This window comes from Apodemus sylvaticus, chromosome 5 (genome assembly GCF_947179515.1).
Source record: "Apodemus sylvaticus chromosome 5, mApoSyl1.1, whole genome shotgun sequence".
NCBI lineage: Eukaryota > Metazoa > Chordata > Mammalia > Rodentia > Muridae > Apodemus > Apodemus sylvaticus.
The window spans coordinates 135,053,137-135,341,494 of NC_067476.1; the positions used below are offsets into that span (position 1 = coordinate 135,053,137).

The following is a 288,358-nucleotide window of genomic DNA, read 5'->3' on the forward strand; positions in this document are numbered from 1 at the left end:
CAGCATCCAAGAGTGCTGGTGTAGGACCTCCTTTCGAGGAGACCCCCCCACTCCATTCTCGGGATAGCGTTCACCCAAGGAAACAGGAGAGATCAACTTGATGCAAACACATGAGGCAGTTTATTATCAGAGCTCCGGCCCAACATGTATCTCACACAGGAGACAGAGGAGTCAACCCTGAGGCTCAAAAGTTAGGGGTTTATATAGGAAAAGTCAGGGGGATTGTCAGGGGGGTTTGGCGCGGTCAAACATGATTTGCTGATTCAAACATTGGCAGGGGATTCTGGCGCGCAGGGTAGGCTTTTTGGCATACGTGCAGATCAGGCTGTCAGCAATGTAGGAGGGCAGTTTATTTTTGTTAGCAGGAAGGTCACTTTGACATTAGTAAACGGCATCCAAAGGATAGGAGACAGGAGACTCTAGTCCACATAGTGTATGACCCAAAGGAGTTTTCCCAGGCATGCCCCTTATCTTTTATGGCCGGTGTGTTTGTGGAATGACTCAACCACAACCTTGCTTCAAGCTTGTCCGGCGTGCCCGGGTTCTAAGTCTGCTGCTGCCTCAACTATGGATTCTGAAATGTCCCAACTCCTTTCACTGGGATTACAGGCGTGCTCCACCACTGCCCAGCGGTCCTGAGAAAAATCTTAATCTGGATCTCTTCAGGTGAAAAGATTCACCTTTGATCCAGGACACAGCTTCTGATGGTAGTCTACCTATATAAAGGAGATTGAAGATGGCAAATCTTTCACTTTTTCTGCTTGCCCTACCTCTAGATAGCAAGTTCATATAATTTTTTTTTCCACTGCATTAGAGCCTATCTCTTTGAAATTCAGGTATATAATGATTCCAGGCCAGGAAGGGTAAGTGCCTGCTGAGTGCTGTGACTGGAGCTCAGGTGAGGTCCAAATTAGCAAAGAGCTCAGCACTGGATCTCTGCCCACAATGGGGAGAAGCAGGCAGCTGGAGAGCTGAGACCTGGAGTTGTGGTTCCTTCTAGGGGCACACAGGTAGAGTATTGAAGGAAAGGCACTAGTACTACTGAAATGCAAATCTGCAGATCTGCCAGGCGGTGGTGGCTCATGCCTTTAAAACCCCAGCACTTGGGAGGCAGAGGCAGGCAGATTTCTGAGTTCAAGGCATGCCTGCTCAACAGAGTGAGTTCCAGGACAGGCAGGACTACACAGAGAAACTCTGTCTCAAAAAACAAAACAAAACAAAACGGGAAAAATCTGCTGGTCTGGAAAAGGATTGGTCCCAGGTTGACGAATTGATTAGTTCCTCTTTAATTCACTCTAGCCCTAAGGGTGGTGCTCATGTCACTCAAGACTCCCTAGCCAATCAGAAACTCCACACGGACCTGCCAGTAAGAAGTGGAGGAAGCCCTTCCGGTTACCAAGACTAAAAGTTCCTCACTGTAACAGAGCAGACAGACGTTCTGAATGTGTCTTCTGGGTGCTGTGAGGGAGCTCAGGCAAACTCAAAACATCAGACATGCTAAGTGCAGGGTCATCTCTCATAAAGGGGAGGAACAAGAAGCTCAAAACTGCAGACATGGTAAGTGCAGGGTCATCTCTCATAAAGGGGAGGAACAAGCAGCTTAGCAAAGGGTGCAGGTGTGGTGGGTCTTCCCAGCAGCTGGATTGTAAGCAGCACCCAGACAGCTATGGCTGCCTGTGAGGTCCTGTGTGGTTCTAGTCTCTCCTTTAATCCATAGATGGTGTTTTAATAACATTATTATGGAGTCTGCATCTGCCTCCGTAATAAACTTTTGGAGCAGGCGCTTGGTTTTTTGTTTGTTTTTGTTTGGTTTTGGTTTTTGGTTTTTCAAGACAGTGTTTCTCTGTGTAGCCCTGGCTGTCCTGGCACTCACTTTGTAGACCAGGCTGGCCTGGAACTCAGACATGTACCTACCTCTGCCTCCCAAGTGCTGGGATTAAAGGCGTGCCACCACTGCCTGGCGGGGCAGGGGCTTGTGTGTAGAAAAATTCTTTGCAAAATGCCAAATCAGAGAGAGCCTTCATTTCTTTATTGCTTTCTATAAGTTCTGCCCTTAGCATTTAATATGCAGGTGTAAGATCTCTTTGTAGTGCTTAATAGCTGAGTGTTTTTGTTTGTTTGGTTTTTTTGTTTGTTTGGTTTTGTTTTTTAAGACAGGGTATTTCTGTGTAGTCCTGGCTGTCCTGGAACTCACTCTGTAGACCAGGCTGGCCTCGAACTCAGAAATCCGCCTGCCTCTGCCTCCCAACTGCTGGGATTAAAGGCGTGCCCCACTCCCACCTGGCTTTTTTGGTTTTTTGCCACAGGGTTTCTTTGTATGGCCTTGGCTTTCCTGGTACTCACTCTAGACCAGGCTGGCCTCAAACTCAGAAATCTGCCTGCCTCTGCCTCCCAAGTGGTGGGATTAAAGGCATGCACCACCACTGCCTAGCAAGTGTATCTAGTTTTATATTGCGGTCCTTGATCCACTTGGACTTGAGCTGTGTGCAAGGGGACAAATATTCTGTTTTTTTGCATTTCCAGATGAATTTGAGAATTGCCCTTTTCATGTCTTTGTAGAATTGTGTTGGGATTTTAATGGGAATTACGTTGAATCTATAGATTGCCTTTGGTACCATGGCCATTTTTACTATGTTAATTCCGCCAGTCAGTAAGCACAGCAGATCTCTCCATTTTCTGAGGTCTTCAATTCCTTTCTTGAGAGACTTGAAGATACTGTGTACAGGCCTTTCACTTGTTTGTTTAGAGTTTCCCCAAGATATTTTATATTATTTTTGTCTATTGGGAAGGGAATTGTTTCCCTAATTTCTTTCACAGTCTTTATCATTTGTAGTATGCTAATGAGGCTTGTTAGAGATTAGGATGGTTGGTCATATAGGTATTTTTTTTTTACCAGGATTGTCCAGACATTTGTCTCCAAAACATAATGAACAAGACAACTCTGGTTTACAATTAACTACTAGACCCATAGTGACGGCAGAGAATAGGACCACAACGAGCTGCTCAAGGTGGCATTATAGGTTACATTAAGGAATGGTGTATATTGGATTGTGTTTGGTCCATGAGAAGTAAAACAAGCCAGTGAGTGAGTGTCCTGGCTGGGTTTGGGTGCTGGTGCTGGTGGCTTTCTGCTTTGACAGTAGTTGGGAATATCACTGAGTAGTCAGGTAGTCTATTTTAGACAATCAGCAAAACGCCAAACTGATCTATTGGGGGTATGTGTGTGTCCCAGATCAGGGCAGTCAGGAATCTGAATGAGGAACTGCAGTTATTTCTAGAAACCAAATATCTGAATTTATACCAGTACAAGCAATACAACGTCTAAATGAACTGGTGTTGTGTGCCTAACAAGAATGCTATTTTATCTGTTCGAAAATACAGAATGTGAGAGTAAAGATGTATCGTAACACTTGGTGTGTTCTAGTGCATCCCTTTAGTCCACGAAGACTATTGGGCCATAAAGTGTGTTTCAACTTTTAAAATAAATTTTGAGAGTATAATTCAACCATTTCATTTTCTTTCTCCCTATCAAGTCTTAACTCTTGGGACAAATAGTGAGTGGTCTATTTAACAAATCCCAGCAAACCTGGCAGTCAGGTTCTCTCAGCAGACCTCAGTCCTTACCTGATACATGGTATGGCTGGCACACCTCACCCTCTAGCCTAGGGGCAGGTGCCCTTCTCCCAAGTGCCATTCCTCATGCCATCCAACCATTTTGGTTCCCCGGTCTTTTTGTCTGTCACGAATCATCTTGATCTCCTTGGCTCTTGCTTCTGCCCTCCTTCCTGTCTGCACATGGCCCAGGGTCCTGTTCACTTTCTACTTTCCCGGATTCTGCTTCTCTTCTCTTTCATGTATAATAAACTTTGTACTCCACCACACCTAGGAGCAGCCATGTCCTTTCCTTTTTGTTTTCTTTTCTTTTTTCATTCACCTTCCAGTAACAGTTCCTCGCTTTAAAATTCATCTCCAGTTTTCAAACATAACATTATTGTTAGTGTTTGAATTTGTCTGCAGTTTAGCTGCAGAACTTCTCAATAATGAAGGAGAAATGGCTGTACTGGACATTGTATGTATAACAGAATATGTGAACAAAGGACCCTGTGTCCCGAAAAATGGAAAATGAGTGCTTGGGGAGACCAGAACATTCTTTTAAATACAAATTCCCCAGACTAGGACTCTGTCTGCACCTAGGGTGGAAGGGTACATCTAGAAAGGGTTCAGCTGTCTGTGGCATTTGCTCTCTGATCCCCCAGTAGAGGAGCTATTGTCTAGAGGCCCAGCTGAGGTTTCCAAGCTAATGAGGGACTCTGGGAAGGCCTAAGAATCAGGATCACCAGTGGAAGGTATTTTGCAGATTCTTTCCAGGATTCTCCTCAGATGCTTCTGTAGCAGTCTGTGAGGAAGACCTCAAGCCATGCCATGGTGAATGTGGGGTTAGCATCACCAGGCCAGGAGGACATGTCTGTTGGACTATCTGAGTCATATCTGCTGGGACTGAGATGGACTGTGGCTCAGACTGTACAAAGATATTTCACTGATATATTTTCTTTTGTTTTATTGTTTTTGTTTTTGAATTTGAAGACTTAAGTACCTCTTTGGGGACCTGGCTGTCCAGAAAGTAGATTTGCAGACCAGGCAGCACTTGAATTTAGTGATCACTATGCCTCTCTCTCTCCAGATTGCTGAGATTATACATGGGCGGAAATGCCTAACTTATTTTGTTTTTGTTGGTTTTTTTTCTTTTTTTTTTAATTAGATATTTGTTTTATTTACATTTCAAATGGTATTCCCTATCCCTCTTACCCCTCTGAAAATCCCCTGTCCCATCTCTCCTCCCCCTGGTCACACCTCCCCCTTCCATCCCCCCAACCCCCTGACTCCCCACTTTCCTGACTTGGCATTCCCTTATTCTAGAGAATTAAGCTTGCACAGAACCCATGGTCTCTCCTCTCATTAATGTCTGTAATGGTCATCTTCTGCTTCATATGTAGCTAGAGCTATGTGTACTCTTTGTTTGGTGGTTTAGCCCCTGGGCGCTCTGGGGGTATTGGTTCAAACATTATTGTTCCTCCTGCAGGTTTATAAACCTCTCCAGCTCCTTGGGTCCTCTCTCTAGCTGCTCCATTGTGGAGCCTATGTTCATTCTGTTGGTTGGATGTGAGCCATGGGTATTTTGATCTACTTTGCAATGAGAATCAAAGTATTCAAATTTTGGTTTTCTTCTTGAGCTTCATGTGGTCTGTGAGTTGTATCTTTGGTATTCCGAGCTTTGGGGCTAATATCCACTTATCAGTGAGTGCATACCATGTGTGTTCTTTTGTGATTGGGTTACCTCTCTCAGGATGATATTTTCTAGCTCAATCCATTTGCCTAAGTATTTCATGGATTCATTGTTTTTAATAGCTGAGTAGTACTCCATTGTGTGAATGTACCACATTTCCTGTATCCATTCTGCTGTTGAGGGACATCTGGATTCTTTCCAGCTTTTGGCTTTTATAAATAATGCTGCTGTGAACATAGTGTAGCATGTGTCTTTATTACATGTTGGAACATCTGGGTATATGCCTGGGAGTGGTATATGTGAGTCCTCAGGTAGTGCTATGTCCAGTTTTCTGAGGAACTGCCAAACTGATTTTTCAGAGTGGTTTTACCAGCTTGCAATCTCACCAACAATGGAGGAGTGTTCCTCTTTCTCTACATCCTTCCAGCATTTCCTGTCCCCTGAGTTTTTGATCCTGGTTATACTGAGTGGTGTGAGGTACAATCTCAGGGTTGTTTTGATTTGCATTTCCCTGATGATTAAAGATGTTGAACATTTCTTTAGGTGTTTCTCAGCCATTTGCTATTCCTCAGTTGAGAATTCTTTGTTTAGCTCTGCACACCATGTTTAAATAGGGTTATTGGGTTCTCTGGAGTTAACTTCTTGAATTCTTGTATATATTGAATATTAGCCCTCTATTGGATGTAGGATTGGTAAAGATCTTTTCCCAATCTGTAGTTTGCTTTTTTGTCCTATTGACAGTGTTCTTTGCCTTACAGAAGCTTTGCAATTTTATGAGGTCCCATTTGTCAATTCTTGATCTTACAGCATACTCTATTGATGTTCTATTCAGGAAATTTTCCTCAGTGCCCATGCGCTCCAAGTTCTTCCCTACTTTCTCTTCTATTAGATTCAGCATAACTGGTTTTATGTGGAGTTCCTTTATCCACTTGAACTTGAGCTTTCTACAGGAAAATAAGAGTCAATTTGCATCCTATATCTTGACTGCCAGTTCATCCAACACCATTTGTTGAAAATGCTGTCTTTTTTCCGTTGGATGGTTTTAGCTCTTTTGTCACAGATCAAGTGACCATAGGTGTATGCATTCATTTCTGGGTCTTCAATAAACTTGAAGCAATCCCACTGAAATCAGGGACTAGACAAGGCTGTCTACTCTTTCCCTACCTGTTCAATATAGTACTTGAAGTACTAGCCAGAACAATTACCCAACAAAAGGAAGTCAAAGGGATTCAGCCTCTTTATTTATTACATTGATCATTCTTCCTGTCTCTGTACCAATACAATACAGTTTTTTATCACTATTGCTGTGTAGAAGAGCTTGAGGTCATCGATGGTTATTCTGCCAGAAGCACCTATATTGTTGAGAATAGTTTTCGCTATCCTGGGTTTTTGGTTATTCCAGATACATTTGGAAATTGCTCTTTCTAACTCTATGAAGAATTGAGGTGAAATTCTGATGAGGATTGCATCTCATCAAGCCTTGAATCTGTAGACTGCTTTAGGCAAGATGGCCATTTTTACTATATTAACCCTGCCAATCCATGAGCATGGGAGATCCTTCCACCTTCTGAGATCTTCATCAATTTCCTTCTTGAGAGACTTGAAGTTCTTGTCATTCACTTGCTTGGTTAGAGTCACACCAAGGTATTTTATATTATTTGTGACTATTGTGAAGGTTGTCATTTCCCTAATTTCTTTCTCAGCCTCTTTATCCTTTGAGCAGAAAGGCTACTGATTTGTTTGAGTTAATTTTATATCCAGCCACTTTACTGAAGTTGATTACTAGGTTTAGTAGTTCTCTTGTGGAATTTGTGGGGTCACTTAAGTATACTATCATATCATCTGCAAATAGTGATACTTTGACTTCTTCCTTTCTAATTTGAATCCCTTTGACTTCCTTCTGTTGGGTAATTGCTCTGGCTAGTACTTAGAGCACTATATTGAACAGGTAGGGAAAGAGTAGACAGCCTTGTCTAGTCCCTGATTTCAGTGGGATTGCTTCAAGTTTCTCTCCGTTCACTTTTAGGTTGGCTACTTGTTTGCTGTATATTGCTTTTACTATGTTTAGTTATGGGCCTTGAATTCCTGATCTTTCCATGACTATTATCATGAAGAGGTGTTAGATTTTGTCAAAAGCTTTTTCAGCATCTAATGAAATGATCATGTGGGTTTTCTTTCTTTGAGTTTGTTTATATAGAGGATTACAGTGATGGATTTCCATGTATTAAACCATCCCTGCATCCCTGGAATGAAGCCTACTTGATCATGGTGGATGATTGTTTTGTTGTGTTTTTGGATTCAGTTGGCAGGAATTTTATTGAGTATTTTTGCATCGATATTCATAAGGGAAATTGGTGTAAAGTTCTCTTTCTTTGTTGGGTCTTTGAGTCGTTTAGTTATCAGAGTAATTGTGGCTTCATAAAACGAATTGGGTAGTGTTCCTTATGTTTCTATTTTGTGGAGTAGCTTGAAGAGTATTGGTGTTAAGTCTTTGAAGGTCTGGTAGAACTCTGCATTGAACCCATCTGGTCCTGGGGTTTTTTTTGGTTGGGAGACTATTAATGACTGCTTCTATTTCTTTATGGGTTATAGAATTGTTTAGATCACTTGTATGATCCTGATTTAATTTTAGTACCTGCTATCTGTCTAGAAAATTGTCCATTTCATATAGATTTTCCATTTTTTGTTCAGTTTGCTTTAATTGTGTCACATAAGTTTGGGTATGGTGTGCCTTTTCATGAAATTCTATAAAGTCTTTAATTTCTTTCTTTTTTTTCTTCCTTGACCAAGTTATCTTTGAGTAGAGTATTTTTCAGTTTCCATGTGTATGTGGGCTTTCCGATGTTTTTGTTGTTAATGAAGACCAGCCTTATTCTGTGGTGATCTGATAGGGTGCATGGAATTATTTCAATCTTCTTATATCTGCTGAGGTCTGTTTTATGACCAAGTATATGGTCAATTTTGGAAAAGGTACCATGAGGTGCTGAAAAGAAGGTATATTCTTTTGTTTTAGGATAAACTGTGTTAAAAATATCTGGTAAATCCATTTGGTTCATAACTTCTGTTAGTTTCACTGTTTTTATGTTTAGTGTGTGTTTCCCTGATCTGCCCATCTATGAGAGTGGGGTGTTGAAGTCTCCCACTCATTATTTGTGTGTGTGGCACAATGTGAGCTTTGAGCTTTATTAAAGTTTCTCTTATGAATGTGGGTGCCCTTTTGTACGGAGAATATATGTTCAGAATTGCGAGTTCATCTTGGTAGATTTTTCCTGTGATGAGTATGAAGTCATTATCTTTTTTGATTACTTCAGTTTGGAAGTTGATTTTATTTGATATTAGGATGACTACACTGCCATGGACCATCTCAGCTGGGAACTAAATCTGAGGGGGGGATTCTGGATATCAGGATAGAAAACAGGTCCAGCGGGTGACAGATGCAACCACACACAGAAGCAACTTGAATCTTAATGTATTTTCCTAGTCCAGTCAAGTTAACATCTCAAATTAAGCATCACATTCCACTGCTAAAGCTTCAGTTTTCTCAGGCAGTACAGGGTGTTTACCCATAGTCCAGTTGGCCAATTGGCGCATGTGGTTAAACTGCTTCTGTGGCTCTGTTGTCCTGCTAGCTATGGAAGGGCGGTTCCTGTGCCTAGCTTCCCAGCAATGATGGCAGCATTGCAGACTTTGGGAAGCTGCATGGCCTGCTCTGTCCTCCAAGAGCACTTCTACCTAGTCCAAGCCATTACATTCTTCTCTGTGCCATGCCTGGGACTGCCGTAGGCCCCCGGAGATCAGCTCCTGTAGCAGCCCCTAGCTCTCCCCCCTGCCCCTGCTTTTTGTTTCTTGGGACCAGTTGCTTGGAAAATTATTTTCCAGCCTTTTACTCAGAGGCAGTGTCTGTCTTTGTGCCTGAGGTGGGTTTCCTATATGCAACAAAATGTTTAGTCCTGATTATGTATCCGGTCCGTTAGTCTATGTCTTTTTATTGGAGAATTGAGTCCATTGATATTAAGAGATAGTAAGGAGCACTGATTGTTGCTTCCTAATATTTTCCTTATTAGAGGTGGAGTTATGTGTGGCTCTCTTCTTTTTGGTTTGTTAAAATTAATTTCTTGCTTTTTCTAATGTGTAGTTTCTATTCTTTTATTAGTGTTTTCCATTCATTATACTTCGAAGGACTGGATTTGTGGAAAAATATTGTGTAAATTTGTTTTTGTCATGGAATACCTTGTTTTATCTACAGTAATTGAGACATTGATTGGCTATAGTAACCTGGGTTTGCATTTGTGCTACCTTAGGGTCTGTATGACACCTGCCCTGGTTCTTCTGGCTTTCATAATCTCTGGTGAGATGTCTGGTGTAATTCTGATAGGTCTGCCTTTATTTGACATTTTCCCTTTACTGCTTTAATATTCTTTGTTTAGTGCATTTGGTGTTTTAATTATTATGTGATGGGAAAAATTTCTTTTCTGGTCAAATCTATTTAGAGTTCTGTATGCTTCTTCTATGCTCATGGGCATCTCTTTATATTAGGGAGGTTTTCTTCTATAATTTTGTTGAAGACATTTACTGGCCCTTTAAATTGGAAATCTTTACTCTCTTCTATACCTATGATCCTTAGATTTTGTCTTCTCACTTTTTCCTGGAATTCCTGGATCTTTTGGGTCAGGAGCTTTTTGCATTTTGCATTTTCACTGACTTTTGTGTCAATGCTTTCCATGGTATCTTCTGCATCTGAGATTCTCTCTTCTCTCTCTTTTATTCTGTTGTTGATGCTTGCATCCATAACTCCTGACTTATTTTCTAGGTTTTCTATGTCTAGAGTTGTTTCCCTTTGTGATTTATTTATTATTTCTACTTTTGGTTTAGACCCTAGATGGTTTTGTTCAATTCATTCATCTGTTTGGTTGTGCTTTCTGGTAATTCTTTAAGGGCTTTATTCTGTTTACCTGTGTATTTCTTTAAGGGAGTTAATTAAGTCCTTCTTGAAACCCTCTATCAGCATCATGAGCTGTGTTTTTAAATCCAAATCTTGCATTTCCGGTATGTCAGGGTATCCAGGACTTGCTGTGGTGGGAGAACTGGGTTCGGATGTTGCAGAGTTGTTTGGTTTCTGTTCGTAGGGTTCTTGCACTTGCCTTTCGCCACCTGGTTATCTCTGGTGTTAATGGGTTCTGCTGACCTCTGGCTGGTGCTTGTCCCTCCTGTGGGCCTGCAAGCCTGTCTCAGCACCCCTTGGTGACTGGCTTTCCCCTGGCACAGAGTGTTGTGGCACTGCTCAGCTTTTTCCTGCAGATGGGGCCCTGGCAGACCCTGTTCCAGCTGTTCTGCCACTCTGGTGTTCCCTGCACTCCTTTCTGTATCTGCCAGCTCAATCGTAGGAGAGAAGATCTGTTTTGTTTTGAAATTATTAGTGGATGAACTTAGAATGTAGGTTTTGGCAAAATGGCCATTTTAACTATATTGATTCTACCGATCCATGAGCATGGGAGGTTCAGATTCAATGCAATACCCATCAAAATCCCAACTCAATTCTTCACAGAGTTAGAAAGAGCAATTATCAAATTCATCTGGAACAACAAAAAACCCAGGATAGCTAAAAACTATTCTCAGCAACAAAAGAAAATCTGGGGGAATCAGTATCCCTGACCTCAAGCAATACTACAGAGCAATAGTGTTAAAAATTGCATGGTATTGGTACAGTGACAGGCAGGAGGATCAATGGAACATGATTGAAGATCCAGAAATGAACCCACACACCTATGACCACTTGATCCTTGACAAAGAGGCTGAAAACATCCAATGGAAAAAAGATAGCCTTTTCAACAAATGGTGCTGGTTCAACTGGAGGTCAGCATGCAGAAGAATGCGAATTGATCCATCCTTGTCTCCTTGTACTAAGCTCAAATCCAAATGGATCAAGGACCTCCACATAAAGCCAGACACTCTGAAGCTAATAGAAAAGAAATTGGGGAAGACCCTTGAGGACATCGGTACAGGGAGAAAGTTTCTGAACAGAACACCAATAGTGTATGCTCTAAGAGCAAGAATTGACAAATGGGACCTCATAAGGTTACAGAGTTTCTGTAAGGCAAAGGACATCATGAAGAGGACAGATCGGCAACCAACAAATTGGGAAAAGATCTTCACCAATCCTACATCAGATAGAGGGCTAATATCCAATATATATAAAGAACTCAAGAAGTTAGACTCCAGAAAACCGAACAACCCTATTAAAAAATGGGGTACAGAGTTAAACAAAGAATTCTCACCTGAAGAACTTCGGATGGCGGAGAAGCATCTTAAAAAATGCTCAACTTCATTAGTCATTAGGGAAATGCAAATCAAAACAACCCTAAGATTTCATCTTTCACCAGTCAGAATGGCTAAGATTAAAAAATCAGGAGACAGCAGGTATTGGAGAGTGTGTGGAGAAAGAGGAACACTCCTCCACTGCTGGTGGGGTTGCAAATTGGTACAACCACTCTGGAAAGCAGTCTGGCGGTTCCTCAGAAAACGGGGCACCTCACTTCCAGAAGATCCTGCTATACCACCCCTGGGCATATACCCAGAGGATTCCCCACCATGTAATAAGGATACATGCTCTACTATGTTCACAGCAGCCCTATTTATAATTGCCAGATGCTGGAAAGAACCCAGGTATCCCTCAACAGAAGAGTGGATGCAAAAAATGTGGTATATCTACACAATGGAGTACTATTCAGGCATTAGAAACAATGAATTCATGAAATTCTTAGGCAAATGGATGGAGCTAGAGAACATCATACTAAGTGAGGTAACCCAGACTCGAAAGGTGAATCATGGTATGCACTCACTAATAAGAGGTTATTGACCTAGAAAACTGGAATACCCAAAACATAATCCACACATCAAATGAGGTACAAGAAGAAAGGAGGAGTGGCCCCTGGTTCTGGAAAGACTCAGTGAAACTGTATTTGGCAAAACCAGAACGGGGAAGTGGGAAGGGGTGGGTGGGAGGACAGGGGAAGAGAAGGGGGCTTACGGGACTTTCGGGGAGTGGGGGTGCTAGAAAAGGGGAAATCATTTGAAATGTAAATAAATCATATCAAATAAAAAAAATTAAAAAAAAAAGAATGTAGGTTTTGTACAGACAAGTATATCCTGGTGTATGAACTTCACTGAATTTTGAAACATGGTAGAGAGTATATTATGTTTCTCGAGATGTCATGTGTTGGTATCATTACCTGTATGCTCCATTGGATTGCAGATGTGTGGCATGATTACCTCCTGTGGGGCTTATTTTGAAATTTTTTAATGACTATGAATATTTTCTCTGTATGCATGAATATGTTTAATTTTGTGTGCCGGATGCTCACAGTATGCAGAAGATGGCAAAAGACAAACAGCCTGACCTTCAGAGAGAATCTAAAGTATACGTCAGTACACTTGTGTCTCATCTAGAGCTCAGGGTACAGTCAGCAGCAATAGTTCCAGACAGACCAGACCACTTCCCGTGACTAATGCCCCCACCTTGACCCTGCTCAGGCTTGAGAAAGCCATGTCTGACTCCAGTGCTCTCCTACAATAAAAGGCAGGAGTGAATACACCCAGAGTGCTCATCAGTCTTTTTTTTTTTTGGTTAATATTTATTCATACACTTTATCTGATGTGTGCTCAGCACTGTTGAACTGTTTGCTTGTGTGTTGAAGTCTTCATCCTACTCAAGGGGCACAGAAATAACAGAGAGGAAGCTCATTCATTATTCAACTTTCCTCTAAAGTGCCTTGATTACATTAGAGTATTTGTGTCAGGGATCAAGTAGAGGAAATACCAGAATTATATGACTATACTCTCAATGAAGTATACATTTACAATGTTCTCAGCAATATATTTTCTTATACACACATATATGGAATATTTTAGGGTATAGTCACCTATGAAGATGTGCACGTGAACTTCACTCAGGAAGAGTGGGCTTTGCTTGATCCTTCTCAGAAGAGTCTCTACAAAGATGTGATGCTAGAGACCTATAGGAATCTTACTGCTATAGGTAAGGCAGTGAATTTCCTTTCCCTTTTTAAAATGTGGGACAACTCTTCTTTTGTTATTGTTATTTCTTTCTGTAATTTCAGTTGAAAATGATGAAGAATGAGGGCAATAATCAATCATGGTTCTAAAGTTCACTGAAGTTAGTAACTTAAATTTTTTTGTAACTTCCAGTAATATAACATACACTCTCTGGTACTATATTTTAGGCTATGTTTGGGAAGACCATAATATTGAAGAACACATTCAAAGTTCTAAAAGATATGAAAGGTAACATTCATGTGCAATCTGATAAGAATGTTTTGTAAGATTTTTTTTTAAAGATTTATTTATTTATTATATGCGAGTACACTGTAGCTGTCTTCAGACACTCCAGAAGAGTGTGTCAGATCTCATTATGGATGGTTATGAGCCACCATGTGGTTGCTGGGATTTGAACTCAGGACGTTGGGAAGAACAGTCAGTGTTCTTAAGCACTGAGCCATCTCTCCAGCCCAAGAAATTTTACTACATCCTCAAAGTTTTATGTTTTTAAAAAAGATTTGTTTGTTTAACATTTATTTGTTTATTTATTTATTTATTTGTAAGTATACTGTAGCTGTCTTGAGATGCACCAGAAGAGGGCATCAGATCTCATTACAGATGGTTGTGAGCCACCATGTGGTTGCTGAGATTTAAACTCCGGACCTTTGGAAAAGCTGTCAGTGCTCTTAACAACTGAGCCGTCTCTCCAGCCCCATCCTCAAAGTTTTGAAGAAAAGCAACATGGTCAAGTAAAAAATAAAATAAAGGACATCAAGTTATGCATCATTATTAACACAAAATCATGTACAACAATATCAGGTATCTAATTTATGTTTGCAAGACATTCCTCTAAGTAGAAAGACAAGGAAATAATGCTTAAACGCATCTCACCATTTGAATCACAGTCCAAACCATTTGAATCACAGTCCAATAGAGTTATGCTGTACAACTACCAGTATATTTAATCTCTTACCACTTAGTTATTGCAAAAGATACATCAAACAGGTTGTAAGTGTATGTCCAAAAATTTCTAATAAATACATATTTGGTATTATAACTGGTGACAATCATCTACTTGTAATAATATTGCCATATTTTGTGAGATGGACAGTTTATGAGAGTCAAGAAAGCTGTTGTGGAGAAACCTTAATCCCTATACTTATTCTTTTTTTTAATAGGAATGTCATTAGTTGCAATGGATATAAGCCAAGTGAACATAGGAATATTTATTGAAAGAAGCAACAACCTCTCCCTCTTACAGCACTATTAGAAGATATGTAGTACACTTTGAGTAGATTTCTAAATGTGCTAGAAGTTTACAAATATTTATTGTTCAAACTTTATTGGGTGTATTTACAATTGTCACACTGATGATAATCAATATGAGTACTAGAAATGCAAATCCTTGTGTTTATCTTGGTTCACTTTGCAAATGTAGTATTACTCACACAATAGCAAAGTATATGAATGAAGTGAGTGTAGTAAAGCTCTGAGTTCTTCCTGTTCTCTTCAGATATGTGAATAAACTCCTATAGGAAAAGGTGCTATAAATGTGAGCCATGTCATCAATGTCCTTCCCATCCCATGTGTCTTCAAAGATGCAAAAGAACCCACAATGAAGGGGAACTCCATGGATGTAAACAAAGTGGTAATACATTAAGATCAGGTTGCTCTTGACAACTAGTCCAAATTGTAAACCTTATTCACACAAATCAAAAGATTCATGTGTGTTTTGAATGTGAGAAAGCTTTCACATGTGCCAATTGTCTTTGCAGGCATGAAAGAAGTCATACTGAAGAGCAGCCCTCTGAGGTTTTTCATTGTGGGCAAGCCTTTGCATTTCAGAGTCATGACCTAAGACAAGAAAGAATTCATACTGGAGAGAAACTCTATGAAGATATCCGATATTTTGAAGCCTTTGAATATCACAGTAGTCTCCAAATACATAAAACAACACTTGCTGGAGAGAAAACCTATGAGAGTAACCAATGTGGTAAAGACTTTGTATCTCACAGTTCTCTTCAAAACCTTCAAAGTGTTTATACTGGAGAGAAACTTTCTGAATGTAACCAGCGTAGTAAAACCTTTACACAGAACAGTCATCTCCAAAGACAGAAAAGCACACATACTGGAAAGAAGCTTTATGAATGTAGCCAATGTGGTAAACACTTTACATGTCAATATGGTTTATTATATCACAAAAATTTACATACAGGAGAGAAACCCTATGAGTGTCATCAGTGTGGTAAAGGCTTCATAGTTAAAAGTCATCTTCAAATTCATACAGTAGTACATACTGGAGAGAAACCTTTTGAATGTAACCAATGTGGTAAAGCCTTTACACAAAGTAGTAATCTTCTAAGACATAAAAGAATACATACTAGAGAGAAACCTTTTGAATGTAATCAATGTGGTAAAGCCTTTGCTCGAAACAGTCATCTCCTAACACATAAAAGAATACACACTGGAGAGAAACCTTTCAAATGTAACCAATGTGGTAAAGCCTTTGCACAAAATAGTACTCTTCTAACACATAAAAGAATACATAGTGGAGAGAAACCTTTTGAATGTAAGCAATGTGGTAAAGCCTTTACACAAATTGGTAATCTTCTATCACATAAAAGAGTACATACTGGAGAGAAACCTTTTGAATGTAACCAATGTGGTAAAGCCTTTAAACAAAGAAGTAATCTTCTCAGACATAAAAGAATACATACTGGAGAGAAACCTTTTGAATGTAATCAATGTGGTAAAGCCTTTACACAAATTGGTAATCTTCTATCACATAAAAGAGTACATACTGGAGAGAAACCTTTTGAATGTAACCAATGTGGTAAAGCCTTTGCACAAAATAGTAGTCTCGTAACACATAAAAGAGTACATACTGGAGAGAAACCTTTTGAATGTAACCAGTGTGGTAAAGTGTTTGCATATAACCTTGAGCTCCAAATACATAAAAGAAAACATACTGGAGAGAAACCCTATGAATGTCATCAATGTGGCAAAACTTTTTCAACTCCATCTGGATTCAAATATCATAAAAGAACACATAACTCATACAGGAGGGAAACCCCATGAATGCAATCAATGTTGTTAAGCCTTTTTGTCCTTGTTTTTAATGACTGCATTATTTTCCATTGTATAAATGAAATATTTTCTTTACTCATTTGTCTGCTGAGCAACATCTGGATGGTTTTCATTTCTGGTATTACAAATAAAGCTCCTTTGATCATAATGGAGTAGGTGTCCTGTGGTATGGTAGAACATAGGTTGGGTATATGTCCAGGAGTTGTATGGTTGTGTCCTGAGTAGAATTATTCCCAGTTTACTACAAAACTGGCAAATTTATTTTCAGAGAGGTTCTACAAATTCTCACTCCCACCAGCAATGGAGAAGTGTTCCCCTTGATCCACATCCTTGCTAGCATGTGCTGTTCCTTGACTTTTTTATCTTAGCTGTTCTGATGGGTGTAAGGTGGAATATCAGCATCCTTTTTATTTGCATTTCTCTGATGACTAAGGATCCACAGAATGAATGACACACAAGCAATAGTCCATTTTTAACTTGTCATTTTGCTCAGTGCCTGGTCACAGCGAAGACTCCCGTGGCTAGCATTTCCTTTTCTCTGGTACTCCTGACAGAACACCTCTAAATCTGTCTTCAGCTTAGTTGCCTGTTCATTTTCTATGAAGCCAATTGTTCTTGCTACCCAAGATGCTGTTGGAATGCCCCTCAATGTTCCACTTTTACTTTCCATCTACATGTTGGATGATCCCTGCAGAATTCTAAGTCTGCCCATCTCTATCCTCCTGGGTCATGGCAAATCTCTCTGTCCTAAGATACAACTCTAAATGTCCAACCCCATGCTCAGTCATTGGCTGTTGGCATATTTATTGATGGGTCAAAAATCAAATGGTGATAAAGACCAATAGCATGTGGACACAGATTCCTAATTAAATCAAAGCATTAGACCCAACCCCCTTTATACACCAGATATTTTTCTTCATTTATTCACTATACGTTCTACTCACTGCACACCCTTCCTGGTCATCACCCCCCATAATCCTTACCCCATCCCCACTGAGTGTTTGTTGGCTCCTATGGGTATCCCCCACGCTCACACTTCAAGTCTCTGTAAGACTAGACAAGGCAGCTCAGCTACAAGACCATATTCTACAAACGTGATAGCTTTGGGATTACCCCTGCCACAGTTGTTTGAGACCAACATGAAGGCCAAGCAGCACACTTCCTACATATGTTCATGGAGGCCTAGGTCCAGCCTGTGTATGCTCTTGTGTTGATGGTTCAATCTGGAAGATCCCCAATTGTCCAGGTGAATTGATACAGCTCATCTTCCTGTAGACTTCTATCTCCTTTCAGGTCCACAATCCTTTCCTCATCTCTTCCATAGGAGTCTCCAAGTTCCCTCCACTGTTTGGCTGTGGGTGTCTGGATCCTTCTGAGTCAGTTACTGGGTAGAGACTCTCGGCAGACATGCTAGACTGTACACCCTAACACTATCATTAATAGTGTCAGGGATTTGTCCTTGCAGGTGTGATGGAAATCAAATTGGGCTAATTATTGACTGACCTTTACTTCGGTTTCTGCTCCAACCCCTCCCTGCATTTTCTATGATTAACTGCAAAGAAGATGTTTGTTTTATACTTGGGATCACCGAAACACTTTAAAAGTTTTGTATTATCACTGGCTTTAAAATATGTCTTCTTTTCCTAAGGTCTGTTTAAGCTACCAGAGACTAATTTAAAAATATATGTCCAGGATGACCTCAAACTTATGATCTTTGCTTTTGTTTTCTTTAGCAAATCCTACCTGCATTCACCAAGCATCTGCTGTAAACACATACATAGAGACATAGTAAAATGCTAGACAGAGCTGGGGTGTCTTGTGGGAACTTGGAGGAAAGATTAAAGAGCCAGAATGGTCACGATCACCAGAAGATGACCTAAGAGTCAACTATCCTGTGTGTCTTAGTCAGGTTTCTATTTCTGCACAAACATCATGACCAAGAAGAAAGTTGGGGAGGAAAGGGTTTATTCAGCTTACACTTCTGCATTGCTGTTCATCACAAAAGGAATTCAGGTTAGGAAGCAGCAGCTGGTGCAGAGGCCATGGAGGAATGTTCCTTACGGGCTTGCTTCCCTGGCTTGCTCAGCCTGCTCTCTTGTAGAACCCAAGAATACCAGCCCAGGGATGGTACCACCTACAAGGGACCCTCCCCATTGATCACTAATTGAGAAAATGCCTCACAGTTGGATCTCATGGAGGCACATGCCCAACTGAAACTCCTTTCAATGTGATAAATCCAGCCTGTGTCAAGCAGACTCACAAAACCAGCCAGTACCTTTGGAAGGTGACAGAGAATAAACCACCATGGCCATAGAGGGTTTGTACCTATGGGCAGGGGGCACATCAGAGTGGAAAGTGGAAAGTGGGAAGGAGTTAGAAGAGGTACTGGAAGGAGAAAGTGGGGTTGTGATCAGGATGTAAGGTGGATAAACAAACAAACAAATACACCATTTAAGTTCAACATCAAAAAAATTGTTCATTAGAATCAATTCTTAAAGTCTGTGCACTAATAGATAGATAGATAGATAGATAGATAGATAGATAGATAGATAGATAGATAGATGAATGAAATATATATATCTAACCATGCTTTTATAATCATTGTAATGCTTTAGTTGATTTTGGCAAACTGAGTCATAGAAGAAAACTGTTATGTTCTATAATGAAATGCCATATAATATTTTAAAATGTACCCAATCTCTATATTTTGCAAGTCTTATTTTGATATTGGACAAGATTAAATTGGCATGTGGCCATTATTTTGACCACATATGGATGGATAATATGTTAGGTACACTGAGGAATAAATGAGGTAGATAATAGCTAGATCACAGACTGAAGTTTAAGGCATTCTGCTTTCTTGGTCATCATTATAAAGAAGGATACAGTTGGGATACAGTAGAAATTTAATAATTTCTAAGCTTGTATTAAGTTATGACGTAAACGAAGGCATAAAAGATAGGAAGATTTATAACTTAGCAAGTTTCATGTGACCCAAACTACATGGAATTTCCTATTAGGGAACTCTGCTATGTGTGCAACTATGGTTGACCCTAATATGTCAGCTCAGTGGTGTGAAATAGGAGATTTACTGATTGCTGCAGCTTGTAATTACAGATCTCAGCAGCTAACCTTGTATATAGGGGCAAAGTCACTCAGTATCTTATTAATGGTTTTCCCTCGGCTATGTAAAGTCCTACTCTTTCAAAGCCTATATAGCTAAGAATTTTTCTAAGCTGAGCCTTGACTGAGAGAGAAAGAAATGAGAAGTACAAGAGTCCAGTGAATGAGAGTCCTTCAACCTATCTGAAATTTATTGTGGAATTAAAACTGAAGAGGAGTGCTGGGCGGTGGTGGCGCAAGCCTGTAATCCCAGCACACTGGGAGGTAGAGGCAGGCAGATTTCTGAGTTCAAGACCAACCTGGTCTACAAAGTGAGTTCCAGGACACCCAGAGCTACTCAGAAAAACCCTGTTTGAACAAACCAACCCCCCTCCTCAAAAAAAAAAAAAAAAAAAAAAACTGAAGAGGAGCACATGCAGAAATCGAGATAACTGACCAACATTGAAGCAAATGTATTCCAGCACAGAAAGGGAGCTCAGGAAGAAGGTTGAAAGCTTTCATACACTGACAGCAGTTTGGATTACTCAGGTGAGCAAATAGAGCTGATAGATCAATGTTCTTATGGCTGTTTCCTAGGGTTCTCAGAATGGAGTAATCAGGACTCAAAATAAAGAATGGAACTAATTGAGAAATTAAATTTCTGTAGTTCAAGCAAAACAGAGTTGGTAGGCAAACTAATGTGTCCATGTTGAACAGAATTGTTCTTTTTCCTTGCTAAAAATGTGCAGCCTGAGAGTAAAAGTGTGAGTAAACCTTGGTGTGCTCTAATACACGCCTCACATCACTGGAGCCCATGGGGTCATAAAGCCTGTTTCAATGTTTAAATATTTTTTGAGATTATCATTATATCATTATCATCTCCTCCTACCTCTCTCGAATAGACCCCTTGTTGTTTTCAAATTCATGGAGTCTTTTTGCTTTAATTGTTGTAACTGTTTGAATTTTATCAAATTTTGCCTACTGGACTTCCCAGCTATAAGACAATGGAGGGTTTCTTTGGATATGAGTTGGAAATAAAATATGACACTAAAGACCCTACCCCTGGGAAGAGGAACAGCATGTGTTCTGGGAAACTAAGAGTATTTGTACTTCCAGTGGTTTGAATAGATTTGGGCTCCATATAGTCAAGTGTTTGAATGCTAGACTCCACAGAGAGTATTTGGAGTTGTCTCCTTGTTGAAAGAGGTGTTGCCTTTTTGGAGGATGTGTGTCACTGTGAGGTGGTCTTTAAGGTTCTATGTTCAAACTCCACTCACTGCAGAAGGGGCACTCTTCCTGGCTTCCTGCAGAAGAGGAGACACTTTCTGGTTACCCTTTGATCCACATGAATAATTCACTTCCTTTTCAAGCAACATACCTGCCTAGACACTAAACTGCTTCCTGCTTTGATGATAATGAACTGAACCTCTGAAACTGTAAGCCCACCCCAATTAAATGTTTTCTTTATAACCATTTGCTCAGTCTCAGGAAAAAAATTTAAAAAACCAAACAAACAAACAAAAAAAGAATTTCCTTGTCCAGGCTGGAGAGATGGGTCAATGGTTAAGAGCACTGAATGGGGATTTAAGATCTCTGGGGGCGCAAACTGCCAGGGTTCTGCCTCCGACCAGGATGTGGGCAGATAGGTGGTTGTCTGTGTGCCAGCCTGTCATGGGGCCTGTACCCTAACGTGGAGATCAAAACAGGGAGTGACTCCCTGCCACTATCTTCGCTGCCTGAGGGATCAGAAAGGCAGCATCAGATACCGAGGTATCCCAAGTATGAGATCTCTGGGGGCACAAACGGCCATGGGTCTGCCTGTACCCAGGACCTGGGCAGGTAGGTGGTTCATCTGTGTGCCAGTCTGTCATGGGACCTGTGCCCTATGTAGGGATCAGCACAGGGAGTGACTCCCTGCTGCCTTCTTCACTGCCTGAGCAGACAGGGAGAACCAGGTTCACTGAGATAACCCAAGTATAACATTGCTTGGGGCAAGACACAGCAGGGCTCCAATGGCACACAAGAGGAGGGCAGAAATCTGTGCCAGGGGAAACCCAGCCATCCAGTGTTGTGGAAATAGCCTTACAGGCTCACAGGAGGTTGAAGAACCAGCCGGTAACAACACCACCAACTAACACCAGTGAGAAGTATATGACAAAAGGTAAACGTAGGAACATAACTAACAGAAATCAAGGCAATATGGCAGCATCTGAACCCAATTCTCCAACAACAGCAAGTCCTGGATACCCCAACACAGCAGAAAAACAAGATTTGGATTTAAAAACACTGGTCAGGATGCTGTTAGAGGAACACATGATGGACATAAATGAATCTCTTATAGAAATTCAGGAGAAAATGGATCAAAAGTTAGAAGCACTTACAAGGGAAACACAAAAATCATTAAAAGAAATTCAGGAGAATATTGGTAAAAAGATAGAAGCCAATAAGGAGGAAATGCAAAAACCACCGAAAGAAATACAGGAGAACTTTGGTCAACAGGCAGAAATCGTGAAAGAGAAAACACAAAAATCTCTTAAAGAATTACAGGAAAACACAAACAAGCAAGTGAAGGAGCTGAGCAAAACCATCCAGGATCTAAAAACAGAAGTAGAAACAATGAAGGAATCGCAAAGGGAGACAACTTTGGAAACAGAAAACCTTGGGAAGAAATCAGGGGCCATAGATGCAAATATCAACAACAGAATACAAGATATAGAAGAAAGAATCTCAGATGCCAAAGATACCATAGAAACCATGGACTCAACAGCCAAAGAAGATGCAAAATGCAAAAAGCTTGTAACCCAAAACACCCAGGAAATCCAGGACACAATAAGAAGGCCAAACATAAGGATTATAGGAATAGATGAGAGTGAAGATTTACAACTTAAAGTGCCAGCAAATATCTTCAACAAAATGATGGAAGAAAACTTACCTAACCTAAAGAGAGATGCCCATGAACATACAAGAAGCCTACAGAACTCCAAACAGACTAGACAAGAACAGAATTACCTCCCATCATATAATAATCAAAACCCCAAATGTACACACACACACACACACACACACACACACACAAAAAAAAAAAAAAAAAAAGAAAGAAAGAAAGACTACTTAGGGCAGTAAGAGAAAAAGGGTAACATATAAAGGAAGACCTATCAGAATTACACCAAACTTCTCACCAGAGACCAAGAAAGCTAGAAGATCCTGGGCAGATCTCATGCAGACTCTAAGAGAACACAAATGCCAGCCAAGACTTCTATACCCAGCAAAACTCTCAATCACTATAGATGGAGAAACCAAGATATTCCATGACAAAACCAAATTTACACAATATCTTTCCACAAACCAAGCCCTACAAAGGATAATAGGGTGAAACCACCGATACAAGGAGGGAGACTATACCCTGGAAAAAGCAAGATAGTAACCTTCTTTCATCAAACTCAAAGGAAGATAACCACTCAAATATAAAATTAACATTAAAAATGACAGGAAGTAATAATCACTATTCCTTAATATCTCTTCGCATCAATGGACTCAATTCCCCAATAAAAAGAAATAGACTAACAGACTGGATACCTAAACAGGACCCTACATTTTGCTGCATACAGGAAACACACCTCAGTGTCAAAGAAAAACTACCTTTGAGTAAAAGACTAGAAGACAATTCTACAAGTAAATGCTCTTAGGAAACAAGCCGGAATAGCCATTCTAATATCACATAAAATTGACTTTCAAGCTAAAGTCATCAAAAGAGACACTGAGGGACACTTCTTGCTGGTCAAGGGAAAAATCCACCAAGAAGAACTCTCAATTCTGAACACCTATGCTCCAAATGCAAGGGCACCCTCATTCATAAAAGAAACTTTACTAAAGCTCAAAGCACACATTGCACCTAACACAATAATTGTGGGTGACTTCAACACCCCACTCTCCTCAATGGACCAATCAGGAAAACAGAAACTAAACAGGAACACAGTGAAACTAGTTGAAGTTTGGACCAATTGCATTTTAACAGATATATATAGAGAGAACAAGTCATCCCAAAGCAAAAGAATATACCTTTTTCTCAGCACTTCATGGTACCTTCTCCTAAATCAATCATATAATTGGTCACAAGACAGACCTCAACAAATGTAAGAAGATCGAACTAATCCCATGCCTCCTATCAGATCACTATGAAGTAAAAGTGGTCTTCAATAGCAATAAAAACAACAGAAAGCCCACATATACATGGAAACTGAACAATACTCTACTCAATGATACTTGGTCAAGGAAGAAAAAAATGAATCAAAGACGTTTTAGAATTTAATGAAAATGAAGGCACAACATACCCGAATCTATGGGACACAATGAAAGCAGTGCTAAGAGGAAAACTCAAAGCCCTGAGTGCCTCCAAAAAGAAAATGGAGAGAGCATACATTAGAAGCTTAACAGCACAACTGAAAGCCCTGGAACAAAAAGAAGCCAATTCACCCAGGAGGAGAAGAAGACAGAAAATCATCAACCTCAGGGCTGAAATCAATCAAGTAGAAACTAAGAGAACCATGCAAAGAATCAACAAAACCAGGAGCTGGTTCTTTGAAAAAAACAAGATAGATAAACCCTTAGCCAGACAACCCAAAGGACACAGAAACGGTATCCAAATTAACAAAATTAGAAATGAAAAGGAATTGTTTGTTTGTTTTTTTGTTTTTTTGTTTGTTTTTTCGAGACAGGGTTTCTCTGTATAGCCCTGGCTGTCCTGGAGGGACAGAGGAAAAAGGAGGGAGGTGATTGGAGAAGGGATGGAGAGAAGACGGTTTATGGGACATATGGGGAGGGGTGATCCGGGAAAGGGGAAATCATTTGGAATGTAAACAAAGAATATAGAAAATAAAAATATTAAAAAAAAGAAATGAAAAGGGAGATATAACAACAGAAACTGAGGAAATTCAAAAAATCATCAGATCCTACTACAAAACCCTATATTCAACACAACTGGAGAATCTGGAAGAAATGGAAAATTTCCTAGACAGATACCAAATACCAAAATTAAATCAGGACCAAATAGATCATCTAAACAGTCCCATAACCCTTAAGAAATAGAAGCGGTCATAGACAGCCTTCCAACCAAAAAAAGCACAGGACCAGATGGCTTCAGTGCAGAATTCTATCAGACCTTCAAAGAAGACCTAACACCAATACTATTCAAACTATTCCACAAAATAGAAACAGAGGGAACACTACCCAATTCCTTCTATGAAGCCACAATTAGCAGATACCAAAACCACACAAAGATCCAACAAAGAAAGAGAACTTCAGACCAATTTTCCTTATGAACATCGATGCAAAAATACTCAATGAAATTCTTGCCAACTGAATCCAAGAACACATAAAAATGATCATCCACCATGATCAAGTAGGCTTTATTCCAGGGATGCAGGGTGGGTTCAATATATGGAAATCCATCAATGCAATCCACTATATAAAAAACTCAAAGAAAAAAACCACATGGTCATTTCATTGGACGCTGAAAAAGCATTTGAAAAAAATCAGCATCTTTTCATGCTTAAAGTTTTGGAAAGAACAGGAATTCAAGTCCCATACCTAAACATAGTAAAAGCAATATACAGCAAACTGGTAGCCAGCATCAAACTAAATGGAAATAAACTTGAAGCAATCCCACTAAAATCAGGTACTAGACACGGCTGCCCCCCTTCTCCTTATCTTTTCAATATTGTACTTGAGGTACTAGCTTGGGCAATTCGACAGCATAAGGAGGTCAAAGGGATACAAATTGGAAAGGAAGAAGTCAAACTATCATTATTTGCAGATGACATGATAGTCTACCTAAGTGACCCAAAAAACTCCACTAGAGAACTCCTACAGCTGATAAACAACTTCAGCAAAGTGGCAGGTTATAAAATCAACTCAAGCAAATCAGTAGCCTTCCTATACTCAAAGGATAAGCAGGCTGAGAAAGAAATTAGGGAAATGACACCCTTCACAATAGCCACAAATAGTATAAAGTACCTTGGGGTGACTCTTACCAAACATGTGAAAAATCTGTATGACAAGAACTTCAAGACTCTGAAGAAGGAAATAGAAGACCTCAAAAAATGTAAAAACCTCCCATGCTCATGGATCGGCAGGATTAATATAGTTAAAATGGCCATTTTGCCAAAAGCAATATACAGATTTGTGCAATACCTATCAAAATCCTAACTCAATTCTTCATAGAGTTAGAAAGAGCAGTTCTCAAATTCATCTGGAATAACAAAAAAACCCAGGATAGCTAAAACTATTCTCAACAACAAAAGAAATTCTGGGGGAATCAGTATCCCTGACCTCATTCAATACTACCAAGCAATAGTGTTAAAAAGTGCATGGTATTGGTACAGTGACAGGCAGGCAGATCAATGGAACAGGATTGACGATCCAGAAATGAACCCACACACCTATGGCCACTTGATCCTCGACAAAGGGGCTGAAAACATCCAATGGAAAAAAGATAGCCTTTTCAACAAATGGTCCTGGTTCAGCTGGAGGTCAGCATGCAGAAGAATGCGAATTGATCAATCCTTGTCTCCTTGTACTAAGCTCAACTCCAAATGGATCAAGGACCTCCACATAAAGCCAGACACTCTGAAGCTAATAGAAAAGAAACTGGGGAAGACCCTTGAGGACATCGGTACAGGGGGAAAGTTCCTGGACAGAACACCAATAGCGTATGCTCTAAGATCAAGAATTGACAAATGGGACCTCATAAAATTACAAAGTTTCTGTAAAGCAAAGGACACCATCAAAAGGACAAATCGGCAACCAACAAACTTGGAAAAGATCTTCACCAACCCTACATCAGATAGAGGGCTAATATCCAATATATACAAAGAACTCAAGAAGTTAGACCCCAGAAAATGAAATAACCCTATTAAAAATGGAGTACAGAGTTAAACAAAGAATTATTACCTGAAGAACTTCGGATGGTGGAGAAACATCTTTAAAAATGCTCAACTTCATTAGTCATCAAGGAAATGCAAATCAGAACAACCCTGAGATTTCACCTTACACCAGTCAGAATGGCTAAGATTAAAAACTCAGGAGAGAGCAGGTGTTGTCGAGGATGTGGAGAAAGAGGAACATTCCTCCACTGCTGGGGGTGTTGCACATTGGTACAACCACTCTGGAAATCAGACTGGCAGTTCCTCAGAAAACTGGGCACCTCACTTCCAGAAGATCCTGCTATACCACTCCTGGGCATATACCCAGAGGATTCCACAGCATGTACTAAGGATATATGTTCCACTATGTTCATAGCAGCCCTATTTATAATAGCCAGAAGCTGGAAAGAACCAAAGCATTCCTCAACAGAAGAATGGATGCAAAAATGTGGTATATATACACAATGGAGTACTATTCAGCCATTAGAAACAATGATTCATGAAATTCTTAGGCAAATGGATGGAGCTGGAAAACGTCATGCTAAGTGAGGTAACCAGGTCTCAAAAGATCAATCATGGTATGTACTCACTAATAAGTGGATATTAGCCTGGAAAACTGGAATACCCAAAACATAATCCACACATCAAATGAGGTAAAAGAAGAACGGAGGAGTGGCCCCTTGTTCTGGAAAGACTCAGTGTAGCAGTATAGGGCAAAACTAGAACAGGGAGTGGGAAGGGTTTGGTGGGAGAACAGGGGGAAGGAAGGGTACTTATATGACTTTTGGGGAGTGGGGTGGCCAGAAAAGGGGAAATCATTTGAAATGTAAATAAAAGTATATCGAATAAAAAACAATAAAAAAAACAAAACAAACAAACAAAAATCCAAAAAAAACCCACAGCTAAGATAGATAAATGAGTGAATAAATAAAATATATATCTAACCTTCTTTTTGGAATCATTGAAAAGCTTTCCGTGTTTGGCAAACTGAGTCATAGAAGAAGACTGTCATATTCTGTAATCAAACACCACATAATATTTAAAAATGTATGCAATCTCTATATTTACAAGTCTTATTTTGATATTGGGCAAGCTGAAATTCGCAAATTATCATTTTTTTTTGTCCTGAGCCATCTAGAAAGTCTAAAGACAACATCACTTCCTGAGATCCATTCACCATGACAGTAAAGCAGGATGGATGACCCCTTGCATCCTGCAAGGCCAAAGAGATGACATTTTCAAGATTTGGTTCTTGCTACTGATATGATTTTTCATCATAATTAAATTAAATAATAATTCCTGGGCATTGGTATATCCTATTGGGCAGATATTTCAGAGATCAATGTAGCTATAATAACTTGTAGTGATACTAAGTAGGCAAACAAATGATTTCTTAATAACTAATGATGATTCTATAATGATTCCTAAAATTATATTAGTGACTACTAAGTCCTTTATGAAAGGAGTGCTATTAAATTTTTAATGTAAATCGCAGTTACAACTCTGACAGGCTTCACCATGTCATGAGTTAATTCTTTATGAGATCAAACGCAGAATTTCCAACTTAAATACATTCCATAGTGCTGGAAAATCATTACCCAAAGGTCAGAAGAAGTGAATAATTTATTGTAGATGCAAGGACAGAAGAAAATAATAATTCCTGGGTTTATCAATATCAGACTCCATTGTTAACTTAGACACTAGAGTTATGGGCTTTTGTTTTTTTTTTAAACAAAGGTTTATTTGTTATTATATGTAAGTACACTGTAACTGTCTTCAGACACAGCAGAAACGGGCATCAGATCTCATTATGGATGGTTGTTAGCCACCATGTGGTTGCTGGGAATTGAACTCAGGACCTTCAGAAGAGCAGTCAGCACTATTAACCTGTGAGCCATCTCACCAGCCCATTTTTTTTTGTTTGTTTGTTTGTTTGTGTTTTGCGTGCTTGTTTGTTTTAACAATTATGGCTTTTAACTTTGAAGGAACCTGTGGAGCTAGTGACAGAAAATGTATAGTTAGGTAAGTAGTCTTAATGGAAACACATGAGAACATTGCTGTTGTAAACTCTTATTCAGGTTATGATTTGAATTTACGTCTGAACTTTTAGTGAACTTTTGTCAAAATAAAAAAATAGGGTGCTTGGAAAAATCATGTGATCCATCTCCTAATAACAAGTACACAAAACAGTAGGAATGAAGACATTAGAAAGGGAAAAGGGAAATAGGAAAACAGAATGCTCAGAGAATTAGAAACTAAGGCATAACAAAATACAATAGAACACAACGAGAGGAAAAGAGACAAAGTAGAACCTTCAGAGACAGCAGAAAGAGCAGTAAGGCTTCTCATTAGCATGAAGCAAAACAGATTTTTTTCTTAAAACAAGGCAAGTTTAATTTTATTAAAGTGGACAAAATTGTTTGCTGGTGGACTTAGGTTTAATTCCTTTAGAATAAGAGAGTGCAAGTGTTTCTTTAATCAAGCAATAAAGGCTGAAGCTTATTTTCCATCCAGAATGAATGAGTTCTTCCTGCACGGGTTCTTGGGCTTTCACTCCATATGCATATGTATGTAAGTTTAGGGGCGGCTGTGTAGGTATGTAAGTTTATTAGACAGATTGTTAAGCTCAGTGAATAAGTATGTGATGAGTGTGTATGTATGAATACATGTGTGTTTATGCACATTTGCTTTTGTAAAAGTTTTTTCTTTCTGTGAGCATGACTCTCCTGGTTCTATAACAGTTTGTTGTTCTAGACCTCCTCCCACCTGGCAAGTGAGAGGCAAGGCTTCTGTGCAAGAGAGAACGGAGCCCTGGCGATCCATCCATTACCTGATCCCTCACTGTTAAGGGACAGATGTTCATTCCCAAGCAGTGAGTGTTAGTCTCAGAATAAGGAACAAAGTTCTTAGTATTAATTAGAGGCCAGCAGCTTCAGCATAGTTACATATATAAAGACCACCTATGCTGAATTTATTCTTGAAACATATATTTATATTCATGTATTCTTATTCAACTGGTGTGTATGTTCATGACTTTTCACAAAAATCTGGAGTTTTGCTGGGTAATCAAGACTCAAATCTACTCTTGTTGTTTTGCAGAGTGTGTTGTTACCTTTTCTTTTTTTTTCTTTTTTTTTGTTTAAAATTTTTTTATTCGATATATTTTTTATTTACATTTCAAATGATTTCCCCTTTTCTAGCCCCCCCACTCCCCAAAAGTCCCGTAAGCCCCTTTCTCTCCCCCTGTCCTCCCACCCACCCCTTCCCACTTCCCCGTTCTGGTTTTGCTGAATACTGCTTCACTGAGTCTTTCCAGAACAAGGGGCCACTCTTCCTTTCTTCTTGTACCTCATTTGATGTGTAGATTATGTTTTGGGTATTCCAGTTTTCTAGGTTAATATCCACTTATTAGTGAGTGCATACCATGATTCACCTTTTGAGTCTGGGTTACCTCACTTAGTATGATGTTCTCTAGCTCCATCCATTTGCCTAAGAATTTTATGAATTCATTGTTTCTAATGGCTGAATAGTACTCCATTGTGTAGATATACCACATTTTTTGCATCCACTCTTCTGTTGAGGGATACCTGGGTTCTTTCCAACTTCTGGCAATTATAAATAGGGTTGCTATGCACATAGTAGAGCATGTATCCTTATTACATGGTGGGGAATCCTCTGGGTATATGCCCAGGAGTAGTATAGCAGGATCTTCTGGAAGTGAGGTGCCCAGTTTTCGGAGGAACCGCCAGACTGATTTCCAGAGTGGTTGTACCAATTTGCAACCCCACCAGCATGGATTCCAATACAACGGTATTGCTAATATATCTATTTTTAGAAACTAAAAATTCGTGTTAAATTCATGGCATCAAATAAGTTGTACAACTTGGATTTGCCTGTTGCTGCTGAAATGGAATCCAGATAAGTTTAACCCAAGTTTTTGCACCTGGCTATTCCTGAAAATTTCAGATTTTCCCCATATACCAAAATTGTGGTGAGTGGGGTGACCTTAGTCCTAGTTTGTTGCTCTACAAGGTAATGTCCTTGTTGTCCTTCTGACTAAAATGGAAAAGTTCTAAAATTAAAGGGCCGTACCACCACAGTATGAAATGACTTCTTTAAGTCACATAGTGGATTTTCTATTGCAATAACAAGAAAAGATTTGCATGTATATCATGGCTTCTGATTTCAGACCACAAATGGATAGATAGTTGATTTTGTACACTGATGAATAAATGAGGTAGATAATAGATCACAGACTGAAGTTTAAGGCAGTCTTCTTTCTGGGTCATCATTATAGAGAAGGATATAGTGCGGGCACAGTGAGGGATTTAATATCTTCTAAGCTTGTATTTAAATCATGACATAAATGAAGGCATACGAGACTGGACGATGTATAATGTAACGAGCTTTATGTGACCCAAAGTATATTGAATTTCCTATTAGGGAACTCTCCTATGCAGATATGTACAATACTGGCTGACCCTAATATGTTAGCTCAGAGCTGTTAGACAGGACATTTACTGACGGGAGCAGCTTGTTATCAGCTACATCTCTCAGCAACTAGCCTTGCGCACAGGGGCAAAGTCACTCAGTATCTTATGAACGGTTTTCCATCTGCCAGATGAAGATCTACTGATTTTCGAAGCCTATGTAGCTATGTGTTTTTCTAAGCTGAGTCATGACTGAGAAGGAAATGAGAAGGAAAAGACCCCAGTGAATGAGAGTTCTCCAGCCTGTCTCAAATTTATTGTGGGATTAAAACTGAAGAACATACGCAAAAATTGAGATAACTGACCAACATTGAAGCAAATGGAGTCCAGCACAGAAAGGCAGCTCAGGGAGAAGGTTGAAAGCTTTCATTCCTTGACAGCAGTTTGGATTACTCAGGTGACCAAATAGAGCTGTTAGATCAATGTCTTTAAAGTCATTTCCTAGGGTTCTCAGCCTGGAGCAATCAGGAATCAGAATAAAGAATTGAATTTATTGTGAAATGAAATTTCTACAGTTTAAGCAAAACAGAGTTTGTAGACAAACTAATGTGTCCATGTTCAACAGGACTGTTACTTTTCCTGTCTGAAAATGTGCAGCCTGAGGGAAAAAAAAGTGAGAGTAAACCGCGTGTGCTCTAATACAGGAGGAGGGAAAGGACTAGTATGTAAATAAATGCAAAAATTTTTTTTTAAAAATGCATTAACAGCAGGACATTATGAACCATTTTTCTTTTGCAACATATTAGGAGAGGTCCCTTAACCTCAATAAGTTATTTTTTATTCCTTAATAAACACAAAACCTGAATGTATTCTTCCACAGGAAACGCACTGTGTCTAGGAAACCTCCCATGTAGAAATACTCTTTCTGGAAGTTTTCCTGGTGATTTTTTCCAAATGTTTGTGTATTTGACAAAAGGAAAAGAAATGAAAAAAAGAAATAGAAGAAAAAAAACAATCTGATGTGCTCTTCTCTCTCTGCTGGTACCAGGCATGCATGTGGCACCCAAACATACATGCAGGCGAAACACACATACTCATGAAAATAGATAATGTTTTAAAGGTTTGAAAAATAACATGTGCATGGAGGTAATCCATTTTAAAATAGGGAATGAAAAATATGTGTTTATTTTTTAAAAGTATTTGTTTCATCTGCATATATATGTGTTCACCACACTGTGTGCACCTGTTCTCAGGTATTTTGATGCTGTCAACAAGCAGTAACTAAAACTGCATGCTAGGGACCGTAGAGGACAACATTTACTATATATAAAAGGAGAGCATAGCCAGAACCAGGAACTTCTGGGAGAGTCCAGAGGGAACAATGTGGAGAGAAGATGAGGGAAGAAGCAAGAGCCAGACCAAGAGATCAGGATGATCTGGTGATGTAACAGAGAAGGTAACCAACATGAGGAATGGCAGCTGGGGGAAGGGCAGGCCTACCCCAGGCTAGAGGGCAAATGATTCCCTGTATAAGTTGGGGGCTGAGCTCTGCTGATTAAACCTGACAGGCAGGTTTGCTTTGATTTTTTCCAAGGCAGGGTTTCTCTGTGTAGCCCTGGCTGTCCTGGAACTCACTCTGTACACCAGACTGGCCTCAAACTCAGAAATCTGCCTGCCTCTGCCTCCCAAGTGCTGGGATTAAAGGTGTGTGCCACCACTGCCCAGCCACACATCTGAACCTAAGTGGAAATAACCTGAAAGATATCAGTACCTTGGAGCCCTTGAAAAGGTTGGATTGCCTGAAAAGCCTGGATCTGTTCGGCTGTGAGGTCACTAACCAGGGTGATCACTGAGAAACTATCTTCTTTCTCCTGCCCCAGCTGGCCTATCTGGATGTTTATGACTAAGAGGACCAGGGTCTGTGTCTGACTAGTTACCTGGCTTTGGATCCCTTTCCCTTATCTGGGTTACCTGCTCTGGCCTCAGTGGGAGAAGACACCTTATGAATATTGAAGCAAAAAGACTCAATAAAATTCTTCCCAACTCAATCCAAGAACATATCAAAACGATCATCCACAGGATCAGGTAGGCTTCATCCGAGGGATGCAGGGATTGTTCAATATATGGAAAACCATGAATGTAATCCACTATATAAATGAACTCAAAGAAAAAAAATCACATGGCCATTTCATTAGATGCTAGAAAGCATTTGACAAAATCCAATGTCTTCATGATAAAAGTCATGGAAAGATCAGGAATTCAAGGCCCTCTCCCATGCTCATGGATTGGCAGGATTAATGTAGTAAAAATGGCCATCTTGCCAAAAGAAATCTACAGATTCAATGAAATTCCCATCAAAGTTCCAACTCAATTCTTCATAGAGTTAGAAAAAAACAATTTTCAAATTCATCTGGAATAACAAAAAAACCCAGGATAGCTAACACTATCCTCAACAATAAAAGAACTTCTAGAGGAATCAGTATCCTGGACCAAAAATAGTACTACAGGGAAATAGTGATAAAAACTGAATGGTATTGGTATAGTGACAGGCAGGTAGATCAATGCAATAGAATTGAAGACCCAGAAATTAACCAACACACCTATAGAAATGACCATGTGATTTTAAATCTATATATCATGACTGACAGAAAAAGTCTCATTTATGAAACCATCCAAGTCACTTCTGGATACCAGCTTATACCCAACTATTTTGATTTATGATTCTTATGTAAGTATAGTTACAGTCCATGTTGAGTGCTAGGAAGCAACCTGGGTGTATTTGCAGACTTTAAAAATCCTGGAAAGAACCTGCAAGCTACCTTCCATTGGTGATCCTGATTGCTAGGCCTGCCCAGTGGCATTTCAGGACAGTAGCAGCTCCTCTACTGAGGGATCAGAGAGCAAATGACTCAGACAGGTGCAGCCTTCCTAGCTCTGCCCTTCTGCACTAGGTGAATTCAGAGCCCTAGTCTGGGAAGACTATTTTTTTGTGGTTTTTTTAAATTTGGTTTTTTTGAGGCAGGATTTCTCTGTATAGCCCTGGCTGTTCTGGAACTTACTCTGTAGACCAGGCTTGCCTCCCAAGTGCTGGGATTCAAGGTATGCACCACCACTGCCTGGCCATTGTCTTGTTTGTTTGTTTGTTTGTTGTTGTTTGTTTTTTATTTTTTGAAGACCCAGAAATAAACCAACACACCTGTGGAAAATTGATCCTTGACAATGGAGCTAAAATCATCCAGTGGGAAAAAGATAGCCTTTTCAACAAATTGTGCTGTTTCAACAGGTGGTTAGCATGCAGAAGAATAGAAATCGATCCACTCTTATATGCTTGTACAAAGCTCAAGTCCAAGTGGATCAAGGACCTCCACATAAAACCAGACACACTAAAACTGATAGAAAAGAAACTGGGGGATAGTCTTGAGTGCTTGGGCACAGGGGAAAATTTCCTGAATGGAACACCAATAGCTTATGCTCTAAGATCAAGAATAGACAAATGGGTCATCATAAAATTACCAAGTTCTGTAAAGCAAAGGACAATGTCAATAGGATAAAAAACAGCAACCAACAAATTGGGAAAAGATGTTTACCAACTCTACATCTGACACAGGGCTAATATCCAATATATCCAAAGAACTCAAGATGACAGACTCAAGAGAATCAAATAACCCTATTAAAAAACCCTATTTACAGAACTAAATAATGAATTCTCAACTTAGGAATACCGAATAGCAGAGAAGCATCTAAAGAAATGTTCAGCATCCTTAATCATCAAAGAAATGCAAATCAAAACAACCCTGAGATTCCATCTCACACCAGTCAGAATATCTAGGATCAAAAACTCAGGAGACAGCAGGTGCTGGCAAGGATGTGGAGAAAGAAGAACACTTCCCCAATGCTGCTGAGATTGCAAGCTGGTGCAACCCATCTGGAAATCAATTTGGTGGTTCCTCAGAAAACTGGCCATAGTACTACTGAGGACCCAGCTATACCACACCTGGGCATATATCCAAAAGATTCTCTTACATGTAATAAGGACACATGCTCCACTATGCTCATAGCAGCCTTATTTATAATAGCCAGAAGCTGGGAAGAACCCAGATTTCCCTCGACAGAAGAATGGATATGTTGGGAATCAGAGAGCTTGGCTCAACACCCCCAGCTGAGCTTTTTGCACAGGTTTCTTGAGAGCAAAAGATCCTGTGGCTTAGCTTGATTCCTGCCTTCCCGCCTGGTGTGGTACAGACTTCCCAGGTGCCTCACCTATGACTATAATTGTTTTTTCCTGTTCCCTTCCCTGGCCTCTAGTATATATATTGCTAGTCTCTCAGTAAATCTTTGGCATTCTCCTTGCAGAATGACCCGTGTCTGTGTTTTTTGTCAATCCCCCAGGCCTACGCCCGATACTCAGTACCGTGGCAGCACGGGCACTGTCATGGATACAGAAATTGTGGTACATTTACACAATGGAATACTACTCAGCTATTAAAAACAGTGAATTCGTGAAATTCTTAGATAAATGGATGGACCTAGAAAGTAACATATTGTGTGAGGTAATCCAATCACAAAAGAACATTCATGGTATGCACTCACTGATAAGTGGATGTTACCCAGAAGCTTGGAATACCCAAGATACAGTTCAAAGACCACATGAAACTCAAAAAGAAGGAAGACCAAACTGTTGATACTTTGGTCCTTCTTAGAAGGGGGATTAAAACAGCTATGGGGGGGGATACATAGACAAAGTATGGAGCAGCAACTGGAGGAAAGGCCAGCTAGAGACTAGCCCACCTGGGGATCCACCCCACATACTGTCCCAAACACAGTCACTATTGTGAATGCCAACAAGCGCTTGCTGACAGGAATCTGATATTGCTATCTCCTCAGACGCTCTGCCACGTACCCAACAAATACAAAGGTGGTTGCTCCCAGCCAACCATTGGACTGAGCACAAGGTCCCCAATGAAACCTTGAGAAAGGACCCACAGAGCTGAATGCACTGTCAACCCCATAGTCCCTAGTTAGTCCCAGGGACTAAACGTCCAACCAAAGAGTACACATGAAGGGAACCATGGCTCCAATTGCATATGTAGCAAAAGATGGCCTTGTTGTACATCAAAGTGAGGAGAGGCCCTAGGCCATGAGAATTTTAGATGCCCAGGTATAGGTGATACAAGTACAGGGAAGCAGGAGCAAATGGGTTGGTGAACAGGAGGAAGATGGGATGGGGTGTTTTCAGAGGGGAAATCAGAAAGGGGATTACATTTGAAATTTCAATAAAATAATCTAATAAAATATAAGAAAGAAATCTTTAATAAAAATAAAAGAAAACCTCGGAAAGAGATCAGGAGACATAGATGCAAGTATCAGCCACACAATACAAGAGGTAGAAGAGAGAATCTCAGGTGCAGATGATACCATCGAACACATTGACACAACAGTCAACAAAAATGAAAAATGCAAAAAGCTCCTCACCCAAAATATCCAGGAAATCCAGCACACAATGAGAAGACCAAACCTGTGGATAATATGTATAGAAAGAGAGTGAAGATCTCCAACTTAAAGGACCAGTAAATATCTTCAACAAAATTATAGAAGAAAATTTCCCTAACCTAAAGAACATACAAGAAGCCTATAGAATTCCAAACAGATTGGGCCAGATCAGAAATTCCTTCTGACACATAATAGTCAAAACACCAAATGAACTAAACAAGAATATTAAAAGCAGAAAGGAAAAAAAGGTCAAGTAACATTTAAAGGCAGACCTATCAGAATTATACCAGACTTCTCCCTAGAAACAAGCAAAGTCAGAAGATCTGAGCAGATCTCATAAAGACACTAATAGAACATTTTTGCCAAGAATTTTCACCTGAGGTATATTGAGTGGCTGACAACCACCTAAAGAAATGTTCAATATCCCAGATCATCAGGAAAATGCAAATCAAAACAATCCTGAGATTTCACCTCACAGCAGTCAGAATGGCTAAGATAAAGAACTCAGGAGACAGCAGGTGCTGGAGAGGCTGTGGAAAAAGAGCAACACTCTTCCACTGCTGGTGGTATTGCAAGCTGGTGCAACCCATCTGGAAATCAGTTTGGTGGATCCTCAGAAAACAGGGCATAATACTACCTGAGGACCCTGCTGTACCACTCCTGGGCATATACCCACAGGATTCTCCTGCATGTAGTAAGGATCCATGTTCCACTATGCTTATAGCAGCCCTATTTATAATTGCCAGAAGCTGGAAAGAACCTACATGCCCCTCAATGGAGAAATGGACACAGAATATGTGGTATATATACACAATGGAGTACTATTCAGCCATTAAAAACAATGAATTCATGAAATTCTTAGACAAATGGATGGAACTGGAGAATATCATCCTGAGTGAGGTAACCCAGTCACAAATGAACACTCATGGTATGCACTCACTGATAAGTTGATAGTAACCTAGAAGCTTGGAATACCCAAGACACAATTCACATATCAAATGATGCCCAAGAAGGAGGAAGAACAAAGTATGGATACTCTAGTCCTTCTTAGAAGGAGAAACAAAATACCTAGAGAAGGAGATAAAGAGACAAAGTGTGGAGCAGAGTCTGAAGGAAAGAACATCCAGATACTACCCAACCTAGGAATCCATCCAATATACAGTTACAAAACCCAGACAATATTGTGGATGCCCACAAGGGCTTGCTAACAGGAGCCAGATATAGCTGTCACTTTGGAGGTTCTGCTAGTGCATGGCAAATACAGAGGGGTAAACTCTCAGCTAGCCATTGAACTGAGCACAGGGTCCCCAAAGGTTATAGGTTGAGATGGGAGCTCAACCTATACGGTAAATGCAATGAAAAGTGTGTCATTTTACACAGTGAAGGAGAATATCCTCACATTAAGAATGGCCTTCCACGGGCTTTGGAATGCTCGTGGAGTGTCAGCAGAAGCACCAGTCATTGCACTAGCCTGCAATGGAGATTTAGTGAAACAGCACAGCAGAAGCAGCAGAGGAAGCAAAGACATTCATGCCAGACGCCAGCTTTGTGGTATAACTAAGTGATCAATATACACCAAATAATTTATTTGCACTAGGAAGTAGTGTCAGTAGCTTTAGGATCCCAATTCTTTTTTAACCACACATGAGGGTCCCTAGATCTTTCTACTTGGAGGGAATGTGGCAAGTCACCATAGGCCACCCAGAGAAAAGGCCACACTTTCAGAGCAGGGGATCTCCATCTGTTTTCTCATCAACATTTCCCTGCCCACTGCAATACTTGTTACCACCACCTTCTCTGGACTTAAGTGGCAAGCACTTCAGTCCTCACCTTGGATCTTGTCAAAAAGCCAGACATTGCACATGGCTGGATGTCCTGGGCCAAAGTGAGAAACAAGGCCCGTGCTGGGTTCCCAGGTCTTCTCTAAACTAGTTGTACAGCGTGGCTAATGCTTTAGATAGGGTTGGATAGGGTTAGGGACAAGATACAACTGATTTGGAGGGATTTTAAAACTGATTTAAGGGGAACTAATTAATTTAGCAAAGCCATCTACAGAGGCAAACATGGTACCAAATTCTTTCTGGATCAAATTGAACGAATTATGACCTTTTCCCACAGGAGAACTCACTGTGTGGTACCCTGACAAGTGCTTTGCCAGGAAATAAGGCTAAGGGAATGAATGGCAAAAGATTAAAAGTCGGCCGGGCAGTGATGACGCACTCCTTTAATCCCAGCACTTGGGAGGCAGAGGCAGGTGGATTTCTGAGTTCAAAGCCAGCCTGGTCTACAGAGTGAGTTCCAGGACAGCCAGGGCTACACAGAGAAACCCTGTCTCAAAATCCTAAAAAAAAGGAACAAAGAAAAAAGAAAAACAAAAGAAAGGAAAGAAAGGAAGAGAGAGAGAGAGAGAGAGAGAGAGAGAGAGAGAGAGAGAGAGAGAGAGAGAGAGAGAGAGAGAGAGAGAGAAAGGAAGGAAGGAAGGAAGGAAGAAAGAAAGAAAGAAAGAAAGAAAGAAAGAAAGAAAGAAAGAAAGAAAGAAAGAAAGAAAGAAAGAAAGAAAGTAAGTCCTGGATGAAGAGCAAGCACAGGTGATGCCTGCAGTATTATTTATTACAGAGAAATGCTTAGTGGGCTTCTAAAGTGCCTTAGTCAGGGTTTCTATTCCTACACAAACATCATGATCAAGAAGCAAATTGGGGAGGAAAGGGTTATTCAGCTCACACTTCCCAAATAGCTGTTCATCACCAAAGCAAGTCAGGACATGAACTCAAGCAGGTCAGGAATCATGAGCTGATGCAGAGACCATGGAGGGATGTTACTTACTGGCTTGCTTCCCCTGGCTTGCTCAGCTTGCTTTCTTATAGAACCCAAGACTATCAACCCAAGGGTGGCACCACCCACAAGGAGCCCTCCCTTCTTGATCACTAATTGAAAAAAGGTCCCACAGCTGGATCTCATGGAGGCACTTCCCCAACTGAAGCTCCTTTCTCTGTGATAACTCCAGCCTATGTCAGGTTGACACACAAAACCAGCCAGTACAGAAGGCAAGGAGATATGAGCCCAATGGGACTTCTCTTGCAGAGTCACACGGGATATATTGAATTTCTCTGGAAATGCATGGTCACAAACATGTGAAATGTTTGCCTGGGAAACATACAGAGAGTAACTTGACAAGTTTTACTCCTCGTTTGTTACATGAGTGTCCTCTACTTATATACTTCAAATTCCCAGTCTCCTAGAGATATAGGTGTTCAGCATAAATAACGTGAATTTTGTACCTTTTAGATATTTTATACTAACAGTCTTTTTTAAAAAATTATTTAATTGGGCTGGAGAGATGGCTCAGCAGTTAAGAGCACTGACTGCTTTTCCAAAGCTACTGAGTTCAAATCCCATAAACCACATGTTGACTCACATCCATCTGTAATAAGATCTGAAACCCTCTTCTGGAGTGTCTAAAGATAGCTACAGTGTACTTACATATAATACATAAATCTTTAAAAAAAAGGAAAAAACATGTATTTAATACTTATTTTTATACTCCAGATTTTATCCCCCCTCCCAGTCTACACTGACTATTCCACATTCCATACCTGCCCCTTCATCTCCCGAGGATGTCCACAACCCTGCACCCTACCTCACCCCACCAGATCTCCCCAATCTCTGGGGCCTTCAGTCTCTTGAGGATTGGGCACATCTTCTTTTTTTTTTAATATTTAAAAATATTCATTTCCCAAACTGAGGACACATGTTCAACAGTGAAAACTTGAGAGAAACTGCTCTTAGTGCTTCAAGCATCTATGGACAGAAAAGATAAGAGTCCCAGAACATGTCTCCATTGCAATGTAAGGCATTCAAGAACTACTGTCCATGATGTCTTCCTTGTGGTCTTTGTGATGGTCAAAGTATGGAAGTTAGTGTTTATGAATAGAAGCCAGTCTGACTTGTAAAATGTCATGGCAAAAAATAGTTTTACTTTTAGAGATTATGTTGAGGGCTGGAGAGATGGCCCAGCTGTTAAGAGCACTGACTGACCTTTCAGAGGTCCTGAGTTCAATTCCCAGCAACCACATGGTAGATCACAGCCACCAATAATGGAATCTGGTGCGCTCTTCTAGTGTGTCTGAAGACAGTGACAATGCCCTCATATAAATAACATCAATCTTTAAAAAAATTACAGAGACTATGTTAAATATAATTATTTCATCTATTTAATTTTTGGTGAGACTAATGAGTTTACTGGGCTTGTTTATAGAACATAGATGAGATTTACTCATAAAAGCATAGGTATTCCCCAAAGAGTAGAATTACTGCAAATCCACACCTGTCATGAATGGTAACCTCTTGAAAGCTATATCTTCAAGTCTCTTTTACATTACCAGTCTACTTTTTATATAGTATATCATCTCCCCAGATTACTCTCAGCTATGTGAGGGAGAATTATGTAGAGTTCCAAGTGAGACACTATTAACCCTCCTTAGGGAATATCAATAGTTCATTGCAAATGACCTAGCTACCACTGTTTTGTTCTACTCTAGCTGTCATGATTGCAGGGATAAAGTCCAGGATGGCTTCTATTTTTCCTGGAAGAAAAAGCATGGCATCATGACTGTTTGGGGCTCTAAGTATTTCTGTGATGGCTAAACTTGGTTGTCAATGTCAGTACATCTCAAATTGACTAAAACCCAAGTCATTGGGCACATCCATGGGAGATTTTTAGTTTATTTGATTGCTTGAGGTCAGAAAACCCTCCCTAAATTTGAGCCAACTTTTCTTATGGTATCCTAACGAAAGATCATGGAAGAAAGAAGCTTTGGCCCTTTGCCTGCTTGCCCCCACTCGCACTTCATGGGTGTTGGAACCTACTGCTTCAGGATTCAGCTATACATTTAAATGTATTGCCTTGTGGACTGAACACCTACTGGATTCTTGAAGCTTCTGTTCAGAGAGAGCCATTATTAGACTAGCTGGATCACAAACTATAAGCCAATTTGAAATTCCCCTTTATTTGTATTCCCTTGGTATTATACATAATTCGCTGTTGCATTTACAGAGTGGAGCCTGGCATAACTGTTTCCTAAGATGCTACACCCAGCAGCCAATGGAAAAAGATGTGGTGACCGACAGGCAAACATTAGCTGGAACTTAGGGAGTCTTATTGAAGTGCTGGGGGAAGGACTGAAGGACCAGAATGGTACAGGGATTCCACATGAAGACCAAGAAAGACAAGATACCTGAAACCATGGTGGATTTAGGTCCCTGCACACATGTAGCAGATGTACAACTTGGGTTTTTTTTTAATTATTTATTTTATGTACGTGATACACTGTAGCTGTCTTCAGACACTCCAGAAGAGGGTGTCAGATCTCATTACAGATGATTGTGAGCCACCATGTGGTTGCTGGGATTTGAACTCAGGACCTCTGGAAGAGAAGTCAGTGCTCTTAACCTCTAAATCTTCTCGCTAGCCCCAACAACTTGGTTTTTATGTGGGTATCCAAACAACTGAAGTGGAAGCCGACCACGAATCGGTTTCATTCCTGTCTATAGATACAATTTCCCTATGTAGTCCACATCATCTGGCCTTAGCGGGATTGGATGTATCTAATCTTTCAGTAACTTCATGGGTCAAAGTGTGTGTGTGTGTTGGGGGGTGTGTGGTGCGGTGGCTGGGGTGTGTGTGGTACAGTGGCTGGGGAGATGATACCCAGTGGGTGACACTCCCTTCTTAGAGGAGAAAGAGAGGGAATAATGGGTGGAAAATTTGTATGAAGTGGTACTGGGAGGAGAGGGTGTGCTTATACTGTGATGTTAGTTGAATAAAAAATTCAAAATTATTTTAAGCTAGGGACATTTTATTTTCTTTGTACTTTTATATAGAATATTTCTTCTACTAAAAAAAGAGAAGCCGGGCAGTGGTGGCACATGCCTTTAATCCCAGTACTTGGGAGGCAAGGCAGCGAGATTTCTAAGTTTGAGGCCAGCCTGGTCCTCAGAGTGAGTTCCAGGACAGCCAGGGCTATACAGAGAAACCCTGTCTCAGAAAACAAACAAACAAACAAAAAAAGCAAAAGCAAAAACAAACAAACAAGAACAACTGTGAACAGAGCTGTAGAAATAGAGAAACATCAGTATTACCCTGGAATGCTGGAATGGAAAGGCTTACATCTTTCGGTCAGTATATATAACAGGGATGTAAGGAAATTAAACTGAAAAGCGGTATGCTAAGCCCAGGAGTCCATGAATGAGTTGGAAGAATGAATTTCCAGCCATGAATACCATTGTCTTAAGAACCACAGATGTAGCATACTGGTTGTTAATCCCTATCAGAATTACTGTCTTAAAATCTACTTAAGGTATTTCTGCAATCTTCTGTCTACTTTAATAAGAATCAATTCCATACAATTATGACTTTATTATTCCTTTATGCATATAGGGTTACTGAACATCCATTGTCTTATCATCATCCTTCCAATACCTGCCATACATCCAATTCTTCTCAATGAGTAGCCTTCCTGATTTAGGTCTTTGTTTTATGTGCTTGATGAACTGGGTTTAAATAGGGTTGCTTATGTGAGTGCTGATGGAGTTTATTTGTAAGAATATGAAAACATCACTCCAGCAGAACATGGCATTCTTCTCTGGACAATCACTGAATGTTCAGGAATGTTTGATATAGAGTTGTTAAGTGACACCTTATCCCCCTAATCATAGGTGCAATTGTAATAGCCATATCATATCAAGTAATTAGTGTGTCACAGCATTTCATCCCATCACCTGGCTCTTGGACACTTTCCAACCCTCTTCCATGGTGTTGTCCTAGCATTGCGGGGATGATATCCACGTTCTGCTTAGGGCTGGGCACTCATGGTTGCTTACTCCCAGCACTTTGATCAGGCATGAGACTGCGCATAGGTTTACTGCTGGTCACCTATTTCCTTTCCCTGAAATACAACAACAACCCATGTGAAGGGGAAAGGGATGGTATAATAAATCATTCTACCCATCTCCAGAGTTCTCCTCAGAGACATTTCAGAAGCCTTTTGGCACTGGTGACCACACATAAACCTGTTAACAGATTCCTCCCAAGTGACCCAGCATGAGCTACCGGAGGATCCCCAGCAACCCTCTAAAGGGGACTCCATTCTGATTTTAGCTCTTGGTTGATTTAGAACCCTCACATTGAGTGTTGGGTTATACTTATTCACACATCTCCACTCTGCTTCACAGTGACTGGGTGATGGTATTATTTCCTGTGAATCTAATTAGAGAACTCTGGGGGTGGGGATGGGTCCAGTCCTTTTGCCTCTTAAATACATTCTTGCCAAAATGAACCTATGTCTTTTGTCAGTCTGAAAGCTACCAGTCCCTTGGCTGATTCCTAAGCCTTACCAGGTTCCTTTTCACTCCTGAAGTCATTGTCCTAGCATGCTGGTAGGAAAGTCCCCTGTAGAATAACAGGTCTTCTGGCAACATGTGAAGCTAGCACATGTTACTTTATTGCTGGTGGGAATGCAAGTTTGTACAATCACTGTGGAAATTAATTTGGTTTGCCATTTTCTCAGAAAACTGGGAATAATTCTGTTCATGACCCAGCCATAAAACTCCTAGGTGTATATAACTAACACATGTTCTACCATATCATAGGATACTTGCTACATTCTGTTCATAGCTGCTTTATTTGTAATAGCCAGAAACTGGAAACAATTCAGATGTCCCTTAACAGAATGGGTAAAGAAAATGTGGTTTATTAATACACGGGAAGACTACTCAGTTACTGAAACAAGGATAACAAATGAATGAAACTATAAATTATCATCCTAAGTAAGGTAATCCAGACTCAAAAGAACATGCATATTTGAACTCACTTATAAGTAGATTTTAGCCAGGAAGTACAGGATAGCCATGGTACAATTCACAGATCCACAGAAGCTAAATTACAAGGAGGGCACAAAGAATGCTTGAATCCCACTCAGAAGGGGAAATAACAGTCTTCAGAGGTGGATGGATGGGGGGAACTGTGTGGGAGAGAGGAAAGTGAGGGGGAGTGTTGGGAGATCATATGTGGGAAAAGAGGGTGCAGAGGGTGAACGGGAATCAACAGCAGGCTGAGGGAGTCTCCGGGGCATCTATGAGGGTGTCTGTAGTTGGAATTCACTCCTGGCAGTGGTGATATGGAGCCTGAAGTGACCACCTCCTGTAACAAGGCAGGATTCACAGTCAAGAAATGACACTAACTCACTTACAAAACCTTCTTGCCTACAGGTAGCGCAGAAACAACGAATGGAGACTGAGGGAATTGCCAGCAATGGCTGGTCCAACTTCAGACCCATCCCATAGACAAGAACCAATCTCTGACACCGTTAATGATTCTCCTCATGCTTACAGACTGGAGATTAGCATAACTGTCCTCTTAGAGGCTCTAGACTGCAGCTGTCCAAAATGGAAGCTGAGTCTGATCCCCAAACATTGGAGGGAGCTCCAAGAGTCTTATGCAGGATTTGCAGGAGGGACTGGGGGTAAGAACTTCACAGGTAGACCAAGAGTCAACTGATCTGGACCTTTGGGGGTTCTGAGAGACTGAACCACCAACCAAAGGGCATTCATGAGCTGGCACTGTACACCCATACCCCATAAATGTGTACCATATGTGCAGCTTGGAATACAGACAAGTTCCCAACAAATGTACTAGCGAGAGTCCCTGACTCTGTTGCCTGCCTGTGATGCTGCTCCCCAAAATGTGCTTTTTTCTTTCCTTCTTTTTCTTTTTTATTTAATCTTTTTTTACAGTCCAGAATTTATCTCCTCCCCAGTCCATCTTCTGACTATTCCACATCCCATACCTCCTCTTTCATCTCCATGAGGATGTCCCCACTCTCTAACTCACCTGACCTCTAAACTCCCTGGGGCCTCCAGTCTCTTGAGGTTAGGTGCATCTTCTCTGGGTCCAGAACTGGCATTCCTCTGCTTTATATGTGTTGGGGGGGGGGAGGCTCATATCATCTGGTATGTGCTGCCTGGATGGTGGCCCAGTGTCTGAGAGATTTCAGGGATCCAGGTAAGTTTAGACTGCTAGGCCTCCTACAGAGTGGCCCTCCTCCTCTGCCTCTTCCAGTGGTTCCCTACTTCAACCACATGGGCCAGCAGCTTCTGTCCATTGATTGGGTATAAATATCTGCATCTCTTTCAGCTGCTTGTTGGATCTGAGGGCTGTCATAATAGCCCCTTTTTGTGAGCACATCTTAGCCTCAGTGATAGTATCAGGCCTTGGGGCCTCCCTTTGAGCTAGATCCCACTCAGGGCTTGTCGCTGGACCTCCTTTTCCTTGGGCTTTTCTCCATTTTTGTTTCTGTAGTTCCTTCAGACAGAAGCGATTATTGGTTAGAGTTTTGGGCTGTGGGATGGCAAACCCGGCCATCACTTGATACCCTGTCTTTCTGCTGGTGGTGGGCTCTATAAGTTCCCCATCCCCACTGTAGGGCATTTCATCTAAGGTCCCTCCCTTTGGGTCCTGAGAGTCTCCCACCTCCCAGGTCTCTGGTACATTCTGGAGGGCCCCCACCTCCTACCTCCCAAGTTGGCCTGTTTCCATTCTTTCTGCTGGCCCTCAGGGCTTCAGTCCTTTTCTCCCACCCAATACTTTGATCATATTCCCCTCTTCCCCTTCCTGTCCCTTTCCTACACAGGTCCCTCCCTTCCTCCCCCTGCTGTGATTGTTTTCTTCTCTCTCCCAAGTGTGATTGAGGCATCCTTACTGGGCCCCTTCTGCCTGTTAACCTTTTTGAGTTCTGTAGATTTTTGGATATTCTGTACATTGTAGTGTGTGTGTGTGTGTGTGTGTGTGTGTGTGTGTGTGTGTGTGTGTAATATTCACTTATTAGGGACTACATGCCATGCATGCCCTTTGAGTATGAGTTACCTTACTCAGGATGGTATTTTCTACCTGAGAGTACATCTGAGAGTACTTTCTACCTGCAAAACTCAGGAACTCCTCATTCTTAATAGCTGAGTAGTATTTCACTGTATAAATGATCCACATTTTCTGTATCCATTCTACTGTTGTCAAACATCTGAGTTGTTTCCAGCTTCTGGCTGTCACAAAGCCACTACTAACAAAGTGGAACACATGTCCCTCTGGCCTGGTAGAGCATCTTTTGGGTATATTCCCAAGTGTGGTATTGCTGGGTCTTCAGGTAGATCTATTTGCAATTTTCTGAGGAACCTCCAGATTGAGTTCCAGAGAGGTTGTACCAGTTTGCATTCCCACCTCTTTCTCCACATCCTCACCAGCCTGTGCTTTCACTTGAGTTTTTCATCTTGGCCATTGTGATTGGTAATCTCAGAGTCATTTTGATTTGCATTTCCCTGATCACTAAGAACTTTTAACATTTCTTTGGCTGCTTCTCAGCCATTGGAGATTCCTCTGTTTTGAATTCTGTTTACTTTATACCTCATATTTTGAATAGGTTGTTTGGTCAATTCTTATGGAAATGACACCAGTAAAAAATGACTTGCTGTTTACAATATGAAAAGACAATATTTTATTAATATAATGTTTCAGCTAATTTTATTTGCACATCAGAGAGATGGCTCAGGAAAAATTTATTGTAGACAAACTTGACCTTGATCATTTTATACACATGGCTAAAGTAGATGGTACGATGCTGTTAACCTCCACATAACTGTCATGGCTTAAAAACCCATATTCACATCACACACACACACACACACACACACACACACACACACAAATAGAAATGCTTTAGTAAAAATAAATCTCACTGGTGGTACATTATCTAACATCTCTAGATAATCCCCTTTGATGGCATACTTCAAGATGAAGTGCCAAATGGTAACTAATGGGACCATGAAGAAGCATGGGACATCAAATGTATATATGTACATATCCATAGCAATCAAGTTATCTTGTGATATACTATTGATTGCTGAATATCCTATCTCATTACCTCTCTACCAGATACATGACAATGCTGTTTTGGATACATATGAAGTATATAATGTTTGTTATATTCTATTAAGCATTTTAACATTAGCATTATTAAAGTCTGTTGACAAAAATAGGACACACTGGGGTACATATCTATACTAATTTGTATTCAGGAGCCTGACACATGAGAATCAATGGTTAAAAATGTAGCTCTGACTATTAAGTGACATCCAATCCAGGCCAGATAACATACCACAACATTTGGAGGGAATTTGTGACACTTGTGCTGCCACTTTCATGGTTATCCAAAACACTCTGAAATCTTAAGCCAAATTAAAATCTTTTAGAAGTTCCCTTATACACTGGGTTTTATCACAGCGACAGAAAAGGCACTAATACACACTCATAAAGCTTTATATCTAGAAGAGTAATTTCATGTAATTGAAGACAACTGGAATTTTGAGTCAAAACAGAATAAATAGGGATTACTGTGTTTGCAAGTGCAAACACAATGAAGTCGGACATCACATCACAATGCTTGAGTAGACTGTTGAGTAGACATGTTTTTTCCTCCAGAAAAATAATCTTGTACAACTGAATGTGTGTCAGCTATAGATATTACCAAATTCTTCAGAGTAACAGATTCACTTCAGTATGAATTTGTTAGGTCCTCAAAGACTACTGTGATATGCAAAGTCTTTAAAGATGTATTATACATAAAATGTTTCACTCTTGTCTGAAGATACCATGAAGTACAAAATGTTATCACACTGTGATTTTTTTGCAGTATCACTTTTTCTCATGATTTTTCATACTGCTACATGCGAATGATTCACTAACTGCATATTCCTAAGACTCCTATCCACTATGTGTTCCTTTTAGTAACTGCATATAACTTGGTTGATATTTGTAAGGTTTCTTCTCCAGTGTGATTTTTTTTCTTAAGTATTCAAAAATGACTGTGATATGCAAATGTTGGGAACAAACAAAAGAAACATGTTCTAAGAATTGCGTTTTTGTTATTAGCTTGTTTTTAACCATGAGGTAAAATTGAGTTCAAATTCCCTAGGCCCTGGGATAGGACTTCCCAATAGTAGACCAGCTTCTATTATGTACCTTTTGTTCCTGAAAGCATAATGACTGTCCCAGACAATGTCTTCTGCTATTTATCTTTTGTTCCACAAAATATAATAGCTGTTCCTAACTATAAAAAAAAAAATGGATGTGACTGTTTAGACTGTAACATGCCCATTCTGTATCAGCTGATGTAGAAAATTACATTAGGAAAGCACCTACTCCTAAATACGGATTGGTCAGAAAATGTAACTGTATCTTGGAGCAGTTCTTTCAAACTTAAAAGCTCTATGTCATCCTGGCTCAGTGTGGGGAGGTTGGTGCAGGGAATGTCACAGTTCAGCTTCCAAGTATGTTCTCTGTCCCCGATCCATAAGCAGCAGCTTTATTACTATAAATTCTAGTCACTTGCATTACATACATTTGAGTTGTGTTGGATCTCAGAGGAGCCCATAACACAAAGGTATTACCACACTGCTTATACTCATAGACTACAGTATGAATACTTTCATGATGATGACAACTTGTGAGATTTGAAAAGGCTTCACCATGGGAAGTATGTTTAAAGTTTCACTCCAGTATGCATTCCTTTCATGATGATGAAGACTATAGAAATGTGCAAAGGTGCGGGGCAGTGGTGGTAATCTCAGCACTTGGGAGGCAGAGTAAGGAGGATTTCTGAGTTTGAGGCTAGCCTGGTCTACAGAGTGAGTTCCAGGATAGCCAGGGCTATACAGAAAAACCCTATCTCGGGGGGGGGGGGGGAAGAAGAAGTATGCAGAGGCTTCACTGTCTTAGGTTCATAGTATACTCATAGGGTTTCTTTACAGTATGGTTTCTTTCATGCCATTGAATACATCTGATATGCTTTTCCACATGTCTTACATTCATAGTTTCTCACCAGTTTGTCTTCTTTCATGTCTTAGGAGATAACTATTTCATACAAAGGTTTTAACCACATTGGTTACATTCAAAGGGTCTCTCTCCAGTATGTGTTCTTTAATGTATTTGGAGACTATGATGATTTGTAAAAGCTTTACCTCACTGATTACATTCATAGAGCTTATCTCCTGTATGTGTCCTTTTATGATACAAGAGACCAGTTTGACATGAAAAGGTTTTCCCATGTTATTGATAATATTAATAGATTTCTCTCTAGTAAGTGTTCTTTTATGCACTTGGAGACTACTGTGACTTGCAAAGAGCTTAACATATTGCTTTCATTCATAGGGTTTCTTTCCAGCGTGTATTCTTTTATGTGTTAAGAGATGACTGTTTCTTGCAAAGGCTTTACCACATTGGTCACATTCAAAAGGTTTCTCTCCAGTATGTGTTCTTTTATGTAATTGAAAATGACTATGATGTATGAAGGCTTTACCACATTCATTGCATTCATATGGTCTCTCTCCAGTATGTGTTCTTTTATGATACAGTAGACCACTCTGACATGCAAAGGCTTTATCACACTGATTGCATTCATAGGGTTTCTCTCCTGTATGTGTTCTTTTATGTATTCGGAGACCACTTTGACATGCAAAGCCTTTACCACATTGGTTACATTCATAAGGTTTCTCTCCTGTATGAATTCTTTTATGCCTTTGAAGAGAATTGTGACGTGCAAAGTCTTTACCACATTGGTTACATTCATAGGGTTTCTCACCAGTATGTATCATTTTATGTCTCAGGAGATGACTATTTCCTGCAAATGCTTTACCACATTGGTCACATTCAAAGGGTTTCTCTCCAGTATGTGTTCTTCGATGTTTTCTAAGAGAGCTGTGATATACAAAGGTTTTACCACATTGATTGCATTCATAAGGTTTTTCTCCTGTATGTGTTCTTTTATGATATTGCAGTCCACTTTGACATCCAAGGACTTTAACACTTTGATTATACTCATGAGTTTTCTCTCCTGTATGTATTCCTTTATGTATTTGGAGACCACCTTGACATGCAAAAGCTTTACCACATTGGTTACATTTGTAACGTTTCTCTCCTTTATGCCTTTGAAGATATCTGTGAGATACAAAGTCTTTACCACATTGGTTATACTCATAGGTTTTCTCTCCAGCAAGTGTTGTTTTATGTATTTGGAGACTACTGTGATATGCAAAGTCTTCACAATGTTGGCCACCTTCACAGGGTTTCTCTCTAGCACATATTCTTTCTTTTCTTTGGTTATGACTCTGAAATGCAAAGGCTTTATCACATTGAATAAACTCAGAGGGTTGCTCTTCAGTATGACTTCTTTCATGCCTGCAAAGACAGTTGGCACATGTGAAAGCTTTCCAATATTCAAAACACAGATGAATCTTTTCATCTGTGAGAATAAGTTTTACAATTTGGACTAATTGTCAAGAACAACCTGATCTTAATGTATTATCTCTTTGTTTACAATCAAGAAGTTCCCCTTCATTGTGGGTTCTTTTGCATTTTTGAAGATACATGGGATGGGAAGGACCCTGATGGAATGGTTCACATTTATAGCACTTTTTGCTATGAGTTTGTTCACATATTTGAAGAGAACAGAAGAATTCAGAGCTTTTCTACACTGATTGCAGTCATAAACATGACTATTGTGTTAGTAATACCACATTTGCAAAGTGAACTAAGGCAAACAGAAAAATTTCAACAATTATCTCAACAAGTATTCATAGCTATTTTCTACAGTGTGATTTTGTAGATACCCCAATAAAGTTGGAAAACTATTTATAAACTTGTAGCACATTTAGAAAGTCTATTCAAACTGGAAAGTACTACATATCTTCAAATTGTGCTGGAATACAAGAGGTTTGTTGTTTCTTTCAATATTTCAATGTTCACATGGCTTATACCTATTGTAACATATGACATCCCTATTAAAAGGAGAATAACAAGTAAAAGGATTCCACTTTGCATTCACAGTTTGATCTTTTTTTCTTCATACAGATGTGGTATAGGGATTAAGGTTTCCTCACATCAACTTTCTTGATTATCTAAACTACTAATCTCATTAAAGTTGGCAATGATTAGCACCAGCTTTAGTATAGACTATTTCCTCTTTTTTTGTTTTGTTTTTTGTTTGTTTGGTTGGTTTTTGTATTTGGTTTTTTTGATACAGGGTTTCTCTATATAGCCCTGGCTGTCCTGGAGCTCACTCTGTAGACTAGGCTGGCCTCGAACTCAGAAATCTGCCTGCCTCTGCCTCCCAGAGTGCTGGGATTACAGGCGTGCGCCACCACACCTCCCAGCAGACTATTTCCTTATTAGAAGGTTTTGGAAATATACCTACTCAATGTGTATACCTTGCAATGTCTAAATGATAGTAGATTGAATAGTTCTATAGCATAATTCTATTGGGCTATGATTCAAATGGTAAGGTCTGTTAAAGCATTGTTTCCTTGTCTTTGTACTTAAGAGGAATGCCTGGCAAACAAAGATAAGATACCTGACACTGACATACAAGGTTCTGTGATAATTTAGTAAACACCCATAACAGTAAACAGTGCTTTTTTTTTTTTTTTTTTTTTTTTACCCCATTGCCTTTTTGAAAACCTGCAGGACATATTAAAATTCTTCCAAGGCATATTTTTATCAGTTTGCACATGAAAATTACCTTCCACGTCTTCTAGTACTTTGAAAATGTTCTTCAATATTATGGTCTTCCCAAATGTTGCCTAAAATACAGTACCAGAGATTGTATGTTATACTATTGGAAATTAGGCAAAATTTAAGTTACTATCTTCGGTGAACTTTGCAACCATGCCTGATTCATTCACCTCATTTTTCCTCATTCTCAACTGAAATTACAAGACCAAGTAACAAGAAGAAAGACATGGTTGTACTGACATTTTAAAAAGTGAAAGGAAATTCACTGCCTTACCTATAGCAGCAAGATTCCCATAGGTCTCCAGCATCACATCTTTGTAGAGACTCTTCTGAGAAGGATACAGCAAAGCCCACTCTTCTTGAGTGAAGTTCACATGCACATCTTCATAGGTGACTATACCCTAAAATACCCGTACATGTGTACATAAGAAAACATATTACTGAGAACACTGTAAGTGTATACTTTATTGACAATATAATCATGTAATTCTGGTAATTCTTACACTTATTTCCTGACACTAATGCTCTAATGTATTTTAGAAGGCATTTTAGAAGGAAACTGAATAATGAATAAGCTTGACCTCTGTCATTTCTTACACCCCTTGAATAGGATAAAGTCTTCCAAGAAAAATGGCAATTAAGAGACAGAAAGACACAGAAGCAAACAGGTCAACCGTACTGAGCACTTATCATATGAATTATATGAATAACTACTAACTGAAAAATGATGAGCATCCTGGCTATAGTCACTCATATCTTTAACCCACTAGTGAGGAGGCAAAGCCAGGTGTATGTCACTGAACTGGATGGCAGCCTGGTCTATGCCTTGAGGTGCAGGAGATAAACAGGTACATATTAAGATGCTAACTCCTCAAAATTCAAAGGTCTTCACTGAAATTCCTACAAGAAGAATTACATATTCACTCCAGGTCTGTATTCATCTTTCAAACACCTCAAATGACCCAGTTTCAGTAGTAAAATTAATAAGATCATAATAAAAGGGAATGCCTATTTAAACATTTATACATGGACAGATGAAAACACTAGCAATTAGCAATATAAATATTGATCATGAATTAGAAACATAGGGCAGGAGAGGAGGCTCACCAGAGGTATTGCCTGCATTGGAGTGAATTGGCAATATTTACTTGGAGGATCACAACTATCTCTTATGCCAAGTTCAGAAATTCTTAGGCGATCTTCTGCCTACAGCGAGCATCAGGCACTCATGATGTACATATTTGTACATACAGGGAAAATATTCTTAGGCATTCAAAAAATTTATAACACACCCACAGATAGTAATAATGCCACATACCTGCAAACCAATGGAACATCCATGTAGTTTTAATGACATGAATACATGACATCATGAGAAATATATCCTCTGTCAAGTTTCAAAATTCAAGTGTGGATAAAGTTCACATACCAACATATGATTGCATGTACATAACCCACATTCCAAGCCCATCAGCTAACAATATAAAAACAAAACAAGCCAAGAATTTTGCTCCAGGTTAAATCACAGCACTGGAGAGACTCACTAAATTCAAGTGCTGCCTGGTCTGCAAACCTACTTTCAGGACAGCCAGAGCCACAAAGGAATACTTGGTCTTCAAAATCAAAAACATAAACAAAACTAAAAATATAAAAATGTCAGGCTAGCAAAATACCTTAGCACTGAATAACAACAGCTTCTACTGTACCTTATGGGAATTATGGATAGAGTCTGTAATGGTAAGGATATGACAGCAGAAGAAAGAAGCTGACTGCTGAGTTTGAACCACAACACAGTAGTCATAAAGAACAGGAAACAGGTTGAGTGTAATGAGTACATTGTGGTCACTATAAGTTCATGGTCACACTCTCATAAAAACATATTTAATCTAAATTCAATAATCCTTTGTGTCTATAACAGCCCCTACAGTGTTCAAATGTCCAAAGACTCCTTTAACACTCAAAGCAACCTCGTGACTGCCGCATCTTATAAAATCAGAAAACAAATAATATCTTTCAAAAATACAATGGCACAAACAACCCTTTCCATTCCAATATGGAGGAATGTGTACATTGGACCAAGGTAAGGAACCCAACAGAGCGAACAGTAAATCCTGTAACTGGGTCTCAGACACTTGGGATTTCAGTTTCAAAGTGCTTACATGGCTCTATCCCTGCAACTTCTCCTACATCTCTCAGTTTCTCTTTATGCATCTCTCCATGGCAGATTCTCATACTATAGGTATCTCAACATATTGTGGTCTCAAAAATGGAACTAGGTATCATCCATAGACCTTCATGCAACGAACTCTCACTGTATCCTTACTAGGGTCCTGACTCTGCCAAACAGAGAAGGCTGGAATAGTGCTGAACTGAAAATAGAAAGGAAGAATCCATGAGGGAAGATCCATGTATCTTCCTAGTTTCCAGAACCAGCACAATATGGGTGAGCCTGTGAAGTTTGGCTTCTAAAATGGGGTGGACACTGCCACACATGGACTATAGTTGTAGCAGGTTTTACATGAAGTTCCTACCTGGGACTAGGAATCACATTGCCCACTTCTTCCAATAATTGAAGGCTGAGCAGAAGGGACTGTTACACTAATGGCACCTTCTTATGCTTCCAATCTAATGCAATGGGCTTCCCTTTAATGGTGATAATGTCCTTGAAAATTCCTGCCCTTTTCAGTACTGACTGCTGCCATCTGAAACTACCTAGTGTGTGTTTCTCTATAAACCACAGACTTTGCATTTCCTTCTATACCACTTGTTGCTCTTTTTTTCCACCATCATCCTGAATAAAGGAAGGAAATAAACATCCCCTTCATCTGGGAAAATAGTCCCAGATTCAATATTACAACGAAGAAATCAGACAAATATCCTCCAGTTTTGCCTTACTCGGTTCCTCAGGGCATGGGCAGAGTAAGAAACATTTGTGGCCAAAATACAACCTGTGATTTCTAGCTAAAATTTTCATAGGATCTATTTCCCACTGAATTTCTATGACATCAATTTCCTCTGTCTGCATTAGTCTTAATTAGTCTAATCTTCCTAAGTCCTACAGAACAGCAGATGAAGGCACATGTTCAGATTTCTATGCCTTTGGCCATCTCAAATCTCGTCATTTCCATATAATGCTAAAAGAAAATAGTCCCAGGTTTTGTCAGGCATCACAATCCCTTTGCATGTACTACTTTTCATTCTAACTTGCTATTCAGGTAATGAACAATTTCTCTGGATGCTTCTATCAGATCTCAGTCCATCATTTTGAGGGCTTAAGACAGAAACTGAAGCTGGAAAATAAAGGCAAAAACCATGGACCAGCGCTGTTTCTTCACTCGCTCTCCGGCTTGGTCACTGTCCCAGGTTCAGCTCTCCCAGCCAGCCCAGGGCCCTTGCTTAGGGACATTGCCACCTTCAGTGGAAGTGCCTTCCCATATCAATCATCAATCAACACAATTTCTCAAAGATGCAGCAATCAGCCATTATGATGGGGGCAGACAATCAATTGAGCCTCCCTCAGATCTATATGTTCTAAAATGTTGTGAACTGAAGCTAATTAGAACAGAGTTAAAAATAATATATGACACTGTTTTAATAACTCCAAACCAATGTGTTAACCACACCAATCATTTAAGAAATAAAAACACAGCCAGGCAGTGGTGGCGCATGCCTTTAATCTCAGCACTTAGGAGGCAGAGGCAGGCAGATTTCTGAGTTCCAGGCCAACCTGGTCTACAGAGTGAGTTCCAGGACAGCCAGGGCTACACAGAGAAACCCTATCTCAAAAAAAACAAAAAACAAAAACAAAAACAAAAAAAAAACAAAAAAAAAAAACAAAAAAAACAAAAAAAAACAAATAACAAAAATAAAAACAAAAAGAAATAAAACCACAAACATCTATGACTACAAAAACAGGAAAGCACAGATTTGGTAATAAATGAGGAGAGGCATGTCATTAGGATCAACAAGAGAAAACTAAAACTGTTTTTCTACAGAAAGTCTCCAAAAAACAAAAACTTAAGGAACTCATAATATAATAAATTTTCAAATGACAAAAGTTGATGAATATCAGTTATTATTAGATTATACTTAAAATCATATAGCATACAAGGCACCACTGATTAAATTAGACACAAAGACAGACCTATAAATACAACCCAGCCCTTTAAACAAGAACTACGGTACCATAGTCACAATCAAATTCAAAGAAATCACTGGCCATTACTAACCCTGTAGCACTCTCCTTTGCTAATAATAGAATATGGACTGGGGAAAAAGTGGGGGCACTCTTCCCACTGGAAAGATTTGCTTAAAGCGTACAAATATTTCAATATAGGAGAAAATAATATTGGCTATATAAATTGACCTATAATATAATCACAACAAACCTAGATGCCTAGACACTAGCTTAGGAACACAATCAGTAACAGCCAAGAGAATGTCACCAACAGAACTAAGCTACCCTCCCACAGCAAATCTTGAATAGTCCAACAAGGGTTGCACAGGCACACCAGGACACTCCAGAGTTTCAAGTTGCAACTAGGAAATGGTTACCCTTGTCATGGCCTGCTAAAATGCCAAGCCCATGAATAAGAACCCACATTTCAAATAATTCTAACCATTTAGAGCCTGCGTCTGTGGTTCCTCCACAGAGGGGCTTAGTTAGATCAGCATAGTAATGTGTGTTTTATTCTGCATTATGCAGAAATCTACTAGTTGAGATAGTTTGTTTTGGGATAGGAAATGAAATTGCCTCTCAATGACAGAAATGCCCAAGCCTGCTTTGTATTTTGACTTTTTTTTAAATTTGGATTCCAAATCTAGAAAACTATCAAAAGGGGGATAGAAAATTGATATAAATACCATCAGGCCTGTTAGAACAGCAATGGGAACCAGCCTAACACACACTAGGAAATAAGTGCAATGTTAATAGATACCCAAAGGGCTTGGGTAGTTCTGTCTGGCCCGGGAGTTGCTATGTCAAAACATCCATCTGCCTATTCTCCCAATACTGGGATTAAAGACATGCATCACTGCCCCGCACCCAGTTAATGTTCCTTTCATTAAAAGGGGAATAAGATATTCTGAGTACAAGAGAAGGAAGGTTAGATCCTAAACACAGAACGATCTATAGCACCTACTGCACAAGTTCACTGTAGCAGTATCTGAAACCTAGAAAAACACAGGATGATTCTTCAACCTTGTAGATAAGGTTGAAAACCAAGTTTGAGATTTAAAAAAAAAAAAAATTACATCAAGTATTTACTAAAAGATACCAGCATAGACTTTAATATCTGAAGTAAAAATAAACTCCTTTCAAAACTGTCCATGAAGCTGTCTCCTTGTGTTGCTCTCATCAGGTCTGTATGGTTAACGCTGGCCCTCTGGCCCTCATGTGAGCCACAGTCCATGCTCACGGACTCTCACTTGGAAGGTTTTAGAAGGTTTCTTTTGAAAACTGTACAAGATCATATGAATAGCTCCACTCTATTTAAACCTAATCTCTGACTTCAGAACTGAGTACTCTCTCAGTAAAATAAGGGTCATTCTAGCCAGGCCTCATGGCTACAGAGAAACCCTGTCTTAAAAAAAAAAAAGTAAGAAAGAAAGAAAAGAAAGAAAAGAAAGAAAAGAAAAGAAAGAAAAAAAGAAAAGAGAAAAGAAAAGAAAAGAAAAGAAAGAAAGAAAGAAAGAAAGAAAGAAAGAAAGAAAGAAAGAAAGAAAGAAAGAAAAAGAAAAAGAAAGTCATTGTTCAAAGATGACCTTCCCAGGGGGATTTCTGAGTTCGAGGCCAGCCTGGTCTACAGAATGAATTCCAGGACAGCCAGGGCTATACAGAGAAACCGTGTATTTATAACGCAAAACACAAAAACAAAACAAAACCTGTAGAGGACAAGCATGGTAACCTTTGCTCCGTGCCTTGCCTACCCCATTGAGCAGCAGCAAAACCTTGCTTCCATGGCATCACTTTGGTAAAGTGTTGTAAAAGGTATTCCTTAAGAGGGAGTGCTAGGAAGGCCAAGCAAGGCCAAGACCTGGCATTCTAAATAGAGGGGAGCATTGTTGGCTGGCAGAAGACAGTATCTGTCCCCACCATATTTCTACCTGCCTCTGAAGGTGGTTTTATAAACTGTTCCTCAGGCTGTTTTCGTCTATAGAAATAAGAAGAGCTTAGGTCCTTGGGAGAACAGATGTGGCTGTTCTATACTGGAGGTAAGGTCTAATATTGGTTTAGCATGTGCTGACATGAGAATAGTTGACTACGGTATTACTGAAGACAGGCTGAGTGGAGAAACTGTGTGTGGGAGTGTTGTTTGCTGACAGTGAGGCAGGGAGGAAAAAGGTACCAGGCATGTCAGAGGTAGGTGTCTCCCTTTGGTTCCTCAGCTGTAGGATCTGGCGGAGCAAAACCTTACCTTCTTCCCAGGTATCATTGAATGCACAACATTTTGGGGCACAAGTTGAAGCTTCTTCATCCCACAGCTTGCACTTAAAATAGTACTGGGCCAGGTGGTGGAAGGCCGTGCTCTCCTCTGCTCCATTGTCTCCCCACAGGACTAGATCTTGGATGTATTTGATGTAACACTGGGCAGCTTGCTCTGACTCTGTCAACTGTTGATGAAGTGTGGCCAGCTTCGCCAAAACCATTTTCTCCACATCTCCCACAGCATATGTTCTCCAATAACACTTTTTGGCTTCCACTAGTTGAGTTCCTCATAACATTTTGCTAAGGCAACCAGCATAAGAGAATCATTGGGACAAAGCTGGTGGGCTTGTCTATATTAAGAAACGCACTAAAATGGCATTTCAAGGATTTTGTAGCCCTGCCCAAGGCCATACCAAGCTCTGTAGTCTCTCTCTCCTGTTGACCTCAATGGCATGTCGGTAAGCCTGGATAGATGTGATTTTCATTGTACTCATGCCCCATCAGTGTCCAGGCCCCAAGGTACCTAGGATTCAACTTTAGGGCTCTCTGGAAAGACAAAGCTGCTTTTTCATGCTGGGAGCCTAAGTGGTAATAACTGCCATTACACAGCATGTTTCCACTTGGTATTTATCAATTTCACAGATGTTATGTGCCAGGTAACTTAATTCAGACTTCATGCCTCTGACATACAGAAGATTGGAGAATGTGTCCATATTTTCCATTTCCTGTGAGGATCTTGTTTCCTCAGCTCATGAAAACAGAAAGGGCTTCATCGATCTCTCTGATATTGTGAGAGGCAACTGCAATCTGGGAAACAAAGTACGAGCTCTTGGGAAAGCCCACACCAATGAGAAATGTTGATGCTTCTGCAGGGCCTCCTCTATCAGCTGTAATTCTGTGTATATATGAGCCAGGAAGAACTCTTTCATCCAGAAGTCAGGCAAAGACAGGAACCTCAGCATCTCTTTATCTGTGATCAGATTACACAGCTCCAACCAGGCTCCCCAATGTAAAGGCTTGAGTAGCCGCCACAATCACAACAATGGCCTCTTTCACTAAGTCCAGTTTCCGAAGCACCCCACCCCATACAGGTCCATCAAGTCCCCGAGCTTGATGCTTCCTGCTGAGTTCCACTCTCAGTTCTCTCCGAGGGCCTTGGTTTTGATTTGTCCTTTTTCTACGGGTCCTAGGCTATCAACTGTTTTGTCATCCTTCTTGGTTCCAGATAGGTATCTGGAATACATGTACAGGAAATAGACTTTCTTGCTATTGCAACCATGAAGGAAATGTGCTGCCTGGTCATAACATCAAAGTAGGCTTTGGCCAGGGTATAAGTATCCACATCCTGTGCGTCCTCCTCTGTAAGAGGCTGCTGAGACTGCAGCTCCGACAAAGGCAAGGCCGACAGAGAGAAGGCCAACTCTGCAGACCATTTGCTGCTGTGCAGCAGGCCCCGCTCCCAAGTAAGGGCCGCGATGGACAGCAGCTGCTTTTTAATTTCCCGCAAGTCTGAGAAATCCGTGATAGTGGACATGACCACTGTGGCGGACACTGCCAAGACTACTGAAGAATTCGCAGCCATTTTCCTCCCCTGACTTTTTTTAAACTGATGGACGGTGCAGCATGTCTCCACGTTTCCATGGCTGTGTGTTGCAAAACTTTATATAATGTGTGGTTTCAATTCAGCTTGAAAAATAATCTCACTCGATGTAGCAGTACATATGTACATTATATGTAACATTAGCATTTCTGCTCTGAAACCTTGATACTGCAACGGATGTGCTAGTTACTGTGTGTGGTTTAAACTTTTTTCTTTCTCCCTTTTCTGGTTGTGTGCTTCCTTTTACAACAATCTTCTAGAAACAGTTCTGAGAATTACTGTTCTATGCTTGTAATGCAGGTGTACTTAGGAAGTATGCAAAATATTCATTTTAATGAAAGAAATAGCTAATTAAAATTTAATACTAACTATGGGAAAAGGGTCCATTGTGTAAAACACAGTTTATCTTTGGATTCCTTGTTGTCTTTGGTTTTACAAAGTAGCTTGTATTTTCAGTATTTTCTACATAATATGGTGTACTGGCTAGTTTTGTGTGTCAACTTGACACAGGCTACGGTTATCACAGAGAAAGGTGCTTCAGTTGGGGAAGTGCCTCCATGAGATCCAGCTGTGGGGCATTTTCTCAATTAGTGATCAAGGGGGGAGGGCCCATTGTGGACGGTGCCATCCCTGGGCTGGTTGTCTTGGGTTATATAAGAGAGCAAGCTGAGCAAGCCAGGGGAAGCAAGCCGGTAAGAAACATCCCTCCATGGCCTCTGCATCAGCTCCTGCTTCCTGACCTGCTTGAGTTCCAGACCTGACCTCCTTTGGTGATGAACAGCAGTGTGGAAGAGCTGAATAAACCCTTTCCTCTTTGTGTAGGAATAGAAACTCTGACTAGGACAAATGGTAAAAAGTAAAGCGATTACAATGCAGCAATAAAATGGGTAAATTTTCAAAAAAAAATCAAACAAAACAAACAACCAACCAACCTGAAAGAACAAGAAAAAACAAACCCTTAAAGGCAAGTGTATGAAGGTGAGAGAGGGCCTTCAAGAGGACATGGAGAAAGGCGGGGATGTCAATTAAACAACAGAAAGACCAAGAGATGCCATAAATACAGCAAGAAGAACAGGCAAACAGTTGAAGAAAACACAACTGTGTTTTCATGACATTAAAATAGAAATAGAAAAAGAAAGCACAAACTAGAGGTTCTCCCTGCCCGCTAGCCTCTGAAGCGCCATCATTTCTATTCATTCTCCTAGCCCTCTGGGCTTCTCTCCTGTCTTCTCCCATACCTGATCCTGCTCCTCTTTCTCCCTCTGCCACTCCTCTCCCACTGATGTCTGTCTGTCTGTCTGTCTGTCTGTCTGTCTCTCTCTCTCTCTCTCTCTCTCTCTCTCTCTGTCTGTCTGTCTCTCTCTAACTCCTTTGATTATTTTGTTCCACCTTCTAAGTGGAATTTAAGCATCTTCACTTGGGCCTTCCTTCTTCTTAAACTTCATATTGTCTGTGCATTGTATTATGGGTATTCTGTAACATGCATGTCCTTCTGGGTCTGTATTAATTTGCTCAGGATGATATTTGAGTTCCACGCATTTTCCTGCAAAATTCATAATGTCATGTTTTTAATAGCTGAAAGTCCCAGACACCCAGTACTGAGAAGCATCCAGGATTCAAAGGGATGACCTAAGCTGAAATGTTCAACAGTGGAGAGATGAAACCTGAAGAGACCACCTCTAGTAGACAGACAGGGCCCCCAGTGGAGGAATAAGGCCATCCACCTATCTTCAGAATTTTTGACCCAGAATTGTTCCTGTCTAAGAGAAATGCAGGGACAAAAATAGAGCAGATGTTGAAGGAAAGGCCATTCAGTGACCAACCCAACTTGGGATCCATCCCGTAGGCTGGCACTAAAGCCGGATGCTATTAATGATGCCATGTTGTGCTTTCAGACAGGAGTCTAGCATGGCTGTCCTCTGATAGCCTCTAACAGCAATTGACTAAGACAGATGCAGATACTCACAAGCCAACCATTTGACTGAGATGGGGGCCAAAATGTAAGAATTAGGGGAAGGATTGGAAAGCTGAAGGTAATGACAACCCCGCAGGAAGAACAACAGTATCAACTAACCTGGAACCCTCAGAGCTCCAAGAGACTAAGCCACCAACCAAAGAGCATACATGGGCTGGTCTGTGGCCCCAGGCATATGTAGCAGAGGACTGCCTGATCTGGCTTTAGTAGGAGAGTATAGGTCTAATCCTGTAGACTTGATGCCCCAAGGAGGGTGGGTGCTGGGAAGGATTAAGTGGGGGTGGGAGGCTTGGTAATGGGACAGGGGGTAAAGGCTAGGGGGAAGACCACCCTCTCAGAGGCAAAGGGAGGAGATGTGAAGAACTCTGGTAGGGTGTATAAGAAAGGGGGCAACATTTGAAATTTAAACAAATAAAATAATTTAATACAAGGAAAAAAAATAAAGCACAAAGTGAGGGAATCCTGTATGACTGCAAAAAGGAACTACAGGGTCAAGGTTCACCCATAGAATAGAGATGGAAGAGAGAATCTCAGACAATAAAAGGAAATGATACACAGGACAAAGATATTTTAAATACAAAAATTCTAAAAATTTATAAGAGGAACATGGATTCCAAGGCTATAAGTTATGTGAGAAAACTCATAATTCTCAATAGTATTTTGAAGAAATAGTATGCACACTGGCACAGTATGACATCTGTACTTTCTGTAATGGGGTCTGGAGTCTCTGAAAAGAACAATAGCAGTGTACTCATATGTACAAAAAATAAATAAAAAATAAAACCTAAGGAAACTACACTAGGAAAAGTGTGAACTTGACCAATGCTACCTGAGATTATACATATATACAAATTAAATAAATTCAGACTTCATGACTCCTTTAAAAATTTCTCAAAGTGACCCTTAAACTGTTATATTTCTGATCTTTCACCTACTACTGATCTGTCTTCCAAACAGAGCAGCTCCATGATCTAAAGCTCTCTGTAAATGGCAGTGATCACAAAGGTGGGCTTTGACTGCAGCCTCTCATGACCGCTGGTGATTTCAGGCAAAACTAGCCCCACCGAAGCTCCCACACAGAACAATATTGAATAATTTAGTGTCTGCTTCCGGCTACACGGATTATGTCTCAAGATTTGTGATGTGTCCCCTCCACCTACCCAGTGCCATGCACATCTCAGAAACTTCTGCATTTTAGAAACCCCCTTTATACCCTGGAATTGAATTTCTGTGAATCATGCCATCGTGACTGGAAGTAGTGGAAAGGTTAAAGTATTCTGATGAAATTTTGCTGAAGGCTGTCCCTATTACCACCTTTCTTCTAATCTCTAAACTATTTATGAAATTTGGTGCACAAAACTGAATATGGGAGGTTCAGAAACTCTAGAAACCAGACCTTTAGTTTTCCAATCTGTCTTCCTATTGTACACCAAAAGCAAGGCCTATGTGTATACACTGGATAATGACATTATAAGTACCACAGATTCCCACCAATAGGGCTCTAGGAATTCACTGAGGAAGGGTCAGAGGCCAAGGGCTTTTGCTCAGATCACACACTACATTGACTAACAGAACCACAGTCTGACTAATTGCTCATCTCAGTCTCAGCAGATGAGACTCTGATAGCCCAACAGACATGTCCTTCTGGCCTGGCGATGGTGACCCCCATATTCACCATGGCATGGCTTGTAGTCTTCCTCACAGACTGCTACAGAAGCATCTGAGGAGAATCCTGGAAAGAATCTGCAAAATACCTTCCACTGGTGATCCTGATTCTTAGGCCTTCCCAGAGTCCCTCATTAGCCTGAAAAACTCAGCTGGGCCTCAGGTCAATATAGCATCTCCTCTATTGGGGGAATCAGAGAGCAAATGCCTCAGGCAGCTGAAGCTTTCCTAGATCTGCCCTTCCACCCTAGGTGCAGACAGAGCCCCAGTCTCGGAAGATAGTATTTAATAGAATGTTCTAGTCTCCCACAGCACTTCGTTTCTGTTTACCAGTCACAGGGTGCTGCGTTTGCCTATTCCATTACACGTACAATGTCCAGCAGCCAAACTGCAGTCATATTCAAACAGTAACAGAGTGAAAAAGAAAAGTGCCAATGAATTTTAAAGCAAGGGGCTGTTAATAAGAAGTGAATGGGAAAAGAGAAATAAAATAGGAAAGAACATGACTGCTCCTGGGTTTATTATGTATAAAAGAGAGAATATAGCCAGATCCAGGAACATCTGGGAAAGTACAAAGTAGACATGACCATGAGCCATGTGGAGACAGGGAGGAGGGAAGAAACAGGATCCAGACAGAGAGATCAGCATGATTCCTCAGAGATGAAAAAGACCAGGTAACCAAATGGTTGGATTACATAAGGAATGGCAACTGAGAGAAGGGCAGCCTACCCCTGGGCTAGAGGGTGAGGGAGGCCAGCCAATGTGATGTAATAGGTAGGGGCTGAGGTCTGCTGAGAGAACCTGACAGCCAGGTTTGCTTTGATTTGGTAAACAGGCCACGCAATCATCTGTCCCAGGGTTTCAGACTTAATAGAAGGAAAAAAGGAGAATGAAATGATCTAATTATCTCTCAAAAATTATTTGTAGCCGAGCGGTAATGATACACACCTTTAACCCCAGCACTTGGGAGGCAGAGGCAGGCGGATACAGAGTGAGTTCCAGGACAGCCAGGGCTACACAGAGATACCATGTCTCAGAAGAAAACAAAAAACAGAAAACAAAAACAAAAAAAATTACTTGTAAAAGAAACACACTTTATGGTCCAGTATTCTTTAGGGACTAAACATATGTACTAGAGCACACCAAGTGTTACATTTTTTTTCTCTCACCTTGTGTATTTTCTAACAGGAAAAACAACATTCCTTTTAGGTATACAATACCAGTTTGCCTAGATCTTGTGTTGCTTGAACTAGTATAAATATAGACATTTGGTTTCAAAAAATAAGTTCATTTCCTCATCCAGGTTTGTGGTTGCCCAGCTCTGGGAACCTCCTGGATGGCCAGTTTGGACTTTCACTGACTGTCTAACATTGATGACCTGACTGCTTAGCGCTATGACCAACACCGTGAAAGCAGAGGCCTTACCTTCCTTCTTCCCCCTCCTTTTCTGTGCTGTGATTACACCAGATTCAAAGTTGGTCAGAGAACACAGTGCTCACACAGGTCCCTCTTTGTAATCTCCTCACTGCAATCCAGGGAGGTTGGAGGACATTCACTCACTGGTCTCTTTTTCAGACAGACCAGTCACAGCCCTGTCTGAAAGGACTTGAAAGCCTGTCTTCTAAGCACTGGGCAGCAGAGGCAGGATCAGGTGTTCAAAGTAAGTCTTAACTACATAGCAAAAGGAAAGGCTGATCTATAGGAGATGTTGCTCTAAACAGACACAAATACAAAACATCTTTAGAAAAAGGAATGAAATTGTTAATGAATGGGAAACATTGGAGAATCAAAAAGATCAGGACAGCAACACATAAAGGAAATGAAATTTAAAAGTAATACCAACAACTGACTTTGTAAAAAAGATAAATATAATTGAAAGAACACATAGGTATAATGACTTTGAAAAAGAGCACACCCTTCTTTGGTAGAGGGAATAGCAGGAACAACATAGCGTTTGACCCTGTCCATATGTGTAATGTCAGCTGCTGAGAACTCTAACCTCAAGCACAGCCAACATGTGTTTCAAATTTCTGAGCTGACTTAACTGTGACACACACACACCCCACTGAAACAGAAATCCAATACTGACTCCTTCCAGCTAACATACCCATTTTCTACACCCACAAATTTGGTCTGTTTTTATTCACTTGAGTATTAATGAGGGTTCTCTAGAGCCACAGAACTTATGGAATGTCTTTATAGTTCAGCAGATTATTAGAATGACCTACAATCTGCACTCCCAACTAACCAAACAATGGACAATTTTCAGTGGGAAGTCTAAGAATCTAGTAGTTGCTCAGTCCCACGACTGTAGGTGGCCCAGCTTGTCTTATGTATAAGCTGAAATCCTAAAGAAGTAGGTTCCATCAGATGCAGGTACAAGGAAGAAAAGGGCCTGCCTTTTTTCTCTGGTCCTTATGTAGGCTTCCAGGAGAACACGTGACCTAGATTATAGGTGTGTACCACCAAGCCTGGAAGTAGAACTTCCTTTGTCCCAGGCTGGCCTTAAACTCAGAGATCTGCTTGCCAGTCTCCTGGGATTAAAGGTGTGCAATACCTTGCATGGGATTAAGCTTTTCATGGCTACTATGCCTGTAGGTCTGGATCAAAAGCCTGTGTCATCCCATGTCAAGATCTGTGTCAGAAGCCCGTGTCTTCCAGTCTCAGATCATAGGTGTGCGCTCCTTTTCTGTATTGTAGTTTCTTCCAGATGTAGTCAAGCTGACAAACAGGCATAGCCACCACAACAGGCATAAATTAATACATGCTGGGAAATTACAAAGCCATTCACCCTGTCTGAACTAGGTCCCTTTTCATAATTGTGATGCCCAAAGCTGACTCCTTTGAGCTGTGATAAGCATTTGCTTATCCTGTTTCATCTGACAGTATGTACAGTAAACTGTTCCTCCTGTTCTAGTCTGAAGGCAGAAGACATGCTCCGCTGGCAAAACCCTTTACCTGTAACAGTTCATTACATGACTCAAATGAGGAATTGTAAAACAGTTTTGGGACAGTCTTTTATCTCAATAATTTAGGAATTTTCATCAACAAAAAAGAAAAAAGCATTGCCTGCTCCAGCATGAGACTGAGATCAAAGGTACCTGAGTCAACATAGCTTGTCTTAGAAACATTTCTATAGGGCTGGAGAGACTGACTGCTCTTCCAAAGGTCCTGAGTTCAAATCCCAGCAACCACATGGTGGCTCATAACCATCCATGAGATCTGATGCCCTCTTCTGGTGTGCTTGTAGACAGCTACAGCATACTTACATATAATAATAAATAATTTTTTTAAAAAAAAGAAAGAAACATTTCTATAACAGGAAAGAAGATCCTAAAATTTTTTGTTTGTTTGTTTTTTGTTTGTTTGTTTTTCAAGACAGGGTTTCTCTGTGTAGTCCTGGCTGTCCTGGAACTCACTCTGTAGACCAGGTTGGCCTTGAACTCAGAAATCCTCCTGCCTCTGCCTCCCAAGTGCTGGGATTACAGGCGTGTACCACCACTGCCCCGGGCGAAGATCCTAGAATTAGGGAAGAATCACTCCACAAAGGATTACAAGGTTAATTAAGAAACATCTTGCCAGGTGGTGGTGGCGCACGCCTTTAATCCCAGCACTTGGGATGCAGAGGTAGGCAGATTTCTGTGTTCCAGGCCCAGCCTGGCTAAAGAGTTCCAGGATAGCCAGGACTACACAGAGAAACCCTGTCTCAAAATACAAAAACAAAAACAAACAACATCTTTGTAATGACAGCATGCATTCAGCTCCAGCTAATGTTCAGAGAAGAAACAGTCAAGAACAGATTTTACATTCCACATATGCTGTCTCCCTTAAGTCTCTTTTAGGTTCAGGCCCCAGGTTCTGTTTTAAATAATTTAAATATGGACTAGAAGCTGCAAGTCCCACAGGTGGAGATTTACACAGAAAGATATAACCAGAATTATTTCTTAAGTACACCAGTGCCCTGAAACAGCAGGTCACTCTTCAGTGATGGGGTCCTGAGTTCGAGGTGCCAGAAGATGAGAAGACAAGAAAAGTAGAAGGAAGAAAGTATCAAAGCCAGGGTAGGGATGTTCTGGGCAGGCTCTGTCTTATGACAAGTAGGCTTCAAGGGAAAATGGAATGAAACGGGAGATTTCTGTGAAGTCAGCACAAAATACCATACAATGGGGAAAACACCAAAAGGTTCTTAATAAAATGCCACACAAGAGGAACACGGACCATCTTTAAAACATTACTGACCAAGCTCACACTGGACTCAAGACTGATAACCACAGCCTGTGGTAGGAACAGTTGGGATATCAGGATCTGAAGCACCACCCCCGAAGGCCTGGCCCCAGACTACTACCAGCTCTCCCCAGCACCTTCCTTGCTTTAGAGAAGCTCTATTTTATTCTTAATACTTCAGGGCCTTAGGGGAAAGCTCCTAGAGCCTATGCCCCAGGCTGTTACTGCCTCTGGAGATTGAGAAGGAGTTACGCCATTATCCATAGAATAGGACCTCATAGAAAAGCCTTGCTTGATCAGGCCAGTCCTCAACACAACAGTGTTTTTCCTTTTTAGAGTTATCACCCAGTGTAGTCTTGACCATGTGGCAAAACTATGCTTTTCTCAAGAAGAAAAACCAGGCCTTAATGTTGGTTGTGACTCTATATCGCCCCCTTGAGGAGCTTGTTAGAGACCTGTTCTTTATATCAGAGAGGGCCTAGTTAGTGATTGCAAACCAGATTTGCCTCCTTTTTTATGGTTTGGAGACAAACATCTGGACAATCCTGGCACACAAATACATGTATACTAGCATCATAATATCTGCGGGGTGTTTTAGAGGCCGTCCTCCCTCAGCGACATTCTACTTGCTGTCACTGTAAGTTTTGGTAAATCCTTACATCATCAATTTTACTCTTCTAAATCACAGTTTATTACTGGAGTGCTACCCAACGGTAGAGAGCCTTATTGAGGTGCCAAGCCACCTGTCAGGAACTTGACATCGACCAATATTTAGTTCCTCTCTCAGCCTTTGAGTGGGAACTCCTGTGTCAGCCATAATGCCCTCCAGCTAAGGTGGAGTGCTCAGACCAAGGTGAAGTCTATTGTTCTTCAAGGACCTGCAGTTTCCAGAGAAACTCTAGCCACCTGTGGAGCAACTGAACTGCTGAGATGCTTCCAGCTTTGGGGGGAAGGGTTTTCCCCTATGTATTTGGAGTTCTTCATTAAACTTTGAGACCTTGAATAGCAGGTGTTGTCTTGGTCTCCGTCTCTTTTTGCCGCCTTCCCATACATCCCCAGCTTCCCTTCCAGGTAACCTGTTCGATGTAACTGCGGGCAGTTACACCCAACACATGAGATGCCTTTTACAGACTCCACCAAATTAATATGAAACAGATCTCACACCTACATATTAAGGGACTAAATGCTAAGGCCAGAACTTCCTGAAGATTACAGGGAAACTAGGGCTCTCCGGATCTGGCTTCTTGCCAAGTGTATTTCTGCACAGAAGCCCTTTGCCCAAATGCTTGCTGCAGATGCAGTCACCCTAGTGAGGTTATTCAGAGGCCACCTCCGGGTCCAGGGAAAGAACAGGACCACAGGGACCTTCATGTGTCGCTGTTTCAGTCTGGCTGCTGTTTACCACCGAGCCCCAGGGACCAGACACCACACCAGCTCCCTCTGCTCGGCCGCCTGCTCTTTCCTTTTGTGGGACATGGCCCTGCACTTACCATGTCGGAACCTCCGCGCTTGCCTGAGCTCCCCTCACAGCACCCAGCACGGGCACACAGATGACAACAAACAGAAACTCTCCAGACTGTTGTACTTCAGCGAGGAACTGGCAGGAAAGCTCCGGAAAAGCCCGCCTTCTCCTCTGATTGGCAGGACCGCATAGATGTGCTGATTGGCTAGGGAGTCTTGAGTGACATATGCATGGGTTAGAGTGAGCTGAAGGGACACAGTGGCAGAGTTCCAGGCACAGGCTGCCAGTCAGAAGCCAGTCGTTCTGCAGATTTGCGGAACTTTGCATTTCAGTACGACTTGTGTCTGTTTTCCCACCCAGGTCCGGGGAGGATCCACAACTCCAGCTTCTGGATGTTCGGCTTCCTGCTTCTCCCCTTTGTGGGCAGTGACCCTGCGCTGCCTTGCTGCAACTTTGGAACTGTCCTGAGCTCCAATCACGGCACTCAGTAGGCACTTCCCCTTTCTTCTTCTGCATTCAAAGTTCCCAGCTTGAATGCTGGGGACCACTCCAGTTGGATATCACAGGGGTCCCAGGGATGAGGGTCCTTGAAGGCTAGGTGGGTAAGGATTCCGCAGTCACAAACAGAACAAACACAGAGACAGTTTGAATCTGAGTGTATTTTTCAGCTCTTAAGCAAGGATTTTTATACATAATGAAGCAAGTATTACAACTTTTAGAAGATGTGTTTAGTAGAGCAACACAGATAGGACAGATGATATCGTTGTTATTTGGTACACTAAAGCACAAAATCATCCAAAGCTAATGGCATAGTCCCAAGAGCAGGTTAATAAATTGTTATGGTCAGTTATTATTCAACATCTATGTTATGGTCAGTTATTATCTAACATCTAGTACCTAAGTTTTTGTGAATCCTCAAGGTGTAAATTTAATCTATTTTAATTATTTTTTATTTAAGGCTCTCTTTACTATATACCAAAGCCCACTTCTGATGACACACATATAGCCATCCGAAACTTTGTCGTTGGGAAAGTTTTTATCTATCATAATACTATTTTGTAACATTGTAAATGATTTATGAAGTAAATCTCTGGTTTTCCCAGAGATAAGGTCATGGCTAGTGACCCCATCTCAAGGGATGGTTTCTTATCCAATTTCTTGCTTAAAATCTCAGCGTAGGCTGTCAGGAACATCTCGTAAATAAGAAAAGGAATAGAAGACAAAACAGATAAATTGCCATGCTTAAGAGCTGAAAAATACACTCAGATTCAGACTGCCTCTGTGTTTGTTTCTGTTTGTCACCATGGAATCCTTACCCACCTAGTCTTCAAGGACTAGGTCCCAGGGTCCCCCATATCCGACTGGGGTGGTCCCCAGCATGCAAGCTTTGGACCTGGATTGCAGGAGGAAGAAGGGGAAGTGACTACTGAGTGCTGTGACTGGAGCTCGGGACAGCTCCAAAGTTGCACCAAGGTAGCACTGGGTCACTGTCCACAAAAGGGAGAAGCAGGGAGCTGAACAGCCAAAACTATAGCTCAATATTTTGCTCCAGCAAAGAGTTCTACAAGCAGTCCCAGGAGGCCTCCTTCTTTTGAAGTTTTTGCCTCAGTCTGTGGAACTTGTCACACAGATTCTACTAAGGTGGATATGGCACTTGCATAGCCCATTTCTCAACTTACAGTGGAGTTACCAACCTGTCCCACAAGTGGAAAGGTGCCCAGAATATTAGCAACTAAAGAGGGATATTAGAGAATGAGTTTTTTGCTTTGTGTCTTCTTCAGAGTTCAGGCAAACTGCAAGTACTTTTCACCTACTAGTTATGAGTCAACTCATAACATAGTTGTGGCCTATGTTCTGCTGAGATGTCGTTCCAGATGAGATGGTGTTCTGCTCTGCTCTAGACAGATTTTACTTGCTATCCTAAAAACTCTCTGGTTGAGACAGGTTAGCTTTCTGGTCAAGACACCTCTTGTTGCTAGCAAAAATTCTAAAAGCTCTCTAGGTGTCTCATGGGTTTTTTAAACAAAGTCAGAAAAAAAAATCTTGGATCTCCTGGCCAAGTCAAAAATACTGATAGAAAAATGCTAAAAGTAATTTTGGGTTATCAAAATCAGAATGCAAATAACAAAACAACAAAAACATTCTCAAAAGAGCTATGTTTTCTTCTCTGACAGGCTTGTCCGGATAGCTGCTAGAAAACATTTTAACAGAGCTCTGTCACCTCTTTCAGTAATTCTTGAGGTTGCTGGCCTCAGAAATCCCATTAGAACAAAAAAATACTTGAAGAGCTTCCTTTGCTCTCCAGATAGCTCAGCTCTTGTTACAGATTTTTTTTTAAATACTATTATCACTTCCTGCTAGTTCATCTCCTAAGGACCAAAAGCCCAGTTTTGTTTTGTTTTGTTTTGTTTTTTACATATTAATTTGGTCATTTATTCCAGGATCCCGTTTGATTATCCTATGAATCAGGAACCCAAGAACCCAACCCCTTGATACTTAGGAGGCAGCAAGTATATTTTTTTTTTAACATTGCAAAGAAGTTGGAGATCTTGCTTGCCTCCTCTGATAAGCATAGATAATGAAGCAGCTGGGTGGGAGTATGCTGGAGGGACACAGCATAGCTGAAAGCTGTAGAATGCTTCAAGTGGTGCTTAAGGGGCTATACTAGTAGCAATAAGGAAGATTTTGTTGTTAAGAGTGATTTTAACTGTGAGACCTGGCCCAAGAAGATTCAGTGGAAAACATCTGTATGTGGACTGTTTTTTTCCCCTGTGTGTGTGTGTGTGTGTGTGTGTATTTGTTTGTAATTTGGTGAAGAATATGGCTGGTATTTGCCCTTGTCTGAAAAGTCTACCTGAGGCTACAGTAAAGAGATTCAAATTAATTGAATGACAAAGGAATTCTCAAAAAATTCAGCGTAGACTCTGTTCTCTGCTTTAGTATGATGAAGACTGGTTTGATAAAAAAAGGATCAAGCTGAGAAAGGAAAAATATGAAATGTATGGTTCAATAGTGAGGCATCAGGAAGTGAATTGGAGCTAAAATGTTTGATCAAGGAGATACACAAATTAAGGGAGTGGTAACTCCAAGCAGTTAAGCACGGAGGTGCACACCTTTAATTCCAGGAGACAGGCAAGCATATCTCTGAGTTTAGGGCCAGCCTGGTACAGAGCAAGTTTCAAATAAAGAATAGCTTAAGTCCAGGTGCGGTGGTACAAGTCTTTTACTCCAGCATTCAGTAGATAGAGTCAAGCAGATCTCAGAATTCCAGGTCAATCTACAGAGGAAGTTCCAGGACAGCCAAGCTTAGGCAGTCAAAGAGTTGGAAAAACAGAAAGCTGGTGATAATGTAATAGAACAAGGAGGCCATGTTCCAGCTCAAGCAAGTGACAGAAGCAGCTTTTGCCATGTGGCTCTGGCTTTAGAATAAAAAATAGACAGGGATACTGGGACTACTGGTTAGCCTGAGCTAAGAATTTAGTGGTGATTAAGAAGAGCCCAACAGCCAGGCGTGGTGGCACATGCCTGTAATCCCAGCACTTGGGAGGCAGAGGCAGGCAGATTTCTGAGTTCGAGGTCAGCCTGTTCCAGGACACCCAGGACTACACAGAGAAACCCTGTCTCAAAAAAGAAGAAGAAGAAGAAGAAGAAGAAGAAGAAGAAGAAGAAGAAGAAGAAGAAGAAGAAGAAGAAGAAGAAGAAGAAGAAGAAGAAGAAGAGCCCAACATCACTGAGGTATAATCTGTGAAGTGTTTTCTAAAAGCACAAAGAAGCTGTGTTCCAGAGACAGCCAAGGTTTTACCTCCTGCTGCAGCTGGACTTGGTCATGTGTTAGAATCATCCCAGCAATTAGTGAAGGTACAGGCTCAGTTAGAGTGGATAGACCAGGACTGAAGGGGTCACAAAAAGAAGTTAAGGTTTGGCACCATGAAGAGAGACTATGAGAGCTATTGATGAGGCCTAGTTGCATCAGAAGACCCTAATGCATTGAAGATGCTCCTACCATGGAATGCTCATCAAGAACAGCCGTAGCAGTGGAGTAGAGTCAACAAGAGATAAGAGTACTACAGAAGGCAGACCTGAAGATGTCACTCAAGCCCTTGGTAGGATCACAGAAGATCACTTGTGGATCCTTGACACTGGAACAGGAAGCTGTAAGATTGAAGTTGCCTTAGTGACCTCAATGTGTTCGAGAAACCAGAGCTGTGGGATGTCTGCTGAGGAAGTCTGCTAACAGGGAGTGGGACCAACCCAGGAGAAAGAAGTTTATCCCAGTCAACAAAAATGAAAAGGGATTTGGAGATGTGAAGACTGAGGACCAAATTGCTATCAGACTTGGACTTTGTCTAGTTGGTTTCCTGATGTGCTTTGGTTGTTTTTTGCTTTTTTGTTTGTTTGTTTGCTTGTTTTGTTTTGTTTTTTTGTTTTTTGGTTTTTTTTGAGGCAGGGTTTCTCTGTATAGCCTTGGTTATTCTGGAACTCACTCTGTAGACCAGGCTGGCCTCGAACTCAGAAATCCGCCTGCCTCTACCTCCCAGAGTGCTGGGATTACAGGCGTGCACCATCACCGCCCAGTTTGTGCTTTGGGATTACAGTTAAGTCATTTATCGAATGTCTCAGAAGAGACTTTGACCTTTGAACTTTTAACATTGTTGAGACCATTATAGACCAAAGGGACTATGGAAGATTGACTAAATGTATTTGTTTATTATGTTATGGCTAGGTATGCCCCTCCCCCCCATACTCATGTGTTTGAACAAACCTACTTATAGGGACCACATAGTAGAATGTGGTTGTTTGAATATGTTTGGCCCAGGGAATGGCACTATCAGGAAGTGTAGCCTTGTTGTATGTAGTCATTGTGGCCTCATGGGAGGAAATGTGTCATTAAGGGGGTAGACCCCAAGAACCTCCTCTTAACCACATAGGAGCCAGTCATCTAGCTGCCTTCAAATGAAGATATAGAATTCTCAGGTCCTCTTGCACCGTGCCTAACAGGATGCTGCCATGGTCCAGACTTGATGACAGTAGACTGAACTTCTGAACCTATAAGCCTGCCCCAATAAATGTTGTCCTTATAAGAGTAGCCTTCATCATGGTGTCCGTTCACAGCAGTAAAATCCTAAGACACAGCCAAAACCCTCATATAAGATAAAATAACAACTAAATTATTTGTGTGTGTGTGAGTGTGTGTAGGGGGAGAGAGAGAGAGAGAGAGAGAGAGAGAGAGAGAGAGAGACTTATTGTTCAAGTTGGGCATAGTAGCACATTTCTTCAATTCCAGCAAATAGAACACAGAGGCAGGAAGATCACTTTGAGTTTTCAGAAAGCCCATCCTGGGAGCTAGAGAGATGGCTCAGAGGTTAAAAGCACTGACTGCTCTCCCAGAGGTCCTGATTTCAATTCCCAGAAATCACATGTTGTTTCACAACTATCTGTAATGGGATCTGATGCCCTCTTCTGGTGTGTCTGAAGAGAGCAACAGTATAGTCATACATAAAATAAATAAATCATTTAAAAAAAGAAAAAAGGAAAAAAGTCCAGGCTATGTAGTCAACATGCAAACACTGCAAAGAAGAATGAAATTAATAACATACATAAAAGAAGCACTGGAGGACTCTGACAACACAATCACTCTAAATATCGTATCAGTTATGTGGAATCAGTACCCCAACACTCATTTTCAAACATGAATATCTCAAAGCATAATAGCATGTGCTTTGTGGACAAATTTATATTCAGGAATTTGAGGCCACAGTATTCTACAAAGTCACTTCCACAGTATAACCCATTCCAAATAGACCTAATTTTTTTTTTTAAGGTGTATACTATTGTGGTGTCATGAACCAGGAAGAAACCATCAAAATGTTATCAGGCAAAAATTACTTTATAACTAAGATCAGTCTAGCAGTCTGCTCTGAATTGACAGAGAGAAGGGTCCCTGAGTAAGAGCAGAGGAAGCTTTTTTTTAAAGATTTATTTATTTATTTTATGTATATGAGTACACTGTAGCTGTACAGAGGGTTGTGAGCCATCATGTGGTTGCTGGGAATTGAACTCAGGACCTCTGCTAGCTCCAGCTTGTTATAATTTATTGTTATACATAAGTACACTGTAGCTGTCTTCAGATACACCAGAAGAGGGCATCAGGTCTCATTATGGTAGTTTTGAGCCACCGTATGTTTGCTGGAATTTGAACTCAGGACCTTTGGAAGCACAGTCAGTTCGCTTAACTTCTGAGTCATCTCTCCAGCCCAAGAGGAAGCTTTTCTCTCACAAGCAGAGCTGGTGAAATGGCTCAGCGGATAAGAGCCTGTGCTTCCAAAGGTCCTGAGTTCAAATCCCACCAAACACATGGTGGCTCAAAACTACCATAATGCCCTCTTCTGGTGTGTCTGAAGATAGCTACAGTGTACTTATATATAACAATAAATTATAACAAGCTGGAGCTTATTTATAATAATAAATAATTATTTATAATACTTATTTATAATAATAAATAAATCTTTGGGCCAGAGTTAGCAGGGCCAACTGGAGTGAACAGAGGTGCTAAATTTAATTCCTAATAACCACATGAAGGCTCCCCACCATCTGCACAGCAACAGAGTTCTCATATACATAAAATAAATAAATAAATCTTTAAAAAAAAAAGAAACTCATGAATGATGTACATTGTAAGTGATAACAAATGTGACCTTGTTTTGTAATTAGTAATTTAATTAAGTATCTGCCAGTTCTTAAAACATATCATGAACAATGGAACCAATTTACACTGTGTAAATCTCAAGATTATAGAGAAAAAACGAGTTAAAAAACCAAACTGACCTTCAACTTGGAACATGATTAGAGAAAAAAACCATAGGGAGCAATATAGAAATTAACAAAATTTTACTTTTATGATTAATTAAGAACAGAAAGAAAAAAAGTTTATCAGCTGGTCCTTTACAAATATAATTTTGATTTGTTTTCTTTGTTTGAGACAAGGTCTCATTTAGAATTCCAATTGACCTTGATTTACTAACACACTGTAATAAATAATACATATCGATTCAATCTTGGGATCACTCCTAACTTCAAAGGCATGGGACATATCATAACTACTCTAGGGATAATATTTGGAAAATATTCTTTCCTGTAGTTGGAACGGAAGATTTTCTGTGTCCTGAACTTCCAGAGAACACTTATGTATATGTGTCCTTCTATATCTATAGTTGGAAGGGAAGATTTTCTGTGTTCTGTGTATTTACCTTCCTACTGTTGTCATACAACACACCATGGGCAAAGCAAATTATAATAGAGAGCATCAAATTAGGTTTACAGTTCCAAAGAATTAGAGTCAATGATGGCAGCATAAACACGTGGGATCAGGAAGAAGTAAGAGCTCACACTTTGAACCTCAGACAAAAAATAGCGAGCACAATGAGCGTTGCCAGAAGCTTTTAACGTCTCAAAATGAACCCATGTGACACACCCCTTTCAAAAAAGGCCACACCCGGCTCCTTCCCAAACAATTCCATTTACGAGAAAATAAGGATTCAAGCGTGTGAGTCGAAGAGAGTCATTGGCATTTAACCACCGCATCTTTCTTCAACTCTTAGATGGTAAAAACTTTTTATCTAACCTTGCTATACCATATCTTTAAGACAGACTGTTAGATTTCCTATGTACAATGTCACAGGGTAAAAATCCTTATCTACAAAGAATCAGAAAATAGCAAGGGATGAACAAACAAAAGCAAGACCAAAATTCAGCAGGGAAAACTTCAAAGCTTGTAGGTCCTTGTTCATCTACTTGAGATTTTGATAAAATTGCCTGGACTCTAAAGGACTTAGGTAACCCCACTCTTTCATCTCTTCGCCTGAAGCATACATATATTCTTTTTTGGGGGGGGGGGGGTGGATTTGGTTTTTTTCAGACAGGGTTTCTCTGTATAGCCCTGGCTGTCCTGGAACTCACTCTGTAGACCAGGCTGGCCTCAAACTCAGAAACCTGCCTGCCTCTGCCTCCCAGAGTGCTGGGATTACAGGCGTGTGCCACCACTGCCTGGCTACATATATTCTTTTAGGCATACTCCACTACCTACCTGCAGGTGTTTTCAAACTTGGTCTTTGTATTCAAAATATCTTTTCTACTATTTTCTATTTTACTTTATTAAAAGTTAATTAGTGGGACTGAGGCAGTTGTGAAGAGCACTGTTAGAAGCATTTTCCTTCCCAGCCATGACATTGGCAGCTCACAATGGTCAGTAACTACAGTTCCATAAGAATCATAAATCTAAATAGTTGGTTATAAGTTGGTACCTGGCATTGACTTGGATGGTTACATAAATGAGAGATTTTTCTGTGAGTCCTGACCTGTAGGTTCAACAATTAGTGATATAAAAATAAACCTCTGTCCTACAAGTGAACATGAAAAAGCTCTTTGATAATTGTTTTCTGACTGTAACTGGCAACATGTAATGCAAAGAATGAAATTAATATTTTAGCAGGGAAGATAGATAGATGGATAGATAGATAGATAGATAGATAGATAGATAGAGATAGAGATATATCTCCAGGGGAAATATTCCATTATGATAGCTTAGATTTGGGGACAGTGCTGGGAATCTAGCTTGATAATTGGGACTGCAGTCAAGAGACAGAAATCAAATAGAAACCATTTTTAAAAAGCTCTAAACCTTGAGTGCTTTGACAGTAATCTCTTTCTCCAGGGAGGCTCCATTTACTGCAAAATGGCATTGTCAGCTTGGGATCCATGATCCTCAAAACATAAGTATTTCAGAGGATATTTTACATTCAAACCAAAAAGAAGTTAATTCTGGAGCCAAATATCAGTGAACATGACATAGTAAAACAGATTAATTTAATATATATATATTGCTTTTTTATAAATCAGTCACATAGGTTCTACAGTAATAGAACAAAGTTAGAATTAAGCAAGTTTAGAATACAGCATTTAAAATATGTGAGTGGAAGCATGACCTAAATGTGTTACCTCAAAGTGGAAAAATCCTTCATATAGACTTCAGATTGGAACCCATGACAATCTTAGTCTAGCCAGGGTTAAACAATATGGTAGAATGAAAATGTAGACTATGATCGTCCTACAGGGACCTCAGGAACAGACAACTTACAATGTTGCCATGGAGTTCACTGTTTCCTTTCTTTTCATTTGTTTGGCTGACCTGTAAATGGAATGGTCATGCTAGAGGATCAAGATCACCAACAACTGAGCCATTTCTCTTCTCTTATAGAAAGCAAGTCTAAGTGCAATATGATTTTGTTGCTAGAGTAACATTAAATACTTATTCAACTTATATGGTAACTAGAATGGTTTTTAAAAAAGAGGAAGGCATTTTGATGATAATAGACTGAATCTCTGAATCTGTAATCTAGCCCCAATTAAATGTCCTTTATTAGAGTTGCCTTTATCATGGTGTCTGTTCACAGCAATAAAACCAATAACTAAAACAGAAGTTGGTACAAGTACTGGGTTATTGCTATGGTAAACCTGACTATGTTTTTGTTTGGAAGAATGTGGATTTGGGGGATTTGGATTTGGAAAGTCATGGAATGCTTTAAGTCACGGCAGCTCAATGAGCCACCCTAGTAGGAATACTTTGGTGCTTAAGGTAATTTGAACTGTGAGGGTCTGGCTCAAGCATTTTCAAAAAAGAAGAATGCTAGTATGTGTCCTAGAGACTGTTCTTGTGATATTTTGGTGAAGAACATGGCTGCTATTTTGCCATTGTCTGAAGAGTCTGCCTGAGGCTAATGTGAAAGGATTCAGATTAATCATTTTGACAAAGAAGGTGCCAAAAAAACTAGCTTAGACTTCAACCTGTGGGTCAGTCCTCTGACGGGTGTTTTGATCAAGCATAGCAAGCCTAAAAAGAAAAAGTATGTAATACATGGCTCAAGTAATAAAGGGGTACCAGGAAGTAGAAAGGAACTGAATCCTGTGTTCAAGGTGATACACAGACTAAGGGAGTGGTGATCTCAGGGCAAGATCCCACTGAACTAACCTTATTTTTTGTGTTTGTGCTGTTGCTCTAGAATCAGGAATAGAAGGGACTTGTGCTGCACCTAGACTTAATAACAGGTAAGAATCACCTAGGTGGTACTGCTTTTGAAGGCATGAAGGGGTCATTCATGTAGATCATGAGGTTTGGTACTGTGAGAGCCTAGGAAAGGCCATTAGTGAAGGTGCAGCTCCAGCTGCAGTTGACAGCCCAGGACTGAAGGGGTCATGCAAAGAAGTTGAGGCTTAGCACCACCAGGAGAGACTATGAGAGGCAACTGGTGAAGCGTAGTGCAACAGAAGGCCCCAATGTATTGGAGGTGCTAGTACCATGGTATTACCATCAAGAATAGCAGCACCAGGGCTGGAGAGATGGTTCAGCAGTTAAGAGCACTGACTGCTCTTCTGAAGGTCCTGAGTTCAAATCCCAGAAACTACATGGTGGCTCACAATCATCCATAATGAGATCTGATGCCCTCTTCTGGTGTGTCTGAAGACAGCTACAATGTATTTCCATATAACTAAACAAATCTTTGGGTTGGAGCAAGCAAGGCCAGAGAGAGAAGAAAAAGTGTCTGAAGACAGCTACAGTGTACTTACATATAATAAATAAAGCTTAATAAATAAATAATAAAACAAAAATTAAAATTAAAAAAGAACAGCAGCACCAGTGGAGTAGAGTTAACCAGAGCCTAGAGTGCTACAGAGAGAAGACCTAGAAAAATAACCCAACTCATTTTCAGAAACCCAGAGGATATAGTAGAAGAAGAAGCTATAATATTGAAGTTGCCTGGGAAATTCCAAGATGTTAGAGAAGCCAGAGCCATGCGATTCTTGCTGACTGCTAACAAAGAATGGAACCAGCCCAGGAGAAATTTTTTGCAGTCAACACAGATGTAAGGAATTGGAGATATGAAGAGTGCTTTGACATCACACATGGAGATACTGAGTTTTGAGTTTGCCAGCTGATTTCTGGTCTTGATTTAGTCCAGTATTGTTCCAGCATGACATTTTGGAATTGTAATGTATATGTTGTGATGTCAGAGGTATATAATCTCCTTTTTGATTTTGATTTTATAGGGAATTACATTTAAGAGACTGTAAGAATCTCAGTAAAGACTTTGAATTTTGGACTTTTAAACATTGATGAGAGTGTGATAGACTATGGGATTTTTGAAGTTGGACTAAATGTATTTTGCATTAGGCTTAGATATGGCAGCTATAGGCTCATATATTTGAACAAGCCTATTGGGAGGAGGGAGTGGAATGTGTGTGGAGCATGGGAGTGGCACTATTAGGAAGTATGACCTATTTTGAAGAAGTGCCTCACTTTTGCAGTGGACTTTAAAGCTATGCCCAGTGGGTAAGAAGAGTCAGTCTTCCTCTAGTTTCCTTCTGGTCAAGATGTAGAACTCTCTGCTCCTCTGTTCCCATGCATACCTGGATGCTACCATGTGCCCTGCCTTGAACATTTGAACCTGTAAGCCAGCCAAAACTTTCTGCCCAAACAAAGTTGTCTTTTATAAGAATTGCTTGGTCAACATGTCTGTTCACACACATAAAGCCGTAACTAAATCAATTATCTCAGTACAGAATTTATAAGTGAAAGGATGTTAATTCTTCCTTGCTACTGTCTATGATCAATGTGTTTGGTTGTTGATTTATTTACGTAGTTAGTTTTTGAAAAGACTTACTCTCACAGTCAATTTGTTATATACAGAACACCCTTACATGATTTGTGGAAGGTTTTCTATGCCGTTACTACATCTTCACTAATTTTGATGTGAAAAGGAAGCACACAAATACTTGTGAAAACCATATAAATTCACCTGCCTGTATGATATACTTTTAGGAAAAAGTAACTTGATCATTTTCCTTGTAGTAAGAATAATAAGAATTAAGAGAATTCATTTCCAGTGCAACTGTCTGAATAAATTTCAGCACACATTTGTGGTACTTGATAAGTAGAAAGCATTAAAATTAAATGCCATGAGCTGGACATGACAGAATATACCTTTAATACAAGCACTTAAGAGGCAGAGGCAGGAGGATCTCTGTGAGTTTGAGGCCATCCTGGTCTATAAAGCAAGTCTTGGACAGCCAGGTCTCAGTTACACAGAGACTCTATATCTCAAAAAACATAAATAAATAAATAAATAAATAAATAAATAAATAAATAAATAAATAAATGAAATGCATGTTTAGATAGCCTTATTTATTAATGTTTATATATTTTGGAAGCTCTTTGCCCCCTCTCTGAAGAGAGAGAGAGAGAGAAAGTCTGCCTACTAGGCAGAGTGAAGGCCGGTCAAGGTCTGTTGGCAGATTTCCAAGGCTGCCTAGGCAGGGAGTGAAAAGGGGAGCTGCCTGTGAGGCTCACAGCTGCAGCTGAAGAGTCTAATCAGCTTCTTGGAAGGAACAAGGGAGTTTTCTGGGTGCGAGCAAATGTCTTGTGGATATTTTAGCAAACTGTTTCTGTTAGCCTGTGGTCTTGTTTTTCATGATACTCTAGGACAAGAAGGCTATGAGAATACACTTGCTGCTGGCATGGTATTCACCAGCAGGCTTCCAACCTCTGTCTCTTGCTTGTTGTTTCTGTCTTTCCTATAATCAACCTCACTCCCCCATTGGAGGACTGTTTGCTTTCATACCAGATGGTCTAGTACTTTGTGGCCCATGGTAGTTCTTTTTTTTTTTTTTTGTCAACTTGAAATGAGCTAGGATTGCTGGGCAGTGGTGGCACATGCCTTTAATCCCAGCACTTGGGAGGCAGAGGGAGGCAGATTTCTGAGTTCAAGACCAGCCTGGAAGAAAGAAAGAAAGAAAGAAAGAAAGAAAGAAAGAAAGAAAGAAAGAAAGAAAGAAAGGAAAGAAAGAAAGAAAGAAGGAAGGAAGGAAGGAAGGAAGGAAGGAAGGAAGGAAGGAAGGAAGGAAGGAAGGAAGGAAGGAAGGAAGGAAGGAAGGCGGCATGTGAGAGAGCTGGTACCTGGCACCCTGAGTAGGACCACACAACTCCCCTTCAGAGGACCTGAGTTTAGTTCCCCAAACCTACAAGATGCATAGTTAAACTGTAAGTCACATTAGCTACATGGAGAATATATGCCATTAGATTGTGTTCTGTATGTGAACATTCATTCATGTACATTCATATGTGTGTATATATGTGCATGAACACACACACACACACACACACACACACACATGAATATAAAAGGCCAAATGTTTCATTAAGAAAAGTAGCTAAAGAACCAAGCGGACAGGGTCCAGGCAGACCCTGCGCCCACGACCACTGGCCATTGCTGGCCAGCCAGGCTGCAAGCAGCGGCGGATTTACGGTGCCTTTCACCACACAGAAGCCACATCAGAACTCTGCCTCCCGCCAGTCAGTTACGAGGCCTCCATATTGGTTCTCGGTCGCCAGAGAAATCAGACTGAGGTATGCAAATATAACCCGAGACCAACATCGTGGGGATCTAAGCCCGACGGGCGTTGGCCTACACCCAGGCCCTGGGCTGATGGGGGGGGGGGGCACCGGGGTGCAAACCCGGCCAGGAGGTTTTTTTCCCCGGGCCGGCGCGCACACCACCGCCATTTTGCCTAAGGGAAGCCAGAGAGACCTAGCAGGCAAAACCAAACCAGCTAACAGGCATAGCCCGAGGCGGACATAGCAGGGGTCTCAGACGGTCAGGCCCTGGACTGCCCCCAGGTCCTGGGCTGCTCGGTGGGCCATCTGTGTGCTGACCCAGCCAGGAGCTTGTTTGCCCGGGCCGGCGTGCACCGCTGCCATTTTGCCTACGGGAAGCCAGAGAGACTAGCAGACAAAACCAAACCAGCTAACAGGCATAGCCCAAGGCGGACATAGCAGGGGTCTCAGACGGTCAGGCCCTGGACTGCCCCCAGGCCCTGGGCTGCTCGGTGGGTCATCTGTGTGCTGACCTGGCCAGGAGGTTGTTAGCCCAGCAGACTCTCCCAGCACTCTCAGAGAGCGCGCCCACGCCACCATCCTAGCCACCTGACAGACCCAATTAACACTCACAGCTGAGGGGAACTTTGCTCTGACATTGGCCTGCCAGGCTTATGCCTAGACTCAGGGCCTGAGCAGCTAGGCTAGCCTTGTGTGCACCAACCCGGTTGGGAGTTCTGCTGCCCAGCAGAGAGATCAGCACACAGAAAAGGTCCCTGCAGCATACAGCCTCAGCGCTCCCTGAAGGAGCAAACGGGCACCTTCTGGCTCACAGACACAATCTGGGGCAAAGAACACTAGGGCTGCAAGGGCACCCAAGAGGAGGAAAGCACATCAGCAATCTGCAAAAGGGAAAACCCTGCCCTCTAGTGTTGCAGAAATAGCCCTAGAGCCTCTCAGGAGGCTGAAACACCAGCCAGAGACAAGACCAATTAGCTCCAGAGAACAAGATGGCAAAGGGCAAACGCAGGAACGCTACTAACAGAAATCTAGGCAATATGGCAGCATCTGAACCAAACTCTCCAACATCAGCAAGTCCTGGTTATGCCAACACACCAGAGAAACAAGATTTGGATTTTAAATCACTGTTCATGATGCTGCTAGAAGAACACAAAAAGGACATGAATGAATCTCTTAAAGAAATGCAGAGGAACATGAATAAGCTAGAAACCCGTATAATGGAAGCACAAAAAACACTTAAAGAAATGCAGGAGAATAAGGCCCAAGAGATAGAAGCCAATAAAGAAGAAAGGCAAAAAAACCTTAAAGAAATGCAAGAGAACTTGAGTCAACAGGCAGAAGTCATGAAAGAGGAAACACAAAAATCTCTTAAAGAATTACAGGAAAACACAGACAAACAAATGATGGAAATGAGCAAAACCATCCTGGACCTAAAAACAGAAGTAGAAACAACTAAGAAATCACAAAGGGAGACAACTTTGGAGATAGAAAACCTTGAGAAGAAATCAGGGGCCATAGATGCAAATATAAACAACAGAATACAAGAGATGGAAGAAAGAATCTCAGATGCCGAAGATACTATAGAAACCATTGACTCAACTGTCAAAGAAAATGCAAAATGCAAAAAGCTTGTATCCCAGAACATCCAGGAAATCCAGGATACAATGAGAAGACCAAACCTAAGGATTATAGGTATAGATGAGAGTAAAGATTTACAACAGAAAGGGCCAGCAAATATCTTCAACAAAATTATGGAAGAAAACTTTCCTAACTTAAAGAGAGAGATGCCTATGAATATACAAGAAGCCTACAGAACTCCAAACAGACTGGACCTGAGCAGAAATACCTCCCGTCACATAATAATCAAAACCCCAAATGCTCTAAACAAAGAAAGAATATTAAAGGCAGTAAGAGAGAAAGGCCAAGTAACATATAAAGGAAGACCTATCAGAATCACACCAGACTTCTCACCAGAGACCATGAAAGCTAGAAGATCCTGGGCAGATCTCATGCAGACTCTAAGAGAACACAAATGTCAGCCAAGACTACTATACCCAGCAAAACTCTCATTCACCATAGATGGAGAAACCAAGATATTCCATGACAAAACCAAATTCACACAATATTTTACCACAAACCCAGCTCTGCAAAGAATAATAGGAGGAAAACTCCAATACAAGGAGGGAAACTACACACTGGAAAAAAGCAAGATAGTTACCTTCCTTCATCAAACCCAAAAGAAGATAACCACTCAAATATAAAAAGAACATCAAAAATGACAGGAAGTAATAATCAATATTCCCTAATATCTCTTAACATCAATGGTCTCAATTCCCCAATAAAAAGGCATAGACTAACAGACTGGATAAGGCAACAGGACCCTACAATTTGCTGTATACAGGAGACACACTTCAGTGTCAAAGATAAAAACTACCTCAGAGTAAAAGGCTGGAGGACAATCTTACAAGCCAATGGTCACAGGAAACGAGCAGGAGTAGCCATTCTAATATCAGATAAAATTGACTTTCAACCTAAAGTCATCAAAAGAGACACAGAAGGACATTTCTTGCTGGTCAAAGGAAAAATCCACCAAGAAGAACTTTCAATTCTGAACATCTATGAGCCAAATGCAAGGGCACCCTCATTCGTAAAAGAAACCTTACTAAAGCTCAAAGCACACATTGCACCTAACACAGTAATTGTGAGGGACTTCAACATTCCACTTTCCTCAATGGACCGATCGGGAAAACAGAAACTAAACAGGGACACAGTAAAACTAATTGAGGCTTTGGATCAATTGAAATTGACTGATATTTATAGAACATTTCACCCTAAAGCAAAAGAATATACCTTTTTCTCAGCACCTCATGGTACCTTCTCCAAAATCGACCATATAATTGGACACAAGGCAGACCTCAACAAATATAAGAAGATCGAACTAATCCCATGCCTCCTATCAGATCACTATGGAGTAAAAGTGATCTTCAATGGCAACAAAAACAACAGAAAACCCACATACACGTGGAAACTGAACAATATTCTACTCAATGATACCTTGGTCAAGGAAGAAACAAAGAAAGAAATTAAAGACTTTTTAGAACACAATGAAAATGAAAACACAACATACCCAAATCTATGGGACACAATGAAAGCAGTGCTAAGAGGAAAACTCATAGCCCTGAGTGCCTCCAAAAAGAAAATGGAGAGAGCATACATTACCAGCTTAATGACACACCTGAAAGCCCTGGAACAAAAAGAAGCTATTTCACCCAGGAGTAGAAGGCAGGAAATCATCAAACTCAGGGCCGAAATCAATCAAGTAGAAACAAAGAGAACCATACAAAAAATCAACAAAACCAGGAGCTGGTACTTTGAGAAAATCAACAAGATAGATAAACCCTTAGCCAGACTGACCAAAGGGCACAGAGAAAGTATCCAAATTAACAAACTTAGAAATGAAAAGGGAGATATAACAACGGAAACTGAGAAAATCCAAAAAATCATCAGATCCTACTACAAGAGACTGTACTCAACACAACTGGAGAATCTGGAGGAAATGGACAATTTCCTTGACAGATACCAAATACCAAAATTAAATCAGGACCAACTAGACCATCTAAACAGTCCCATAATGTTTAAAGAAATAGAAGGAGTCATAGAAAGTCTTCCAACCAAAAAAAAGCACAGGACCAGATGGTTTCAGCGCAGAATTCTATCAGACCTTCAAAGAAGAGTTAACACCAATACTCTTCAAACTGTTCCACAAAATAGAAACAGAAGGAACACTACCCAATTCCTTCTATGAAGCCACAATTACGCTGATACCAAAGCCACACAAAGATCCAACAAAGAAAGAGAACTACAGACCAATTTCCCTTATGAACTTCGATGCAAAAATACTCAATAAAATTCTTGCCAACCGAATCCAAGAACACATCAAAATGATCATCCACCATGATCAAATAGGCTTTATCCCGGGAATGCAGGGTTGGTTCAATATACGGAAATCCATCAATGCAATCCACTACATAAACAAACTCAAAGAACAAAACCACATGGTCATTTCATTGGATGCTGAAAAAGCATTTGACAAAATTCAGCATCCTTTCATGCTTAAAGTCTTGGAGAGAACAGGAATTCAAGGCCCATACCTAAACATAGTAAAAGCAATATACAGCAAACCGGTAGCCAGCATCAAACTAAATGGAGAGAAACTTGAAGCAATCCCACTGAAATCAGGGACCAGACAAGGCTACCCCCTTTCTCCTTATCTTTTCAATATTGTACTTGAGGTACTAGCTCGGGCAATTAGACAACATAAGGAGGTCAAAGGGATACAAATTGGAAAGGAAGAAGTCAAACTTTCATTATTTGCAGACGACATAATAGTCTACCTAAGTGACCCAAAAAACTCCACTAGAGAGCTCCTACAGCTGATAAACAACTTCAGCAAAGTGGCAGGTTATAAAATCAACTCAAGCAAATCAGTGGCCTTCCTATACTCAAAGGATAAGCAGGCTGAGAAAGAAATTAGGGAAATGACCCCCTTCACAATAGCCACAAACAGTATAAAGTATCTTGGGGTGACTCTTACCAAACATGTGAAAGATCTATATGACAAGAACTTCAAGACTCTGAAGAAGGAAATGGAAGAAGACCTCAAAAAATGGGAAAACCTCCCATGCTCATGGATTGGTAGAATCAATATAGTTAAAATGGCCATTTTGCCAAAAGCAATATACAGATTCAATGCAATACCCATCAAAATCCCAACTCAATTCTTCACAAAGTTAGAAAGAGCAATTATCAAATTCATCTGGAACAACAAAAAACCCAGGATAGCTAAAACTATTCTCAGCAACAAAAGAAAGTCTGGGGGAATCAGTATCCCTGACCTCAAGCAATACTACAGAGCAATAGTGTTAAAAACTGCATGGTATTGGTACAGTGACAGGCAGGAGGATCAATGGAACAGGATTGAAGATCCAGAAATGAACCCACACACCTATGGCCACTTGATCCTCGACAAAGAGGCTGAAAACATCCAATGGAAAAAAGATAGCCTTTTCAACAAATGGTGCTGGTTCAACTGGAGGGCAGCATGCAGAAGAAGGCGAATTGATCCATTCTTGTCTCCTTGTACTAAGCTCAAATCCAAATGGATCAAGGACCTCCACATAAAGCCAGACACTCTGAAGCTAATAGAAAAGAAACTGGGGAAGACCCTTGAGGACATCGGTACAGGGAGAAAGTTTCTGAACAGAACACCAACAGCGTATGCTCTAAGAGCAAGAATTGACAAATGGGACCTCATAAATTTACAAAGTTTCTGTAAGGCAAAGGACACCATCCAGAGGACAAATCGGCAACCAACAAATTGGGAAAAGATCTTCACAAATCCTACATCAGATAGAGGGCTAATATCCAATATATATAAAGAACTCAAGAAGTTAGACTCCAGAAAACCGAACAACCCTATTAAAAATGGGGTACAGAGTTAAACAAAGAATTCACACCTGAAGAACTTCGGATGGCGCAGAAGCATCTTAAAAAATGCTCAACTTCATTAGTCATTAGGGAAATGCAAATCAAAACAACCCTGAGATTTCATCTTACACCAGTCAGAATGGCTAAGATTAAAAATTCAGGAGACAGCAGGTGTTGGAGAGGGTGTGGAGAAAGAGGAACACTCCTCCACTGCTGGTGGGGCTGCAAATTGGTACAACCACTCTGGAAATCAGTCTGGCGGTTCCTTTGAAAACTGGGCACCTCACTTCCAGAAGATCCTGCTATACCACTCCTGGGCATATACCCAGAGGATTCCCCACCATGTAATAAGGATACATGCTCTACTATGTTCATAGCAGCCCTATTTATAATTGCCAGATGCTGGAAAGAACCCAGGTATCCCTCAACAGAGGAGTGGATACAAAAAATGTGGTACATCTACACAATGGAGTACTATTCAGCCATTAGAAACAATGAATTCATGAAATTCTTAGGCAAATGGATGGAGCTAGAGAACATCATACTAAGTGAGGTAACCCAGACTCAAAAGCTGAATCATGGTATGCAGTCACTAATAAGTGGTTATTAACCTAGAAAACTGGAATACCCAAAACATAATCCACACATCAAATGAGGTACAAGGAGAAAGGAGGAGTGGCCCCTGGTTCTGGAAAGACTCAGTGAAACAGTATTTGGCAAAACCAGAACGGGGAAGTGGGAAGGGGTGGGTGGGAGGACAGGGAAAGAGAAGGGGACTTAAGGGACTTTCGGGGAGTGGGGGGCTAGAAAAGGGGAAATCATTTGAAATGTAAATAAATTATATCGAATAAAAATAAATAAATAAATAAAAAAAAGAAAGAAAAGTAGCTAAACAAGTGTGGAGACTAAAGAAGTATAAAGCATTGCTCCATTGCCTCAACTGTACTTTCTGCTTCCAGATTCCTACACTGGTTTAATATTTTCTCTGGTTTCCCTCCATAATAGTGTTTAATAAGTATGTATAAGTTAAGTAAAGACTTCCCCCCTCCCCAATTGCTTTTCCTCATGGTATTTATCTCAGTAACGGAAAGCAAACTAATATAGACATTTGTACCTAAATCATGGGAATATTGCTGGACATGTTTCACGTACTGATTAGGTGATGATAGTAGATGTCTTTTGAACTTCTTTCTGTAATAGCCATAGAATATTTAGAGCCTAGTAAGGTATTGCATCAACTTTAAATAAAATGCTGAGAGCAATGCCCATGATAGAGACCTGGCTTATGAATCCATAAATACACCTGTTAGGACCGTGTATGTGGTGTGTTTGTATTAATCATACATTATTTCTGGATATCTGGGGAAGACAAATCATTAAAGATTAGCAATAGAAAAGTATTCCTGAAGTGAAATATTGGTTTTATCAGCTAATCAGATGATATGAGAAATCAAATGTGTTATAAAGTCAACTCAAGCAAATCAGTGGCCTTCCTATACTCAAAGGATAAGCAGGCTGAGAAAGAAATTAGGGAAATGATCCCCTTCACAATAGCCACAAACAGTATAAAGTATCTTGGGGTGACTCTTACCAAACATGTGAAAGATCTGTATGACAAGAACTTCAAGACTCTGAAGAAGGAAATGGAAGAAGACCTCAAAAAATGGGAAAACCTCCCATGCTCATGGATCGGCAGAATCAATATAGTTAAAATGGCCATTTTGCCTAAAGCACTATACAGATTCAATGCAATACCCATCAAAATCCCAACTCAATTCTTCACAGAGCTAGAAAGAGCAATTATCAAATTCATCTGGAACAACAAAAAACCCAGGATAGCTAAAACTATTCTCAGCAACAAAAGGAAATCTGGGGGAATCAGTATCCCTGACCTCAAGCAATACTACAGAGCAATAGTGTTAAAAACTGCATGGTATTGGTACAGTGACAGACAGGAGGATCAATGGAACAGGATTGAAGATCCAGAAATGAACCCACACACCTATGGCCACTTGATCCTCGACAAAGAGGCTGAAAACATCCAATGGAAAAAAGATAGCCTTTTCAACAAATGGTGCTGGTTCAACTGGAGGTCAGCATGCAGAAGAATGCGAATTGATCCATCCTTGTCTCCTTGTACTAAGCTCAAATCCAAATGGATCAAGGACCTCCACATAAAGCCAGACACTCTGAAGCTAATAGAAAAAAAACTGGGGAAGACCCTTGAGGACATCGGTACAGGGAGAAAGTTTCTGAACAGAACACCAATAGCGTATGCTCTAAGAGCAAGAATTGACAAATGGGACCTCATAAAATTACAAAGTTTCTGTAAGGCAAAGGACACCATCAAGAGGACAAATCGGCAACCAACAAATTGGGAAAAGATCTTCACCAATCCCACATCAGATAGAGGGCTAATATCCAATATATATAAAGAACTCAAGAAGTTAGACTCCAGAAAACCAAACAACCCTATTAAAAAATGGGGTACAGAGTTAAACAAAGAATTCTCACCTGAAGAACTTCGGATGGCGGAGAAGCATCTTAAAAAATGCTCAACTTCATTAGTCATTAGGGAAATGCAAATCAAAACAACCCTAAGATTTCATCTTACACCAGTCAGAATGGCTAAGATTAAAAATTCAGGAGACAGCAGGTGTTGGAGAGGGTGTGGAGAAAGAGGAACACTCCTCCACTGCTGGTGGGGTTGCAAATTGGTACAACCACTCTGGAAATCAGTCTGGCGGTTCCTCCGAAAACTGGGCACCTTACTTCCAGAAGATCCTGCTATACCACTCCTGGGCATATACCCAGAAGACTCCCCACCATGTAATAAGGATACATGTTCTACTATGTTCATAGCAGCCCTATTTGTAATTGCCAGATGCTGGAAAGAACCCAGGTATCCCTCAACAGAAGAGTGGATGCAAAAAATGTGGTATATCTACACAATGGAGTACTATTCAGCCATTAGAAACAATGAATTCATGAAATTCTTAGGCAAATGGATGGAGCTAGAGAATATCATACTAAGTGAGGTAACCCAGACTCAAAAGGTGAATCATGGTATGCACTCACTAATAAGTGGATATTAACCTAGAAATCTGGAATACCCAAAACATAATCCACACATCAAATGAGGTACAAGAAGAAAGGAGGAGTGGCCCCTGGTTCTGGAAAGACTCAGTGAAACAGTATTCAGCAAAACCAGAACGGGGAAGTGGGAAGGGGTGGGTGGGAGGACAGGGGAAGAGAAGGGGGCTTGCGGGACTTTCGGGGAGTGGGGGGGCTAGAAAAGGGGAAATCATTTGAAATGTAAATAAATTATATCGAATAATAATAAAAAAAAATTATTCCTGCTACCAAACTTTCTTAAAAATATTTCTTTAGGATCACTAAAATAAAATTGTTTTCCATAAATATCAAAGGCTATACTTTATGACCAAAGTAGAATCATATAATATGCAATAGTCTTCCTGGAGTTATTGTTTTGGCAGTATAAACACTATGGGATTAGAAATGTCATGGAGAACACCTTGGACTTGGCCCTGTTTAAAGGTACTGGAGTAACTGAAGAGAGACCATTGTCAATGGATGGTACTTCCTTAGCTACAGAAGAAACCCCAGATTAAAGGTATCACAGAAATATGGTGAGGCTTGGCACCATGTGGCATGGCAGGGTTGCATTATGTAAAGGGGAGAAGGAAGGCCATTGCTAAAAGTGTGATTCTAGCTGCAGGAGAATCCCAGCAAGTCAGTGATCCTCAGACACTGGGATGGCCATTTTTACCAGCAGCATGTGTGGGATAACTGGACCTCAGTCTATGCTATAATCTGTGTTTGTGTTGTGGGGGAATTTAGAGAATTCAAATTGCAAAATCACCTTTTAACACTGAAGATTTGAGGTCCAACACTGGACATTGAGTTCTTATTAATACTGGAATTTTTTTTTCTTGGCTTTGCTTGGAACAGTGCAAGGGTTCTTCCTTTTAAAAGAAGAAAATGTAACTTGGGTTTGATTTTTCTGGAGCCCACAGTTTAAAAAAATGGATATATTAAGGAAACACTAATAATTTAGTATTTGGTTGGGCAGTGGTGGCACACGCCTTTAATCCCAGCACTTGGGAGGCAGAGGCAGGTGGATTTCTGAGTTTGAGGCCAGCCTGGTCTACAGAGTGAGTCCCAGGACAACCAGGGCTATACAGAGAAACCCTGTCTCAAAAACACAAAAAACAAAAATTAAAAAAAAAATGTTTGATTTTTGAAAGAATGAAGAACCTTTAAAACTTGGATTGTTTTATATTATGATAATAACATTAAATCTTGTGGGCAATGTAAAAGGAAAGCTTAAAAATTGATAATGAAATATTTGCCAGTTGAGTTGAAGCCATGTCAATTGTGCTGGCTACATTTTTTTTCATGAAAGTGGCACAAGTTATAGTTATCTGGGAGGGAAACCATATTTCAGAAAGAGCATACATCAGATTGGACTGTACACGAGTTTGTAGGGAAATATCACGGTAATGACTGATAGGGGCTCTGTTAAGTTCTACCTATAGTCAGGTAATCCTGAGAAAGAGAACAGATTATAAGTTCAGAGACTAGACTAGTAGGTAGAATAGTCCCAAGGACTCAGTTTTCATTTCTGGCTCCAAGAATTCTATTCCGCTTCATTTTCAGACTTTTCTTCCCTCGACGATTTCACAGTGGGCTAAATGTTTAAGCCAAATATACCCCGTCTTGCTCATGTTGCTTTTGGTTATACTCTTTATCACAGCAATAGAAAACCAAGCAAGACATAGTCCACTCCTCTGTAACTGTTGACATGTGTGTACCAAGATTTCAAAGGACAAGATTTCATTCTTTACCCCTTACAATATTTACGGCTTTGTTGTTGTTCCTCATTATATATTACAGGATAGATGGCCCTGACTGCACAGGTTCTTCTGTCTGCCATATATTTATATCACTGTAGGAGAACTCAGAATAGGTGTGTGCACTACTATGTCTGCTGAGGATATGGACTTTGTGGGTCCAAATTGATGTCTTTACAATAAGATTGCAAGAACTTTAAACAAGGACTCTGTTCCCATCTGAAGTAATTATTTACAATATTTTTTCACACTGTAAGGCAATTTAAAACACACAGAGTATGCTAATGAATACAATATTAGTTCTTTTAAACAAGGAAGACAAGACCCTTATTTCCTCTTAGGAAGTGTGGTTGGTAAATTACAAAAGTTACATAAATTATTCAAAAATAAACATATGAATGTCATTCTTTTTTATTGGATATTTTCTTTACCCACATTTCAAATGTTATCCCCTTTTCCGGTCCCCCTCCCTGGAAACCACCTATCCCATTCCCCTCCCCCTGATTCTATGAGGATGTTCCCCCATCCACCCACTCCTGCCTCCACTCCCTGCCATTCCTCTACACTGGGCATCCAGCCTTCACAGGACCAAGGACCTCTCCTCCCATTGACGTCCAACAAGGCCATTCTCTGCTACATATGCTGCTGGAGGCATGGGTCCCTTAATGAGTACTCCTTGGTTGGTGTATTAGTCCCTGGGAGCTCTGGGGATTCTGATTGGTTGATATTGTTCTTTTTGCTATGGGGTTTCACATCCCTTTAACTCTTTAAATCCTTCTACTAACTCGTCCATTGGGGATCCCGTCCGTGCTCAGTTCAGTGGTTGGCTGCCAGGATCTGCATCTATATATGTCAGGCTCTGTGAGAGGCTCTCTGGAGGCAGCTATATCAGGCTCCTGTCAGCAAGCACTTCTTGGCATCAAAAAGAGTGTTTTGGCTGGTGACCGTATATGAGATGGATCCCTAGGTGCGGCAGTCTCTGGATGGCATTTTCTTCAGCATCTGTTCCACACTTTGTTTTTGTATCTCCTCCCATGAGTATTTTGATCCCCCCTTCTAAGAAGGACGGAACCATCAACATTTTGGTCTTCCTTTTTCTTGAGCTTCATGTGGACTCTATATTGTATATTGGGTATTCCAAACTTTTGGGCTAATATCCACTTATTAGTGAGTGCATACCATGTGCATTCTTTTGTGATTGAGTTACCTCACTCAGGATGATATTTTCTAGTTCCATCCATTTGCCTAAGAATTTCATGAAGTCATTGTTTTTAATAGCTCAGTAGTACTCCATTGTGCAAATGTACATTTTCTGTGTCCATTCCTCTGTCGAGGGATATATGGATTCTTTCGAGCCTCTGGCTATTATAAATAAGTTGGCTATGAACATAGTAGAGCATGTGTCCTTGTTATATGTTGGAGCATCTTTTGGGTAAATGCCCAGGAGTGGTTTAGCTGGGTTCTTAGACAATACTATGTCCAAGTTAATGAGGAACCCCCAGACTGATTTCCAGAGGGGATGTATCAGCTTGAAGTCCCACAAATATTGGAGAAGTGTCCCTCTTTCTCCAGATCTTTGCCAGCATCTGCTGTCACCTGACTTTTTGATCTTAGTCATTCTGACTGGTGTGAGGTGGAATCTCAAGGTTGTTTTGATTTGCAATAACCTGATGACTAAGGATGTTGAACATTTCTTTAGATGCTTCTTGGCCATTTGAGATTCCTCACTTGAGAATTCAGTATTTATCTTTCTAGTCCATTTTTTAAAATAAGGTTATTTGGTTCTCTGGAGTCTAACCTCTTGATTTCTTTGTATACATTTGGATATTAGTCCTCTATTGAATGTAGAATTGGTAAAGATTTTTCCCCAATCTGTTGGTAGCTGTTTTGTCCAATTGACAGTGTCCTTAGCCTTACAGAATCTTTGCAATTTTATGAGGCCCCATTTGTTGATTCTTGATCTTAGAGCATAAGCCAGTGGTATTCTGTTCAGGAAAGTTTGCCCTATACCCATGTGTTCAAGGCTCTTCCCCACATTCTCCTCTATAAGTTTCAGTGTATCTGGTTTTATGTGGAGGTCCTTGATCCACTTGGACTTGAGATAAGTATAGAGCAATTTACATTCTTCTACATGCTGACCTCCAATTGAACCAGCACCATTTGATAAATGCTGTCTTTTTTCCATTAGATGGTCTTAGCACCTTTGTCAAACATCAAGTGACCATAGGTGTGTAGGTTCATTTCTGGGTCTTCAATTCTATTCCATTGATCTACCTGCCTGTCTTTGTACCAATACCATGCAGATTTTATCACTATTGTGGAAACTGAACAATGCTCTACTCGATGATAACTTGGTCAAGGAAGAAATAAAGAAAAAAATTAAAGATTTTTAAAATTTAATGAAACTGAAGACACATCATACCAAATTTTTTGGCATTCAATGAAAGCAGTGTTAAGAGGAAAACTCATAGCTCTAAGTGCCTCCAAAAAGAAACCGGCAAGAGAATACACTAGCAACTTGACAGCACACCTGAAAGCTTTAGAACAAAAAGAAGCAAATATACCCAAGAGGAGTAGAGGGCAGGAAATAATCAAACTCAGGGCTAAAATCAACACAATAGAAACAAAAAGAACTATGTAACGAATCAACAAAACCAGGAGCTGGTTCTTTGTGAAAATCAACAAGATAGATTAACCCTTAGCCAGAGGGTACAGAGTGTAACCTAAGCTAGAGGATACAGAGAAAATATCAAAATTAGTAAAATCAGAAATTAAAAGGGAAACATACCACTGGAAACCGAGGAAATGTAAAAATATCATATTCTACTATAAAACACTATACTGAACAAAATTGGAAAATCTGGATGAAATGGACAATTTTCTAGACAGATACCAGGTGCCAAAGTTAAATCAGGATCAGATAAACCATCTAAACAGTCCCATAATCCCTAGAGAAATAGAAACAGTCGTTAATAGTCTCTCAACTGAAAAAAAAAAAAAAACCCACAAGACCAGATGGGTTTAGAGCAGAGTTCTATCAGACTTTCAAAGAAGATCTAATACCAATAATCTTCAAACTATTCCACAAAATAGAAACAGAAGGAACACTACCCAATTCGTTCTATGAAGCCACAATTACACTTATACCTACACCACACAAAGATCAAATAAAGGAAGAGAACTTCAGATCAATTTCCTTTATCAGCATTGATGCAGAAATACTCAATAAAACTCTGTCCAACCAATTCCAAGAACATGTCAAAATGATCATTCACCAAGGTCAAGTAGTTTTCATCCCAGGAATGCAGGGATGCTTCAATATATGGAAATCCATTAACATAATCCACTACATAAACAAATTCAAATAAAAAACCCACATAATCATTTCAATGGATGTTGAAAAAGCATTTGACAAAATTCAACATCTCTCTCTGTTGAAAGTCTTGGAAAGATCAGGAATTCAAGGCCCATACCTAAACATAGTAAAAGCAATATACAACCAGTAGCCAACATCAAACTAAATGGAGAGAAACTTGAAGAAATCCCAGTAACATCAGGGGCTAGACACGGCTGCCTTCTCTCTCCCTATCTATTCAACATAGTACTGAAAGTCCTAGCTAAGACAGGCAGTGGTGGTCCACGCCTTTAATCCCAGCACTTGGGAGGCAGAGGCAGGTGGATTTCTGAGTTCGAGGCCAGCCTGGAGTACAGAGTGAGTTCCAGGACAACCAGGACTTCATAGAGAAACCCTGTCTTGAAAAAACACCAAAAACAAAAAACAAAACAAAACAAAAAACAAAAACAAAAAAACTTGGTGTGACTGTAAACAAAGAAGTGAAAGATATGTATGACAAGATCTTCAAATCTTCAGAATATGAAATGATCTTCCATGCTCATGGATTGGCAGGATTAATATTGTAAAAATGGACATTTTGTGAAAAGTGGTCTACAAATTCAATGCAATCCCCATCCACATTCCAACTCAATTTTTCATAGAGTTAGCAGGACCAATTCTCAAATTCATTTAGAATAATGAAAAGCCCAAGATAGGGAAAACTATTCTTTTTTTTTTCTTGAGACATGGTTTCTCTGTGTATCCCTGGCTGTCCTTGAACTCCTGGTCACTCTGTAGACCAGGCTGGTCTTGAACTCAGAAATCTGCCTGCCTCTGCCTGCCAAGTGCTGAAATTAAAGGCCTGTGCCACCACTGCCTGGCAACTGTTCTCAACAATAAGAGAACTTCTGGGTAAATCATCATCCTTGACATCAAGCTGTACTACAGAGCAATAGTGATAAAAACTGCATGATATTAGTATAGTGACAGGCAAGTAGACCAATGGAATAGAATTGAAGACCCAGAAATGAATCCATACACCTATGGTCACTTGGTCTTTGAAAAAGGAGCTAAAACCATCTAGTGGAAAAAAGACAACATTTTCAACAAATGGTACTGATTAAATTGGAGGTCAGCATGTAGAAGAATGCAAATTGTTCCATATTTACCTCCCTGTACAAAGCTCAAGTCCAAGTGGATCAAGGACCTCCACATAAAACCAGATATACTGAAACTTGTAGAGGAGACCGAGGGGAAGAGCCTCGGGCATATGGGTACAGAGGAAATTTTCCTGAACAGAATACCAATGGTTTATGCTCTATGATCAAGAATTAACAAATGGGACCTCATAAAATTGCAAAGGTTCTGTAAAGCAAAGAACATTGTCAATAGGACAAAATAGCTACCAACAGATTGGGAAAAGATCTTTACCAATCTCATCCCTGATAGTGGACTAATATCCAATATATACAAAGAACTCAAGAAGTTAGACTCCAGAGAACCAAATAATCCTATTTTTTAAAAAAAATGGTGAACAGAGCTAATCAGAGAATCCTCAACTGAAGAAATTCAAAGGTCTGAGAAGTACCTAAATAAATGTTCAACATTCTTAATCATCAGGGAAATGCAAATCAAAACAACCCTGAGATTCTACCTCACACCAGTCAGAATGGCTAGAATAAAAAACTCAGGTGCAGCAGATGCTGGTGCAGATGTGGAGAAAGGAACACTCTTCTATTGCTGGTGGGATTGCAAGCTGGTACAACCACTCTAGAAATCAGTCTATCAGTTTCTCAGAATATTGGACATAGTACTACCTGAGGACCCAGCTATATCACTCCCGGGCATATACCCAGAACATGCTCCAACATGTAATAAGGACACATGCTCCACTATTTTCGTAGCAGCCATATTTATAATAGCCAGAAGCTGGAAACAACCCATATGTTCCTCAACAGAGGAATGGATACAGAAAATGTGGTACATTTTCACAATGGAGTACGACTGAGCTAAAAACAATGACTTCATGAAATTCTTAGGCAAATGGATGGAACTAGAAAATATCATCCTGAGTGAGGTAACTCAGTCACAAAAGAACACACATGCTATGTACCCACTGATAAGTGGCTATTATCTCAAAAGTTTGTAATACCCAAGATTCAATCCCCAAATGAAGCTTAAGAAGGAAGACCAAAATGTATATGCTTCAGTGCTTCTTAAAAGGGTGAAAAAAATACTCACGGGGGCAAATATGGAGACAAAGTATGGAGCAGAGGCTGAAGAAAAAGCCATCCAGAGACTGCCCTACTTGGGGATCCATCCCATATACAGCCACCAAACCTGGACACTATTGAAGATGCCGGGACATGCTTGCTGATAGGAGCCTGATATGGTTGTCTCCTGAGAGGCTCTGCCAGAGCCTGACAAATACAGAGGTGGATGCTTGCAGCCAACCATTGCACTGAGCTTAGGGTTCCCTGATGGAAGGATTAGAAAAGTATTTCAGGAGTTGAGGGGGTTTTCAGCCCCATGGAGGGAGCAACAGTGTCAATAGGCTAGATCCCCTGGAGCTCCCAGGGACTGGAGCACCAACCGAAGAGTACACATGGAGGGACCCATGGCGTTGGCAACATATGTGGCAGAGGATGGCCTTGTTAGACATCAGTGGGAGGAGAGGCCCTTGGCCCTGAGGGTGTTTGATGCCCCAGTGCAGGGGAATGCCAGTGTGGGGGGACAGGAATGGGTGAGTGGGGGAGCACCCTCATAGAGGAAGGAGGGGGATGGGATTGGAGGTTTCTGAAGGGGAGACCTGGAAAAGGAAAAACATTTGAAATGTAAATAAAGAATATATATATCGACTATCAATGAAGCAAGATACTCTGTCTCCAGAGCCTATTCTCATAATTACTCTTCTCCCCTGCCTCCAGTAGTAGTTGTGATAATGGAGCACGATAAACAAGGCAATTCTAGGTACAAGCAGGCCTTGTTTGAGATTTCAAATATGGTACTTCTCAGTGGCCTCATGTAATCTGAATCCTTTGTGACTAAATTTTTATATGGAATACATGGATAATAACATGTTTAGTAAGGTTGTTTTGAAGATAGCATCTGTGAAATCTGAATAATAAAGTGAAAAATAAAATCTTTTGCTTTCCATTTAAAATAAAAAAAAAATCAGTAGCCGTCCTCTACTCAAAGGATAAACAGGCTGCAAAGAGAATTAGGGAAACAACACCCTTCACAATAGTCACAAATAATAAAAAATACCTTGGTGGGACTCTAATCAAGCAAGTGAATGATCTGTATGATAAGAACTTCAAGTCTCTGAAGAAAGAAATCAGAGAATATCTCAGGAGATGGAAATTTCTCCCATGCCCATGGATTGGCAGAATTAATATAGTAAAAAGGGCCATCTTGCCAAAAGCAATCTACAGATTCAATGCAATCCCCATCAAAATAAACTTTATGGAATAAGATATCTCTTCATTTTTACAAAATGATTTTTCGTTGTTTTATTTATAGATGTGTTTTGCCTGAATGCATGTCTGTGTACTCACCATATCTAGTGGCTGGAACTACATAAACAGATAGTATCGAAGCTGCATTATATATTAGCAAGGGAACCTCCATGATCTGTTAGAATCTCCAGTGTTCTTAATTGCTGAGGTATTTTCCACTGCGTGCTTTCTATTCTTGATAATGTTTCCTGTCCTATAAAGCCAAGGTCACTTGAAGGTCAGACTCTTACTGTTCATTGAAAAGTAGAATTCTCCTGCAACTGGAAGAATTAGCCTCAGGCAGAGATGAACTCCCTAATTTTTTACAGAATACAGTGTGGTTATTTGTGCAACCATATACACATAACCAACAAAAAAAAAAGGACAGAGAAAGTTGTACTCATATATTAAAGATTACTTATTACTATACACATAATAAGATAAGGATGAAGGAGATGATCTAGGAAGGGACGAGCAGGGGAAGAAAGGGGGAAAGTGATGTGCTATATGTGAATTTCAAAAGAAGTAAATACTAAATAAAAATTTGAGTTAGAGACATGGCTCAACATTCAAGACAACTTGGTGGTGTTCAGCATCCTCAGGTTTCTTTCCTAGAATATGTGTTTTCCTTAAAAATCTGCTATAATTCTAGTCCCACGGGATCTTGTACCCCTTGTTGACTCTATATGGTGTAGAAACTCATATAGGAAAGAAACATACTCATAAAATAAAAATAGGGCAGAAAGAAAGAAAGGAATGAAGGAATGAAGGAAGAAGGAAGGAAAGAAGGAAGGAAGAAAGGAAAGAAGGAAAGGAGGGAGGGAGGGAGGGAGGGAGGGAGGGAGGGAGGGAGGGAGGAAGGAAGGAAGGAAGGAAGGAAGGAAGGAAGGAAGGAAGGAAGGAAGGAAGGGAGGAAGGGAGCGAGGGAGGGAAGTTTTTATAAAGACAAACAGCAGCCAGGACTAATTAAAATGAACTGTTTATGGTCCTACATGGAAGCAGTTCTTGGCAATCTTCTGAGCCTCACTACTCTGAAGCAAAAGCAGTTTTATTCTGAGGATAGAATAGCAATGTCCTCAGTGCTGTTAAGTAACTTTTCTTTGATGTTTTTCTGTATGTGTATTCTCAATTTGTTTTAATTGAGGAATTGATCTGTCTTTTAGATCAAACGTCATGATTAACACATAGCATTGGATCCAGAACTATCTACTTTCACTGTCATCTACTTGAATTTCAAATAAAATCTTCTGATACAAGATGAACAAGATGAGGAATGTCCATCATTTTTATAATTTGCAAATATAATTTATAAATATGTTCTGTATAACTTTAAGCAAATAATGACCAAAAGTGCCTCTGCCCTTACAATGTGACCATGTCCAGAAATTGATTTCTTAATTGAACATGGATAGGAATAGACAGAACTCTACATGAACTTGCCCAGACTTCTAAACAAAATCTCCACGCTCTCTTTTGGAAGAAAAACATTTTTCTCTTCTATCTTTGCTCCTGTGAATGCCATTTTTATAGTCAAACTGGCTACATCTGGAATTAACTAAAATAACCCAAACAATAGTGTTCATCTATGAGACATTTTTATTAAATAAAGCTTTGAAATGGAAAGGCTCTTCTTTAATCTGGATGTTTCGAGATTAAAAGATTAATTGCCACATCGGCCCCAGAAGAATCTGTGTGACAAGTTCCACATACTGAGGCATTAGACTTCAAAAGCAGGAGGTCTCCTGGAACCGGTTGTGGAGCTCTCAGCTGGAGCAAACATATTGAGCCATAGTTCTCATGTCAATTTTTTTGCTGTTGTTTTGTTCTCTTTCATTCCCTTTCTTAGTTACAGGTTCCTGGCAGCTTAGACCATTATCTTAAGCAAGAATAATGGGTACGAAACTATCCCTTGAGACCGGTCACTAACATGACCTTGTCTCTGGGGAAATCAACACTTTTCTTTTCAAATCATTTACAAGCTTATTATGATAGATAAAAGCTTTCCCAGCAATAAAATTTGATATGGTTACATGTGTGTTATCACTGGAGGTGGGTTTTGGTATATGGTAAAGAAAGCCATGATTAGAAATAATTAAAATAGTTTAAATTTATGTTTGAAGATTTATAAAAAAAAATCAGGCATTAGATGTTAAGCAATAATTAACCATAGGAGGTAGAAAGTTAGCTCAGCGGTTAAGAGCACTGACCTTAAAGATTTACTAACCTGTTCTTGGGAATATGCCACTAGCCTTGGATGACTGCCTTATTGAATATTTTCTTTTAGAATTGTTATATTTTGATGGTGATGTTAACTCTTCTGTTTGTGATTCATTGAATATGTAGTTTCAGAGTCATAATTCTCAGATAATTTTTGTATTTTACTATGCCAAATGATTCTTGTTGGTATTAATGATTATTTCGCTGGATATGGTTTCTAAGAGTTGTTATGTTTGGTTTAATGTATAAAATCCCCTGCTTGAGAGCTGCAAAATACACACAGATTCAAACTGCCTCTGAGTTTGTTTCTGTTTGTCACCTCCAAATACTTACCCACCTGGACTTTGAGGACCCTCATCCCAGGGACCCCCATACGCAGCTGGAGTGGTCCATGGCAATTAATCCTTAATCCAGGCTAACTCTTTTAGTGACTGACTACATATATAATGAATATTAAACAAGGCAGTTTTCACTCTTTGAATTCTTTTTATTTTATTTTATTGATTGATTGGTTGGTTGGTTGGTTTTTTTTTTTTTTTTTTTTTTTTTTTTGTTTTTTGTTTTTTTTTTGTTTTTTTTTTTTGAGACAGGGTTTCTCTGTATAGTCCTGGCTGTCCTGGAACTTACTTTGTATACCAGGCTGGCCTCGAACTCAGAAATTCGCCTGCCTCTGCCTCCCAAGTGCCGGGATTAAAGGCGTGAGCCACCAATGCCTGGACCACTCTGAATTCTTGCATTAGATCTGGCAAGAAAGTTCATTACTTTACTGACGTTAGGAAAAACATTTGGGGTTTTTTTGTGTTGTTTTGTTTTTGTTTTATAATTCTGGTATATTTGAAGAGCAGAGACATCCAGTCTTACATATTGAGCAAAACTAAATTCTTCAACTTTTTATAGGTAGTCAGCCATTCTTGAACTAGATGGACCACAGCCTGTGAGATACTCTAATAAATGTGCTTTCTAATATACAGATTCTATTCCATTGATTGACATGTCTGTCTCTGTACCAGTATCTTACACTTTTTTTTTTTTTATCACTACTGTTCTGTAGTACAGCTTGAGGTCAGGAATGGTGATTCCCCCAGAAGATATTTTATTATTGAGAATTGTTTTTTGCTATCCTAAGTTTTTTGCTTTTCTTTTCCTTTCTTTTCTTTTCTTTTTGTTAATAACAAATGTTTGTTCATTATAGAAACCAAGGAGGATTTAGAAATACATTTTAATATCATGTTTATAAAATAGTAACATTGCACCTTTGTGATCTGATAAAACAGATGATAACTGCTTTAATACTCTCATCTATTATTACCAGGTAACCAGAATACACATACACACACACACACACACACACACACACACACACACAAATCCACATTACCTACTTTAGTGTTGACGCCACACTAACTTTTCATAAAGGCTGTCTTGAAGATCTCTACTGGATAGCTGGGTAAATAACATCCAATACTAAGACTAGGGAAGAGATGAGATAGTAAGCACAGGTTTCAAAGCTCATTTTTTTTTTTTTTTATTTTTGGTTTTTCGAGACAGGGTTTCTCTGTGTAGCCCTGGCTGTCCTGGAACTCACTCTGAAGACCAGGCTGGCCTTGAACTCAGAAATCCACCTGCCTCTGCCTCCCAAGTGCTGGGATTAAAGGCGTGCACCACCACTGCCCAGCTTCAAAGCTCACTTTTAAGCACATGACATTATATTAAAAACAAATGAAGCAAAAAAAAAAACCCACCATAATTCAGAATTTTACTAAAGAGAATTTGGCATTATTTCAACACATAAGGAAGAAGACTGTGCTTGAAGATGAGAGTTGCTCTTTCCATGTCTGTGAAGAATTGAGTTGGAGTTTTAATGGGCATTGTATTGAATTTGTAGATTGCTTTTAGTAAGATGGCCATTTTCAGTATGTTAACACTACCTATCCATGAGCATGGGAGATCTTTCTATCTTCTGTGGTCTTCTTTGATTTCTTTCTTCAGGGACTTGAAGTTCTTGTCATAGATGTCTTTAGCTAGTCTGGATAAAATTACACAAAGATATTTTATATTATTTTTGCCATTGTAAAGGGTGTTATTTCCTTAATTTCTTTCCCAGCTCATTTATCACTTGTATAAAAGAGGATTACTGATTTCTTTGAGTTAATTTTATAGAAGTCACTTTGCTGGAGTTGTTTATCAGCTATAGGAGTTCTCTGGTAGAGTTTCAGGAATCATATATATATATATATATATATATATATATATACACAATAATATATGTATATATTATTATATCTTCCAAAAATAGTGATACCTTGACACTTCTTCCTTTTCAATTTATAGTCTCTTGATCTTCTTTCCTTGTCTAATTGCTCCAGCTAGAACTTCAAGGACTATATTGCTTAAAAATGGAGAGAATGGTCAGCCTTGTATTGTCCCAGATTTTAGAGGGATTGCTTCAAGTATCTGTCCATTTAATTTGATGTTGGCTGTTGATAATATTACTTTTATTACACTTAGGTATTTTGCCATGAATTCCTGATCTCACCAAGACTTTTCATATAAATAGGTGTTTGGTTTTGTCAAAGGTTTTATCAGCATAATCATGTGTTTATTTTTTGCTTTTACTTTATTTATATAGTGGATTATGTTGATGGATTTTCATATATTGAACCATGCAAATGTTATTGAGTATTTTTCCATTAATATTCATATATGAAATTGGTCTGAAGTTCTCTTTCTTTGTTTGTTTTTTGTGTGGTTTAGATATCAGAGTAACTGTGGCTTCCTAGAATGAATTAGAGAGTATATCTTCTGTTTCTATTTTGTGGAATAGTTTGAGGAGTGTTGATACTAGCTCTTCTTTGAAGGTCTGCAGTAAAACCATCTGGCCCTGTGCTTTTTCTAGTTGTGAGGTTTTTAATGGCTACTTCTATTACTTAGGTGTTACTGGACTGTGTATATAGTTTACCTGATCTTGATTTAACTTTGGTATATGCCATCTGTCTAGGAAATCATCCATTTTGTCTGGATTCTCTAGTTTTGCCAAGTATAGGCTTTTGTAGTAAGATGTGATGATTTTTTGAATATCCTCATGTCTCCTTTTTCATTTCTGATTTTGTTAATTTGCATGCTGTCTGTGTGCCTTTTAGTTGTGTTGGTGAAGGATTTATCTATCCTGTAGATTTTCTTAAAGAACCAGCTCATTCTTTGTCTTCCTTCCTTCCTTCCTTCCTTCCTTCCTTCCTTCCTTCCTTCCTCTCTCTCTCTCTCTCTCTCTCTCTCTCTCTCTTTCTTTCTTTCTTTCTTTCTTTCTCTTTCTTTCTTAATGATTGATTTCAGTGTGGAGTTTGACTATTTCCTGCCTTCTACTCCCATTGGATGCGTTTGCTTCTTTTTGTTTGCTTTCAGATGTGCTGTTAAATTGTTTGTATAGGATTTCTCCAATTTCCTTATGAAGGCATATGTTGCTAAGAATTTTCTTCTTAACACCGCTTTCGTTGTTTCATTGTGAGTATGCTGTGCCTTCATTTTCCTTGAATTCTAGAAAGTTTTCAAATCCTTTATATCTTCCCTGACCATGAGTATATGGTCTTTATGTTGTTTTTGTTGTTACTGAACTCTAGCCTCAGTCCATGGTGGTCTGATAGACTACATGAGGTTATTTCAATTATCTTGCATCTGTTGAGGCTTGTTTTGTGTTTGATTGTATGGTCAGTTTTGGAGAAGGTTCCAAGAGGTGGTGAAAAGAAGGGATATTCTTTTGTTTGTGTGTGAAATGTTCTGTGTTATCTATTAAATCCATTTGGTTCATAACTTCTGTTAGTTCCACAGTATTTCTTTTTAGTTTCTGTTTCAATAACCTGTCTATTGGTGAGAGTGGGGTGTTGAATTCTTTCACTATTATTGTGTGGTGGTCAATATGTAGTTTTAACTTTAATAAAAGTTTCTTTTATGGATGTGGGTGACCTTGCATTTGGGGCAATGATGTTCAGAATTGAGACTTTATCTTGATGACTTTTTCTATTGGTGGGAATGAAATGTCCTTCCCATTTGTTTTGATTACTTTTGGTTGAAAGACTGTTTTATTGGATATTGTAATAGCTAATCCAGTTAATTTCTTTGAAAACTTTTTTTCCAGGTCTTTACTTTGAGGTAGTGCTTGTCTTTGTCACTGCTGTGTTTTTCTTGTATGCAGCAGAATCATGGATCCTGTTTAAGTATCCAGTCTGTTAGACTGTGTCCTTTTATTGGGGACTTGATTCCATTGATGTTGAGAGGTATTAAAGACCTCTAAATTCCTGTGACTTTTGTTGTTGGAGGAAGTATTATGTGTGTGTGATTCTCTTCTTTTGGGTACGTTGTGAAATAATTTCTTGTGTTTTCTTGGGTGTAAATGCCTTCCTTGAGTTGTAATTTTCCTCCTACTGTTTTGCATATGGCTGAATTAGTATATATATATGGTTTTTTCGAGACAGGGTTTCTCTGTATAGTCCTGGGTGTCCTGGAACTCACTCTGCAGTAGACCAGGCTGGCCTCGAATTCAGAAATCTGTCTGCCTCTGCCTCCCAAGTGCTGGGATTAAAGGCATGCGCTACCACCGCCCTGCTTATATTGTTTAAATTTGGTTTTTCATGGAATGTGTTGGTTTCTTCATCCATGGTAATTAAGAGTTTTGCTGGGTGGAGTAGCCTGGTCTGGCATCTGTTTTCTCTAAGGGTCTGCATGACATCTGTCTAGGATCTTCTGATTTTGCAGTCTCTGTTGAGAATTTTGGTGTAATTCTGATAAGTCTGTCTTTATTTGATGCTTGGCCTATTCATTCCCCTTACAGTTTTTAATATTCTTTCTTTGTTCTGTGCATTTAGTGTTTAGGTTATGTACGCTTCTTGTATGTTCTTAGCCAGCTCTTTTCTTAGGTTAGGGAAGTTTTCTTCTATGATTTTGTTAAATATATTTTCTGGCCTTTTAAACTGGGACTTTTCTCCCTCTTTTATTTCTGTTATTGTTAGGTTTGGTCTTTTTGTTAAGAGCTTTTTACATTTTGCATTTTCTTTAACTGGTATATTAATATCTTCTATGGTATCTTCTACACCTGATGAGCTCTCTTACCTTTTTTGTCTTCTGTCAGTGATGCTTGCATATGTAGTTCCTGTGTTCTTTCCTAGGTTTTCCATCTCCAGGGTAGCCTCCATTTGTGATTTCTTTATTGTTTCTGTTTCCATTATTAGGTCTTGGACTGCTTTGCCCAATTCCTTCACCTGTTTGATTATATTTTCCTTCATTTCTTTAAGGGATTTATTTATTTCCTCCTTAAAGACCTCAATCAGCTTCATGAAATGAGATGTAAACTCAGAATTTTGCTCTTCATGTGTCTTAGGATATCCAGAGCCTGCTGTATGTGGTAGGAGTGCTGGGTTCTGATGGTGTCTCATTATATTGGCTCTTGTTGATTATTTTTCTTGCCTTTAGCCATATAGTTGTCTTTGGTTTTGTCTGGCCTGGTAGTCCCTGATAGTAGGAGTCCTCTGGGACTGTTCTTTCCAAGTGGCAGTAGGGTTTGGGGCATGGATTGTCATGAATGGGAGCTGTCCTCCCAAGAGGCAGGCAGAGCTATATCCAAGTAATTAGAATACAGATCTTAAATTGCAGGTATAAGTGTGAACTGGAAGATAAGGATCAGGAAGAAAGAATCAGACCTCATGCCTGCTGGATTGCCGGGGGCCCAGAATGCAGGGGATTGGGCTGTGGGTGTCTCACCTGGTTGTCTGGGTGTGGGCACTGGCCTTACAGGAGGCAGACTGAGCTGGGGGGTAAGGAGTGGGGTGCGGATCCTTGATTGCAGGTAAATGTATGGATTGGAATACGGAACTCAGAAAGAACAAGGAAGACCACAAGACTTCTGGGTTCCCTGGGCCTGAGTATGAACTTGTATTCAGAAACAGTAAAGGTGAAGTTAGTTCATAGAATGAATCAACTCACATTTCAAAGTGATGTCTAATTGAGTGACAGACAAAGTGGCTAATCAGAGAAAGATTTAACAGAATGGGATAAGGCCAATTCTCATGAGAAGAGGCAGGAAAAAGCAGCTACTTAAGAGAGAGCAAAGAGAAGGGAGGCAGGCAGTTTTACCAGAACAGTTATAGAGACTAGTTGCAAAGAAAACAAATTAGATATACAGAACAAACAGGAAATGTGGAGAGCCTTATTGGGATACCATGCTGCCTGGCAGGAGTCTGACATTGGCCAAGGACAAGGGCTCAAGCAGGAATCTGACATTAGGGCATAATAAGGAAGGAGGTTACAGCAGAAGCAAGCTTCAGGCAAGATTCTGGGCTTGGATAAGGAAGTAGGCTCAAGTATTTTGGTCATCCTTACACACCACACCCTTGGAAACAACTGTCAATGAAGAGATGTGGGATTTTGCTTACTGCCTTGACAATTTTGTGTTTACTGTCTTGCTTATTCCTCATTGTACTACTATTGACCTTAATTCCTGCATGTAATTAAATAGATATAAAAATGGATTTAGAATTATTAAACCCTCCCTTCAGTCTCAGAACCGACTGGGGTCATGCTGCAGTTTTGTCTAATTGTCTCTTTCTTTTCAGTCCTCACTCCTGTGCTGGAGAAACTGTTGACTGAGTAGGCTTGGTCAAGGAAAATGAGAAGGACCCAGACAATTACAACAAACTTCCACAGTTAGTTTGAGGCCAAGCAGAGTAATTCAGTAGAAGATGAGAGAAACCAGATTAAATCAGTCAGCTTGGTGAGGAGTTTGAACCAGAAGAGCTGAGTTGAAACAGCCAGCTAGAGATCAGAAAGAAGTAGCAAAGGGTGTGTTTATTCAGCAGGGTCTCAGAGGCTGAAAACATTGCAGGCCTAAATTAGATTGCTCAGACGCTAGAAGCTTCTAACTAGGCCTAGGTTACCATACTGAGGCATCAAGCCTCTGAGATAACCATTAGTACAGAAGAATAGAAATTACATTTATAGGAATGTATGCTATGACATTTAATTTGTTTCTTAATTTTTACAGGATATCACAGCAAAGACATTATCTAGAGTGCCAGTAGAAACTGTCAACATTTGACCATTATTGGCGCTATTACAAAATATGGGGATCTTTGAGGTTAGAGTAAGTGCACTGAGCATAAACCTATAGAGAGTCGGATCAGAATGCAGTGACTGAAAGCAAATTCTCCCAGATAGGATGATACATTTAAATGCATGTATCTTATTGGTAGCTTTCTTTGAGGTACTTTTGGAAGCCCTCATAAGTGGAGTTTTTGTAGGAGAATATTCTCACTGGAGATGGAATGTTAGCATCAATAGCATCACCTCATTCTTAACTTTTTGTCTACATCCTGTAGTTGAAACTGATCGGTTTCCATGTCCTGTTGTCATGCTTTCACCTGGCATGCTTTATAAACTACCCCTAAATAAACTAAGATACAGTAGAAGAAATTGCATTTTACTACTAAGCCATTTTCTTAACCTGAAACTTTTCTTTCATTCTGTGTTTCTTTCTTTCTCTCTTTCTCTCTTTCTTTCTTTGTTTCTTTCTTTGGTTTTGGGGGGTTTTTTTGTTTGTTTGTTTTCCAAGACAGGCTTTCTCTATGTAGCCCTGGCTGTCTTGGAACTCACTCTGTAGACCAGGCTGGCCTCGAACTCAGAAATTCGCCTGCCTCTGCCTCCCAAGTGCTGGGATTAAAAGCATGTGCTACTACCGCCAAGCTCTTTCTTCCTTCCTTCCTTCCTTCCTTCCTTCCTTCCTTCCTTCCTTCCTTCCTTCCTTCCTTCCTTCCTTCCTTCCTTCCTTCTTTCCTTCCTTCCTTCTTTCCTTCCTTCCGTTCTTTCTTTCTCCCTCCTTTTTTTGCTTTGTTTTGTTGTTTTGATTTGTTTCATTTCATTTTATTTTGTTTTCAAGACAAAGTTTTTCTGGGTAGCCCTAGTTGTCCAGAATCTATGTCTCAAAATCATGGTGGACTTGAACTCAGAGATCCTCTGTTTCCCAAGTTCTGGGATTAAAGTTGTGCTCTAAAGATCACATAAAGGAAGTATATAGTAGACACCTGTAAGTTGTCCTGCCAAATGCACATCATGGAACAAGTGTATACACACAGATAACTTACTTCCTTTAAGAAAAACATTCTTCCCTGGGTAGTGGTGATGCATGCCTTTAATCCCAGCACTTGGGGGGCAGAGGCAGGTGGATTTTTGAGTTCAAGGCCAGCCTGGTATACAGAGTGAGTTCCAGGACAGCCAGGGCTATAAAGAGAAACCCTACCAAGAAAGAAAGAAAGAAAGAAAGCAAGAAAGCAAGAAAGCAAGAAAGCAAGAAAGCAAGAAAGCAAGAAAGAAAGAAAGAAAGAAAGAAAGAAAAGAAAAGAAAAGAAAAGAAAAAGAAAAGAAAAGAAAAGAAAAGAAAGGAAAAGAAAGGAAAAGAAAGGAAAAGAATAGAAAAGAAAAACATTCTTATTTCATGCAATATATCCTTACCCGTCTTAGCCTCCCTTCAGTCCTCCTATTCCTGTCCTCCCCTCTCTCAGAGAACCACTACAGCTCTATTTCTTTGCAGAAAACAGCAGACTTCCCCAGGACATAAACCTAACACAGCATAAGTTACAGTAGTAGTAGGCAAAACACCTCATATCAAGGCAGGACTAGGCAACCAGTAGGAAGTGATACCAAGAACAGGCAAAAGAGCCACAGATACTGTCCAATCTATTGTTAGGAGTCCCACAAAAACATCAAACTACACAACCATAACATATGGAGAGGACCTCACTCAGTCCCCTGCAGCCTCTGTGATTACTGCTCCAGTCTCTGAGCCTGAATAAGTCCTGCTTAGCTGAATCTGTGGACCATGTTCTGTTGTACTCAACCTATCTGGCTCCTACAATTTTCCCTCCCTATGGTCTTTATGGTTCTCCAAGCTCTGCCTAGTGTTTCTGCATCAGATCCTGGAGGAAGCCCCTCTGATGAGTTGGGCTAGGCTCTGATCTATGAGTATATCAAAATATCATTAGGAATCATTTCATTAACATTCCTTTTGTCAGCTGTGTTTGATTCTACCCTGGGTCTCAGAGCCATGCAGTTTTTGATTAATGCCCATCCAGACAGTACTGGAGGGCATAAGCATGAATTCCATCTTCTTGATTGGGCCTCAAGTTAGACTACTTATTTGTTGTCCACTGAGATGCCAAATCTTTTAAGTTCAGACTTTTAGAGAACCTGACCTAAGGGTAAACTCAGATAAACTAACAAGCTTGTACCTAGCATTAGTTTCCAAGTTGTCCTCCAACAAAACCTGAGCCTAGCTCCAGTCTCTAGGAGTTCAGTCCCCAACAAGACCAGCGTTTTCAGGTTATACCTTCAAGACAAGTGTCTCCAGGTTATTCCCCTAACAAACCCGAACCCCAGGTTACAAGCCCCCTGCATAATGACCACCAATGCAGAGGAGAGCAGAAATTAAGTTTATGATATGACTCCCAAGACCAGACAACTATGTTAAAGGCCACAGCAACTTTCCAGTTAGGTGCTTGCACATGTACTCCCTGCTTGCTGCTTCAGCCTTGCTCCCATAGACATTCAGGGCTCCCCCACCACCAAAACCATCCTGCATGATGGCACTGCATTGGGAGGGGATAAGCTATCTTGAATAGAATAAAGACCCTGATGTAAGTTGCATCAGATCAGCTTCTTTCTGTCTGTGTTTTTGGGCTTTCCCTGGCACAACACACTTCGACAAGCTCTGTCCCACCATTACTCCAGCATACATACATCTTACATATAGGCCAGGTTAAAGGTTTTGTGGCTGTGTTGGTGTTGCAGTCTCACCACTGGAAAGCTTGTCTGGTTACGGAAGGTGACTGGATCAGGTTCCATACCCTCGGTTGTTGGGACTCCTCACTAGGATCACCCTCAAAAGTTCAATGAAGTTTTCACTTCACAGGGTTTCCACATTGCCCCTCAAATAACCCCTAATTCCTGTTATCTTTACCTGCACACTTACTGTCCATCCCTTCCTCCCCTAAGTGTTCTGATCCACACCTGTCCCAAGTCTTACCTCAAAATCTAATCTATTTCCCCATATTTGGGAGATTCATGCATCACTATCCTGACTCCCTAGAGCCCCCTTTCTACTTAGCCTCTTTGGGTGTATGAATTTTAGCTTGATTACGTTTTATTTAACAGCTACTATTCACTTATAAGTGAGTATAAATCATGTTTCTCTCTCTGTGTCTGAGAACCTCACAGTGATTTTTTTTTCCAGTTTCAGGTTTTGCCTACAAATTTTATGTTTTTGTTTAAAAAAAAAAATACCAGGTGATTTATACTCCATTGTGTAAATATGCCACATTTCTCTAAGCAATTCTTTATTTGAGGGATGTCTAGGTTATTTTCCATTTCTGGCTACCAGAATAAACATCCTACAAACATAGTTGAGCAAGTGTCCATGAGGTATAGTGGAGAATCTTTGCAAACTAATGCTTTTGTTTTAATTTTTCTACTTGCTGTGACATAAATATGCTATAGAAAAAAACATTCTAGTATTATTTCTTTATCCATTATGTTTTATGTTTTGTTCTTTCTACATCCTATATTTTCTGATTTATGGATATTAAGCTAAGACAACAAATGGTCAAGTACACTAATCCTTTTCTAATTCAAGTTGTCCAACTTAAAGACAGCCATATCTAAGAAGGAGAATCTAGCCAGGGTGTTATCATGCTTGCCTCCTATCTAGAGTGAGAAATGTAACAGCGATTAACAAATTATAAACTTGGAAAACGGGGTTATTGGAAAATTTCAAGGAAATATTGGCAGTTTATCACACAAGACAGCCAAAATCCCCCATAAATAAAAGTCATTATAAGGTTAATGATTTGGCATGTGAGTTTGAATATACAAGTTTTGTTAGTTAAGCAGACAGACAAAAATCAGACAGATGAAATTCAAGGGTCATAAATATTCCTGATAGCCAGGCAGTGGTGGCACAAGCCTTTAATCCCACACTTGGGAGGCAGAGGCAAGTGGATTTCTGAGTTCAAAGTCAGCCTGATCTACAGAGTAAGTTCCAGGACAGCCAAGGCTATACAGAGAAACCCTGTCTCAAGTCCCCCCCCCCAAAAAAAACAAACAAACAAAACCACAAACCAGAAGTATTCCTTAGTCAACTGTCTAGGAGCGAATGATCCATACAAACACTGTCTTCTGGATCACTAGTGACTAAGAAGAGGATATAGGTTTCCAGGTACACCTCACTAAAGCAGCTAAAATGAGAAGTGTGTCCTTCTACTTCTGTCTTAGTTAAGATTCTATTACTATGGTGAGATAACAAGGACCACGGAACTCTTATAAAGGAAAACATTTAATTGTGGACGGTTTACTGCTTCGCAGGCTTAGTCCATCATCATGATTTCAGAAAGCATGGTGGCTTGTAAGTAGACAGGATGCTGGAGAAGAGTTCTACACCTTAATCCATAGGCAGCAGAAGGCGACTGCAAAACAAGCCTTAAGCATATGAGATTTCAAAGCCTGCCTCCACAATGACACACTTCCTCCAACAAGGCCATACCTCCTTGTGATACCACTCCTCATGGGCCAAGCATTAAAATACACGAGGCTATGGTGGCCATTTCTATTCAATCCACCACAGTAACTATGAGTAAAATAGTAGCTTAAAGCTCTGCCAAGTAACATCCAATATATACAAAGAACTCATAAAGTTAGACCCCAGGGAACCAAATAACCCTATTAAAAAATGGGGTACAGATCTAAACAAAGAATTTTCACTTGAAGAAATTCGGATGGCCGAGAGGCACCTTAAGAAGTGCTCAACATCATTAGTCATTAGGGAAATGCAAATCAAAGCAACCCTGAGATTTCACCTTACACCAGTCAGAATGGCTAAGGTCAAAAACTCAGGAGACAGCAGGTGTTGGTGAGGATGTGGAGAAAGAGGAACACTCCTCCACTGCTGGTGGGGCTGTAAGATGGTACAACCACTTTGGAAATCAGTCTGGTGGTTCCTCAGAAAACTAGACATGACACTTCCAGAGGACCCTGCTATACCTCTCCTGGGCATATACCCAAAGGATTCCCCGGCATGCAATAAAAACACATGCTCCACTATGTTCATAGCAGCCTTATTTATAATAGCCAGAAGTTGGAAAGAACCCAGATGTCCCTCAAAGGAGGAATGGATATAGAAAATGTGGTATATTTACACAATCGAATACTACTCAGCAATTAGAAACAATGAATTCACAAAATTTTTAGGCAAATGGTTTGATCTGGAAAATATCATCCTAAGTGAGGTAACTCAGTCACAAAAGAATACACATGGAATGCAATCTCTGATAAGTGGATATTAATTAGCCCAGAAGCCCTGAATACCCAAGCACAAATCACATAACAAATGACTCCCATGAAGAAGTATGGAGAGGGTCCTGATCCTGGAAAGGATTGATCTAGCATTGGAGAGAAATGTAAGGACAGAGAAAAAGGAGGGAGGTGACTGGAGAATGGATGGAGAAAAGAAGGTTTATGGGACATATGGGGAGAGGGGATTTGGGAAAGGAGAAATCGTTTGGAATGTAAACAAAGAATATAGAAAATAAAAATATTTTTTAAAAAAAAAGCTCTGCCAAGGATGCTCTCAGGGGCAGTCAAATAAAGATCTCGCAAATGTTCCAGGTTACTTCCATGTTTCTATATAGATGGGTAGCTCTCAGTAAAAGCTCCATGTCTATCTATTTTTATTCTTTAGTATCTCTTCATTTCTGGGCCTTAAGAACAAAGAGTCATTGGTTTTCTGCACACAAGTCTGGTTTAAATATAATCTGTGGGATACTTTAAGCACCTTACAGAAAAATATTAAGAGTATTTTATTTTTCTGTTCCTTGATTTCTTCACAGCATTGGGGTTACTGACTAAGTTTTCCAGATTGTCTGCATCTACTTGCAGATGCACCTAAACTGATTGTTGTATTGGCCACAAATCTAACCAGAGATCATCCAGACTGTGTGCAACAAAATTATTTCCAAATAGTTCCTAAACCTTATTGATGAATGTATGTGCAGAACCTCCTGAAGACACTAGAGAAATTTCACTTCTGAGTTTGGCAAACTGCCTTACACAGCTATGCTCAAAGCACATTGAACAAGGATTGCAAACGACAAATATATCTTTAGGCACAGGCACTTCTCCCCATGCTAGGAGAAGCTTGGTTTGCAGAACAAAGTCATTAAGAGGCCACCGTGCTTATCCAGGTAGTTGCAAACACTACTTAAATAACAGCTGGATACTGTATCTTGCTTCTCATTCCTTCTCCACTCCTCTATACCTCTGGAAAGCAGCTCCAAGCTCACGATGTCAGGTCGTCTGAGCTCAATGGACTCACACACGCCATCCTTACAGATTGCAGCACTGGTTTTGCAGTGCTCCACATGCTCCTACATGAGTGGTGGAGCAAGTCTACAACTTGGAGGCTAGAAAAGCTCTCAGTTCTTCAAGCTGGTCGGCACACTTGGAGGCCATGATTAGCTACTGAGTCCTGAGTGACAAGGACAGCTGCCTTTAGGAGTCAAGGTGCTAAAAACACACAGCACGGTCTTTCCCTACCCGGGCTTCCACCCCAGAAACAGACTAGTTCCAGTTCTTCAGAGCCTTGAGATTCACAATCATTCATGTCTGACTTCCAAAAGGTGACCATGATGTCTTCCCTCACTTAACCAAGCCCCCCAGTAGCTGTTCAGTCATCAAGGCTGGATGTCTCAACTACATAAGCAGGAATTCTGAGAATGTTAATCTAATGCCTTTAAAGGAATGAGCTTGCTAGAGAGTGCTTGGGTAAAAGCACAAGAAAAAGAACAAGAGCTTCCTTCTTCTGTGTTTTCTATTTAGAACACTAACAACTAACGCCCAATTTAAAGGTGGATTGTCCCACCTCAAAAAAACAAGATTAATGATTGGTTTTCCCACTTCATCTAATTTCATTAAGAAAAATCCCTTACAGGTGTACCCAGGTGAATGAGCTTTAGTTATTCAAGATGAATTTAAGTTGACAATGAAAAATAGCTATCACATGTGCTGATACAGAAGTGATGAGAAACGTTATTATTTGTAGCAAGCTAGGAGAGGATAGAATCATTTCCAAAGATTCCTAACCATGGTAAATTATCAAGTCCACTTCTGATTATGATCAAGATATGAAAACAGAGACATTTGTGGGCATTCTTAGTACAAAGTCATGCAGAAATCTATGTAAAATATGAAAATGTTACACAGAAATACTTCTGTTATGTTCATCTTGTAACTTAAGTACACAGCTGAAAATCAAGGAAATGATACTGTGAAACTTAATGGCTAAGTAGCTAATGTTACTAAATGTGATGCATTTTCTAAAAGATGCATGTATCAATGCCTTGATTCTCATGTTCAAAAATACAGAGGACACAAGTAGATAAAACATTAAGGAAATGTCACTTATCAGCACTTGGGATGATGTGATTAGATGAACAGCTACTGTGAGGTATTCAAACCAGAGGATATCACTGTTTGTGCTTCTGAACAGGTTGGTTCAGAAGAACAGTTGCTTCCATGCAGGACAAAAAAGAGTTCATTTTAGCTAGCCCTGGCTGCTGTGTTCCTCCAGGCTTTGACATTATCGTTCTATTAATATTTGTTTTATGTATTTAGTAGTTACCTGTATGTGTCTGTGCTCAGTATCTGAAGAGTTCAGAAGAGAACATCAGATTCCCTAGAACTGGAGTTATAGCCACTTGTTAGCCAACATGTGAATGCTAGCAAAAGAACCTAAGTTCTCTGAATCAACACCAAATGACCTTAAACACCGAGCTATTTCTCTAAGCCAGAGAATCTCAACTTTCCTAATGCTGCAACCCTTGAATATAGTTTTTCATGTTTTGCTGATCACCAGCCATAAAACACATTTCATTGCTACTTCATAAGTGTAATTTTCCTGCTGTTATCAATTTTTATGTAAATATATGCTATGCAGACTACAGGATATGAAAAGCAGTTATGACTGTCAGGTTAAGAACCCCTCATTTGGCCGGGCACACGCCTTTAATCCCAGCACTTGGGAGGCAGATGCAGGTGGATTTCTGAGTTCGAGGCCAGCCTGGTCTACAGACTGAGTTCCAGGACAGCCAGGGCTACACAGAGAAACCCTGCCTCAAAAACAAACAAACAAACAAATAAACAAAAAACAAAACAAAAAAGAAAAGAAAAAAGAAAAACAAACAAACAAAAAGAACCCCTGATTTGGCTCTTTTATTTTCATTTCATTTTTTTATTAAATATATTCTTTATTTACATTTCAAATGATTTCCCCTTTCCTGGTCCACCCCCCTGAAAATCACATAAGCCATCTCCCCTCCCACTGCTCCTCAATCAACTCCCTCCTGCTTCCCTGTCCTGTATTGAGCCTCTCCAGGACCAGCCTCTCCTCCCTTTGATGTCCACCAAGGCCATCCTCTGCTGTGGAGCCATGGGTAACTGCCAGGAGCCATCCTCACTTAAGAACTCAATGCCAAGAACTCTCCATACCAGGAGCCATCCTCAGAACTCAATGCCAAGCACTCTTCATACCAGAAGCCATCCCCACCTGGCTCGCAATGCCAGGAGACCTCGATACCAGGAGTCATTCTCACTTAGATCTCCATGCCAGGAACTATTCCTACGTAAATCTCAAAACCCCCTCCTTTTGAAGTTCATCTGTAGATAGGTTACTATAGCAACCCCTTTCCACTTCACCGCCTCATGACCCCCCTTTTATCATGCCAACATTCCAACAGCAATAACTAGCTTTACCAGAAATTATGAGAAACTATTTCTTAGAAATGATGCCAACTCCTGAGATTGTTACCCCCTTTACCCCTCCCAAACCTTGTATGTTTCCCTTTATATTGACTTGTCTGAAAATTAAATTTGACAGCTTGATCAGAACTAGACAGGCTGTCGGCCTCTCTCTCTTGTCTTGTTGCCCCATCGCCTTTCCTCTAGTTGGCCTAAAGGACCCCTGCTGACTGTCCTGCGGGTCGGGACAGGTAACACCATGTGTACTATCTGGTTGATGTTTTTGTCCCTGGGAGCTCTGGGAGTACTGGGTGGCTCATATCAATGTTCCTCCTGTGGTGCCACAAACCCCTTCAGCTCCTTGGGTCCTTTCTGTAGCTCCCCCATTGGGGACTCTGTGCTCAGTTCAATGGCTGGCTGAGAGTATCCTCCTCTGTATTTGTCATGCACTAGCAGAGCCTCCCACGTGACAGCTATATCTGGCTTCTCTCAGCAAGTACATGTGGGCATTGATAATAGTGTTTGGGTTTTGTAACTACATGAGATGGATCACTAGGTAGGATAGTTTCTGGAAGGTCTTTCCCTCAGACTCTGCTCCACACTTTGTCTCTGTATCTCCTCTGTGGGTATTTTGTTTCTTCTTCTAAGAAGGACCAGTGTATCCATACTTTGTTTTTTCTGCTTCTTGGACATCATTTGATGTGTGAAGTGTGTCTTGGGTGTTCCAAGCTTCTGGACTAATATCCACTTATCAGTGATTGCATTCCATGTGTGTTCCTTTGTGGTTGGGTTACCTCACTCAGGATGATATTTTCCAGTTCCACCCATTTGCCTAAGAATTTCGTGAATCCATTGTTTTAAATTGCTGAATAGTATACCATTGTGTAAATATACCACATTTTCTGTATCCATTCCTCCATTGAGGAACATCTGGGTTCTTTCCAGCTTCTGGCTACTATAAATAAGGCAGCTATGAACATAGTGGAGCATGCATCCTTATTACATGCTGGAGAATCCTCTGAATATATGCCTTGGAGTTGTATAACAGGGTCCTCCGGTAGTATTATGCCCAGTTTTCTGAGGAACCACCAAACTGATTTCCAGATTGGTTGTACCAGCTTGCAATCCCACCATCAGTGGAGGAGTGTTCCTCTTTCTCCACATCCTTGCCAGCACCTACTGTTTCCTGAGTTCATGATCTTAGCCATTCTGACTGGTGTGAGGTAGAATCTCATGATTGTTTTGATTTGCATTTCCCTGATGACTAAGAATGTAGAACATTTATTTAGGTGCTTCTCAGCCATTCAATATTCCTCAGGTGAAAATTCTTTACTTAGCTCTGTACCCCAGTTTTTAATAGGGTTATTTGGCTCTCTGGAGTCTAACTTCTTGAGTTCTTTGTATAAATTGTATATTAGCCCTCTGTCGGATATAAGGTTGGTAAGGATCTTTTACCAATTTGTTGGTTGCCGTTTTGTCCTATTGACAGTGTCCTTTGCCTTACAGAAACTTGGCAATTTTATGATGTCCCATTTGTCAATTCTTGATCTTAGAGCATAAGCTATTGGTGTTCTGTTCAGGAAATTTTATCCTGTGCCCATGTGTTCAATGGTCTTCCACAATTTCTTTTCTATTAGTTCCAGTGTGTCTGGTTTTAAGTGGATGTCCTTGATCCACTTGGACTTGAGCTTAGTTCAAGGAGATAAGAATGGATCAATTTGAATTCTTCTGCATGCTAGCTGCCAGTTGAACCAGCACTATTTGTTGAAAAGGCTATCTTTTTTCCACTGGATGGTTTTAGCTCCTTTGTCAAAGATCAAGTGACCATAGGTGTGTGGGTTCATTTCTAGGTCTTCAATTCTATTCCACTGTTCTATCTGCCTGTCACTGTACCAATACCAGGCACTTTTTAACACTATTGCTCTGTAGTATTGCTTGAGGTCTGGGATACTGATTCCCCCTTAGAAGTTCTTTTACTATTGAGAATAGTTTTAGCTATTCTGGAATTTTTTTTTATTCCACATGAATTTGAGAATTGCGCTTTCTAACTCTATGAAAAATTGAGTTGGGGCTGGAGAGATGGCTCAGTGGTTAAGAGCACTGGCTGCTCTTCCAGAGGTCCTGAGTTCAATTCCCAGCAAACTCATGGTGGCTCACACCCATCAGTAATGGGATCCAATGCGCTCTTCTGGTGTGTCTGACAGCTACAGTGTACTCATATAAATAAAATAAATAAATAACTTAAAAACTAATCAAATTAAAAATGAATAATTTAAAAAAAGAATTGCGTTGGAATTTGGATTGGGATTGTATAGAATCTGTAGATTGCTTTTGGCAAGATGACCATTTTTAGTATATTAATCCTGCCAATCCATGAGCATGGGAGATCTTTCCATCTTCTGAAATTTTCTTCAATTTCTTTCTTCAGAGACTTCAAGTTCTTGTCATACAGATCTTTCACTTGTTTGGTTAGAGTCACACCAAGATAGTTCATATTGTTTGTGGCTATTGTGAGGGTGTCGTTTCCCTAATTTCTTTCTCAGCCGCTTATCCTTTGAGTATAGGAAGGCTACTGATTTGATTGAGGTAATTTTATATCTGGCCGCTTTGCTGAAGTTGTTTATCAGCTGTAGGAGTTCTCTGGTGGAGTTTTTTGGGTTGCTTAAGTATACTATCATATCATCTGCAAATAGTGATAATTTGACTTCTTTCTTTCCAATTTGCATCTCTTTGACCTTGTTTTGTTGTCTAATTGCTCTAGCTAGAATTTCAAGTATTATATTGAATAAATATGGAGAGAGAGGGCAGCCTTGTCTAGTCCCTGATTTAGTGGAATTCCTTCAAGTCTCTCTGCATTTAGTTTGATGTTGGCTACTGGTTTGATGTATATTGCTTTTACTATGTTTAGGTATGAGCCTTGAATTCCTGTTCTTTCCAAGACTTTTAACATGAAAGGATGCTGAATTTTGACAAATTATTTATCAACATCTAATGAAATGACCATGTGGTGTTTTTCTTCGAGTTTGCTTATGTAGTGGATTACATTGATGAATTTCCATATATTGAAACATCCCTGCATCCCTTGGATGAAGCCTGCTTGATCATGGCGGATGATAGTTTTGATGTGTTCTTGGATTCAGTTGGCAAGAATTTTATTGAGTATTTTTGCATCGATGTTCATAAGGGAAATTGGTCTGAAGTTCTCTTTCTTTGTTGGATCTTTGTGTGGTTTTGGTGTCCATGTAATTGTGGCTTCAGAGAACCAGTTGGATAGTGTTCTTTCTGTTTCTATTTAGTGGAATAGTTTGAAGAGTATTGGTGTTAGGTCTTCTTTGAAGGTCTGATAGAATTCTGCACTAAAATCATCTGGTTCTGTGCTTTTTTTGGTTGCGAGACTTTCAATAACCACTTCTATTTCTTTGGGGTTATGGGACTGTTTGGATGGTCTGTCTGATCCTGATTTAACTTTGGTATTTGGTATCTGTATAGGAAATTGTCCATTTCATCCAGATTTTCCAGTTGTGTTGAGTATATGCTTTTGTAGTAGGATCTGATGTTTTTTTTTTTTGTATTTCCTCAGTTTCTGTTGTTATATCTCCCTTTTCATTTCTGATTTTGTTAATTTGGATACTGTCTCTGTGCCCTCTGATTAGTCTGGATAAGTGTTTATCTATCTTGTTGATTTTCTCAAAGAACCAGCTCCTGGTTTTGTTGATTCTTTGCATAGTTCTTTTTGTTTCAACTTGATTGATTTCAGCCCTGAGTTTGATGATTTCCAGCCTTCTACTCCTCCTGGGTGAAATAGCTTCTTTTTGTTCCAGGGCTTTCAGGTGTGTCATTAAGCTGTTAGTGTATGCTCTCTTCATTTTCTTTTTGGAGGCACTCAGGGCTATGAGTTTTCCTCTTAGCACTGCTTTCATTGTGTCCCATAGATTTGGGTATGCTGTGTCTTCATTTTCATTAAGTTCTAAAATGTCTTTAATTTCTTTATTTCTTCCTTGACCAAGGTATTACTGAGTAGAATATTGTTCAGTTTCCACGTGTATGTGGGCTTTCTGGGTTTTGGGGTGTTTTTGTTTTTGTTGTTGTTTTTGCTATTGAAGACCACTCTAACTCCATAGTGATCTGATGGGAGGCATGGGACTAGTTCAACCTTCTTGTATCTGTTGAGGTTTGTTCTGTGACCAATTATATGATCAGTTTTGGAAAAGGTACCATGAGGTGCTGAGAAGACGGTATATTCTTCTTTTGATTTAGGATGAAATATTCTGTAGATATCTATTAAATCCATTTGGTCCAAAACTTCTGTTAGTTTCACTCTGTCTTTGTTTAGTTTGTGTTTCACTGATTTGTCCATTGAGGAGAGTGGGGTGTTGAAGTCACCCGCAATTATTGTGTGAGGTGCAATGTGTGCTTTAAGCTTTAGTAAAGTTTCTTTTACGAATGAGGGTGCCCTTGCATTTGGAGCACAGATGTTCAGAATTGAGAGTTCTTTTTGGTAGTTTTTTCCTTTGATGAGTATAAAGTGTTCTTCCATGTCTTTTTTGATGAGTTTGGTTGAAAATAAATTTTATCCGATATTAGAATAGCTACTCCAGCGTGATTCCTGGAACCATTTGCTTGGAAAATTGTTTTGCAGCCTTTAACTCTGAGGTAGTGTTTGTCTTTGACACTAAGATGTGTTTCCTGTATGCAGCAAAATGTTGGGTCCTGTTTATGTATCCTGTTTATGAGTTGATGTCTTTTTATTGGGGAATTGAGTCCATTGATGTTAAGAGATATTAAGGAATAGTGATTGTTGCTTCCTGTTATTTTTGATATAATTTTTATGTTGTGTGGTTATCTTCTTTTGGGTTTGTTGAAAGAAAATTACTAGCTGGGCATGGTGGCACACACCTGTAATCCCAGCACTTAGGAGGCTGAGGCAGGCAGATTTCTGATTGATTGATTGATTGTTTTTTTTTTTTTTTGAGACAGGGTTTCTCTGTATAGCCCTGGCTGTCCTGGAACTCACTCTGTAGACCAGGCTGGCCTCAAACTCAGAAATCTGCCTGCCTCTGCCTCTCAGAGTGCTGGGATTACAGGCATGCGCCAACACTGCCTGGCTTCTTTCTTGCTTTTTCTAGTGTGTAGTTTCCCTCCTTTTGTTGGTGTTGTCCATTCATTGTCCTTTGACAGGCTGGATTTACGGAAAGATATTTTGTAAATTTGTTTTTCTCATGGAATACCTGGGTTTCTCCATTTATGGTAATTGAGAGATTTGCTGGGTATAGCAGCCTGGGTTGGCCTATGTCTTCCCTTAGGGTCTGTATGACATCTGCCCTGGCTCTTCTGGATTTCATAGTCTCTGGTGAGAAGTCTGGTATGATTCTGATAGCTCTACCTTTATATGTTACTTGACCTTTTTCCCTTACTGCTTTTAATATTCTTTCTTTGTTTAGTGCATTTGGTGTTTTAATTATTATGTGACAAGAAGAATTTCTTTTCTGGTCAAATCTATTTGGACTTCTGTAGGCTTCTTGTATGTTCGTGGGCATCTCTTTAGGTTAGGGATGTTTTCTTCTATAATTTTGTTGAAGACATTTATTGGCCCTTTAAATTGGAAATCTTCACTCTCTTCTATACCTATAATCCTTAGGTTTGGTCTTGTCATTGTGTCCTGGATTTCCTGGATGTTTTGGATCAGGAGCTTTTGCATTTTCCATTCTTTAACTATTGTGCCAATGCTTTCTATGGTATCTTCTACATCTGAGATTCTCTCTTCTATCTCTTGTATTCTGTTGTTTATGTTTGTATCCATGACTCCTGACTTCTTTCCTAGGTTTTCTATGCCCAGAGTTATTTCTCTTTGTGATTCCTTTTTTTTTTTTTGTTTCTACCTTTTTTTTTTTTTTAGATCCAGGATGGTTTTTGGTTCAATTCATTCACCTGTTTGGTTGTGCTTTCCTATAATTCTTTAAGGGCTTCTACCTGTTTACCTGTGTTCTCCTGTATTTCTTTAATGGAGTTATTTATGTTCTTCTTGAAGCTCTCTATTAGTATCATGTGCTGTGATTTTAAATCCAAATCTTTAAATCATTTTCCAGTGTGTCGGGGTATCCAGGACTTGCTGTTGTGGGAGAATTGGGTTCAGATGGTGCCATGTTGCCTTGATTTCTGTTAGTAATGTTCCTACATTTGCCTTTTGCCATCTGGTTATGTCTGGTGTTAGTTGGTCCAGCTGTCTCTGGCTGGTACTTGTCCCTCCTGTGTGCCTGTAAGACTACTCTCAGCACCCCTGGGTTGACTCCTGTTCTCTGGTACAGAGTGCTGTGGCACTGCCCATCTCCTGGGTGCAGGTGAGACCCTGGAGGACTGTGTCCCAAGTCATCTTACACTCGGGTGTTCCCTGCATCCCTGGCTGCATCTGTCTGCTCAATCACAAGAGCAAAGATCTTCATTTTATTTTTATTCATTTTAGATTCAAATAAAAATTTTCCAATTTCCTTCTTTGTGGACACTCATCCATTTCTTCCCAAGTTCCCTACTCAAACCTTATTCTCTGTCATGTTTCTAGATACAGTTTTATGAATAACTTGGCACAGATATATGAATATAAAATGCTGAGTAAATTTTTTTTGGTTGTGTCTATATAGTTTCAGGGTTAACTATCAAACTGCAAATTATTTATATAGTTAGAAAGTTCATCAACTCTATGGAATATACTAACATGATAGATAATTACTTTTGAAAATGGTGGATGTTATGGGAACCTGTGAGAATCATATTCAAAGCACTATATTCCATTGCCTACCCCACCCATAGGCTTTAGCCATTTCATAGTGCAAAAATTGCATTCACTCCAATGTCAAAAGTCCCCACAGTCTATAACAGTCTCATCATTGTTTAAATGTCTGAACCTGTGGGTTCTATGACCTTGGTGAGGCCAATTCTCACATTGATGGAGAGTCTACTCCTTAATGATGAATAGGAGACTTATCTCTTTGTGATCCATGCTCCCTTAGACAGAAAACATAGTTTAAAGTAGAAAACAAGAGCTGAAGAAATAACTCAAATGTATGAGCCCTGTAAACTCTTCTTGAGCCTAAAACATCTATTACAGTACAAATATGGTAGTTCAATCTATCTACAATTTCACTCCCATGGGATCTGATATCTTCTTTCTGCTTTTCTCATGACCAAGTATGAACTGGATACACAGATACACTTTTAGGCAAAACAACCATATATACATTAAATAATGACTAAAACAACAACAAAAATAACAAAAAGACAACTTGCAGCATAAGATTTATTTATCAGGCCGGGCGGTAGTGGCACACACCGATAATCCCAGCACTCTGGGAGGCAAAGGCAGGCGGATTTCTGAGTTCGAGGCCAGCCTGGTCTACAGAATGAGTTCCAGGACAGCCAGGGCTATACAGAGAAACCGCTCAAAAAAAAACAACCAAATCTAATAATAATAATAATATTATATTAATATTAATAACAATAATAAACTTTGTAAGAAAGGAAAAGGCACATTGGTGGAAAGGAAAAATGCCTCTTAAAACATTTTTGTTGTTACCCACTGGTTTCCATAATATTCATCTTTTTCTTTTTTCTTTTATTTATTTACATTTTAAATGGTACCCCCCCCCATCCCAGCATCCCCTCCAAAAAATATCTATCCTGTTTCCCCTTCCCCTTGCTTCTGTAAGAGTGCTCTCTACCTACCCACCCACTCCATTTCACTACCCCAGCATCCCCATTTGATGGGGCATTGGGCCTTCATAGGACCAAGGGTCTCCCCTTCTGCTGATGCCAGATAAGCCCTTCCTCTGCTACACACACAACTGGAGCCATGGGTCCTTCCAAATGTATTCTTTGGTTGGTGGTTTACTCCCTGGGAGCTCTGGGGAGTTTGGTTGGTTGATACTGTTGTACTTCCTATGGGGCAGCAACAGTCCTTCCCCTACCTTCTCCATTGGGGTCTCCACGCTCAGTCCAATTGTTTGCAAGCATCTGCATCTGTATCAGTAAGGCTCTGTCAGAGGTTCTCAGGAGACAACTTTATCAGGAGCCTGTCAGTAATACTTCTTGACATCAACAATAGTGTCCTGGTTTGGTGATTGCATATGGGGTGAATCCCTTGGTGGGGCAGTCTCTGGATAGCCTTTACTTCTCTGGATGTCCTTTCCTTCAATCTCTGCTCCACACTTTGTCTCCCTATTTCCTTTAGACAGGAGCAACTCTGGGTTAATATTTTTGAGATGGGTAGGTTAATATTTTTGAGACTCCCTCAACCGGGAGTCATGTCTAACTTCTGAATATGGTCTCTACAGGTTCTCTCTCCCCTTTGTTGGTTATTTCAGCTAATGTCATCTCCATTGGGTCCTAGGAGCCTCTTGCTTTCCTGGCATCTGGTAGTTTCTGATGGCTACCCTCAGTTCCCCATCCCCCACTGTGACATACCTCTGTTTAACTTCCTGATCCTCTGTATATCTCCCTCATCTCCTCCCACACTTGATCCTGCCCCCGTTTCCCCCTCCCCCTTCTCTCCCTCTGAAGTCCCTCCTGTGGAACTGAAGCATCCAAACTTTGGTCTTTCTTCTTCTTCTTCTTCTTCTTCTTCTTCTTCTTCTTCTTCTTCTTCTTCTTCTTCTTCTTCTTCCTCTTCCTCTTCCTCTTCCTCTTCCTCTTCCTCTTCCTCTTCCTCTTCCTCTTCCTCTTCCTCTTCCTCTTCTCCTTCTCCTCCTCCTCCTCCTCCTCCTCCTCCTCCTCCTCCTCCTCCTCCTCCTCCTCCTCCTCCTCTTCTTCTTCTTCTTCTTCTTCTTCTTCTTCTTCTTCTTCTTCTTCTTCTTCTTCTTCTTCTTGATTTGGTTTTTTCAAGACAGGGTTTCTCTGTGTAGCCCCGATTGTCCTGTAGATCAGGCTGGCCTCAAACTCAGAAATCCACCTGCTTCTGCCTCCCAAGTGCTGGGATTACAGGCATGTGCCACCACACCTAGATGGTCTTCCTTCTTCTGAAGCTGTGAGTTGTATTGTGGATATTCTGAGCTTTGGGCTAATTGGGCTAATGTCCACTTATCAGTGAGTACATACCATATGTGCTTTTTTTGTGACTGGGTTACTTCACTCAGTCTGATATTTTCTTTCCATCCATTTGCCTGTGAGTTCCATGAAGACATTGTTCTTACCACATTTTCTATATCTCCACTGAGGGACATCTCAGTTGTTTCCAGCTTCTGGCTATTGTAAATAAGGCTGCTATGAACATAATGGAGCATGTGTTCTTGTTATATGCTGGAGCGTTTGGGGGTATATGCCCACAAGTGGTATACCTGGGTTCTGAGGAACTGCCAGAGTGATTCCCAGAGAGATTGTACCAGCTTGCAACCCCACCAGCAATGAAGGAGTGTCCCTCATTCTCCACATCTTCACCAACATCTGCTGTCATATGAACTTAGCCATTCTTACTAGTGTGAACTGCAATCTCAGTATCATTTTCATTTGCATTTCCCTGATGAATAAGCATGTTGAACATTTCTTTAGGTACTTCTTGGCCATTAGAGATTCCTCAGTTGAAAATTCTTTGTTTAGCGCTGTACCCCATTTTTAATAGGGTTATTTTGTTTTCTGCAGTTTAATTGCTTGAGTTTTTTGTATGTATTGGATCTTAACCCTCTATCAGGTGTAGGATTGGTAAAGATCTTTTCCCAATCTGAGGTTGCCATTTTCTCCTGATGACATTGTCTTTTGCCTTACAAAGATTTTCAGTTCTATGAGATCCCTTTTGACTGTAGTTGATCTTAGAGCCTGGGCCGTTGGTGTTCTGTCCAGGAAATTTTCCCTGTGCCAATGTATTTGAGGCTCTTTCCAACTCTCTCTCTCTCTCTCTCTCTCTCTCTCTCTCTCTCTCTCTCTCTCTCGGCTAAAATAAATTTTTATTAAATGTCAGAAGAGTTTATGTACATTTCATAAATTCTTTACAAAAACAATTGCCAATTTAAATCTAATTTTTTCAAATTTCTGTACAGATTTGGAAATTTTGCTATGAAGTAAGTCTATAAAATACTTATTTTAGAAAGTATCAGGATGCTACTTTTAGGCAAACTAATATTTACAATTAAATTTTTGTGAAAGCAAGGTTCTCAAAGGCTCTGATTCTTTATCCAAATGACGAGAAAACAAAACCATTAAACGTGGAACCAGATAATCTAAATGACTGAGGAAACAATAAGGGTTTTTTAAACTTCTGGAAATTCACCTGAAATTTGTTGCTACTCTTAGAAGCAGAGCCATTATCAACAGCCACACTGAGGGAATTTTGTGACCCCTGTCGCAGTGGCACTGACACATGCAGATAGACCCCCATAACGAAGCACCTCATATTTAGGGACGGTAAGACGAGCCATTTCCGACAGACAGTTTCTTCGGGGCTTTAGTAGTATCGTTGGAATTTTTCTTTTTTTAAAAATTCAGAATAGGACAGGAACGTGTATGTGGCCAGTAGTTTTGGCGCTGAGGGCACCTCGCGGTTTAACAAACTGGCTTTGAATTCAAAGCAAACTATTCTGAAGGACACCCACCCAACCCACACAGTTGGAGGGTAGATCTCAGTTCTGGGAAACTGACCAACCTGCCTCGACAATGGGAAGCAACCAGCAACTTCCTCATATTTGACATCACAAGGAATTGTAAAGTTTAGTGTTTTCAGTTTTTCCCCCTGAGTTGTGAATGTTTTTTACATAGCCTTTAGTGTAGCAAATATGTTCTATCGTTTCAAGTAGTACACAGAGTGCTAGGGTTCTGGTGCTGAAAACAGAAGCTAGCTCAGAACAGCGGAAGTAGCGGTGGTTACATGCTTAGTGGGATCTTTGGTGTGACGTGGACCTGCAGAAGCCTCCGTACTGGGTTTCTTTCCTCATACACCCTTGTATCTTCAAGTTATTTTCAAAGGAGAAATCACAAGACCATAATGAAGAACAAGCAGACCATCCTGCATTGCTGCATCACCGATCAGGCGTTGGATTTCCCGTAGAGTTTGGAACCGCTCCGATAAGTGACCCACCCCCTCAGGTGCTATCTACCTGACAAGCTGGATCTAGACTCATGTTTCTTCTAAGATTTTTTTCTACACGCCCGATAGTTGCTTCTCCTGAAACACACACAAACTTCTTTTCCAATGGCTTAAAATGTCCTGTGTCCTCATTAGCACCAATGAACTCAAGTAATAAAGACATATCAAGTTCAGGTGGGATACGGAATACTGACTCTAGGACTTTCTTAGTTCTTTGCTCGAAGGGACTGGCTGTGCCACAGCAGGCTTAGGGACTTCTAGACCACCTTCTTTATAGAAGTCATACATTTGCTCTTTTTCTCTTTCCTCTAGATTGATCACTAATTTGTATACTATGTCTTGTAACTGCCGGTCCAACCTTATATTATAAAGAGGCTGAGTCCGGTGGACAACTATGTTGCATTTTGGGCATCTGTTGCTATAGTAAAAATGTCCCACGATGCAGCTTTTACAAAAGGTATGAAGACATTCTGTAATGGTAGTTGCATCTATCAAGTAACTTTTGGAAATGGAACACCAGGTGTAGGGGGTCAGCTCCACAAGGTTAATCAGGTGCTCCTTCTAAGGAGGTCCTCGGAGTCCGCCAGTCCAGATTCCAGATGCAGAGATTCCTCATCTCTTCCTCCTCATCTTCTTCCTCCTCCATCTCCTCATCCTCTTCCAACTCTTCATCAAAGTCCTCGAAGCAGCCTCTCAAGCGGCCCAGGCTGCACTTGGGCTCCAAGGCCGGGGGCCAAGAGCAGGAGCAGCCAGGAATGACCACCCGGGCCAGGGACACCAGGCCCTCCTCACCAGCTGCAGGCCGACACCGGGATGAGGGCGGGCAGAGAGACTGGAGGCGCAGGCGGTGGCATAGCTGAGGCTCGCTTGGCCTCAGAGGCATGCTTCTTTTCTGTGGTGTCCATCTCAGCCTCCTCCACGGAGGGAACCAGAAACCTGGAGAGCTGAGCGGAGGCAAGGGAAGGCCAGTCAGATGGCTAGCGCGTGAGTTGAACACAAGCCCCCTTTCATACCAGTGCCCCAACTTTCTCTTCTATTAGATTCAGTGTATCTGGTTTTATGTGGAGGTTCTCGATCTGCTTGGACTTGGTCTTTGTACATGGAAATAATAATGGATCAATTTGCATTCTTCTACATGCCAGCAGCCACTTGAGCCAGCACCATTTGTTGAGTATTCTGTCTTTACCCCCACCCCCCACCCCCACCACCATAGTTTTTGCTTCTTTATTAAAGATCAGGTGACCATAGGTGTATGTGTTTAATCTGGGCCTTTAAATCTAATCCACTGATCTACTTGCCTGTCTCTGTACCAGTACCATGCTTTTTATCACTATTGCTTTTTTAGTAGAGCTTGAGGTCAGGGATGGTATTCTCTTATTGTTGAGAATAGTTTTCACTATCCTGGGTTTTTTGTTGTTCCAAATGAATTTGAGAATTGCTCTTTCTATCTCTGTGAAGAATTGAGTTGGGATTTTTGGTTTGGTTTGGTTTTTTTTTTCAAGACAGGGTTTCTCTGTGTAGCCCTGACTGTCCTAGAAATCACTCTGTAGACCAGGCTGGCTTTGAACTCAGAAATTCCCCTGCCTCTGCCTCCCAAGTGCTGGGACTAAACGTGTGTGCCACCACTGTCTGTCTGTGAGTTGGAATTTTGATGGGGATTGCATTGAATCTGTAGATTGCTTTTGGTAAGATAGACATTTTTACTATGTTAATCTTGCTGATCCATGGGCGTGGGAGATCTTTCTATTGTCTGAAGTCGTTTTCAATTTCTTTCTTCAGTCGTTTTCAAGTTCTTGTCATACAGTATTTCACTTGCTTGGTTAGAGTTATACCAAAATATTTTATAATATTTGAGAGTGTTGTGAATGGTGTCTTTTCCCTAATTTCTTTCTCAACCCACTTATCCTTTAAGTATAGGAAGGCAACCGGCTTGTTTGAGTTAATTTTATATCCAGTCACTTTGCTGAAATTGTTTATCAGGTTTAGGAGTTCTCTGGTGGAACTTTTGGAGTCACTTAAGTATATTATCATATCATCTGCAAATAGTGATATTTTGACTTCTTCCCTTTCAATTTGCATTCCTTTGACCTCCTTTTGTCATCTAATTTCTCTGGCTAGTACTTCTATTACTGTATTGAATAGGTATGGAGAGAGTGGACAACCTTGTCTAGTCCCTGATTATAGTGGGATTGCTTCAAGTTTCTCTCCATTTAGTTTGATTTTGGCTACTAGTTTGCTGTATATTGCTTTTACTATGTTTAGGTATGGGATTCCTGATCTTGAATTCCTGATCTTTCCAAGTCTTTTACCATGAAGAGGTGTTGAATTTTGTCAAATGCTTTCTCAGTATCTAATGAAATGATCATGTGATTTTTTTTCTTTGCATTTGTTTATATAGTGGATTTATATAGTTGATGAATTTCTGTATATTTAACCATCCCTGCATCCCGGTCGTGTAGAATGATTGTTTTTGTGTGTTCTTAGATTAGGTTTGCAAAAATTTTGTTGAGTATTTTTTTTTCATTGATATTTGTAATGGAAATTGGTCTGGTTTTCTTTCTTTGTCGGGTCTTTGTGTGGTTTAGATGTCAGAGTAACTGTGGTTCACTTACTAAAACCACTGTATCTTATTCCCTGCCACCCCAGAGGCTTGTAGTCATGCTATAATTCAGAAATGCATATATATATATATATATATATATATATATATATATATATATATATGTTCTTTCCAAAATGGTGGTATTCGAGCATAGTCAGGAACCACTACAAGATCCAAAACCAGCAGGACAAACTCTAAACTCTGCATCTCCGTGTCTGATGTCAAGGGCTTTTCAGATCTACAAGTATTTTCAGCTTTCTTGTCTGCAACATACTTCTCTTTCTTAGACTGATTCCATACCCAGTCTTCAGCTTTTCATGACAGACATCTTATGACTCTGGCATTTCCAACATGTGCAGTCCTCCAGGAAATCCAGGCTTCACCTTCACAGCTTCATACAAAATCCTCTCTGGGTCTGTATGCAGTGACATTCTTGGCATCAACTGGTCTAATGACTTTCCTTAGTCACGTTGTGAAATTCCATAACCCCTTTTTTTTGTATCCTTGATTCTAAAGCCAGATTCGCATGGTCAAAGCAGGCAAGTTCTGTTTTGTGCTGGGGTTGCAGCATGGCCTCCAGTTCAACAACAGCTATATGAGATTTCTGTCTCCCATGGTTTCTTGCACTGCTTGAGCTTTTCTTTAATTCCTTTTCATAAGTTGGGAACTTAGGTAGGAGGGGTGTTTCACCAAGACCACCACTACCTTCATTCCATTTAGAATAAGGGTTTTCTTTCATTTGTTTATTAGCTTGAGAAAGTACTTAGCTCCACTATACTACCTGATGCTTCTTTTCTTTATTATTATTATTATCATCATCATCATCATCATTATTTGATTTTTTTCAAGACAGGGTTTCTCTCTATAGCCCTGACTGACATGGAACTCACTCTGTAGACCAGGCTGGTCTCCAACTCAGAAATCTGCCTGCCTCTGCCCCCCAAGTGCTGGGATTAAAGGCATGCACCACCACTGCCTGTCCTGATGCTTCTTTTCCCCTCAAACTGTTCATTTTGTAGTTTTCCTTGCTTAGTTTGCTCCTTTTCATTGTAGTTCTCTTATATCTGACCATTAACAACCATACAACAAAGTCAATAAGTTAAAATTCACTGGAACAGAGAATGTAGGTATTCCTGCTCCTCCAACTCTGTCACCTATAGCTCGTATGACATCTCTTTAAGGCCAGCCAAATGTTGTGATAAGCCTGTGTCGCTTATTCTTGATCTCTGATCTCCTGCATATGGTATTCTGTTTTACTTTATTAAAACTGGGTTAGAGTGTCTGGAATGATTGCTTAGTCAGTAAATACACTGTTCCCTCTTCCAGAGGATTTAGGATTGATTGGTTCCTAGCACCAACACAGGAGCTCACAATATCTGTAACTACAGGTACATTTGAAGTATAAGGCTAAATAGTTGGGTAAAAACTAATATCTGGCACTGATTTGCACTTGTGAAAGACTTCCATGAATCTGGTCAATTAAATTTAAAAAATTAGTCATACAAAAACATACTTCTGTCTGCAAAGGGAATCTGAGGCAGTTGTTTTAGTTACTGCCTCTTGACAACAAATACATAACAACAGGTCATATAAGAAATGAAAATTATTTTCTAGCTTATAACTCCTGATAAGCAAGATATTTGATATGCAGCCCTATGAAATTGTCCTTTGAACCATAAGTGGGTCCATGACCCACACATTGAGAAGCTATGTTAAAGAGCCTACTATGTGTGTTTATCGTCTTGTAATACATATTAGATTGACCCAAACTCCATATTCCCATATAATATTCTAATAAACAATTTTTCATTCTATACTAGAGCAACAAAGAATATTATGAATCAGGGAATTCAATATTTATTATTGGAAACACTATGTAAGTGTGTTAATCAAAGTAAGGAAATCTCTGTTACAGACTTTAGATGGGATCTCTAACATGCACAGACAATGTTAGTCTATACATGGGGATAGCATACCATAATGTGGATGGCATCTGGGACCCTGAGAAGCAGGAGACACATCCATCTAGTGGACCTGCCATCAGGAATAAGAAACTGCTGTAGCAGGCCTGAATAATGGCATCTCATAAGCCCATGGGCAGCTTGTTTGTAGAGATATCATTTCTCCTGACCTTAGCCCTGGGCAATGGCTGTATAGATCTCATTTGTGCATTACTGCTCTCCAGTTGGTGTGTATAATTATTCTATTATATCTGATTTTCCTACTTCTTTCTCCTTTTGCTTTGGTGAATTCTGTGAAACTAGATGTTCCTAGATATAATGACTTTTAACAATAAAAAACTGTGGCATGGGAGGAAAGCACAGCAGAGTCCTAATGGCCCAGGTGCATGCTGTGAGTGTGGTTCTGGGAAATTAACCTAACAACCCAGGTGATGCTCTCATTTCGGGAACAATGTAGTTACTGTACTAAGGGTAGTTTCAGATTAAGGTTTGACTTACAAAGAAAGTTTGAAGAAATTATATTTAGGTATAAATTAGAAAATGAAACACAGCCATGTATGGGGATACTTTAATTCAAGGTACATGCTAGACTCCACCAAGAAGAAAGAAATATATATTTTTGACCCTTTTTTAAAAATGAGTAAATAAGTAACTTATTTTGTAAGTTTTTGTTTTGTTTCTTTTTATTTAATTAGATATTTTCTTTGTCCCGACCCACAGGACAGTCAACAGGGTCCCCTGACCACCTAGGAGAGGCAAGAGACAAGAGCAGTGAGAGACAGACAGAAAGACAATATTCTGATCAAGCTGTCAAATTTTATTTTTTTATACAAGGCAATTTAAAGGGAAGCAAGGAAGCTGTAGGGAGGGATGAGGAGGGAGATTTACAGGGGCTGGCATCACTTCTTAGAAACAGTTTATAAGAGTTTCTGGGTAAAGCTAGTTATTGCTGCTAGAATTTTGGCATGATAAAAGGGGTCATGAGGAGGTGAAGTGGAAAGGAGTTGCTATAGTAACCTATCCACAGATGAGCTTCGAAAGGAGGAGGCTTTGAGATCTAAGTAAGAATGGCTCCTGGCATTGAGATCTAAGTGAGAATGACTCCTGGTATCCAGATCTCCTGGCATTGAGATCTAGGTGGGGATGGCTCCTGGTATTGAGATCTCTTGGCATTGAGATCTAAGTGAGTATGGCTCCTGCCATTTCTTTGTTTACATTTCAAATGTTATCCCCTTTCCTAGTTTCCTCCTCCTCCCGGAAACCCCTATTCCACCATCTCTCTACCTGTTTCCAAAGGGTATTCCTCCACCCACCCCACTCCCACCTCCCCACTCTCGATTCCCCTACACTAGGGCATCTATTGAGCCTTCATAGGACCAAGGACCTCTCCTCCCATTGATGCCTGACAAAGCCTCCCTCTACTATGTATGCAGCTACAGCCATGGGTCCCCTCCATGTGTATTCTTTGGTTGGTGGTTTAGTCCCTGGGAGCTTGGGGGTGGGGGTTGTTTGATATTGTTGTTCTTCCTATGAAGTTGCAAACCCCTTCACCTTCCTTCAATCCTTTCTCTAGCTCCTCCATTGGGGACCTCATGCTCAGTCCAATGGTTGGCTGTGAGAATCCCCCTTATATTTGCAAGGCTCCGGTAGGGCCTCTCAGGAGACAGCCATATCCAGGCTCCTTTCAGCAAGCATTTCTTGGCCTCCACAATAGTGCCAGGGTTTGGTGACTGTATATGGGATGAATCCCCAGGTGGGACAGTCCCTGGATGACCTTTCCTTTGGTCTCTGCTCTATACTTTTTCTCCATATTTACTCCTGTGAGTATTTTGTTCCCCTTTTCAGAAGAACTGAAGCACCCACACTTTTGTCTTCCTTCTTCTTGAGCTTCATGTGGTCTGTGAATTGTGTCTTCGGTATTTCAAGCTTTTGGGCTGATATCCACTTATCAGTGAGTGCTTGCCATTTGTGTTCTTTTGTGACTGGGTTACCTCACTCAGGATGATATTTTCTAGTTCCATCCATTTGCTTAAGAATTTCATGAATTTCAATTCCTGCAGAGATAGAACAAAGGCTACATTACTTAATTTCCTGCTTGCTGTTTGAGGATGAGGTGCTAAATGCCAGAAACTGAAGTTTCTAGCCTCAGAGGAACACAGAAGGCAGGTCAACTACAGTAGAAAGGTAACTTAGATTTAGATAAGTAACCTTTTTATTATTATGCAGCAACCCTAAATATATCCTAAGACAAAGTCTTACCCCCATATCTCCAAAGACTAACTCACCATGTTATGTTATGTTATGTTATGTTATGTTATGTTATGTTATGTTATGTTATGAGGGTATGTTACTTACCCTCAGTTGCCTCAAGGAGAACCTAGAACAAGACACTGCTCAGGGCTGGCCCATGACAACTAATGACATATATTCTCCATGGAGCCACTGTAACATACATGTTTACATTGTCTGCTGTAGGTGTAGAGAACTAAACTCAGGTCCTCTGAAAGGACATGTGTGCTCTTCTTACCCAAGGTGCCATGTCTCCGGCTTCATTACATACCTTTCTTATGCAGCTCTGAAAAACTTCCCAAGGTGTCAGGGAACTGCATGGGCTGAGCCCTCACACCTCAATCAAGTAAATCCGCCACTGATTAGGCTACAGACCCCTGTTTTTCAACTGAGGTTCTCTTTTCCAGAAGACTCTAGCTCATATCAAGTTTACAAAAAAAATGAACTATTGACGGGTGGTGGTGGCACACACCTGTAATCCCAGTGCTCTGGAAGGCAGAGGCAGGTGGATTTCTGAGTTCGAGGCCAGCTTGGTCTACAGAGTAAGCTCCAGGACAGCCAGGGCTACACAGAGAAACCCTGTCTCAAAAAAAAAAAAAAAAAAAAGAGCTATCATGGGCCACAACAAACATATCATACATAACTGACAGGTAAAGCTATATAAACTGGAATTTTATTTTGATTTTTGTTTTATATATTTCCTGTTTCGTTTTGGCTTTCTAGGCAGTCTTTCTTTGTGTAACGTGAGCTCTGGCTATTCTGGACATTCTCTGTAGACCAGTATACCCTCAAACTCATAGAGATTCTCCTGCTTCTGCCTCATGAGTGCTAGGATTAAAAGCATGTGCTGGCATGTCTAGCTCATGACATTTTATTTTTAATGCTTTATGTTGATCAAATACCACTGAAATGGTACACCTTAAGGGTGTGGAAAAGACCTCTAAAACAATGGGTTGAAAAATTTATAATTTCTCCCCGGGCAGTGGTGGTGCACACCTTTAAACCCAGCGCTTGGGAGGCAGAGGCAGGTAGACTTCAGAGTTCAAGGCCAGTCTGGTCTACAGAGTGAGTTCCAGGACAGCCAGGTCTACACAGAGAAACCCTGTCTCAGAAAACAAAATAAAACAAACCAAAAAAATTCTCAAAAAATAAGGATGCGATATTAATTATGAGGGACTTCTCAAATCTAAAGGAACAAAAGCGGCCAACTTGTCAGAAAGTTAATAAGGAAGGAAATAGGAGATAAACAGATTAGGAAGTAGTGAACACAGGTGAAAACTCAGCTAGATTTTGTTTGTTCATTTGTTTATACTTACAAAGGCAGAAGAATTCCTGAGTTCAGGATTAGCCTGGGGCAGAGCAAAGTTATGCCCGGGTGTGGTAGAAATGCAAATTTCAGGACTAGGTCCCACCCAGCTAGTTTAGCATCTGTACTTAACCTAGGCAAGCAGATCTCTGAATGATTTTTGCAATATTAAAAGACAAAGTGGCCGGGTGGTGGTGGTGGTGGTGGTGGCGGCAGCGGAGGTGGCGGCGGCGGTGCACGCCTTTAATCCCAGCACTTGGGAGGCAGAGGCAGGCGGATTTCTGAGTTCGAGGCCAGCCTGGTCTACAAAGTGAGTTCCAGGACACCCAGGGCTACAAGAGGGTGCAAGAGAAGGGTGAAGTCAAGACAAAGTTTCTGCTCAAGGCTCAAGGTTTAATATTCAGCACTACGTTTATATAGGGAGAGCCACATACCAATCCTTTGTTTCAGCTGGATTGTGTTGCAAAGCATGCTCTTTAAGCTGTCTACTTTTGTAGGAAATCGCAAATAAGGTGAGAGTAAAACCATTATGGCAAGCTCTCAAGGTCTATTAAGCCTGCTCAAGGCTGGGGGTGGGTTGGGGAGGTGATAATGCGTGCTTGCTGTCTCTAAAAAATTAAGGGCCGGGGCTCAAGTGATACTGATTTCTTTCTTTCTTTCTCTTTCTTTCTTTCTTTCTTTCTTTCTTTCTTTCTTTCTTTCTTTCTTTCTTTCTTTCTTTCTTTCTTTCTTTCCTTCCTTCCTTCCTTCCTTCCTTCCTTCCTTCCTTCTTTCTTTCTTTCTTTCTTTCTTTTCTTTCTTTTTTTTTTTTTTTTGGTTTTTTTTTTTTTTTTTTTTTGGTTTTTTGAGACAGGGCTTCTCTGTATAACCCTGGCTGTCCTGGAACTCACTCTGTAGACCAGGCTGGCCTCGAACTCAGAAATCCACCTGCCTCTGCCTCCCAGAGTGCTGGGATTACAGGTGTGCGCCAACACGCCCGGCTTCTGATTCTTAAGATATTCAAAGGGAACTTGGAGTAAATGACTGGATTGATATGTAAAATAAAAGACTGGGCCAGAGCTGAGCTATCCAGAGAATTTTTTAGAATACCAAGAGTGAATTTCTTGGAGAAGAATCTCCAGCACCGCCTGGCTCTCCAGCAGAATTTAAGAGAGAGCTGTCTGGAGATCTCCAGAGAAAGTGGATCACAGAGAAGGACAGCAGACCAGAGAAAAAGCATGCTGGGAAACTGTCCTGCAGCAGAGCATGTGCCTCCAGCCTGGATCTGAGATCTGTTTTTGCTGCTCCCAGATGCCCCTTCTTTTAGAAACACTCTCCAAGCCCAGGCTTGGTCCTAGGCAACAGAGGTATATTTTTGTATCACTAAATTTTGGATCTATATGTCAGGACTTACAGAAAACATCTCATTTATGAAACCATCCAAGCTGTGCCAGGTACCAGCTTATACCCATCTATTTTGATTTATGGTTCTTATGGAAGTGTAGTTACACACCATGGTGAGCTGCCCTGTGAGTGCTAAGAAAGAAAAAGAGTATGAACAGTGCTCTTAGCAACATGGGCACATTTTCAAGCTTTAAAATGTTCTGACAATGCTCATTTGCTAGCTACTGCTTGTCTGAAGTCCAAAATGTGAGCTCTCAGCCCTACCTGCCGCCAGGTGTCTATACTGCCATTATTGACTCTAACTCTTTGGAACTGCAAGCCCAAGTTGATGCCTTCAATTATAATGTGCTTTGTCTATAGTGTGTTTTTTGACAACAGTAGAAAGGTAAATACACAGAAGTTCAGTACACAGAAAATCTTCCCTTCCAACTATAGAAACCAGAGAGGAGGTCAGGCAGGTGGTGGTGCAAGCCTTTAATCCCAGCACTTGGGAGGCAGAGGCAGGTGGATTTCTGAGTTCGAGGCCAGCCTGGTCTACAAAGTGAGTTCCAGGACAACCAGGGCTACACAGAGAAACCCTGTCTCGGAAAAAACAAAAACAAAACAAAACCAAAAAGAAAAAGAAACCAGTGAGAAATAGTTGTCAAACTTTATCTCTAAAGTAATAATGATCTATCCCATCCCTTTGAAGTTATAACTGATCCCAAGATTGACAAGTATAGACTTCCATAAAGAAGCAACTTCTCCTTTACTTCTTTTTCTTTCTTTCTTTCTTTCTTTCTTTCTTTCTTTCTTTCTTTCTTTCTTTCTTTCTTTCTTTCTTTCTTTCTTTCTTTCTTGAATATAATCTTCATTTACATTTCAAATGCTAAAACCTTTCCTGGTTCCACCCCCTCCCAAAACCCCCAACCCCTCCTCCCACCCCCTGCCTCCAAGTATATGCTCCTCCACCTGACCTGCTCCCTCCCCCCATTTTACTTAGTTGGGCATCTATTGAGCCTTCAGTGGACCAAGGACCACTCCTCCCACTGATACCCAACAAGGCATTCCTCTGCCACATTTTTGGCTGGAACCATGTGTACCCCTTGGTTAATGGTTTAGTCCTTGAGAGTCCCGGGGTGTCTGGGTGGCTGAAATCATCATTCTTCCCATGGGGCTGTAAACCCCTTCAGCTCCTCCAGTCTGCCCTCCAACTCCTCCATTGGGGACCCCATGCCAAGTCCTATGGTTGACTGTCTCTGTATGTGTAAGGCTCTGGCAGGACCCCTCCAGAGACAACCATGACATGCTCCTTTTGGTATGCACTTCTTGTCATCCATAATAGTGTCAGGGTTTGGTGATTGTTTATAGGATGAATCCCCAGGTAGGGCAGTCTCTGGGTGGCCTTTCCTTCAGTCTCTGCTCCACACTTTGTCTCCTTTATTGCTCCTGTGAATATGTTGTTCCCTTTCTCAAAGGAACCAAAGCACCCCCATTTCAGTCCTCCTTTTTCTTGAGCTTCTGTGGTCTGTGAATTCAGATGTCCTTCAACAGAGAATGGATACAGAAATTGTGGTATATATACACAATTCAGCTATCAAAAACAATGAATTCATGAAATTCTTAGGCAAATGGATGGAACTAGAAAGTGTTATCCTGAGTAAGGTAACCCAGTCACAAAAGAATGCACATGGTATGCACTCACTAATAAGCAGAGGATAGTCCAAAAGCTCAAATTAAACAAATTACAATTCAGAGACCTTTACTTCCAACCCAACCAATAACAAATAATTTCTCAGGTCTCTCTTCTAAAGAAGATTGCCATGCTAGGAATGGTGGCCCAAATGCACAGGGTTAAATATACATTGCTCTTTATTACATATCCGGTGTCTATTATATATTATAGTTTGCTTAGTGAATAAAGGTTAACTGGAGTTCTACATTAGATCTCCTCTCAAACAATGTTAACAAATCAAAATTAGATATGTTGGTTAGGCAGTGGTGATGCTTTTAATCCCAGCACTCAGGAAGCAGAGGGAGGAAGGTTTCTGAGTTCTAGGCCAGTTTGATCTACAGAGTGAGTTCCAGGACAGCCAGGGCTATACAGAAAAACCCTATCTCAAAAAACAAACAAACAAAAAATTAGAAATGCTAAGGGCCAGCTGACAACTTTTTTCTTCCCATTCCTAAGTAAACCTAAACATAAAATTTGATTAATTTCTGTATTGTTAACTATGGTGTTTTCTCTAATCACATCAAGTTGAAGGTCAATTTGTTTCTTTTTGTTGCTTTGATTTGTTTTTCCTCTATAATCTTGAGATTTACACAGCATAAATTGTTTCTATTGTTTGTGGTATGTTTTTAGAACTGTCAGATATTTAATTAAATTACTAACTGCAATTACTAACTAAAGCAATTCCAGTTTAGTAATCACTTACTATGTACTTTAGTTTTGGGTTTGAATATAAAAAGTTTCTCTTCTTTTACTCAGGGCTGTTTTTCACTCCTAATTCAGAAGAGCCAGCAATATTGGCCTAGGAAAAATTAAATTTTACCACACATCATATCTAAGCTTTTTTGGGGAAAAAAAGTCTATTTGATATGGGTTATGCTATCATGGGAGTGACTATGTAGAACTCTGTGACCTCAAATTCATAGATATGAATTTGCCTCTAAAGTGCTGGGATTGATAGCACATGCTATCATGCTTTGCAATATTCATTCTGGAAATGATTGTATGGCACTGGTTCTAAACACTTGAAATGACTTAAGAGTTATTATATTATGCCAGTTCTCCAATGCTTGCTTTATCTATGTTACTAACTTCATTTTTCTTTCCCTCTGTGTGTGTGTGTGTGTGTGTGTTTGTGTGTGTGTGTATCTGTGTGAATGTGTGTGGTTTTGATGTATTTTCTACCCCAAGTTTTCCATTCCTGGTAATGTTGCCTCTCCAAAGCACTGTGAGTCACTTGAGAGTCCAATTTCTATTGAGGGGATCCCTGCATCTATCAGGTAGGAAAACAAACTATGATCGAGATGAGAATGGAAACCCAGTGCAGATTGACTTTAACAACCTAGATCAGACTGGGGGAATCTAATACCAGGGGATTCTTTCTCAGCATCCTTAGAGCACAGTACAATTTGGGAAAGATTTAAAGGCAACAATCAGTCCAATCATTCTACTTCTATGTGTACAATAAAGCAGAAGGTATGACTACTTAGAAACTGTCTTACTAAGAACATGTCATCAGGGGCTGGAGACATAGCTCAGCAAGAACTGCCTGATCTTCCAGAGGTCCTGAGTTCAATTCCCAGCAACCACATGTTGGCTCACAACCATCTGTAATAGGCATCTGATGCCCTCTTTTGGTGTGTCTGAAAACAACTACAGTGTGTGCATATAAATAAAATAAATTTTAAAAAATGTGACCATGGGAATGGTTTCTATAGTTGAAAGACCTAGAAAATAATATGGCTTCTGGCCAATAGCATAACAGTCAGTTAACCATTAAATATTGTGACATCTTCCCTAGGGATGAGTAAGAGTCTAGGGAAGCAAGAGTCTGGGATAATCATTCTGGGTAATTTGGGTCAGTTAGGTCTATCTCTATAACAAAAGGTAGGTGAAGTCTGCCTCCAAGATGGCAATGAGGTCACCAGGACATTAATAAAAGCCACCCTCAATGTTTTTTGCATTGAAAGTAGGAATTTTATCTCCATCATAGAGAAGAGGAGCCTGCATGTTTAATATTCCCGGTTTCCCTAGTGACCAGTGTTTGCAAGGACCTTTGTGCCCCCAACATCCCATCTGGTTGCTCATTGCAGAGTCCCACTCCTGCAAGTGGCACAGTTAGCCTCAGGAAAAGATGCGCTCCCCACTATGGTATTCAAAGCAACCAATGCAGTGTAGTCCATTTTGAACCCAGATACACACAAACAACACAGATGGACTCAGCTTGTGATGAGATGCCAAATATTTTATGTTCAGACTTTATTTTAGAGAACCTAACCTAAGTTTGAACCTGACCTAAGTTTGGGCCAGGACAAGGAAGTAGGCTTCATCCAAGAATCTGATAAGGGGCCAAAACAGGGAAGTAAACTCAGGCAGGAATCTGACTTTGGGCTAGAACAAAGAAGTAGGGTTCAGGCAAAAATTTGACTTTTGGCTAAGACCGGGAAGTAGGCCCAGTTGTCTTGGTCATCCTGATAAGCCCCTAGTAACAGTGGCCGTGGGTCTTTGTTTATTGCCAGTTTGTTCCTTGACTATCTGTGTTTATTGCCTTATTTGTTTCTTATCCTAGATCTGACTTTATTTGCATATACTTAAAATGCTAGAAGAATAGACGGGGGGGGGGGGGGGGGGGGGGAAGCCTGCTTCAGCCTGTGAGAGGGCATCAGACCCCACTGCAGATGGCTGTGAGCCACGATGTGGTTGGTGGGAATTGAACTCAGCACCTCTGGAAGAGCAGTCTGTGCTCTTAACCACTGAGCCACCTCCTCAGCTCCACTGTTGGTTGACTAAAGGGTATGCAAGCTATCCAGCTTGATTGGAGGAGGAAGAAGGGGAAGTGCCTACTGAGTGCTCTGAGCTCAGGAAAAGTCCAATTTCGCAAAGTGGTGAGCACAGGCTAACTGCTCACAGTGGGGAGAAATAGGCAGCTGAGCCGCAGGTATCTGGAGTTGTAGGTCCTCTGAGGTGCTGGGTGGAAGGGCAGACAAGCAGGCTATTGGAGGACAGGTACTACGTTACTGAAATGCAAACTGCTGATCTGGAAAAGGACTGGTTCCATGCTGGACCAGTTTCTCTTCAGCATACTAGAACCCTAAGGGTGGTGCTCATGTCACTCAAGACTCACTAGCCAATCAGAACCTTCATCAGGCCCGCCAGTCAGAAGAGGAGGAGGTTCTTCCGGTTACCAATTCTGCAAGTTCCTGTCTGAATCTGAGCAGGCACTAAAGTGTCTGTGTGGTATGTTCTGAGTGCCTCTGCTGGGTGCTGTGAGGGAGCTCAGAAATGCTCAAAACTCCAGACATGGTAAGCGCAGGGTCATTCCGCACAGAGGGGAGGAGCAAGTGGCTTAGCAAAGGGTGCACATGTGGTGGGTCTTCCCAGCAGCTGGATTGTAAGCAGCAGCCAGACAGATATGGCCACCAGTGAGTTCCTGTGTGGTTCTAGTCTCTCCTTCCACCCGTTGGCGTCGGCGGCGGTCTCTGAATAAGTTTATTACGGGGGCTGCATCTTCACAAAGCATTTGGGGCATGGGCTTGTGTGCAGAAAAATACATCTCAGGTTGCCAACCTGAGAACCCTAGTTTCTCTATTATCGTCTGTAAGTTCTGCCTGTAGCATTTAACGTGTAGGTGTAAGATACATTTGGAGGTAATTTTATGGAGGCTGTAAAAGCTGTATCATATGTTCCTTAGCACGCCAGTATTAAGCTGTGATGTAGAGTAGAATTGATGATGTAAAGGATTACCTAGGAGATAGTGACACCAAGTAGAGTGTAGCAGAATGAGGACTGACTATAAAACGCCCCACAGGTACATAGTATGCTAACCGGGCCTGTTAGAGAACAGTATGCATGTGTTTGTTTACCAAAATTGTCCAGACATTTATCTCCAAACTATAACAATGGAGACAACTCTCATTTACAATCAGCAACTAGGCCCATCTTGATAGCAAAGAACGGGAACCTAATAAGGTGCTAAAGGTTGCATTATAGGGTCACAGTCAGCATTATGGCATGACACTGACTGGTCAGGGAGAAGATGTAGACTAGTGAGTGAGTGTCCTCCCACCTCTCTGGATTGGTTGAGTGGATTACCAATAAAGAGGGACCTGTGCGCCAGGCGGTGATGGCACACGCTTTTAATCCCAGCACTTGGGAGGTAGAGGCAGGGGGGTATCTGAGTTCAAGACCAGCCTGGTCTACAAAGCAAGTTCCAGGACAGCCTGAACTACACAGAGAAACCCTGACTCGAAAAAACAAACAAACAAACAAAAGAAGGACCTGTGTAAGCATTGAGTTCTCTGAGCAACTTTGAATTTGGTGTAATTGCAACACTGAAATGGAAGGGGAAGAAGGAAGGTGAGGCGTTTCTGCTTTGACAGTAGTTGGTAATAGCACTGAGTAGTCAGTTAATCAGTGTTAGACAATCAGTAAAAGTCCAAACTAGACTTCTAGGCCATCTAGGGGGTTCCAAGAGCTGGCAATCACGAATCTGGATGAGGAAGTGAAGTTATTTCTAGAAACCAAGCTTCTGAATTTATACCAGTACAAGCAACACAAGATCTAGATGAACTGGTACTGTGTGCCTAACAAGAGTGCTATTTTACCTCTTTGAAAATACAGAACGTGAGAGAAAAGATGTAACACTTGGTGAGTTCTAGTGCATCCATTTAGTCCATGAAGAATATTGGGCCATAAAGTGTGCTTCAACCTTTAAGAATAATTTTTGAGAGTGTAATTCAATCCTTTTGATTTTCTTTCTCCCTACTATAAAGTCTGAAACATTGGGACAAATGGTTGGGGAGCTGATTTAACAACAGAGAAAACCTGGCTGTCAGTTATTCTCAGCAGACCTCAGTCCCTACCTGATACGTGGTATAGCTGGCCTCCCTACCCTCTAGCCCAGGGGCAGGTGCCCTTCTCCCAGCTGCCATTCCTTATGAACTCCACCATTTTGGTTCCCCAGTCTTTTCGTCTGTCACTAATCATCTTGATCTCCTTGGCTCTTGCTTCTGCCCTCCTTCCTGTCTGCACATGGCTCAGGGTCCTGTTCACTTTCTACTTTCCCAGATGTTCCTGGCTCTGCTTCTCTTCTCTTTTGTGTATAATAAACTTTGTACTCCACCACACTTAAGAGCAGTCATGTCCTTTACTTTTTTTTGTTTGTTTGTTTGTTTTTTGTTTTTTTCCGAAACAGGGTTTCTCTGTGTCGCCCTGGCTGTCCTGGAACTCACTCTGTAGACCAGGCTGGCCTCGAACTCAGAAATCCGCCTGCCTCTGCCTCCCAAGTGCTGGGATTAAAGGCATGCGCCACCACTGCCAGGCATGCATGGCCTTTACTTTTATTTTTCTTTTTTCATTCACCTCCTGTTAACCACTCCTTATTATAAAATTCATAGGCACTTTTTCTTTTTCACTATATTACTGCTTGAATTTGACTGCAGTTTGGCTGCAGGACTTCCCAACTGTGAAGCAGACATGGATGCACTGGACGTTGCATGTGTAAAGGAATAAGCCAACACAGGTCCCTGTGCCTGGAAAAAGGAAAAACAAGTGCTCTGGGAGACTGGAACATTCTATTAAATACAATTTCCCTAGGCCAGGCTTTGTCTTCACATAGAGTGGAAAGGCAGATCTGGGAAGCCTTCAGCTATCTGAGGAGTTCCTCTCTTGGGTGCTCTTTGATCCCCCAGGAGAGGAGCTGCAACTGGTCTGAAGTCTAGCTGAGTTTTCTAAGCTAATGAGGGACTCTGGGTAGGCCTAACAATCAGGCCCACCACAGGAAGGTAGCTTGCAGGTTCTTTCCAGGATTCTCCTCTGATGCATCTGTAGCAGGCTGGGAGGAAGACCATAGGCCATGCCATGCTGAGACTGAGATGGACTATGGGTCAGACTATGGTTCGATTAGTTCATGTGATGATCTGAGCAGAGGCCCTTGGCCTCTGAATCTTCCTGAGCCTGAATTCCAATGGACACTGTAGAGCCCTGACAGTGGAAATCTGTGGTGCTGAATGTCATTATCCAGTGTGTCCACACAAACATTGCTTTTGATATGTAATAGGAAGACATGTCGGAAGAAAGAAAGTCTGTTTTCTAGAATTTCTGAAACTTCCACATTCAGTTTTGTGGGACAAATAATTTAGGATTTAGTAGAAAGAAGGTGATAGGGATCATCCTTCAGTAATATTTGATTAGAATCCTCTTCCCTTTCCACTGCCTCCATTTATGATGATATGATTCATGGAAATTCAGAGTCCAAAAGGAACTTCTTTCTTCTTTTTTTCTTTTCTTTACTTCTTTCTTTCTTTCTTTCTTTCTTTCTTTCTTTCTTTCTTTCTTTCTTTCTTTTTCTTTCTTTTTGTAGAACATGATTTATATCTAGATCTATCTATATCTATCTATCTATATCTATATCTATATCTTTATCTTTATCTATATCTATATCTATATGTAGCTATCTATCTATCTATATATAGATAGATAGATATATCTTGGTTTTTTCGAGACAGGGTTTCTCTGTGTAGCCCTGGCTGTCCTGGAACTCACTTTGTAGACCAGGCTGATCTTGAACTCAGAAATCTGCTGGACTCTGTCTCCCGAGCACTGGGATTAAAGGTGTGCACCACCACCACCACCACCACCACCACCACCACCACCACCACCACCAGGCGATTTTAATATTTTCAGCTGTCAATATTCAACAGACAGAATAATTATTTTAAGTTATCTTTTGTTATTTCTCCCTTTTCATTTCTGATTTTATTAATTTGGATAACTGTCTCTGTGCCCTAAGGGTTTATTTATCTTTTGATTTTCTCAAAGAACAAGCTCCTGTTTTTTGTTTGTTTGTTTGTTTTGTTTTGTTTTGTTTTGTTTTTTTGACTCTTTGTATAGTTCTTTTTGTTTCTATTTGGTTGAAACCCCTAGTTTGATTATTTCCTGTTGTCTACTGCTCTTGGGTGTATTTGCTTTTTTTTGTTCTAGAGTTTTCAAGTGTGCTGTCAAGCTGCTTGTGTAAGCTCTCTCCAGTTTCTTTTTGGAAGCACTCAGAGCTATGAGTTTTCCTCTTACCACTGCTTTCATTGTGTCCCATAATATTTAGTCTGATGTGCCTTGATTTTCATTAAATTCTAAAATGTCCTTAATTTATTCCTTTATTTCTTCCTTGACCAAGTTATCATTGAGTAGAGTGTTGTTCAGCATCCATGTATATGTGTGTTTTCCTTTTTTTTTTTTTTTCAGTTTAAGACCAGCCTTAGTCCGTGGTGATGTGATATGGTTCATGGGATTGTTTCAGTCTTCTTGTATGTATTGAGGCCTGTTTTGTGTCTAATTATAAGGTCAATTTTGGAGAAGGTACCATGAAGTGCTGAGAAGAAGGTATATTCTTTTGCTTTAGAATGAAATGTTCTATAAATATCTATTAGATCCATTTGGTTCATAACTTGTGTTAATTTCACTATGGTCTGTTTAGTTCTGTTTCTGTGATCTGTCTATTGATGAGAATGGGGTGTTGAAGTCTCCCACTATTCTGTGGGGTGTGATGTGTGCTTTCTGCTTTAGTAAAATTTCTTTTATGTGGGTGTCTTTGCATTTGGAGCATAAATGTTCAGAAGTGAGAGTTCATCTTGGTAGATTGGCTTTTCCTTTGACTAGGATGAAGTGTCCTCCCTTATCTTTTGCAGCAACTTTTGGTTGAAAGTCAATTTTATTCAATATTAGAATGGCTACTCCAGCTTGTTTCTTGGAACCATTTGCTTAGAAAATTGTTTTCCAACCTTTTACTCTAAGGTAGTGTTTGTCTTTGTGCCTGAGGTGGGTTTCATCTATGCAGCAAAATGCTGGGTCCTATTTACATATCTAATCTGTTAGTATATGTCTTTTTATTGGGAAATTGAGTCCATTGATGTTAAGAGATATTAAGGAAAAGGGATTGTTACTTCCTGTTATTTTTGTTGTTAGAGGTAGAATTATGTTTGGCTATCTTTTTTTAGGGTGGTTGAAAGATTACTTTCTTGCTTTTACTAGGGTGTAGTTTCCCTCCTTGTTTTGGTGTTTTCCATCTATTATCCTTTGTAGGGTTGGATTTGTGGAAAGATATTATGTAAGTTTGGTTTTGTCATGGAATATCTTGTGTTCTCCAACTAGGGTGATTGAGAGTTTTGCTGGGTATAGTAGACTGAGCTGGCATTTGTGTTCTCTTAGGGTCTGTATGACTTCTACCCAAGATCTAGCTTTTATAGTCTCTGGTGAGAAGTCTGCTGTAATTCTGATAGGTCTGCCTTTATATGTTACTTGACTTTTTTCCCTTACTGCGTTTAGTATTCGTTCTTTCTTTAGTGCATTTGGTGTTTTGATTGTTATGTGATGGGAGGAATTTCTTTTCTGGTCCAGTCTATTTGGAGTTCTGTGTGCTTCTTGTATGTTCATGGGCATCTCTTTCTTTAGGTTAGGAAAGTTTCCTTCTATAATTTTGTTGAAGGCATTTACTGGCCATTTAAGTTGGGGAATCTTCACTCTATTCTATACCTATTATCCTTAGTTTTTTTCTTCTCATTGTGTCCTGGATTTCCTGGATGTTTTGGGTTAGGAGCTTTTTGCATTTTGCATTTTGACTGTTGTGTCAATGTTTTCTACAGTATCTTCTGCACCTGAGATTCTCTCTTCTATCTCTTGTATTCTGTTGGTGATGCTTGCATCTATGATTCCTGATCTCTTTCCTAGGTTTTCTATCTCAGGGGTTGTCTCCCTTTGTGATTTCTTTATTGTTTCTATTTCCATATTTGTTGGGCCTTATTTGGCCAGATACTGAGGCCTAATGAGGGAGCCTGAGCCTTTGCTGGAGTTTAGAGACCTGTCTCCCTCACTTTGGTACTGGAGTGACTCAGCAGGACCTGCTTAAGCCTGCATTTGCCTACCTAATGCAGAGGTCAAATAACTTTATCAGTCCTGTCAGTCACCCCATACCCTCCATCACCCTTCCCTGCCCCCTGCTTCATCTAACCCCACCATAAATCCCCACCTCCTCCCTCAACCCTAAATAACAGAAATGTACAATCACAGGTAACGTTGGCCAAGTTCAGTTTTTCCTGGTGTAGTTTCCTTAGGTATTTTGATGAAACCTTGAATGCATTTTTTAGGCTTATGTTTTTGGCTTTTTCTCTGCTTCCCCACATTCTTTCACAATTATTGTATGCATTCTTGATTATTGTTTCTATGTTATAAATATAGAAGTCACACTGTGCCAGTGTGTATATTATTTCTTCAAAATATTATTGAGCACAATGAGTTTTCTCATAAGATGTAGAACCTTGGAATCAACTTTCCTTTTACAAATTTTTGCAATTTTTAGATTTAAAATTTTCTTTTTTCTGTGTATACATTCCTTCTATTGTAACTTCACTGTCTGAGCATCTCTCTCATCCATCATCTATTCTGTGGGTGAACCTTAACTCTGTAGTTCCTCTTTGCAGTCCTAAAAATTTGCTTTACAGGAGTCCCTTAGTTTGTGCTTTCTTTTTTATTTGTATTGTTCTTTTTTTATTAAATTATTTCATTTAAATTCCAAATATTGTGCCCTTTCCTGGTCCCCCCTCCTAGAGTTCTTCATCCCATCCCACTCCCTTGCCTTTGAGAAGGACTTCTCCTCTTAAACATCTATCCCTCATCATCCATACCCATAAAGTTATACATCTGCATGTAAGTTCATGTAATTGAAGAGTATTGTATTTGGAACTACAAACAAAAAGAAGAGGGGCATCATATCATAATGCTTGAATAGATTGTTGAGACGGGTCATATGTTTTTCTCTAGAAATTTTTTTTCCTTTTTTATTAAGTTTTTTTTTTTATTTATTTGCAGTCCAAATGCTGCCCTCCGTAGTGGTCCACCATCCCACTATTTTTTTCTTCTGAGAGGATGCTCCCCAACTTACACATACCCTCTGTACCCACCTACCCCTACCTCACCTTCCTAGTTCATCCCCATTATCTAGGGCATCAAGTCTCTACAGGATTAGGCACATCCACTCCCACTGAGGGCAGACCAGGCAGTCCTCTGGTACATATGTGTTTGGGGCCACAGACCAGCCCAAGTATGTATGCTCTTTGGTAGATATCTTAGTCTCTGGGAACCCTTAGGGTTCCAGGTTAGTTAATACTGTTCTTCGTATGGGGTTGTCATCCTCTTCAACTTCTTCAATCCTTCCCCTAACTCTTCTGTCATGGTCCCCTGTCTCAGCTGCTTGTAGAGCCTCTCAGAGGACTGGCATGGTAGATAGGGTCCTGTCTGTAATCACAACATGGCAGCAGTAATAGTGTCAGGGTTTGGTGTCTGCCTATGGAATGGATCCCAGTTTGGGCAGGTCACTGAATAACCTTTCCATCAGTCTCTGCTCCATTGCGTCCCTGCATTTCTGTGTCAAAAATTTTGAAGGTAAGTGGGTGCCCCTATCCCAACAGTGGGGACCCTGTCTATCTACTGGAGGTGGTCTTTTCAGGTTCCCTGTCCCCACTGTTCTACATTTTTGTCCTGGAATCCTCTCACATCCCACATCTCTGGGACTTTCAGCTATTAAAAACAAGGGCAATATGAATTTTGCAGGCTAATGGATCGAACTAGAAAATACCATCAAGAAAGTTAACCCAGACCCAAAAGACATACATGTTATGTACTCGCTAATAAGTGGATAGTAGCTCCAAATTACAGACTACCCATGATACAACTCACAGACAGTATGAATTTTAAAAAGAACGAAGGCTCAAAGGAGGATGCTTCAATCCCACTTAGAAAGGGGAACACATTATGGGAGGCAGAGGGAGGGATCAGGGTGGAAGAGGAGAGGAAGAGGAGAAAATGGGGTCAGGATCAGTTATGGGGAGAAGATAGGAAAGAAACCCAGAGGGCTAGGAGAATTCCAGAATGAATGGAAATCTGCAACAACGTGGTGTGGGGCTGGAGGGAACCTCTATTTTGTGCCTTCTTTTTATTTCTATTTCCATCTATACATCATGAACAGTTATGCTTTCTCCAACTTTTTATTGCAATATATCTTGCCATTTGTCCAAGAATTTCTTGGTCTTGTCCAGTTTGATTGTTTTTTCCTGCATTTAAGGTCTTTTTCTTGTGCTTTCAGTTATGTTGGAATATTCAGGACTCACAGTGCGAGGATAGCTTTGTTCTATTGGTGACTTATTTTCCTGCCTGTCATTCATTAGGTTCCTAAGCTGGTGTCTAGGCATCTAGATTTGGTGTAATTATAGGCCTAGGTTTTGTTTCTGAGTTTGTCTTCTTTTGGTGGGAATTCTTTTGGCTCTCTTGATTTTCAGAGAGTGTGTTGGGTAAATGTTGCCTCATTTACTCATTTTTTTTTCTGGGTGTGTTCAAGGGGGAATGCTTGCTGGTTTTGGAGGTTGGAGGAAGACGACTCCAGGAAAAGATGATCTTAGTAATCTTCACACTTGACAGAAGAACAGATAGTATACTTGATCGTAGCTAAAAGGCCAAGAAGCGATAACATGTTACAGAAGATAGGTGACACTGCCTTTTGTGTTCTAATCCAGTGCTATGGAAAACTGAAAATTACATCTAGGGTAACAGATAGTGTGGCAGATCTATGGACAGCCTAAATGGTCTTTTCGAAACCATGGCATATGGTGAGAAGACGTTTCTTTGTGAGTAGGGGCAGATAGAGAAGGGCATTTGGGGATTATCTGTGGTATTTATTGGGACCATGGAAACTGGAACAGGAAGCTTTCCCCGATACTGTGTTGCAGTGCTTTAGGAACGATGAGAACTGGGTCTGTGGTAATGGATAGTGGGATAGGTCATGGCCTGTTTTTCAGCAGGGAGTGTCTGCCCATAGTTGATGGCTCAGACACAGAGATGGCGCAGGAAGAGAAGGAAAGACAGAAATGACCTTTTGTATCTATAGGAGGTATGGACATGTGAGGAAGCTGCAGTCCTAAGGGCAACCTTGAATATTGGGTCTCAGGTAGGAGAAAGTGGGGTTGTTCTGGGAGCATCCTACCTAGTTCCTTACCAATGCTAACTTAATACAGAGGCATCAGGTATGCAGGGCTCATTTATTTGCTTCTATATTTATTTATATTTTTGTTGTTGTTAATCTGCAAAAGACTGTTTGCTTATTTTTGATAAAAAATGCTATGTGGGTAGGCAGGTCAATCAGCAACTGATTGATCTGAATTCAGACACTAACATCCGACCCAAGTTGGGAGGCTCTTACCTGCTACTACAGATCCAATGGAGTAGATATGCTTTCAAAAGTGCTTATGACTTATATAGCGGTTAGCTTAAAACAATTTATTTAGGTTTATAGTACAAAGCATACTCTTTTAAAAAATTGTACTTACTTGCATTTGGTTTTAAAAGTTTGCATTTCTTCACATTGGTGCAAACTTGTATCCAGTCATTAATCATAGGAAACAAATGATTTTTTTCTTTTTTTTATTATTGAATATAATCTTCATTAACATTTCTTTTTTCTTTTTTTTTTTTTTTTTGGATTTTGGGGTTTTTTCAAGACAGGGCTTCTCTGTGTAGCCCTAGCTGTCCTGGAACTCACTCTGTAGACCAGGCTGGCCTCGAACTCAGAAATCTGCCTGCCTCTGCCTCCCAGAGTGCCACCGCCCTGCCTTCATTAACATTTCAAATGCTAAAACCTTTCCTGCTTCCCCCCTTTCCTAAAAACGACCAACCCCTCCTCCCACCCCCTGCCTCAAAGTATATGCCCCTCCACCCAACCCACTCCCACCTCCCCCCCTCTATTTCCCTATGTTGAGCCATTTATTGAGCCTGCACTGGACCAAGGACCACTCCTCCCACTGATGCCCCACAAGGCATTCCTCTGCCACATTTTTGGCAGGAACGTTGTGTACCTCTTGGTTGATGATTTAGTCCCTGGGAGCCCTGGGGCATCTGGGTGGCTGACATCATTGTTCTTCCCATGGGGCTGTAAACCCCTTCAACAATGGAGGAGTTGGAGGGCAGTCCAGAGAAACAAATGATTTCTAAGTGATCCTAAAACACATGCTTTTCTTTACCATAAGTGGAGAAGGTACTTTTAGTAGTCAATATTATTTTTTCCAATGTTGAAGCATTCCATTATTTAAGCAACAGCCTCCCAATCCATTTTCTATTATTAGTAAAGGAGAGTACCAGAGCCCACAGGGTTAGTGATAGCCAGTGACTTCTTTCATTTATTTATATTATTTATTTATTTATTTATTTATTTATTTATTTATTTATTTGAGACAGGGTTTCTCTGTGTAGCCTGGAACTCACTCTGTAGACCAGGCTGGCCTGGAATGCAGAATCCAACTGCCTGCCTTAGCCTCCCAAGTGTTGGGGTTAAAGGCATGTACCACCACTGCCTGACTGACTTCTTTGATTTTGATTTTGAGTATAATACTGTAGTTCTTGTTAAAATAACTGTGTTGTATTTGTAGATCTGTCTTTGTGTCTACTTTAATGAATGGTGCTATCTATGTCGTTTGATAGTAAGTATAATCTAAAAATAGTAGCCTTTCATTCATTTTTGTCTTCTGAAAATTTAATATATTCTGAGTTCCTTAAGTTTTTGAGGGTTCGGGAATTTCTATGGAGAAATAGTTTTCTCTTCTTGATCCTAATGACTTGCTTGTCTCATTTATTGCCAAATCTTTTTTTTCCCCGTTGTTGAAACAATCAGTGTTTGTGATTTTGCTACTTTATTGATTGGTGTGATTAACACATTGGTTTGGGACATTAAAACATTCTCATATATTATTGTCCTAATTAGCTTCACTTCTCAACATTTTAGAGCATACAGCCATCTGAGGGAAGCCCAATCAATGGTGTGCCCCTTCCCCCAAAGTAATGGCTGGTTATAATGTCTTTGAGAAATTGTGTTGATTGATGATTGATATGGGAAGGCACTTCCACTGAGGGTGGCAATATTCCTAACAAGGGGCCCTGGGCTGGCTAAGAGAGCTAGCTGAATATGGGACAGTGACCAAGCAAGAGAGTAAACAAAGAAACAATGTTGGTTCTTGGTTTTTGCCGTTATTTTCTAATATCAGTTTCTGTCTTAAGCTCTTAAAATGATGGGCTGTGATCTGATAGCAGCATCCAGAGAAACGGTTCAACCTGAGTAGCAAGTTAGAACAAAGAATGGTACACACAAAGGGATTTTGATGCTTGACAAAACCTGGGAATATTTTCTTTTAGCATTATATGGAAAACATAATGTTTGAGATGGTCAAAGCCATAGAAAGCTGAACACATACATTTTCTTAGTCGGTTGTTCTTGTAGGACTTAGGAAGTTTGGAGTATTGAGACTGATGCAGACAGAGGAAGATGATGTTACAGAAATTCAGTGGCAAACACATACTATGAAAATATTTTCTAGAGATTTTGTATGCTCTTTTGGCCACAAATGTTTCTTATTCTGCCTATGCCCTGAGCAACTGAATAGAACAGAATTAAAAGATAAGATAATGGCATGATTTCTTAGTTGGAATATTGAACCTTTTGGTTCTTACATTGACTCATTCAGAACTACAGTAGAAAAAAACAACTGGGGCAGAAAGAAATGCAAAGTCTGTGTTTGTAGAGAAAAACACACTAAGTAGTTTCAGATGGCCACCAGTGCTTAAACAGAGGCAAGAACTTTCAAGGAGATTATCACCATTAATGTAAAGGCCATTGCTCTGGATTGGAAGCCTAAGAAGGTACCCTAAGAGAAATAATCCCTTCTCCTAAGCCTTTAATTAATGGAAGGAGTAGGCAAAGTGATACCTAGCCCCAGGAAGGAACTACATGTAAAACCTGCTGCAACTATGGTCCATGTGTGGCAGATTTGATCCCAATTTAGGAGCCAAATTTCACAGGCTCACCCATATTGTGCTGTTTCTGGAAATAAGGATTCTTCCTCTCTGGTTTCTGTTCAGCACTATTCCAGCCTTCTGTGTTTGTCAATCATAGCCCCGAAGATACTATGAGTGTTGATTTCATGAAGCTGTGCAGATAATGCCTAGCTGTATTTTGAGACCACAAGATGTTGAGATACCTATGGTGTGAGAATCTGCCATGGAGAGATGCATATAGGGAGTGGAAGAGAAACTGAGAGATGTAGGAGAAGTTGCAGGGGTAGAACCATGTAAGCACTTTGAAACTGAAATCCCATGTGTCTGAGACAGAGCTACAGGATTTAATGTTTGCCCTGTTGAGTTTCTTTCTTGCCTTGTTCCATTCTTCCATATTGGAATGGAAAGGGTTGTTTGTGCCATTGTATATATGAAAGACATAATTTGTTTTCTGATTTTACAAGATGTTGCAGTCACAAGATTGCTTTGAGTGTCAAAGGAGTCTTTGGAAGTTTGAACAGTACAGGGACTGTTGTAACCATTGAATTTAGACAAATATATTTTCATGAGAGAATGACCATTAATCTATAGTGACCAGAGGCACAATATGGTCAATACACTCAACACACTTCCTGTTCCTTATGACTACTGTGTTGTGGTTGAAACTTATTAGTCTCTTTCTTCCGCTTTCATAACCTCATCATTATAGACTCTATCTTTAAGTCATATAAGATACAATAGAAGCAATTACTTATTCAGTGCTAATGTATTTCACTGATTTTTTTTATTTTTTTGTTTTGTTTTTGTTTTTGATTTTGAAGATAATGCACCCCTGTGTGGCCCTGGCTGTCCTGAAACTAGGTTTGCAGACCAGGCAGCACTTGAATTTAGTGATCCATCTGTCTCTCTCCCCAGAGTGCTGGGATTAGATGTGGGCCAAAATGCCTGGCTTGTTTTGTTTTTACATTTATTAGCTGATAGATTGGCATGTAAGGTGTATTTATGCACACATATGCTGATGTGCTGAACTTCAGGTACACTTGCAATTGGAAGCTTGACAGACATTTCTCAAGATGTCATGTATTCATATCATTACTACCTGCAAGTTCCATTGAATTGCAGGTGTGTAGCCTTACTACCCCTGGGATTTGTTTTGAATGTTTGAACAAATATGAGTATTTTCCCTGTATGCATGATTATGTTCATCTTGTGTACCTGATGCTCACAGTAGGCAGAGGAGGGCCTCAGACCTCCTGAACTTGGCCCAATTGACAGTTGTACACCTCCATGTAAATATTTGCAATTTACTCCAATTATTTGCAAGACAGGGAATACCCCTGGTGAGCTGTCGTTCCCTCCCTATGTTGCTAATTCATGATCAAGAATTATATAGCTAATATTTTCATCTGTCCATTTGTAAATGTTTAAATATGCATACCTTTTATGAAGATCTTATTAATTGTACTGTTGAAACTGGGTCACTTGAGGTTTTTGGAAGATGAATACAGACCTGCGGTAAATATATAATTCTTTGTAGGTACGTCAGTGAAGATATCTGAGTTCTTTCTCTCTCTTTTGTTTCTTTGATTGATCTATTTTTACAGGGGAGTTAGCGTCTTAATATGTACCTGGTGATGCCATGGAACTCATGGCGAAGACCAGGCTTACCATACCATTCAATGAGATACACCTGGGACTGCCTCCTTAGTGCTAGGATTAAAAGCACAAGTAATACACTCAGCACACTCATCATTTTCTTAGTAATTATTAATACAATTTATCTCATGTGTGCTTGGTACTATTGAACTGTTTACTTGTGTGTTTATGTCTGTTAATTACCAGTTCTCTTACAAGTTTTTATCCTATTCAAGGGGTGCAGAAATGACAGAGGTGGAGCTCATTGTTATTCAGTTTCCTTCTAAAATGCCTTAATTACATTAGAGTGTTTGTGTCGGGGATTAAGTGAGGGAATTACCAGAATTATATGACTATATTCTCAATGAAGTATACATTTACAATGCTCTCAGTAATGTTTTCTTATGTACACACATACGGGATATTTTAGGGTATAGTCACCTATGATGATGTTCATGTGAACTTCACTCACGAAGAGTGGGCTTTGCTTGATCCTTCTCAGAAGAGTCTCTACAAAGATGTGATGCTGGAGACCTATGGGAATCTTGCTGCTATAGGTAAATCAGTGAATTTCCTTTCACTCTTTAAAATGTCAGTACAACTGTTTCTTTGTTATTGTTATGTGTTTTTGTAATTTCTGTTGAGAAAGAGGAAGAATGAGGTGAATAGATCAGGCACAGTTATAAAGTTCACTGAAGTTAGTAACTTAATTTTTTCCTAATTTCCTATTGTATAACATATGGTCTCTGGTACTATATTTTAGGCTACCTTTGGGAAGACCATTATATTGAAGAACATTTTCAAATTTCTACAAGACATGGAAGGTAATTTTCATTTGCAAACTCATTAAGAATATGCCTCAAAAGAAATTTTAGTATGTCCTGCAAGTTTTAAAGAAAAGCAACAGGGGAAAATAGCACTGCTATAAGTTATAGATGATTATTAAAATTGTGATAAGTCCTGAATGTCAATGCCAGGTATTTATTTTGTGTTTTCAAGCCATTCCTCTAAGTACAAAGCAAAGAAACAATGTGTTAACAGATCTTACCATTTAAATCATAGCCTAGTAGAGTTGTGATGAAGAACTGCCAGTGTGTTTCATCTCTTACCACCCAGATATTGCAAGGTATACACAGTGAATAGGGGCTAAGTATATGTCCAAAACCTTCTAGTAAGCACATAGTCCATACTAAAGATGTTGTCAGTCATATACTTGCAATAACATCACTAAATTTAGTAAAATGGGCAGTTTATGAGAATCAAGAATGCCATTGTGGAGAAACCTTAATCCCTATAACACAACTGTATGAGGAAAAAAATTTGAACATTGTGAATTCAATTGGAACCCATTTACTTGTTATTCTTCTTTTAATAGGGATATAATATGTTACAATGGATATAAGTCATGTGAAAACAGGAATATATTGAAAGAAGCAGCAAACCTGTCTTCCAGCACAATTAGAAGATATGTAGTACTCCCTTTCCACTTTGAGTAGACTTTCTAAATGTGCTACAAGTTTACAAATAATTGACTTTCCAATTGTATGGAGGACATCTACAAATTCATACTGCGAACTATCTCTATGAGTATTAGGGATGTGGAAATTCTTCGATTTGCCTTGGTTCACTATGCAGTATAGCATTACTCTCATGATATCAAAATTTATGTGTTCAATCAGTTTGGTAAAGCTCTGAGTTCTTGTGCTGTTCAGATATGTGAACAACTTGTTGTAGTAAAAAGGATACTGTAATTAGGAGCCATGTAATCAATGATTTTCTTAGTCCAAGTATCTTCAAAGATACAAAATAACCCATAGTGAAGTGCAAAGCCATTAGTACAAACAAAGTGATAATACATTAAAATCATGTTGTTCTTTACAATTAGACCAAATTATAAAACATATTCATACAAATGAAAAAATTCATCAGTGTAATGATGTGAGAAAGCTTTCACATGTGCCAATTGTCTTTGCAGGCATGAAAGAAGTCATACTGAAGAGCAACCCTCCGAGTTTATTCAATGTGATAAAGACTTTGCATTTCAGAGTTATAACCAAAGAAAAGAAAGAATTCATACTGGAGAAAAACCCTGTGAAGGTGTCCAACATTGTGAAGCCTTTGCATATCACAGTAGTCTCAAAATACATAAAACATCACTTGCTGAAGAGAAAACCTCTGAGTGTAAGCAATGTGGTACAGACTTTATGTCTTACAGCTATCTTCAAAGGTATAAAGGAGAGAAACGTTATGAATGTAACCAATGTGGTAAAGCCTTTGCAAGAAATAGCAATCTCCTGAGACATAAAAGAATGCATACTGGTGAGAAACCCTATGAGTGTAACCAATGTGGTAAAGAATTTACACGTGATTATTTTCTTCAAAGGCATAAAAGAATTCATACAGGAGAGAAACCTTATGAATGTAATCAATGTGGTAAATGCTTTGCATGTCAAGGTGGTCTCCAAAGACATAAACGAACACATACAGGAGAGAAACCCTATCAATGCAATCAGTGTGATAAAACCTTTGCATGTTACAGTAGTCTCCTGCGTCATAAAAGAACACATACTGGAGAAAGACCATATGAATGTAGTGAATGTGGTAAAGCCTTCAAACAGCACAGTCATTTTAAAATACATAAAAGAATACATACTGGAGAGAAACCCTTTGAATGTAACCAATGTGGTAAAACTTTTGCACGAAGCACTCATCTACGACAACATAAAAGAGTACACACTGGAGAGAAACCCTATGAATGTAAGCATTGTGACAAAGCCTTTGCACATTATAATAGTCTCCAATTGCATAATAGAAAACATACTGGAGAGAAACCCTATGAATGTAATCAGTGTGATAAAGCCTTTTCATGTCTAAGTAGTCTCCTGTGTCATAAACGAACACATAACACACACAGGAGAGAAAACCTTTGAAAATAATCAATGCGTTAAAGCTTTTCTAAATCAATGTACTCTCCAAATACATAAAACAACACATACTGGAGAAAAATTGTCTGAATGTAACCAATGTAGTAAAGCCCTTACATATCATGGTCATCTTTAAATACATGAAAGAACATCTACTGGAGAGATACATTATGAATGCAAGCAATGAAGCCTTTGCACATTTCTATAGTCTTCATCATCATGGAAGAATCCAAACTGGAAAGAAACTCTGAATGTATTTAGTATGGTAAAGCCTTTTCAAATTTCACATGTCCTCATAATCATGAAAGAGAAATCCTATGAATGTATTCAATATGGTGAAACCTTTGCACATTTCTAGAGTCTTCATCATCATGAAAATATTCATACTATAGAGAAAGTCTATGAGTGTACATAATATGGTAAAGCCTTTGTGTAACGGGGTCCTCTGAGATCCAACACTACTGAAACTCATGTAATGCAAATGACTAGAATTTATTGTAATGAAGCTGCTGCTGAGGGATCAGGGACAGAGGACATACGTGGTGGCAGCTGCACTGTGACAGTCCTCACACTCACCTCGCCACACTGAGCCACAGTGTCAGAGAGCTTTGATGTTTGAAAACCAGAAACATAGATGATCAGAATTGAGAGTTCATCTTGGAGGTGGGTGGGAGTGTGTTGGGTGGAGGGGCATATACATGGAGGCCGGGGGTGGGAGGAGGAGTTTGGGGTCTTGGGGGGGGGGCGCGAATCGGGAAAGGTTTTACCATTGGCAATGTAAATGAAGATGATATTCAATTAAAAAAAAAAAGTCATTTGGGACTATTAAAAAAAAAAACCAGAAACCTCTCTGCCGAGTTACAGCTACATTTTCCCACCAATCACTATTTAGTGATAGGGAATTTCCTTATGTATTTCTATATGTCATCTGATAGAGAATTCGGTTACAGTCTAATCAGTCATATCAGTTTGTTGTGGTCTTTTGTGGTTAGGAACAGGCATTATGTTTTGAAGAATAAATGATGAATAGAAAAAATGTTAGGGACAGTCTTTATGTTTTTGTCTTAAAGATGCATAATTGAAGCTGGTCCAGTATTTGGAAGTCTCTCCTACTCTAGGGCCTAGGAATTTGAACTTAGTTTTATATTATGATTAAATTGAAGCTGATAACAAAAAGGCAATTCTTAAAACATATTTCATTTGCTTGTTCCCAAGATTTGTATATCACAGTCAGTTTTGAATACATAAGAAAAAAACTCAACATTGGAGAGATGTTTATGTTCACAAAAACATAAACAATATAGTGGATAGGAATCTTATGAATATACAGTTGGTAAATCATTTGCATGTAGCAGTAATGTAAACAGTCATGACAAAAGGTAATACTGCAATGGAAACCTTAATTGTAATTGAGTGGAGGGGGTATTATTTGACACTTCATGGTATCTTCATACAGAAGTAAAATGTTTTATGTCTCATCCTTTGCATTATCATAGTAGTTTTTGAGAACCTAACAAACTCATGCTTAAGGCAATCTATGACTATAAAAAATTTGGTGATATCTGTAGCTGACTCACTAGTTTTCAGTTGTACAAAATTATATACTAAAGATTTCATATAATAAAGATTATATATTTTGCATTTTAGCTATGTATTGGATATTATAGGATTAGTGAAGATCTTTTCCCAATCTGTAGGTTGCTGTTTTGTCTTTTTGACAGTATCCTTGCCTTACAGAAGCTTTTCAGTTTTATGAGGTTCTTTTTATCAATTGTTGACCTTAGAGCCTTAGCCATTGGTTTTCTGTTTAGACAATTTTCCCCTGTACAAATGTGTTCGAGGCTATATCCCACTCTTCTATCAGACTCAGTGTATCTGGTTTTATGTTGAGGTCTCCAGGAAACCAAATAACCCAATTAAAAATTGGATTCAGAGCTAAACAGAATTCTCAACAGAGAGATCTTGAACAGCAGAGAAGTATTTAAAGAACTGTTCAAAATCTTTAGTCATCAGGGAAGTGCAAATAAAAATGACCCCTAGATCTTACACCAATTAGAATGGTGAAGATGAAAAACTCAGGTGACAGCACATGCTGGTGAGTATGTGGAGGAAGGGGTCCACTCCATTGCTGGTGGAATTGCAAACTGGTAGGACCACTCTGAAAATCATCCTGGCAGTTCCTCAGAAAATTGGAAATCAATCTACCTAAAGACCCAGCTATACCACTCCTGGACATATACCTAAAAAACACTTGGCCATACCACAAGGACATGTGATCCACTATCTTCACAGCAGCCTTTGTTTGTTTGTTTGTTTGTTTTTGTTTTTTGAGACAGGGTTTCTCTGTGTTGTCCTGACTGTCCTGGAACTCACTCTGTAGACCAGTCTGACCTCGAACTCAGAAATCCGCCTGCCTCTGCCTCCCAAGTGCTGGGATTACAGGTATGCCACCACTCCCGGCTAGCTGCAAACAATTAAATAGGATATTTAGAAGAAATCCAGAGGGGACCAGATCCCAAATCTGAAGTGTAAATAATTTACATAGAATGACTGAGATTCAGGGTATCAAACATGCATTGAAAGGACCAACATACATGGTAATCTGTCTAATCATAAATAAGAATTTTGACTACCATTGAAAAAATGAACATAATAGAAGGAGGGAATAAAGATACCTGTGAAACCTCTCAAACTTCCTCCACTTGTAAAGAGGGGGACCAGAGACCCTACACTTTCATCAGAAATGTTTTAATAGGGTAGGTAATATGTTTTAATGGGGTAGGATGTCAAATATTTTGCAAAATGCTAAAACCATAACAAAGTAATCGAAAATTATCTTAATTCTGAAAATGAAATCCTCCTGATAGAGCAAATTTGAGTGCAATAAAGCACCGAGTATTACAATGTTCCTTTCACAATCTCACCACCTTCCTTTGTTTCTAAGGAGGAGACCCATTTCCCCTTGCCTTTCCACTGTTGTTGCCCACTCAACCTGAGATGCCTGGACAGGTGAGGAAAAGCCTGCAGGAGGCAGAGTTCTTCCATCTTGTCTTCCCTGAACAAATCAAAGGACAGATTGCACGCTGTAACTTGTATCCCAGATCACTTCTAGCTTAAGGATATACTTAAGCATTTATTAAGAGTGGACGCGGGCTTTTCATTTTTCTTTCCCTTTCTTGATTTTCTGCTATGATCCTTACTTATTCTTACCACACACCCTGTTTATCCTTGATTTATTCTTATATTCCTAAGCCCTTCAATTGTATTTTCATTGGTTCCTATATATGTATGACTTTTAATGTAGGGATTCAGACCTATAAACATTCCAAGAAGTGATTTATTCTGGGTAGATAACAATTCCCTAACATCAGTATTTACAGTTGCTGCCTTTAATGTCTTTGAACAAAAGCAAATTCTGATGCTGATACAGTAACTCAAGGCCTTTCCCTAACGAGAACTTTTGAGAAATTATTATTATGTCTTGGTACCCTATATTCAGGGTGCATTGTGCTTCCATCCTATCACTGACTAGCTGGTGGCCATCAAAATTCTGTAAGTGACAAGTGTACAGGAGTGTTGATCAGCACTCAGCCTGGGATCCTAAAGCATTGCATCATCCTCCCATCACACGACTGCTGCAGGCCATGGAGATGAGAATAAAATGCTTCCTGGTTATGGAACATGGAGCATAGGGAACCCTGCTGAAACAGGTCACTACAGGTTCATATCTAGAGGAGGAGGCCAATCGTCTTAGTCAACTTACTTTGGCTAGCCTAGCTTTGCATAGGCACCACATTACCCAGTGACATACTAAGCATGAAAACATCTCAGTAGATTAGAAAGGGCTCATTACACTCAATGATTTTGGTTTAGGAAAAAAGCTTCATGGTATCACTGGATGTAGAGAGCCTTATTGGGGTACCATGCCACCTGGCAGGAACTTGATATCGACCATATGTGAAGTTCCTCTACAAGCCTTTGAGTGGAAACTCCTGTGTCAGCCATAATCCCCTCCACCTAGGGTGGAGGCTCAGACAAAGGTGAAGCCTATTGTTCTTCAAGGACCTGCAGTTTCCTGAGAAACACTAGCCACCTGTGGAGCCACTGAACTGATTTTGCTGAGAAGCTTCCAGACGTTCCCCCTGCTTATATATATGGGGAGTTCTTCATTAAACTTTGAGACCTTGAATAGCAGGTGTTATCTTGGTCTCCATCTCTTTTTGCCGCCTTCCCATACATCCCCAGCTTCCCTTCCTGGTAACCCATTTGATGTAACTGCAGGCAGTTACAAATGGATACTGTTGTCCCAAAGTGATCAGACACATAGAATATGAAGGTCTTCTCTTGACATGCTGCGCCCTGTATTGATACTATACTATTTATTAAGAGGACATTTCTTATGTCAGAGAATACAAAAATCAAAAAGGTATAATGAATGTAGTCTTCTAATCCTGATCACCTCTCCCAAGGGCTTAAAAGTCTACTAAATCAATAACTGAAAATAAAATCACATACAGTTCCGTAATTCTGGTAGTTATGGGGCACTCACTGATGATCCACGATGAAGACACAACAAGGATTTCCTCAAAAGAAATCCAAAGGGAACCCAGACCTCTACCTAGCATTAGAATTTTATAATGGGTTACTGAATACAGGAAGTCAGATACTTTAAAGCAACCAAAGTCCACCTATGTTATAGAAAGTAATTATCCTCACCTCACCGGTAGCAGTTCCTGAAAGACTGAGAGCAGCATCAGGATTCACTGCTGTTAAACAAGCTTTCAGAGTTTTCTTCTTCATGACCTTCAACTATGGAAAACTCCAATATGTGACAACTCAGAGCTCTCAGAACCTAGATAAAAGCTTATCTTCCTTCAAAGATTTATTGGGTAGTTTTCCAGGGAATATGCCCAAAGGAATAACACAAGCATAAACCCCTCAAAAGTTAGAAGCTTATCCTGCAGTGAAACACACCCTCTGGAGCACTTACAGGGTTAGGACCAGGGTTTGTATTAAACTGAATAGTGAGTGCCCCAAGTGCTGAGAACCACACAAGCTGGAGCTCTATGAATGTCCCATTCATACCACTAAATGCAACCACTCAATGATAGATACTTATTAAACTTCCATCCCCAGAGCTTGAAGATCTACATAATCAATAAATTGCAAAGGACACCATATCCGGCTGATAATACTGGAAGTTCTGGCACACCTGTAGCTACACCAAGCGTAAGCCATATGGTCAAGGTCCACAAAAGAAATCTGGACGGATCTAGACTCCAATCAGGAATTATAAATGTTTTAAATAGAATGTGAAATACAGTATATCAAATATGCTTTAAAGCAACAAAATACATGGAACCACATTTACTCTTATATGAGGGTTTAATTTGTTAATGAATTTTTAACACAATAGAAGCATGAAACAAAGACCCAAGTAAAAGCTTGCAAATTCCCTCTGCTTCTAAAGAGGAAAACCATGGTTTCTACACTTGCCACTGCTCCTACCCTATCTATGCTAAAGAGGACATCTCCACACAAATTCTGCACCCATCACTTAAGCCTTGTCTCAAAACAGAACACACAAAGAGAGTTGGAGGATTATTAGCTCTGAGGAATTATTATCAAAAATCACATATTTACTAACTTCAAACTATGCTGTTAACACTGACAGTACTAAGAACCTAGACCCAAATACAGGCTCCTCTATGTATTGAGGCACTTTTCTAGTGAGGATGTCTGGAATAAGAGCACAAGCATAGAATTGTCAGGGACAGCAGCCCATCCTCCAGGGAAAGAGATGCTCGGGAGCGACTGTGGTGGATGTGCAAGGGTGTGAGTCAAGGAAAAACTATGCTGCACAGATGGTCAGAAGCATCATCTGATGGGCTTCCCACTGATACCTTGGGCCTTGCAGTGATCCTCAGTATTTTAGTGATGAGGAATTTACGTTAGGAGAGACAGAAAAGTCAAATAACACATCTACATAAACAAATGTTTTGTTCACTCAATAAACTTTGCTAATAACATGAAGAACATAATAAACTATTAATGGTGACTCCATAAATAGAGCCACAATTATCACATCATGACATACATTTGGATGCCCCTGATGTAAAATCATCAAGGATTTCTTTCAGAAAAAAAAAAATCCATACCAATCTTGCCCAAAGGTAGCATTAGGCATGTGGTAAGGAATACAAAAGATCAAAGTCTTTTAGAGCACACACCATGTAATGAAAACCTGAATCCTGAAAGTGAAGTTCTTAATGGTACACAAATTTGACCACACTAAAGGTCAGGGCAGTACAATGAAACATTCATGACCTCTGAAACCCCGCTCTGCTTCTAAGGAGAAGTTCCAGATCACAACATGTACAGGTTGAGCCTTGGCGTGGTCCTCTCAGTTTTAGAAAGCAGTCACACCACAGAAGGACAGAATTCAAGGTTTCAAGGACAAATTTTTCCTGAAACATGTGACCTGGATCATTTCCCCCAAAGCTTACACATATACCTAATCAAATACTGATAGCAGTGGATTCCATGACATGTTCCCACTGATGGGTGTTTTGGACACCCTTGCATGTGCTTTGATGTCCACTCATCAAAGATTTCCTCAGTCAAAATCTTAAGGGAACCAGATGTCAATCTAGCTTTCAAAATGTTTCTGATGGGATATAGAAAAACATAATTCAAAGATGCTCTAAACCAGGAAAAGTACAACTATGCAATGACAACATATTTAATTTTAAATAATAAGTCCACATGGCAGGGCAAAGGTAATTAAAATAGAGGGCAACATGGTATGATAACCCCTGCACTACCTCCCACCCTTTCTCTGCATTAAAAGAGGGAACCAGTGCGCCTCACTCCACATCTTCACTTTGACCAGCTACCTGATCTGTCTGAAGAGGAAAGACCGAAGAAAATGTAGTGTGCCTCTCACACTTTGAAGTCTTTTACTGAAGTGGAAATTTTTGCACTAGAACATCCATATATCTGATTCCAGGGACAGAACTTGTAGAGGGACTGGGCTCAGTATCTCTTCCAGGGTTGATAATCATTTAGCAGGTCTTCATGAAACATTATCACAGGCCAGCATGGATAGCATTCAGAATCTAGACTCAAGCACATGCTCTTTGGGGTTCTTTTCCACCTAGAAAGACCTAGCTGAGATCCCAGGTTAGAGTCCTCAGAAGACTACAGTCCATCCTCCTGGGAAACAGACCCTCATGTGCATCTTGGCGAGCAGTGCAGGTTCTAATTTGGTCTCTGCCTAAGAAAGCAAGAAGAAAGGATACCAAAAATACAAATTTAAAATGCCTACACAACTTCTGTTCTTGCCTTTCCATGCATAAAACAAAACAAAAGATAAACAAGCAAACAAAAACCCAACAACTTTTTAGCAATAGTAAATTTCTGGCAGCAAATAAGGGAAGTCATGAAGAAACCAGCTAATACATGTAGACTGAATGGTAATAATACCCTTTTCTATTTAATCATGCATGCATTGAATACTGTATTGTTAACATAAATATTTACTAAGATACACATATAGGTGGTGATAAGGTATCAGCAAGATTCATTGATATACCCAGATAGAAAAACCCATCCCATCCTTCCTCCTAACAGGAGTTCTGAAATATTTGAACTGGATGTAGAAAGCAGAAGATGGTAGCCTGAGAGTTGTGGTAGATGGAGGAAAACGTTAGTGAAGGAAAGACTAGAACACACAGGAGGAATCAGACAGAGGGCCAAACCCAGCTCAGAGTCAGCACATCCAGGGCATAAATCCTGCATATTTCTAATGAGACCTTCATGTGTCTGTGTCAAGTGTTGTTGGAGGCCCTGTGGGTCCTGGAGCTGATACCACAGCCTGAAAAGCACCTCGCAGAGGCTGCAGACAGGCACCAGAGAGGAGAGAGGGGCTGGGAATTATTGCAGGAAAACCAACAAGGTCCCGTTTTATGACTGTGGGGCTTTACTCTGTGTAGGTCATTGTGATTTGTCATATATTCACCAAATACAAAGACCAAGATACCTTCAAGTAGATCTAGCTGACAACAGCGTTTTCTGCTGAAAGAGCAATTTCCAATTATATCTGGAATAACAAAAAACCTGGGATAAGGAAAACTATTCTCAAGAATAAAAGAACCTCTAACAGAATCATCATCCCTGACCTCAAGCTATACTACAGAGCATTAGTGATAAAAATGCATGGTATTGGTACAATGACAGGCAGGTAGATCAGTGGAATAGAATTGAAGACCCAGAAATGAACACACACAGCAATGGTCACTTGATCTTTGACAAAGGATCTAAAACCATCAAGTGGAAAAAAAGATGGTATTTTCAACAAATGGTGTTGGGTTAACTGGAAGTCAATGTGTAGAAGGATGTAAATTGATCCATTCTTATTTCCCTGTACAAAGCTCAAGTCCAAGTGTATCAAGGACCTCCACATAATACAAGATACACTGAGTCTACCAGAAGAGAAAGTGGGGAAGCACCTGGAGTACATGGGCACAGGGGAAATTTTCCTGAACAGAATTCCAATAGCTTATGCTCTAACATCAACAATTGACAAATGGGACCTCATAAAATTGTAAAATTTCTATAAGGCAAAGGACACTGTCAATAGGACAAAACAGCAACCAACAGATTGGGAAAAGATCTTTACTGTTCCTACAATCTAATAGTGGGCTAATATCCAATATATACAAAGAATTCAAGGAGTTAGACTCCAGAGAACCAAATAACCTTATCAAAAATGGGGAACAGAGCTAAATAAATTCTCAACTGAGGAATACCAGATGGCTGAGAAACACTTAAAGAAATGTTCCACATCTTTAATCATCACGGAAATGCAAATCAAAACAATCCTGAGATTCTACCTCATGCAAGTCAGATTGGCCAAGATCAAAAACTCAGAGGACATCAAATGATGGAGAGGATGTGGGGAAAGAGGGACACTCGTCCATTGCTGGTGGAATTGCAAGCTGATAAAAACCATTCTGAAACTGTGATATGTTGCTCTTCAGAAAAGTGGGCATTGTACTACCTGAGGACCCAGCTATACCACTCCTGGGCATATACCCAGAAGATGCTCCAACATGTGATAATGACAAATGTTCCACTATGTTCATAGAAGCCTTATTTACAATAGCTAGAACCTGGAAAGAACCCAGATGTCCCTCAAATGAGGAATGGAAGCCGGGCAGTGGTGGCACATGCCTATAATCCCAGCACTCTGGGAGGCAGAGGCAGGCAGATTTCTGAGTTTGAGGCCAGCCTGGTCTACAGAGTGAGTTCCAGGACAGCCAGGGCTATACAGAGAAACCCTGCCTCAAAAAAACAAATCCAAAAAACCAAAAAAAAAAAAAAAAAAAAAAAAAGAAGAAGAAGAAGAAGAAGAAGAAGAAGAAAATTGGATACAGGAGATATGGTACATTTACACGATGGAGTACTACTTAGCTATTAAAAACAATAAATTTATGAAATTCTTAGGCAAATGGATGGAGCTAGAAAATATCATCCTGAGTGAGGTAACCCAATCACAAAAGAAGACACAGGAATTGCAGTCGCTGGTGAGTGGATATTCACCCCAAACCTCGGAATACCCAAGATACAACTCACAGACCACATGAAGTCCAAGAAAAAGGAAGACCAAAGTGTGGATACTTTGATCCTCATTGGAACATAGGTCAAAATACCCATGGCTTACAGCCAATCAATAGACTGAACATAGGATCTCCACTGGAGTAGTTAGAGAAAGGAAGGACCCAAGGAGCTGAAGAGGTTTGCAGCCCTGCAGGAGGAACAATTATATGTACCAACCAGTACCACCAGAGCTCCCAGGGACTAAGTCACCAACCAACGAGTACACATGGATGGATCCATGGCTCCAGCTATATATGTAGTAGAAGATGGCTATTTCCTAAAACAATGAGAGGAGAGGCCATTGGTCCTGTGAAGGCTCAATGCCCTAGAGTAGGGGAATGCCTGTCAGGAAAGTGGGGGAAGGTTGGTGAGCAGGGGGAGGGGGATAGAATAGGGGGTTTCAGAGGGGTGAAGAGGAAAGGAGATCCCATTTGAAATGTAAATAAAGCAAATATCTCATAAATAAAAAGAACACAATGAAATACCACAAGAGCCTCAGCTGATGCCCGTGTCCTCAGTTATCTCACAGACATGATACATAGAGAAAACACTTTACATGTTAGCTACCATTAGCAAGTCAGCAAGGTCAACAAATACTGCAAACAACAAAGCATAAAACATACAAACAACACAGTTACAGAGAAATGTCTCCTCATACAATCCATAAACACAATTTCAGATGTCAAAAGACATGTATTAAAGTATTGGCACATGATTTCAATCCCTGTTGAGGAAGACAGATCTCTGAGTTGCTAGCCAGCCTTGTCTACATAGTAAAAGTTCCAGAATGGAGAAAGCTATTGTACTGAAATTCTGACTCAAAGAAATTAATAAATAAATAAGCTTTATCTTCGTGAAGGATATTGTTTTCTTTCAAAAAACATTGAATTTTGTCTAGAATGGGGTCTTCAGTGGACATGTATAAATTCATTCATTCCTTGTGTTTCTGTGTTCCCTACTAACCCCATCTCATCAGTTTCACTCTTCCAATTCTCACTCTTTTGTGAATTTCTCACTATGTTTGGCCTGTTTAAAGTTTCAAAGTATAATAGTAGTGAGGATCAAACCATATTTTCTGATCTTTCAACCTTTTTAGAACATTGTAGGCCATTTTAATTCCCCCTGGTTTACATTAAATGATTCATCACATCCTCTAACCAGGTTCCTTTTGTGCTATTTCTTCTATAATCAAACATGAAAGATGCTTCACTTGCCTGTCACAGACATCCTTGTTAACAGCCACTGTGGATTGGTAGTTGGTCATGTTGGTCATCTTAGTTGTCATTCCTTACACATAGTCTACCTTGCTGTGTTCATTTAGGTTTTTGACAGTGTCCTTATCAGGGACTGAGGCTCACTAGTGGAGTTAAATTATCTGTGAGGCAAGTTTAAGGAAAATGTGGAAATATATATTTAAAAAAAACTGTATGTTATATTCATTTTTTGTAATATTTTTATTTTTTATATTCTTTGTTTACATTCCAAATGATTTCCCCTTTCCTGGATCCCACCTCCCCATATGTCCCATAAACCTTCTTCTCTCCATCCCTTCTCCAATCACGTCCCTCCTTTTTCTCTGTCCTTATATTCCCTTCCAATGCTAGGTCAATCCTCTCCAGGATCAGGACTCTCTCCATACTTCTTCATGGGTGTCATTTGTTATGCAATTTGTGCCTTGGGTATTCAGGGCTTCTGGGCTAATTAATATCCACTTATCAGAGATTGCATTCCATGTGTATTCTTATTCTTAGAGCATAACTTATGCTCTAAGATCAAGAATTGACAAATGGGACCTCATAAAATTACAAAGTTTCTGTAAGACACTGTTAAAAGGACAAAACGGCAGCCATCAAATTGGGAAAGGATATTCACCAACCCCACATCTGATAGAGGGCTAATATCCAATATATACAAAGAACTCAAGAAGTTAGACCCCAGGGAACCAAATAACCCTATTAAAAATGGGGTACAGATCTAAACAAAGAGTTTTCACCTGAAGAAATTCGGATGGCCAAGAGGCACCTTAAGAAGTGCTCAACATTATTAGTCATTAGGGAAATGCAGATCAAAACAACCCTGAGATTTCACCTTACACCAGTCAGAATGGCTAAGGTCAAAAACTCAGGAGACAGCAGGTATTTGGGAGGATGTGGAGAAAGAGGAACACTCCTCCACTGCTGATGGGACTGTAAGATGGTACAAACACTTTGGAAATCAGTCTGGCAGTTCCTCAGAAAACTGGACATGAGACTTCCAGAGGACCCTGCTATACCTCTCCTGGGCATATACCCAAAGGATTCCGTGGCATGCAATAAAGACACATGCTCCATTATGTTCATAGCAGCCTTATTTATAATAGCCAGAAGCTGGAAAGAACCCATATGTCCCTCAAAGGAGGAATGGATACAAAAATGTGGTATATTTACACAATGGAATACTACTCAGCAATTAGAAACAATGAATTCACAAAATTTTTAGGCAAATGGTTTGATCTGGAAAATATCATCCTAAGTGAGGTGACCCAATCACAAAAGAATACACATGTATGTCATATTCTAAAACACTGGAAGTTTTAAAGATCTCAGAGCCAGAGGTAATAATTCACCTAGCGTTCACTGTAAGCATAAGAATACAATTCTAGGTGCTCTGGTGAGTCCAGCAGGCCCCAGTGGGAGCCTTCAGGTGTCTGCTTCAGGATCTGAAGAGCCTGGACCACAGCACTCAGTCTCCAGGAAGTGCAGGAGGCCTGGTGTGCACCCAGAGGCAGACTGGGAGCGCACAGCTTGCTCTGGTGGGTTGGCACCACAGAGCTTAGGTTCCAGTCCTGAGGCCTCTGGCAGGAGCCTTCAGACCTCCACTTCAGGATCCAGAACAGCCTGGGCTACAGCACCACATCTCCAGGCCCTGCAAGAGGCCAGAGGGGCACCAGGGAGGCCAGTTGGGAGGAATCAGTGTGCTGTGGTGAGTCCAGCAGGCCCCAGGTGGGAGCCTTCAGGTGTCTGCTTCGGGATCTGAACAGCCTGGGCCACAGCACCCTGTCTCCAGGCAGTGCAGGAGGTCAGCTGTGCACCAGAGGCCAGCTGGGAAGAGGCAGCTTGCACTGGTGAGTCCAGCATTGACAAGACCAACTAGCACCAGTGAGAACTAGATGGCAAAAGGCAAATGCAGGAACATCACTAACAGAAATCAAGGCAATATGGCAGCATCTGAACCCAATTCTCCTTTAACAGCATGTCCTGGATACCCCATCACACCAGAAAAACAAGATTTGGATTTAAAATCACTGGTCATGATGCTGGTACAGGAACACATGAAGGACATACTTAAAGAAATTCAGGAGAAAATGGATCAAAAGTTAGAAGCCCTTACAAGGGAAACACAAAACTCATTGAAAGAAATTCAGGAGAATACAAAAGTCAACAAGGAGGAAACGCAAAAATCACTTAAAGAAATACAGGAGAACTTTGGTCACCAGGCTGAGGTCATGAAAGAGGAAACATAAAAATCTCTTAAAGAATTACAGGAAAACACAAACAAGCAAGTGAAGGAGCTAAGCAAAACCATCCAGGATCTAAAATCAGAAGTAGAAACAACTAAGAAAACTCAAAGGGAGACAACTTTGGAGATAGAAAACCTTGGGAAGAAATCAGGGGAGATAGATGCAAATATCAACAACAGAATACAAGAGATAGAGGAAAGAATCTCAGATGCCGATGATACCATAGAAACCATGGACTCAACAGTTAAAGAAAATGCAAAATGCAAAAAGCTTGTAACCCAAAACATCCAGGAAATCCAGGACACAATGAGAAGACCAAACCTAAGGATTATAGGCATAGATGAGAGTGAAGATTTACAACTTAAAGGGCCAGCAAATATCTTCAATAAAATTATGGAAGAAAACTTCCCTAACCTAAAGAGAGAGATGCCCATGAATATACAAGAAGCCTACAGAACTCCAAACAGACTGGACCAGAACATAAATACTTCCCGTCATATAATAATCAAAACCCCAAATGTACTAAACAAAGAAAGAATATTAAAGGCAGTAAGAGAAAAAGGCCAAGTAACATATAAAGGAAGATCTATCAGAATCACACCAGACTTCTCACCTGAGACTATGAAAGCTAGAAGATCCTGGGCAGATCTCATGCAGACTCTAAGAGAACACAAATGCCAGCCAAAACTACTATATCCAGCAAAACTCTCAGTCACCATAGATGGAGAAACTAAGGTATTCCATGACAAAACCAAGTTTACCCAATATCTATCCACAAACCCAGCCCTACAAAGGATAATAGGAGGAAAACTCTAATACGAGGAGGGAAACTTCACCCTGGAAAAAGCAAGATAGTGACCTTCTTTCATCAAACCCAAAAGAAGATAACCAATCAAATTTAAAAAATAACATCAAAAATGACAGGAAGTAATAATCACTATTCCTTATCTCTTAACATCAATGGGCTCAATGCCTCAATAAAAAGACATAGACTAACCGACTGGATACATAAACAGGACCCTACATTTTGCTGCATACATGAAACACACCTCAGTGTCAAAGACAAATACTACCTTAGAATAAAAGGCTGGAAGACAACTTTACAAGCAAATGGTCTCAGGAAACAAGCTGGAGTATCCATTCTAATATCAGATAAAATTGACTTTCAACTCAAAGTCATCAAAAAAGACTCTGAGGGACACTTCTTGCTGGTCAAAGGAAAAATACAACAAGAAGAACTCTCAATCCTGAACATCTATGCTCCAAATGCAAGGGCACCCTCATTCATAACAGAAACTTTACTAAAGCTCAAAGCACACATTGCACCTAACACAATAATTGTGGGTGACTTCAACACTGCACTTTCCTCAATGGACTGATCAGGGAAACAGAAACTGAACAGGGACACAGTGAAACTAATTGAAGCTTTGGATCAATTAGATTTAACAGATATATATATATATATATATATATATATATATATATAGAGAGAGAGAGAGAGAGAGAGAGAGAGAGAGAACATTTTATCCTAAAGCAAAAGAATATACCTTTTTCTCAGCACCTCATGTACCTTCTCCAAAATAGACCATATAATTGGTCACAAGACAGACCTCAACAAATATAAGAAGATCGAATTAATCCCATGCCTCCTATCAGATCACTATGGAGTAAAAGTGGTCTTCAATAGCAACAAAAACAACAGAAAATCCACATACACGTGGAAACTGAACAATATTCTACTCAATGATACCTTGGTCAAGGAAGAAATAAAGAAAGAAATTAAAGACTTTTTAGAACATAATGAAAATGAAGACACAACATACCCAAATCTATGGGACACAATGAAAGCAGTGCTAAGAGGAAAACTCATAGCCCTGAGTGCCTCCAAAAAGAAAATGGAGAGAGCATACACTAACAGCTTAATGACATACCTGAAAGCCCTGGGACAAAAAGAAGCTATTTCACCCAGGAGGAGTAGAAGGCAGGAAAATATCAAACTCAGGGCCAAAATCAATCGAGTAGAAACAAAGAAAACCATACAAAGAATAAACAAAACCAGGAGCTGGTTCTTTGAGAAAATCAACAAGATAGATAAACCTTTAGCCAGACTAACCAAAGGGCACAGAGACAGTATCCAGATTAACAAACTTAGAAATGAAAAGGGAGATATAACAACAGAAACTGAGGAAATTCAAAAAATTATTAGATCCTACTACAAAAGCCTATGCCCAACACAACTGGAGAATCTGGAGGAAATGGACAGTTTCCTAGACAGATATCAGGCACCAAAACTAAATGAGGATCAAATAGATCATCTAAACAGTCCCATAACACCTGAAATAAAAAGTGTCATAGAAAGTCTCCCAACCAAAAAAAGCACAGGACCAGATGGCTTCAGTGCAGAATTCTATCAGACCTTCAAAGAAGACCTAACACCAATAATACTCTTCAAACTATTCCACAAAATAGAAACAGAAGGAACTCTACCCAACTCATTCTATGAAGCCACAATTACGCTGATACCAAAACCACACAAAGATCCAACAAAGAAAGAGAACTTCAGGCCAATTTCCCTTATGAATATTAATGCAAAAATACTTAATAAAATTCTTGCCAACCAAATCCAAGAACACATCAAAACGATCATCCACCATGATCAAGTAGGTTTCATCCCAGGGATGCAGGGATGGTTCAATATAAAGAATTCCATCAATGCTATCCACTACATAAACAAACTCAAAGAAAAAACCATATGATCATCTCATTAGATGCAGAAAAAGCATTTGACAAAATTCAGCATCCTTTCATGCTAAAAGTCTTGGAAAGAACAGGAATTCAAGGCCCATACCTAGACATCGTTAAAGCAATATACAGTAAACCAGTAGCCAACATCAAACTAAACAGAGAGAAACTTGGAGCAATCCCACTAAAATCAGGGACTAGACAAGGCTGTCCTCTCTCTCCATATCTTTTCAATATAGTACTTGAAGTTCTAGCTAGAGCAATTAGACAACATAAGGAGGTCAAGGGGATACAAATTGGAAAGGAAGAAGTCAAATTATCACTATTTGCAGATGATATGATAGTCTACTTAAGTGACCCGAAAACCTCCACCAGAGAACTCCTACAGCTGATAAACAACTTCAGCAAAGTGGCTGGTTATAAAATCAACTCAAGCAAATCAGTTGCCTTCCTATACTCAAAGGATAAGCAGGCTGAGAAAGAAGTAGGGAAATGACACCCTTCACAATAGCCACAAACAATATAAAATATCTTGGTATGACTCTAACCAAACAAGTGAAAGATCTCTACGACGAGAACTTCAGGTCTCTGAAGAAGAAAATCGAAGAAGACCTCAGAAAATGGAAAAATCTGCCATGCTCGTGGATTGGCAGGATTAATATAGTTAAAATGGCCATCTTGCCAAAAGCGGTCTACAGATTCAACACAATCACCATCAAAATCCCAACTTAGTTCTTCACAGAGTTAGAAAAAGCAATTCTTAAATTCATCTGGAATAACAAAAAACCCAGGATAGCTAAAACTATTCTCAACAACAAAAGAAATTCTGGGAGAATCAGTATCCCTAACTTCAACCAATACTACAGAGCAATAGTGTTAAAAACTGCATGGTATTGGCACAGTGACAGACAAGTGGACCAATGGAATAGAATTGAAGATCCAGAAATGAATCCACACACCTATGGTCACTTGATCTTCGACAAAGGAGCCAAAAATATCCAGTGGAAAAAGATAGCCTTTTCAACAAATGGTGCTGGTTAATTGGAGGTCAGCATGCAGAAGAATGCAAATTGATCCATTCTTATCTCCATGTACTAAACTTTACTCCAAGTGGATCAAGGACCTCCACATAAAACCAGACACACTGAAACTAATAGAAAAGAAACTGGGGAAGACCCTTGAGGACATGGGCACAGGGGAAATGTTCCTGAACAGATCACCAATAGCTTATTCTCTAAGATCAAGAATTGACAAAACTACATTATTTTTTTATTAATATGGGACCTTATAAAACTACAAAGTTTCTGTAAGGCAAAGGACACTGTTAAAAGGACAAAACGTCAACCAACAGATTGGGAAAGGATCTTCACCAAACCTAAATCCGACAGAGGGCTAATATCTAATATATACAAAGAACTCAAGAAGTTAGACCCCAGGGAACCAAATAACCCTATTAAAAAATGGGGTACAGATCTAAACAAAGAGTTTTCACCTGAAGAAATTCGGATGGCCGAGAGGCACCTTAAGAAGTGCTCAACATCATTAGTCGTTAGGGAAATGCAGATCAAAACAACCCTGAGATTTCACCTTACACTAGTCAGAATGGCTAAGGTCAAAAACTCAGGAGACAGCAGGTGTTGGCAAGGATGTGGAGAAAGAGGAACACTCCTCCACTGCTGGTGGGGCTGTAAGATGGTACAACCACTTTGGAAATCAGCCTGGTGGTTCCTCAGAAAACTTCGCATGACACTTCCGAGTACCCTGCTATACCACTCCTGGGCATATACCCAAAGGATTCCCTGGCATACAATAAAGACACATGCTCTGCTATGTTCATAGCAGCCTTATTTATAATAGCCAGAAGCTGTAAAGAACCCAGATGTACCTCAATGGAAGAATGGATACAGAAAATGTGGTATATTTACACAATGGAATACTACTCAGCAATTAAAAACAATGAATTCATGAAATTTTTAGGCAAATGGTTGGAACTGGAAAATATCATCCTAAGTGAGGTACCCCAGTCACAAAAGAATACACATGGAATGCAGTCACTGATAAGTGGTTATTAGCCCAGAAGCTATGAATACTCAAGACACAATTAACATATCAAATTATTCCCAAGAAGGAAGAAAAGAGAGGGCCCTGGTCCTGGAAAGGCTTGATCCAGCATTGTAGGGGAGTACCAGGACAGAGATATGGGAGGGGGTGGTTGGGGAATGGGCGGAGGGAAGAGGGCATATGGGACTTATGGGGAAGTGGGAACCTGGAAAGGGGAAATCATTTGGAATGTAAACGAAGAATATAGAAAATTAAAAAAGAAGGAAAGAAAGAAAGAACTTTTATTCCATGTCTTAATTCCATAAGGATGCTTTATACATACTGGGACTTAATCTCTAAGGTTTGAACAGTGCACGGATCCATCTGTGCAGTGATAAGATTACAATCATAAATCATAACATCATTCCTGCTTTCAAAGGTCCAAGGAATTAATGTCAGGTTTCCATGCTTGTGAGGAAATCACTGTTCCAACTGATCTAACAATACTAATACTGTCTCCAGAGGAATATATTCTCCTTAGAAAAAAACAGTATGCTATAAGCTGTGGTACATTAAATAATGTCCTCCTTAATATACAATGGAACTCTACCTCCAAAAGCTAGCATTATGACCTTCTTTGGTATTAGATTTGTCTTAGCTGTTTAAGCCACGGATAAGATAAAATTCCTGGCACAAACAATATTAGAAAGAAATCAATTATTTTGACCCACTCTATCACTGTGTTTACTCCATGTAAGTTGGCCCTTTGAACAAATATCTTTGCATTGCAAGAGAGAAACAAGAAAACCACACATCGAAGACAGTCAACACCCATCTCCCAGTGACCAACTCATTGAACTGAAGTTTCCCATTTCAAAGCAGCAATAGTACCTAGAGAAGGGGAAACTTGAGGTTTTTATTATAAGTCTATGGAAATATTTCCATCTAAGTAAAACAAAGGTCTTAGAAGACTGAATAATCTTGAGATCTTATTGGTGCAGAGAGTAAACAATTGATGTTTATGGGCGAAGTAATACTTGCAATAGGAAGAGGAGAAAGAGTAAAATCAGAGATGAGGAAAATGGATGCATAGACAGATTTGGAAACAATGACTCTGCAAGGCAAAGGATCATGGATGGCCAACCAACAGCTGAAGGAAAATGGTAGCAACCTAGTTTCTAAGAGCATCCTGAGTAAATATCCCAATCAACTGTTTGGTTTCAGACCTTGAAACAATTAGCTAAGGTGCCTATTTAAAATATCAAACTGGCAGCCAGGTTCTCCCCACATCCCACAGTCATTTGGTCTTTCCTGGCTGGCATGCCTCAGCCAACACCTCAAATTAACCCAGTCCAGGGGCCTTGTCTCCTCCTCCCTATATAATGCAGATATGTTGGTTAATTGCTCTTTGAACCTTTGGGCCTCCTGGCTGTTTCATGTTCTTTCTCCTCTTTCCTTTCCCCCCTCCTCACATATAAAGGCTTCATATAAAGGTCTGTTGAGTTGCACATATTCTTTTTTTTGGTTTTGGTTTTTGTTTGTTTGTTTGTTTGTTTGTTTGTTTGTTTGAGACAGGGTTTCTCTGTGTAACCCTGGCTGTCCTGGAACTCACTCTGTAGACCAGACTGGCCTTGAACTCAGAGATCCACCTGCCTCTGCCTCCCAAGTGCTGGGATTAAAGTTGCGTGCCACCACCACTGCCCAGCATGAGTTGTACATATTCTTAATGTTTCCATTATTTTATGTGTTGGAAACATTTTATTTTGCTCCCCCAAATATAAACAACACCACAAATTTATGTACCATGAGAATTAAAATATAAACATTTCTGTTAAAAAGTATACATTGGAAAATTGATACTTATGTATTTTTTTTTAAATGACAGGGATCATTTTTGGGAGTTGGAAACAGTAAGCAGAAGGAAGAACAGGTGTTGTAATAGTTAAATTTCAGTATATACATGCGTAGACTTATCATGTCACACTCTCTCACTTTGTATAATTAACATGTGCAAGCAAAAATATAAGTTGAAGCTCTACTATCCTTAGTAAGAGATGGCACAGTGCTTCCTGGTATTAAAAAAATCCTGGTTTGGATCTCAGCAACACATGGTGACTCACAACAACCTGTCACACCAGACTGAGAGATCACATGGGCTCATCAGGACTCCCTGTACTCCTGATAACACTCACTGTGTGTAAATTTCATATAAGCATGCACGCACGCGCACACACACACACACAAATAAACATAAAATATGTAAAAGGTATGAAGTTTTATTAATAATAATGAGTGTGTCTGTAAAAATGACATGTGAAAAGTTGGGGATCTTTTCACATGTAGAGACATTTATTAGACAGAGTTGGATAAGAAATGATGGCAATAGGTTAAGGATTTTTTTATATAAAACCAAGATACAGAAACCAGGGCTGAGGTAGGCTCATGCTTCGATGGTGTTACTAGGAATATGAAATTCCTTTTTTTGAGGTTTTATTTTTGTGAAGAAAATGTTGTAAAACACCTGAAGGAAACTCATGAACAATATTATTCAAATATTGTGAAAATATCACGGCAGGCTATCTGGAAACATTAGGAGATGCCAAGGAGAGTGAACAAAGAGGATAAAAGAGAGCCATTCCTGTTGCAATGGAGGTCACCAAGCAGCCATGTGTAGGAAGTATGTGCAAAGGCTAAAGGTAACATGTGAAAAGGGCAAGCTTATATAAAAATGCAGGAAGGCATTCATAATCATTGCCTGGTCTCAGGAAGATATAAGGAAGAAGAGGAGAAAGAGGAGGAGGAGGAGGAGGAAGAAGAAGAGGAAAAGGAAGAAGAAAAATTGCAGTTTTCTAAAATAAGACTGTGGTGGTTGGAATGAAAATGCCCCCCATACGTTCATAGGGATTGGCACTATTAAGTGGTGTGGCTTTGCTGGAGCACATATGGACATGTTGGAGGATGTGTGTGAATGGGTGCAGGCCTTGAGGAGTCAAATGTTCAACCCAGTCCCAGGGTCCCTCTCTCTTCCTGCTACCTTACAATCAATATATAGATTTCTCAGTTTACTCTCCAGTACCATGTCTGCCTGTATGCCACCATGTTTGCTGTCAAAATAATAATGGACTGCACTCTGAAATATAACCAAGTCTCAATTTAAAGTTTTATATTTCAAGAATTGCCATGATTAAAATAACTTGAGATGGAAATTGGTACCAGAGACTACAATATTGCTATGATAGGGCAGACTATGCTTTCATTTAGAGGAATAGGGAAAACTTTGGGGCTTTGAGCTGGAAGAGCAAATGGACAATTCATGCAGGGTTTAATGGGTCACAGCAGGAGAAACATGGAAGACAACGATACTTCGGGTTATTTAAATTGTGAGGACCCAGCTCCAGAGGATTCAGAGGGTCATATTAGTATGGAGCCTAGAAAACAATCTTGTGATATTTTGACTAAGGACACTGATGCTTTCTGCTTTTGTGTTAAAAATAGCCTAAGGCTAAATCGAAGAGTTATACATTAAAAGCTTTGGCAAAGAACAGTTAAAGGAGTCTAGCACTGATTATGCCAAGTGGTTCTTGTGGGCCCGTCTTATGCAGTTCTATAATGAAAAGGAGCATACTAAGCTAGGAAATATACAACATGTATAGTTTGAGAAAGGGAGGACTAGAGAGTTTTATGTACCTAAATCCTGTTTTTATGGACACTGAAAAAAGTTAAAGATATGCCTGATGCTAGATAGAAGGAATGGTTGACATCAAGTTAAGACATACCAAAACAAATTTTCAAGTCATGAAAAGGTATTTAAATACAGCATAGGGCCTAGCACACACTCCTACTGGGAAGACAGAGACAAGCCGACTACAGAGTTCAAGGCCACCCTACTTTTCAGAGCAATTTCCAGGACATCCAACATTAGGTCCTGAAGAAAATCATTGAAAACAGAAAGCTGGTAAAAATGTATTTGAAAAAGAAGGCAATGTATTTTCATAAAGTGGCCATGTTCCAGCCCAAGTACTAACAACATGGCTGCGTTGCCCTTCTGGCTAGGGGGTTCAGAGTCTAGGTTACAAGAAAGAGGCTATGGAATCTCGCTTCACATGGAAGCAAAGTCTCTGAGGTCAGACATATGTTAGGGGTGTCCATGCATAGAGGCCTAGAGAGGCCTTTGCATGGGTCTGTGAAGGTGAAGCCTTGATTGCCATGGAGACTCAAAGATGTTGGAGATACCATAGTCTTGGGATATCTCCTGAAGAAACCTAACACTGGGTTCAATCGACTCAAGGAAAAGAAGTATATTGTAGTCAACAAGGCTGAAAGGACTTGGAGGTCTGAGGAGTGTTTTGGCATCAGAGATGAAGATGCAGAGTTTGGAGTGTGTCCAGCTTGCTTTCAGTCTTCCTTTGCACCTCATTTCTGCACTATGTTCTCCTTATATCCTTTGGAAGGGTAATGTATACAACCTGCTATTATTTTGAGGAGTATTTGATTTGAGTCTTTATTTGTGATTTCACAGGGGATTACAGTTAAGAGATTGAAATTTACACATTCAGACAGAGCTGGTGCTAGGAGAGACTATGTGGATATTCAAAGAAAGACTTAATGATTTTTGCATTATGATATGGCTATAAGACTATAGAGTAGAATGTAGTAGTTGGAATGAAAATGGCCCTGATAGTATCACATGAGTGTCACTTTTAGGAGGTGTGACCGATGGAAGGTACACACACATGCACACACCCTACAAACATAAACACAGACATGCACATGTGCATGCAGAATGACACACACACACACACCAAGTCTCTGTTACCTAAGGGGACACCACTTTGCATATGGCTCCACAAGTAAGCCCAGTGACTATGGATTAGTCACCTGCTGACTGGAAGCAAGGCCCAGATCAGAGTGCCCCAATATCTTGCTGGCCTTGACACAATCTCACAACCCAGATTTCCTGAATGCTAGGACTAGGGCAAGTCCCAATAGGTAAACCAAAGGACAAACCCAACTCCCAAGTTCTGAGTAAATGAAACACAAACATGAATGTCAAGATAGGTAAAATGAGAGGGTAATATGCTGTGCAAAGTCAGTCATGAAAGGAGGAAAACATCGGATACAGGAACCTAACATGAGATGCTAAAATGGGAGGATGTGGACCTAAGGATGGAAATCAGTCAGTGTGTAGCAAGAAGTCAGAGATGTACTGCAGGCAATGAATGTGGTGGATTATCACAAATTGCCCAGATTCTATTCACCAAGCCTACTAGTATGATAAGATGACGTTTAAAAAATAGTGGTGGCATTTGGCAGGTGAAACAGACAATAAAATTTATTTTGAAAAGAACATAATCATACTTCTTTCACGGAAAAAGGGGGGTATGCCAGGTTGCTGTGTGGAGCTTCTTGGTAACACTTCTTTTGCAGGCACAGCATGTCACCCAGCTCTCTGTCCACATCCTGGGTAGAGGAACTTTACCCAGACACAGTGTCCTTAGAAACTGATCAGTTCTGCAGGCATAAGTTGATGTCACTCCTGTGGGTGGTACAAACACAATTAGCCCCCAGCTATATTCCCTTGCCCCATGTAGAGTGGAGGTGATTGATTGAGGGGACTTGAGAAGCACCTTACCCTGGTCACTTGACTCCTGCCAGAACAGAAAGGAACTGTTCCTAGGGAGGAAGTACTTCAAGCTGCCTCACACAGTGTTCTCTTCAAATCCTGGTCAGGATAAGATGCTCAGTGCGCATCTTTCTTGTTCATCTAAACCCACTCACTTATGGGTCTGCCTTTGGCCTACCCCTGTATCAATCATAGGAGTCTCTTCCATGAAGGAGATCTGAAAACAAGGAGTTTTGGAAAGAATTACAAAAGGCCAGTTGTGAATCTGCAAATGACCACCTCTTGCCAATGGCCTGATCCAGGAAGCATCACCTGAGTGCCTACTACATCCAGGTTTGCTGGACTCAAATAGGTGGCCCTTTCCCAGTCCCCTGCACATGAGGCTGTCTGCAAGCCGTGTTCTGTGTTGAGTGATGTTACTCGTGTTTTCTGCAGTTTCCCAAGCATGATGCTTTGGAATCTTCACTAATTGGCTCCAGAAGCTCATGACCCTTCCCAGCCTGAAATGGACAGAAGAATGAAGCAGCAGCAGCAGCAACTGCCACTGCCACCTCAGCCGCCGCCGCAGGGGAAGCAGCAGCAACAGCAGGGATGGCGGAAGCAGCAAGGACATGATCATCTCAGGAGACAACTCTATGCTAAATATGATTCATATACACCAAATAGTTTGCAATAGAGAGTGGTGTGAAGAAAGAGAGGAATCCAGTTCCTTTTGAACACATTTGAGGATCCCTGGGTATCTCTACTTGGTGGGAATGGGACAAGTAACAATTGTCCACTCAGAGAATATCCCACACTGTCATTTCAGGGGTTCTCATCTGTTTTACCATCAACATTTCCCTGCCCCCTTCAATACATCTTACCAGCAACTTCTCTGGTGTCTAGTGGCAAGAACTTCAGACCTTCCCTCAGATCTCCTCAAATTGCAAATTGCAGTCCATAGGTAAGCCTCACCTTGCACATGGCTTTGTATACTTTGACAAAGTGGTGAACAAGGTCCATCCTGGCTTCCCAGACCTCCTAGAAAGCAGTAGAATGGGGAGGTGATGGGTCAGAAGGGAATGAAGACAACACTGGAGGAATGTTTCCAGGAGGACTCACACAAAACATGAAATTACCTTGTTTGCTGTAGATTCTTTCCACTTCGATAAAACTTCATTATTATCCACTGTGCATGGGTGTGTGTGTGTGTGTGCGCACGTGTATGTGTGTATATGTTTCAAACCAAATGTAAAGAATATTCATCAAATGATTTAAGTTTGAGTGTAATATGCCCAATCAGAAACTACAACTGTTAGCTTTGTAAGAGCCTCAGGATCTCCCTCACCGTAACTCTGCAGGATCCAGGATGCTATGGGGGCCTGCTGCAGAGCTGTGCGGCTGAGTCATCACTGCCCCCTCCGTAGTCACTTCTGGATTCGCGGTTTCTCAAGTCTATTGGTGCCTCTAACCTGGTCGCATATATCTCTTGGACACATGGAACAGGTCAGTTCCTCTGGGTTCCTTCCTCTGCCTCCATGACCACTGTCTCCTCAGCTCACGAGTACACCTGGAGACAGGCCCCTGAGCTGACAACCTCACTGTGTTTGATTGTCCTCTAAAATCAGGTGTTTCTTCTCACGTCCCTTGGTAATCAGGAACAATCCATGGGTGGTTCTTCCAAGGCTCCTAAGTCCTGTGAAAATCAATGCAAATGGCCACAGCTATTGTGTGACTGATGCCCAGTGTAGAGCTTCCTTACATCGGATGGGAAGAAGGAACACTGCGCAGACCATTTTCCTTCAGACTTTAGGGAAAAGCAACATTTTGCCTCTAGAATAAGCTAGAGCTTCCCACTAGTCACCTGAAATTCCTACCTGGCTCTCTCCTCCCTGCTCCTGTCTGCATCCTCAGCAAGCTCCTCTTCACTCTGGTATCATCCTCCAGGGACGACAGGGCCTCCGACAGCACTGGAAACAGACAGCAGAAATCTTAGAAATCTGCAGGACTTATGCTTGGCTGTGCTGGCCCTGTGCAGACATGGGACCTCAGGTTGATGCTGCCCAAGTGCTCCACTGATCCCTCCAAACTTCTCCAAACTTCAAACATCCTTGCCTAACATTGGGCCACTATCCTCTGCTATCTACATGTAGGTCAAGTTTTGGAGGACTCCTCATAGGAGGAAGGACAGGATGGAATTTTTTCCCCAACCTGATAGATCCAATGTCACCACCGCCCTCAACGTGCATGCTGGTATATGTTAAGGGAAGGAGGAACTAGAGAGTGTATCCTTTCCAATCACACCCCACCTACTTGTTTCAGCCTGGGTCTCTGAAGCACTCTTCATTGACTGGCACAATTTCACTGTTTCCCACGGGGAGGCAGCAACACAAGCTCCTAAAGGCTTTGGAAACCCTCTTCTTCAGGCCCTTCCAGACCCGCATTCTCAGTGGCATTCTGGACACAGGCTGGGACCTCCTTCGGAGCTGTTCCTGATAGTCTGTTTTGCTGGAGGATGAGCTACTCTCTTGGAGGGATTCAGTGCCTATGTTCTCTTCCTGGAATTTCGCACTGGGGAAGGGTCTCCTGGTTGGGGAACCCCAAGACCATGTGCTGCTACTTGTGCCTATGTTCTCTTCCTGGAATTTCGCACTGGGGAAGGGGCTCCTGGTTGTAGACCCCCAAGACTATGAGCTGCTACGTTTGTCTGTAGACTCAGTGCTCTCACTGGCCACATCTTGTGTGTTATCAAAAGCTGAGGATTGTGAGGACGTGAACAGTGAGTATGTCGTTCCTGACGATGTGGTTGTTATTTTTATTGTTGTTGTTGTTGTTGTCGTCGTCGTCGTCGTCATTAACTTTCTTTTTCCTGATGAAGTTGTGGAATTGCTGATGCCCTCCTTCTCTCTGAATCTCCCCTTTCCAATGTGAGGCATAAGCCATCGCAGTGGGGAGGTGTTGTCCATGAAGCTACAGTCATGGCAAGAAAGGCTGGGAGGCACACTATGCCTCCTCTTACAGCCTTTCCTCCCATCTCCAAGCAGCTTAGAGCGTGTGTGTGAAGGGACGATGGAAAGGCTATGGGCACTGTTTACCCTTCTCAATGTCACATTAATGTTGGCAGCTTTTGTAGGGTCCAGTAAACCACCATGGCCTCCATCATGATAAAACTGGGGCTGCCAGGTAGACTTCTTTTTTTATAATCAAGTATGTCGCCATGGCTGGACTGTACTTCTGTTCCCTTAAAGCATCTCTAAGTTCTTTAATCTTATACCCCATCTGAAACATTGCAAATTCAATGTTCAGGACTGGGTCTCTAGGAATTTCCTCTGAGGATCTCAATTTGTCTTGATCATAGCACAGCCATGGGTGTGTCAATATTTCCTTTATGGATGGCCTCATTGTGGGGTCTTTTGTCATTAATCTCTTTAATAGGTCTTGAATCTCTGGTGACAGATGATATGGAATCCAGCAGCTCCTGTATAGGATTTCATACTTTAACTCAGAGAGCACTGTCTCTGTGAAGGGAAGGTGGCCCACAACTAAATAATATAATACGATCCCCATGCTCCATATGTCGGTTGCAAGGACATTATACTCCTTTTTATCCAAGACTTCAGGAGCACAATACTGTACTGTGCCACAAAAGCCTTTACATTTTTCCCCAGCAGCCAGTCTTTTGCTTAAGCCAAAGTCAATGAGTTTCACATGCCCCTCCTTATCCAATAGGATGTTCTCAGCCTTGATGTCTCAGTGGCCAATATTCTGACTGTGGATGTAGTGGACAGCCAAAGACAGTTCCCTAAATATGCTGCGTGCCTCTTCCTCATCCAGAGGCCCACACTTGCTGATGTGTTTCCTCAGAGATCCCCGGGATGCGTATTCCATCACCAGATAGGTTTTGTACTTTGTTTCTATAACCTGGAAAAGCTGTATTATGTTACTGTGATGTAAGCATTTCATTATATCAATTTCTGACTTTACTAGAAAGTAATTGAGAACAGGATGAAACTGTACCTAGTTATGAAACAGGAATAAAAGTTGACCCCACTGAAACCTGTCAGTAAATGTAGTTGTCTGGAAGAGGAGGGGGAGGCTGCCAATACTCTGTTTCGGGAGCTGACTATAGCTATCTAACCTTCACATAGCCACCTTATTTCCAAGTGAGTTATTAAGCATGAAAATATCTCAGTAGCTTAGAAGGGGCTCATTAAACTTAGTGATTTAGGTATGGGGAAAAGACATACCTCTGGGTAAAGAGTCAAGAGATTTTATGGAACCTCTAAATACTGTTCTCCTGGGCTGTTCAAGAACATAGGGGTCTTCCCTTCAACAAGCCACGCCTTGTTTTGATCCTCCACTTTTAAAAGACTGGACTAAAAGCATTCACAATGGCAGAAAGTTCAAAAATCAAAATCCAGGTTTTAATGGAAGCAGCTTGTATGCCACACCACCTCTACAAAGAAGTAAAAGACCTACTGAATCAGTAACTGAAGATGATATCATATAAAATCATATAATCCTGGTACTTATGACACACCCATGGCTTAGATATGATGAAGACACAAGGATATCCTCAGAAGAAATCCAAAAGGAACCCTGATCTAAACCAACACTAGAAAATTTTTAGTGCCTTACTGAACCTAGGAAGTCAGAGATGCATTATAGCAACAAAAATATGACCCTGTATTAGCCAACAATTAATTGAAAAGTAGAAGTTCACCTGGTTGTGCAAATGTAACTACAAGAAAGTACAGAGTTGTACAGTGACACACACACATACACACACATACACACACACACACACACACACACACATCTACCCATTGCCTCTGAGGGGAAACGGTATCTTTTCCTTCAGAACTTTTTTAACTACTCAACCAGAGCTCCCTTGAGATGAGAGGAAATAGTTTGAAGAAACAGTGTGCCTTCCAATTTTTCTTCCTTTAAAAAGAATGTATAAGGCTAAAGCTTCCCACAGGGTGATCATTATCCTCATCTGAGGAATGGGAGATCCTGAGAGACAGAGAACAGCAGCAACAGCTCCAAAAATTCACTGATACTGAGCATGATTGCAGAGTGTTCATCTTCACGAACATCAAATATGAAAAATCCCAAGTTGTGACCACTCATAGCTCAAGACCGAGATACAAGTACATCCCCCTTTGTAGGAGGATCGCTTCCTTTTCCAGGGAAGTAGCCAAGAGTAAGAGCACAAGCATAAAAGCCTGCAGAGTTAGCAGCCCATCCTCCAAGAAACACACCCTCTGGAGCACTCCCAGGGTAGAAACACGCTTTGTATTAGAGTGAATATTGTGTCCCTGAAATGCTGTGTAGCACATATTTGGAAGCACTTCCAACTGACATATGGAATTTTGGAGTGGTCCTCTGGAATAACTGAGTGCCTCCCATTCAGAGTGACCAAGAATTTACAGAATAAATGGTAGATTTCATTCTGAAATCTTGTACCTCCATATCACCTACCATCACATCACCAAGGAGAGACTGACTATGTACTTAATCAATCCATGACAGGGGATGTCAAAAGAGCATCTTAATAATGGAAGACCTGGAGAACCTGTAGATGCACCAAGCTGAAGACAAGTAAAAAGGATTCTTGTACGAAATTCAGAGGGAACCAGATCCCAAATCTGAATTATAAATAATTTACATGGAGTGAGTATGAGATAAAGGGTATCAAATATGCATTAAAAGGACAGAAATACATGACAGCATATCTAATCATAAATAAGAATTTCACATGCCATTGAAAATTTGAACAAATAGAGCAGGGAACAAAGACCCCTAAAAAAAAAACTCCCAAAATTCTTTCTACATTGAGAAGGGAAAACAGTGTTCTTGCAGTTGATATAGTATCTAGGAACACTCTATTTGAGCAATTAGGAGACAAGAAAAATGGCTATACAAGATAGTGTGTGCTACCCTGTCTAAACTGAAGAGGATCCTCTCAGAAATCATGTGGCCCCATCATGGATTTATGACTCATCTCAAAAATAGGACTTGCCGAGGGGCTGAGTGGAGCATAAGCTTAGAGGAATTTTTATCAACAAGCAGATAGTCACAAACTTCGAACTTTGCTATTGCCACTGACAGCACAAAGACCCCAAGCACAAGCATGGCCTCCTCTAAGTGTTGAGGCACTTTTCTCCTGAGGAAGTTCAGAGGAAGAGCACAAGCATAGAATCCACAGAAGACAGCAGCCCATCCTGAAGGGAAAGAGATGCTCAGGAGCACCTGAGGCGCCAGTGCAAGGATGTGAGTCAGGCAGAATATTTTGCCTCCCAGGTCCTCAGTATCATCACACAATCCAAAGGGCTGGTCACAATAGGTGCAGCCTTGGAGTGGTCCTCTGCTTTTCAGGGACAAGTTTTCTTAATTAAGGGAGAAAGAAAGTTCAAATAAGAACACAGATTTTATTCTTTGTATGATCACTTGATTATCTCTTCAAAGTGTTTGAAGAGCCATGTGTTCAAATACTAACAGTGGGTACAAAAAGAGGCCAATAATCATCACTGTATGGTACATCTGTGAGTGCCTCCTGTTGTGGACCCATCAAGGGCTTCTTCACAGGAATTCCAGAGGAATTCTTACCCTACCCAAAGGTAGCATAAGAAATGTTTTAATGGGGTAGGTAATACAGGATGTCAAACACACTGTAAAATGCCAAAACCACAACCATGTAATGGCAACTTGCATTCTGAAAAAGAAGTCCTCTTCATAGAGCAAATTTGAGCACAGTAGAGCACAGAGTAGTACAATGTCATATTCACAACCTCACCACCTTCCTCTAATTCTAAGGAGGAGAAACAGATCCCCTTTCCTTCCCACCTTCTTGTCGCCTATTCTGAGCTCCCTGGACATGAGGCGGAAAGGCTGGAGGAGGCACAGAATTCTTCCATACTTTCTTCTCTGAACAAATCAAAGTGAAGATTCTATGCTGAAACTTGTATCCCAGATTACCTCTCCCCAGAGCTTAAAAATATTCTTAACCATTTAACAATAGTGGATGTCAAAGTAATACCCAAAGTTAATGAAATCATGGCACAATTGTGGCTTAGCCTTGATGAAGAGATATCAAGAATTTTGTCAAAGGAGTTACCCAGGAAACATCACTATTATTGGAAATATTTTCAAAGGGTTATTGAATACAAGATATCAAAACATGCTTTATAGTAACACATTAGCAACTATGCAAGTCAACATACTTAATCATGAGTAATAAGTTGATCTGACAGTGCAAATTTGGCTACTGGAATGGGCAGGTATTATGAACCACTATACAACCTCCCAATATTTCTGGCTCTAAAGAGGGGAACCAGGATCACTCTCCTTCCTATCCTATGTTTTTAATAGAAGCTTCCAATATAAAACATCCCCACTGCTACCACCAGCAGTGTGGACATATTCTAAAACTCAGGAGCATAACTTGCAGGGAGACTGAGACCATCATAGATTCCAAGGATTTATTGTCACCAAACACAGCTACACAAACTTCAAGTAGGAACAAATGCAAGATGTCATCACTGATAGGACCTAGACCCTAGAAACAAGCTGATCCTTGGAGAATGCATACTATCTTTTCCAGTGAGGAAGGATTTTTTTCCTGTGGGGGCACAAGCATGGGAGCCTGATCATCCCAACTTACATAGAATCAGACTCAGGAGCACCTATGATGGCAGTGCCAGGGTGTGCCTTACAGTGAGTTTTGGGGCCTGAGGGTTCAGTAGCACATGGCATGAAAGGCTTTCCACTGACTGTGGAGCCTTTGACATGTCCTCTAGGTTTCAGTGATGAGGCACATCCCATTCAGAATGTCAGAGAATCCAAAGACCAAGTAGCAGAATTTTTCCTGAATCTTGTCTCCTTGATCACCTCTCCCTAGAGATAAAAATTCTATTTAACCAATTACTGACTTTGTATGACACAAAGATGCCCACAGACATTCAGGTCTGCTGGGCCAAGAAGAGGACACATCACCAATGTCCTTACAAGGAATGTAGAGGGAATAAAAGCCCAACCATCCTTAATAATCTTTTTGATGAAATACCAAAAGCAAAATATCAAACGTGCCCCAGGATCATGTAATGGCAACATATTTGATCATGAATGAAAAATTCACCCAGCACCAGTGGAAATTAGACAATATTATAGGGCAGAGTGGAAAAATAGCTTCAGAACTGACTCGCAAATTGACTCCTTCTCTAAGAGTACCTTCCAATATAAAACCTATCTCAGAGCATGGACGCATGTTTCACCTCAGGAACACAACTTTCAGAAAGACTGAGACCATAATGGAATATAAAGATTGATTATCAACAAGCACATGTTCACAAAATTCAAACGTGAACAAATCAAAGCTGTGAGCCCTTAAAGCTCTCGGAACCTAGACACAAGCACATTATCCTAAAATATATGGACTGTAATTTTGCAACAAGGATGCCCAGGGTGAGAGCCCAAGCATAGAAATCTCAAATACAGCCCATCTTCTAGAGAATCAAACCCTCAGCAGTCTGTATGTCCACAGGGTCAAGGAGTGCCACAGAATAAATATTGTACTGCAGAAGGGTTCAGTGGCAGAAAGAATGAAAGACTTCCCAATGATATGCTGAGACATTGTGTGGACCTGCATTTTAATTACTGATCTGCTCCCATTCACAGTGATGGAGCACTCAATAATTAAATGACTAATTTTGTCCAGAAATTCATCTATCCCCCTTCACATCTGCCAAAATCTGGGAGTTCTAAATAATGAGATATTAGGAATTAGATGCTACAGAGAGGCCAAACATCAAAGAAATAATGGCATACCAAGGGCCGTGCCATAATGAAGAGACATCAATCAGAGGCTCAGAAAAATTATCAAGAGAATCAGAGACAAATCTAATGTCATAAAGATTGTTTTAATGGGGTCCCAAATTCTGGAGATGAACCAATCTTGAGAAAACACAAAGACATGATCATGTAATAAATATTTGATAATAAAGAAAACATTGTGGCTAAATTTTAACCTCAAGGGTTTACCTGATAGGCAGTATGGTACAACCATCACACCTGGCTGTTCCTACTTGTGCTGGAGAGCTGACCTTGGGGCTCATGCTTGACTGAAAGGGACTTTGGAGACTGAGTGAAGTCCTTAGCCATGTATGGAGGATTGGACTTTCCTGTCTATACACTTTAAGTTATTTCTATTATAATAGTGGCTTCTTGGAGGGTGTGTGGATGCCATCATTCCTTTGTACTATAAGGAACCCGAGGAGAAAATGTTATCCTTGTTCTTTAAGCTTTGGGGAAAGGAGAAATCATGGTGATCATATCCAGTCTTGGGTTTCCTTTCTGAAGATACAGGTTTTGGATTTGATATTAGAGGTATTCTGGATTGTATTTATCTGTGTAAGCATTTTCTATCATCGTATTTCAATTTCAGTAGGTCCAATGTGCCTAGAAATATGTTTAGATTTTTCAAACTGAGAGTACTCTCAATTATAAAATATTTCCCCGAGGATTTCCTGAATTCAAGTGACATCTGATGTAACACGATGATTTCTTATAATTGTATTGACATCAGTGTCTATCCTAGTTGAGGGACACATTTGCTAACAGTGTGAAGCTTTTGTGCTATGAAATAAGGATACTCTTTGGCCTGGCTTTTCATTTTATTTGCCTTTCTTGATTTTCTGCTATGATCCTTATTCATTCTTACAACTCATTCTGTTTGTTCTTGACTTGTTCTTATATTCCTATACTCTTCAATTATATTGTGACTATTCTTTTAGGTATTTCTGACTTTTAATGTTAGTATTTACATGAATAAACATTCTAAGAAGTGAATTATTCTGGGTAGATATCAATTCCCTAGCATCATTATTTGCTGTTGCTACTTCCTGTACTCAATAACTGATTAAAAATGTTAATTTTTTAATTAACATTAATTAAATGGGTTAATAAAAATGTTCTGGGTTAAGTATATTTCTAAGCTCAGGGACAGGTAATCTGGGGTACAAGTTTCAGCATAGAACCTTCTCTTTGATTTGTTCAGAGAAGAAAGGATGGAAGAACTCTGTGCCTTCTCCAGCCTTTTCCTCCCATGTCTTTGAACAAAATTCTGTCTTTGAACAAAAGCAAATTCTGATGCTGACAGAGGAACTCAAGGCCAATTCCTCTGAAGAGAATATTAACAAAATATTACTATGTCTTGATGTTCCATATTCGGGGTCCTTTGGGTTTCCATCCTAAATCTGACTCCCTGGTGGCCAGCAACATTCTGAGAAGTGACAAGTGTACAGGAGCCTTGATTAGCTTTCTGTCTGGGATCCTGAATGCATTGTATCATCCTCCCATCACACGACTGCTGCAGGTCAAGGAGATGAGAATAAAATACTACCTGGTTATGGAACATGGAGCAAAGGGAACCCTGCAGAAACAGGTCACTACAGGTTCATATGTAGAGGAGGAGCCCTATCCTCTCTTTAGAGAACTTTCTTTGGCTATCATAGCTTTGCATAGACACCACATTACCCAATGGCATACTAAGCATGAAAACATCTTAGTAGATTAGAAAGGGCTCATTACACTCAATGATTTTGGTTTAGGAAAAAAGTCTCTCCTTTGGAAATATGAAGGTCACAAGCTTCATGGTATCAATGGATACTGTTGTCCCAAAGTGTTGGATAAGAACGACTATGAAGGTCTTCCTTGACATGCTGGACCCTGTATTGATACTATACTATTTAGTAACAGGACATCTCCCATGTCAGAGAGAGAATTCAAAAATCAAATAGCCAGGTTTACTAAATACAACCTTCTATGCCTGATCACCTCTTCTAAGAGATTCAAGATATACTAAAACTGAAATCTACTATAACTAAAAATAAATTAACATATAGTTCTGTGGTTCTGGTAGTTATATGACACCCATGGCTGCTTCACGATGAAGACATAACAAGGATTTCATCAAAAGAAACCAAAGGGAGCCCAGACCCCTACCTAAAATTAGAATTTTTTACATCAGTTACTGAGTACAGAAAGTCAGTGATGCTTTAAAGCAACCGAAGTCCAACCATGTTATAGAAAATAACTCACTATGAAGAATATCACCAGGCAGTACCAATGTGACCACAGTAGACATTACAGTTGTACAGTGACCTCCTACACAACTTCCCAATCTCCCGCTACATCTGAGGAGGGTAGCAGTGCACCTCCCCTTCATACTTTCACTCCATCCACTCTTGTTAAACTGCCAGGGGATGAAAGGAAAAGACAGAAGGGTTGCGTGTGCCTTCCACTGTATCTTCCCTGAAGAAGAACTTCACAATCCAAAGCTCCCCCACAGCATGGATATTATCCTCCCCTCACGGATAGCAGTTCCTGAAAGATTGTGAGCAGGATCAGCTTCAAGGCTTCACTGCTCTTTGAGTTCTCATCTTCACAAACTTCAACTATGAAAAACCCCAATATGTGACAACTCAGAGCTCTCCAAACATAGATAAAAGCACATCTTCCTTCATAGACATATAGGGTAGTTTTCCAGGGAAGATGCCCACAGGACAAACACAAGCATAAACCCCTCAAAAGTTAGAAGTCTGTCCTCCAATGAAACACACCCTCTGGAGCACTCCCAGGGTTAGAACTAGGTTGTGCATTAAACTGAATCCTGTCTCCCTGAGGTGCTGAGAAGCACACACGGTGGAGCTCTATGAATGTCCCATTCATAGAGACAGAATTCAACCACTAAATGATAGACACCTTCATGAAACTTATGCCCCACATCATGTATCCCCAAAGCTTGAAGATCTCCATAATCAATAACGCAGAAGATGCCAAATCCGGACCATAATACAGGAAGATCTGGCACACCTGTAGCTACTCCAAGCTGAAGACATATGTTCAAGGTCCATGGAAGAAGTCTGGAAGGAACAAGACTCCAACCTGGTATTATGTTTTAAATGGAGTACAAAATAGAGAGTATCAAAAATGCTTTAAAGTGGCAAAAATACATGGAGTCACATTTAATCATACATAAGGGTTCAATTTCCCAATGAGTATTTGACCACAATAGAAGCAGAAAACAAAGACCCAAGTGAAACCTTCCAAACTCCCTCTGCTTCTAAAGAGGGAAACCAGTGTTTCTAGACTTTTCACTGTTCCTTCCTTGTCTATGCCAAAGAGGACATTCCCAGAAAAAGCCTGCCCCCAGTCACTTAAGCCTTGTATCAAAACTGGGACTCACAGAGAGACTAGGAGGATTATTAGTTCTAAGGAACTATTAGCAAGAAGCACATATTTATCAACTTCAAATTATGCTGTGACCACTGAAAGTACAAAGAACCTAGACTCAAACACAGGCTCCTCTATGTACTGAGTCACTTTTCTAGTGACAATGTCCAGAGTAAGAGGACAAGCATAGAATCCTCAGAGACAGTGGCACATCCTCCAGGGGAAGAGATGCTCAGGAGTGACTGTGGTGCCTGTGCAAGGGTGTGAGTCAGGGAAATACTGTGCTGTAAGGTGGTCAGAAGCATCATCTGAAGGGCTTGCCACTGACACCTTGGGCCTTGCAGTGGTCCTCAGCATTTTAGTGATGAGGAATTTACATTAGGAGAGACAGAAAAGTGAAATAGCACATCTTCTACATAAACAAATGGTTTATGCAACTCAATAAATTCTCCTAAGAGAATGAAGATCCACTTAATCAAATATTAACAATGAGGCCACAAAGAGAGGAACAATCATTACATTATGACACACTTTGAATGTCCCATGATGTAAAATCATCAAAGACTTCTTTCAGAAAAAGAAATCCATAGGGACTTTGCCCAAAAGTAGCATTAGACATGTGGTAAGGAATACAAAAGATCAAAGTTTTTTATAGCACACACCATGTAATGAAAACCTACTTAATCCTGAAAGTGAAGTCCTTAATAGTACAGAAATTTGACCACACTAAAGGTCAGGGCAGTACAATGGAACATTCATGACCTCTGAAACCTGCTCTGCTTCTAAGGAGAAGTACCAGATCATATGTACAGGTTGAGCCTTGGTGTGGTCCTCTCAATTTTAGAGAGCAGTTACACCACAGTCAGAAGGGCAGAATTCAAGGTTCCAAGGACAAACTTTTTCTGGAAACATGTGTCCTGGATCATTTCACCAATGCTTACACATATACTTAATCAAATACTAATAGCAGTGGATCCCATGATGTGTCCCCGCTGATGGGTGTTTTGGACACCCTTGCATGTGCTTTCAGGTCCACTCATCAAAGATTTCCTCAGTCAAAATCCTAAGGGAACCAGATCTCAATCTAGCTTTCACAATGTTTCTGATGGGATACAGAAAAGGTAATTCACATATGCTTTAAACAAACAAACAAAAAATGCAAGTATGCAATGGCAGCATATTTAATTCTAAATAATAAGCCCACATGGCAGTGCAAAGGTCATTACAATAGAGGGCAAGGTGGTATGATAACCCTTGCACTACCTCCCTACCTTCCTATAAATTAAAAGGGGGAAACAGTGCTCCTCACTTCACATCTTCACTTTGACCAGCTACCTGATCTGTCTGGAGAGGAAAGACTGAAGAAAATGTAGTGTGCCTCCTCCCCTTTCTTTTCTGAAGAGGAATTTTCCTGAAGAAATTTCCCAGGCAAATTGCACACTGGAATGTCTATATGCCTGATTTCAGGAACAGAACTTATAGAGTGACTGAGATCAGTATCTGCTTCAGGGTTTATAATTATGAAGAATGTCTTCACATATCATGACGATTACAGAACCTAATGGAGAACATTCAGAATATAGACATAAGCACATGCTCCTTGTGTTTCTTTTCCAGCAAGAAAACCCTGGGGTGAGAGCCTAGCTTAGAACTCTCAGAAAACAGCAGCCCATCCTCCTGGGAAACAGACCCTCAGGAGCATCTCAGTTACCAGTGCCAGGTTCTACTTTGGACTCCCCCTAAGAAAGCAGGAAGAAACCATAAATGCAGATTTAAAATGTCTACTCAGCTTGTGTTATTCGCTTTCCATGCATAAAAACAAACCAAACATATCAACCCAACAACTTTTGAGGAAAAGTAAAATTCTGGTAGCAAATAAAGGAGGTCACAGAGAAACCATCTAACACATGTAGATAGAATGGTAATGATACCTTAATCTATTTAATCATGTATGCTTTGAATCCTGTATTCTTAACATAAATATTTACTAAGACACACATGAAGGGGCTGGTGATAGTGTATTAGGAAGCTTCATTGATAAACACCAAATAGAAAACCCATCCCATCCTTACCCCTAAAATGAGTCCTGAAATACTTGAACTAGATGTAGAAAGCATAGGATGGGAGTTGTGAAGGACGGAGGAAAATGTTAGTGAAGAAAAGAATGGAACACTCAGGAGGAATCAGTCAGAGGGCCAATCCAGCTCTGAACCAGCACAGCCAGAGCATAAGTCCTATATATTTCTAATAAAAAATCCCTTTCATGTGTCTAGGTCAAGTGTTGTTGGAGGCCCTGTGGGTCCTGGAGCTGATACCACAGCCTAGAGAGTACCTTGCTGAGGATGCAGTCACAGGAGAAGAGGGAAGGATTGGAAATTATTGGTGGAAAACTAATAAGGTCCCCTCTTAGGACTGTGGGACTTTGCTCTGGGTAGGTCATGGTGATTTGTCATATTTCCACCCAATAGAAAGACCAAAAACCACTCAAGTAGATCTAGCTGGAAACAGAATTTTCTGCCTCCTAGAACTCACATCTAGTACAATTATTTTGTATATTTTCCAATGGTACCATAAAGTTTCACCTTGCAATTACAATGTCCTTGCTCCTGATGCTGTTCCTGGTGCTGTGGTTGTTGCTGCTATATTGTTGTTTCTAGTATACTGTGAATGTCCAGATATTTTCATTGCACGAATATGAACTTTCCAAAACCCCATGATAAAGATACTGAAAAATCATCATAACAAGACACAGCATGGGCCAAATCTTGAGGCCATCTCATAAGCAAGGCCAGGACAAGGATAACTCTTTGAACAAGACACCTGGGTGGAAGAGACACTCACCCAGGCCAATTGAAACGGGTGGCCAGTAACAAGGGATGGACAACAGAACACATTGTTCTTTACTGACAGCCCATATTTTCAGGTATCTTTGAATGAAGAGACTCCTGTACACTCACTCACCTAGAAGTAAGGCCAGATTGAGAGACTCACAATTGCAGGAACTAAGAGGAACAAGATAAATACAAATGGTTGATGATTCCTAGAGTACCCAGCCCTTGGCTCTGACCCTTTCTTATGAAAGAATAGTGTCTCTGGCAGCTTACAGGCCTTCCTCACTGAGGGTGATGCCTCTCTGTCCTGGCAGAAGCCAAGTGAGTGTGGGGTACTGCTCAAGTCCCCTCTCTCCATCACCTCCCGTGCTGTGTACATGGTCTCTGAGAGTCCAGTGGTTTTACTATAATCCTAAACCTGAGAAGGGACACCATTTCCTCAATAAGATGACACAAAAAGGCTACCAAGTGAAAGGGCCAAACATACATGAAACTGATGTGACTGTGTGTGCTATGTATACGGGTGTCCACTATAGCGGTGACTTTAATCAATAAATGCAGAACTGAACCATGAGGCAGAGGAACATGGAGCTCTGTGAACTGAGACAAGCCTGGTCTATAGAGCAAGCTCCTGTCTAACCCAAGAAAAAAGATGGCTACATGATAAGACAGTATAATTATAGCTGCAAAGTATTATAGAACTGATCTTTATTAAAATTAGCCCTGAAAGTAAGCATCACATAAAAAGTGCTGCAATTCTGCCAGAGTCACTATAATATGAACAGGAAGATTGCAGATTTAGGGCAGAGACAAATATAGCATTGTGATCTAAAGATAAAAATGTTTACATTTATAATCAACCCATGAAAAACCATTTTGTCTGGCCAGTGTGCTGCTGAAATAGACATGATGCCTTGAGAAAATTGTGTCCTGTTTCTGGGCCTCAGTTTTGCCAACTGTAAAATGAAAGAAGAAACCCAAAGTGTTAGTTTCATAGCACAAGGCTGACAGTTTTAAATTTAAAACTTTAAATTTTTAATTTTAAATTTTGTTCTGCATCAATCAATGAAGACTGGATGGGACCCTGTTTTTCACTTGCCTAACAAATCCTGAGTCTGGGAGCTGCACAGTGGGCCCAGCACTTACATTTCAATTCCCAGGAACAACATTGGTAGCAAAAATTTGTCTGGGCTCCTAGGATTTAGGGAGATCTCTTGATCTCCTTACTCATCTGCATTTGGGTACACATATCCACCATACATCACACTGATACAAATATACTACACAGAATCAAAAACTAAATCAGCCAGATTAAAGCCTCGTAAAGGTAAGAGAAACAACATCCAGTTTTGGCGTTAAAAGTAGAACAAGCACCGCCACATGGTTCTCTGAGGACAGCCTCACAGCAGTGGCATCATTGATGCAGGCAGGCATCCATAACATGTAACAGATGAAAATGACACCAGAGATATTACCTTCCTCCAAAGGTGTTGATGTGAATGCATTCATTATCTCCAGAGCACCGCAAATGTAACAGTGTTGCATTAAGGAAAATAAATTCAAGAGCAGAACTTCCCCAAGAGCCAGCTCAGACTAGAATTCTTCTCTCTCCCTGTCTTGTGTTCCTGTGTGTTCTGTGAATCTGAATGTGTTGTGACTGCTTGAATGTTGTATTGTTAATTTATTCATCTGTCCTTGTTTGCATTGCTGTATCTGTGTTCCTGTGCCCCCAACCATGGACTTTACTATCTCTTTTATTGAACAACACAGAAAATATCATATGGGGTTGGAAGAAAGAGTACTTCACAGAAATCTTTAACAGTTCTACAGGGGATTGAGTCAGTAACTCCAGTTGATCCCAACTTTCACAGGGAATAAACATGTTATCCAGAAACATCCACTAGATGCTTTGCCTATTTATAGCCAATCAATCACCATTTAGTAGACGTGTTTTCAACCTGTATTTTAAATTCCCAACCTTTATTACCATGGCATAGGCATTTCTAATAGGTCAGGAGTATGGTAGTGTAGATAATTTTAAAGCATTAGGTGTAACAGGGATTTTACATAGGAAATACAAGACAAGTAAAGTTGTTTGTCATTTTGTTCTCTTAAAGACAGATTAAGCAGACAGCTTGACTTCACAGTAGAATATCAGTTTTAAGTGACCTCATGGTGAATCACTAACTCTGGCTCTGAGGTTCAGGAAAAGTTCCAGTATACTAGGAAAGAATACATTCTTTCAGATTAATGTAAATTTACATGAAGGGAGCTTTCACAACGTTGGCATCTAGTGCCCTAAACATACACATTGGATTCTACTCCTGAAAGGTTATACTGTCTTTCTGTATTTCCAGGCTGGGGACAAGTTTCCAGCCTTAGAACCTACATGTAGTACACCATCAAACAATCTGCAAACCATGTGAACACTACATAAAGCATGTAAAACTTTCCTTTAGTCAGCTGATCTCTTATACTAGTTCAAAGAAGAGTTTTACTCAAGTGACTGAAAGAACTTATTGTTATTCCAAAATCATAATACTTTAGAACACAAGAGAAGGATAACTCAGCTTCTGAGAGAAAAATCATCCAAGATGTTTCACTGGTGAAACCAAAATTTAAAGGCAATAAGTAACTTAAACAGCCCAGAGATGTTTCTGCAAGCTCTCAGTATCATGGAAAGCTTGGCATACAAGCCTCGCATTAAAGCCTGTGCTTCTGCGCATTGTTTCCCAAACGTGGCTTTCAAGTACCTGTGCAAGAGTAGGTGACCTTCTGTAGGTATCTAGACCTCATAGAAGAACAATATTAAAAATTCTTCCCATCAAATTTGCAACTAATGGGGAAGGGTGTATAGGAGACATCTCTGGGAAGAAACAAAGACCTAGGATAGGAGACAGAGAACTGGGCCAGGGAGGCACACAAGGATCAATGTGGGTGTCATTAGCTGTAACTCACTGCATTGGAGATATGAAAAGGGGAGGTTGCCTGCTGTGGCCAGGGAGGAACCCCCATGCAGCAATAGGGACAGCAACCAAACAACAAAAATTTCAACCCCAAATTTAGCCTCTCTACAAGAAACACAGGCCTGGGGAATGGAGCAGAGACTGAGTGAACAGTCAACTAATTCCTGGCCCTACCTGATACTCCTCCCATAGGCAAGCAGCAATTGCTGACACTAGTAATGATACTTATATCATTGATATATCAATGATATCACTTATATCAATGATAGTTATACCTGCAGACAAGAGTCTAGCTTGGGTGTCCTCTGAGAGGCTCCACCCAGCAGCTAACTCAAACAGATTGACACCCACAACCAACATGTGGATGGAGCTTGGAGACTCTAATAGAAGAATAGGAAGAAGTGTGGCCCCTAAGGAAATGGGAAATGTACAGGAAGACCAACAGAATCTACTAACATGAACTCTTGGGGCTCACAGGGACTGAACCACCAACTAAGAACACACAGGCATAGGATTAGGTACCCCTGTGCATATGGAACAGATAGGCAGCTTGGTCTTTATGTGGGTCCCAAACTATTAAACCCAGATCTACCCTAAAAGCTGTAGCTTTTGGGAAAAATAAATAAATACATGGAATTTTTTTCTTGTAGCCTGCACAGTGGGTCAGGTGTTCTGAATTTTCACACTTCCATCTAACATCCAGGTACTAAAGCCCTCAAAATGGCAGTTCTGTAAGAAGTGACTATCAGTAACCGTCAAATTAGATTGTAAGTGTATATATGAAAAAGTATCACCTTTAGGAGAGGTCATGCATCACAAAATACTCTGAGTTGACTTGTAAGCAGAGTGTTTGGGAAAGAGCTAGATAGTGAGATCCTAGAGAGAACAGGTCTAGGACATCAGACAAGGACATATAAGGAAGAGAGTAGAAAAGTAGAAAAGAAAAGAGAGGACACGTAGACAGACAGATGAATGGCATGGGTGAGAGGTTTGCTAGATAAAGAAGTTAAAGAATGAATGGATTACATTCTACATTTCTTCATGTATAGCACTGCACATAAAGTGTACTTGGTCTGCCAGTGCCTGGATCTTTAGTACTACAGCTTGCAGACCAGCATGAGATGGGATCCTGAGTACTAGATCTTTATTAGATGTCAACATGCTATTGTCAAGGAAGTACAGGCAGCAGAACTGTTGTTGCATAGCTACAAGTCCTTCTCTGATGTCAGCATGTGATTAGTGTCCCAGTTACCAGACCACAATGAAATAGCATGCATTTGATCCACTAAGTTCTAGACTTCTCCTATTGGGCCATATTCCCGTGGCACTCTGGTTACTGGTCCATTCAGAACATTGTGAGGGTATCCTAAAACCTAATGCTTTTAGACGCATAGCAACTTACAATTTTTCAAACAGGAAGCCTATAATAACAGGGCTAGCACCTGATGGAAGTATGTTTGCAGCCTGTCTGCTAATGGTAAGTTCTTGGGCATCATGCGTGCATGTTGTGATTTCTGGGTTATTACAGCACTAGAAGGATCATGCATGTTGTATGAATTGGAGTATTGATCTGGTGGCTCAGGCACCCAAGCCACTCTCCACATAGTGGTTCACCTGTGGTGGCCTGAACTTAGCTTCTTAGAATGCAGTGGAATATCACAAGAGCCTAAACTTCTGCCATGCCCTTCTCAGTGTTCTCACAGACATGATACCTAGAGAAAACACTTAACATGTTATCTACCATTAGCAAGTCAGCAAAGTGAGCAAATAGTGCAAAGAACAACGCATAAAACACACAAACAACACAGTTACAGAAAAATACCTCCTCATAAAATCTGTAACCACAATTTCAGATGGCAAAAGTATTAAAGTATTGGCTCATGATTTCAATCCCTGTTTAGGAAGGCAGATCTCTGTGAATTCCAAAACAGCCTTGTCTACATAGTAAAAGTTCCAGAATTGAGAAAGCTTTTTGTGAAACTGACTCAAAAAGAAAGTAAGAAAGAAACGAAGAAAGAAAGCTTGAGCCTTGTGATGTATATTGTTTCCTTTCTTTCTAAATCATGGAATTCCCTGTAGAATTTTGTCTTCTGTGAGCATGTATACATTTTTTCATTCCTTGTGTTTCTGTGTTTCCTAATGAACCTCTCATCCCTTTCACTTCTTCTAACCCTCACTCTTTTGTGAATTTCTCACTCTGTTTGGCCAGTTTAAAGTTTCAAAGTATAATAGTAGTGAGGATTATACCAAGTCCCCCTGTATGTCTAACACAAAGGACTCCATCTTCCAATCTTTTAACCTTCCTAGACCATTATAGACCATGTTAATTGCCCCTGGTGTACATTAAGAGATTTGTCACATCCTCTAACCAGGTTCCTGATGCTCTAGTTCCTCCTATAATGAAACATGGCAGATCCCTCATTTGTCCTCCACAGATCTCCTTGTTAGGAGCCATTGTGGATTGGTAGTTGGTCACTACATCCTACCTGTGTGGCCTTTCCTTCTCTCAGCAGCTGTGGTGGCCCTTATTATCATCTGATACTATATTCCAAAAAATAAAACACTCAAAACTGACATCAAATGGGGAAAGATTTAGAATTCGGTGTAATGTACTCATCTCACGGAATTTGCACTTATATGTCTATTCTATCAGAGGCCTTAGTTCCCTACTAAAATTCTTTTCTTCCTTTCTTTTCTTCCTTCCTTTTCTTCCGTTCTTTTCTTCTTTCTTTCCTTCTTTGTTTCCTTCCTTCCTACCTTTCTTTCTTTTTGGTAGAACAGGGGTTATATTTTTGTGATTCTATGAGGGTGCTCACACCAAGATTATTTTCATTAACAAATGGTAAAATTGTTCTCTCTCCTGTACAGTTCTGCTAATCAAACATATACAGAGTTATGTGAGCACCACTGTGATCAGGACCAAGAATTGTCCCATTGTCTCAAATAATTCCTGTGAGACTCATTGTAGTCACTCCTTACTTGCCCCTTCCTTCTTAATTGCCCCTCACTCCTTAATTGCACCTCTCTCCTTCATTGCCCCTCCCTCCCTAACAGTTCCTCCCACTGGTCACCATTTATGTGTGTCTTTGTAGCTCTCTTTTCAAGAACATCAGAGTACAGTAATACAGTGTGTAAAAGTTTTATACTGGATTATTTTTAAGTTATCATAATGCCTTTGAAAGTCAATGGTTTCTGTATGTGCATGTTAATTTTGCAATGTATACTGATGCATATGAAGATCAGAGGATGCCCTCAGGTATTAGCTCTCAGGCTCTATGTGTCTCTTTGTTTTTTTTTTTAATTTTATTAAGCTATTTTATTTATTTAATTCCAAAAGGTTCCCCTTCTCAGTTCCCCCTCCCTGAGATTATCGCTCCATCCCCCTGCTCCTGCTACCTCTGAGAGTGTGCTTCCCTACCTGCCCACCCATCCTCACCTCATCCCCACCAGCATTCCTCTTCTCTTGGCATCAAGTTTCAACAGGGTTAAATTCATCCTTTCAACTATGCTAATGTTGTTCATCATCAAGGTAATGTGTCTCCACCCTGGCCCATACCAACAAGAAAGCAGTATCTTTCCAAGATGGGAGTAAGTTCCTCTGGTTCTCTGGTTGAGAGACTCCCATTTTGGACACCAAAAGAAATGAGTTAGAAATAATTCTATAGATGTAAGAAAATAACCCACAATCCACAGTAGTTTGACAGGACAAAGGCTTTACTTCTGCAGAAGGATACAGAGCCCCTCTAACACTAGCGTGCAATCACTTCCAGAGACTTGTAGGGGGTTTCTAATTCCTGATGAAAAGGATTCCCATGGCCATAGCTGGGCCTAACATTGATACAATTACTATGTGGTAGACTAGATCATATGGCACAGCTGATAAGCACTGGCCATCTTTGAGAGCAGAATGTCACCTGTAGCTCATACTTTTACCTTAGGAAGGTCCTGGCTACAGTGAGTTTGCAAGATAGCTTTTGACTAATCTCTTTAAAATTGAGACTTTCTTGGTCTCTTTTAAGCCTCTGATGGAAGACAGTTTATTTCATTTTACTTTTCCCATATTCCTAGATCAATTTTAATGGGTCACGTGTGCTAAAACTTTGTCTATATCTCTGAATGGACATGTGAGTAAATTTTGACACATGTATCCATAAGTTCTCTTACTTCCTTACTGATTATATTTTGTTGTAAGAAACTTGCTGATAAAAATATCATATTTCACAGAATTACAAAAATGAAAAAACTTCTATGGAGCTACAAATGACCACGACGCTAAGGCAATCCTTAGTAGTAAGAGTATTGCAGTAGTATTACAATACTTAGTCTCAAATTATACAACAGACTTAGTAGTAAAAACAGCATGATAATTGCATAAAAAATAGATAGATAGACCAATGAAATAGGAAGGAAGACCCTACGGCTAAACAAGAAAATCACTCTCATTTGATTTGCTGCAAAGAAAGGGAATGCATACATTGGAAGAAAGACTAATGGCTCTGGCACAACAACATTCTACATGCAGCAGGATGAAATTAGATCCATACTATACACTTTATTCAAAATAAATTCTAATTGGTTCAATAATGAGAAGCGATAAACTCACCACCTTGAGTTGAGTAAGAGTTGAGTAAGATCATGAAGTCATCAGAAGACAAATATTATACAATCCTTCCAGGTTAATGACATATACACCATTGTGGAATATACAGCTGGGGAAGAGCTGATGAGAAAGTTACAAAGTTTGAGTAACTGCAGCAGAAGAAGTTTTGACCAAAAACCAGAAGCCTTACTCATAAAGACTTCTGATTTGAAAACATAGTAGCATATGTGCAATGAAGTAAAACTGACTCAACTTGGGCAACTAACTAAACAGTGGGGCACAGTGGAAGGTCTTCAGTAGTAATGTGAGACTTTGTAACTCCAGAGATCCTTGGGCACTTTAGATGTGAATTTGTTTATGGTTAAAGTCTGTTTTATGTTTGAAAGCCTTGTTGTCCTATCTCTATATGAGGATGTCACCTAATGATTTTTTCTGAGGGGGAGTGGTGAAGGAAAAGGGCAGTTGGGGATGTTATTCTCTGAATTTCAGAGATAGTAATTTTTCTTTTCTTTTCTTTTTTCTTTTCTGTTTTCTTTTCTTTTCTTTCTTTCTTTTACTTTCTTTTTTTTTTTTGAGACAGGGTTTCTCTGTGTATTTCTGGCTGTCCTGGAACTCACTCTGTAGACCAGGCTGGCCTCGAACTCAGAAATCTGCCTGCCTCTGCCTCCCAAGTGCTGGGATAAAAGGCATGCGCCACCACCGCCCGGCTTCATTTTCCCTGTTGCTAGATTGTCAAAGTGCCAGACTCATGGATGCCAAGAATGGTGACTTCACATGTTTCCAGAAGACCTATTGATCCATAGGGGACATGATCTCCCAGCACACCAGGACACACTACCACAAAGAAACTGGTGAGGCCTAAGAATCAGACAAGGAAGGACAAGCCCTCAGACTGATAAAAAGCATTGTTCATTTGGGCAAGGATGGTTTTAGGAAGCTAAAGATCTGGCCTCCATCACTGCACAGAGTTGTCCAATTAGTTTCACAGTAAATCACACTGCAACTCAAAGACACTAGGCAGCAAATTGGAGATCTTGTGTGAATAGGCATAATCAGACAGTCACCTTGGCAGTTCTCCATAAACAAAGTGCTAAGGCTAGAATGGAGTTCCTTTAGAAGGTTGCTGGGAATCCTGCTACAGCTCATGCTGGATTACTTGGGAGGAATCTGTTAACAGGTTTATGTGTGGTCACCAATACCAAAAGGCTTCTGAAATGTCTCTGTGAGGAGAAATCTGGAGATGGGTGGAATTTCTTATACCATCCCTTTCCCCTTCACATGGGTTGTTGTTGTATTTCAGGGAAAGGAAATAGGTGACCAGCAGTAAACCTATGCACAGACTCATGCCTGATCAAAGTGCTGGGAGTAAGCAACCACTGAGTGCCCAGCCCTAAGCAGAACATGGATATCTACGCCCCAGTGCTAGGACAACACCATGGGAAGAGGGAGAAACATGCATGAGAGCCAGGTCATGGGACTAATTCCTGTGAACCACTGACTTTCTGATATAACATGGCCATTACACTCGTGAATCCACATATGGTTAGGAGGATAAAGGGTCATTTGTCAACTTTCTATACTAAAAAGTCCTTAACATTCAGGGACTGCCAAGAAGAGGAATGCTGTGCTCTTCTGGAGTGATGTTTCCATGTTCTCATCTAACAACTCCACCCACACTCACAGAACAGCCCTAATTAAACCAAGTTAATCAAACACACAATGCAAAAATCTGAAAACTTGGGGTCTACTCATTGAGAAGAATTGGAGTTTTAGCAGGTATTGGAAGCAGGATTTGAAACAATGTGGAGTATGACCAAAATACACCTATAAATGTATAAAGGAATTCTTATGCCATAATTATATGGAGTTGGTTGTTATTATAGTAGAGATAAAATTACAGCGATGTCTTCAGGAAGCAGGGTGGAACAACCAGCATGCTACTTCTGTGGGTCCCAAGACAATCAGTTCATGGTTGGAAATTCTTCCTTTTAACATATGGACTGCTGGGCTTACCATAACACTTTTCAATTTAATGTCTCTACATCCCTGTTATACATACTTACAGATACAGTTTAAGACTTCTCATTCCAGGTTTATTACTGAAGTTTCTCCATTTCCACTGCTACATCCTGAGTGCTTTTTTTGCAACAGAAAAAATAATCTATATAAAAGTATGAAGCAAATAAAATATGTAAATAGTTTAAAATTAATTTTGTTTAAATTTATCTCTAAAGGTAAAAGCATTTTTGCTGTGACATTTGAGCTGCAAGGATGGCTCCTGCTGTTGCTGAAAGCTAACTTGTATCCTTTGCCCATCAGCAGAACCAAGATGAAAAGATCATGGAGAGTCCTTCACCCTCCACCCTAGCAATGGAGACATACTCTGGAACTCTACCCTTTCTGTTCATGGATGCTAGAAGCACAAAGAACAGCTTCCTTTGAAGTCTGACTTTTACATATGTGTCCTCATCCTGGGAGACAGAAAGCTGGCAGTCAAGGAAGTTTCTAGCATTCACTGATAGGAGTACCAAATATCTAAAAGGTACAGAACCAATGTCATTTATGCTGAATACCTACCTCTAGGGGAGTCTGGGAAGTTGGCTTATCTAAGTTGAATACACTTATGTGGCAAACCAACAGAAAACTCTGGTATCTTTCTTTCTATATGTTTTTCCCAGCAAACATGTCACGTTTGAGACATTTCTTTGTTAGAGAAATTCAATATATCCTGTGGGATCACATGAGAAGTCCCGTATTAGCTATATCTTCTTGCCTTAGAAGACAGCCATGCATTTTTCTTAACAAATAATACTACACGTGTCAAGTGTGCTCCAAGTCCTGTGTATGCTGCTATAAATCACCAGTGTTAGTGCCATTTTGGGAGCTTGGTCTGGTTCCAGATTATTTCATCTTTCGCCATTCATTCCCATGGCCTTATTTCATGGCAAAGCCCTTGTCAGTGTACCACACAGTGAGTTCTCCTGTGGTAACAAGTCATAATTCGTTCAATGTGATCCAGAAAGAATTTGATATCATGTTTGTCAGTGTAGATGGCATTGCTATATTAATTAGTCCCTTTAAATGAGTTTGTAATGTGGGGTTTGGCTGGCCTCATTTATTTATTGACTTTGTTTCTAGATTGTAAATGTTATTTCTATTATTCTGAGTGAATAAATCTTTGAGTGGTTCAGAAAAAGACTAGCAGCATTTAAGTAAGCAAGAAAAATGGGTATTGTAATTATATTTTCATATTCTTTCATTCGTTATTTAAATATGTATATGTGTTTGTATGTGGGTGTACACCAGCCATAGTTCACATGTGGAGGTCAGAAGACCACTTGTAGGAGTCCCGTCCTTCACTCAACATATGAGTTCCAGACACTGAACTCACATCATTAGCCTTGGTGGAGGTGTCTATCCCAGTTCAGCCTTTGAGCAGCCATCTAAATAAATTCATATACAAAATCTTTCCATTGTACTGAAACTTTAGCAACTAGTTCAGAATATGCAAGCAATTCACTAATTCCATAAACAAAACAATAAAATTCTACTAAGATATTTAGATTACAATCAATATCTGTAATAGTAAAAAGATTTACCAATTAAAGGGAAAGCCCCCCTTTTCTTCCATGTGTTTAGATCACATTCATATAATTCAGTCATAAGCAACTAGAAAAGAAACTTGAAGGTAGAATTTAACACATATCTATGGGACTACAAATGGTTTCTGTTCCATTTCACTTGGAACTTCCCGGTGTTCCCATGCTTGTCAATAGTATAGCTGCCATTTTTATACAAGTATATTTTTACAGAGAGAAAGTAAGTACATTTCACAGTGAAATGATAGAGGAATGATCAACTACTATTAAGTTAATGAATGTGATGTCAACTCTAAAGGAATTTCTCACAGGTGAATGAAGCACTCCTGATGCAATTTCACACTCTAAGGGTCACATAGGAAGTCCTTCCTGGGGAGAAAGAAGGAAAAGGGAAATCTAAGAGAACCTAGATTAGTAGCAGGATGATGCCAACATCAGGGGTTAGATGGTAGGAAAGTGACAAGAGGACATATTTTCTAGTCAATTAAGGTAAATTTCTCAGATTTAAGGAACAGTGTATACCAAACTGCTCCTAAAACACTAACAAAGAATTCAAAGGTACAGTGCTAAAACTCTTCATACTTGAAAGACAAGAATAACAGAGAGAATATATGTAAGCGCTCAGAAAGAAAGCCTATACAACCCCAGATGAAGACGAACCAGATCAACATAGGATTTAAAACATTTACCTACATTTCAATCACTTGTGAATCTGGAACAACACATAAGGAATAAAAAGAGCTGTGCAGCTGTATTAGTTCCTTTCTTTGTTGCTGTGACCAAAACCTGGCAACAAAGAAAGAAAATTCTTCTTGTCTCTAATCATAATGATTGTGTCTTAATGTTTTGATTATTGATTAAAATAGCATCACAGAAAAAGAATACAGACATTCATGAAAATGAAAGTAATCAAAAGAATTTCATAGAAATTCCATCAAAATCATCACCACAGACAGGAGTCTCTGCAAGCAGGACTCAGAAGTAGCCACTGGGACATGAGGTAAAGTCAAGAGTGAATAACCAGGAACAGATGAACAGAGTGATGCACTGTGGTAATGCTAGGACAGGCACGTTAGTGCTACAAGCTGACCACTGAATCTGGATGTGGAGCAACAGACATTCTGTGACCTGAATTTCAATAAAGTGAGAATTTCAATAAAGTGAGAGAGATGAAAGTCTACTTGATGTAAATTCCAAACAAAATCTATGAAAGTACAAGGATGCTAGATGAGTAAAATCCCTGGGAACTTCTCTTATAAAAAAAAACAGAAGGGCTGAGATTAGGGTGTGTCATAAAGAGAGATTGTATTGGTTTGTATATGTTCATGAGTAGTAGGATTTTGGTGCATACATGACTGTTTCCCTATTGAGAGCTCAGTAGTCAAACTTGGTTGTCATCCTTCACAGACAGTCTACCTTGCTATGTTCATCTCAATTTTTGCCAATGTCTCTATCTAGGACTGAGGCTCACTAATGAAATTAAACTACCTGTCTTTCAAGCTCAAGGAGATTGTGGAAATCTATATGGAAAAAAATGTATGTCACATTCTGAAACACTGGAAGTTTAAAGGATCTAAGAGCCAGAGGTAATAATTCACCTGGAGATCATTTAAAGAATAAGAATACAATTCGATTGTGTACTTTGTCTGTGTGTTTAACCTGCTTTACAAGAGCTATCTAACAGTCATCCTTCCTTGCCTTGGATATAGTCAACTTTTACACTCTATGCCAATATGTGGATTCAATCTTAAATTCTTTATTGTTCTAAGACTGTGACCTGGAAGAAAGCACAAATAACATTTGTGAAAGCAGCAAATACCAGTGTTGAAAATAATCTTCTATATTAATATTCCTCATACATTTTTAATTCAATATTTGGTTATTTGTTGATAATTGTAAATGGATTATTGCTTTGGTCTTGGTCACATGGAGCCAGTGACTTAATCAAATTTTAAACCCCTGTTAAAGATTTCTGTAAAGTATCCTATCATTTTCATGTGATATTTCTATGCAGTTCCATAAATCAAGGGCAGATGCCATTTTCAGGAGAGTGGGAGACACAGGGAGCATGAGAAGAAAAATTCAAAACTGAACTCACTCTTAAATATATCCAAGGGAAAGGACTGTCATTCCATGTTTTAATGCAACAAGGATGTATTATAGGTTACTAGGACTTAATCTCTTAAAGTCTTAATACAGGGATCCATCTGTGCAGTGATAAGATTACAAGCAGAAATCATAATATCACTCTTATTTTCAAAAGTTCAGGTTATCTCAGTTGGTTAGAGCATGGTGCTAATAACACCAAGGTCATGGGTTCTATCCCAGTATGGGCCAAGGTTCTATTTGCCAGGAAACTCCACAGTCTTCTGTGCATAGCCCACCAGGAGAGAGTAATCTCCCAGTGGTGCTTTCACTTCTGAGCACAGAGATGAGATCTCCACCTTCTCTCTGGAGGGGAACAGCTGAGAGTACACAGGGCCTAAGGGCAGTGGAGCAGCTGGGAGGGAAGTCTTCCTGCAGCCATTTGCACCAGGAAGCCAGGAAATTCCACAGCCTTCTGTGCATAGCCTGCCAGGAGAGAGAGGGGGGAGAGGGAGAGAGAGAGGGGGGAGAGGGAGAGAGAGAGGGAAGGGAAGGGAGGGAGGGAGGGAGGGAAGGAGGGAGGGAGGGAGGGAGAGAGAGGGGGAGGGAGGGAGGGAGGGAGGGAGAGAGGGAGGGAGGGAGGGAGGGAGAGAGAGAGAGAGAGAGAGAGAGAGAGAGAGAGAGAGAGAGAGATCTCCTAGTAGTGCTTTCACTTTTGAGCTCAGAGGAGTAAGGACACAGGTTTACAAGCTCACAGGCTGAACAAAGTCCAGCCAGAGACAACAATAACAACTAGCACTAGATATAACCAGATGGCAAAAGGGAAGCACAAGAACCCTACCAACAGAAACCAAGGCCACATGGCAACATCAGAACCCATTTTTCCCACCACAGTAAGTCCCAGATACCCCAATACACCGGAAAAGCAAGAGTTGGATTTAAAATCTTGTCTCATGATGCTGATAGAGGGCTTCAAGAAAGACTTAAATAATTCCCTTAAAGAAATACAGGAGAACATCAGTCAACAGGTAAAAGCCCTTAAAGAGTAAACACAAAACTCTCTTAAAGAAATATAGGAGATCATGGGTCAACAGGCAGAAGCCCTTAAAGAAGAAACACAAAAATCCCTTAAAGAATTACAGGAAAACACAAATAATCAAAGGAAGGAACTGAACAAAACCATCTAGGATCTAAAACTGGAAGTAGAAACAATAAAAAAAATCACAAAGTGAGACATCTCTGGAGATAGAAAACCATGTTTTATCTGAAAATGTTTATAATTCCACCTTAAATCAACTTAGAATTATCTTTATGCCTATCATTTAATCTATATAACTTCCATGATAATCTTCAATTTTAACATGTTTTTCTATATATTTCTTCAATTTATCAGAAATATTTTCCATGTAAATCTTCAAGTTTATCAGAAAATGTTTATAATTCCACTTTCAATCAACATAGGAATACTTTTATACCTACCATTATTATACCTATATAAAATTTTCTATGATAATCTTCAATTCTAACATGTTTTTCTACATTTTTCTACAATTTCATCAGAAAGATTTACCATGTAAATCTTCAATTCTATCATAAAATGTTTCTATTCCATATTTCAATTAATTTAGCAATGTTTTACATGTCTACCACTTTACTCTTTAATTTTCCATGAAAATTGTCAATTTTTATGTGTTTATCTGAAATATTTTCTATGTAAATCTTTAATTTTTATCATAAAGTGTTTTTCTTTCCCTTTTCAATTAAAAAAAAAAAGTTCAAGGAATCAACTTGATTTCCATGCTTGTGAGGAAAACACTGTACCAAATGAGCTATCAACCAGGCTTCAGATGAACAACTTCTATTGAGGAAAAAACAGTAGGATATATGCTGTTGTGGATTAAATAATGTTCTCCTAAAAATACACTGGAGTAAGCTCGGGTTATAACCTTCTTTGGAATTAGATTTAGTTACTTAATCATGGATAAAACAAAATTCCTGGCCCAAACGAAATTAGAAAGAAATCAATTATTTTGACTCATTTTATCAAAGTGTTTACTCCATACAGCTTGGAATTTTGTGCTTCAGCAAAACATTTCTCCATTGCAAGAGAGTGTGGGAAGAGGTAGGAGGTTCAGAGTACAATGGACCAGTTCTAACAGTGACTCCCACCCCAACACAACCACAGATCAAAGACAGTCAACATGTATCTCCCAATTACCAACTCATTGAACTGAGGTTTCATGTCTCAGTTTCCATAGTCTCTCCAAAGCAGCAATACTAGCTAGGGAAGGGACTATTTGAGGATTTAAACATGAGTCTGTGGAGACATTTCAGTTTAACCAAAACAAAGGTTTTAGAAGACCGAATAATCTCGAGTTCATGTTAGTGCAGACACTAAATGATTGATGTTCATGGGGGAAGTAATGTTTGCAACAGTAAGAGGAGAAAGAGCAGAAAGGAAAGAAGAGGTGAAGAAAATGGATACGAAGAAAAACAGATTTGGAAACCATAGAGGTCAACTAACAGCTGAAGCTAAGTGGTAATCCAGTTTCTAAGAGCATCCTGGGTAAGCAACACAGTCAACTGTTAGGTTTCAAACTCTGAATCAAATAGCTAAGGCACCTATTTAAAATATCAAACTGGCAGCCAGTTTCTTCCTTCATTCCTCAGTCATTTGGTCTCCACTGGCTGGCATGCCTCCATTCACACACAGTTAATTTCCCCAGCCCAGGGAGTTTGTCTTCTCTTCCCTATATAATACAAACATGTCTGTTAATTTCTCTTGGAAACTTTGGTGTCCTGCCTGCTTCACCTCGTTCCCCTCGTTCCCTCTTTCTACTTCCCTCTCCTTCTCCTCACATGGTCCATCTTAGTCTTCTCAGGTCTCTTCTGGAGTCTCCCTGAAGCCCCTCCCCCGGCTCTGCTCAACCACATCTCTATGATAAGCACTTTCCTCAACCTTACCTAGCAGCACTCATCTTCCCTTTCCTCCCTGCTCCCCTTTTTTCCACTCAACAGCTTGATTTTTTAAAAGATTTATTTATTATATGTCGGTACACTGTAGCTGTCTTCAGACACCCCAGAAGTGGACATCAGATCGTATTACGGATGGTTGTGAGCCACCATGTGGTTGCTGGGATTTGAACTCACAATCCTTGGAAGAGCAGTCAGTGCTCTTAACCACTGAGCCACCTATCCAGCCCAACAGCTTGATTTTTGACTCTTACATGCTACTTAAAAAAATTCTATTTCACGCCACTGATTTCCTCACTATATGATGGTACACATGGACACACACTTATAGAGTCTGTGGAAAACAACAGGAATGTTGGACATTAAGATATGGCAATATCTTTCAATAAACAACATCTATAAAACATAGGTAACCTACTTCAAAGAGATTCAAAGTATTTACAGTAAGAAGCAGGAGGGCAAAGCTGTGGCTACTTGAAGATGTAATTAAGTACAGGAGACAGCACTCACTTCACCTGGTTAACAAGAAAATGCCCTTTTGCAGCTGGAGGCAGGAGAACAAATGAATCTTATCTAACTACAATGTGTACATGTGGGAAATCACTGAAGTTAGGTTATTTTAATCCAGTGTAACAAAGACCCGAAGTTCTGGTACATACAAAACTGAAAGACCCAAGCAATGAGTACTTGTATTAAGGATACAGGAAAGTATTTTTTTGTTATTAAAATGATATAATTTTATTGTAATTTATCAAATTATATATTAATTTATAAAAGTATTAATTTTAAAAATGGTAAGGTATTATTTTATATTAGAAATAATATAGATAAAATAAAAATATAAAGAAACATTTTTAGTAAATTGAATAATTACTAAATTATTTAAAACAATCCATACTTCAAAGAGAAGATAACAAAACTGAGAAATAAAGACAAGTAGTCAATATCACAAATATCAATTGAGCATTATTATAAAGACTGCACATATTAAAATTTAATAAATTTGCAAATATATTAAGCATGTATACAGTGTGGATAAATCAAAGTATTTTTAATCCTTATCATATTTGGCCCCTTCTTTTTTAAATTTTTTTCTTTATTGATATATTTTTTTATTTACTTTTTCTGGGTCCCCACTCCCCGCCAGTCCCATAAGCCCTCTTCCCTCCCCCTATTCCTCCATCTACCCCTTCCCACTTCCCTGTTCTGGTATTCCCCTATACTGTTGCCTTGAGTCTTTCCAGAAATTTAACCCCTTCTTACCTCTGGCAAAAAGTCACAGAGACCAACTGCTGAGATCCTCCCAGAGATCTCCATGACCAAGAAACAGAAACACCTGCCAACTGTTTTACTCAGAGGCCTTTGAACCCTAGTACAATACCGGAGCAACTGTTTTACCCAGAGGCCTTTGCTCCTTTGGGCTACACCCAGTTAACTGCTCCACCCAGAGGCCTTTGCATCCTGTTCTCGTGCTGTGCCCTGCTAAATGCATCACCAGAGACCTTGCGCCTCAGTTGCAGAACATACAGAAGAGCTCCTGGTACACATTTCTGCCCATCACCATTTTACTGGAGACAGTAGCAAAGACTTCTGCCATCACTACTAACAGAAACGCACTGTAGCTGGAGGTGGCAGAAGGGCAGAGGGAGCCTTCGTTTTCTAAGCGGAAGACGGGGATTATGAAAATGAATTTCTGAAAACATAAATTGAGTTGGAATGAATTTCATGTCCTATGAGGAAGGTGTGGGTTTTAAGGAACTGCAGTGAAGGAGGTGTGATTGGAGTCCTGGAGTTATGCCGCATCAGGAAGAGCTCTGTATTCCAAGGTCCTGCAGAAGTCCGCGTCTATCAGTTATACAGATGATTGGGTTCTAGGGAAGAGGGAATTTGTTTCTGTGTGATAGAAAGTGAAATACTGGCAATCAAGCAGAGGAAATAAAGTCTAAGCCTCCTACAGCGTTGCGTAGTCAGTGCTGAGGTACAGTTCAGCAGCTGAACACATGATTTATGCACAGTCAGCACTTTCTTCTGGCATTACCTAGTTGGAATCTTTATACTCAGAAAGGTTTGAAAGATCGGGACACTATTGTTATGGATTATCTCCATGAGTTGACTGATTTGGAATCCTCTGATACTGTTGGCATACAAGCCCTTGGAGACAGACTGCTGTCACAGCATATCTCCAAAGGCTGTGAAGCCAGAATCCTGGGCTGACATTCAGGGCTGTCCAGAGAACATTACATGGGCATGAAGAAGGGATCTGGCTTGTCCTGCCTGGTTCTTCATTATAACACCTAAATGTAACCTCCCTCCAAGGAGGTACCATATGCACAGTGCTTTGAGTCATGCCTTACACCTCCATAGCAGGACGTATGAAAACTTGTTTTTCTTTCAGTCTCTTTTGTGAACACCTGGACACCAAAGCATCATCTTTTCAAGGTCTGGGCCCTCTTATGAGGACTGAGGTCCTAATTTCCATTTAGAGTTTAGTGCCAAGAGCAGCTTATTCATATGGAATTGGCAAAAGGAAAAATAACCTGCTGTTTCTCTCTGCATGTAGTAACACAAGTAACTATTTTTTGCTTCAAAGGACAGCAAATTTGCTATGAATTGTCATATTATGGGTACTATCTTTGTCTTTTCCTATTAAACTTTTCATTCATAGTTGAATGTCCTTATAGGAAAAATAATCTTTTATACAGTCAATAATCCTTAAGATTAGGAGGAAGTATTGACAAATGCATAGCTTTATACAAAAGTCAGTTGAGTTGCATGTATTCTTTTTTTTTTATAGTTCTATGTTTAGAAATCTTTATTTATTTATTTATTTATTTATTTTTATTTACATTGCAAATGATTTCCCCTTTTCTGGGTCCCCACTCCCCGCAAGTCCCATAAGCCCTCTTCCGTCCCCCTATTCTTCCATCCACCCCTTCCCACTTCCCTGTTCTGGAATTCCCCTATACTCTTGCACTGAGTCTTTCCAGAACCAGGGGCCACTCCTCCATTCTTTTTGGACATCATTTAATTTGTGGATTATGTCCTGGGTATTCAAAGTTTCTAGGCTAATATCCACTTATCAGTGAGTGCATACCATGATTGATCTTTTGAGACTGGGTTACCTCACTTAGTATGATATGGAAAAACATACATTGACAGCTTGACGGTACATCTGAAGGCTCTAGAACAAAAAGAAGTAAATTCACCCAAGAGGAGGAGATGGCAGGAAATAGTCAAACTCAGAGCTGAAATCAACCAAGCAGAAATAAAAAGAACTACACAAAGAATCAACCAAACCAGGAACTGGTTCTTTGAAAAAGCCAACAGGATAGATAAACCCATAGCCAATCTAACCAGAGGGCACAGAGACAGTATGCAAATCAGCAAAATCAGAAATGAAAAGGGAGACATAACAACAGATACTGAAGAAATACAAAAACATCATCAGATTCTACGACAAAAGCCTATACTCAATAAAACTGAAAAATCTGGATGAAATGGAAATTTTTCTAGACAGATACCAAGGTACCAAAGTTAAATCAGGATCAGAAAAATTATCTAAACAATCCCATAACCCCTAAAGAAATAAAGGCAGTCATTAATAGGCTCCCAACCAAAAAAAAAGCCTAGGACCAGATGGGTTTAATGCAGAGTTCTATCAGACCTTCAAAGAAGACCTAATACTAATACTCTTCAAACTATTCGACAAAATAGAAACAGAAGGAACACTACCCAATTTATTCTAAGGAGCCACAATTACTCTGATACCTAAACCACACAAAGACCCAACAAAAAAAGAGAACTTTAGACCAATTTCCCTTATAATTATTGATGCAAAAATACTCAATAAAATTCTTGCCAGCTGAATCCAAGAACACATCAAAATGATCATCTACCATGATCAAGTAGGCCTCATCCCAGTGATGCAGGGAAAGATCAGTATACAGAAATCCATCAATTTAATCCTCTATATAAACAAACTCAGAGAAAAAAATCCACATGATCATTTCATTAGGTGCTGAGAAAGCATTTGACAAAATCCAACACTTCTCCATGATAAAAGTCTTGAAAAGATCAGGAATTCAAGTCCCATACCTAAACAAAGGCATACAGCAAACCAGTAGCCAATATCAAACTAAATGGAAAGAAGCTTGAAGCAATCCCACTAAAATCAGGGAGTAGACAAGGCTGTCCACGCTCTCCCTACCTGTTCAATAGTGTATTCCTAGTCCTAGCCAGAGCAATTAGACAACAAAAGGGTCAAAGGAAAACAAATTGGAAAGGAAGAAGTCAAAGTATCACTATTTGTAGATGTTATGATAGTATACTTTACAGATACCAAAAATTTGACCAGAGAACTCCTAAACCTGAGAAACAACTTCAGCAATGTGGCTGGGTAAAAAATTAACTCACACAAATCAGTAGCCTTCCTATACTCAAAGGATAAAGAGTCTCAGAAAGAAATTAGTGAAATGACATCCTAAACAATAGTCACAAATAATATAAAATACCTTGGTGTGACTTTAACAAGGCAAGGGAAAGATCTGTATAACAAGAACTTCAAGTCTCTGAAGAAAGAAATTGAAGAAGATCTCAGAAGATGGAACATTGCACTACCCAAGGACCCAGCTTATACCACTACTGGGCATATACCCAGAAGATGCGCCGACATATAATAAGGACTCAAGTGTCACTATGTTCATGTTTATAATACCTAGAACCTGAAAAGAACCCAGATGATCCTCAAAAGAGGAATGGATAAAGAAAATGTGGTACATTTACACAATGGAGTACTACACAGCTACTAAAAACAATGAATTCATGAAATTCCTAGGCAAATGGACAGAGATAGAAAATATCATCCTGAGTGAGGTAACCCAATAAGAAAAGAACACACAGGGATTGCACTCGCTTATAAGTGGATACTCACCAAAAAGCTTGGAATATCCAAGATACAACTCACAGACCACATGAAGTTCAAGAAGAAGGAAGACCAATGTGTGGATACTTTGATCCTAATTAGAAGATGAGTCAAAATACCCATGGCTTACAGCCAATCAATAGACTGAGCATAGGGTCTCCAATGGAGTAGCTAGAGAAAGGACCCAAGGAGCTGAAGAGGTTTGCAGCCCTGCAGGAGGAACAATTATATGTACCAACCAGTACCACCAGAGTTCCCAGGAACTAAATCACCAACCAAAGAGTACACTTGGATGGATCCATGGCTCCAGCTATACAAGTAGTAGAAGATGGCTATTTCCTAAAACAACGAGAGGAGAGGCCATTGGTCCTGTGAAGGCTCAATGCCCCAGAGTAGGGGAATGCCAGTCAGGAAAGTGGGGGGAAGGTTGGTGAGCAGGGGGAGGGGGATAGAATAGGGGGTTTCAGAGGGGTGAAGAGGAAAGGAGATCCCATTTGAAATGTAAATAAAGCAAATATCTCATAAAAAGAACACAATGAAATACCACAAGAGCCTAAGCTGATGCCCGTGTCCTTCTCAGTTATCTCACAGACATGATACATAGAGAAAACACTTTACATGTTAGCTACCATTAGCAAGTCAACAAAGTCAGCAAATACTGCAAACAACAAAGCATAAAACATACAACAGAGTTACAGAGAAATGTCTCCTCATAAAATCCATAAATACAATTTCAGATGTCAAAAGACATGTATTAAAGTATTGGCACATGATTTCAATCCCTGTTGAGGAAGACAGATCTCTGAATTGCTAGCCAGCCTTGGCTACATAGTAAAAGTTCCAGAATGGAGACAGCTGTGCACTGAAACTCTGACTCAAAAAAATTAATAAATAAACAAATAAGCTTTATCTTCATGAAGGATATTGTTTTCTTTCTTTCAAAAACATCGAATTTTGTCTAGAATGGTGTCTTCTGTGGACATGTATATTTCACTCATTCCTTGTGTTTCTGTGTTCCCTACTAACCCCATCTCATCAGTTTCACTCTTCCAATTCTCACTCTTTTTTGCATTTCTCACTATGTATGGCCTGTTTAAAGTTTCAAAGTATAATAGTAGTGAGGATCAAACCATAGGGGACTCTATTTTCTGATCTTTCAAACTTTCTAGAACATTGTAGGCCATTTTAATTCCCCCCTCCCCCCAGTTTACATTAAATGATTCATCACAACCTTCAAGGTTCCTTTTGCTCTACTTCTTCTATAATCAAACATGAAAGATCCTTTACTTGCCTGCCACGGACATCCTCGTTAATAGCCAATATGGATTGATAGTTGGTCATGTTGAGATCTTAGTTGTCATTCCTTACACATAGTCTACTTTGCTGTGTTCATTTATGATTTTGACAGTGTCCTAATCAGGGACTGAGCCTCACTGGTAGAGTTAAACTATCTGTGCTGCAAGTTCAAGGAAGATGTGGAAATACATATAAAAAAATGTATGTCAAATTCTAAAACACTGGAAGTTTTAAAGATCTCAGAGCCAGAGGTAATAATTCACCTGGAGTTCACTGTAAGCATAACAATACAATTTTACTGTGAACTCTGGCTGTATATTTAACTTGCTTTACAAGAACTATCAAACAGTCAAACTTCCTTGTCTTGGATGTAATCAGCTTTTATACCCTATGCCAATACATAGCTTGAATCTTAAATTGTACATTGTTCCAAGACAGTGAACTGGAATGAAATGGGTATTACTTGTGAAAGCAGCAAACACCGATGTTGAAAATAATCCTCTAAAATGAATATACCTCACCACACATTTTGAATTCAATATTTGGTTACTGGTTGATAAATAGTGATTTGTGGGTACTGCCTTTTTTCTTGGTCACTTGGAGCCAGTGGCTTCATCAAATTTAAAAGCTCTGTTAAAGATTTCTGTAAAGGATTTTCAGGTGACACTTCTGTGCAGTTTCATAAAGAAGAACAGATGTCCTTTTAGGAGAAGGGGAGACACACAGAGAGTGAAGGAGTGAAATCACTCTTGGTTAAATTTCTTCAAGGGAAAGAAAGAACTTTTATTCCATGTCTTAATTCCTAAAGGATGCATTATACATACTGGTACTTAATCTCTAAGGATTGAACAGTGCATGGATCCATCTGTGCAGTGATAAGATTACAATCATAAATCATAACATCATTCTTGCTTTCAAAGGTTCAAGGAATTAATGTCAGGTTTTCCATGCTTGTGAGGAAATCACTGTTCCAACTGACCTAGCAATACTCTCTCCAGAGGAACATTTTCTCCTTAGGAAAATACAATATGCTATAAGCTGTTGTAGATTAAATAATGTCCCCCTTATTATACAATGGAGCCCTACTAAGCAAAAGCTAGCATTATGACCTTCTTTGGTATTAGATTTACCTGAGTTACTTAAGCATGGATAAGATAAAATTCCTGGCACAAACAATATTAGAGAGTAATCAATTATTTTGACCTACTCAATCACAGTGTTTAATCCATATAGGTTGGCCCTTTGTACTTGAATAAATATCTTTCCTTTGCAAGAGAGGATGGGAAGAGGAGAGAGGTTCAAAGTACAATGGACCAGGACTAACAGTGACCACCCCCCCCCGCCCCCAACAAGAAAAGCACACATCAAAGATAGCCAACATCCATCTCCCAATGACAAACTCATTGAACTGAAGTTTCCCATTTCAAAGTTACCATAGTCTCTCCAAAGCAGCAATACTATCTAGGGAAGGGGCAAATTGAGATTTTTATTGTGAGTCTGTGGAGATATTTTTGTCTAACTAAAACAAAGGTCTTAGAAGACTGATTGGGGCTGAGAGTAAACAATTGTTGTTTGTGGGAGAAGTAATACTTGCAACAGGAAGAGGAGAAAGAGAGGAAGGTAAAATCAGTAATGAGGAAAATGGATACACAGATTTAGAAACAATGACTCTGCAAGGCAAAGGACCATGGATGGCCAACCAACAGCTGAAGGAAAATGGTAGCAACCTAGTTTCTAAGAGCATCCTGGGTAAATATCCCAGCCAACTACTAGGTTTCAAACCTTGAAACAATTAGCAAAGGTGCCTATTTAAAATATCAAACTGGCAGCCAGGTTCTCCCCACATCCCACAGTCATTTGGTCTTTCCTGGCTGGCATGCTTCAGCCAACACCTCAAATTAACCCAGTCCAGGGGCCTTGTCTCCTCCTCCCTATATAGCACAGATATGTTGGTTAATTACGCTTGGAACCTTTGGGCCTCCTGGCTCCTTCATGTTGTTTCTTCTCTTTTCCTTTTCCCTCTCCTCACATGACTTCATATAAAGATCTGTCGAGTTGCACATATTCTTAATGTTTCCATTATTTCATGTGTTAGAAACGTTTTATTTTGCTCCCCCAAATATAAACAACACTACAAATTTATGTACCATGAGAATTAAAGTGTAAACTCTTGTGTTAAACAATATACATTGGAAAATTGATACTTGTGTATTTTTTTTAAATGACAGGGACCTTTTTTTGAGATTTGGAAACAGTAAGCAGAAGGAAGAACAGGTGTTATAATAGTTAAATTTCAGTATATACACACATGGATTTATCATAAGAAACACTCTCTCACTTTGTATAATTAACATGTGCAAGCAAAAATGAGTTGAAGCTCTACTATCCTTAGTAGTACAATGGTGATAGATAGATGGCACAGTGCTTCCTGGTATAAAGAAAATCCTGGTTAGGGTCTCAGCAACACATGGTGACTCACAACTACCTGTCACACCAGACTGAGAGAACAGATGTTCTCTTCGGGATTCCCTGTACTCCTGACAACACTCATTGTATATAAACCTCATATAAGCATGCACACATACACACCCCCCCACACACACACCCACACACACACACACACACACACACACATATACACACACACACACACAAATAAATATAAAGAATGTAAAAGGTATGAAGTTTTACTACTAATAATGAGTGTGTTTATAAAAATGACATGTAAAAGGTTTGGGATCTCTTCACATACTTGACAGAGTTGGATAATAAATGATGGCAATAAATTAAGGATTCTTTTTATATAAAACAAGGACACAGAAACCAGGGCTGACGATGTTATTAGGAATATCAAATTCCTTTTTTGGAGGTTTTAGTTTTGTGAATAAAATGTTGTAAAGCACTTGAAGGAAACTCATGAACAATATTATTCAAATATTGTGAAAACATCATGACAGGCTAGCTGGAAACATTAGGAGCTGCCAACAAGAGGGAACAAAGGATAAAAGAAAGCCATTCCTGTTGCAATGGAGGTCACCAAGCAGCCACGTGTAGGAAGTACGTGCAAAGGCAGGAAATCATCAAACTCAGGGCTGAAATCAATCAAGTAGAAACTAAGAGAACCATACAAAGAATCAACAAAACCAGGAGCTGGTTCTTTGAGAAAATCAACAAGATAGATAAACCCTTAGCCAGACTAACCAAAGGGCACAGAGACAGTATACAGATTAACAAAATTAGAAATGAAAAGGGAGATATAACAACAGAAACTGAGAAAATTCAAAAAATCATCAGGTCTTACTATCAAAGCCTATACTCAACACAACTGGAGAATCTGGAGGAAATGGACAATTTCCTAGACAGATATCAAACACCAAAATTTAATCAGGATCAAATAGATCTTCTAAACAGGCCCATAACCCCTAAAGAAATAAAAGGGGTCATAGAAAGTCTCCCAACCAAAAAAAGCACGGGACCAGATGGCTTCAGTACAGAATTTTATCAGATCTTCAAAGAAGGCGTAACACCAATACTCTTCAAACTGTTCCACAAAATAAAAACAGAAGGAACACTACACAACCACGAAGTCACAATTACACTGATACCAAAACCACACAAAGATCCAACAAAGAAAGAGAACTTCAGGCCAATTTCCCTTGTGAATATCGATGCAAAAATACTCAATAAAATTCTTGCCCACCGAATCCAAGAACACATCAAAACGATCATCCACCACGATCAAGTGGGCTTCATCCCAGGGATGCAGGGATGGTTCAATATAATGAAATCCATCAATGCAATCCACTACATAAAAAAAAAATCAAAGAAAAAAACCATATTATCATTTCATTAGATGCTGAAAATGCATTTGACAAAATTCAGCATCCTTTCATGCTAAAAGTCTTGGAAAGAACAGAAAGTCAAGGCCCATACATGAACATATTTAAAGCAATATACAGCAAACCGGTAGCCAACATCAAACTAAATGGAGAGAAACTTGAAGCAATCCCACTAAAATCAGGGACTAGACAAGGCTGTCCTCTCTCTCCATATCTTTTCAATATAGTACTTGAAGTCCTAGCTAGAGCAATTAGACAACATAAGGTTGTCAAAGGGATACAAACTGGAAACGAAGAAGTAAAATTATCACTATTTGCAGATGACATGATATTATACTTACGTGACCCCAAAACCTCCACCAGAGAACTCCTACAGCTGATAAAAAACGTCAGCAAAGTGGCAGGTTATAAAATCAACTCAAGCAAATCAGTTGCCTTCCTGTACTCAAAGGATAAGCAGGCTGAGAAAGAAGTTAGGGAAATGACACCCTTCACAATAGCCACAAACAGTATAAAGTATCTTGGTGTGACTCTAACCAAACAAGTGAAAGATCTATATGACAAGAACTTCAGGTCTCTGAAGAAGGAAACCGAAGAAGACCTTAGAAAACGGAAAAGTCTTCCATGCTCGTGGATTGGCAGGATTAATATAGTTAAAATGGCCATCTTGCCAAAAGCACATACAGATTCAATGCAATCCGCATCAAAATCCCAACTCAGTTCTTCACAGAGTTAGAAAAAGCAATTCTGAAATTTATCTGGAATAACAAAAAACCCAGGATAGCTAAAACTATTCTCAACAGTAAAAGAACTTCTGGGGGAATTAGTATCCCAGACCTCAAGCAATACTACAGAGCAATAGTGTTAAAAACTGCATGGTATTGGCACAGGGACAGGCAAGTGGACCAATGTATTAGAATTGAAGACCCAGAAATGAATCTACACACCTATGGTCACTTGATCTTTGACAAAGGATCGAAAACATCCAGTGGAATAAAAAGATAGCTTTTTCAACAAATGGTGCTGGTTCAACTGGAGGTCAGCATGCAGGAGAATGAGAATTGATCCATTCTTATCTCCTTGTACTAAGCTCAACTCCAAGTGGATCAAGGACCTCCACATAAAACCAGACACGCTGAAACTAATAGAAAAGAAACTGGGGAAGACCCTTGAGGACATAGTCATGGGAGAAAGTTCCTGAACAGAACACCAATAGCTTATGCTCTTAGATCAGGAATTGACAAATGGGATCTCATAAAATTACAAAATTTCTGTAAGGCAAAGGACACTGTCAAAAGGACAAAACGGCAACCAACAAATTGGGAAAAGATCTTCACCAACCTTACATCCGATAGAGGCCTAATACCCAATATATACAAAGAACTCAAGAAGTTAGACCCCAGGGAACCAAATAACCATATTAAAAAATGGGGTACAGATCTAAACAAAGAATTCTCACCTGACGAAATTCGGATGGCCAAGAAGCACCTTAAGAAATGCTCAACATCATTAGTTATTAGGGAAATGTAAATCAAAACAACTCTGAGATTTCACCTCACACCAGTCAGAATGGCTAAAGTTAAAAACTCAGGAGACAGTAGGTTTTGGCGAGGATGTGAAGAAAGAGGAACAAACACGCCTTCACTGCTGGTGGGATTGTAAGATGGTGCAACCACTCTGGAAATCAGTCTGGCGGTTCCTAAGAAAACTGAACATGACACTTCCAGAGAACCTTGCTATACCTCTCCTGGGCATATACCCAGAGAATTCCCCAGCATGCAATAAGGACACATGCTCCACTATATTTATAGCATCCTTATTAATAATAGCCAGAAGCTGGAAAGAACCCAGATATCCCTCAATGGAGGAATGGATACAGAAAATATAGTATATATACACAGTGGAGTACTATTCAGCAATTAAAAACAATGAATTCATGAATTTTTTAGGCAAATGGTTGGAACTGGAAAATATCATCCTAAGCGAGGTAATGCAATTACAAAAGAATACACATGGAATGCAATCATTGATAAATGGATATTAATTAGCCCTGAAACTCTGAATACTGAAGATACAATTAGCATATCAAATGATTCCCATGAAGAAGGAAGAAGAGGGCCCTAATCCTGCAAAGGCTTGATCCAGCATTGTAGGGGAGTACCAGGACAGAGAAAAGGGAGGGGGAAAGATAGGAGAATGGATGGAGAGAAGAGGACTTATGGGACATAGGGGGAGGGGGAAAAGGGGAAAGCTTTTAGAATGTATACAAAGAATATAGAAAATACATTATATATATATATATACACACATATATATATATATATACATATATATATAAAAGGAAGTATGTGCAAAGGCTAAAGGTAACATGTGAAAAGGGCAAGCTTATATAAAACTGCAGGAAGGCATTCATAATCATCACCTGGTATCAGGAAAATATAAAGAAAAAGAGGAGAAAAAGGAGGAGGCGGGGGAAGAGGAAGAGGAAAAGGAAGAAAACTAATAGAATAGTCCGTGTGCCATGGACTGACCCAGCTGAGGAAGTAACGACCAAGGGAGAATCAGGGCTTCCGGTTCTCAGGATGCATCTCTGGGATGGCATGGGATCTGAGATGACAAACAGAAACAAACACAGAGGTGGTTTGGATCTGAATGTATTTAGCAGCTCTCAAGCAAGGGCTTTTATATATGAGGAGTCGGTATTACCATTTCAAAAGATGTATCCAGTGAAGCAGGCACAAAGAACAATTATCATAACCATGTGGCACAAGGAATGCAAAATCAATCAGATATAATGTTTCCCATGTAACAGATTTAGAGGATCAATCACAGATAACATCAATCTTCCTGATTAGAATACAGAGTCACTTGCAGTTAACAGCAAACCTTCAAACAGAGTTCTACGGTCCTTAAGAACATTTGGTCATACCCCCTAGGTCCTAATGAGTTTCCGTGAGTAATCCTTATCTAACATCTAGCTTTCACTTTGTAAAAACTTCTTGAAATTTAATTTAAAACTGTACTTAATCAATGCTTTCCATACCACAGTATCAGAGCCACCCTCATTTACACACACATAGCCATATAAATTTACATGTTGTTGGGAGGTTATTTTATGTTGTAATTATGTAAATGACTATGAGACAAAGTGTTGCAGTTCTTAGAAAAGAGTATGCACTCACTGATAAATAGATATTAGCCTAGAAGCCTGGAATACCCAAGACACAATGCACATATCAAATGATGCCCAAGAAGAAGGAAGGAGTGGCCCCCAATCCTGGAAAAGCTCAGTGCAGCAGTGTCAGGGAATACCAGGACAGGGAAGTGGAAAGGGGTGGGCTGGGGAATAGGGGGAGGGAAGAAGGGAAGAGGGTTTATGGGACTTTCGGGTAGGGGGGAGCGGATCCAGGAAAGGGAAAATCACTTGATATCTAAATAAAGAATATATTGAATAAAAAAAAAAGGAAGTTTAAAAAAAAAAAAGAAAAAAGAAAAGAGTTTAAGGCCAGTGACTCTACTTCAAAGAACAGATTCTTATCCATCTTACTCAGCCCGGGCTATTAGGATCATCTTGTGAAAAAAGGAAGAGAGGAATTTGAAAGTAAACAAACTGCTTGATCAGAATTACCCTCTAGCTAGAGAGTTCCACAACCAGTCCCAAGAGACCTCCTCCCTTTGGAGTCTAATGCCTCAGTCTGTGGAACTTGTCACACAGAATCTACTGGAGTTGGTGTGGCAATAGTGGTTTGAATGAAAATGCTCACCATATACTCATAGGGATTGGCACTATCAAGTGGTAGGGCTTTATTGGAGCACATATGGACATGTTGGAGGATGTGTGTGAATAGGTGCAGGCCTTGAAGATTCAAATGTTCAACCCAGGCCCAGGGTCTGTCTCTCTTCCTGCTACCTTACAATCAAGATATAGAATTATCAGTTAACTCTCCTATACCGTGTCTGCCTGTATACCACCATGTTTCCTTTCAAAATAATAATGAACTGCACCTCTGAAATATAACCAAGCCTCATTTTAAAGTTTTTTATTTTAAGAATTGCCATGTTCAAAGTAATAACTGAGATGGAAATTGGTACCAGAGACTGCAATATTGCTATGATAGGGCAGACTATGCTTTCATTTAGAGGAATAGGGAAAACTTTGGGGCTTTGAGCTGGAAGAGCAAATGGACAATTCGAGCAGGGTTTAATGGGTCACAGCAGGAGAAACATGGAAGACAATGATATTTTGGGTTATTTAAACTGTGAGGACCCAGCTCCAGAGGATTCAGAGGATCATATTAGTATGGGGCCTAGAAAACAAGCTTGTGATATTTTGACTAGGGACACTGATTCTTTCTGCCTTTGTGTTAAAAATAGCCTGAGGCTAAATTGAAGAGTTATACATTAAAAGCTTTGGCAGAGAACAGCTAAAGGAGCCTAGCATTGATTGTACCATGTGGTTCTTGTTGGCTCATCTTATGCAGTTCTATAATGAAAAGGAGCATACTGAGCTAGGAAATATACAACATGTACAGTTTGAGAAAGGGAGGACTAGAGAGTTTTATGTAACTAAATCCTGTTTTTATGGACACTGAAAAAAGTTAAAGAAATGCCTGATGCTAGATGGAATAGAAGGAATGGCTGACATCAAGTTAAGGCATCACCAAGACAAATTTTCAAGTCATGAAAAGGTATTTAAGTACAGCTTAGGGCCTAGCATACACTCCCACTATGGAGACAGAGACAAGCCGACTGCAGGGTGACTTTTCAGAGCAATCTCCAGAACATTCAACATTAGGTCCTGAATAAAATCATTGAAAACAGGAAGCTGATAAAAATGTATTTGAAAGAGAAGGCAATGGCCCTTGTCACTGCCCCTTGCCTTCGGATGTGTGAGACCTGCACCACATCTGCCCGGAGAGGACACCACTTCCTGATACTCTCTAGAGAACTGACAGGAGCAGGGTATATTAGGTAAGCATCACTGCCCAACACAGAGAGTCACGGAGCCCCTCTGCTCAGGGACTCACTACCCAGCAAACTCCAGTTCACCTATCCCCTTCCAGCCCTTCTACCCCTCCCTCTTCCTCCATCACTGCCCCTTGTCTTCAGATCACCACAACTAAGGCTGGTCTTAAGCTCAAACAAAAGCAATGGAAAACACACATACACATGAACTTTGAACAATGTTCTTCTCAATGATAGCTTGGTCAAGGAAGAAATAAAGAAAGAAATTAAAGACTTTTTAGAATTCAATGAAAATGAAGACACATCATACCAAAATTTATGGGACACAATGAAAGCAGTGCTAAGAGGAAAACTCATAGCTCTGTGTGCCTCCAAAAAGAGAATGGAGAGAGCTTACACTAACAGCTTGACAGTGCACTTGAAGGCTCTAGAACAAAAAGAAGCAAATACCCCCCAAGAGGAGTAGATGGCAGGAAATAATCAAACTTAGAGCTGAAATCAACCAAGCAGAAACAAAAAGAGCTATACAAAGAATCAACAAAACAAGGAGCTGGTTCTTTGAAAAAATCAACAAGATAAATAAACCCTTAGCCAGACTAACCAGAGGGCACAGAGACAGTATCCAAATTAATAGAATCAGAAATGAAAAGGGAGACATAACAACAGAAACAGTGGAAATTCAAAAAATCATCAGATCCTACTACAAGAGTTTATACTCAACAAAGTTTGAAAACCTGGATGAAATGGATAACTTTCTAGATACATTCCAGGTGCCGATGTTAAGACCAGATAAACCATTTAAATAGTCCCCTAAGCCCTGAGAAAATAGAAGCAGCCATTAATAGTCTCCCTTCAAAAAAAGCCCAGGACCAGATGGGTTTAGCGGGGAATTCTATCATATCTTCAAAGAAGAGTTATTACCGATACTCTTCAAACTTTTCCAGGAAATAGAAACCCAAGGAACACTACCCAACTCATTCTATGAAGCAACAATCATGCTTATACCTAAACCAAACAAAGACCAAACAAGGAAGGAGAACTTCAAACCAATCACCCTCATGAATATTGATGCAAAAATACTGAACAAAATCCTTGCCAACCAAATCCAAGAATGCATCAGAACTATAATTCACCACGATCAGGTAGGCTTCATCCCAGAGATGCAGGGATGGTTCAGTATATGGAAACCCATCAATGTAATTAACTACATAAACAAACTAAAGGGAAAAAAAACACATGGTCATTTCATTAGATGCTGAAAAGGCTTTTGACAAAATTCAGCATTCCTTCATGATAAAAGTCTTGGAGAGATTGGGACTCTAAGGCCCATACCTAAACATAGTGAAAGCAATATACTGCAAACTGGTAGCCAACATCAAACTAAATGGAGAGAAACTTGAGGCAATCCCATTAAAATCGGGGCCAGACAAGGCTGCCCACTCTCTCCCTATCTATTCAATATAGTACTTGGAGTCCTAGACAGAGCAATCAGGCAGCAAAAAGAGGTCAAAGGAGTACAAATTGGAAAGGAAGAAGTCAAACTATCACTATTTGCAGATGATATGATAGTATACTTAAGCGACCCCAAGACTTCCACCAAAGAACTCCTAAAGCTGATAAACAACTTCAGCAAAGTGGCTGGATACAAAATTAACTCAAGCAAATCAGTAGCCTTCCTCTACTCAAAGGATAAACAAGATGAGAAAGAAATTATGGAAATGACATCTTTCACAATAGTCCCAAATAATATTTCATACCTCGGTGTGACCCTGACACAAGTGAAGGGTCTATATGACAAGAACTTTAAGCCTCTGAAGAAAGAAACTGAAGAAAGTCTCAGAAGATGGAAAGATCTCCTATGTTAATGGATTGGCAGAATCAATATAGTAAAAATGGGTATCTTGCCAAAAGCAACCTACAGATTCAATGAAATCCCTATCAAAATTCCAAATCAATTCTTCATAGATCTAGAAAGAGCAATTCTCAAATTCATCTGGAATAACAAAAAACCCAGGATAGTAAAAATTATTCTCTACAACAAAAGATATTCTGAGGGAATCACCATCCTTGACCTCAAGCTCTACTACAGAGTGATAGTGATAAAAAACTGTTTGGTATTGGTATGCAGACAGGCAGGAAAATCAATGGAATAGAATTGAAGACCCAGAAAAAAACCCCACATACATTCGGTCACTTGTTATTTGACAAAGGAGCTAAAAGAATCCAGTGGGGAAAAAGACAGCATTTTTAACAAATGGTGCTGAAGCAACTGGATGTCTGCATGCAGAAAAATGCAAATCGTCCCATTCTTATCTCCTTGTATAAAGCTCAAGTCCAGTGGATCAAAGATCTACACACAAATTCAGACACACTGGAGCTTATAGAGGGGAAAGTGGGGACAAACCTTGAACACATGGGCACAGGGGAAAAGTTTCTGAACAGAACACCAATGGCTTATGCTCTAAGAACAAGAATCGAAATGGGACCTGATAAAACTGCAAAGCTTCTGTAAGGCAGAGGACATAGTCAATAGGCCAAAATGGCAACCAACAAATTGGGAAAAGATCTTTAATCCTACATCTGATAGAGGGCTAATATCCAACATATACAAAGAACTCAAGAAGTTAGTCACCAGAGAATCAAATAACCCTATTAAAAAATGGGGTACAGAGCTAAACAGGGAATTCTCAACTGAGGAAACTCAAATGGCTCTAAAGCACCTAAAGAAATGTTCAGCATCCTTCGTTATCAAGGAAATGCAAATCAAAACACTGAGATTCCACCTTACACCAGTCAGAATGGCTAAGATGAAAAACCCGGGACAGCAGATGCTGGAGAGGATGTGGGGAAAGAGGAGCACTTCTCCATTGTTGGTGGGATTCCAAGTTGGTAACACCACTCTGGAAATCAGTTTAGCGATTCCTCAGAAAATTAGACATAGTACTACCTGTGGATCCAGCTCTACCACTCCTGGGCATATACCCAGAAAGTGCTCCTATATGTAATAAGGACACATACTCCATTATGTTCATAGCAGCCTTATTTATAATAGTCAGAAGCGAAGAGGGGCTTCAGGGCAGCCAGCTGGGAGAAGTCAGTGTGCTCTGGTGAATCCAGCGGGCCCCCGACAGGAGCCTTCAGGTGCCTGCTTTGGGATCTGAACATCCTGGGCCACAGCACTCAGTCTCCAGGAAGTGCAGGAAACCTGGTGTGCACCCGGACGCAGTCTGGGAACGCACAGCTTGCTCCAGTGACATGGAGCTTAGGTTCCAGTCCTGAAGCCTCTGATCAGAGCCCTCAGATCTCTCTGCTTCCGGACCCAGATCAGCCTGGGTGGCAACACCACATCTCCAGGTCCTGCAAGAGGCAAGAGGGGCTTCTGGGAGGCCAGCTGGGAGAAGTCAGTGTGCTCTGGTGAATCCAGCAGGCCCCAGCAGGAGCCTTCAGGTGTCTGCTTCTGGATCTGAACAGCCTTGGCAACAGCACCCTGTCTCCAGGCAGTGCAGGAGGTAAGCTGTGCACCAGAGGCCACCTGGGAAGGGAAGGGGCAGCTTGCACTGGTGAGTCCAGCATTGACAAGACCAACTAACACCAATGAGAACTAGATGGCAAAAGGCAAATGCAGGAATGTCACTAACAGAAATCAAGGCAATATGGCAACATCTGAACCCAATTCTCCTTTACCAGCATGTCCTGGATACCCCATCACACCAGTAAAACAAGATCTGGATTTAAAATCACTGGTCATGATGCTGGTACAGGAACACATGAAGGACATACTTAAAGAAATTCAGGAGAAAATGGATCAAAAGTTAGAAGCCCTTGCAAGGGAAACACAAAAATCACTGAAAGAAATCCAGGAGAATACAAAAGCCAATAATGAGGAAACGCAAAAAACACTTAAAGAAATACAGGAGAACTTTGGTCACCAGGCTGAGGTCATGAAAGAGGAAACACAAAAATCTCTTAAAGAATTACAGGAAAGCACAAACAAGCAAGTGAAGGAGCTAAGCAAAACCATCCAGGATCTAAAATCAGAAGTAGAAACAACTAAGAAAACTCAAAGGGAGACAACTTTGGAGATAGAAAGTCCTTGGGAAGAAGGACATAGTTGCAAATATCAACAACAGAATACAAGAGATAGAAGAAAGAATCTCAGATGCTGAAGATACCATAGAAACCATGGACTCAACAGTTAAAGAAAATGCAAAATGCAAAAAGCTTGTAACCCAAAATATCCAGGAAATCCAGGACACAATGAGAAGACCAAACCTAAGGATTATAGGCATAGATGAGAGTGAAGATTTACAACCTAAAGGGCCAGCACATATCTTCAATAAAATTATGGAAGAAAACTTCCCTAACCTAAAGAGAGAGATGCCCATGAATATACAAGAAGCCAACAGAACTCCAAACAGACTGGACCAGTACAGAAATACTTCCCGTCACATAATAATCAAAACACCAAAAATGTACTAAACAAAGAAAGAATATTAAAGGCAGTAAGAGAAAACGGCCAAATAACTTATAAAGGAAGACCTATCATGTGGCGGCGGCGGCAGCGGCAGCAGCAACAGCAGCAGCGGGTGGTCCAGAGGAAGGGACATCAGCAGTGGAACCAAGCTGACAGGGTCCAGGCAGATCCTGTGTCCATGACCACTGGCCATCACTGGCCAGCTAGGCTGCAAGCAGCGGCGGATTTACAGCGCCTTTCACCACGCAGAAGTCACTTCAGAACTCTGCCTCCCGCCAGTCAGTTAGGAGGCCTCCATATTGGTTCTCGGACTTCAGAGAGATCAGACAGACTGAGGTACTCAAATACAACCCAAGACCAATATTGAGGGGGTCTAAGCCCAACGGGCGTTGGCCTGCACCCAGGCCCTAGGCTGGTGGGGGGGGGCACCGGGGTGCAAACCCAGCTAGGAGGTTGTTTGTCTGGGCCAGCACGCTTGCGAGCGCTGCCATTTTGCCTACCTGAAGCCAGAGAGTCCTAGCAGGCAAAACCAAATCGGCTAACAGGCATAGCCCGAGGCGGACATAGCAGGGGTCTCAGACGGTCAGGCCCTGGACTGCCCCCAGGCCCTGGGATGCTCGGTGGGCCATCTGTGTGCTGACCCGGCCAGGAGGTTGTTAGCCCAGGCCGGCGTGCGCGCATGCGAGTGCTGCCGCCATTTTGCCTACAGGAAGCCAGAGAGTCCTAGCAGGCAAAACCAGCTAACAGGCTAGCCTGAGGCTGACATAGCTGGGGTCTAAGCTGGTCAGGCCCTGGACTGCCCCCAGGCCCTGGGCTGCTCAGTGGGCCATCTGTGTGCTGTGCCGACCGGACCAGGAGGTTGTTAGCCCAGCAGACTCTCCCAGCACTCTCAGGGAGCGCGCACACACCACCATCCTGGCCACCTGACAGACCTAATTAACACTCATAGCTGAGGGGAACTTTGCTCAGACATTGGCCTGCCAGGCTTTTGCCTAGACTCAGGGCCTGAGCAGCAAGGCTAGCCTTGTGTGCACCAACCCGGTTGGGAGTTCCGCTGGCCAGCAGAGTGACCAGCATGCAGAAAAGGTCCCCGCAGCATACACCCCTCAGCACTCCGTGAAGGAGCAAACGGGCACCATCTGGTTCACAGACACAATCTGGGGCAAAACACACTAAGGCTACAAGGGCACCCAAGAGGAGGACAGCACATCAGCAATCTGCAACAGGGGAAACTCTGCCATCCAGTGTTGCAGAAATAGCCCTAGAGCCTCTCAGGAGGCTGAAACACCAGCCAGAGACAAGACCAACTAGCTCCAGAGAACAAGATGGCAAAGGGCAAATGCAGGAATGCTACTAGCAGAAATCTAGGCTATATGGCAGCATCTGAACCAAACTCTCCAACACCAGCAAGTCCTGGTTATGCCAACACACCAGAGAAACAAGATATGGATTTAAAATCACTGTTCATGATGCTGCTAGAAGAACACAAAAACGACATAAATGAATCTCTTAAATACAGGGGAACATGAATAAGCTAGAAGCCCGATTAATGGAAACACAAAAATCACTTAAAGAAATGCAGGAGAATAAGGCCCAAGAGATAGAAGCCAATAAAGAAGAAAGGCAAAAAAAAAAAAAAAAAAAAAAAAAACTTAAAAAAATGCAGGAGAACTTGCGTCAACAGGCAGAAGTCATGAAAGAGGAAACACAAAAATCTCTTAAAGAATTACAGGAAAACACAAACAAACAAATGATGGAACTGAGCAAAACCATCCTAGATCTAAAAACAGAAGTAGAAACAACTAAGAAATCACAAAGGGAGACAACTTTGGAGATAGAAAACCTTGAGAAGAAATCAGGGGCCATAGATGCAAATGTAAAAAACAGAATACAAGAGATGGAAGAAAAAATCTCAGATGCTGAGGATACCACAGAAACCATTGACTCAACTGTCAAAGAAAATGCAAAAAGCTTGTATCCCAGAACATCCAGGAAATCCAGGATACAATGAGAAGAGCAAACCTAAGGATTATAGGTATAGATGAGTGAATATTTACAACAGAAAGGGCCAGCAAATATCTTCAAGAAAATTATGGAAGAAAACTTTCCCAACTTAGAGAGATGCCTATGAATATACAAGAAGCCTACAGAACTCCAAACAGACTGGACCTGAGCAGAAATACCTCCTGTCACATAATAATCAAAACCCCAAATGCACTAAACAAAGAAAGAATATTAAAGGCAGTAAGAGAGAAAGGCCAAGTAACATATAAAGGAAGACCTATCAGAATCACACTAGACTTCTCACCAGAGACCATGAAAGCTAGAAGATCCTGGGCAGATCTCATGCAGACTCTAAGAGAACACAAATGTCAGCCAAGACTACTATACCCAGCAAAACTCTCATTTACCATAGATGGAGAAACCAAGATATTCCATGACAAAACCAAATTTACACAATATCTTTCCACAAACCCAGCTCTGTAAAGAATAATAGGAGGAAAACTCTAATACAAGAAGGGAAACTACACCCTGGAAAAAGCAAGATAGTTACCTTCCTTCATCAAACCCAAAAGAAGATAACCACTCAAATATAAAAATAACATCAAAAATGACAGAAAGTAATAATCACTATTCCTTACTATCTCTTAACATCAATGGTCTCAATTCCCCAATAAAAAGGCATAGACTAACAGACTGGATAAGGAAACAGGACCCTACAATTTGCTGCATACAGGAGACACACCTCAGTGTCAAAGATAAAAACTACCTTAGAGTAAAAGGCTGAAAGACAATCTTACAAGCCAATGGTCACAGGAAACGAGCAGGAGTAGCCATTCTAATATCAGATAAAATTGATTTTCAACCTAAAGTCATCAGGTTGACACAGAAGGACACTTCTTGCTGGTCAAAGGAAAAATCCACCAAGAAGAACTTTCAATTCTGAACACCTATGCGCCAAATGCAAGGGCACCCTCATTCGTAAAAGAAACTTTACTAAAGCTCAAAGCACACATTGCACCTAACACAATAATTGTGGGGGACTTCAACACTCCACTCTCCTCAATGGACTGATCAGGAAAACAGAAACTAAACAGGGACACAGTAAAACTAATTGAAGCTTTGGACCAATTGGATTTGACTGATATTTATAGAACATTTCACCCTAAAGCAAAAGAATATACCTTTACCTCAGCACCTCGTGGTACCTTCTACAAAATCGACTATATAGTTGGACACAAGGCAGACCTCAACAAATATAAGACGATCGAGCTAATCCCATGCCTCCTATCAGATCACTATGGAGTAAAAGTGGTCTTCAATAGCTACAAAAACAACAGAAAGCCCACATACACATGGAGGCTGAATAATACTCTACTCAATGACACCTTGGCCAAAGAAGAAATAAAGAAAGAAATCAGAGACTTTTTAGGATTTAATGAAAATGAAAGCACAACATACCCAAAGCTGTGGGACACAATGAAAGCAGTGCTAAGAGGAAAACTCATAGCCCTGAGTGCCTCCAAAAAGAAAATGGAGAGAGCATTCACCAGCAGCTTAACAACACACCTGAAAGTCCTGGAACAAAAAGAAGCCAATTCACCCAGGAGGAGTAGAAGACAGGAAATCATCAGACTCAGGGCTGAAATCAATCAACTGGAAACAAAGAGAACTGTACAAAGAATCAACGAATCCAGGAGCTAGTTCTTTGAGAAAATCAACAAGATAGATAAACCCTTAGCCAGACTGACCAAAGGGCATAGAGAAAGTATGCAAATTAACAAACTTAGAAATGAAAAGGGGAATATAACAACAGAAACCGAGGAAATCCAAAAAATCATCAGATCTTACTACAAGAGCCTATACTCAACACAACTGGAGAATCTGGAGAAAATGGACAATTTCCTTGACAGATACCAAATACCAAAATTAAATCAGGACCAAATAGATCATCTAAACAGTCCCATAACCCCTAAAGAAATAGAAGGGGTCATAGAAAGTCTTCCAACCAAAAAAAGCACAGGACCAGCTGGTTTCAGTGCAGAATTCTATCAGACCTTCAAAGAAGACCTAACACCAATTCTCTTCAAACTATTCCACAAAATAGAAACAGAAGGAACACTACCCAATTCCTTCTATGAAGCCACAATTACACTGATACCAAAACCACACAAAGATCCAACAAAGAAAGAGAACTTCAGACCAATTTCCCTTATGAACATCGATACAAAAATACTCAATAAAATCCTTGCCAACCGAATCCAAGAACACATCAAAACGATCATCCACCATGATCAAGTAGGCTTTATCCCAGGGATGCAGGGTGGGTTCAATATATGGAAATCCATCAATGCAATCCACTACATAAACAAACTCAAAGAAAAAAACCACATGGTTATTTCATTGGATGCTGAAAAAGCATTTGACAAAATTCAGCATCCTTTCATGCTTAAAGTCTTGGAAAGAACAGGAATTCAAGGCCCATACCTAAACATAGTAAAAGCAATATACAGCAAACCGGTAGCCAGCATCAAAATAAATGGAGAGAAACTTGAAGCAATCCCACTAAAATCAGGGACTAGACAGGGCTACCGCCTTTCTCCTTATCTTTTCAATATTGTACTTGAGGTCCTAGCTTGGGCAATTCGACAACATAAGAAGGTCAAAGGGATACAAATTGGAAAGGAAGAAGTCAAACTATCATTATTTGCAGATGACATGATAGTCTACCTAAGTGACCCAAAAAACTCCACTAGAGAACTCCTACAGCTGATAAACAACTTCAGCAAAGTGGCAGGTTATAAAATCAACTCAAGCAAATCAGTGGCCTTCCTATACTCAAAGGATAAGCAGGCTGAGAAAGAAATTAGGGAAATGACCCCCTTCACAATAGCCACAAACAGTATAAAGTACCTTGGGGTGACTCTTACCAAACATGTGAAATATCTGTATGACAAGAACTTCAAGACTCTGAAGAAGGAAATGGAAGAAGACCTCAAAAAAATGGGAAAACCTCCCATGGTCATGGATCAGCAGGATCAATATAGTTAAAATGGCCATTTTGCCAAAAGCAATATACAGATTCAATGCAATACCCATCAAAATCCTAACTCAATTCTTCACAGAATTAGAAAGAGCAATTCTCAAATTCATCTGGAATAACAAAAAACCCAGGATAGCTAAAACTATTCTCAGCAACAAAAGAAATTCTGGGGGAATCAGTATCCCTGACCTCAAGCAATACTACAGAGCAATAGTGTTAAAAACTGCATGGTATGGGTACAGTGACAGGTAGACAGATCAATGGAACAGGATTGAAGATCCATGAACCCACACACCTATGGCCACTTGATCCTCGACAAAGGGGCTGAAAACATCCAATGGAAAAAAGATAGCCTTTTCAACAAATGGTGCTAGTTCAACTGGAGGTCAGCATGCAGAAGAATGCGAATTGATCCATCCTTGTCTCCTTGTACTAAGCTCAATTCCAAATGGATCAAGGACTTCCACATAAAGCCAGACACTCTGAAACTAATAGAAAAGAAACTGGGGAAGACCCTTGAGGACATCGGTACAGGGAGAAAGTTTCTGAACAGAACAGCAATAGCGTATGCTCTAAGATCAAGAATTGACAAATGGGACCTCATAAAACTACAAAGTTTCTGTAAGGCAAAGGACACCATCAAAAGGACAAATCAGCAACCAACAAATTGGGAAAAGATCTTCACCAATCCTACATCAGATAGAGGGCTAATATCCAATATATATAAAGAACTCAAGAAGTTAGACTCCAGAAAACCAAACAACCCTATTAAAAATGGGGTACAGAGTTAAACAAAGAATTCTCACCTGAAGAACTTCGGATGGCAGAGAAACGCCTTAAAAATGCTCAACTTCATTAGTCATTAGGGAAATGCAAATCAAAACAACCCTGAGATTTCACCTTACACCAGTCAGAATGGCTAAGATTAAAAATTCAGGAGACAGCAGGTGTTGGCGAGGTTGTGGAGAAAGAGGAACACTCCTCCACTGCTGGTGGGGTTGCAAATTGGAACAACCACTCTGGAAATCAATCTGGTGGTTCCTCAGAAAACTGGGCACCTCACTGCCAGAAGATCCAGCTATACCACTCCTGTGCATATACCCCAAAAGATTCCCCAGCATGTAATAAGGATACATGCTCCACTATGTTCATAGCAGCCCTATTTATCATTGCCAGAAGCTGGAAAGAACCCAGGTATCCCTCAACAGAAGAGTGGATGCAAAAAAATGTGGTATATATACACAATGGAGTACTATTCAGCCATTAGAAACAATGAATTCATGAAATTCGTAGGCAAATGGATGGAGCTGGAGAACATCATACTAAGTGAGGTAACCCAGACTCAAAAGATGAATCATGGTATGCACTCACTAATAAGTGGATATTAACCTAGAAAACGGGAATACCCAAAACATAATGCAAACATCAAATGAGACACAAGAAGAAGGGAGGAGTGGCACGTTGTTCTGGAAAGACTCAGTGAAGCAGTATAGGGCAAAACCAGAACGGGGAAGTGGGAAGGGGTGGGTAGGAGGACAGGGGGAGAGAAGGGGACTTATGGGACTTTCGGGGAGTGGGGATTCTACAAAAGGGGAAACCATTGGAAATGTAAATAAAAAATATATCAAATAAAAAAAAAAGATTAGAGTTAACAGATATATATATAGAACATTCTATCCTAAAGTAAAAGAATATACGTTTTTCTGAGCACCTCATGGTACCTTCTCCAAAATCGACCATACAATCAGTCACAAGACAGACCTCAACGAATATAAGAAGATCGAACTAATCCCATGCCTCCTATCAGATCACTATGGAGTAAAAGTGGTCTTCAATAGCTACAAAAACAACAGAAAACCCACATACAGGTGGAAACTGAACAATATTCTACTCAATGATACCTCGGTCAAGGAAGAAATAAAGAAAGAAATTAAAGACTTTTTAGAACACAATGAAAATGAAGACACAACATACCCAAATCTCTGGGACACAATGAAGGCAGTGCTAAGAGGAAAACTCATATCCCTGAGTGCCTCCAAAAAGAAAATGGAGAGAGCATACACTACCAGCTTAATTACATACCTGAAAGCCCTGGAACAAAAAGAAGCTATTTCACCCAGGAGGAGTAGAAGGCAGGAAATCATCAAACTCAGGGCTGAAATCAATCAAGTAGAAAGAAAGAGAACCATACAAAGAATCAACAAAACCAGGAGGTGGTTCTTTGAGAAAATCAAAAAGATAGATAAACCCTTAGCTAGACTAACGAAAGGGCACAGAGACAGTATCCAGATTAACAAACTTAGAAATGAAAAGGGAGATATAACAACAGAAACTGAGGAAATTCAAAAAATCATTAGATCCTACTACAAAAGCATATACTCAACACAACTGGAGAATCTGGAGGAAATGGACAGTTTCCTAGACAGATATCCAACACCAAAACTAAATCAGGATCGAATAGATCAACTAAACAGTCCCATAACACCTGAAGAAATAAAAAGGGACATAGAAAGTCTCCCAACCAAAAAAAGCACGGGACCAGATGGCTTCAGTGCAGAGTTCTATCAGACCTTCATAGAAGACCTAACACCAATACTCTTCAAACTATTCCACAAAATAGAAACAGAAGGAACTCTACCCAGCTCATTCTATGAAGCCACAATTACGCTGATACACATCAACACGATCATCCAGGAATCCAAAGCCCATACCTAAACATCGTTAAAGCAATATACAGCAAACTGGTAGCCAACACCAAACTAAATGGAGAGAAACTTGAAGCAATCCCCCTAAAATCATGGACTAGACAAGGCTGTCCTCTCTCTCCATATCTTTTCAATATAGTACTTGAAGTTCTAGCTAGAGCAATTAGACAACATAAGGATGTCAAGAGGATACAAATTGGAAAGGAAGAAGTCAAATTATCACTATTTGCAGATGACATGATAGTCTACTTAAGTGACCCGAAAACCTCCACCGGAGAATTCCTACAGCTGATAAACAACTTCAGCAAAGTGGCTGGTTATAAAATCAACTCAAGCAAATCAGTTGCCTTCCTATACTCAAAGGATAAGCAGGCTGAGAAAGAAGTTAGGGAAACGACACCCTTCAAAATAGCCACAAACAATATAAAGTATCTTGGTGTGACTCTAACCAAACAAGTGAAAGATCTATATGACAAGAACTTCAGGTCTCTGAAGAAGGAAATCAAAGAAGACCTCAGAAAATGGAAAAATCTGCCATGCTCGTGGATTGGCAGGATTAATATAGTTAAAATGGCCATCTTGCCAAAAGCGATCTACAGATTCAATGCAATCCCCATCAAAATCACAACTCAGTTGAGCTTGGTACAAGGAGATAAGAATGGATCAATGCGCATTCTTCTGCATGCTGACCTCTAATTGAACCAGCACCATTTGTTGAAAAGACTATCTTTTTTCCACTGGATGCTTTCAGCCCCTTTGTCGAAGACCAAGTGACCATAGGTGTATTGGTTCATTTCTGGGTCTTCAATCCTATTCCATTGATCCGCTTGCCTGATATTGTACCAATACCATACAGTTTTTATCACTATTGCTCTGTAAAGTCTTAAAGTCTGGGATATTGAATCCCCCTGAAGTTCTTTTACTGTTGAGAATAGTTTTAGCTTTCCTGGATTTTTTTGTTATTCCAAATGAATTTGAGAATTGCTCTTTCTACCTCTATGAAGAACTGGTTGGGGATTTTTATGGGAATAGCATTGAATCTGTAGATTGCCTTTGGCAAGATGGCCATTTTAACTATATTAATCCTGCCAATCCACGAGCATGGAAGGTTTTTCCATTTTCTGAGATCTTCTTCGATTTCCTTCTTCAGAGATCTGAAGTTCTTGTCATATAGGTCTTTCACTTGTTTGGTTAGAGTCACCCCAAGATACTTTATGTTGTTTGTAGCTATTGTGAAGGGGGTCATTTCCCTAATTTCTTTCTCAGTCTGCTTATCCTTTGAATATATAAAGGCTACTGATTTGCTTGCATTGATTTTGTAGCCAGCCACTTTGCTGAAGTTGTTTATCAGCTGTAGGAGTTCTCTAGTAGAGTTTTTAGGGTCACTTAAGTATACGATCATATCATCTGCAAATAGTGATAATTTGACTTCTTCCTTTCCAATTTGAATCCCTTTGACTTCCTTCTGTTGTCTAATTGCTCTAGCTAGGACTTCAAGAACTTATATTGAAAAGATATGGAGAGAGGGGGCAGCCTTGTCTAGTCCCTGATTTTAGTGGGATTGCTTCAAGTTTCTCTCCATTTAGTTTGATGTTGGCTACCGGTTTGCTGTATATTGCTTTTACTATGTTTATATATGGGCCTTGAATTCCTGTCCTTTCCAAGACTTTTAGCATGAAAGGATGCTGAATTTTGTCAAATGCTATAAAACCTGACACACTGAAACTAATTGAAAAAAAAAAAAAACTGGGGAAGACCCTGGAGGACATGGGCACAGGGGAAAAGTTCCTGAATAGAACACCAATAGCTTATGCTCTAAGATCAAGAATTGACAAATGGGACCTCATAAAACTACAAAGTTTCTGTAAAGCAAAGGACACCGTCAAAAGGACAAAACGTCAACCAACAGACTGGGAAAGAATCTTCACCAACCCTAAATCTGACAGAGGGCTAATAACTAATATATACAAAGAATTCAAGAAAGTAGAACCCAGAGATCCAAATAACCCCATTAAAAAGTGGGGTATGGAGCTAAACAAAGAATTTTCACATGAAGAAGACAGCAGGTGTTGGCGAGGATGTGGAGAAAGAGGAACACTCCTCCACTGCTGGTGGGATTGCAAGATGGTGCAACCACTTTGGAAATCAGTCTGGCGGTTCCTCAGAAAAGTGGGCATGTCACTTCCTGAGTACCCTGTTATACCACTACTGGGCATATATCCAGAGGATTCTTCAGCATGCAATAAGGACACATGCTCCACTATGTTCATAGCAGCCCTATTTGTAGTAGCCAGAAGCTGGAAAGAACCTAGATGTCCTTCAATGGAGGAATGGATACAAAAAATGTGGTATATTTATACAATGGAGTACTATTCAGCCATTAGAAACAATGAATTCATGAAATTCTTAGACAAATGGATGGAGCTGGAGAACATCATACTAAGTGAGGTAACCCAGTCTCAAAAGATCAATCATGGTATGCACTCACTGATAAGTTGATATTAGCCTAGAAACTTTGAATACCCAGAACATAATCCACAAATTAAATGATGTCCAAAAAGAATGGAGGAGTGGGCCCTGGTTCTGGAAAGACTCAGTGCAAGAGTATAGGGGAATTCCAGAACAGGGAAGTGGGAAGGGGTAGATGGAAGAATAGGGGGACAGAAGAGGGCTTATGGGACTTGCGGGGAGTGGGGACCCAGAAAAGGGGAAATCATTTGCAATGTAAATAAAAATAAATAAAAAAAATACCAACTCAGTTCTTCACAGAGTTAGAAAAAGCAATTCTCAAATTCATCTGGAATAACAAGAAACCCAGGATAGCTAAAACTATTCTCAACAACAAAAGAAATTCTGGGGGAATCAGTATTCCTGACCTCATGCAATACTACAGAGCAATAGTGTTAAAAACTGCATGGTAGTTGTGGGTGCAGGGCTTAACTGGACCCTGTGTCGCCTTGGTTCCACTGCTGATGGCCCTTCAGCTGGACCAGCCACTGCTGCACTGCCGCTGCCGCCACTGCCGCCTCCGCCGCTGCCCTCCAGAACGGGGAAGTGGGAAGGGGTGGGTGGGAGGACAGGGGAAGAGAAGGGGGCTTAACGGGACTTTCAGGGAGTGGGGGGCTAGAAAAGGGGAAATCATTTGAAATGTAAATAAATTATATCGAATAAAAAAATTTAAAAAAAATAAAAAATAAATTAAAAAATTAAAAAAAAAAAAACTGCATGTATTGGCACAGTGACAGACAAGTGGACCAATGGAATAGAATTGAAGATCCAGAAATGAATCCGCACTCCTATGGTCACTTGATCTTCGACAAAGGAGCCAAAAACATCCAGTGGAAAAAAGATAGCCTTTTCAACAAATGGTGTTGGATCAATTGGAGGTCAGCATGCAGAAGAATGCGAATTGATCCATTCTTATCCCCATGTACTAAACTTCACTCCAAGTGGATCAAGGACCTCCATGTAAAACCAGACACACTGAAACTAATAGAAAAGAAACTGGGGAAGACCCTTGAGGACATGGGCACAGGGGAAAAGTTCCTGAATAGATCACCAATAGCTTATGCTTTAAGATCAAGAATTGACAAATGGGACCTCATAAAATTACAAAGTTTCTGTAAGGCAAAGGACACTGTTAAAAGGACAAAACGGCAACCATCAAATTGGGAAAGGATATTCACCAACCCCACATCTGATAGAGGGCTAATATCCAATATATACAAAGAACTCAAGAAGTTGAACCCCAGGGAACCAAATAGCCCTATTAAAAATGGGGTACAGATCTTAACAAAGAATTTTCACCTGAAGAAATTCGGATGGCCGAGAGGCACCTTAAGAAGTGCTCAACATCATTGGTCATTAGGGAAATGCAGATCAAAACAATCCTGAGATTTCACCTTACACCAAGTCAGAATGGCTAAGGTCAAAAACTCAGGAGACAGCAGGTGTTGGCAAGGATGTGGAGAAAGAGGAACACTCCTCCACTGCTGGTGGGGCTGTAAGATGGTACAACCACTGTGGAAATCAGTCTGGAGGTTCCTCAGAAAACTGGACATGAGACTTCCAGAGGACCCTGCTATACCTCTCCTGGGCATATACCCAAAGGATTCCCTGGCATGCAATAAAGACACATGCTCCATTATGTTCATAGCAGCCTTATTTATAATACCCAGAAGCTGGAAAGAATCCAGATGCCCCTCAAAGGAGGAATGGATCCAGAAAATGTGGTATATTTACACAATGGAATACTACTCAGCAATTAGAAACAATGAATTCACAAAATTTTTAGGCAAATGGTTTGATCTGGAAAATATCATCCTAAGTGAGGTAACCCAATCACAAAAGAATACACATGGAATGCAATCTCTGATAAGTGGATATTAATTAGCCCAGGAGCCCTGAATACCCAAGGCACAAATTGCATAACAAATGACTCCCATGAAGAAATATGGAGAGGGTCCTGATCCTGGAAAGGATTGATCTTGCATTGGAAGGGAATATAAGGACAGAGAAAAAGGAGGGAGGTGATTGGAGAATAGATGGAGAGAAGGTTTATGAGACATATGGGGAGGGGGGATCTGGGAAGGGGAAATCATTTGGAATGTAAACAAAGAATATAGAAAATAAAAATATTAAAAAAACAATGAATATAGAAAATAAAAATATTAATAATAATAATAATAATAGTCAGAAGATGGAAAGAACCCAGATGTCCCTCAACAGAAGAATGGATACAGAGACTGTGGTATATATACACAATGGAGTACTATTCAGTTATTAAAAACAATGAATTCATGAAATTCTTAGGCAAATGAATGGAACTAGAAAGTGTCATCCTGAGCAAGGTAACCCAGTCACAAAAGAACGCACATGGTATGTACTAATAGGCAGATGCTAGTCCAAAAGCTCAAAATAAACAAATTACAATTCACCCATCACATGAAGTTCAAGAAGGAGGAGGACCTAAGTGAGGGTTCTATGGGTCCTCTGAGAAAGGGAACAAGATACTCACAGGAGCAACAAGGGAGGCAATGTGAGGAGCAGAGTCTAAAGTAAAGGCCACTCAGCAAGTGCCCTACCTGGGGATTCATCCTATAAACAGTCACCAAACCCTGACACTATGACGAGAAGCATGTACCAAAAGGAGCATGCCATGGCTGTCTCCAGAGGGGCCCTGCCAGAGCCTTACAAATACAGAGGCAGAAACTAGCAACCAACTACTGGACTGGGCTTGGGGGTCCCCAACGGAGGATCTGGAGGGTAGTCTGGAGGAGCTGAAGAGGTTTATAGCCCCATGGGAAGAGCAATGACTTTGGATACCTAGACACCCCAAAACTCCCAGGAATTGAACCATCAACTAAGGGGTACACATGGATCCAGCCAAAAATGTGGCAGAGGAATGCCTTGTTGGGCATCAGTGGGAGGAGTGGTCTTTGGTCAGGTAAAGTCTCAATAGAGGCCCTAACAAAGGGAAACGGGTGGGGGGGGTGTTGGGGGAGGTGGGAGTGTGTCAGGTACAGGGGCATATACATGGAGGCAGGGGGTGGGAGGAGGGGTAGGGAATCGTTGGGGAGGGGGGCTTTTAGGAGGGGGGAAATTGGGAAAGGTTTTACCATTGGCAATGTAAATGAAGAAGATAATTTTAAAAAGATTAAAAGAAAAAGAAAAAACAAAAAAGAAGGCAATGTATTTTCATAAAGTGGCCATGTTCCAGCTCAAGTACTAACAACATGGCCACGTTGCCCTTCTGGCTAGGGGGTTCAGAGTCTAGGGTACAAGAAAGAGCCTCTGGAATCTCACTTCACATGGAAGCAAAGTATCTGAGGTCAGACATATGTTAGGGGTGTCCATGCATAGAGGCCTAGAGAGGCCTTTGCATGGATCTGTGAAGGTGAAGCCTTGATTGCCATGGAGACTCAAAGATGTTGGAGATGCCATAGTCTTGGGATATCTCCTGAAGAAACCTAACACTGGGTTGAATCAGCCCAAGGAAAAGAAGTATATTGTAGTCAACAAGGCTGAAAGGACTTGGAAGTCTGAAGAGTGTTTTGGCATCAGACATGAAGATGCAGAGTTTGGAGTGTGTCCAGTTTCTTTTCAGTCTTCCTTTGCACCCCATTTCTGCACTATGTTCTCCTTATATCCTTTGGAAGGGTAATGTATACAACCTGCTATTGTTTTGAGGAGTATTTGATTTGCTTCTTTCTTATTTGTGATTTCACAGAGGATTACAGTTAAGAGATTGAAATTTATAGATTCCAACAGAGCTGGTGCTAGGAGAGACTATGTGGACATTCAAAGAAAGATTTAATGATTTTGCATTATGATATGGCTATACGACTACAGAGTAGAATGTAGTAGTTGGAATGAAAATGGCCCTGATAGTTTCATACGGAGTATCACTTTTAGAAGGTGTGACCAATGGAAGGTACACACACATGCACACACCCTACAAACATAAACACAGACATGCACATGTGCATGCATAAGGACACACACACACACACACACACACACACACACACACCAAGTCTCCATTACCTAAGGGTACACCACTTTGCATATGGCTCCACAAGCAAGCCCAGTGACTATGGATTAGTCACCTGCTGACTGGATCAGAGTGCCCCAATATCTTGCTGGCCTTGACACAATCTCACAAACCCAGATTTCCTGAATGCTAGGACTAGGGCAAGTCACAATAGGCAAACCAAAAGACAAACCCAACTCCCAAGTTCTGAGTAAATGAAACACAAACATGAATGTGAAGATAGGTAAAATGAGAGGGTAATATGCTGTGCAAAGGCAGCCATGAAAGGAGGAAAACATCGGATACAGGAACCTAACATGAGATGCTAAAATGGAAGGATGTGGACCTAAGGATGGAAATCAGTCAGTGTGTAGCAAGAAGTCAGAGATGTACTGCAGGCAATGAATGTGGTGGATTATCACAAATTGCCCAGGTTCTGTTCACCAAGCCTACTAGTATGATAAGATGGCATATAAAAAATAGTGGTGGCATTTGGCAGGTGAAGCAGACAATAAAATTTATTTTGAAAAGAACATAATCATACTTCCTTCACGAAAAAAGGGGGGTATGCCAGGTTGCTGTGTGGAGCTTCTTGGTAACACTTCTTTTGCAGGCACAGCATGCCACCCAGCTCTCTGTCCACATCCTGGGTAGCGAATCTTCACCCAGACACAGGGTCCTTAGAAACTGATCAGTTCTGCAGGCATAAGTTGATGTTACTTCTATGGGTGGTACCAACACAATTAGCCCCCAGCTATATTCCCTTGCCCCATGTAGACTGGAGGTGATTGATTGAGGGGACTTGAGATGCACCTTACCTTGGTCACTTGACTCCTGCCAGAACAGAAAGGAACTGTTCCTAGGGAGGAAGTACTTCAAGCTGCCTCACAGTGTTCTCTTCAAATCCTGGTCAGGATAAGATGCTCAGTGTGCATCTTTCTTGTTCATCTAAACCCACTCACTTGTGGGTCTGCCTTTGCCCTACCTCTGTATCAATCATAGGAGCCTCTTCCATGAAGGAGATCTGAAAACAAGGAGTTTTGGAAAGAATTACAAAAGGCCAGTTGTGAATCTGTAAATGACCACCTCTTGCCAATGGCCTGATCCAGGAAGCATCACCTGAGTGCCTATTGCATCCAGGTTTGCTGGACTCAAATAGGTGGCCCTTTCCCAGTCCCCTGCACATGAGGCTGTCTGCAAGCCGTGTTCTGTGTTGAGTGATGTTACTCGTGTTTTCTGCAGTTTCCCAAGCATGATGCTTTGGAATCCTCACTAATTGACTCCAGGAGCTCATGACCCTTCCCACCCTGAAATGGACAGAAGAATGAAGCAGCAGTTGCAGCCGCAGGGGAAGCAGCAACAACAGCAGGGATGGCGGAAGCAGCAAGGACATGATCATGTCAGGAGACAACTCTATGCTAAATATGATTCATATACACCAAATAGTTTGCAATAGAAAATGGTGTGAAGAAACAGAGGAGTCCAGTTCCTTTTGAACACATTTGAGGATCCCTGGGTATCTCTACTTGTTGGGAATGGGACAAGTACAACTGTACACTCAGAGAATATCACATACTGTCATATCTCATCTGTTTTACCATCAACATTTCCCTGCCCCCTTCAATACATCTTACCAGCAACTTCTCTGGTCTCTAGTGGCAAGAACTTCAGACCTTCCCTTGGATCTCCTCTAATTGCAGTACAAGCCTCACCTTGTACATGGCTTTGTAAACTTTGACAAAGTGGTGAACAAGGTCCATCCTGGCTTCCCAGACCTCCTAGAAAGCTGTAGAATGGGGAGGTGATGGGTCAGAAGGGAATGAAGACAACACTGGAGGAATGTTTCCAGGAGGACTCACTCAAAATATGAAATTACCTTCTTTGCTGTAGATTCTTTCCACTTCAATAAAACTTCATTATTATCCACTGTGCATGTGTGTGTGTGTGTGTGTGTGTGTGTGTGTGTGCGCACACGTGTATGTGTGTATATGTTTCAAACCAAATGTAAAGAATATCCATCAAATGACTTAAGTTTGAGTGTAATGTGCACAAACAGAAACTACAACTGGTAGCTTTGTAAGGGCCTCAGGATCTCCCTCACTGTAACTCTGCAGGATCCAGGATGCTATGGAGGCCTGCTGCAGAGCTGTGGGGCTGAGTCATCTCTGCCCCCTCTGTACTCACTTCTGGATTCACGGTTTCTCAAGTCTATTGCTGCCTCTAACCTGGTCGCATATATCTCTTGGACACATGGAACAGGTCAGTTCTTCTGGGCTCCTTCCTCTGCCTCCATGACCACTGTCTCCTCAGCTCACAAGTACACCTGGAGACAGGCCACTGAGCTGACAACCTCACTGTGTTTGATTGTCCTCTAAAATCAGGTGTTTCTTCTCACGTTCCTTGGTAATCAGGAACAATCCATGGATGGTTGTTCCAAGGCTCCTAAGTCCTGTGAAAATCAATGCAAATGGCCACAGGTATTGTGTGACTGATGCCCAGTGTAGAGCTTCCTTACATCGGATGGGAAGAAGGAACACTGCGCAGACCGTTTTCCTTCAGACTTCAGGGAAAAGCAACATTTTGCCGCTAGAATAAGCTAGAGCTTCCCACTAGTCACCTGAAATTCCTACCTGGCTCTCTCCTCCCTGCTCCTGTCTGTATCCTCAGCAAGCTCCTCTTCACTCTGGTATCATCCTCCAGGGACGACAGGGCCTCCGACAGCACTGGAAACAGACAGCAGAAATCTTAGAAATCTGCAGGACTTATGCTTGGCTGTGCTGGCCCTGTGCAGACATGGGACCTCAGGTTGATGCTGCCCAAGTTCTCCACTGATCCCTCCGAACTTCTCCAAACTTCAAACATCCTTGCCTAACATTGGGCCACTATCCTCTGCTATCTACATGTAGGTCAAGTTTTGGAGGACTCCTCATAGGAGGAAGGACAGGATGGAATTTTTTTCCCCAGCCTGATAGATCCAATGTCACCACCGCCCTCAACATGCATGCTGGTATATGTTAAGGGAAGGAGGAACTAGAGAGTGTATCCTTTCTAATCACACCCCACCTACTTGTTTCAGCCTGTGTCTCTGAAGCACTTTTCATCGACTGGCACTATTTCACTATTTCCCACGGGGAGGCAGCAACACAGTCTTCTAAAGGCATTGGAAACCCTCTTCTTCAGGCCCTTCCAGACCCGCATTCTCAGTGGCATTCTGGGCACAGGCTGGGACCTCCTTCGGAGCTGCTCCTGATGGTCTGTTGTGCTGGAGGATGAGCTACTCTCTTGGAGGGATTCAGTGCCTATGTTCTCTTCCTGGAATTTCGCACTGGGGAAGGGTCTCCTGGTTGTGGAACCCCAAGACCATGTGCTGCTACTTGTGCCTATGTTCTCTTCCTGGAATTTTGCACTGGGGAAGGGGCTCCTGGTTGTGGACCCCCAAGATGATGAGCTGCTACTTTTGTCTGTAGACTCAGCACTCTCACTGGCCACATCTTGCGTGTTGTCAAAAGCTGAGGATTGTGAGGATGTGAACAGTGAGTATGTCGTTCCTGACGACGTGGTTGTTATTTTTATTGTTGTTGTTGTTGTTGTCATCGTTGTCGTCGTCATTAACTTCCTTTTCCCTGATGAAGTTGTGGAATTGCTGATGCCCTCCTTCTCTCTGAATCTCCCCTTTCCAATGTGAGGCATAAGCCATCGCAGTGGGGAGGTGTTGTCCATGAAGCTACAGTCATGGCAAGAAAGGCTGGGAGGCACACTATGCCTCCTCTTACAGCCTTTCCTCCCATCTGCAAGCAGCTTAGAGCGTGTGTGTGAAGGGACGATGGAAAGGCTATGGGCACTGTTTACCCTTCTCAATGTCACATTAATGTTGGCAGCTTTTGTAGGGTCCAGTAAACCACCATGGCCTCTATCATGATAAAACTGGGCCTGCCAGGTAGACTTCTGTTTTATAATCAAGTATGTCGCCATGGCTGGACTATACTTCTGTTCCCTTAAAGCATCTCTGAGTTCTTTAATCTTGCACCCCATCTGAAACATTGCAAATGCAATGTTCGGGTCTGGGTCTCTGGGAATTTCCTCTGAGGATCTCAATTTGTCTTGATCATGGCACAGCCATGGGTGTGTCAATATTTCATTTATGGATGGCCTCATTGTGGGGTCTTTTGTCATTAATCCCTTTAATAGGTCTTGAATCTCTGGTGACAAATGATATGGAATCCAGCAGCTCCTGTATAGGATTTCATACTTTAACTCAGAGAGCACTGTCTCTGTGAAGGGAAGGTGGCCCACAACTAAATAATATAATACGATTCCCATGCTCCATATGTCGGTTGCAAGGACATTATACTCCTTTTTATCCAAGACTTCAGGAGCACAATACTGTACTGTGCCACAAAAGCCTTTACATTTTTCCCCAGCAGCCAGTCTTTTGCTTAAGCCAAAGTCAATGAGTTTCACATGCCCCTCCCTATCCAACAGGATGTTCTCAGCCTTGATGTCTCGGTGGGCAATATTCTGACTGTGGATATAGTGGACGGCCAAAGACAGTTCCCTAAATATGCTGCGTGCCTCTTCCTCATCCAGACGCCCACACTTGCTGATGTGTTTCCTCAGAGATCCCCGGGATGCGTATTCCATCACCAGATAGGTTTTATACCTTGCTTCTATAACCTGGAAAAGCTGTATTATGTTACTGTGATGTAAGCGTTTCATAATATCAATCTCGGACTTTACTAGAAAGTCTATACTTGTGCCCCTTTTCAATATCTTGATGGCTACCATGGTCTGGGTCATAAGGTGGACAGCCACTTTGACTTGGGCAAAGGACCCTTGATCTAGGGTACCCAGGATATAGTAATGATGTGCCAGGGTGTTCCCTTCATGGCAACTGGACTCCAGCTCCCTCGACATCATCACACTTCCCTTCTCTTGGTCAGAGTCACCAGGAGCTACAGCAAGTAAAAATGGCAGGGAAAACAAATTAGCATTCCTTTTGAGAAAGTCACAAAAGAGATTCTGAGATTAAAAGTCACAGACACCTCCACAGACAAGTCTTGCTCTGCCTCAAGGACAGAGGGAAACCAGAACAAAGCAAAGACAAACACAGAGGATGGAAAGAAGGAAGAAGGCTCAGAGCAGAAGGAGAGCAAGGGTGATGGAGGACAACATTTTAGCCAGGAGAACAAGGATCCCCATTTCAAAGGACAGAACATTGACAAGCTTACCTGAGGCATCCATTATGAAGTGAAAGCCCTGAGCTAAGGGCCACACTTGAACATCAAGATAGCTTTACCCAGTAATGTGTGGGATGCAACTTGCCCCACTAGACAAACACAGTATCTACACGGGATGGGGGCAACAGACACACAGCACCTATGAATAAGAATGAAAATTTGTCAGGTTTTTTTTTCAAGAAATGAATGTACTTAAAGGCCATTTTGTTATACAGAATACCGTAGCCCAACAGAGACAAATACCACAAGTTTTTCCTTATATGCAGCACACTGGTTGTTTTCAGCTGGATTAAAGGAAAGGGAAACTATGAGGGGACTGGAGGGTGAGAGGCAGGCTGAGATAGAGAGTAACAGAAAGTGACAAAGTCAAAAGAGAAGTCAGGTAAAGAAATATGGATGGTGGCCAAGAAACCATTCAGGTTTCTTCCCACATTTCATCACAGGATTCCAGAGGAAGGCAAATCTTTGAGTTTGAGGCTACCCTGGTCTACACAGAAAGTTCCAAATTGGCCAAGACCATACAAACAACCCCAATCCCCAAAGACCAAGAAAACACAGCAAACTAAAGAAGGGAAGATAAAGGAAGAAGGGAAGGGGAAAGGAAGGAAGAAAAATACATGGATGTTAATCCAGAAAGGAAAATGAAAATAATCAAACAAACAAACAAACAAACAGGAAGGCAAAGCTGTAAACAAAGCCCTCAAATGAACAACATCACATAAACAGAAATCCAGACCTCTGAGTTCATGGAAAGTAAACAGCAGGAAAGAACTCACTCTGTGGAAGTGTAGCTGATGTTCAATGTCAAAATCCAAACAATCACAGAAGTCCAAATCTGAGTCAACCACCAAGTCCTGCAGTTCACCACCAAACAGCTCACTGCACAGAAGGACACAAAACAGCCCAGACAGTGCATTATATGGTCAGCTCTTGGACATTCCTCACAATGGCTCTCTGTGACATCAGAGCATTAGTGACCAATCAGAGCATTAGTGACCATTCAGAACTGGCACAACCCACAGTGATTTTCCTCATTCCTTAGTACCAAGGGGCTCTGTCTGTTACTGTTCATTTCACTGAGAGCAAGCACTTGACAAGAGACACCTTAAGGGAGGGTTTTATTTATACTCATGCTATGAGGGGCTTGTTGGGGCATCCCCACTGGGGATTTTGTCTCATGTCAAAAAGAATGTTTTAGATGGGGTAGATACATCTCTCTATCTATCTATCTATCTATCTATCTATCTATCTATCTATCTATCTATCTATCTATCTCTATCTCTATCTCTGCCTCTCTCTGTCCCTCTCTCCCTCTCTCCCTCCACTGACCCCTTTCCCTCCCTCCCTCCTTAACTCTCCCTCACCTGCTCCTCTCCCATTTCTTCTCCCTCTCTTTCCTCCCCCATTTCTCTGAGTTTGAATGAGTTTATGTTTTTATGCACATGAATTTGTGTATTTTCACCCAGTTGTGTAAAAGTACAGCAAAGTTCACATAGATTTGTGGGCAAGTAAACATTCAGGATAGGGGGTTCTCTGTTCTGTACAAGCAGTCAAGGCTTATATTGGATTTCTTAGTAGGCACAGATTTCTAAGGGTGGATATTTCCAAGGTTAAGATTGCTGGAATTTCATGTACCAGTCTTCTGGATTTCAGAAATTGGAAGTTTTTCTGCTCAGGAACTGGTGGGTTTTTAGCTTGGTGATTACTCAGCTTTGTTATTGGGGGTATTTTTGTTTGTTTATGTATTTCTTTCAGCATGTTTTTTTCTACATATGGTCCATTGGTTAGGCTGGGAAGACTTTCAGACCACAGGTTGCTTTGGCTTAGGTTCTAGGGCACATGGAGCTCTTCAGGAAGGGTGGAAAGGACATTCTGCCCCCATGGCAGCCCCTGAGATGGCACCTCGTGTTGATGGCAGGCAGAGTCTGGAGTAAATGCCACTGCCATGGTGGTTCCTGCTGAGGTACCTCACAGTGGTCACAGGCTGAGGCAGAAAAGGAGGTGCTGAGGCCTTGGCAGCTTCTCAGCTGTATCTCAAGTTGTAACCTCACAGAATGGGGACAGGGAATGATAACAACTGCACACTACTCAGGATCTACAATCTTAACACAGTGTAATAAAGCTTAAAATTGACAGTAAATCAATCTGAAATGTACAAACTCCTGGAAAAAACTGACTAATTATAGGTTCAATGAAGGAATCAGATAAATGTTGTTAAATGTGACAAAATAAAATTCCACCATAAAATACCCAGTGAGACACTCTGAAAGTAGTTCTAGGAGGGCAATAGATACCTGTAAATGCTAATATTAAAAAAAAATCACAAAAAAACAATTTTTTAGTTTAACGATGAAACAATAATTTGAAACAATTCAAGCCTACTTGTATGAAATTATGACAATAAGAGCAAAAATCAATGAAAAACAAAGCATACATTACAAAGTATCAACAAACTTCAGAGCTGGTTCTTTCAGAAGATATACAAGACTGCCTGAGCCTTGGCCCAATTATTGTATAAGAGAAGGCCAAAATCAACAGAATCAAAAATGAACAGAAAAATGCTATGGTAGAAACCAAAAATTTTATATTTTTGTTTTAGAAAATCCTTTAAAAACATGTACTCCATTAATCTTGAAATTAAGAAAAAGATGCATAATCATATCATGATAATTAAACAAAGAGGCTAAAAACCTAACTAACCACACGTGAGATAAACATTCCAGAAAAACAAGGGAGAGGAGGAGGAAGTTGAGGGGGAGTAGGAAGAGGAGGAGAGACGAAAAAATAAAATAAAGGAAGGAAAGTAGGATGAAAGAAGGAAAGGAAAGAAAAGAAAAAAGGAAGACACAAACAAACAAACAATAATAAAAAAATTCTCCATAAAGTACTTGCAAACAAAATCTAGACATATATCACAAAGGTGGTGCTGACTTGCCACCATGCTGCCTTGAACAACCTGAATGTGAGGATGGTTAAATATAAGCAAGTCTCTAATGTAATATGCCACATTAGTGCACTTAATTATTCAAATCATATCATGTAAGCAGAAGCAGAATAAAGTTTTGATAAATCCATTATGCACTCATGATAAACATCTTAGTAGAATGGAGAGCCAAAGGAACCATACTTCAGCTAAGTAAAAAGATATATATCAAAAATCACAGCCAACATCGTCTGAAATAGAGAAAAGATTGAATCAATCCCTCTGAATTCAGCAATGGGACAGGGATGTCCAGTACTCCCAAACATTGTCAATAGCACTTGCTATCTTTACTGTTTTCAAAGTACAGCTGAGGCAATAAGCAAGAGAAGGAATTTAAAGGCATACAATCAGGAAAGAGGGTATCCACCTTTCCCCATTTACAGTGGACATGCTGCTAGACATTAGAGTTCCCAAGAATTTGTAAAGAAAACTTCTAGAAATGACAAATTCAGCAATGTGGCAGCATAGAGATCAATATGCATAAATCAATAGTATATATATATATATACATACACATGAAACATAAAAAATGAGAGATCATGGGCATACACCATGTTACCGCAGACCCACAGAAAATAAAATACATGCGAATAAACAACAAAGAAATGAAGGTAATCTACAATGGAAGCTTTAAACTCTGAAGAAAGAGATAAAGACATTGTAATACAACTAGATTGGCAAAATGATTATTATACCAAATGAATGAATATTATATGAGAACTTTTTATACATTTGATTCAACATCAATCAAAATCCTCATCTTATTCTCCATAGAAAGATCATAAAATGAACCTAACATTTATATGGAACTAAAAAAGACCCAAAAATACCAATATAACCAGAAACAATAAGAAAAATGTTGGGGGAAATACCATTCCATACCTTATGATGTATTACACAGGCATAATAATAGGATCAATATGGTCCTGATACATAAAATATCAAATAAACAAATTCAAAGGTCACTGCATATTCTAAGGAAATTTCACCAACAAGTAAAAATGTTTTTTTTAAATTTTTATTTAATGTTTCATTTTACTTACTCATTTTATGTACTCCTCACTGGTCCCCTCCTGGCCACTCCCTCACAACACCCTTTCCTATCTCCCTCCCCTTCTCTGAGTCAGTGGGATGGGGGGCACCTCTCATTATCCCCCTACCCTGGTACATCAAGATTCTAGGAAGCTGTGTACATCCTCTCCTACTGAGGCCAGGGAGCGCAACACCACTAGAACATATCCCACATACAGGAAGCAGCTCTTGGGGATAGCTCCCACTCTAGTTGTTTGGGACCCACAAGAGGACCAAGCTGCATATCTGTTACATACTTGCGGGAAGGCCTAGATCTACCCCTGTGTGTTCTTTCCTCTCTGAGAGCCCCAGAGGGTACAGGTCAGTTGATTCACTCAGTTTTCCTTTGGAGTTCTCATTCCCTTAGGGGCCCCAGTCCTTCTTCCTTTTTTCTCATAAGAGTCCACAAGCTCCATGCACAGTTTGGTTGTGGGTGTCTGAATCTCTCTGAGTCATCTGCTGGGTGGACAGTCATGCTAGACCCTTGTCTGTAAGCATAATGGAGTGTCATTAATAGAGCCAGGGATCGGTGCTTGTCCATGGGATGAGACTCCTGTTAGGCCAGTTATTGGTTGGACATTCACTCAGTCTCTGCTTCATTCCCCTGCCTGCATTTCTTATAGACTGGATCAATTTTGGGTTAAATTTTTTGGGGGGAATGGATTGGTGTCCCCCTGTCTCCACTGATACTCCTGCTGTGCTACAGGAAGTGGCCTCTTCAGGATTTATATCACTGATGCTGTAGCCGCCCCCATCTATTCTTAGGGTCTCCCTTATCTCAGGTCGCAGGCTCTTCCCCTACACTTGCTCCCGTCACATGCAGACTTCCATCTATTCTCATGGCCATCTGGACATCCCTCCTGTCTGTGCGACACCTGGTCCTGAACACCCAATTCCCCTCCTTATCCCCTCCCACCCACTTCCCAGGTTGCTCCCTCCATCTGGCACTTATCACTATTTTATTCCTTTTTCTAAGTGGAATGTAAGCAAAAACTTGCTGTCCACTGAAGCAAGGGAAACATATGGAGAGCCTTATTGGGGTACCGTGCTGCCTGGCAGGAGCCTGTCATTGGTCAAGGAAGAGGGCTTCAAGCAGAAATATGACATTTGGGCATAATAGGGAGGTAGGTTATGGCAGGAATTTTTAACTTAGGGTAGAACAAGAGAAGCAAGCTTCAGGCAAGATTCTGGGCTTGGACAAAGAAGTAGGCTCAGGTATTTTGGTCATCCTTACACAACCTTGGAAACAACTGTCACTGAAGTAATGTGGGACTTTACTTATTGTCTTGACAATTTTGTGTTTACTGTCTTGCTTGTTTCTCATTGTACTACTAGTGATCTTAATTCCTACATGTAATGAAATTGGTATAAAAATAGATTGAGAATTATTAAACCCGCTTTCAGTCTCAGAATTGACTGGGATCATACTGCAGTTTTGTCTATTTCTCTCTTTCTTTTCAGTCCTCACTCCTGTGCTGGAGAGCCCGTTGACTTACTGAGCAGGCTTGGTCAGAAACAATGTGTCACCTGTGTTACCTCATAACGAGTCAAAGGTGTCTCTTCCCCCACAACTAAGCTGGCTGGCAACTCCCAACTCTTCCGCTGGCTACCTCCGGCCTTTGTTCCTGTGAACAACAAGACGCCTCACCTCGACTACCGACACCGCCCCAAGGCGGTTTTACCTGACTCCCAACACAGACTCACCAGTCTGAAGGCAGGCGACCCGCTGAGACCTGGAGCCAAAGAAAATTCACAGCCCCGCCTTTGATGTGACTGACTTCTGGGAGGGGTGGTCGATTCCTCAATAACATGCCTTAAAAATATTAAAGTCAGTCTTGACTGGAATTACCGCCTTGACTCAAATCTTTTTCGCCTTAACCTCAAAATTCTCTTTCAGGCAACCCAGTTCACATGTAGCCGCTGGTGGTCTACATATTGGCACCAGAACATGGGGCAACCTGGTACGGGAGAATTTCCTGAGGTAACCCTATCGAGCGAAGCTTCGCAGAAAAGGTGATAAGGAATGGTATCCGCACGGTAAGCAACATAGAGGTCAAATACCAGCGCTAGTGTAAAATTTTTCTGTTGTTGTGAGTGCAGAGGGATACGGGTTTTGCAAGCAAACTGTGCTGACCCGGCACAGTGGCCCCTTGGGTTGAAAAGAGGGAAATATGGGACAGGAAAGTTCGCGCGAAATTTGCGCCCGCAACATTCAAGAGTTGCTTCAGGCGAAAGGGATAGGGTTTGAAGAAGAAAGATTGGAGGATTTCTTGGACCAGATATATTCTTGCTGTCCTTGGTTCCAAGAAAAATGAACGTTAAATGAGAGAACTTGGGTAAGAATTGGTAATTCGCTAAAGGCAGCCAAGGCAGACAATATTACTCTCTGCCTCTGGACTCTTATAACGGATATTATAGATGAAGGAGGTTTGGAAGAATTAGATATCATTCATGAAATTGAGGAATCTCAAGAAGAAAGCCTGATAGAGAGGATCCCTGTAAGAGAGGACCCTCCACACCCTAAGTCTCATAAACGCAGAGACAGTGCTGATGAGCCTATTGTAAAAAAGACAGCTCATCCCAAGAAAAGAGCGACTGAATCTCATGGAGAAGAATGGCCCCCTGTAGCGCCATCTGCTCCGCCTATGACCTTGATGGCAGGGGACGAGATCCAGAAAGGCATGCAGTTACAAAAGTTGGAGTTTGAAATTAAATTGCAGAAATTGACTAATGAATTACAGGAGCTAAAAAGGGTGTCTAATACTAGAGAGAACAATAATTCTGAGAGCCGCCAGTCGCCATTAGAAAGAGTTATAAACCAGGCTCGCAGGGAGGGGCAGGATACATCAGAAATCTTAGCTTTTCCAGTCCTTGAGATAGAAGACCAGGACAATGTGATTAGACAATATCAGACCTTGGAATTTAAAGTGATAAAAGAATTAAAGCTAGCCGTAGCCCAGTACGGCCCGACAGCTCCCTTTACACAGGCATTATTGGATACTGTGATAGAGTTGAATTTAACTCCACAGGATTGGAGAACACTGTGTAAGGCTACGTTGTTGGGGGGAGATTTCTTGCTTTGGAGTTCTGAATGGCGTGAGGCTAGCAAAAGAACCGCTGCCACTAATACTCAGGCAGGCCATCCAGAATGGAATGCTGAGATGTTACTGGGAGAAGGTGTATATGAAGAAAATACTAACCAGATGGGGTTTCCCATCGCAGTGTATGCGCAGATTGCGGTGGCTGCCCGCTGTGCTTGGAATCTTTTACCATCAAAGGGAGATCCTAGTGGAAAACAGGTGTGAAACAGGCTCCCGATGAACTCTTTCAGGATTTCGTGGATCGATTGCTAAAGACAGCTAATAGAATTTTTGGAAATTCTCAGGCAGAAAATCTGCTGGTTACTCAACTAGCCTATGAGAATGCTAATGCGGCCTGCCGGGAGGCGATTAGACCTCATAGGGGAAAGACAGACTTAGCAGGTTATATTCGTCTTTGTTCTGAAATCGGTCCCTCGTATAATCAGGGTTTAGCTATGGCTGCAGCGCTGCAGGGAACCACCATTCAGGGAATTCTTTCGCAGAGACAAGGAAATAGAAGGTGTTTTAAATGTGGCAGTCTGGGTCATTTTAAAAGTGATTGCCCTGACAACAGGACTACTATAAACAGGCAATCAGGTGGTTCACCAGCAACATGCCCTAAGTGTAGAAAAGGAAATCATTGGGTGAAGGGATGGGGGGGGGAGGGAGGGGCCCGCCCCAGGCCCCGATGCATCTAGGACAGACAGTCTGTGGGGCAACGCAGCTGCTGCCGAGCCAAGGAAATCTATCTTTGAACTCGCCAGAGCTACACCAGGAAGTGCAGGATTGGACCTCTGCTGTATATTCCATGCCGTATTAGCCCCAGAAATGGGCGTTCAGGTTCTGCCTACAGGAGTCTTTGGACCATTACCTGAAGGAACTTGGGGATTGCTGTTAGGACGAAGCAGTTCTACTGTAAAAGGACTGCAGATTTATCCAGGTGTCATAGACAGTGACTATGAGGGAGAAATAAAAATTATGGCTGCTTCCCCTCATGGTGTCATAACTATACCTGCTAATCAAAGAATTGCTCAGCTCGTTCTGGTTCCTTTACATCCACTGCCTTCCAAATTCATTAAAGATAAAAGAGGAAAGGAGGGCTTTGGCTCCTCCGGAGTGTTTTGGGTTCAATCTATCACCAATAAAAGACCTAACCTTAAATTGACTATTGAAGGAAAGAGTTTTGAAGGATTAATAGATACGGGAGCTGATGTTACTATTATCAAGGGACAGGATTGGCCGTGTAGCTGGCCACTGACGGAGACCCTTACGCATCTCCAAGGCATCGGATAAGCAAACAATCCTAAACAGAGCGCGAGACTTCTAACTTGGAAAGATACAGAGGGAAATTCAGGGCAATTTCGGCCTTTTGTTATGCAGAACTTGCGTACTACCCTCTGGGGTAGAGACCTCCTATCTCAGATGAATTTAATTATGTGTAGTCCAAATGAAATCGCCTCTAAGCAAAAGACAGTGTCGGAATCCTTACCTGCTCAGGGGCTTGGGAATGAAGAGCAAGGCACTAGAAAGTTTAAAAACCCCCAGCCAAACCCTAACTCTAGAAGTCTGGGGCATTTTCAGTAATGGCCACTATCTTGCCTGCATCCCACGCCGATAAAATTCAATGGCTTAGTGATAATCCTGTGTGGGTTGATCAGTGGTCTTTATCTAAGGAGAAATTGGAAGCCGCCTCTTTGCTAGTGCAGGAACAATTGAAGGCGGGACATTTAATAGAGTCATTATCTCCATGGAACACGCCAATATTTGTCATTAAAAAAAAATCCGGCAAATGGAGATTGTTACAGGATTTAAGAAAAGTAAATGAAACAACATTGCCCATGGGAACCTTACAAGCGGGTCTTCCATCCCCCGTGGCTATCCTGAAAGGGTTTCATAAAATAGTCATAGATTTAAAAGATTGTTTCTTTACTATTCCATTGCACCCTGAGGATTGCAAAAGGTTCGCGTTCAGCGTTCCTTCTATTAACTTTACAGAGCCTATGAAGACATATCAGTGGACAGTACTTCCTCAGGACATGGCTAATAGTCCGGCTTTATGCCAGAAATTTGTAGCACAGGCTATTTAGCCTGTGAGACAGAAATGGCCAGATATTTACTTTATCCATTTCACAGATGATTTTCTAATTGCAGGAAAAAATCCTCAGACCTTGCTTTTATGTTTTAAAGATTTACAGCAAGCTTTGGTCGCTAAAGGATTGCAGATAGCACCAGAGAAAGTTCAGACCCGGGAGCCGTATAATTATCTGGGTTTTAAACTTACAGACCAGACAATTTTTTCCCAGAAGATAATTATCCGCAGGGACAATTTGAAAACTTTAAATGATTTTCAGAAGTTATTGGGTGACATTAACTGGCTTCGGCCGTATTTAAAGCTTACAACAGGGGAATTGCAACCTTTATTTGATATTCTTAAAGGGGATGCTGATCCGACATCTCCTAGGTTATTAACTTCAGAAGGACTTTTGGCTTTACAGACAGTGGAGAAAGCTATTGAAAATCAATTTGTTACCTATATAGATTATTCTTTACCTTTGCATCTGCTAATTTTTAATACTACTCACTCGCCTACAGGTTTATTATGGCAAAAGGCTCCTCTGATGTGGATTCATTTGAGGGTGTCTTCAAGGCGTAATATTTTGCCATATTTTGAGGCTAAAACAGCATAGCACGGACTGGTTGCTAGCTCAAATAGGCTTTGAAGGGTGTATAGATAATCATTATCCTCAAGACAAATTGATAAAGTTTTTAAATATGCATGAGGTTGTATTTCCTAAAATGACATCTCTACGGCCGTTGCATAATGCCCTCTTAATTTTCACAGACAGCTCGTCCAAAGGAAAAGCCGGATATCGTATTAACAATCAGCAGGTGGTCGTAGAGACGCCTGGGCTGTCTGCTCAGTTATCAGAGCTAACAGCGGTATTGTGTGTTTTTCAATCTGTAAATAGTACGTTTAATCTTTTTACTGACAGTGCCTATGTTGCATTTTCTATACCACAATTAGAAACCTGTGGCACGTTTAATTTTAATACGCCAGCTGGATCCTTGTTTTCACAATTGCAAGGTATCATTCTTGCTGGAAAAATCCTTTTTATATCGGTCACATCAGAGCCCACTCAGGCCTTCCTGGACCTCTGGCTCAGGGTAATGAGTGCATTGACAAAGCGCTTATAGGACAAGCTTTGGCACTCACACCCATAGAATTGGCAAAACGTGATCATGACAAATTTCATCTTTCTAGTCATGCGTTGAGACTCCGTCATAAGATCACAAAGGAGCAAGCTAGAATGATTGTAAAACAATGCCCTAATTGTCTCATTTTAGCACCAGTGCCCCACTTAGGGGTTAATCCACGTGGTCTTATGCCCAATCAAATTTGGCAAATGGATGTAACTCACTATGCAGAATTTGGGAAATTAAAATTTATACATGTTTGCATTGATACGTGCTCGGGATTCATTTTTGCCTCCCTGCATACGGGAGAAGCCTCTAAAAATGTAATTGATCATTGTTTACAAGCCTTTAATACCATGGGATTACCCAAAGTCATTAAGACAGACAATGGACCAGCCTACACTGGTAAGAACTTTATCTCATTTTGCAAGGAATTTAATATAAAACTTAAAACTGGAATTCCTTATAATCCAATGGGGCAAGGAATCGTGGAGTGTGCTCATCGCACCCTTAAAAACTGGCTTATTAAAACTAAGAAGGGGAATCTATATCCTCCTAGGTCCCCTAAATCACATCTTGCCTTTGTTTTATTTGTTTTAAATTTTCTCCAAACGGATGCTAAAGGTCAGTCTGCAGCAGACCGACACTGGCACCCAGCTACTTCCAATTCCTACGCCATGGTTGAGTGGCGGGATCCTTTAAATAATACATGAAAGGGCCCGGACCCCGTTTTAATCTGGGGGAGGGGGTCCATCTGCATTTTCTCTCAGGAAGAAGACGGAGCGCGTTGGCTACCAGAGAGATTGGTAAGACAAGTAAACACCCCCTAAACTGTTGGTAAGTATAATTAATTCAAAAGGCTGTTTCCAAGCCTCTTCCCACTTACTTGGGAAAGTAAAGTTCCTTTGTGTTCTTGCAAATTAAGTTGCAAGCCAGGCCTCTGGTCTGAGGACACTGAATTTCAATTAAACTAAAACCGTTTTGAGCTTCCGATACTAACCAAACAGGTTGTTTCTCTTAATCTCCTTTTATATTTCAAGCAGATAACGCTCAGAAGACAAACTCCTTCAGCGATGGCCCCAGGTTGAGGATGGGTAGTTATTACAGCCAGCCAGCGCTCATCAGCAGAGCATTTACTCTGCCAGTGGAATCCTCAGAAAGGAGGCTGCATGGTATTCGGAACTATGCATGTTTGTTAATATAACAAACATGGGCATCAGTTGAGGTGCGAGGCGAGGCACTGCAGGGGAAAAGGAAAAAAAAATCCTGTCTCCGAATTTCCCTGAAAAGCACGCCCAGCTGCATGGGGGTTTGACATCGAAAGACTGTCCTTGAATTTAAAAAGGCAGTCTATCCCCCCCCCCCCCCGAAAAAGATGTCCTTAACGTTTAAGGGGGTTGGGCCTCTGCTTTCCCTCACTAGTCAAAGCCCGTCATCCATTGGATGAACTTACTTATATCCACTGAGTTGTTAAAAATAAATAATTAAGGGGGAATTGTCTCTTCCCCCACAACTAAGCTGGCTGGCAACTCCCAACTCTTCCGATGGCTACCTCCGACCTTTGTTCCTGTGAACAACAAGGCGCCTCACCTCGACTACCGACACCGCCCCAAGGCGGTTTTACCTGACTCCCAACACAGACTCGACAGTCTGAAGGCAGGCGACCTGATGAGACCTGGAGCCAAAGAAAATTCACAGCCCCGCCTTTGATGTAACCGACATCTGGGAGGGGTGGTCGATTCCTCAATGACTATATAACATGCCTTAAAAATATTAAAGTCAGTCTTGACTGGAATTACCGCCTTGACTCAAATCTTTTTCGCCTTAACCTCAAAATTCTCTTTCAGGCAACCCAGTTCACATGTAGCCTCTGGCGGTCTACACAAAGGCATTTCCTTTTAGCTATTATAATTTTCATAGAATAAGCTTTCCTTGACCCTAACTCTGTATTATAATTATAACCTGAGTCCTCATTAAAAGGGATAGACCTTGAAAAGAGGATGCATCTTTGGTCTGGCTGGCCAGGTGGTTGCATTCAAGACAAAAAGTTATGAGTCTGCTTTCTCAGGGCCTATTATGCAAGTGTGTGGCACTACTCTAAGCCTTATGCATTTTGTAACCTCACTAGAGTTAGATTTCATTTATAAAGAAGAACAAGGCAGGACAAGTCATGTCCCTTGTTCATGCCCATATAATGCTCTCTGGACAGCCCTGAATGTCAGCCCAGGATTCTGACTCCACAGATGTTGGTGATCTGCTGTGTCATCAAGCAGTCTGTCTCCAAGGGCTTGTATACCAACAACAGCAGAGGATTCCAAATCATCACCACTATATAAACAAACTCAAAGAAAAAAAAACACATGATCATTTCATTAGATGATGAGAAAGTGTTTGAAAAATCCACACACACCCCCTTCATGATAAAAGTCTTGGAAAGATCAGAAATTCAAAGCCCATAACTAAATATTGTAAAAGCAATATACAGCAAACCAGTAGCCAATATCAAACTAAATGGAGAGAAACTAGAAACAATCCCACTAAAATTAGGGACTGTACAATATAGTACTCAAAGTCCTACCCAGAGCAATTAGACAGCAAAAGGAGGTCAAGAGAATACACACAGGAAAGGAAGAAATCAAAATATCACTATTTGCAGATGATATGATAGTATACTTAAGTGACCTCAAAAATCCCCCCAAAGAACTTCTAATCCAGATAAACAACTTCAGTGAAGTGCCTGCATATAAAATTAACTCAAACAAATCAGTGGCCTCCCTCCACTCAAAGAATAAACAGGCTGGGGAAAAAATAGGGAAACAAGACCCTTCACAACAGTCACAAACAATATGAAATACTCTAAGCAAGTGAAATCTCTATATGACAAGAGCTACAAGTCTCTGAAGAAAGAAATCAAAGAAGGCCTCAGAAAATAGAAAGGACTTCCATGGTCATGGATTGGCAGGATTAATATAGTAAAAATGGGCATCCTGCTGAAAGCAATCTACAGATTCAATGCAGCAATCCCCATCAAAATTTCAATTCAATTCTTCGTTCAGTTAGAAAAAGCAAATTGCAAATTCAGCTCAAACAACATTAAAGAGGATATCAAACTTTATTGTCAACCATAAAACAACTCTGGTCAAATCACCATCCCTAACCCCAAGCTATACTACAGAGCAATTGTGATAAAAAATGGCATTGTGTTATACAGTAACAAGCAGGTGGAGCAATGGAATAGAATTGATGACCCAGAAATAAACACACATACCTATGGTCACTTGATCTTGATGAAAAAGCTAAAACCATCTAGTGGCTATAAGACAGCATTTTCAACAAATGGTTGCTGGTTCACTCAACTGGTGGTCAACATGTAGAAGAATGCAAATCAATCTATTCTTATCTCCTTGTACAAAGCTTAAGTCCAAGTGGATCAAGGACATCCATATAAAAACAAGATATACTGAAACCATAGAAAAGAAAGTGGGGAAGAGGCTTGAGCACATGGTTACAAAGGAAAATTTCCTGTACAGAACACCAATAACTTATGATCTAAGATCAAGATTGACAAATGGGACCTCATAAAATTACAAAGCTTCTGTAAGGCAAAGGTCAATGTCAATAGGACAAAACAGCAACCAACAGATTGGGGAAAGATCTTAACAACCCTATATCAGATAGAGAACTAATATCTAATATATACAAAGAATTCAAGAAGTTAGACTCTAGAGAACCAAATAACTCTATTAAAAATGGGATACAGAGCTAAACAAAGAATTCTCAACTGAGGAATACCAGATGGCTGAGAAACACCTAAAGAAATGTTCAAAATCCTAAGTCATCAGGGAAATGCAAATCAAAACACTTAGATTCCATGTCATACCAGTCAGAATGGCTAAGATGAAAAACTCAGGGGACAGCAGATGCTGGAGAGGATGTGGAGAAAGAGGAATACTCCTCCAGTCCTCATAGGATTTCAAGCTGGTAAAACGAAGTTAAATGTCTTATAGGAATCATAGTTACAGATCCATAGCTAAATATGGTAAAGGCAATACACAGTAAGCTAACAACCAACATCAAATGAAATACAGAGATATATAAAGCAACCCAATAAAATCATGGACAAGAGAAGGCTGCATATTATCTGTGTCTATTCAACATAATACTTGAATTTCTTGCTAGAGAAAGAAGACAACAAAAGGTTATACAAATGGAAAAGCAAGAAATCAAAGTATCACTATTTTCAAATGATATGATATTATGCATAATCAGCCTCCAAAATTCCACTGGAGAACAGCTGATAAACACCTTCAGCAAATGGGCTGGATACAAAATCAACTAAAATTTGAAAAAATCTGCAGCTCACTTGTGTATAAATGATAAACAGGCCAAGAAAAAAATTGTGGAAACAATATCCTTACAATAGCCAGTAATAATATTAAATATCTTGGGTAACTCTAACCAAAGAAGTGAAACATCTATATGACAAGAACTTCAAGTCCTTGAAGAAAGAAATTTAAGAAGTTATCAGAATACGGAATGATCTCCCATGCTCGTGAATTTGCAGGAATAATACAGAAAAAAATGTCCACCTTACCAAAAGCAATCCACAGATTTAATGCAATCCTCATCAATATTCCAACACAACTTTTATAGACTTTGAAATAGCAATTTTAAACTTAAAAATCAAAGAATAAAAAAAGAACAACAACAACAACAACAACAAAAAAAACCCCAGAATATACAAAAGAATCCTGACCAATAAAAATCTTTGGGAAAAATCACCAACCCTGATCTTAAGCTGTATTACAGGGCAAGAGTGATTAAAAAAAATCCTGATATGGGTACAGAAACAGACACAGTGATCAATGGGATCAAATACTAGATGCACAAATAAATCCACATGCCTATGGATAGTTGGTTTTTTATACAGAAGCCAAACCCATACACTGGAAAAATGAAAATATTTTCAACAAATGCTACTGGTCTAACTAGATGTCTACATGTAAAAAAATAAAAGTGGATCCATAGTTATTACTCTGCTCAAACCTCAAGTCCAAATGGACCAAGAATATCAACATAAAACCAGATACACTAAGTCTCATAGAAGATAATGTGGGAACACATTATCTTCACAAGCTTGAACAGATTGGTACAGAAGGCAAGTTCCTGAAGAGAACATGAATGGCTCAGGCTCTAAGACCAGCAATTGATCAATGTGACCTCATGGAACTGAAATGCTTCTGTTGGCAAAAGACAGTATCAGTTGGACAAAATGACAGCTTATACATTGGGAAAGGACCTTCAATAACCATAGTTCTGACAGAGGTCTAAGATGCAAAATTTACAAAGAAGTCATGAAGTTAGAATCCATCAAACCAAAGAAAAAAATGGAGTACACAGAGGACTGCCTAGTCTGGCCTCAGTGAGAGAAGATGCACCTAATCCACCAGAGATTTGAGGCCCCCTGGATTAGGGAGGCCAGGTGGGGTGGGGATGAGAGGCTGAGGACATCTTCTTGGATAGTTGGGGAGGTACAGGATGGGGAGCAGTTGGGAGGGAGACCAGGAGGGCTATGAAGTCTAGACTGTAAAATGGGATTAAACAATTAAAAAAGAAACAATAATAAAAGAAAAGAAAATAATGAAAAATATGGGATAGAGCTAAACAAAGAGTTCTTAACAGAGGAATCTTGAACAGCCCAAAAGCACTTAAAGGAATGTTCACTTCTTAGTTATCAAGAAAATGCAAATCAAAACAATTCTGAGGTTCGATCCTATAGCTATCACAATGGCTAAGATCAAAATCTCAAGAAATAGCACATGTTGGTGCGGATATGGAGCTTGGGGAACACTTCTTCATTGCTGGTGGGGTTAAAAATTGTACAACCACTTTCGAAATCAATTTAGTGATTTCTCAGAAAACTGGGAATAATTCTAACTCAATACCCAGCTATTACACTCTTGGGCATATACCCAAAAGATGTTCCAACATCCCACAAAGACACTTGCTCAATTCTGTTCACAGCAGCTTTATTTGTAATAGCCAGAAAATGGAAAGAACATAGATGTCCCTCAACTGACAAAATATATTTAAAATGTGATAGATCTACACAATGGCATACTATTGAGCTATTAAAGACAACGATAATGTGAATTTTTCAGGCAAATGGACAGAATTTGAGAATATGGTCCTGAGTGAGGTAACCCAGTCCCAAAAGGATGGTATCCTATATACTCAAGAGGGTATTAAGGCATCGAAAAAAAGTACAATGGTATACTCCACAGACCCCAATAAGCTACGCAAGAGGGAAGGCAAAAACAAGGAAGCTTGAATCTCACATATAAGGGAATGAAATAGTCATGAGAAGTAGATGGAGTGAGGGGACTTGGAGGGAGGGGGAAAATGCAGGGAAATTAATGGTTCAGGATCAGGTGTGGGGAAGGAGAGAAGAGATGGCTAAATGGCCATGAAATTGAATGGAAATCTGCAAATGACAGAAGGAGGTAAGGGACATTTTAAGGAAAACACACAGACTTGGGATAAGGGAGGCACCTAAGAATCAATGTGAGCAACCTTAGCTGCGACTTACCTCCTCCATTGGGAATATGGAACCTGAAGAGACCACATCCTGTTGCCAGACAGAAACCCCAGTGGAGTGGCACAGCCACTAACCCATCCACAAAACTTTCGACCTAAATTTATGCTGTCTATGCCTAATGCAGGTATTGGTGAAGGAGCAGAGACTGAAGGAATGGACAACCAATAACCAGACCAAATTGAGACACATCCCATGAGCAAGCACCAATCCCCAGTACTAGAAATGATCCTCTGTTATGCTTACAGACAGGGGCATGGTGTCCTCTGAGAGGCTTGACCCAGCAGCTGACTCAGACATTTAGAGGCACCCAGAGCCAAACAGTGGTTGGAGCTTGGGAGCGCTTATGGAAGACTATGAGGAAGAATTGTAGGTCCAAGGGAAATAAGAACTCCACAGGAAGGCCTACAGGGCCAACTATCCTAGACACTTGGGCCTCTCAGAGTTGGAACCACCAACCAAAGAACATCCACAGACTGGACCTAGGCTTCCCCACTCATATGCAGCTAACCCTAACCCTAACCCTAACCCTAACCCTAACCCTAACCCTAACCCATGTCCAGTGTGGTTTTCACATGGATCCTGAAGAAATAGAGCAGGGAGCTATCCCAAAAGCTGTGGCCTGTATGTGGGATCTGTTCTGCTAACTGGGCTGCCTTGTCTGGCCTCAATGGGAGAGCTCGAGCCTAACTTCACAGAGATTTCAAGTGCCAGGATGGCAGGGACACCCAGAGGGGCCCCCACCTGCTCAGAGGAGACGAGGATCTGGGGATAGTGTAAGCATTGTGGGCAGGTGGATGACCAGGAGGGGAGTAGTAGGCAGGAAATAAAATGAGTAAGCAAAAATATAAAATTAAAAGAAATAAGAAATTGTGCCCAGAATAACTGAGAATTGGTCATCTTATGAACACATTATTTAAATGACTAATTAATAGCATGACTAATTGTATTTTGGTCATAACAGAGCCTGTGCTGTTTATTGAAAACACTGACTCAAAAGTCAAAGAAAACACAAAATACAAAAAGCTTGTAACCCAAAATATCCAGGAAATCCAGGATACAATGAGAAGACGAAACCTAAGGATTATAGGTATAGAAGAAAGCAATGATTTACAACATAAAGGGACAGTAAATATCTTCAACAAAATTATAGAAGAAAACTTCCCTAATCTAAAGAGAGAGGTGCCCATGAACATAAAAGAAGCCTACAGAACTCCAATCAGACTGGACCAGAACAGAAATTCCTCCCATCACATAATAATCAAAAACACCAAATGCACTAAGGGGAAAAGGTACAGTAACATATAAAGGAAGACCTATCAGAATTACACCAGACTTCTCACCAGAGACCATGAAAGCCTGGGCAGATGTCATACAGCCCCTAAGAGAACACAAATGCCAGCTCAGACGACTATACCCAGCAAAACTCTAAATCACCCCAGATGGAGAAGCCAAGATAATCTATGTTAAAACCAAATTCATACAATATCTTTTCACAAACCTAGACCTACAAAGGATAATAGATGAAAAACACCAATATAAGGAGGGCAGCTACACCCTAGAAAAGGCAAGAAATTAATCTGCTTCCAAACCCAAAAGAAGATAACCACACAAACATAAAAATAAAATGAAGCAACAATCACTATTCCTTAATATCTCTTAACTTCAATGGACTCAATTCCCCAATAAAAAGACATAGACTAACAGACTGGATATATAAACAGGACCCAGCATTTTGCTGCATACAGGAAATGTACCTCGGTGTCAAAGACAAACACTACATCAGAGTAAAAAGGCTGGAAAACAGTTTTCTAAGCAAATGGTCCCAGTAAACAAGCTGGAGTAGCCATTCTAATATCGGATAAAATTGACTTTCAACCAAAAGTCATCAAAAAAGACATGGAAGGAAACTTCATACACATCAAAGGAAAAAATCTACCAAAAAGAACTCTCAATTCTGAACATCTATGCTCCAAATGAGAGGGCAGCCACATTCGTAAAAGAAACTTTACTGAAGTTCAAAACATACATTGGACCTCACACAATAATTGTGGGTGACTTCAACACCCCACTCTCATCAATGGACAGATCAGGGAAACACAAACTAAAACAGAGACACAGTGAAACTAACAGAAATCATGGACCAAATGAATTTAACAGACATCTATAGAACATTTCATCCTAGATCAAAAGAATATACCTTCTTCTCAACACCTCATGGGACCTTCTCAAAAACTGACCATATAATCAGTCACAAAACAGACCTGAACAGATATAAGAAGATTGAAGCAATCCCATGCCTCCTATAATGTCACTATGGAGTAAAGTTGGACTTCAATAGCAACAAAAACAACAGAAAGCCCACATACACATGGAAGCTGAGCAATGCACTTCTCAATAATAACTTGGTCAAGAAAGAAATAAGGAAAGAAATGAAAGACTTTTTAGAATTTAATGACAATGAAAGCACAACATACCCAAAATTATGGGACACAATTAAAGCAGTGCTAAGAGAAAAATTCATACCTTTGAGTGTCTCCATAAAGAAGCTGGAGAAAGCATACACTAGTAGCTTAACAGCACACCTGAAAGCTCTAGAACGGAAAGAAGCTAATACATCCAGGAAGAGTAGATGGCAGGAAATCATCAAACTCAGGGCTGAAATTAACCAAGTAGAAACAAAAAGAACTATACAAAGAATCAACAAAACCAGGAGCTGGTTCTTTGAGAAAATCAACAAGATAGATAAGCCTTTAGCAAAACTAACTGGAGGGCATAGAGACAGTATCCATATTAACAAAATCAAAAGTGAAAGGGGATAGATATAGCAAGAGAAACTAAGGAAATTCAAAAAATCATCAACTCCTACTACAAAACTCTATGCTCAATACAACTGGAAAATCTGAATGAAATAGACAATTTGCTAAACAGATACAACTACCAAAGTTCAATCAGGATCAGATAGATCATCTAAACAGTCACATAACCCCTAAAGAAATAGAAGCTCTCACTGAAAGTCTCCCGACCCAAAAATGAACAGGACTAGACGTTTCTAGTGGGGAATTCTCTCAGACCTTCAAAGAATTCCTAACACCAATATTTTTCAAAGTATTCCACAAAATAGAAACAGAAGAAATACTACCCAACTCATTCTGTGAAGCCACAATTATGCTGATACTAAGACCACACAAAGATCCAACAAAGAAAGAGAATTTCAGACCAATTTTCTTTATGAATATCAATGCAAAAGTACTCAATAAATTTCTTGCCAACCGAATCCAAGAACACATCAAAATGATCATCCACCAAGATCAAGAAGGCTTTATCCCAGGGATGCAGAGATCGTTCAATATACCGAAATCCTTCAATGTAATCTACTACATAAACAAACCCAAACAAACCACATTACAATTTCATTAGTTGCTGAAAAAGCATTTGACAAAATTCAGCATCCTTTCATGTTAAAAGTCTTGGCAAGATCTGGAATTCAAGACTCAAACATACTTAAAGCAATATTCAGTAAACCAGTAGCCAACGTCTAATTAAATGGAGAGAAACTTGAATTAATCCCACTAAAATCAGGGACTAGACAAGGCTGACCTTTCTCTCCATATCTATTCAATATAGTACTTGAAGTTCTAGCTAGAGCAATTAGACAACAAAAGGAGGGCAAAATGATATAAATTGGAAAGGAAGAAGTCAAATTATCACTATTTGCAGATGATATGATAGTATACTTAAGTAACCCATAAAACTCCACCAGAGAATGCCTACTGCTGATAAACAACTTCAGCAAAGTGGCTGGATATAAAATTAACTCAAGCAAATCAGTAACCTCCCTATACTCAAAAGATAAACAGGCTGAGGACAAAATTAGGGAAATGACACCCTTCACAGTAGTCACAAACATTGTAAAGTATCTTGGTGTGACTCTAACCAAACAAGTGAAACATATGTATGACAAATCTCTGAAGAAAGACGTCGAAGACCTCTGAAGATCAAATGATCTCCCATGCTCATGGATTGGCAGGATTAATATAGTAAAAATGACCATCTTGCCAAAAGCAATCTACAAATGATGCTGGTTCTACTGTCAGTTAGCATACAGAAGAAAGCAAATCAATACATTTTTATGTCCTTGAACAAAGTTCAAGTGAAAGTGGATCAATGACCTATACATAAAACCAGACACAGTGAAACTAACAGAAAAGTAACTGGGGAAGAACCTTGAGCACATGGGCACAGGAGAAAATTTCCTGAACAGAACACCAACAGCTTATGCTCTAAGATCAAGAATTGACAAATAGGACCTCATAAAATTACAAAATTTCTGTAAGGCAAAGGACACTGTCAATAGGACAAAATGGCAACCAACAAATTGGGAAAAGATCTTTACCAACCCTACATCTGACAGAGGGCTAATATCCAATATATACAAAGAACTTAAGAAGTTAGACTCCAGAGAACCAAATAAACTCTATTTAAAAATGGGGTACAGAGCTAAACAAAGAATTTTCAACTGAGGAATATCGAATCGCTGAGAAGCACCTTAAGAAATGTTCAACATTCTCAGTTATCAGGGAAATGCAAATCAAAACAACCCTCAGATTTCACCTCACACCAGTCTAAATGGCTAAGATAAAAAATTCAGGAGACAGCAGGTGCTGGCTAGGATATAGAGAAAGAGCAACACTACTCCACTGCTGGTGGGATTGCAAGATGGTACAACCAGTCTGGAAATCAGTCTGGCAGTTCCTCAGAAAACTGGGCATAATACTACTGGAGGACCCCGTTATACCACTCCTGGGCAAGTACCCAGAGTATTCTCCAGCATGTAATAAGGACGCATGTTCCACTAGGTTCATAGCAGCCTTATTTATAATAGTGAGAAGCTGTAAAGAACCAATATTTCTTTCAATGGAGGAATGGATACAGAAAATGTGGTTTATCTACACAATGGAACTCGGCAATTAAAACAATGAATTCATGAAATTCTTAGTCAAATGGGTAGAACTGGAAAAGGTCCTCCTGAGTGAGGTAACCCAATCACAAAAGAATACTCATGGTATGCACTCACTGATAAGTGGATATTAGCCCAGAAGCTTGGAATACCCAAGACATAATTCACATTTCAAATGAAGCTCAAGAAGAAGGAAAAACAAAGTATGTATACTCTGGTCCTTCTAAGAAGGGAGAACAAAATACCCACAGAAGGTGACACAGAGACAAAGTGTGGAGCAGAGTCTGAGGGAAAGACCATCCAGAGACTGCCCCACCTAAGGATCCATTATCAGTTACATAACTACATAACCCAGTTACATAACCCAGACACTATTACGGATGCCTACTAGTGCTTGCTGAGCAGAGCCTGATATAGCTGTCACCTGGGAGGCTCTACCAGTGCATGACAAATACAGAGGGGGACACTCTCAGCCAATCACTGAACGGAGCACAGGGTCCCCAATGGAGGAGCTAGATAAAAGACCCAATGAGCTGAAGGGGTTTGCAGTGCCATAGGAGGAACAACACATAGTACCCGCAGATCTCCCAGGGACATACCCTTTTGGTCTTCCAGGCCCTGATGTTTATGGGGACATGCCATGGAGAATTAATCATGTGTTCCTAATAGATTTCATATGAAAATCCATTAAAGACTGGTTTCCGTCATACAGTCTCTGGTTATGTATCTTTGCTTTAAAGAAGGAATGGGAAGTTACATTACTCAGTTTCCCTATTTCCCTAGCACTCAGACTGATTCCATTTGATTCCTACCTTTTCCCATTGTCCCATGAGCTAGGTTGTACAATGCTCCTTTACTCCTTGCTTAAAACTAATCCAGCAATTCAGGTACCGAGAATTTTCTGATAACCCCAATTTCTTATAAGGGACCAATACTGAGGTACTATTGCATATTGGATTACAGATTTATCTTTTTTCCAACTAAATCTTGGACTTGGGCATCTTTCACTGCCCTTACTACCACTCTCTCTTCTGCTCTTTGACCCAATTTTCTGGCCAAACCAGAGGCTCAGATTGATAATTCTAATCACATCTTGCTTTTCTTGTTCTAATAATTTCTTTATAAGATGATTCTGATTTGCTGCCGTCTATCTCAGATGTACTTTTAACTAAACAGAGCAGAAACGAAGCAACTTCTTCTGCTACTTGTGAACAATCTCAGAACCATTGCCCTTAATCTCAAGGATGAAAATATTCCCCTGAAACTTTCCCTGGTTTGTGGACATCCCCATACTAGCATGGACATACATCTCACCTCAGGAACATAGCTTACAGAGAGACTGAAAGAATCATAATTTCTAGCTTCATTATCAACAAGTACCTCTTCACAAATTTCTATTAAGTACAAATCCGAGATTTCAGCCTTAGAACCTCTCAGAACCTAGACACAAGCATACCCTCCTAGCAAGCATCAATTGGCAGCAAAGACCCTCAGGATAAGAGAGCAGTTATAGAGGCCTTAGAAAACATCAGCGTAGTCCAGAGGCCTCTGGCAGGAGCACTCAGATCTCTCCGCTTCTGGATCCAGATCAGCCCTGGCGGCAACAACACATCTCCAAGTCCTACAAGAGGCAAGAGGGGCTTCCGGGCGGCCAGCGGGGAGAAGTCGGTGTGCTCCAGTGAATCCAGCGGGCCCCAGTGGGAGCCTTCAGATGTCTGCTTCTGGATCTGAACAGCCTGGGCAACAGCACCCTGTCTCCAGGCAGTGCAGGAAGTAAGCTGGAAGGAGCAGCTTGCACTGGTGAGTCCAGCATTGACAAGACCAACTAACACCAGTGAGAACTAGATGGCAAAAGGCAAACGCAGGAACTTCACTAACAGAAATCAAGGCAATATGGCAACATCTGAACCCAATTCTCCTTTACCAACATGTCCTGGATACCCCCATCACACCAGTAAAACAAGATTTGGATTTAAAATCACTGGTCATGATGCTGGTACAGGAACACATGAAGGACATACTTAAAGAAATTCAGGAGAAAATGGATCAAAAGTTAGAAGCCCTTGCAAGGGAAACACAAAAATCATTGAAAGAAATCCAGGAGAATACAAAAGTCAACAAGGAGGAAACGCAAAAAACACTTAAAGAAATACAGGAGAACTTTGGTCAACAGGCTGAGGTCATGAAAGAGGAAACACAAAAATCTCTTAAAGAATTACAGGAAAGCACAAACAAGCAAGTGAAGGAGCTAAGCAAAACCATCCAGGATCTAAAATCAGAAGTAGAAACAACTAAGAAAACTCAAAGGGAGACAACTTTGGAGATAGAAAGCCTTGGGAAGAAATCAGGGGACAGAGATGCAAATATCAACAACAGAATACAAGAGATAGAAGAAAGAATCTCAGATGCTGAAGATACCATAGAAACCATGGACTCAACAGTTAAAGAAAATGCAAAATGCAAAAAGCTTGTAACCCAAAATATCCAGGAAATCCAGGACACAATGAGAAGACCAAACCTAAGGATTATAGGCATAATGAGAGTGAAGATTTACAACTTAAAGGGCCAGCAAATATCTTCAATAAAATTATGGAAGAAAACTTCCCTAACCTAAAGAGAGAGATGCCCATGAATATACAAGAAGCCTACAGAACTCCAAACAGACTGGACCAGTACAGAAATACTTCCCTTCACATAATAATCAAAACACCAAATGTACTAAACAAAGAAAGAATATTAAAGGCAGTAAGAGAAAAAGGCCAAGTAACATATAAAGGAAGACCTATCAGAATCACAGCAGACGTTTCACCTGAGACTATGAAGGCTAGAAGATCCTGGGCAGATCTCATGCAGACTCTACGAGAACACAAATGCCAGCCAAAACTACTATATCCAGCAAAACTCTCAATCACCGTAGATGTAGAAACTAAGATATTCCATGACAAAACCAAGTTTACCCAATATCTATCCACAAATCCAGCCCTACAAAGGATAATAGGAGGACAACACCAATACAAGGAGGGAAACTTCACCCTGGAAAAAGCAAGATAGTAACCTTTCATCAAACCCAAAAGAAGTTAAGCAATCAAATTTAAAAAATAACGTCAAAAATGACAGGAAGTAACAATCACTATTCCTTAATATCTCTTAACATCAACGGACTCAATGCCCCAATAAAGACATAGACTAACTGACTGGATACATAAACAGGACCCTACATTTTGCTGCTTACAGGAAACACACCTCAGGGTCAAAGACAAACACTACCTTAGAGTAAAAGGCTGGAAGACAATTTTACAAGCAAATGGTCTCAGGAAACAAGCTGGAGTAGCCATTTAAATATCAGATAAAATTGACTTTCAATCCAAAGTCATCAAAAGAGACTCTGAGGGACACTTCTGGCTGATCAGAGGAAAAATACAACAAGAAGGACTCTCAATCCTGAACATCTATGCTCCAAATGCAAGGAAACCCTCTTTCGTAAAAGAAACTTTATTAAAGCTCAAAGCACACATTGCACCTAACACAATAATTGTGGGTGACTTCAACACTGCACTTTCCTCAATGGACCGATCAGGAAAACAGAAACTAAACAGGGACACAATGAAACTAATTGAAGCTTTGGACCAATTAGATTTAACAGATATATATAGAACATTCTATCCTAAAGCAAAAGAATATACCTTTTTCTCAGCACCTCATGGTACTTTCTCCAAAATCGACCATATAATTGGTCACAAGACAGACCTCAACAAATATAAGAAGATCGAACTAATCCCATGCCTCCTATCAGATCACTATGGAGTAAAAGTGGTCTCCAATAGCAACAAAAACAACAGAAAACCCACATACATGTGGAAAATGAACAATATTCTACTCAATGATACCTTGGTCAAGGAAGAAATAAAGAAAGAAATTAAAGACTTTTTAGAACACAATGAAAATGAAGACACAACATACCCAAATCTATGGGACACAATGAAAGCAGTGCTAAGAGGAAAACTCATAGCCCTGAGTGCCTCCAAAAAGAAAATGGAGAGAGCATACATTACCAGCTTAATGACACACCTGAAAGCCCTGGAACAAAAAGAAGCTATTTCACCCAGGAGGAGTAGAAGGCAGGAAATCATCAAACTCAGGGCTGAAATCAATCAAGTAGAAACAAAGAGAACCATACAAAGAATCAACAAAACCAGGAGCTGGTTCTTTGAGAAAATCAACAAGATAGATAAACCCTTAGCCAGACTGACCAAAGGGCACAGAGAAAGTATCCAAATTAACAAACTTAGAAATGAAAAGGGAGATATAACAACGGAAACTGAGGAAATCCAAAAAATCATCAGATCCTACTACAAGAGCCTGTTCTCAACACAACTGGAGAATCTGGAGGAAATGGACAATTTCCTAGACAGATACTAAATACCAAAATTAAGTCAGGACCAAATAGATCATCTAAACAGTCCCATAATGCCTAAAGAAATAGAAGGAGTCATAGAAAGTCTTCCAACCAAAAAAAGCACAGGACCAGATGGTTTCAGTGCAGAATTCTATCAGACCTTCAAAGAAGACCTAATACCAATACTCTTCAAACTATTCCACAAAATAGAAACAGAAGGAACACTACCCAATTCCTTCTACAAAGCCACAATTACGCTGATACTAAAACCACACAAAGATCCAACAAAGAAAGAGAACTTCAGACCAATTTCCCTTATGAACATCGATGCAAAAATACTCAATAAAATTCTTGCCAACTGAATCCAAGAACACATCAAAACGATCATCCACCATGATCAAGTAGGCTTTATCCCGGGAATGCAAGGTTGGTTTAATATACAGAAATCCATCAATGCAATCCACTACATAAACAAACTCAAAGAAAAACACCACATGGTCATTTCATTGGATGCTGAAAAAGCATTTGACAAAATTCAGCATCCTTTCATGCTTAAAGTCTTGGAAAGAACAGGAATTCAAGGCCCATACCTAAACATAGTAAAAGCAATATACAGCAAATAAGTAGCCAGCATCAAACTAAATGGAGAGAAACTTGAAGCAATCCCACTAAAATCAGGGACTAAACAGGGCTGCCCCCTTTCTCGTTATCTTTTCAATATTGTACTTGAGGTACTAGCTCAGGCAATTCGACAACATAAGGAGGTCAAATGGATACAAATTGGAAAGGAAGAAGCCAAACTATCATTATTTGCAGATGACATGATAGTCTACCTAAGTGACTCAAAAAATTCCACTAGAGAACTCCTACAGCTGATAAACAACTTCAGCAAAGTGGCAGGTTATAAAATCAACTCAAGCAAATCGGTGGCCTTCCTATACTCAAAGGATAAGCAAGCTGAGAAAGAAATTAGGGAAATGACCCCCTTCACAGTAGCCACAAACAGTATAAAGTATCTTGGGGTGACTCTTACCAAACATGTGAAAGATCTGTATGACAAGAACTTCAAGACTCTGAAGAAGGAAATGGAAGAAGACCTCAAAAAATGGGAAAACCTCCCATGCTCATGGATCGGCAGGATCAATATAGTTAAAATGGCCATTTTGCCAAAAGCAATATACAGATTCAATGCAATACCTATCAAAATCCCAACTCAATTCTTCATAGAGTTAGAAAGAGCAATTCTCAAATTCATCTGGAATAACAAAAAACCCAGGATAGCTAAAACTATTCTCAGCAACAAAAGAAAGTCTGGGGGAATCAGTATCCCTGACCTCAAGCAATACTACAGAGCAATAGTGTTAAAAACTGCATGGTATTGGTACAGTGACAGGCAGGAGGATCAATGGAACAAGACTGAAGATCCAGAAATGAACCCACACACCTATGGCCACTTGATCCTCGACAAAGGGGCTGAAAACATCCAATGGAAAAAAGATAGCCTTTTCAACAAATGGTGCTGGTTCAACTGGAGGTCAGCATGCAGAAGAATGCGAATTGATCCATCCTTGTCTCCTTGTACTAAGCTCAAATCCAAATTGATCAAGGACCTCCACATAAAGCCAGACACTCTGAAGCTATTAGAAAAGAAACTGGGGAAGACCCTTGAGGACATCGGTACAGGGAGAAAGTTTCTGAACAGAATACCAGTAGTGTATGCTCTGAGATCAAGAATTGACAAATGGGACCTCACTTCCAGAAGATCCTGCTATACCACTCCTGGGCATATACCCAGAGGATTCCCCACCATGTAATAAGGATACATGCTCTACTATGTTCATAGCAGCCCTATTTATAATTGCCAGATGCTGGAAAGAACCCAGGTATCCCTCAACAGAAGAGTGGATGCAAAAAATGTGGTATATCTACACAATGGAGTACTATTCAGCCATTAGAAACAATGAATTCATGAAATTCTTAGGCAAATGGATGGAGCTAGAGAACATCATACTAAGTGAGGTAACCCAGACTCAAAAGGTGAATCATGGTAAGCACTCACTAATAAATGGATATTAACCTAGAAAACTAGAATACCCAAAACATAATCCACACATCAAATGAGGTACAAGAAGAAAGAAGGAGTGGCCCTTTGTTTTGGAAAAACTCAGTGAAGCAGTATTCGGCAAAACCAGAACGGGGAAGTGGGAAGAGGTGGGTGGGAGGACAGGGGGAGAGAAGGGCGCTTACGGGACTTTCTAAAGTGGGGGGCTAGAAAAGGGGAAATCATTTGAAATGTAAATAAAAAATATATCGAATAAAAAAAAAAGAAAAAGAAAAGAAAACATCAGCCTATCCTCCATGGAAACAGACACTCATAATTACATCTGATGTCTGGGCCAGGGTGTTTGTTTTTTGTACTGAATAAATTTCAATACCCGTGTCCAGCAACACAGAGTATAAACTTCTTTCAACTGCCATTCTGAGGCTAAGAGTTCACACACACACACACACACACACACACACACACATATGTGTGTATGTATATATGTATATATATGTATAATTTTATATACAACTTCTATTCAAAAACACAAAGAACCCCAAAATTGAACAGCAATTTAATTCAAATATTTTTTCTCCTCATCATGTCTACAAAATTAAGAAAAATGTAACTGCAGTCAGTTACAAGAGTCTCTCCGCTATCTTGGATCGCGGGCACCAGAGAGATCAGACAGACTGAGGTACACAAATATAACCCAAGGCCAACATCGCGGGGGTCTAAGCCCGACGGCCGTTGGCCTGCACCCAGGCCCTGGGCTGTTGGCGGGGGGGGGGGGGGGAGAGGGGGTGCGAACCAGGCCAGGAGGTTGATTGTCCGGCCTCCGCACACTGCACCATTTTGACTACAGGACGCCAGAGAGTCCTAGCAGGCAAAGTCAGCTAAGAGTCATAGCTCGAGACTAACATAGTAGGGGGTCTAAGATGGACAGGACTTGGACTGCCCCCAGGCCCTGGGCTGCTTCGTGGGCCATCTGTGTGCCAACCCAGCCAGGAGGTTGTTAGCCCAGCAGACTCTCCCAGAACATTCAGGGAGCGCACACACTCCGCCATCCTGGCCACCTGACAGAATCAATTAACACTCATAGCCCAAGGGGAACTTTGCTTGGGCCTTAGCCTGCCAGGCTTTTGCCTAGACTCAGGGCCTCAGCAGCTAGGCTAGCCTTGTGTGCACCAACCTGGTTGGGAAATAGGCTGCCCAGCAGAGTGACCAGCACTCAGAAAAGGTCCCGCAGCAGCATAGACCATCAGCACTCACTGAAGGACAAACAGGCACCCCCTGGTTCACACAGACAACCTGGGGCAAGGCACACTAGAGCTGCAGGGACACCCAAGAGGAGAGCAGTGCATTAGCAATCTGTAACAGGGGAAACCCAGCCATCCAGTGTTGCAGAAATAGCCATATAGCCTCACAGGAGGCACAAATACCAGCCAGAGACAAGACCAACTAACGCCAGAAATAACAAGATGGCAAAGGGCAAATGCAGGAATGCTACTAACAGAAACCTAGGCAATATAGCAGCATCTGAACCAAGCTCTCCAACATCAGCAAGCCCTGATTATGCAAAAACACCAGAAAAACAAGATTTGGATTTAAAATCACTGTTCATGGTGCTACTAGAAGAACACAAAAAGGATATAAATGAACTTCTTAAAGAAATACAGGGGAACATGAATAAGCTAGAAACCCGATTAATGGAAACACAAAAATCACTTAAAGAAATTCAGGAGAATAAAGCTCAAGAGATAGAAGCCAATAAAGAAGAAACACACACACACACAAAAAAAAAAACCTTAAAGAAATGCAGGAGAAAGTGAGTCAAACAGCAGAAGTCATGAAAGAGGAAACACAAAAGTCTCTTAAAGAATTACAGGAAAACACAAACAAGCAAGTGAAGGAGCTAAGCAAAACCATCCAGGATCTAAAATCAGAAGTAGAAACAACTAAGAAATCACAAAGGGAGACAACTTTGGAGATAGAAAAGCTTGAGAAGAAATCAGGGGCCATAGATGCAAATATCAACAACAGAATACAAGAGATGGAAGAAAGAATCTCAGATGCCAAAGATACCATAGAAACCATTGACTCAACAGTCAAAGAAAATGCAAAATGCAAAAAGCTTGTATCCCAGAACATCCAGGAAATCCAGGACACAATGAGAAGACCAAACCTAAGGATTATAGGCATAGATGAGAGTGAAGATTTACAACTTAAAGGGCCAGCAAATATCTTCAACAAAATTATGGAAGAAAACTTTCCCAACTTAAAGAGAGTTGCCCATGAATATACAAGAAGCCTACAGAACTCCAAACAGACTGGACCTGAGCAGAAATACCTCTCATCACATAATAATCAAAACCCCAAATGTACTAAACAAAGAAAGAATATTAAAGGCAGTAAGAGAGAAAGGCCAAGTAACATATAAAGGAAGACCTATCAGAATCACACCAGACTTCTCACCAGAGACCATGTAAGCTAGAAGATCCTCGGCAGATCTCATGCAGACTCTAAGAGAACACAAATGTCAGCCAAGACTACTATACCCAGCAAAACTCTCAATCACAATAGATGGAGAAACCAAGATATTCCATGACAAAACCAAATTTACACAATATCTTTCTACAAACCCAGCTCTACAAAGAATAATAGGAGGAAAACTCCAATCCAAGGAGGGAAACAACACCCTGGAAAAAGTAAGATAGTTACCTTCTTTCATCAAACCCAAAAGAAGATAACCACTCAAATATAAAAATAACATCAAAAATGACAGGAAGTAATAATCACTACTCCTTAATATCTCTTAACGTCAATGGACTTAATGCCCCAATAAAAAGACATAGACTAACAGACTGGATAAGGAAACAAGACCCTACATTTTGCTGCATACAGGAAACACACCTCATTGTCAAAGACAAAAACCACCTTAGAGTAAAAGGCTGGAAGACAATTTTACAAGCCAATGGTCTCAGGAAACGAGCCGGAGTAGCCATTCTAATATCAGATAAAATTGATTTTCAACCTAAAGTGATCAAAAGAGATACAGAAGGGCACTTCTTGCTGGTCAAAGGAAAAATCCACCAAGAAGAACTTTCAATTCTGAACATCTATGCACCAAATGCAAGTGCACCCTCATTCGTAAAAGAAACTTTTCTAAAGCTCAAAGCACACATTTCACCCAACACAATTATTGTGGGTGACTTCAACACTCCACTCTCCTCAATGGACCGATCAGGAAAACAGGGACACAATAAAACAAATTGAAGCTTTGGACCAATTGGATTTGACTGATATTTATAGAGCATTCCACCCTAAAACAAAAGAATATACCTTTTCCTCAGCACCTCATGGTACCTTCTCCAAAATCGACCATATACTTGGTTACAAGACAGTCCTCAACAAATATAAAAAGATCGAACTAATTCCACGCCTCCTATCAGATCACTATGGAGTAAGAGTGGTCTTCAATGGCAACAAAAACGACAGAAGGCCCACATACACATGGAGGCTGAACAATAATCTACTCAACGACACCTTGGCCAAAGAAGAAATAAAGAAAGAAATCAGAGACTTTTTAGAATTTAATGAAAATGAAGGCACAACATACCCAAATCTTTGGGACACAATGAAAGCAGTGCTAAGAGGAAAACTCATAGCCCTGAGTGCCTCCAAAAAGAAAATGGAGAGTGCATACATTAGCAGCTTAAGGACACACCTGAAAGTCCTGGAACAAAAAGAAGTCAATTCACCCAGGAGGAGTAGAAGACAGGAAATCATCAATCTCAGGGCTGAAATCAGTCAAGTGGAAACAAAGAGAACCATACAAAGAATCAATGAATCCAGAAGCTGGTTTTTTGAGAAAATCAACAAGATAGATAGACCCTTAGCCAGACTGACCAAAGGGGACAGAGAAAGTATCCAAATTAACAAAATTAGAAATGAAAAGGGGGATATAACAACAGAAACTGAGGAAATCCAAAAAATCATCAGACCCTACTACAAAAGCCTGAACTCAACACAACTGGAGAATCTGGAGGAAACGGACAATTTCCTAGACAGATTCCAAATACCAAAATTAAATCAGGACCAAATAGATCATCTAAACAGTCCCATAACCCCTAAAGAAATAGAAGAGGTCATAGAAAGTCTTCCAACCAAAAAAAGCCCAGGACCAGATGGCTTCAGTGCAGAATTCTATCAGACCTTCAAAGAAGACCTAACACCAATACTCTTCAAACTATTCCACAAAATAGAAACAGAAGGAACACTACCCAATTCCTTCTATGAAGCCACAATTACGCTGATACCAAAACCACACAAAGATCCAACAAAGAAAGAGAACTTCAGACCAATTTCCCTTATGAACATCGATGCAAAAATACTCAATAAAATTCTTGCCAACTGAATCCAAGAACACATAAAAAACGATCATCCACCATGATCAAGTAGGCTTTTTCCCAGGGATGCAGGGTTGGTTCAATATACAGAAATCCATCAATTAATCCACTACATAAACAAACTCAAAGAAAAAAACCACATGGTCATTTCATTGGATGCTGAAAAAGCATTTGACAAAATTCAGCATCCTTTCAAGCTTAAAGTCTTGGAAAGAACAGGAATTCAAGGCCCATACCTAAACATAGTAAAAGCAATATACAGCAAACCGGTAGCCAACATCAAACTAAATGGAGAGAAACTTGAAGCAATCCCACTAAAATCAGGGACTAGACAGGGCTACCGCCTTTCTCCTTATCTTTTCAATATTGTACTTGAGGTACTAGCTCAGGCAATTCGACAACATAAGGAGGTCAAAGGGATACAAATCGGAAAGGAAGAAGTCAAACTATCATTATTTGCAGACGACATGATAATCTACCTAAGTGACCCAAAAAACTCCACTAGAGAGCTCCTACAGCTGATAAACAACTTCAGCAAAGTGGCAGGTTATAAAATCAACTCAAGCAAATCAGTGGCCTTCCTATACTCAAAGGATAAGCAGGCTGAGAAAGAAATTAGGGAAATGACCCCCTTCACAGTAGCCACAAACAGTATAAAGTATCTTGGGGTGACTCTTACCAAACATGTGAAAGATCTGTATGACAAGAACTTCAAGACTCTGAAGAAGGAAATGGAAAAAGACCTCAAAAAATGTGAAAACCTCCCATGCTCATGGATCAGCAGGATCAATATAGTTAAAATGGCCATTTTGCCAAAAGCAATATACAGATTCAATGCAATACCCATCAAAATCCCAACTCAATTCTTCACAGAGTTAGAAAGAGCAATTCTCAAATTCATCTGGAACAACAAAAAACCCAGGATAGCTAAAACTATTCTCAGCAACAAAAGAAAATCTGGGGGAATCAGTATCCCTGACCTCAAGCAATACTACAGAGCAATGGTGTTAAAAACTGCATGGTATTGGTACAGTGACAGGCAGGAGGATCAATGTAACAGGATTGAAGATCCAGAAATGAACCCATACACCTATGGCCACTTGATCCTCGACAAAGAGGCTGAAAACATCCAATGGAAAAAAGATAGCCTTTTCAACAAATGGTGCTGGTTCAACTGGAGGTCAGCATGCAGAAGAATGCGAATTGATCCATCCTTGTCTCCTTGTACTAAGCTCAAACCCAAATGGATCAAGGACCTCCACATAAAGCCAGACACTCTGAAGCTAATAGAAAAGAAACTGGGGAAGACTCTTGAGGACATCGGTACAGGGAGAAAGTTTCTGAACAGAACACCAATAGCATATGCTCTAAGAGCAAGAATTGACAAATGGAATCTCATAAAATTACAAAGTTTCTGTAAGGCAAAGGACACCATCAAGAGGACAAATCTGCAACCAACAAATTGGGAAAAGATCTTCACCAATCCTACATCAGATAGAGGGCTAATATCCAATATATATAAAGAACTCAAGAAGTTAGACTCCAGAAAACGGAACAACCCTATTAAAAATGGGGTACAGAGTTAAACAAAGAATTCTCACCTGAAGAACTTCGGATGGCGGAGAAGCATCTTAAAAAAATGCTCAACTTCATTAGTCATTAGGGAAGTGCAAATCAAAACAACCCTAAGATTTCATCTTACACCAATCAGAATGGCTAAGATTAAAAATTCAGGAGACAGCAGGTGTTGGAGAGGGTGTGGAGAAAGAGGAACACTCCTCCACTGCTGGTGGGGTTGCAAATTGGTACAACCACTCTGGAAATCAGTCTGGCGGTTCCCCCGAAAACTGGGCACCTCACTTCCAGAAGATCCTGCTATACCATTCCTGGGCATATACCCAGAGGATTCCCCACCATGTAATAAGGATACATGCTCTACTATGTTCATAGCAACCCTATTTATAATTGACAGATGCTGGAAAGAACCCAGGTATCTCTCAACAGAAGAGTGGATGCAAAAAAATGTGGTATATCTACACAATG

At 40.3% G+C, this 288,358-nt stretch overlaps 5 protein-coding genes and 2 pseudogenes across 6 annotated transcripts; 3 read left to right on the forward strand and 4 right to left on the reverse strand.

The window, feature by feature from the left end:
* Positions 1-1,449: 1,449 nt before the first annotated feature.
* LOC127686037 (zinc finger protein 120-like) lies at positions 1,450-13,589 on the forward strand. The gene is made up of 3 exons (XM_052183850.1): positions 1,450-1,557; positions 13,193-13,319; positions 13,525-13,589. Exons 1-3 carry the CDS (start codon positions 1,495-1,497, stop codon positions 13,587-13,589), a joined length of 255 nt encoding a protein of 84 aa, XP_052039810.1. The 5' UTR covers positions 1,450-1,494.
* Positions 13,590-14,080: 491 nt separating this feature from the next.
* On the forward strand, positions 14,081-159,744 carry LOC127684951 (zinc finger protein 260-like). Its single transcript, XM_052181707.1, has 4 exons — positions 14,081-14,088; positions 15,115-16,349; positions 142,192-142,204; positions 159,102-159,744. The coding sequence occupies exons 1-4, from the start codon at positions 14,081-14,083 to the stop codon at positions 159,742-159,744; spliced, it is 1,899 nt and encodes a 632-aa protein (XP_052037667.1).
* LOC127686034 (zinc finger protein 844-like) lies at positions 49,995-69,460 on the reverse strand. Of its 2 annotated transcripts, none has more exons than XM_052183849.1 (3): positions 69,360-69,460; positions 52,253-52,379; positions 49,995-50,646 (listed from the first exon to the last, which is right to left on the reverse strand). In XM_052183849.1, the coding sequence occupies exons 1-3, from the start codon at positions 69,360-69,362 to the stop codon at positions 50,072-50,074; spliced, it is 705 nt and encodes a 234-aa protein (XP_052039809.1). In that variant the 5' UTR covers positions 69,363-69,460; the 3' UTR covers positions 49,995-50,071. The 2 variants fall into 2 exon arrangements, with proteins under 2 accessions (XP_052039809.1, XP_052039808.1); XM_052183848.1 differs by lacking the exon at positions 69,360-69,460 and adding an exon at positions 66,203-66,361.
* Positions 58,239-59,987, reverse strand: LOC127686030 (cell division cycle protein 23 homolog; annotated as a pseudogene).
* LOC127686439 (polycomb group RING finger protein 6-like) lies at positions 128,928-136,167 on the reverse strand (annotated as a pseudogene).
* Positions 150,658-159,047, forward strand: LOC127686440 (putative KRAB domain-containing protein ZNF788). Its single transcript, XM_052184660.1, has 4 exons — positions 150,658-150,667; positions 157,252-157,371; positions 158,790-159,007; positions 159,042-159,047. The coding sequence occupies exons 1-4, from the start codon at positions 150,658-150,660 to the stop codon at positions 159,045-159,047; spliced, it is 354 nt and encodes a 117-aa protein (XP_052040620.1).
* Positions 159,745-251,417: 91,673 nt separating the features above from the next.
* LOC127684952 (sperm motility kinase X-like) lies at positions 251,418-253,130 on the reverse strand. The gene has a single exon (XM_052181708.1). It carries the CDS (start codon positions 253,128-253,130, stop codon positions 251,418-251,420), a length of 1,713 nt encoding a protein of 570 aa, XP_052037668.1.
* Between the last annotated feature and the right edge of the window lie 35,228 nt (positions 253,131-288,358).

What these genes read in the sequence shown, in the direction of transcription:
- LOC127686037 (XM_052183850.1), top strand. Translation starts at nt 1,495, where the DNA reads ATGCTAAGTGCAGGGTCATCTCTCATAAAGGGGAGGAACAAGAAGCTC. An exon ending in AGCTCAAAACTGCAGACATG is followed by an intron (nt 1,558 to 13,192) that starts GTAAGTGCAGGG and finishes GGAATATTTTAG; the next exon opens with GGTATAGTCACCTATGAAGA. An exon ending in TAGGAATCTTACTGCTATAG is followed by an intron (nt 13,320 to 13,524) that starts GTAAGGCAGTGA and finishes ACTATATTTTAG; the next exon opens with GCTATGTTTGGGAAGACCAT.
- LOC127686034 (XM_052183848.1), bottom strand. Translation starts at nt 66,226, where the DNA reads ATGAAAAGCTTAATCCCATGCAAG. An exon ending in AAAGCTTAATCCCATGCAAG is followed by an intron (nt 52,380 to 66,202) that starts GTATTGCACACC and finishes CGGGTATTTTAG; the next exon opens with GGTATAGTCACCTATGAAGA. An exon ending in TGGGAATCTTGCTGCTATAG is followed by an intron (nt 50,647 to 52,252) that starts GTAAGGCAGTGA and finishes CTGTCTTTGCAG; the next exon opens with GCATGAAAGAAGTCATACTG.
- LOC127686440 (XM_052184660.1), top strand. An exon ending in TGGGAATCTTGCTGCTATAG is followed by an intron (nt 157,372 to 158,789) that starts GTAAATCAGTGA and finishes TTGTCTTTGCAG; the next exon opens with GCATGAAAGAAGTCATACTG.
- LOC127684952 (XM_052181708.1), bottom strand. Translation starts at nt 253,130, where the DNA reads ATGGTAGCCATCAAGATATTGAAAAGGGGCACAAGTATAGACTTTCTA.